The sequence below is a fragment of the Daucus carota genome, chromosome 9 (genome assembly GCF_001625215.2).
Source record: "Daucus carota subsp. sativus chromosome 9, DH1 v3.0, whole genome shotgun sequence".
In the NCBI taxonomy this organism is placed as follows: domain Eukaryota; kingdom Viridiplantae; phylum Streptophyta; class Magnoliopsida; order Apiales; family Apiaceae; genus Daucus; species Daucus carota.
Genome location: NC_030389.2, coordinates 41023470 through 41311827, shown reverse-complemented (window position 1 = coordinate 41311827; position 288358 = coordinate 41023470). Strand labels below are relative to the sequence as shown.

Here is a 288358-nt window from a genome sequence, read left to right as displayed (position 1 = left end):
GTACCAAAAAGCAGATATATTACAAAATTTGTAATCTATACTATATTATAAAAAGCCAACATGGGTATAATTTGTAGTCGTACAAAATTTTGGTATGGTACTCTCCACTAAAACTAAAAGTCTACAACATGTGGATATCTATTAAACAGTTTCATATACTCAAAACACTCCTTATGTATATTAATATCTTTTTTAATATAATTTATAATTAGTTGAAAAAAGGTGAAACTACTATTAATAACATGTATTAATGTTAAAAAATACTTACAGATAAATGTATAACTATTAATAAATATACAATTTTGAATATCTTTTGTCTAAAATACGTACATATAAATAATTGGAGACGCTACTTTTTAATTATAACGTATTCTACTCGAAATTTAACTCTAACGTGTTCTATTTCATTACAAACACGAACCATTACGTAACATATGAAGATATATGAAATATGAAAATTTTAATTTAAAATTAATTGAATAATAAACTGTCACATATTAATATCAGAAAAATATTCACAGATAGATAATAAATTGTGAAAGCTAAATTTCCGTTAGAAGATATAATCAGTTGGTTAATATAATTTAATCAAAATTCAATTCATTAATACTAAAATACTAACAATATGGTGTTAAGATTTATATTATAATTAATAAATTGCGAATTATATACCCGCCCGTGCTTTGCACGGGTTAAAGGCTAGTAATATTTATTCATTAACAAAGTTATAAAAATGTTGCGAGTTCTTACAACAAGTGAATAGCTGTAAATTAAAATGAAGGGGGCTTCTATTAATTTTCTGAAAACTAACCTGCATGAGTTTTTAATTTGAATCAAATATTCAGAAGCAATATAGTGCTGTACATTGTCTCAACACCTTTTCACAATTTCCATGATGTTCTATTTCAGCCCTAACCACACCATATAAATATCCATGCAGTACCACTAGCACATTCATCCTTAAACCCTCATCCTCCCTTGTTCTGCAAACCCTTTGAACAATGAGTTCAAAGTCTAGCCTTCCACTAGTTCTTTTTGTGTTTCTCAACCTTCTCTTTCTGGGACTCGCAGCAAGCACCTCTGACTGCATGAGTCCTCCAAAACATTCAACACATAAACATAAGCATCATTCTCATAAGTCCAAGTCCCCTACCTCTCCTTCAATGCCCGGTTCCAATCCTCCTTCTGCATCACCAGCCACTCCACAACGAGCTCCAGGATCCCCGGGACCTCGCGTGAGTCCTCCCATTTCATTCCCAAATTTCAAAAAATCAGGCACATGTCCGAGAAATGCAATTAGGTTTGGGGCATGCGCCAAGGTGCTTGGTGGCCTACTAGGAGTAGAAGTCGGAAACGCTCCGAAAAAGCCGTGTTGCAGACTATTTGGAGGACTTGTGGAAGCAGAATCAGCTGTTTGTCTATGCACAGCTATTAAAGCCAATGTTCTGGGATTTAATCTTAACATTCCTGTGTCATTCGGCTTGGTTCTTAACGTTTGTGATGTTCAAACTCCACCAGGCTTCCAGTGTGCATAAAATTATTATTTTTTTCCCGAGAATTTCCTTTGTTTATTTTCAGTTGATGGCTTTTGTTCGGTATGCACACAAAGTAGCTACCACAGTGTTTAAATTGTAACTTTGTCTGATTTTTCAGTTCCTGAATTTCTTGTAATAATTGCATATTCATATATTGAAATGATAATAAATTTAGCTTTCTTTTGAAAATTAAGTAAATTGTAACGTGAAATAATATATACCTCCTATATAAAAATTACACTGAAATGTTATTTACTCTGCATGATTTCAATTACATTTTCTAAACCGATATCCCATTGTTGTCTAAAATGAGAATTGGACGGGGGATTGAAAAGAATGGATAGTTGAGAATTTGAGATTAAAAATTCACGTTTTCAAGAGTCTGTTTGACTGAATTTAAAACTGTGACTTATGACATGTTCGAATACTTATAATGGGTGCTCATTTAGTGCATAGGGACTAGGAAAATGACCTGGTAAGTGAAAAAAATGGTCAGCTTTACTTGATCATATAGTGAAAACTGGCCAAGCCCACTACCAGTTTTATTTATTTTAATAATTTTTCAGTATAAACTTGTTCTGTACCCTTCTAGTTGTTCCCGTACTGGCGTACTCTGTAACTATTTATCTAAATAAAATGGGCTTAAACGTTAAATGAAATTGATCACATTTTTACATTGACCACCGCAGTTTAGTTGGCGCAAAGATAATCCCATGAAATAACTAAGATTCATATGATCTTTCTAATTAGTACTACATATTTGGAGTTTTGTATAACCTGACGCTGGAGGCTTGGACATAAAAAGTAGACAAATCTAAACAGGAGCTTCTAAATAGCGATGTACCGAGGTTTTTCACAATATTAATGATTGGCAAATGCCTCTAAAATATTGATCTGTCATGTTTATAATTATATTACTTGTGTATAATTTGGTTTACAATTATTATTGTTCAATTTATTCGTTTAACACGTTTTCGATCTTACCACCACATTGTTACAGAACATTTGGTACGTTACTATATAAAAACTAGAATACTTTCGGTGTTTTCACAAATTTATAATTGTAGAGTTAAACGTGTTCCGCCAATTTCAAGCTTATAGTAGCATTTTTCCGGCTTTTGAATCATTAATATGATATACAAGATAATAAAGTAAAACAATAAATAATAATAAAACACACAAAATATTTAGAGTTTTGTTATAGGGAATTCCTAATTTTTGTGATCTACGTCTTGATCAATGAAAATAACACTAATGAAATAGTTTACTTAATTGTTTTAAACAACTTGGTGAATCATAAATATGAAATGTAAAATAATATAATAAAATATTAAATAAGAAGGATTTGGCTAGCTTGAACTCCTAACTATATCTTAGTCCTGATTTGATAAGAAAATATTGTTGATCGATGAAAATAATACCATTACAAATACAATGATATATTTTTCATTTCTGATAGTTGAAATCACAATTCTTAATCTTTTTTTCCCTCTGAAAACTATATGTCTCAGGTATAATCTTTTCTAGCAACTAGATCTCCAAATTCTTGTTAGTAATAAGCCTTCTTTTTAGAACTTCAAGATGATGCGAGGATAAAGTGTAAACTTTAGAGTTGTAACAAAAATTTACACCGATTTTTAAAAAGTTCGTCAAAGTTTCAAATTCTCAAAAAGATGGCTAAACTAATTTGGCTCCGCATTTTAAAAGTGTGGTTCCCGTTAAATGTCACTGACGGGAGCCACACTTCTAAAAAGGGGCTAAAGTTTGGTCATTTTTTTGAAAATTTGAAACTCATTTTTACCCTTCTGTCCGTTACTCTGTTAGTGACATTTAACGGGAGCCACACTTTCAAAAAGTGGAGTGAAAATTTGGCCATCTTTCTGAGAATTTGAAATTCTGACCAACTTTTTGGAAATTGGTGTAAATTTTGACCTTGAAGTTTACTCGAGGATAAATTACCACAATCATATTATATCATAACATATTGTATGAATATATCAAAGAGCTCAAGAGAATAAAGAAAATCGTACATACACATAAAATTTAGATATAAAATTCAAATCACAAGATTCTTGACCTTCAAATCTCAGATTTAATTTGTTGCAATATTCAGACATTGATGTGTAATAGTTTTTACTCAGTAATAGATTAAAAGACCTTGAAGCAAATCTAAAAAAAATACACAGTTCGAAAAATATATAGGAGTTGGTATTAAAAATATTTTTGAATGATTATAAATACTAATTTTAAGAAAAAACAATTTAAAAATGTTTTGTCAGTTTGAAGATATATTATATTAGCATATTCTTACAAACATTTTCATAAATAGTTGTAATAAAATCTATATGATTTTTGGACTCGCTTTTTTTGGAACGCTTTTGGAGTCACAAACAACGTGATGAAATCTTTTGACATTTCCAAATAGCTTGTTGAATTGTCGGAATATAATATCATTGTGATAAACCTCAACCTAACATCGTAAGGTTCTCGGAGAAATAGTCATTTAACATGATATTAGAGTTGAGGTTAGCGGAAGATTCGAATTTAACTCCCGTGACTCACCTACATGAGCTCATGTTTATAATTTATTATGAACATGAAAAATGAATTTATGTTCCAATGACCTATGAAATGGTCTTTGAAAGGTAAGAAAATTATGTTGAGACAAATCAAGATATATCTAAGATAACCAACATAACAATCATAATTTAAAAAATATTTAAATAATTATATTTAAATGATCATAGAATTTAAAGGAATTTCTCAAGTATATTATATTATTTAATTAGTATTATTTACCCACCACCCTAATATCTCATAGAGTCTAGAAATACAACATGTATGCTTAATGAAATGAAAAGGATTAATTAAAAAATTTGTACACTATTGACCCCATAATAATTACAAAGTAAGGTAATCCGTATATATAATGTATAAATTACTTATAATATATAACACTCACATCACTTTTTTTTTTACTATTTATTTCAAGTGGTTTCACGTCATCCTTCCATAATATCGATCCAATCTACATGAAAATCAAAGTGAACTCACAAAAGACACATAATAAAATAATTTTACACATATTTATGAGACTCTTTTTAGAATTGAAGCCATTCACAAAATTACTTTATAGTATTAAATATAGGGGGGGGGGTTATGATTTTTTAGTTTTTAATATTATTTGTTTAATAGATTCTTTCAAGTTATAACTACATTAAATAATAGAAATTAATGACATCAATTATACATTCTCTTTGGAGACTATATACTTAAAAATGCTTAATTTATAATATTTTTTTCGTATATTTTACTATTCCAAATAGTAAAAAATATTAAAATAATATTTTTATTTATTAGAAATAATAACAAAAAATTTGAAATATGTTTTTATCAATGTTTCCATATATATTATCCTTGTTTATCCTCATTCAATCTTTACAAAATGTCAAGAGGGATACAAAATAGGAAAATTTCATTTAGTACCATTGTACTCTTGGCTTTTCCATTTGATACCACATGACCTTTTAGACTTCCGTGTGGCACCACTGAACTACTTATTTTGTACTTAACATAGCATTCTGTTAAATAAACATTAGTAGCAAAGTTAAATTCAAAAAAAATACAGCATAAAAGAAAAGTTATAAAAAGAGGTGAAGGAAATTAGAATATTTCTTATCCCTTCAAATCCTACCCCTGCCTCCGCCAATCCGACGCCGCCACCACCTTTGTTTTACACCCACACAGACTCTAATTACATGTACACACATATATGAACACACACCCACTTATACCCACATCATCCCTCTCTATTACCCTCGTAATTTCACAACTCCATTCCTTTGGCCACACCACTGTCTAACGCCGCCACGGAACTTCCTTCTCTGACTTCTGCAACTGATCACAAACGTGACCACACCTCAGTCGGAATTGCTAGCTAGCCACCCACTCCGAACACTCTATCTCCCTCTGCGTGCTCGCGGCTGGGCCGCTACAAGTCAATTTCATCGTTCTCCGTCAAACCCATCAGCAATGATACCACCACAGCCATCAAGAAGCCAGCCAGCCTTTTTTATCCTTTGTTGATTCAACCCCAAGCAGTCAATGGTGACAAAACGCGTCGGCGACGTCATCAGCTGATAAGCAGCTGATAAGCGGCTGAGCCGCTGCTTATATACTAAAAACGCGGCCGCGCCGGCCTTCAGCCAGCATCAAGTCCCAAAACAATCGACCACCACCAAGCACACCCCCTCGGACCTCTTTTTTCCTCTGTTTGCTCATTTTAATCTTGTTTTGTTTTCGTTTATATGTTTAAATATGTATTATGTTTTATTTTAGTCTTTTCTATTTTCTAATTTAACTAAAATATTTGTTTTTAATGGCTTACTAATGTTTTTTCTGACGGAAGTGCATACACGGTACAAAGTCAATAGTTCAGTGGTGCAATATGGAAGTTCAAAAGGTCATGTGATATCAAAGGAAAAGCCAATGTACAATAATTCAAAATAGAATTTCCCTAAAAAATATCATGGACAAAATTAATTCAAATTAGGCTATAATCTTCATACATTGAGACTGGACTCACAGCTAAATCAAATCTTAATAATTTTCTTTTTATAATAAACACTAGGACGTGTTCCAAGCAATCGTAGCCCAAGCTTAGCAGCTTCATCCAAGCTTTATATATATCATCTTCATGAGCCTACAACCAATCTTGCTTTATATATAATTTTTATGTGTTCTATAGTTATTGTTATGTTATAGACACGTGCAAGGCTCAGATTATAATGGGTAACTTTTGATTGAGTAACCTGGCAACATATATATATATATATATATATATATATATATATATATATATATATATATATATATGGGAGGTTCAGTGGGTAACTTTTGATTGAGTAACCTGGCAACACTTAACTATACACTAACGTCGTTAGATCAAAAACAGAACATGTCCTGTTTCAGTTTTAACCCTACGTACTCCTCATTTTTTTATATATAATTTATGTGTTTTGTAACAGTTACCCTATAAAATATATCAGACGTGGAAATCACATGTTCTGTGTTTTGTAATTTTTTTTGAATGTTACTCGATATCAATCTTGTACTTCTGTGTTTTGTAATTTTTTTTGAATGTTACTCGATATCAATCTTGTACTTAGTGTTCTGTATTTTTATTAATGCTGCATAAATTTTTTGGGCTCACAATATTTTTCGTGTTATTTAAATTTTCTGTGTACTGTATATATTTTACCAATGTCCTGTATTTACTGATTACATTGTACTTGTATATGTTATATAATTATTTTTATATTTGTTAATTATTTTATGTACAGTATATTATATTTTAATATTTTGTAATTTTTCTGTGTTCTGTAATTAAATTTTCTGTGTACTGTATATTATTTATTAATTTTTTGTAATTTTTTATGTGTTATGTTATTATAATTTTCTGTGTACTGTACATATTTTACCAATGTCTTGTATTTATTAATTACATTCTACTTGTATGTGTTATATAATTATTTTTATATTTTTTAATTATTTTAAGTACTGTATATTATTTATTAATATTTTTTAATTTTTATGTGTTCTATAGTTAAATTTTCCGTGTACTGTATAGTGTTTATTAATATTTTGTAATATTTATGTGTTCTATTATTTAAATTTTCTGTGTACTGTACATATTTTACAAATGTCCTATATTTATTAGTTACATTCTATTTGTATATGCTATATAATTATTTTCATAACTTTTGAAAAAAATTTATATAATTTTTGATGTATTTTAATATAAGTAGTATAATTTAAGAGCATACCTAAAAATTAAAAATATGGATCATAAAAAGTATGATATTAAAATAAAAATATTAATAATATGTAATAGAAAATGAAGAATAGAAAAGTATAGGGTTAATTATCAATTGAATCACTTATTCCAGTCCAATGTATCATCCGCATCACTGCGAAATTTTTGGTCTCACATAAACCACTCATCAGACTAACGGTTGCATGCAGCTAAATCAAATCAAAATAGATGTTAAAGTGAACTTTTTTTCGTTAAGTTCAAGTGACATGACGCTTACGTGGATGAAGAAATAAAATAAGATTAAACTAAACAAATAAACTAAAACGAAACATCAATTCAAGTTCAAAAATATACCTGAGGCTGCACTAGACCTCGATGACGACAATGAAGACTGTGTTTGCTCTTTTACAGTGGATGTTCACTGATTTCAATTATCTTTTAGAGAAATTATGTTTATGTTTATGTTCTTTTGAAACTTGAGTATTTATGCTTGTCTTTAAATTGTGCAGCTCTTGATTCTTTCAATTCTAGTAAAACTAGAAAGTAAATAAATCAAATACAAAAAAAAAAGATTTTCTATTAATAAAACTAGAAACTAAATAAATCAACTACAAAAATTTTGTGACAAAAGATTTTATATTAATCACACTAAAAAGTTGTATTAAGCTTTCAATTTCAGTACAAGTCTAAAACGCCGGATACACACACTTATATTTACCGGGAATGAAGTGAAGTGGAATACACAGTCAGCAAAAGTATCCGTTACTTTTTTAATTTGATTTAACGGAATGCAGCCGTTAGTCTGTTGAGTGGTTTATATGAGACCAAAAATTTCGCAGTGATGCGGATGATACATTTGGTTGGAATAAGTGATCCATTTGATAATTAACCCGAAAAGTATATGTCACATGTGTTTTAGAATTAACGTTTACACACCATGTCTATGCAGTTATATTAGGGTAAGGTTTGTAGTTACAGGAGGGCATCGTACGGCTCAAATCCAAAGTTACCTAGTTACTCGGATAAGGGAGTTCCTCGTTGAACTATCCCCCCCCCCACACACACAGATATATATATATATATATATATATATATATATATATATAAAGCTTGGATGAGGCTGCTAAGCCTCGGCTAGGATTTGCTTGGGGCGCGTCCCAATGTTTACTATAAGAAAAACTATTTACATTTGATTTAGCTGCGAGTCTGGATGTATGAAGACAATAGTCTAATTGAAATTCATTAGGTCCATAATATTTTGTATCTCTCCTTAGGGATGGCAATTTCGTTTAATGGGTCGGATTCGTGTTGGGTTGGACGTACCTGGTTTTTTTTCTTCCGGACCCGAACCTGACTCGACTTCTACAACATCATCATCAGTGTTTTGATTTTCAGCAGGAGGGTCAATCTCGGGCAGGTCAGCTTCAGCAACATTCGCGTTTTGATTTTCACTTTCACTTTTCATTAATCTGCATAAACACATAAACATACTTGATTAGTTTGATTACAAATATTTCTAATTGAGATGTATGCTTCGAAGAGAGAAAATATCTGTATGTATACCTTTGATTCTTTGAAGATTTGATGCAAAAATGCGATTTGATTTGATCTTATCTGGTTTTGTCGAGAGGAGATGAGTTTGTGAAAGAGGCAGAATGATTACTGATTACTACTATGATTACTACTAGGGTTTAAATCGACACTATTATGGATTCATTAGTTAAAAAAGAATCAATTCAATAGTTAAAAACCATACGGCATCTACAAATACAATCGAAATTGGACAGAAGCCGAAAAATATCGCTGTTGAATCCTTCCTTCTTGGAGAGGCAACTAAGCGATTTGAAGATGATTTTAATATATGTACTTGTTTCCATCCGATCGGTTTTCACCTGAATGTTCTGAACAATCGACCATAGATGCGATCCCATTATAACCTTCAAACCTGAATTAAACCCATGAAAATCATACCATTATATAACCTCGGTTATGGAGAACATCAAAACACACTAAAACAAAATAAACCAACTCTCACAAGAAGGAGAGACTAACAAAACCCAAAAAATTGGGAACTTATTGAATGGAAAATAAGATTTCAAAACAAGAAAATAGAAAAAAGAATTGGGGTTTCCCACCGGTACTGAAACCGATGGAAGCCCCCCTCAAAAATCTTTAATGGAGGCTAGGGTTTTGAGGAAAAGATATGGGGCGCTTTTTTAGAGTGTCAGACCCAACACCTTTAAAACAGTACTCATTTCCTGCATTAGATTCTTTCAAGTTATTAAATAAAAAATAATAAAAAATAATGATATCAACTCAACATTCTCTTTCGAGACTATATATTTAAAAATATTAATTATAGTATCTTTTCGTATATTTTACCATTCCGAATGGTAAAAAGAATTAAAACAATATTTTTATTTATTAGAATTAACAACAAAAAATTTGAAATATTTTTTTATCAATGATTCTAAATATATTAATTTTATTTGTCCTCATTCAACCTTTACAAAATATTAAGAGAGATACAAAATATTATGGACATAATTAATTCAAATTAGGCTATAGTTTTCATACAATCCCGGCGTCTGGAATCACAACTAAATCAAATCTTAATAGGTTTTTTAATAGTAAATACTAGGAGGCGGCGAAGCCAATCCTAACCCAAACTTAGCAGCCTCATCCAACATTTATACATATATTATCCTCATGAGCCCACAACCAATCTTGTTTTATATGTATATTATTCTCATAAGCCCCAAACCAATTTTTATGTATATATACGATCCTCAATAGGCCAACTTATTTCTTCAAAAATGGTGGAAAGAAGAAGCGATGAGTTCAAGGAATTCCAGATCTACGCAACAGGTGCTTAAATTCGTACGTACGAATTTAAGCACCTGTTGCGTAGATCTGGAATTCCTTGAACTCATCGCTTCTTCTTTCCACGATTTTTCAAGAAATAAGTTGGCCTATTGAGGATCATATATATACATAAAAATTGGTTTGGGGCTTATGAGAATAATATATATATATATATATATATATATATATATATATATATATATATATATATATATATATATATATATATATAAAGCAAGATCGGTTGTGGGCTCACGAGGATATTATATATATAAAGCTTGGATGAGGCTAGTAAGCTTGGGCTAGGATTGGCTTGGGCCTTCTAGTGTTTACTATAAAAAAACTATTAAGATTTGATTTAGGTGTGAGTCCAGCCCCGGTGTATGTATACTCTAGCCTAATTTGAATTCATTCTGTCTGTAATATTTTGAATGAGGACAAATAAGGATAATATATATATAGAACCATTGATAGAAACATATTTCAAATTTTTTGTTGTTAATTCTAATAAATAAAAAAATTATTTTAATACTTTTTACTATTTGAAATGGTAAAATATATGAAACGATACTATAATTATATATTTTTAAATATATAGTCTCGGAAGAGAATGTAAAGTTGATGTTATTATTTCTATTATTTAATATATTTAATAACTTGAAAGAGTCCTGTAAACAAATAATATTAAAAACAGAAAAATCATACCGCTGATATTAATATTGTAAGTAAGTTTATGAATGGCTTCAATTCTAAAATTTTTACATATCTTTTGTAATATTAATATTTTTCATCTGAACCCGAACCTGGCTTCTACAACATCATCATCATCAGTGTTTTGATTTCAGCAGGAAGGTCAATCTCGGACAGGTCAGCTTCAGCAACATTCGCGGTTTGATATTCACTTTCACTTTCTATTAAACTGCAAAAAACACATAAACATACTTGATTAGTTTGATTAAAAATATTTCCAATTGAGATGTACGCTTCGAAGAGAGAAAATATTTGTATGTATACCTTTGATTCTTTGAAGATTTGATGAGAATATGCAATTGGACTTGATTCGATTTGATCATATCTGGTTTTGTCGAGAGGAGATGAGTTTGTGAAAGAGGCGTTAGTATGAAAGAGGCAGAATGATTACTGATTACTACTATGATTACTACTAGGGTTTAAATCGACACTATTATGGATTGGGCCTTACTGTAAGTGGGCTGTAATTTTGAATCGCATCATCGTAGGATGTGAGTCTGTAATATATATATATATATATATATATATATATATATATATATATATATATATATATATATATATATATATATATATATATATATATATATATATATATATGTGTGTATATATATTCAGATAAGCAGGTCGGGTTCGGAATACCCGGGTCAACCCGAAAATGACCCGATTTTTTCGGGTAAATTTTTACCCAACCCGAACCCGACCCGAAAGTCAAAAACCCCGACCCTAATTCGTATTTTTTCGAGTCGGTTTCGGGTCGTGTCGGATTTTGCCACTCCCTATCGCTCCTGACATTTTGTAAAGATTGAATGAGGCCAAACAAGGAAATAAAAGCATTGATAAAAACATATTTCAAATTTTTTGTTGTTGATTCTAATAAATAACAATATTATTTTAATACTTTTTACTATTCGGAATGGTAAAATATACGAAAAGATACGATAATTAAATATTTTTAAATATATAATCTCGATAGAGAATGTAGTGTTGATGTCATTATTTTCTGTTAGTTAATATATTTGATAACTTGAAAGAATCCAGTAAACAAATAATATTGAAAACAGAAAAATCATACCCCTTATATTAATACTATAAAGTAATTTTATGAATGGCTTCATTCCAGTAAAGACTCGTATTCAATTACCATGATTTCTAATATTGTCATGGTTTATCATGACACAAAAGATGAATTTATGTCCTAGAAATGAGTGCTTGTGATCCACTTTTGACGTGAATTTAAGCTTTCGAGTTGAAGAAAGTGTTAAAATATAATACGATTCATATAAATACTCCTCATAACTCCCTCTTCTTTTCAATAATTTTAATAACAACGTACAAATAACAAGTTGAATACATCATATTTCTGAATTGTGATCATCCATATCCTAAAACATTTCACAGATTTGTAAAGATCTTATTACCAACAGTCCAAGATGTATTATGTAGGAATGAGCTAATTATACGAGGAAGGGCAAAGAATTATATAATTTATATTATATTTAAGAACTAACTAGAAGACTCTCAGACATGCTCCGGCGATTCGGAATGCCTCTATTCATTGCAGCCACATTAAGAATTAGCTCAAAATGAGACAGGATTCAACATAAAGTCGCTTCTAGTCTAAAAAACCAACATGCAGTAGTTGTTAAATTTGAAGCTAATCTGTAAATGCAATACAGTGCTGTACATTGTCTAAACACCTTTACATGTTGTCATTTTGCCAGAATATTCAGTTTTAGCTCTACCCATGCGCACTATATATATCCAAGCAGCACCAGTAGCAGGGGCGGATCTAGGAAGAGGCACGCGGGGACACGTGTCCCCCCTAAATCTTTTTTTTACATTTTTTCACCATTCTAAATTTTACAAAATTATAAAAGTGCCCCCAAAAAATTTAAAGGTGTATAGGTGTTTTCCGAAAATTTGCTTCGTGCCCCTCTAACATTCGTGGGCTAGATCCGCCCCTGACCAGTAGCCAATTCATCCTTTAAACCCTTACCATTTCTTGTTATTTCTTGCAAAGCCTTTGAAAATGAGTTCAAAATCTAGCCTTCCACTAGTTCTTTTTCTGTTTCTCAACCTTCTCTTTACAGGACTAGCTGTCAGTAGTTCTGATTGCGACAGTCCTCCAAAACATTCATCAAAACATAAACATAAGCATCATGATCACAACTCAAACTCCCCTCCTATGTCAAATTCAAATCCTCCTAAGCTACCTCCCCGCTTTCCACTTCCTTCAAGTCCACAGTCCGCGCTTAACTCTCCAGAACTACCTCCAGTAAGTCCTCCGCTTGCATTCCCCAACTCACGAAAATCAGGCACATGCCCCAGAAATGCAATTAGATTTGGGGCATGCACTAAGGTTCTTGGTGGTCTACTAGGCGTCAGAGCTGGAACTGCACCAAAAAAGCCATGTTGTAGACTATTTGGAGGACTTGTGGAGGTAGAGTCAGCTGTTTGTCTATGCACTGCGATTAAAGCTAATGTTCTGGGATCTAATCTTAACATTCCTATATCACTCGGCTTGCTTCTTAACGTTTGTGACATTCAAACTCCGCCAGGCTTCCAGTGTTCCTAAAGGATTTGTCTACTGTTTCTTGTTTTCCAGAATTCCCTTTCATTATCTTCTGTTTTATGGCATTTTCTGCAAACAGCACCACAGTTTTTGAACAGTAACTTTGGCTGAATTTTCAATTATTGAAATACTTGTAATGATTGCATAAATATGTATTGAAATTATGCTAAATATATCATCTCTTGGAAAATTACCATGAACTATTATTTAATATGCATGATACACATACACTATTAAAGAATAATCTGTTATTGGATCTTCCCTGACTGTAGTTTAGCAGTCGAGATATATCTGTTGTGTGCCGCGCTCCTCACTAGATCCGTCCCAGACAGTCTTCAATGTGAATCGAGTCTTGTGGAAGTTCTGAAAGCGATTCTAGTGACACAAGGTAAAGATTTCATGTAATGTATTTCAAATGTTTCGTATATGTACAGATAATGCCAAAATACAACCTATTCTTCCTAGGACAGACAGACTAAGCATGGCCACCCTTATTTTCTAATGACATGTTATATGAGCAGGTAAGTCATAATAAGGCACATACATTCCATTCACAATAACTTTAAATCATGTAAATCATGTAACAAAAATCATTATATTTACAAAATGATATCAAAAGAAAATCATACCAGATGCATCTTTCTGAATTTAACACATGCAGAAGTGGAGTAAGGTCCCCTGAAACATTACTAAAGAGAACACATATCGATGATCTTGAAGGGAGTGAAAATATTATGTCTAGACTCAAAAAATAAACTTCATATAAACAATCTTGTAACCTGTAAAGTTAAACACTGATCAGAAACACATGAACAGAACTTAAGACAGCGAACCTAGCTAAGCAGGAGATTCTGAATAGCGTATAAACAACCTTGTACAGTACTAAGGTTTTGCACATACATTTTCATTTGTCAATCATGGCGTGTACAATTAATTATCGAGGCATAATCTGGTTTACGAATTATTGTTCAATTTAATCGTTTAACACATTTTGGATCTTAACATCGCACTATTACAGAACATTTGGTGCATAACTATATAATTAAATAAAGTGTTAAGTTCCATGTAGTCCACATATTTACTGTAGTACTGTAGATCACGTATGTTCTGCAACTATAGAATGACATAAAAACATTGCAAAATGTGTTATTTTGCAAATCATGTTCTATAAAAATCATTATTTTGTTAAAAATATTGACAATCCTAAACATTCTACAAGTTAAATAGTGAAAAACACATTAACATATTTACATATTACAGAACATATGTGTTCTACTTGTCGAATATAAATGATTTTCAATATTTTTCATAAAATAGTGATATTTATAGAATGTATTTCACAAAATAACAAGTTTCATACATTTTGCAATGTTTTTATGCCATTCTATAGTTGCAGAACATACGTGGTCTACGGTACTACAGTAAATATGTGAACTACATGGAACTTAACTCTAAATACTAAATATATACACTTTCGGTGTCTTTACAGGTTCTTATTGTTGTTAATACAAATAGGCATGGGAGTAATATAGACATTGTGCCTTTTCTCCTTGTCTTATGTGGTTGTAAAAATCGAAAATTTGGATTAGTTGGTAGAAGTGCTAATTTGAGATTAATCGAGTGATCAGGAATTAATCGAAATGATTAATCGTATTAAAAATCGGATATATTACAAAATTATAATAATATTTATGCATTAACAAAGTTATAAAAATGTTGCAAGTTCTTATAACAAGTGAATAGCTCTAAATTCAAACGAAGGGGGCTTCTATAACTTTATGAAAACTAACCTGCATGAGTTTTAAATTTGAAGCTAATATTTAGAAGCAATATAGTGCTGTACATTGTCTAAACACCTTTTCACAATTTCCCATAATGTTCTATTTGTTGGATAAAAGAAATCTACTGCTGTACAATATATGAACTCATGTCTTTCTGTATCCGAGAACACACACATAAATACACACACGTAACATATACATACAGACAACAACTCAGCAGCGATGGAGGCAGCACCGGCGACGGCGAGGCCCACGAAAGAGGGCCTGAAAAGACCCAAGCCCACCAAAGTTTCAGTGGTGAGAATCAAGTACACAGACTTACCCTACTGCTGAGGAAGCTTCCAGGGTGTATCTTGAAAAGAAAAAGAAGTGGAGAAAAACTAGGAGTAGTTGCTGATCTAAAACAAATAAAACCAAAACATTATCTAAATAAATCTAAATAAATAACTAAACATATGAATATAGAATTAAACTCCAACACTATTTCACCCCTACCCACACCATATAAATATTCATGCAGTACTAGTAGCCATTTCATCCTTAAACCCTAATCCTCCCTTGTTTTGCAAAGCCTTTGAGCAATGAGTTCAAAGTCTAGCCTTCCATTAGTTCTTTTCGTGTTTCTCAACCTTCTCTTTTTGGGACTCGTAGCAAGCACCTCTGACTGCATGAGTCCTCCAAAACATTCAACACATAAACACAAGCATCATGCTCATAAGTCCAAGTCCCCTACCTCCCCTTCAATGCCCGGTTCTAATCCCCCTTCTGCATCTCCAGCCACTCCACAACGAGCTCCAGGATCCCTGGGGCCTCGCGTGAGTCCTCCTGTTACATTCCCAAATTTCAAAAAATCAGGCACATGTCCGAGAAATGCAATTAGGTTTGGGGCATGCGCCAATGTGCTTGGTGGCCTACTAGGAGTAGAAGTTGGAAACGCTCGGAAAAAGCCGTGTTGCAGACTATTTGGAGGACTTGTGGAAGCAGAATCAGCTGTTTGTCTATGCACAGCTATTAAAGCCAATGTTCTGGGATTTAATCTCAACATTCCTGTGTCATTCGGCTTGGTTCTTAACGTTTGTGATGTTCAAACTCCACCAGGCTTCCAGTGTGCATAAAATTATTTTTTTTCCCCAGAATTTCCTTTGTTTATTTTCAGTTGATGGCTTTTGTTTGGTGTGCACACAAGTAGCTCCCACAGTGTTTAAATTGTAACTTTGTCTGATTTTTCAGTTCATGAGTTTCTTGTAATAATTGCATATTTATATATTGAAATGATAATAAATCTAGCTATTCCGTTTGAAATTACACTGCAGGACTGTTATATAGTAATTTGATGTCTAGGCAATACCGAAGAAATTGTGAGTAAATTGTAACGTGAAATACCTCCTAAAATTACACTGAAATGTTTTTTACTCTGCATGATTGCATTTACATTTTCTATACCGATATCCCATTGTTGTCTAAATGAAGCATTTTATTACTAGAATCAAATTACATACTAATACTTGCCTTTCACCGTTTGGAGGGTGTTTAGTTCAAAAATCCAACACATATTTGATTTTTAATTTTAGAGAAACGGGTCAAGGGAGGGTGGTACTATAGAGAGAGTCGGGGGAATGGATGGCGGAGATTATAAAGATGGGCTTTTTTATTCATAATCAAGTTTTCAATCTTATTTTCAAAAATATTACCTTTTCTAAAATCTTTCAAATATACTATTTTTTTGAAAATATTTTTCAAAAATACGGTGATTGCATATGCAACCATATATGCAACTGAATTCCTGATTTCAAGTTCCAGTTTTCAAATGTCATTTTCGACCTCATATGCATATATGCATTCAAAAATCAGGAAATCAGGATGAGGTCGAAAATGACATTTGAAAACTGGAACTTCAAATCAGGAATTCACTTGCATATATGGTTGATATATATATGGATTCCAAGGATGAGGTCGAAAATGACATTTGAAAACTAAATCAGGAATTCAGTTGCATATGCAACCACTGTATTTTAGGAAAATATTTTAGAGAAGGTAGTATTTTTGAAAATAAGATATATATGTGGATTCCAAGGATGAGGTCGAAAATGACATCATTTGCATATATGGTTGCATATGCAACCACTGTATTTTTGGAAAATATTTTAGAGAAGTAGTATTTTTGACAAATAAAATTGGAGAAGGTAGTATTTTTGAAAATAAGATTGGAGAAGTTAGTATTTTTGAAAATAAGATTGAAAAAACAATATACAAGGTAATTTCCCTGTAAAGAATGGATAATTGAGATTAAATTCGTGTTTTAAAGAGCCTGATTTAAAATTATGATTTGATATTTAACGTGATTTAATGTGATATGATGTGAGTTAAAAATATATATTTAAATAATTTTGACCTACTATTGACTTATGAGTTATTAAAAATGTAAAAATAAAATCAAAAGCATTATAAATCAGCTGTGTATGGCACGAGTTATAAGCTAGTCAAGAATAATGAAGGATTTATTATTTTTCAAAGATTTTAAATAATTTATTCGGAAAAGTAATAAATTATTTAATTATGATCTCGAGTAAGGAAGAAAAACTGGTCTCTGAGGGAGAGGAGAATTGCGGTCACCGACTGAAAACATCGGTCATGGTTTACTTTTGCCATCTTCGTTATTGCCCAGCTCTGTGAAGGATCATCATTCAAGTCGTGAAAACACCAAAATTACCGGATGAAATCGGGATCCAGACATGGAGAGAGACAAAGGAAATTAAAGAGATGGAAAAAGAAAATAGAGACATGGAAGAAGTCGTTTTGCTGGTTATGATTTGTTTTTAATTAATTTTTTTAGTTGTTTTTAGTTGATTTTCTGATTAATTTGTAATATTAGTATTGGCCTATCAGGAACACTCATTTTTTGACTCTTACAAACAACTTGTAATTTATTATGCAATTAAATGTAATTTTTAATATATTTTTTCAAAATTATATTTATAGTTGCATATATGGTTGCAAGCCGTTACAAATATAATTGTAAATGTAACCTCCGTATTTTTATAATTTTATTTAAAATATTGTGCGCTTACAATTTTTTTAAAAAATATTATATTTTTATAAACAATTTTTTTTTAACAAATTATCCTATCTCCCCTGTTTCTTACCTAAATGGTCACACCAAGACTGTTTGAAGGAATGTAGCATGTTAGGACTTTACCATCAAATAAATAACTAAAATGCATATGATCTTTTTAATGGGTACTTTTTCCGTCTCTTATTACTTTTCCTGTTTCTTTTTAACACGTTTGTCAATCCACACTTTTAATCTTTAATATCATTAATTTTGTACTGGTATTAAATATAAAAACTTCATTGTATTAAAATACTCATGAATATGAATCCAATAAGATTACTCGTGAGTATATTTAGTCTTATAAATTAGACGTAAATTAGAAATTAATATCATGTTATGAACAATCTCGACATATCAAACCAGAAAAGAATAAAGAAACGGAGGGAATAAAGAAACGAGAAAAGAATAAAGAAATGGAGTTATGTATAACCTGGCGCTGGAGAGTTGGACATAGAAAAACTAGACACAGCAAATCTAAACAGGAGCTTCTAAATAGCGATGCACCGAGGTTTTCATTATTACTATATAAAAACTATTGAACTTTCGGTGTCTTTACACATTTATAATTGTAGAGTCGAAACGTGTTTAGCCAAGTTCAAGGTTACAGCAACATTTTTCCTGCCTTTGAATTAATGTGTATATGGTTAATAGCATAGCTTGACAATGAAACTGAATAATATCTGAAAAAGGGTTCTTACTCCTTGTTCGACTTATAAAAATAGATTAGAGTTTAATGAAATGGGTTACTTAATTATTTTTAAACAGCTGGTTGAATCATTAATATGAGATGCAAGATTATATAAAGTGAAATAATAAATAATAATAAAACACACAAAATATTTAGACTTTAGTTATAGTGAATTCCTAATTTGCTGTGATCAACATCTTGATCACCTACCAATTTGATAAGAGAATATATTATTCATCAATGAAAATAACGCGGAATAGTTTATTTAATTATTTTATACAGTTTGGTGAATTATAAATATAAAATGTAAAATTATATAATAAAATAATAAATAATAATGTATTCGGCTAGGTCCAACTCTCAACCTCCTATAATCTAAAACTTGGTCGTAATTTGATAAAAGAATATTATTGATGGATAATCATACTATTCCAAGTACAATAATATATTTTTTATTTCTAATTGTTGAACCATTCTTAATCTCTTTTTCCCTCTGAAAACTATACTTCTCAGGTATAATCTTTTCTAGCAATTAGATCCCTGACTTTTTGTTCATAATAAGCCCTCCTTTCAGAATTTCAAGATGCTCGGAAGATAAATTACCGCAATCATATTGTAATAAAAGAATATTATTGAACGATGAAAATCATATTACTATAAGTATAATAATAAAAGTAATGTTATTTTTATTTTTGATATTATTTAGACTCGCTGTTTTTAGGAACGCCTTTGGAGTCACAAAATTCGTGTTGAAATCTTTTAACATTTCCAAATAGCTCGCTGAATTGTCAGAATATAATATAATATTGACAAAAGATATACATGTCCATTTTTAAAAAAATGATTTAATCTACATGAATCAGTTTATAAATATATAAACACTCACATCACCTTTTTTTGTTTCAAATAGTTTCTAGTTATCCTTTCATAATATTGATTCAATCTACATGAAAATCAAATTGAACTTACAAAAGATATATAATAAAATAGTTTTTACACATATTTCAAAAATTAGGCTCTTTTTAGAATTGAAGCCGTCCATAAAATTACTTTATAGTATTAAAATAAGGGGTATGATTTTTCTGTTTTTAGTATTATTTGTTTGCTAATTCTTTTAAGTTATTTTTTTTGATAAAAAGAAATCAATTCATTAATTAAAAGTCATACGGCATCTACAAATACAATCGAAATTGGACAGAAGCCGAAGAATATCGATGTTGAATCCTTCTTTTTTGGAGAGGCAACTAAGCGATTTGAAGATGATTTGAATATATGTAAGTGTTTTCATCCGATTGGTTTTCACATGAATTTTCTGAACGATCGACCATAGATGCGATCCCATAATAACCTTCAAACCTGAATCAAACCCATGAAAAATCATACCATTCTATAACCTCGGTCATAGAGAACATCAAAACACACCAAAACAAAATAAATCAACTCTCACAAGAAGGAGAGACTAACAAAACCCAAATAAATTGGGAACTTATGGAATGGAAAATAAGATTTCAAAACAAGAATATAGAAAAAGGAACTAGGGTTTGCCACTGGTGAAACCGATGGAAGGTCCCCTCAAAAATCTTTAATGGAGGTTAGGGTTTTGAGGGAGAGAGATGGGGCGCTTTTTTAGAGTGTCAGACCCAACACCTTTAAAACAGTACTCATTTCGTGCATTAAATTCTTTCAAGTTATTAAATAATAAAAAAATAATGACATCAACTCAACATTCTGTTTCGAGACTATATATTTAAAAATATTTAATTATAGTATCTTTTCGTATATTTTACCATTCCAAATAGTAAAATGAATTAAAATAATATTTTAATTTATTAGAATTAACAACAAAAAATTTGAAATATGTTTTTATCAATGATTATATATATATTATCCTTATTTGTCCTCATTCAATCTTTACAAAATATTAAGAGAGATACAAAATATTATGGACATAATTAATTCAAATTAGGCTATATTTTCATACCATCCCGACCGTGGAATTACAAATAAATCAAATCTTAATAGGTTTTTTTTATAGTAAATACTAGGAGGCGGCAAAACCAATCCTAACCCAAACTTAGCACTCTCATCCAAGATTTATACATATATTATCCTCATAAGCCCACAACCAATCTTGTTTTATATGTATATTATTCTCATAAGCCTCAAACCAATTTATATATATATATGATCCTCAGTAGCCCAACCTATTTCATCAAAATTCGTGGAAAAAAGAAGCGATGAGTTCAAGGAATTCCAGATCTGGGCAACATGTACTTAAATCTATGTACAAATTTAAGTACCTGTTGCCCAGATCTGGAATTCCTTAACCTCATCACTTCTTCTTTCCACAATTTTTGAAGAAATAAGTTGGGCTACCGAGGATAATATATATAAAAATTAGTTGGGGACTTATGAGGATAATATATATATAAAAAGCAAGATCGATTGCGGGCTCACGAGGATAGTATATATATAAAGCTTGGATGAGGGTAGTAAGCTTGGGCTAGGATTGGCTTGGGCAGCGTTCTATTGTTTACTATAAAAAAAACTATTAAGATTTGATTTAGGTGTGAGTCCAGCCTCGATGTATGTATACTCTAGCCTAATTTGAATTCATCTTGTCCGTAATATTTTGAATGAGGACAAATAAGGATAATATATATAGAACTATCGATAGAAACATATTTCAAAATTTTTGTTGTTAATTCTAATAAATAAAAATATTATTTTAATACTTTTTACTATTTGAAATGGTAAAATATATGAAACGATACTATATAATTATATATTATTAAATATATAGTCTCGGAAGAGAATGTAAAGTTGATGTTATTAGTTTTTATTATTTAATATATTTAATAACTTAAAAGAATCTAGTAAACAAATAATATTAAAAACAGAATAATCATACCGCTGATATTAATATTATAGATAATTTTATGAATGGCTTCAATTCTAAAAAGAGTCTTTTTTTTATTACATGTCTTTTGTAATATTAATATTTTTCATCCGAACCCGTACCTGACTCGACTTCTACAACATCATCATTAGTGTTTTGATTTTCAGCAGGACGGTCAATCTCGGGCAGGTCAGCTTCAGCAACATTCGCGTTTAGATTTTCACTTTCACTTTCCATTAATCTGCATAAACACATAAACATACTTGATTAGTTTGATTAAAATGTACGCTTCGAAGAGAGAAAATATTTGTATGTATACCTTTGATTCATTGAAGATTTGATGAGAATATGCGATTGGATTTAATCTTATGTGGTTTTGTCGAGAGGAGATGAGTTTGTGAAAGAGGCGTTAGTATGAAAGAGGCGGAATGATTACTTATTACTACTAGGGTTTGAATATACACTATTATGGATTGGGCCTTACTATAAGTGGGCTGTAATTCGAATCGTGAAAGAGGCGTTAGTATGAAAGAGGTGGAATGATTATTGATTACTACTAGGGTTTGAATCGACACTATTATGGATTGGGCCTAATGGTAAGGGTAAGTGGGCTGTAATTTCGAATCCCATCATTGCAGGTTACTAGTCTGAAATATATATATATATATATATATATATATATATATATATATATATATATATATATATATATATATATATATATATATATATTAAAATAAACAGGTCAGGTTCGGGTATTCCGGATCAACCCGAAAATGACCCGATTTTTTCGGGTAAGATTTTACCCAACCCCGAACCCGATCCGAAAGTCAAAAACCTTGACCCTAATTCGTATTTTTTCGAGTCGATTTCGGGTCGTGTCGGATTTTGCCACCCCTATCTTTCCTGACATTTTGTAAAGATTGAATGAGGCCAAACAAAGATAATATATATGGAAGCATTGATAAAAAGATATTTCAAATTTTTTGTTGTTAATTCTAATAAATAAAAAAATTATTTTATTACTTTTTACTATTTGGAATGATAAAATATACGAAAAGATACTATAATTAAATATTTTTAATATATAATCTCGATAGAGAATGTAGTGTTGATGTCATTATTTTCTATTATTTAATATATTTAATAACTTGAAAGAATCTAGTAAACAAATAATATTAAAAACAGAAAAATCATACCCCTTATATTAATACTATAAAGAAATTTTATGAATGACTTCAATTCTATAAAGACTCCTATTCAACCACCACGATTTCTAATATTGTCGTGGTTTATCATGACACAAAAGATGAATTTATGTCCTAGAAATGAGTGCATGTGATCCACTTTCGACCTGAATACAGGCTTTCGAGTTGAAGAAAGTGTTAAAATATAATACGATTTATATAAATACTCCTCGTAACTCCCTCTTCTTTTCAATAATTTTAATAACAACGTACAAATAAAAAGTTGAATACATCAGATTTCTGAATTGTGATCATCCATATCCTAAAACATTTCACAGATTTGTAAAGATCTTATTACCAACAGTTCAATATGTATCATGTAGGAATGAGCTAATTATACGAGGAAGGGCAAAGAATTATATAATTTATATTATATTTAAGAGCCAACTAGGAGACTCTCGGAGATGCTCCGGCGATTCGGAATGCCTCTACTCATTGCAGCCACATTAAGAATTAGCTCAAAATGAGAGAGGATATGTTGTAATTCAACATAAAGTCGCTCCTAGTCTAAAAAACCAACTTGCAGTAGTTGTTAAATTTGAAGCTAATATGTAAATGCAACACAGTGCTGTACATTGTCTAAACACCTTTACATGTTGTCATTTTGCCAGAATATTCAGTTTTAGCTTTACCTAGGGTGTCGATGGATCGGATTTGGATTGGATCACTCTTGATCTATATCTTGATCCGTCTAATTTTATCGGATTCGGATCGGATTGTAGTCGGATTTTTTAGAACATGATCCATATCCTAATCCGTAGGATTATCGGATTTTCGGATCAGAGCTCCGCCCCATGCATGTATATTTAGAAAAAAAAAATATTCCATTATTTATATTTAAAATTTTCGGATCACAGAAAAATTCAAATATGTATTGTAAAATAAAAATAAAAAAATAAAATCATATAAAACACACATCAGGTATCAGTACACATATTAATCATTAAGACACAACTGCAAAAAATGTGTAGCTATGCCAATTACGATTATTAAAACATGAAACTACTATCAATGCACATAACCATCCAAGTAAGCAACTGAAGTTCAGTAACATACATATCCAAAACATGAAATTAGCAGTATGTTGAAAAAATTAATACCCAAGTGTCTAATTTATTTTATTTACTTTTATTTATAATTTATTAGTTTAAGTATTATATATATATATATATATATAATTATAAATAAATAAATTTATATATATAAAAGTCGGATCGGATTATTTTCGGATCGGATCATATTAAATTCATATCCTATACATATCAGATCGGATTTTTTCCGGATCGGATTTTTTTCGGATCGGATTTTATTTTAGATGATCCATATCCGCTCTGTTAGCTCTTGGGTCGGACCGGATATCCGCTCCATTGACAGACCTAGCTCTACCCATGCGCACTATATATATCCAAGCAGCACCAGTAGCCAATTCATCCTTAAACCCTTATCATTTCTTGTTATTCCTTGCACAGCCTTTGAAAATGAGTTCAAAATCTAGCCTTCCACTAGTTCTTTTTCTGTTTCTCAACCTTCTCTTTACAGGACTAGCTGTCAGCAGTTCTGATTGCAACAGCCTTCCAAAACATTCATCAAAACATAAACATAAGCATCATGACCGCAACTCAAACTCACCTCCTATGTCAAATTCAAATCCTCCTAAGCTAGCTCCCCACTTTCCACTTCCTTCAAGTCCCAGGTCCGCGCCTGGCACTCCAGAACTACCTCCAGTAAGTCCCCCGCTTGCATTCCCCAACTCACGAAAATCAAGCACATGCGCCAGAAATGCAATCAGATTTGGGGCATGCACTAAGGTTCTTGGTGGTCTACTAGGCGTCAGAGCTGGAACTGCACCAAAAAAGCCATGTTGTAGACTATTTGGAGGACTTGTGGAGGTAGAGTCAGCTGTTTGTCTATGCACTGCGATTAAAGCTAATGTTCTGGGATCTAATCTTAACATTCCTATATCACTCGGCTTGCTTCTTAACGTTTGTGACATTCAAACTCCGCCAGGCTTCCAGTGTTCCTAAAGGATTTGTCTACTGTTTCTTGTTTTCCAGAATTCTTTTTCATTATCTTCTGTTTTATGGCATTTTCTGCAAACAGCACCACAGTTTTTGAACTGTAACTTTGGCTGAATTTTCATTTTTTGAAATACTTGTAATGATTGCATAAATATGTATTGAAATTATGCTGAATATATCGTCTCTTGGAAAATTACCATGAACTATCATTTAATATGCATGATACACATACACTATTAAAGAATAATCTGTAATTGGATCTTCCCTGACTGTAGTTTAGCAGTCGAGATATATCTGTTGTTGTTGGAAATAATCTTAAACTTAATTCTTAGTAATTGTTTTATTTGAATATGTTTGAAATAAATAGCTGATTACGTGTAATATCAGCGTAGAATTAGTCTGGTGTAGTTGAGTGTTATTAGGAGATAAGTAGTGGTAAAGTTAGTGTTTAAATCAATCTAGTTAGTAGCTATCTTTTCTCCTATTTTATTGCCACCACCTCTGGTGAGCAGCTATATGTAATTTACGTGCATTGTGATGTTAGTTGAATGAATACAGTAATTCAAGTGCATTCCCAGAAGCTTTTAGTTCATAGCCTTTAAATCATAAACTTTATTTGTATAAATATAAATATATATCCAACAGTTGTGTGCCGCGCTCCTCACTAGATCCGTCCCAGACAGTCTTCAATGTGAATCGAGTCTTATGGAAGTTCTGAAAGCGATTCTAGTGACACAAGGTAAAGATTTCATGTAATGTACTTCAAATGTTTCGTATATATTCTTCCTAGGACAGAGAGACTATAAGCATGGCCACCCTTATTTTCTAATGACATGTTATATGAGCAGGTAAGTCATAATAAGGCACATACATTCCATTCACAATAACTTTAAATCCCTTCAATGCCCGGTTCTAACCCCCCTTCTGCATCTCCAGCCACTCCACAGCGAGCTCCAGGATCCCCGGGGCCTCGCGTGAGTCCTCCCGTTACATTACCAAATTTCAAAAAATCAGGCACATGGAATGCAATTAGGTTTGGGGCATGCGCCAAGGTGCTTGGTGGCCTACTAGGAGTAGAAGTCGGAAACGCCCCGAAAAAGCCGTGTTGCAGACTATTTGGAGGACTTGTGGAAGCAGAATCAGCTGTTTGTCTATGCACTGCTATCAAATCCAATGTTCTGGGATTTAATCTTAACATTCCAGTGTCATTTGGCTTGGTTCTTAACGTCTGTGATGTTCAAACTCCACCAGGCTTCCAGTGTGCATAAAATTATTATTTTTCCCCAGAATTTCCTTTGTTCATTTTCAGTTGAGGGCTTTTGTTCGGTATGCACGCAAAGTAGCTACCAGCCTACCACAGTGTTTAAATTGTAACTTTGTCTGATTTTTCAGTTCCTGAATTTCTTGTAATAAATGCATGATCGTATATTGAAATGATAATAAATTTAGCTTCCTTTTGAAAATTAAGTAAATTGTAACGTGAAATAATAATATATACCTCCTATATAAAAATTACACTGAAATGTTATTTACTCTGCATGGTTTCAATTACATTTTGTAAACCGATATCCCATTGTTGTCTAAATGAGGGATGGACGGGGGATTAATAAGAATGGATAGTTAAGAATTTGAGATTAAAAATTCACGTTTTCAGGAGTATGTTTGACTAAGTTAAAAATTATGACTTATAGCATGTTAGAATACCTGCAATGAGTGCCCATTTAGTGCATAAGGACTAGGAAAATGACCTAGTAAGTGAAAAAATGGCCAGCTTTACTCCATGATTTAGAAAAAACTGGCCAAGCCCACAAGGGATTCAGCTGCGCCCATTTACCAGTTTTATTTATTTTAATATCTTTTCAGTATAAACTTGTTCTGTACCCTTCTATTTGTTCCCGTACACTGGAAGAGAATCTCCTAACGGTGTTGGTTATAATCACTGGTTAAATAAGACTCATAAGATATTATGTAAAATTTGTTGAATTTGTAGGATATTTTGTTTGAGTGATATTGGCTATATTGGTTGGCTATAATTTAAAAATAGTATGTTATTAATATTTTAGATTGTTAAAATAGAATATATCAGTTTAATACGGAAATTAATGATGTACAATTTTCTTACAGATTTATTACAGATTTATTACAGACATGTAGAGGTCTGACAAATTTAGCCATCCATAAGAGGTTAGCTAAAATTATAGACAAGCTGGGTATGGTTGGAGTATGAATTTTTCGAGCTGTTGGCTAAATTTTTTATTTTTAATATTCAACTCATATTTTAGCTAAAAGTTTTGGATGGTTGGAGATACTCTGACTATTTATCTAAATAAAATGGGCTTAAACGTTAAATGAAATTGGTCACATTTTTACATTGACCACCGCAGTTTAGTTGGCGCAAAGATAATCCCATGAAAGTGGAAATGGTGACCTCCATGGTGGATGGTCTTAGAACTTTACCATCAAATAAATAACTAAAATTCATATGATCTTTTCAATTAGTACTACATATTTGGAGTTTTGTATAACCTGGCGATGGAGGGCTGGACATAAAAAAGTAGACAAATCTAAACAGGAGCTTCTAAATAGCGATGTACAGAGGTTTTTCACAATATTGATGGTTGGCAAATGCCTCTAAAATATTGATCTGTCATGTTCATAATTATATTACCTGTGTATAATTTGGTTTACAATTATTATTGTTCAATTTATTCTTTTAACACGTTTTCGATCTTACCACCACATTGTTACAGAACATTTAATTGGCACATTACTATATAAAAACTAGAATACTTTCGGTGTTTTCGCAAATTTATAATTGTAGGGTCAAACGTGTTCCGCCAATTTCAAGCTTATAGTAGCATTTTTCTGGCTTTTGAATTAATGTATATATTATATGATTAATAGCATATCTTGACCATGAAACTGAATAATATCTGGAAAAGGTTCGCACTCCGGGTTCGACTTATAAAAACATATCAGAGTTTATTGAAATGGTTTACTCAATTATTTTAAACAGCTGGTTGAATCATTAATATGATATATATAAGATAATAAAGTAAAACAATAAATAATAATAAATAATAATGAAAATAACACTAATGAAATAGTGTACTTAATTGTTTTAAACAACTTGGTGAATCATAAATATGAAATGTAAAATAATATAATAAAATATTAAATAAGAAGGATTTGGCTAGCCTGAACTGCCAACTATATCTTAGTCCTGATTTGATAAGAGAATATTGTTGATCGATGAAAATAATACTATTACAAATTTAGTAATATATTTTTTATTTTTGATAGTTGAAATCACAGTTCTTAATCTTTTTATCCCTCTGAAAACTATATATCTCAGGTATAATCTTTTCTAGCAACTAGATCTCCAAATTCTTGTTCGTAATAAGCCTTCTTTTTAGAACTTGGAGATGCTGGGAGGATAAAGGTTAAACTTCAGACTTGTGATAAAAAATTACACCGATTTTTAAAAAGTTGGTCAGAATTTTAAATTTTCAAAAAGATGGCTAAATTTTGGCTCCGCATTTGAAAAATGTGGTTCCCATTAAATGTCACTAACGGGAGCCACACTTTTAAAAAACGGGCCAAAATTTGGCCACTTTTTCTGAAAATTTGAAACTCATTTTTACCCTTTTGTCCGTTACTCTGTTAGTGACATTTAACAGAGTCACACTTTCAAAAAGTTTAGTCAAAATTTGGGCACCTTTCTCAGAATTTGAAATGTTGACTAACTTTTTAAAAACCGATATAAATTTTGACTACAACTTTGAAGTTTACTCGAGTATAAATTACCACAATCATATTGTATCATAACATAATACATATTGTATGAATATATCGAAAAGCTCAAGAGAATAAAGAAAATCGTGCACACATAAAATTTAGATATAAAATTCATATAACAAGATTCTTGACTTTCAAATCTCAGATTTAATTTGTTGCAATATTCAGACGTTGACGTGTAATAGCTTTTACTCAGTAATAGATTAAAATACCTTGAAACAAATCTAAAAAAATACGCAGTTCGAAAAATATATAGGAGTTGGTATTAAAAATATTTTTGAATGATTATAAATACTAATTTTAAGAAAAAACAATTTAAAAATGTTTTATCAGTTTGAAGATATATTATATTAGCATATTCTTAGAAACATTTTCATAAATAGCTGTAAAAAAATCTATATGATTTTTGGACTCGCCGTTTTTTAGAACGCTTTTGGAGTCACAAACGTGTTGAAATCTTTTGACATTTTCAAATAGCTTGTTGAATTGTCGGAATATAATATAATTGTGATAAGCCTCAACCCAACATCGTAAGGTTCTAGGAGAAATAGTCATTTAACATGATATTAGAACTCAGGTTAGCGGGACATTCGAATTCAACTCCCGTGACTCACCTACATGAGCTCATGTTCATAATTTATTATGAACATGAAATATGAATTTATGTTCCAATCACTTTTGAAATGGTCTCTGAAAGGTAAGAAAATTATGTTGAGACAAATCAAGATATATCTAAGATAACCAACATAACAATCATAATTTAAAAAATATTTAAATAATTATATATAAATGATCATAGAATTTAAAGGAATTTCTCAAGTATATTATATTATTTAATTAGTATTATTTGCCCACCACCCTAATATCTCATAGAGTCTAGAAATACAACGCGTATGCTTGATGAAATGGAAAGGATTAATTAAGAAATTTGTACACTATTGACCCCATAATAATTACAAAGTAAGGTAATCAGTATATATAATGCATAAAATTACTTACAATATATAACACTCGCAACACCTTTTTTTTTATTTTTAATTTCAAGTGGTTTCTCGTCATCCTTCCATAATATCGATCCAATCTACATGAAAATCAAAGTGAACTCACAAAAGACATATAATAATATAATTTTACGCATATTTATGAGACTCTTTTTAGAATTGAAGCCATTCATAAAATTACTTTATAGTATTAAATATAAGGGGGTATGATTTTTCTGTTTTTAATATTATTTGTTTAATAGATTCTTTCAAATTATAAATATATTAAATAATAAAAAATAATGACATCAATTCTACATTCTCTTTGGAGACTATATATTTAAAAATTTTTAATTTATAATTTTTTCGTATATTTCACCATTCCAAATAGTAAAAAGTATTAAAATAATATTTTTTTTTATTAGAATTAGTAACAAAAATTTTGAAATATGTTTTTATCAATAATTCTATATATATTATCCTTGTTTGTCCTTATCCAATCTTCACAAAATGTCAAGAGAGATAAAAAAATAGGAAAATTCCATTTAGTACCATTGTACTTTTGGCTTTTCCATTTGATACCACATGACCTTTTAAACTTCCGTGTGGCACCACTGAACTACTCACTTTGTACTTAACATAGCATTCTGTTAAACAAACGTTAGTTGCAAAATTAAATTCAAAAAAAATACAACATAAAAGAAAAGTTATAAAAAGAGGTGAAGGAAATTAGAATATTTCTTATCCCTTCAAACCCTACCCCTGCCTCCGCCACTACGATCTGCGCCGCCACCTTTGATTTACACCCACACATACTCTAATTATGTGTACACACGTATATGAACACACACCCACTTATACCCACATCATCCCTATCTATTACCCTCCTAATTCCGCAACTCCATCCCTTTGGCCACACCACTGTCTAACGCCGCCGCGGAACTTCTATCTATGACCTTTGCAACTGATCACAAACGTGACCACACCTCAGTCGGAATCGCTAGCTAGCCATCCACTCCGAACACTCTATCTCCCTCTGCGTGCTCGCGGCTGGGCCGCTACAAGTCAATTTCATCGTTCTCCGTCAAACCCATCAACAATGATACCATCACAGCCATCAAGAAGCTAGCCAGCCTTTTTTATCCTTCGTTGATTCAATCCCAAGCAGTCAATGGTGACAAAACGCGTCGACGCCGTCATCAGCTGATAAGCGGGCTGAGCCGCTGCTTATATGTTAAAAATGCGGCCGCGCCGGCCTTCAGCCACCAAAATCAACTCCCAAAACAATCGACCACCACCAAGCACACCCCCTCAGACCTCTTTTTTCCTCTGTTTGCTCATTTTAACTTGTTTTGTTTTCATTTATATGTTTAAATATGTATTACGTTTTATTTTAGTCTTTTCTTTTTTCTAATTTAACTAAAATATTTGTTTTAAACGGCTTACTAACGTTTTGTCTGACGGAAGGGCATACACGGTACAAAGTCAATAGTTCAGTGTTGCAATATGGAAGTTCAAAAGATCATGTGGTATCAAACGGAAAAGCCAAAAGTACAATAGTACTAAATGGAATTTTCCTACAAAATATTATGGACAGAATTAATTCAAATTAGGCTGTAATCTTCATACATTGAGGTTGGACTCACAGCTGAATCAAATCTTAATAATTTTCTTTTTATAATAAACACTAGGACGTGTTCCAAGCCAATCGTAGCCCAAGCTTAGCAGCTTCATCCAAGCTTGATATATATCATCTTCATGAGCCTACAACCAATCTTGCTTTATACATATATATTATTCTCATAAGCCCCCAACAAATCTTTATATATATTATCCTCAACAACCCAACCGATTTCTTCAAGAAATATCGAAGAGGAAGCGATGAGTTCAAGGAATTCCATATCTGGGCAACGGGTACTTAAATTTGTACATAGCATTCTAATTTAAGTACCTACTCTCCAGATCTGGAATTCCTTGAACTCATCGCTTCTTCTTTCCATAATTTTGAAGAAATAATTCGGATGGCTGAGGACAATATATATATAAAGATTGGCTGGGGACTTATGAGGATATTATATATATATATATATATATATATATAAAGCAAGATTGTTTGCGAACTGCTTTATATATATATATATATATATATATATATATATATATATATATATATATATATATATATATAAAGCTTGGATGAGGCTGCTAAGCCTCGGCTAGGATTTGCTTGGGGCGCGTCCTAATGTTTATTATAAGAAAAACTGTTAAGATTTGATTTAGCTGCGAGTCCAGATGTATGAAGACAATAGTCTAATTGGAATTCATTATGTCCATAATATTTTGTATCTCTCCTTAGGGGTGGCAATTTCGGTTAATGGATCGGGTTTGTGTTGGTTGGACGTACCTGTTTTTTTCTTCCGGACCCAAACCCGACTCGACTTTAAAACATCATCATCAGTGTTTTGATTTTCAGCAGGAGGGTCAATCTCGGGAAGGTCAACTTCAACAACATTCACGTTTTGATTTTCACTTTCACTTTTCATTAATCTGCATAAACAAATAAACATACTTGATTAGTTTGATTATAAATATTTCCAATTGAGATGTACGCTTCGAAGAGAGAAAATATATGTATGTATACCTTTGATTCTTTGAAAATTTGATGCGAATATGCGATTGGATTTGATTTGATTTGATCTCATCTGGTTTTGTCGAGAGGAGATGAGTTTGTGAAAGAGGCGTTAGTATGAAAGAGGCGGAATGATGACTGAATACTAGCTACTAGGGTTTATATCGACACTGTTATGGATTGGGCCTTACTGTAAGTGGGCTGTAATTTTGGATCGCATCATCGCAGGGTGTGAGTCTGTAATATATATGTAATATTTTAATTTAATATATATGTGTGTGTGTGTTTGTGTATATATATTAAAATAAGCAGGTCGGGTTCGGGATTTTTTCGGGTAAAGTTTTACCCGACCCGAACACGACTCGAAAGCCAAAAACCCCGACCCTAATTCGTATTTTTCGAGTCGGTTTCGGTTCGTGTCGGATTTTGTCACTCCTGTCTCTCCAGACATTTTGTAAAGATTGAATGAGGCCAAACAAGGATCATATATATAGAACCATTGATAAAAACATATTTCAATTTTTTTGTTGTTAATTCTAATAAATAAAAATATTATTTTAATACTTTTTACTATTTGGAATGGTAAAATATACGAAAAGATACTATAATTAAATATTTTTAAACATATAATCTCGAAAGGGAATGTAGTGTTGATGTCATTATTTTCTATTATTTAATATATTTAATAACTTGAAAGAATCTAGTTACAAATAATATTAAAAACAGAAAAATCATACCCCTTATATTAATATTATAAAGTAATTTTATGAATGGTTTCAATTCTATAAAGACTCGTATTCAACTCTCCACGATCTCTAATATTGTCATGGTTTATCATGACACAAAAGATAAATTTATGTCCTAGAAATGAATGCTTGTGAATTGTGATCCACTTTCGACATGAATATAGGCTTTCGAGTTGAAGAAAGTGTTAAAATATAATACGGTTCATATAAATATTTCTTGTAACTCCCTCTTCTTTTCAATAATTTTAATAACAATGTAGAAATAACAATATGAATACATCAGATTTCTGAATTGTGATCATCCATATCCTAAAACATTTCACAAATTTGTAAAGTTCTTATTACCAACAGTCCAAGATGTATCATGTAGGAATGAGCTAATTATACGAGGAAACATAAAGAATTATATAATTTATATTATATTTAAGAGCGAGGTAGGAGACTCTCGGAGATACTCTGGCGATTCAGAATGCCTCTATTCATTGCAGCTACATTAAGGGATCATTTGTTAAATCGAATCATAATATCTGAACTATTAATGTATGTGGTTGAATGAGAATCTTAATGGTAGATTAGTGATGTCATTTGATTGATATAAAATTTAAAATTTCTGAATGATAATATATTATTTTATCTTGTAATTAATAGTACACAAAAAAATTTCAAATTTCCGCATATTTATTATTTGACTTCTTTATATACATACTTAAGAGCTTAGATAATATAATTAAAATTATAATTTTAATAACTTTGAATATTAAATAATATTTTTTTGTTCACAAAAAAATAATAAATAGACAATAGTCAAATTTTCTAAATTAAATGTCATTTATTAAAAATAAGAAAATTAATATTTAATCATATATACATGCTTTGTTTTAAAAAATATATGAAGACCTGAATAATTCTAAATTTAATTAATATTAAATTTTGACGACTTTAAAGCAACTTTCAATTACAATTTTAGAAGTGATGAAAGAAAAAAATATTAAATAAAAATGAATATAATTATGTGTGTTGGTGTGTCTTCATGATATACATAGATTAAACAAAACAGATTGTCATCTAGACCAACCCATCTCCATTTTCACAAGTGAGTCGTCCATTAATTTTTTTTGATTTCATCCAGAAGATTAATAATGGTCCAGCACAACAGGTTTCTAAACAAACAATCTGAACAGCAGCTGAACCATACAATTCGGTATGGTTAAACTATTAACAAAAGAGGCCTAAGAATTAGCTCAAAATGAGACAGGACAGGCTGTAATTCAACATAAAGTCGCTTCTAGTATAAAAAACCAAGGGATGAGCACCAGGGCACTTCGGGGACGGAGGATTCGGAGAATTTTAGTTTTTTAATAAAAAAATTATAACTTTACAATATATAATATACTTTTTAATAAACAAACAAACTACTAACTCCTAATATACGAATAAATTATTATTATTTTATATTTTCAATATCAAATCATATTAAAATTAATCTATAATATAAATAAACGACAATTTAATATATATTATAGTACAATATATTTATAATCAATCAATAAAAATAAAGATCATTTTCTAATGTTTATTATATTAGAAAAGTTATCTATTATTAATAATATATTTAGTATAATATATATAAATATATTATTATTTATATATATTATACACAATCAGGGTCGGGGATCGGGGCGGGGAGACATCAATCTCCGGCCCCGCCCCGATCCCGAAAAATTCCCCGAATCCCCGACCCGAACAGGGCGGGGATCGGGGTCGAGCGGGGCGGGGCGAATGCCCATCCCTGCATGCAGTAGTTGTTAAATTTGAAGCTAATATGTAAATGCAATACAGTGCTGTACATTGTCTAAACACCTTTACATGTTGTCATTTTGCCAGAATATTCAGTTTTAGCTCTACCCATGCGCACTATATATATCCAAGCAGCACCAGTAGCCAATTCATCCTTTAAACCCTTACCATTTCTTGTTATTTCTTGCAAAGCCTTTGAAAATGAGTTCAAAATCTAGCCTTCCACTAGTTCTTTTTCTGTTTCTCAACCTTCTCTTTACAGGACTAGCTGTCAGTAGTTCTGGTTGCGACAGTCCTCCAAAACATTCATCAAAACATAAACATAAGCATCATGATCACAACTCAAACTCCCCTCCTATGTCAAATTCAAATCCTCCTAAGCTACCTCCCCGCTTTCCACTTCCTTCAAGTCCACAGTCCGCGCCTAACTCTCCAGAACTACCTCCAGTAAGTCCTCCGCTTGCATTCCCCAACTCACGAAAATCAGGCACATGCCCCAGAAATGCAATTAGATTTGGGGCATGCACTAAGGTTCTTGGTGGTCTACTAGGCGTCAGAGCTGGAACTGCACCAAAAAAGCCATGTTGTAGACTATTTGGAGGACTTGTGGAGGTAGAGTCAGCTGTTTGTCTATGCACTGCGATTAAAGCTAATGTTCTGGGATCTAATCTTAACATTCCTATATCACTCGGCTTGCTTCTTAACGTTTGTGACATTCAAACTCCGCCAGGCTTCCAGTGTTCCTAAAGGATTTGTCTACTGTTTCTTGTTTTCCAGAATTTCCTTTCATTATCTTCTGTTTTATGGCATTTTCTGCAAACAGCACCACAGTTTTTGAACTGTATCTTTGTCTGAATTTTCATTTTTTGAAATACTTGTGATGATTACATAAATATGTATTGAAATGATGATATACATATTATCTCTTGGAAAATTATTCAGCACACTGGTAAAGAATAATCCGTAATTAGATCTCCGCTGACTGTAGTTTAGCAGTGGAGATACATCTGTTGTGTCATATGGATGGCTGACTATTACTTTACTTATCAATTCGTCATACATATATCTGTAGTTCAGCAGTCAAGATATATTGTTCTATCACATTGAAATATTCTCACTCCTCATAGAAGGAGCCCCTTAATTTAGTGGTAGCAGACACTGATTGTGATAAAGTAAGGTGAGAGGTGATGCTGTCATCGGCGGATCTAGGATGGAACTTTTCGTCGGGAACCAAACAAATTTTCAGAAAATTTGTTATATTTTCTAATCTTCATGTCAAGAAGATATATAGGAGGACACATGTGTCTCGTGCTCCTTGCTAGATCCATCCCAGACAGTCTTAAATGTGAATCGAGTCTAATGTAAGTTCTGAAGGTGATTCATCTAGTGACACAAGGTAAAGATTTTATGTGATGTATTTCTATTGTTTGGTATATGTACAAATAATGCTAAAATACAACCTATTCTTCCTACGACAGATCACAGCCTAAGCACATGTAATTCATAATAAAGCACATACATTCCATTCGCAATAACTTTAAATCATGTTAATCATGTAAGATAAATCATTATATTTACATTATTTTCACAAATGAATAAATGATATCAAATGAAGTCATACCATATGCATATTTCTGTTTTTAACACATGCAGAAGTAGAGTTAGGTCCCCTGAAACATTACTAAAGAAAACACATATTGATGCCTTATCTTGAAGAGAGCGAAAATATTATGTCTAGACCCAAAAGATAAACTTCATATACTTTGAAACAAAATATTATATATACAATCAGCATATCACAATTTTATATGTAATTTTCAATAATCAACAATATGTTTCAAATTTTTTGTTGTTAATTCTAATAAATAAAAATATTATTTTAATACTTTTTACTATTTAGAATGGTAAAATATATGAAAAGATACGATAATTATATATTTTTAAATATATAATCTCGATAGAGAATGTAGTGTTGAGAGAATGTAGTGTTGATGTCTTTATTTTCTATTATTTAATATATTTAATAACTTGAAAGAATTTAATAAACAAATAATATTAAAAACAGAAAAATCATACCCCTTATATTAATACTATAAAGTAATTTGATGAATGGCTTCAATCCTATAAAGACTCGTATTCAACGACCACAATTTCTAATATTGTCATGGTTTATCATAGCACAAAAGATAAATTTAATTATATCCTAAAAAAGAGTGCTTGTGATCCACTTTTGACCTAAATATATGCTTTCGAGTTGAAGAAAATGTTAAAATATAATACGATTCATATAAATACTCCTTGTAACTCCCTCTTATTTTCAATAATTTTAATAACAACGTACAAATAACAAGTTGAATACATCAGATGAATTGTGATCATCCATATCCTAAAACATTTCACAGATTTGTAAAGATTACCAACAGTCCAAGATGTATCATGTAGGAATGAGATAATTATAGGAAGAAGGGTAAAGAATTATATAATTTATATTATATTTAAGAGCTAACTAGGAGATTCTCGCAATGCTCCGGCGATTCGGAATGCCTCTATTCATTGGCTCCCTTTCATTTATAACTAATTTGTTCGACCACTTTTCAAAAACAAACAGTTTTTTTTCGAGTTTTCAAAACCAACCAGTCTAATTCATTCGAAAAACGGCGACCCAAACCAAAACAAAATCCCAGTAAGGGGCGCCCTTTCAAAGGGCCACCCATAATGCCCATATGGGGCGCCCTCCCAAAGGGCGACCCTGACTTATTTTTAAAAAAAAAATTCAATAATCGGAAAATTCTTATATATTATTTATATTATTATATTTTATAATATTATATTATATAATGATTTAATATAAAAAATCATATAATGATATTGTTTTACACGGGCGACCCTAGCCTATTTTTTTTTTTAAATCATTAATTATCTATTCTTATACATTATTTGTGATATTATATTTTATATTATTATATTATGTAATGATATAATATAATATTATAGATTGTAATATTTAAATATTTAAGCTCATATTGGAGTATAATTTAAAAGGTAATTATATATATATATATATATATATATATATATATATATATATATTTAATTCAAGTTTTAGTAAGTATCTAATTAATAATGTTGTAATTACATAGCTAGTAATAAAATTGTGAATTTAATATATTTTCAATTTTTTAATTTTTCTAATTTTAATATATCTAATATTTCTAATTTTTAATATATCTAATTGAAAATTTAATATATTTTCTATTTTCTAATTTTTAATATATTTTTTGAATATTCGAATATTATATGTTTGTCTAATTTTTAATATATCTAATTCAAAATTTAATTCGAATATTATATCTAATTTTTTTTTAATATATTAATTTTAATATTATATTTATATATTAATTCGAATATTATATCTATATATTAATTCAAAAATGTTATATGTTTTTTCTTCGATTTATTTATATATGCTTATAATTTAATAATTCGAATATTATATTAATATATCTATATTATTTTCCAATTGTTTTTGGTAATTTTTTCACTTTAGATTTTAATATAGTAATATTAATTCCAAATATATTAATATTTCTATTTTACGTTTTAAATTATGCTTTTAATATATTAAATCGAATTATAATAATATTTTGAGTTTCGGTTTTCCTATATTACCACCTATATGACTATTTTCGAACATTAATTTATTAATTTTCAACCACAAAATGTTAAAATCATGAAGTTAGCCTAAATATAAATCCGAAAGAAATCCTAAAACGTACCTTTAATTTCAAACATAAATCTAAAAATTATTAAACTATTTCAAATTTCAAAATTTAATACCGAATATAAGACAAGAAATTAATTAAAATCAAAGCATTATACATACATATATATATACACTATTTTCGAGATAGAATCAAGAAAATACCTTAAAATTAATGTTAATCGGGATTTGAATGTGTTGATGAAGCTTGAAATGGCGACCTTCTCCTCCCCTTTCTTCTCTTTTCGGCTACCCTCTCTCTTTTCTTCTCTTCCTCCTACCGCCCGCCGCACTTCACTTTGTTTTTCTGCCCCTCTTGCTATTTCGGCTGCGGCTGTTTTAAACTATAGTAGGGCACACGTGGCCGCCCGTGACAGGGCCGGCCACGTCAGTTGAACTCCGCTTGGGACGCCATTTCAAACGGCGACCCTTACTAGAATTTTGTTTAGTTTGGGTCGCCCCTTGAAAGGGCGCCCAATTCTGTTATAATTTTTTGGTTTGGGTCGCCATTTTTCATATGAATTAGACTGGTTAGTTTTGAAAACTCCGAAAAAAAACTCGTTAGTTTTGAAAATTGGTTGAACAAACTGGTCAAAGGGAGCCTCTATTCATTGCAGCTACATTAAAGAATTAGCTCAAAATGAGACAGGACCTGCTGTAATTCAACATAAAGTCGCTTCTAGTCTAAAAAACCAACATGCAGTAGTCGTTAAATTTGAAGCTAATATGGAAATGCAATACAGTGCTGTACATTGTCTAAACACCTTTACATGTTGTCATTTTTCCAGAATATTCAGTTTTAGTTCTACCCATGCGCACTATATATATCCAAGCAGCATCAGTAGCCAATGTATCCTTAGACCCTTACCTCCCTTGTTATTTCTTGCAAAGCCTTTGAAAATGAGTTCAAAGTCTAGCCTTCCATTATTTCTTTTTCTGTTTTTCAACCTTCTCTTTTTGGGATTGGTAGCAAGTAGCTCTGACTGTGAGAGTCCTCCAAAACATTCATCAAAACATAAACATAAGCATCATGACCGCAACTCAAACTCACCTCCTATGTCAAATTCAAATCCTCCTAAGCTACCTCCCCGCTTTCCACTTCCTTCAAGTCCCAGGTCCGCGCCTGGCACTCCAGAACTACCTCCAGTAAGTCCTCCGCTTGCATTCCCCAACTCACGAAAATCAGGCACATGCCCCAGAAATGCAATCAGATTTGGGGCATGCACTAAGGTTCTTGGTGGTCTACTAGGCGTCAGAGCTGGAACTGCACCAAAGAAGCCATGTTGTAGACTATTTGGAGGACTTGTGGAGGTAGAGTCAGCTGTTTGTCTATGCACTGCGATTAAAGCTAATGTTCTGGGATCTAATCTTAACATTCCTATATCACTCGGCTTGCTTCTTAACGTTTGTGACATTCAAACTCCGCCAGGCTTCCAGTGTTCCTAAAGGATTTGTCTACTGTTTCTTGTTTTCCAGAATTCCCTTTCATTATCTTCTGTTTTGTGGCATTTTCTGCAAACAGCGCCACAGTTTTTGAACTGTAACTTTGGCTGAATTTTCATTTTTTGAAATACTTGTAATGATTGCATAAATATGTATTAAAATTATGGTAAATATATCATCTCTTGGAAAATTACCATGAACTATTATTTAATATGCATGATACACATACACTATTAAAGAATAATCTGTAATTGGATCTTCCCTGACTGTAATTTAGCAGTCGAGATATATCTGTTGTGTGCCGCGCTCCTCACTAGATCCGTCCCAGACAGTCTTCAATGTGAATCGAGTCTTATGGAAGTTCTGAAAGCGATTCTAGTGACACAATATTTCAAATGTTTCGTATATGTACAGATAATGCCAAAATACAACCTATTCTTCCTAGGACAGACAGACTAAGCATGGCCACCCTTATTTTCTAATGACATGTTATATGAGCAGGTAAGTCATAATAAGGCACATACATTCCATTCGCAATAACTTTAAATCATGTAAATCATGTAAGAAAAATCATTATATTCACAAAATGATATTAAAAGAAAATCATACCAGCTGCATCTTTCTGAATTTAACACATGCAGAAGTGGAGTAAGGTCCCCTGAAACATTACTAAAGAAAACACATATCGATGATCTTGAAGGGAGTGAAAATATTATGTCTCGACTCAAAAAATAAACTTCATATACTCTGAGATATATAATTGAAATAATATTATATATACAATCTACAACGCAGTATATCACAATTTTATATGTAATTTTCAATAATCAACAATATGTTACATTCCTGCAAGTCTGCACATAGCACACTAGAGTACAACATTCCGGCAAACCATGTTCATAATTACAGACAGAGGCAAGGTCTATTTATTTCCTTCAAAGTGCCTCTTGTTATTCACTAAATATATTGCATGAGAAAAAGCCATGTCGGGAATATTTCACACATATGGCAACATTTTCACACCATTAAGCTGGTACTGGTTCGGATACTTTACCAGATCCTGCAAGTGCCAAACTGTCATAGTAATCCACTAACACTTGCCAACCACCTGGACACATAAATCCATCAGGAGGATTTTCTCTGTTCTTCGCAAGAGTTCGCATCTGTAAACCGCAATCAACCATATAAGAATATAAACAATAAAATAGCAAAATAATACAGGCATGGACACACTATAAGCAATCTTCCAAACATCAACAGAAAACGTTGGTCACTATTCTTTGAAAATAGTAATACCTTGGTACCCGAGATAAAGAGGAAGTCCTGTGCCCTGGAAGGATCAAAGAATGCCATCTTACTCTGGGTTTTATCATATGCTGCAACCTGCAATCATCATGAATGATATATAAGTGGCATACTCTACACTGGAAAATATATAGCTATTTAGCAGATAAGATGTGCATACCTTGAAAGGAAGGATATTTAGCCGTTCCAGCCCGGGCGCCATGCTCAATACCTTCTTTCCATGGTCAGCATCATATAAATCTCTATCTTCCAAAGGATGGCCCATACCAGCAGGGTCACGACCAACAATGTAGAAGTTCGCACCGGCATTGATTCGTGCCTTTGCATGCCACTGCACCTCAGTTGGACCAGCATAATGCATGGGAGAAGGAAATATTGAAACCACAGTAGTCTCTGGATCAAGTACACCATCTTCAAGCACCTAAACGAGCATTACCAAACTGGATGAGTGCACAGGGTGCTTTAAAGTAATAGCTAAATCCTGCAAGATGCCCGGTACCTGGTTCTAACCTAAAATTAAATATTTACTCCATTTAACTGAAATTAATTACTAAAATTGTACTCGTAAGAATTTATTTGAAAAGCATAGGAGTGCATGATTTCAAAGGAAGGAGTTTCTTGGAGAAGGGTATAACATTAAGATGAAGAACAAATCTAAATGATTGACAAACCTTCTCATGTTGCTTCATTCGCCAGCTAAGTGGGACATCATCGGCTTTTGTGAAGCCTCCCAATGGATGAAGCAACAGGATTGGATTTTTGTACCCCATATCAAGAAGTCTGCGACGTGTGTCAGTCATGAGCAAAGCATGACCATTGTGCACAGGATTACATATTCTATACCGATATCCCATTGTTGTCTAAATGAAGTATTTTATTACTAGAATCTTAAATTAGTTCAAAAATCCAGCACATATTTGATTTTTAATTTTAGAGAAACGGGTCAAGGGAGGGTGGATGGAGGAGATTATAAAGAATGAATAATTGAGATTAAATTCGTGTTTTAAAGAGCCCGATTTAGAATTATGATTTGATATTTAACGTGATTTAATGTGATATGATGTGAGTTTAAAATATATATTTAAATAATTTTGATTTACTACTGACTTATGAGTTATTAAAAATGTAGGAATAAAATCACAAACGTTATAAATTACCCGTGTATAGCATGTATTATAAGCTAGTCAAGAATAATGAAGGATTTATTATTTTTCAAAGATTTTAAATAATTTATTCGGAAAAGTAATAAATTATTTAAGTATGATCTCGAGTAAGGAAGAAAAACTGGTCTCGAGGGAGAGGAGAATTGCGGTCACCGACTGAAAACATCGGTCATGGTTTACCTTTGCCATCTTCGTTATTGCCCAACTCTGTGAAGGATCATCATTCAAGTAAGTCGTGAAAACACCAACATTACCGGATGATATCGGGATCCAGACATGGAGAGAGACAAAGGAAAAGAGATGGAAAAAGAAAATAGAGACATGGAAGAAGTCGTTTTGCTGGTTATTTTAAGTTTGATTTTATGATTTGTTTTTAATTAATATTTTTAGTTGATTTTCTGATTAATTTTGTAATATTAGTATTGGTTTTTCAGGAACACTCATTTTTTGACTCTTGCAAACAACTTGTAATTTATTATGCAATTAAATGTAATTTTTAATATATTTTTTTTAAAATTATATTTATAATTGCATATATGGTTGCTAGCCGTTACAAATATAATTGTAAATATAACCTTCGTATTTTTATAATTTTGTTTAAAAAATTGTATGCTTACAACTTTTTTAAAAAATATTATATTTTTATAAACAAATGACCCCATCTCCCCTGTTTTTTACCGCTCCTAATGTGCACCGAAGGATAGCGACTGCGGGTTCCAATGAAAAAAAATATCATACCAAGACTGTTTGAAGGAATGTAGTATGTTAGGACTTTACCATCAAATAAATAACTAAAATGCATATGATCTTTCTAATTAGTACCACATATATGGAGTTATGTGTAACCTGGCGCTAGAGAGTTGGACATAGAAAAACTAGACACACAAATCTAAACAGGAGCTTCTAAATAGCGATGTACCGAGGTTTTCATAATATTTGTTTATTTTATTGGCAACGGAATTACACAAATAATGATGGTTGGCAAATGCCGCTTAAATATTGATCTGCCATTTTGTATAAATATATTATCCGATTATAATTTGGTTTACAAATTATTGTTCAATTTATTCGTTTAACACGTTTTCGATCTTACACCACATTATTACATAACATTTGGCACATTACTATATAAAAACTATTGTACTTTCGGTGTCTTTACACATTAATAATTGTAGAGTCGAAACGTGTTTAACCAAGTTCAAGGTTATAGTAACATTTTTCCTGCCTTTGAATTAATGTGTATATGATTAATAGCATAGCTTGACAATGAAACTGAATAATAATATCTGAAAAAGGGTTCTTACTCCTTGTTCGACTTATAAAAATAGATTAGAGTTTAATGAAATGGGTTACTTAATTCAGTCAATATATAGTCAATTTGACTGGTCAAAAGTCAAATGGACATGTAAAAAGGGACGGAGTGAGTACTTGTTTCCATCCGATTGGTTTTCACCTGAATGTTCTAATCGACCATAAATGTGATCCCATAATAACATTCAAAACTGAATCAAACCCATGAAAATCATACTATTCTATAACCTCGGTCACGGAGAACATCAAAACACACCAAAACAAAATAAATCAACACTCACAAGAAGGAGAGACTAACAAAACCCAAATAAATTGGGAACTTATTGAATGGAAAATAAGATTTCAAAACAAAAAAAATAGAAAAAAGAAATAGGTTTTCCCATCGGTGAAACCGATGTAAGCCCCCCTCAAAAATCTTTAATGGAGGCTAGGGTTTTGAGGGAGAGAGATGGGGCGCTTTTTTAGAGTGTCAGACCCAACACCTTTGAAACATACTCATTTCCTGCATTAGATTCTTTCAAGTTAAGATTCTTTCAAGTTATTAAATATATTAAATAATAAAAAATAATGATATCAACTCAACATTCTCTTTCGAGACTATATATTTAAAAATATTAATTATAGTATCTTTTCGTATATTTTACCATTCCAAATAGTAAAAAGAATTAAAACAATATTTTTATTTATTAGAATTAACAACAAAAAATTTGAAATATGTTTTTATCAATGATTCTACATATATTAATCTTATTTGTCCTCATTCAATCTTTACAAAATATAAGAGAGATACAAAATATTATGGACAGAACTAATTCAAATTAGGCTATAGTTTTCACACCATCCCAGCGGCTGGAATCACAACTAAATCAAATCTTAATATGTTTCTTTTATAGTAAATACTAGGAGGCGACGAAGCCAACCCTAACCCAAACTTAGCAGCCTCATCCAAGATTTATACATGTATTATCCTCATGAGCCCACAACCAAAGCCAACTTATTTTTTCAAAAATCGTGGAAGAAGAAGCGATGAGTTCAAGGAATTCCAGATCTGGGCAACAGGTATTTAAATTCCGTACAAATTTAAATACCTGTTGCCCAGATCTGGAATTCCTTGAACTCATCACTTCTTCTTCCACGATTTTTGAAGAAATAAGTTGGGTTACCAAGGATAATATATATAAAGATTAGTTGGGGGCTTATGAGGATAATATATATATATAAAGCAAGATCGGTTGTGGGCTCATGAGGATAGTATATATATAAAGCTTGGATGAGGCTAGTAAGCTTGGGTTAGGATTGGCTTGGGCCGCGTTCTAGTGTTTACTAAAAAAAACTATTAAGATTTGATTTATGTGTGAGTCCAGCCCTAGTGTATGTATACTCTAGCCTAATTTGAATTCATTCTGTCCGGAATATTTTGAATGAGGACAAATAAGGATAATATATATAGAACCATCGATAGAAAAATATTTCAAATTTTTTGTTGTTAATTCTAATAAATAAAAATATTATTTTAATACTTTTTACAATTTGAAATGGTAAAATATGAAATGATACTATAATTATATATTTTTAAATATGTAGTCTCAGAAGAGAATGTAAAGTTGATGTTATTATTTTCTATTATTTAATATATTTAATAACTTGAAAGAATCTAGTAAACAAATAATATTAAAAACAGAAAAATCATACCGCTGATATTAATATTATAAGTAATTTTATGAATGGCTTCAATTCAAAAAAGAGTCTTTTTTTTATACATATCTTTTGTAATATTAATATTTTTCATCTGAACCCGAACCTGACTTCTGCAACATCATCATCAGTGTTTTGATTTTCAATTGGAAGGTCAATCTCGGGCAAGTCAGCTTCAGCAACATTCGCATTTTGATTTTCACTTTCACTTTCCATTAATCTACAAAAAACACATAAATATACTTGATTAGTTTGATTAAAAATATTTCCAATTGAGATGTACGCTTCGAAGAGAGAAAATATTTGTATGTATACCTTTGATTCTTGAAGATTTGATGAGAATATGCGATTGAATTTGATTCGATTTGATCTTATCTGATTTTGTCGAGAGGAGATGAGTTTGTGAAAGAGGCGTTAGTATGAAAGAGGCGGAATGAGTACTGTTTACTACTAGGGTTTAAATCGACACTATCATGGATTGGGCCTAACTATAAGTGGGCTATAGTTTCGAATCGCATCATCGTAGGCTGTGAGTCTGTAATTAATATATATATATATATATAAGGTGAGGTTCAAATTAGAACCAATATTATAAATATTAGAACTTAGGACCAAACACATCCATTAGATGAATGTGAATTTAATGGTCATGATCTACCTAGCTATATATATATAAATTAAAACTACATGCTATTTAACATACTTTATCTTATATATAGATCATTATTACAAATCATAATAATCATTAACTATATACTTACTTACAATAATAATTAATTAATATATATGCATGCAAATCAATCTACAATAACATGTGATTCTCAATCAATTTTAATGATATAATATTACAAAACGCGAGTTTTGTTGCAATACATATAACATTACAAAATACGAGATTCTGCTCCAGTACATATCGAACTCAGATAATATTACAAAACACAAGATTCTGCTACAGTACATTTCTTGCTCATATAATATTATAAAACACGGGAATTCTGCTGCAGTACATATCTAACTCATATAATATATATTACAAAACAAGAGATTCCGCTGCAGTACATGAAATAATAATAAATAAATAAAATCCAAACATACACACTCTAACTCTTCGTATGTTGGAGTTATGTTGCAGTATATATAGATAATAGTGTTATAAAATCTTAATTGGTGTAGATATATAAATTAAAGATCAAATGTATTTTTTTGTTAGAATGATCAAATATGGTTAGTTTCATTAAAATTAAGAATGTGCATTAATTGAATACATGTATATTTAAATACGTACTAATTTAAAACACATTTGAGTTACCTTCATTTAATGACTATTAATGCGGTTCTAAGATTCTAAGTTTAAGCGGTTCTATATGGAACCTGACCCATATATATATATATAGAGAGAGAGAGAGAGAGTTGGGCTCAATGGAGACCAAAAACTTTGGAGTCTGTAGAGACTACAAGATCTACCGTTAAAATATTCTGGCAATTAATGGACATAATTAAATATATTTTGTCCTGCATTTCTAGTAATATAATATTAATAATTTACACTATTCTTGTCCTGCATTTCTAGTAATGTATTATTAATATTCTTGTCCTGCATTTCTAGTAATGTATTATTAATATTCTTATCCAGCATTTCTTGTTTTAGTTTTAATTCAAAACTATCTTTATAATTTACACTATTCTTGTCTAGCATTTCTAGTAATGTAATATTAATATTTTGTCTCGCATATTTGTGATATATCTAAGTGTTATTTTGTCTTGCAACGAATTCAATTCGTTGCAGAACAATGACAATGAGTTCAGTGCCAATCATAACAATATCCAACTACATCTTTGTTTTGTATGCGATTATTATTTTTATTTGTTAGGATTTCGGTGATTGAACAACAATATTATGGAATTATTATTTTATGTTATGCGGGATTTAGAAGTACTGCTTGTTGTTCACCGATTTAGAAGTGCATGACATGAGAGGGAGATAAAACGAATGTGCAGGACAAATAACATGAGCCCTTGGATGTGTAAGAAATGGATGACTGTGATTAAGTCTCTCCATCCTCCACAAAATTCAGTCTCCATAGAACTTTTCTAACTCTCTCCCTCTATATATATATATATATATATATATATATATATATATATATATATATTAAAATAAGCAGGTCGGGTTCGGGTATTCCAGATCAACCCGAAAATGACCCGATTATTTGGGGTAAATTTTAACCCAACCCGAAAGTCAAATTCCCCGGCCCTAATTCGTATTTTTTCGAGTCGGTTTCGGGTCGTGTCGGATTTTGCCACCCCTATCTCTCCTAACATTTTGTAAAGATTGAACGAGGCCAAACAAGGAAATAAAAGCATTGATAAAAACATATTTCAAATTTTTTGTTGTTAATTCTAATACATAAAAATATTATTTTAATACTTTTTACTATTTGGAATGGTAAAATATACAAAAAGATACGATAATTATATATTTCTAAATATATAATCTCGATAGAGAATGTAGTGTTGATGTTTTTATTTTCTATTATTTAATATATTTAATAACTTGAAAGAATCTAGTAAACAAATAATATTAAAAACAGAAAAATCATACCTCTTATATTAATACTATAAAGTAATTTGATGAATGACTTCAGTCCTGTAAAGACTCGTATTCAACTACCACGATTTCTAATATTGTCATGGTTTATCATGGCAGAAAAGATAAATTTATGTCGTAGAAAAGAGTGCTTGTGATCCACTTTTGACCTAAATATATGCTTTCGAGTTGAAGAAAGTGTTAAAATATAATACGATTCATATAAATACTCTTTGTAACTCCCTCTTCTTTTCAATAAATTTAATAACAACGTACAAATAACAAGTTGAATACATCAGATTTGTGAATTGTGATCATCCATATCCTAAAACATTTCACAGATTTGTAAAGATTACCAACAGTTCTTGTATCATGTAGGAATGAGATAATTATAGGAGGAAGGGTAAAAAATTATATAATTTATATTATATTTAAGAGCTAACTAGGAGATTCTCGCAGATGCTCCGGCGATTCGGAATGCCTCTATTCATTTCAGCCACATTAAGAATTAGCTCAAAATGAGACTGGATACGCTGTAATTCAACATAAAGTCGCTTCTAGTCTAAAAAACCAACATAAAGTCGCTTCTAGTCTAAAAAACCAACATGCAGTAGTTAAATTTGAAGCTAATATGTAAATGCAATACAATGCTGTACATTGTCTAAACACCTTTACATGTTGTATTTTGCCAGAATATTCAGTTTTAGCTCTACCCACGCACTATATATATCCAAGCAGCACCAGTAGCCAATTCATCCTTTAAACCCTTACCATTTCTTGTTATTTCTTGCAAAGCCTTTGAAAATGAGTTCAAAGTCTAGCCTTCCATTAGTACTTTTTCTGTTTCTCAACCTACTCTTTACAGGACTAGCTGTCAGTAGTTCTGATTGCGACAGTCCTCCAAAACATTCATCAAAACATAAACATAAGCATCATGATCGCAACTCAAACTCACCTCCTATGTCAAATTCAAATCCTCCTAAGCTACCTCCCCGCTTTCCACTTCCTTTAAGTCCCAGGTCCGCGCCTGGCACTCCAGAACTACCTCCAGTAAGTCCCCTGCTTGCATTCCCCAACTCACGAAAATCAGGCACATGCCCCAGAAATGCAATCAGATTTGGGGCATGCACTAAGGTTCTTGGTGGTCTACTAGGCGTCAGAGCTGGAACTGCACCAAAAAAGCCATGTTGCAGACTATTTGGAGGACTTGTGGAGGTAGAGTCAGCTGTTTGTCTATGCACTGCGATTAAAGCTAATGTTCTGGGATCTAATCTTAACATTCCTATATCACTCGGCTTGCTTCTTAACGTTTGTGACATTCAAACTCCGCCAGGCTTCCAGTGTCCCTAAAGGATTAGTCTACTGTTTCTTGTTTTCCAGAATTCTTTTTCATTATCTTCTGTTTTATGGCATTTTCTGCAAACAGCACCACAGTTTTTGAACTGTAACTTTGGCTGAATTTTCAATTATTGAAATACTTGTAATGATTGCATAAATATGTATTGAAATTATGCTAAATATATTCATCTCTTGGAAAATTACCATGAACTATTATTTAATATGCATGATACACATACACTATTAAAGAATAATCTGTTATTGGATCTTCCCTGACTGTAGTTTAGCAGTCGAGATATATCTGTTGTGTGCCGCGCTCCTCACTAGATCCGTCCCAGACAGTCTTCAATGTGAATCGAGTCTTGTGGAAGTTCTGAAAGCGATTCTAGTGGCACAAGGTAAAGATTTCAAGTAATGTATTTCAAAGATTTCAAATGTACAGATAATGCCAAAATACAACCTATTCTTCCTAGGACAGACAGACTAAGCATGGCCACCCTTATTTTCTAATGACATGTTATATGAGCAGGTAAGTCATAATAAGGCACATACATTCCATTCACAATAACTTTAAATCCCTTCAATGCCCGGTTCTAACCCCCCTTCTGCATCTCCAGCCACTCCACAGCGAGCTCCCCGGGGCCTCGCGTGAGTCCTCCCGTTACATTACCAAATTTCAAAAAATCAGGCGCATGTCCAAGAAATGCAAACGCTCCGAAAAAGCCGTGTTGCAGACTATTTGGAGGACTTGTGGAAGCAGAATCAGCTGTTTGTCTATGCACAGCTATCAAAGCCAATGTTCTGGGATTTAATCCTAACATTCCTGTATCATTCGGCTTGGTTCTTAATGTCTGTGATGTTCAAACTCCACCAGGCTTCCAGTGTGCATAAAATTATTTTTATTTTTCCCCAGAATTTCGTTTGTTTATTTTCAGTTGAGGGCTTTTGTTCGGTGTGCCCGCAAAATAGCTACCAGCCTACCACAGTGTTTAAATTGTAACTTTGTCTGATTTTTCAGTTCCTGAATTTCTTGTAATAATTGCACGATCATATATTGAAATGATAATAAATTTAGCTTCCTTTTGAAAATTAAGTAAATTGTAACGTGAAATAATATATACCTCCTATATAAAAATTACACTGAAATGTTATTTACTCTGCATGGTTTCAATTACATTTTGTAAACCGATATCCCATTGTTGTCTAAATGAGGGATGGACGGGGGATTAAAAAGAATGGATAGTTGCGAATTTGAGATTAAAAATTCACGTTTTCAAGAGTATGTTTGACTGAGTTTAAAACTGTGACTCATGACATGTTCGAATACCTACAATGGGTGCCCATTTAGTGCATAGGGACTAGGAAAATGACCTGGTAAGTGAAAAAAGTGGTCAGCTTTACTCGATCATATAGTGAAAACTGGCCAAGCTTTACTCGATCATATAGGGAATTCCTAATTTTTGTGATCTACGTCTTGATCAATGAAAATAACACTAATGAAATAGTTTACTTAATTGTTTTAAACAACTTGGTGAATCATAAATATGAAATGTAAAATAATATAATAAAATATTAAATAAGAAGGATTTGGCTAGCTTGAACTCCCAACTATATCTTAGTCCTGATTTGATAAGAGAATATTGTTGATCGATGAAAATAATACTATTACAAATACAATGATATATTTTTCATTTCTGATAGTTGAAATCACAATTCTTAAATCTTTTTTTCCCTCTGAAAACTATATGGCTCAGGTATAATCTTTTCTAGCAACTAGATCTCCAAATTCTTGTTAGTAATAAGCCTTCTTTTTAGAACTTCAAGATGATGCGAGGATAAAGTGTAAACTTTAGAGTTGTGACAAAAATTTACACCGATTTTTAAAAAATTCGTCAAAATTTCAAATTCTCAAAAAGATGCTTAAACTAATTTAGCTCCGCATTTTAAAAGTGTGGCTCCCGTTAAATGTCACTAACGGGAGCCACACTTCTAAAAAGGGGCTAAAGTTTGGTCATTTTTTTTGAAAATTTGAAACTCATTTTTACCCTTCTGTCCGTTACTCCGTTAGTAACATTTAACGGGAGCCACACTTTCAAAAAGTGGAGTGAAAATTTGGCCATCTTTCTGAGAATTTGAAACTCTGACCAACTTTTGGAAATTGGTGTAATTTTGACCTTGAAGTTTACTCGAGGATAAATTACCACAATCATATTATATCATAACATATTGTATGAATATATCAAAGAGCTCAAGAGAATAAAGAAAATCGTACATACACATAAAATTTAGATATAAAATTCAAATCACAAGATTCTTAACCTTCAAATCTCAGATTTAATTTGTTGCAATATTCAGACATTGATGTGTAATAGTTTTTACTCAGTAATAGATTAAAAGACCTTGAAACAAATCTAAAAAAATACACAGTTCGAAAAATATATAGGATTTGGTATTAAAAATATTTTGAATGATTATAAATACTAATTTAAGAAAAAACAATTTAAAAATGTTTTGTCAGTTTGAAGATATATTATATTAGCATATTCTTACAAACATTTTCATAAATATCTGTAATAAAATCTATATGATTTTTGGACTCGCTGTTTTTTTGGAACGCTTTTGGAGTCACAAACAACGTGATGAAATCTTTTGACATTTCCAAATAGCTTGTTGAATTGTCAGAATATAATATAATTGTGATAAACCTCAACCTAACATCGTAAGGTTCTCGGAGAAATAATCACTTAACATGATATTAGAGCTGAGGTTAGCGGGAGATTCGAATTCAACTCCCGTGACTCACCTACATGAGCTCATGTTTATAATTTATTATGAACATGAAAAATGAATTTATGTTCCAATGACCTATGAAATGGTCTTTGAAAGGAAAGAAAATTATGTTGAGACCAATCAAGATATATCTAAGATAACCAACATAACAATCATAATTTAAAAAATATTTAAATAATTATATTTAAATGATCATAGAATTTAAAGGAATTTCTCAAGTATATTATATTATTTAATTAGTATTCTTTACCCACCACCCTAATATCTCATAGAGTCTAGAAATACAACAGGTATGCTTAATGAAATGAAAAGGATTAATTAAAAATTTTGTACACTATTGACTCCATAATAATTACAAGTAAGGTAATCCGTATATATAATGTATAAAATTACTTATAATATATAACACTCACATCACTTTTTTTTACTATTTATTTCAAGTGGTTTCACGTCATCCTTCTATAATATCGATCCTATCTACATGAAAATCAAAGTGAACTCACAAAAGACATATAATAAAATAATTTTACACATATTTATGAGACTCTTTTTAGAATTGAAGCCATTCATATAATTACTCTATAGTATTAAATATAAGTGGGGGGGGGGGGGGTGTTATGATTTTTCTGTTTTTAATATTATTTGTTTAATAGATTCTTTCAAGTTATAAATACATTAAATAATAGAAATTAATGACATCAATTATACATTCTCTTTGGAGACTATATACTTAAAAATGCTTAATTTATAATATTTTTTAGTATATTTTACTATTCCAAGTAGTAAAAAATATTAAAATAATATTTTATTTATTAGAAATAATAACAAAAAATTTGAAATATGTTTTTATCAATGTTTCCATATATATTATCCTTGTTTGTCCTCATTCAATCTTTAAAAAATGTCCAGAGGGATACAAAATAGGAAAATTCCATTTAGTACCATTGTACTCTTGGCTTTTCTATTTGATACCACATGACCGTTTAGACTTCCGTGTGGCACCACTGAACTACTTATTTTGTACTTAACATAGCATTCTGTTAAATAAACATTAGTAGCAAAGTTAAATTAAAAAAAAATACAGCCTAAAAGAAAAGTTATAAAAAGGGGTGAAGGAAATTAGAATATTTCTTATCCCTTCAAATCCTACCCCTGCCTCCGCCACTACGATCCGACGCCGCCACCACCTTTGTTTTACACCCACACAGACTCTAACTACATGTACACACATATATGAACACACACCCACTTATACCCACATCATCCCTCTCTATTACCTTCGTAATTTCGCAACTCCATTCCTTTGGCCACATCACTTTCTAACGCCGCCACGGAACTTCCTTCTCTGACCTCTGCAACTGATCACAAACGTGACCACACCTCAGTCGGAATTGCTAGCTAGCCACCCACTCCGAACACTCTATCTTCCTCTGCGTGCTCGCGGCTGGGCCGCTACAAGTCAATTTCATCGTTCTCCGTCAAACCCATCAGCAATGATACCACCACAGCCATCAAGAAGCCAGCCAGCCTTTTTTATCCTTCGTTGATTCAACCCCAAGCAGTCAATGGTGACAAAACGCGTCGGCGACGTCATCAGCTGATAAGCGGCTGAGCCGCTGCTTATATACTAAAACGCGGCCGCGCCGGCCTTCAGCCAGCAAAATCAACTCCCAAAACAATCGACCACCACCAAGCACACCCCCTCGGACCTCTTTTTTCCTCTGTTTGCTCATTTTAATCTTGACATGATAATTACCTCTTCGTGAAGTCCTTTTGCTATCAGATTTGTCTTGGAATCTTCTTCTCTATTCATATAAACTTGCTTCTTTGCTTCCAATTTCCTTCGTTTTGTTTTTGAGATTGTTCATTAAAACTCATTGTACACAAAGAAAGATCAAAAGAAAGAAAATATTGACGTAGATAAACCTACAGTAAGATATGTTTTAAAGTAATAGAGTTAGATGGTAGGTGAAAGTTATTTATTATGTTAATAAGTGTTGAGTTTTTTGAAGTTGACTGACTTATAGAACTACGGGTAAAACATAAATATATACCTTTAATACTCTTTTGGAAAAGGAGAACGACTAATATAAATAACAACCTATTTTTTCTAAAGCGTCTGTTATATCCTAACAGAGGGAGTATTACGTTTTATTTTAGTCTTTTCTATTTCTAATTTAACTAAAATATTTGTTTTTAATGGCTTACTAACGTTTTTTTCTGACGGAAGGGCATACACGGTACAAAGTCAATAGTTCAGTGGTGCAATATGGAAGTTCAAAAGGTCATGTGGTATCAAAGGAAAAGCCAAATGTACAATAATACAAAATAGAATTTCCCTAAAAATATCATTGACAAAATTAATTCAAATTAGGCTATAATCTTCATACATTGAGACTGGACTCACAGCTAAATCAAATCTTAATAATTTTCTTTTTATAATAAACACTATGACGTGTTCCAAGCAATCGTAGCCCAAGCTTAGCAGCTTCATCCAAGCTTATATATATCATCTTCATGAGCCTACAACCAATCTTGCTTTATATATAATTTTTATGTGTTCTATAGTTATAGTTATGTTATAAACACGTGCAAGGCTCAGATTATAGTTCCTAAGTTACTAAATAAAATTGGTTCCTCAATGAACCACACCATATTGGGGGAGGTTCAGTGGGCAACTTTTGATTGGTTCAGTGGGCAACTTTTGATTGAGTAACCTGGTAACACTTAACTATACACTAACGTCGTTAGATCAAAAACAGAACATGTCCTGTTTCAGTTTAACCCCACGTACTCCTCATTTTTTTAATATAGAATTTATGTGTTTTGTAACAATTACTCTATAAAATATATCAGACGTGGAAATCACATGTTCTGTATTTTGTAGTTTTTGTTGAATGTTACTCGATATGAATCTGGTACTTAGTGTTCTGTATTTTTATTAATGATGCATAATTTTTTGGCTCACAATATTTTGTGTTATTTAAATTTTCTGTGTACTGTATATATTTTACCAATGTCCTGTATTTACTGATTACATTGTACTTGTATATGTTATATATTATTTTTATATTTGTTAATTATTTTATGTACAGTATATTATATTTTAATATTTTGTAATTTTTCTGTGTTCTGTAATTAAATTTTCTGTGTAATGTATATTATTTATGAATTGTGTTGTAATTTTTTATGTGTTCTGGTATTATAATTTTCTGTGTACTGTACATATTTTACCAATATCCTGTATTTATTAATTACATTCTACTTGTATGTGTATATAATTATTTTTATATTTTTTAATTATTTTATGTACTGTATATATTTATTAATATTTTTAATTTTTATGTGTTTTATAGTTAAATTTCCGTGTACTGTATAGTGGTTTATTAATATTTTGTAATTTTTATGTGTTCTTTTATTTAAATTTGTGTGTACTGTACATATTTTACCAATGTCCTATATTTATTAGTTACATTCTATTTGTATATGTTATATAATTATTTTCATAACTTTTAAAAAAAATTATAAAATTTTTATGTATTTTAATATAAGTAGTATAATTTAAGAGCATACCTAAAAATTAAAAATATGGATCATAAAAAGTATGATATTAAATAAAAAATATTAATAATATTAATAGAAAATGAAGAATAGAAAAGTATATGTCACATGTGTTACCCTAGTTACTCGGAAAAGGGACTTCCCAACAAAACTAATTTTAATTTATTATTAAAATTTATATATTATAAGGATCTAGAATAACGCCTTCAATTCCTATATATATATATCCAAGCAAAAGTCACTGTTCTTTTCTATACCAAACAGAAGAGAAATGATGGACTAATGAAATTTGTGGAGAAGGATAATTTTCTGTCATTTTTTATGCAAATCAGGAGAGAGGGTGACACTCATTCTCAAAATTGACAACGCAAGCAAAAAAGAACAAGAAACAAACTCTTCCTGATCGGGATTTCTACATGGAGACAAAAGAGTTGACCCCTAAAAAACCCTAAACCTTCTCAAAAACTGATACGGGGCGGACCATAAGAGGGGCTGGAGTTGGCCCCAGCCATGTGGAATTTTGATAGGCCATTAATATTTATATATGTAAAAGTCCAGCCGGGTGGAAAAAATAAGAACCTGATTAGCCAAATTCATAAATTGTCTCAGTTACTACACTCAAAATACATAACTCTTTTACCCTGTTATTGGTTGGACTTGTGTAATACAAAATTATATATGTTTTCAATTCTTTTAAGCTATTAAAATTTCTTAAATGTGTTTTATGTGTGCTCTCTAGACGGGTCTATAATATTTTATATATTTTCTTAGACTTAATATTGATTTGTTTTTTCTAATTTATTTATAAATTTCAAATAACTAATCCTCTCATTATGTTTAATCGTGAGTTGTTGTAATATATATGTATTTGTGTGTATAAGTCATTTAATTATTTTAGAGAGAATTATATTATATTATATTTATATAGATAAGTGTGAGCGGATGCCAATTGCTTCCGCTTATTACATTCAAAATGAACATGGACTAAATCAAGTCTAGATACATTATGCAGCTTGTCTCTAGTATATACACGCATATACATATACATCTTCTTCTTTATTTATTTTTTCTTTTAATCTTTCATTCCTCTTCTTCTTCTTCTCCTTTTCTTTTTGATCTTTACTGTCATTTCGTCATTTTTCAAAACGACTTATCTCCGGCGAGTTTTGATTTACATTGCTCCGACGACCTTCAATTTTCCGGCGACGGAGTAGGTGAGCCAGAGTAACACTAGTGCAAGAGCTTTGACAAACATGAATAAACAAGAACTTAGATGATTATTATGTAGATACAATATATACAAATTTATTCGAGTTTATGTATATATACATGATTATACTATATACAACCAATTCCAAATTAATTTTAATTTTTAATTTGAATTTATATATTAATAAGAAGGTCATTAAATTAGTATTCATACCGATATTTGATAGGAGCAATTTCTTCATTGTTTAGGAAGAATGTAATGGAAGGTTGTAATGGACGGTTATAGTTACCTGAGAAAATATAACAATTATATAAGTTTAGATTCATTATTATAGGCTCATTGATAAAATCAATATGATATCTTCATATCATGTCAAAATAATTTATAGAAGGAGAGGGTAAAAAATTTTATAATATATTATATTAGTATTTAAGAGCGAACGTAGGAGATTCTCGCAGATGCTACCCCGCATTCCGGAAATGCCTCTATCTCATTCGCCAACATAAGGAATTAGCTCAAAATGAGACTGGATACGCGTATATGCCACATAAGAAAGTCGCTTCTAGTCTAAAAAACCAACATAAAAGAATCCGCTTCGTCTAAAAACCAACATGCATAGTTAAATTGTGAAGCTAATATGTAAATGCAATACAATTGCTTGTATACATTGGTCAAACACTTACATGTGTATTTGTGCCAGAAATATTCAGGTTTTAGGCTCTAACCCAACGCCATATAGTATACAGCAAAGCAAGCACCAGTAGCCCAATTCATACCTTTAAACCCTTACATTCTTGTATTTCTTGCAAAGCCTTTGAAAATGAGTTCAAAGGCGAGCCTTCCATTAGTACTGTTTCTGTTCTCAACCTATCTTAAGGACAAGCTGTCAGTAGTTCTGATTGCGACAAGTCCTCCAAAACATGCATCAAAACATAAACAGAAGCATCATGATCGCAACTCAAACTCACCGCCGATGTCAAATTCAAAGCCTCCTAGCTAACCTCCCCGCTTTCCACTTCACTTCATAAGTCCCAGGTCACGAGCCTGGCACCCAGAACTACCATCCTCCATAAGTCCGCCTGCGTTGCAGTACCCCATACGAAAATCAGGCACACTGCCCCAAAATGCAATCAGATGGGGCATGGCCTAAGGTCTTGGTGGTGTCTACTAGGCCGTCAGAGCTGGAAACTTTGCACCAAAAAAGCCATGTTGCAGACTATTTTGGAGGACTTGTGTGGAGGTAGGTCAGCCTGTTTGCTATGCACACTGGGCGATTAAAGCTAGGTTCTGGGATCTAATCTGTAACATTCCGATATCACTCACACCGGCTTGCTTCTTATACGTTGTGATCTCAAACTCCGCCAGGCTTCCAGTGTCCTAGAAAGATTAGTCTACTGTTTCTGCGTTTTCCAGAATTCTTTTTCATTATCTTCTGTGTTGTTTATGGCCATTTTCCTGCAAAGCACCACAGTTTTTGAACTGTAACGGTTGGCTGAATTTCAATTATTGAAATACTTTGTAATGATGTGCAAATATGTTTGAAATTATGCTAAATATATTATCTCTTGGAAAAGTACAGAACGTTATTAGACTATGCAGGATACCCAACACATTAAAGAAGAATCTGTTATATGGATCTTCCCTGACGGTAAGTTTAGCAGTCGAGATATAGCTGTTGTGGGCCGCGCTCCTCACTAGTCCGTCCTCAGACAGTCTTCAATGTGATCGAGTCTATGTTGGAAGTTCTGAAAGCGATTCTAAGGCGAGACAAGTAAAGATTTCAAGTAATGTATTTCAAAGATGTCAATTACAGATAATGCCAAATACAACTAGTCTTCCTAGGACAGACAGACGAAAGCATGGCCACCCGTATAGTTTCTAATGACATGTTAATTGGCAGGTAAGTCATAATAATTAGCACATACATCCTTCCAATATAACTTTAAATAATCCCTTCAATGCCCGGTTCTACCCCCTCTTCTGCAGCTCCAGCCACTCCACACAGCGACTCCCCCGGGGCCTCGCGTGAGTCCCTTGCTCCGTACATTACACAAATTTCAAAATCAGCGCATGTCAAGAAATGCAAACGCTCCGAAAACCCGTTTGCAGACTATTGGAGGACTGTGGAAGCGAATCACTGTTTGTCATTGCACAGCTAGACAAAGCCAAATGTTCCTGGGATTTTAATCCTACGATTCCTGTATCATTCGGCTGGTTCTTATGCTGTGATGTTCAAAACTCCACCAGCTTTCCAGTGGCATAAAATTATTTTTAATTTTTCCCCAGAATTTTCGTTTGTTATTTCAGTTGAAGGGCTGTTTGTCGGTGTGGCCCGCAATAGCTACCAGCCCGACCAAGTGTTTAAATTGTAACTTTGTTGCTGATTTTTTCAGTTCCTAATTTCTTGTGAATAATTGCGCACCGATCATATGAGAAATGATAATAAATTAGCTGCTTCTTTGTGAAAATTAGTAAAATGTGTAACGTGAAATAGAATAGATACTCCATATAAAATTCACTGAAATGTTATGTTACTCTGGCTGGTTTCAATTACAATTTTGTAAAACGATATCCATTTGTGTTCTAATGGGGATGGACGGGGGATTAAAAAGATGGATAGTTGCGAATTTTGAGATTAAAAATTCAGCGTTTTCAAGAGTATGTTGGGACTGAGTTTAAACTGTGACGTCAGACATGTTCGAATACACTACAAATGGGGTGCCCATTTAGTGCATAGGGACGGAAAAATGAACCTGGTAAGTGAAAAAAGTGGTCAGCTTTATCATCATAATAGTGAAAACGGCCAAGCTTTACTCGATCAATATAGGGAATTCCAATGTTTTGTGATCCTACGTCTTGATCAATGAAAATAACACTAATGAAATAGTTAATTAATTGTTTTAAAAAACAACTTGGTAATCATAAATATGAAATGGTAAAATAAATAATAAAAATTTAATAAGAAGGATTTTGGCTAGCCTTGAACTCCCAACTATATCTTAGTCCTGATTTGATAAGAGAATATTGGTTGATCGAGAAAAGATACTAATTACAAATACAATGAGGTTTTTCATTTCTGATAGTTGCAAGCACATTCTTAATCTTTTTTTCCCTCTGAAAATATAAGGGCTCGGTATAATCTTTTCTAGCAACTAAATCCCAAGATTCGTGTTAGTAATAAGCCTCTTTTTAGAACTCTCAGATTGATGCGGGATAAAGTGTAAACTTTAGAGTTTGTTGACAAAAATTTAACAAACCGATTTAAAAGTTCGTCAAAATTTCAAATGCTCAAAAGATGCGCTAAACTAATTTAGCTCCGCATTTTTAAAGTGGTGGCCTCCGTTAAATGTCACTAACGGGAGCCACACTTCTAAAAGGGGCTAAGGAAAGTTTGGTCATTTGTTTTTGAAAATTTGAAACTCAATTTTAGACTCTGTCCGTTACTTTTTACGCTCCGTTATAACTTTAACGGGAGCCACCTTTCCAAAAAGTGGATGAAAATTTGGCCATCTTTCTGAGAATTTGAAACTCTGACCAACTTTTTGGAAATTGGTGTGAATTTTTGAGCTGAAGTTTAATCGAGGGATAAATTACCACAATCAGATTATATCAAACATATGTATGAATATATCAAAGAAGCTCAAGAGAATAAAGAAAAAAAAGAATCGTACAACACATAAAATTTGATATAAATTCAAACAACAAGATTCTTACCTTCAAATCTCTAAGATTTAATTTGTTGCAAATTCAGACATTGGAATGTGTATAGTTTTTATCTCAGTAAATAGATTTAAAAGCCTTGAAACAAAGTCTAAAAAAAATACACGAGTTCGAAAATATATAGGATTTGGTATTAAAAAATTTGTTGAAAATGATTTATAATACAATTTTAAGAAAAAACAATTTAAAAATGTTTTGTCAGTTTGAAGATATGTATATTAGATATTCTTAACAAACATTTTCATAATATCGGTAATAAAATCTATATGATTTTTGGCTCGCTGTTTTTTTTGGAACGCTTTGGAGCCACAACAAAGTGAAATCCTTTGAACATGTCCAAATAGCTTGTTGATTGTCAGAATATAAATAATTGTGATAAACCCTCACCACCTAACATCGAAGGCTTCTCGGAGAAATACACTTAACATGATATAGAGCTGAGGTTAGCGGGAGTTCGATTCACTCCCGTGAACTCACCTACATGAGCTGCATGTTTATAATTTATTAAACATGAAAAGAAAATGAAGTTTATGTTTCAATTGAACATGAAATGGTCTTGAAGGAAAGAAATTATGTGAGACCAATAAAGATAATATCTAAGATACCAACATAGACAATCAATGTAAAAAATATTTAAATAATTATATTTAAATGATCCAGAATTTAAAGAATTTCTCAAGTTAGATAGTATTTATTAGTATTCTTTAACACACCACCCTAATATCTCTCATAGAGTCTAGAAATGACAACAGGTATGACTTAAGAGAAGAAAGGATTAATTAAAAATTTTGTACACTATTGACTCCATAATAATGTAAAAGTAAGGTAATCCGTATATATAAGTATAAAATTACTTAGTAATAATAACACTCACATGCAATTTTTTTTTTACTATATTGGTCAAGTGGTTTCACGTCATCCTTCTATAATATCGATCCTAATCTACATCTTGAAATCAAAGTAACTCCAAAAGACATATAAGAAAATAATTGACACATGATTATGAGACCTTTTTTAGAATTGAAGCCAGTTCATATAATTACTACTTCTATAGGATTAAATATAATGGGGGGGGGGGGTGGGTTTGAGTTTTTCTTGTCTTCGGTTTAATATATTTGTTTAATAGATGCTTTTCAAGTTATAAATACATTAAATTATAGAAATTATGACATCAATTATACATCTCTTGGAGGACTATAATACTAAAAAATGCTTATTGATAATAGTTTTTTAGTATATTTACTATTCCAAGTAGTAAAAAATATTAAATAAATTTGGTATTTATTAGAAAGAAAACAAAAAAATTTGAAATATGTTTTTTAAAATCAATGTTTCCATATATGATTATCCTTGTGTTGTCCTCATTCAATCTTTTAAAAATGTCAGAGGGATACAAAAAGGAAAATTCCATTTAGTACCATGTACCTTGCTTTTCTATTTGATACCACAATGAACCGTTTAGATTCCGTGTGGCCACTGAACTACTTATTTTGTACGTAACATAGCATTCTGTAAATAAACTTAGAGCAAAGTTAAATATTAAAAAAAAATACACCTAAAAGAAAAGTTATAAAAAGGGGTAAGGAAATTAGAATTTCTTATCCCTTCAAATCCTACCCCTGGCCTCCCCACTACGATTACGTCCGACGCCCAGCCACCACCTTTGTTTTACACCCACACAGACTCAACTAAATGGTACACACATTATGAAGACAACACCACACTTATACCCACATCATCCTCCCTCGCTATGTACCTTCGTAATTTCGGCACACCCATATCCCCTTTGGCCCACATCACTTTCTAACGCCGCCACGGACTTCCTTCTCATGCCTCTGCCAAATGATCACACGTGACACACACTCAGTCGGAATTGCTACGGAGCCCCCACTCCGAACACTCTATCTTCCTCTGCGTGCTCCCGGCGGGAGGCCGGAGCCTGGAGGACCGGAGCTGGCGGGAAGGAGGGCGCGCGGCAGGGCCCGGCCGTGCCTTTATCAGTCATTCTGTCACTCGTCCTTCCGTCAAACCCACAGCATGAGATACCACCAACAGCCATAAAGCCAGCCAGCCTTTTTTATCCGTCGTTAGATTAACCCCAAGCAGTCATGGTGACAAAACGCTCGGCGACGTCATCAGCTGATAATCGCTGAGCCGCTGCTTATATACTAAAAACGCGGCCGCGCCGGCCTCAGCCAGCAAAATCAAAATCACCCCAAAACAATCGACCACCACAAGCACACCCCCCTCGGACCTCTTTTTTTTCCTCTGTTTGCCAGTTTTTAAATCTTGCGATGATAACCGTCCTCGTGAGTCCCTTTTGGCTATCAGATTTGTCTTGGAATCTTCTTCTCTATAATATAAACTTGCTTCTTGTGCTTGTCCAAGTTTCCTTCGTTTTGTGTTTTTGAGATTGTTCATTAAAACTATTGTAACAAAGAAAGATCAAAAGAAAGAAAATATTGACGTAGATAACACTACAGATAGAGATGGTTTTAAAGTAATAAGAGTTAGATGTAGGTGAAAGTTAGTTTATATAGTATGTAATGAAGTGTGTTAGTTTTTTTTGAAGTTGAACTGATTTAAGAACATACGGGTAAAAACATAAATAGATACCTTTAATCTCTTTTGGAAAAGGAGACGACTAATATAAATAACAACTATTTTTTCTAAAGCGTCTGTTATAATCCTAACAGAGGGAGTAATTACGTTTTAATTGTTAGTCTTGTCTATTTTCTAATTTAACCTAAAATAGTTTGTTTTTTAATGCGCTAACTAACGTTTTTTTTCTGACGGAGGGCAGACCGGTACAAAGTCATAGTTCAGTGGTGCAATATGGAAGTTCAAAAGGTCATGTGGTAGATAAGGAAAAGCCAAATGACAAATAATAAAAAATAGAATTTCTCCTAAAAATACATTGACAAAATTAATCAATAGCTATAATCTCATACAATGTGAGACTGGACTCAAGCTAAATCAAATCTTAATTAATTTTTCGTTTTTATAATAAACACTATGACAAGTGGGTCCAAGCAATCGTGACCCAAGCGTAGCAGCTTCACATCCAAGCGTTATAAATATCTTCATGAGCCTACAACCAATTCTGCGTTTATATATAATTTTATAGTGTGTCTATGAGTTATAGTGATGTTATAAACACGTGCAAGGCTCAGATTATTAGTTCCAAGTTTACTGAATAAAATTGGTTCCTCAATGAACCACACCATATCATGGATTGGGCCTAACTATAAGTGGGCTATAGTTTCGAATCGCATCATCGTAGGCTGTGAGTCTGTAATTAATATATATATATATATATAAGGTGAGGTTCAAATTAGAACCAATATTATAAATATTAGAACTTAGGACCAAACACATCCATTAGATGAATGTGAATTTAATGGTCATGATCTACCTAGCTATATATATATAAATTAAAACTACATGCTATTTAACATACTTTATCTTATATATAGATCATTATTACAAATCATAATAATCATTAACTATATACTTACTTAATTACAATAATAATTAATTAATATATATGCATGCAAATCAATCTACAATAACATGTGATTCTCAATCAATTTTAATGATATAATATTACAAAACGCGAGTTTTGTTGCAATACATATAACATTACAAAATACGAGATTCTGCTCCAGTACATATCGAACTCAGATAATATTACAAAACACAAGATTCTGCTACAGTACATTTCTTGCTCATATAATATTATAAAACACGGGAATTCTGCTGCAGTACATATCTAACTCATATAATATATATTACAAAACAAGAGATTCCGCTGCAGTACATGAAATAATAATAAATAAATAAATCCAAACATACACACTCTAACTCTTCGTATGTTGGAGTTATGTTGCAGTATATATAGATAATAGTGTTATAAAATCTTAATTGGTGTAGATATATAAATTAAAGATCAAATGTATTTTTTTGTTAGAATGATCAATATGGTTAGTTTCATTAAAATTAAGAATGTGCATTAATTGAATACATGTATATTAAATACGTACTAATTTAAAACACATTTGAGTTACCTTCATTTAATGACCTATTAATGCGGTTCTAAGATTCTAAGTTTAAGCGGTTCTATATGGAACCTGACCCATATATATATATATAGAGAGAGAGAGAGAGAGTTGGGCTCAATGGAGACCAAAACTTGGAGTCTGTAGAGACTACAGATCTACCGTTAAAATATTCTGGCAATTAATGGACATAATTAAATATATTTTGTCCTGCATTTCTAGTAATATAATATTAATAATTTACACTATTCTTGTCCTGCATTTCTAGTAATGTATTATTAATATTCTTGTCCTGCATTTCTAGTAATGTATTATTAATATTCTTATCCAGCATTTCTTGTTTTAGTTTTAATTCAAAACTATCTTTATAATTTACACTATTCTTGTCTAGCATTTCTAGTAATGTAATATTAATATTTTGTCTCGCATATTGTGATATATCTAAGTGTTATTTTGTCTTGCAACGAATTCAATTCGTTGCAGAACAATGACAATGAGTTCAGTGCCAATCATAACAATATCCAACTACATCTTTGTTTTGTATGCGATTATTATTTTTATTTGTTAGGATTTCGGTGATTGAACAACAATATTATGGAATTATTATTTTATGTTATGCGGGATTTAGAAGTACTGCTTGTTGTTCACCGATTTAGAAGTGCATGACATGAGAGGGAGATAAAACGAATGTGCAGGACAAATAACATGAGCCCTTGGATGTGTAAGAAATGGATGACTGTGATTAAGTCTCTCCATCCTCCACAAAATTCAGTCTCCATAGAACTTTTCTAACTCTCTCCCTCTATATATATATATATATATATATATATATATATATATATATATATTAAAATAAGCAGGTCGGGTTCGGGTATTCCAGATCAACCCGAAAATGACCCGATTATTTGGGGTAAATTTTAACCCAACCCGAAAGTCAAATTCCCCGGCCCTAATTCGTATTTTTTCGAGTCGGTTTCGGGTCGTGTCGGATTTTGCCACCCCTATCTCTCCTAACATTTTGTAAAGATTGAACGAGGCCAAACAAGGAAATAAAAGCATTGATAAAAACATATTTCAAATTTTTTGTTGTTAATTCTAATACATAAAAATATTATTTTAATACTTTTTACTATTTGGAATGGTAAAATATACAAAAAGATACGATAATTATATATTTCTAAATATATAATCTCGATAGAGAATGTAGTGTTGATGTTTTTATTTTCTATTATTTAATATATTTAATAACTTGAAAGAATCTAGTAAACAAATAATATTAAAAACAGAAAAATCATACCTCTTATATTAATACTATAAAGTAATTTGATGAATGACTTCAGTCCTGTAAAGACTCGTATTCAACTACCACGATTTCTAATATTGTCATGGTTTATCATGGCAGAAAAGATAAATTTATGTCGTAGAAAAGAGTGCTTGTGATCCACTTTTGACCTAAATATATGCTTTCGAGTTGAAGAAAGTGTTAAAATATAATACGATTCATATAAATACTCTTTGTAACTCCCTCTTCTTTTCAATAAATTTAATAACAACGTACAAATAACAAGTTGAATACATCAGATTTGTGAATTGTGATCATCCATATCCTAAAACATTTCACAGATTTGTAAAGATTACCAACAGTTCTTGTATCATGTAGGAATGAGATAATTATAGGAGGAAGGGTAAAAAATTATATAATTTATATTATATTTAAGAGCTAACTAGGAGATTCTCGCAGATGCTCCGGCGATTCGGAATGCCTCTATTCATTTCAGCCACATTAAGAATTAGCTCAAAATGAGACTGGATACGCTGTAATTCAACATAAAGTCGCTTCTAGTCTAAAAAACCAACATAAAGTCGCTTCTAGTCTAAAAAACCAACATGCAGTAGTTAAATTTGAAGCTAATATGTAAATGCAATACAATGCTGTACATTGTCTAAACACCTTTACATGTTGTATTTTGCCAGAATATTCAGTTTTAGCTCTACCCACGCACTATATATATCCAAGCAGCACCAGTAGCCAATTCATCCTTTAAACCCTTACCATTTCTTGTTATTTCTTGCAAAGCCTTTGAAAATGAGTTCAAAGTCTAGCCTTCCATTAGTACTTTTTCTGTTTCTCAACCTACTCTTTACAGGACTAGCTGTCAGTAGTTCTGATTGCGACAGTCCTCCAAAACATTCATCAAAACATAAACATAAGCATCATGATCGCAACTCAAACTCACCTCCTATGTCAAATTCAAATCCTCCTAAGCTACCTCCCCGCTTTCCACTTCCTTTAAGTCCCAGGTCCGCGCCTGGCACTCCAGAACTACCTCCAGTAAGTCCCCTGCTTGCATTCCCCAACTCACGAAAATCAGGCACATGCCCCAGAAATGCAATCAGATTTGGGGCATGCACTAAGGTTCTTGGTGGTCTACTAGGCGTCAGAGCTGGAACTGCACCAAAAAAGCCATGTTGCAGACTATTTGGAGGACTTGTGGAGGTAGAGTCAGCTGTTTGTCTATGCACTGCGATTAAAGCTAATGTTCTGGGATCTAATCTTAACATTCCTATATCACTCGGCTTGCTTCTTAACGTTTGTGACATTCAAACTCCGCCAGGCTTCCAGTGTCCCTAAAGGATTAGTCTACTGTTTCTTGTTTTCCAGAATTCTTTTTCATTATCTTCTGTTTTATGGCATTTTCTGCAAACAGCACCACAGTTTTTGAACTGTAACTTTGGCTGAATTTTCAATTATTGAAATACTTGTAATGATTGCATAAATATGTATTGAAATTATGCTAAATATATTCATCTCTTGGAAAATTACCATGAACTATTATTTAATATGCATGATACACATACACTATTAAAGAATAATCTGTTATTGGATCTTCCCTGACTGTAGTTTAGCAGTCGAGATATATCTGTTGTGTGCCGCGCTCCTCACTAGATCCGTCCCAGACAGTCTTCAATGTGAATCGAGTCTTGTGGAAGTTCTGAAAGCGATTCTAGTGGCACAAGGTAAAGATTTCAAGTAATGTATTTCAAAGATTTCAAATGTACAGATAATGCCAAAATACAACCTATTCTTCCTAGGACAGACAGACTAAGCATGGCCACCCTTATTTTCTAATGACATGTTATATGAGCAGGTAAGTCATAATAAGGCACATACATTCCATTCACAATAACTTTAAATCCCTTCAATGCCCGGTTCTAACCCCCCTTCTGCATCTCCAGCCACTCCACAGCGAGCTCCCCGGGGCCTCGCGTGAGTCCTCCCGTTACATTACCAAATTTCAAAAAATCAGGCGCATGTCCAAGAAATGCAAACGCTCCGAAAAAGCCGTGTTGCAGACTATTTGGAGGACTTGTGGAAGCAGAATCAGCTGTTTGTCTATGCACAGCTATCAAAGCCAATGTTCTGGGATTTAATCCTAACATTCCTGTATCATTCGGCTTGGTTCTTAATGTCTGTGATGTTCAAACTCCACCAGGCTTCCAGTGTGCATAAAATTATTTTTATTTTTCCCCAGAATTTCGTTTGTTTATTTTCAGTTGAGGGCTTTTGTTCGGTGTGCCCGCAAAATAGCTACCAGCCTACCACAGTGTTTAAATTGTAACTTTGTCTGATTTTTCAGTTCCTGAATTTCTTGTAATAATTGCACGATCATATATTGAAATGATAATAAATTTAGCTTCCTTTGAAAATTAAGTAAATTGTAACGTGAAATAATATATACCTCCTATATAAAAATTACACTGAAATGTTATTTACTCTGCATGGTTTCAATTACATTTTGTAAACCGATATCCCATTGTTGTCTAAATGAGGGATGGACGGGGGATTAAAAAGAATGGATAGTTGCGAATTTGAGATTAAAAATTCACGTTTTCAAGAGTATGTTTGACTGAGTTTAAAACTGTGACTCATGACATGTTCGAATACCTACAATGGGTGCCCATTTAGTGCATAGGGACTAGGAAAATGACCTGGTAAGTGAAAAAAGTGGTCAGCTTTACTCGATCATATAGTGAAAACTGGCCAAGCTTTACTCGATCATATAGGGAATTCCTAATTTTTGTGATCTACGTCTTGATCAATGAAAATAACACTAATGAAATAGTTTACTTAATTGTTTTAAACAACTTGGTGAATCATAAATATGAAATGTAAAATAATATAATAAAATATTAAATAAGAAGGATTTGGCTAGCTTGAACTCCCAACTATATCTTAGTCCTGATTTGATAAGAGAATATTGTTGATCGATGAAAATAATACTATTACAAATACAATGATATATTTTTCATTTCTGATAGTTGAAATCACAATTCTTAAATCTTTTTTTCCCTCTGAAAACTATATGGCTCAGGTATAATCTTTTCTAGCAACTAGATCTCCAAATTCTTGTTAGTAATAAGCCTTCTTTTTAGAACTTCAAGATGATGCGAGGATAAAGTGTAAACTTTAGAGTTGTGACAAAAATTTACACCGATTTTTAAAAAATTCGTCAAAATTTCAAATTCTCAAAAAGATGCTTAAACTAATTTAGCTCCGCATTTTAAAAGTGTGGCTCCCGTTAAATGTCACTAACGGGAGCCACACTTCTAAAAAGGGGCTAAAGTTTGGTCATTTTTTTTGAAAATTTGAAACTCATTTTTACCCTTCTGTCCGTTACTCCGTTAGTAACATTTAACGGGAGCCACACTTTCAAAAAGTGGAGTGAAAATTTGGCCATCTTTCTGAGAATTTGAAACTCTGACCAACTTTTTGGAAATTGGTGTAAATTTTGACCTTGAAGTTTACTCGAGGATAAATTACCACAATCATATTATATCATAACATATTGTATGAATATATCAAAGAGCTCAAGAGAATAAAGAAAATCGTACATACACATAAAATTTAGATATAAAATTCAAATCACAAGATTCTTAACCTTCAAATCTCAGATTTAATTTGTTGCAATATTCAGACATTGATGTGTAATAGTTTTTACTCAGTAATAGATTAAAAGACCTTGAAACAAATCTAAAAAAAATACACAGTTCGAAAAATATATAGGATTTGGTATTAAAAATATTTTTGAATGATTATAAATACTAATTTTAAGAAAAAACAATTTAAAAATGTTTTGTCAGTTTGAAGATATATTATATTAGCATATTCTTACAAACATTTTCATAAATATCTGTAATAAAATCTATATGATTTTTGGACTCGCTGTTTTTTTGGAACGCTTTTGGAGTCACAAACAACGTGATGAAATCTTTTGACATTTCCAAATAGCTTGTTGAATTGTCAGAATATAATATAATTGTGATAAACCTCAACCTAACATCGTAAGGTTCTCGGAGAAATAATCACTTAACATGATATTAGAGCTGAGGTTAGCGGGAGATTCGAATTCAACTCCCGTGACTCACCTACATGAGCTCATGTTTATAATTTATTATGAACATGAAAAATGAATTTATGTTCCAATGACCTATGAAATGGTCTTTGAAAGGAAAGAAAATTATGTTGAGACCAATCAAGATATATCTAAGATAACCAACATAACAATCATAATTTAAAAAATATTTAAATAATTATATTTAAATGATCATAGAATTTAAAGGAATTTCTCAAGTATATTATATTATTTAATTAGTATTCTTTACCCACCACCCTAATATCTCATAGAGTCTAGAAATACAACAGGTATGCTTAATGAAATGAAAAGGATTAATTAAAAATTTTGTACACTATTGACTCCATAATAATTACAAAGTAAGGTAATCCGTATATATAATGTATAAAATTACTTATAATATATAACACTCACATCACTTTTTTTTTACTATTTATTTCAAGTGGTTTCACGTCATCCTTCTATAATATCGATCCTATCTACATGAAAATCAAAGTGAACTCACAAAAGACATATAATAAAATAATTTTACACATATTTATGAGACTCTTTTTAGAATTGAAGCCATTCATATAATTACTCTATAGTATTAAATATAAGTGGGGGGGGGGGGGGTGTTATGATTTTTCTGTTTTTAATATTATTTGTTTAATAGATTCTTTCAAGTTATAAATACATTAAATAATAGAAATTAATGACATCAATTATACATTCTCTTTGGAGACTATATACTTAAAAATGCTTAATTTATAATATTTTTTAGTATATTTTACTATTCCAAGTAGTAAAAAATATTAAAATAATATTTTTATTTATTAGAAATAATAACAAAAAATTTGAAATATGTTTTTATCAATGTTTCCATATATATTATCCTTGTTTGTCCTCATTCAATCTTTAAAAAATGTCCAGAGGGATACAAAATAGGAAAATTCCATTTAGTACCATTGTACTCTTGGCTTTTCTATTTGATACCACATGACCGTTTAGACTTCCGTGTGGCACCACTGAACTACTTATTTTGTACTTAACATAGCATTCTGTTAAATAAACATTAGTAGCAAAGTTAAATTAAAAAAAAATACAGCCTAAAAGAAAAGTTATAAAAAGGGGTGAAGGAAATTAGAATATTTCTTATCCCTTCAAATCCTACCCCTGCCTCCGCCACTACGATCCGACGCCGCCACCACCTTTGTTTTACACCCACACAGACTCTAACTACATGTACACACATATATGAACACACACCCACTTATACCCACATCATCCCTCTCTATTACCTTCGTAATTTCGCAACTCCATTCCTTTGGCCACATCACTTTCTAACGCCGCCACGGAACTTCCTTCTCTGACCTCTGCAACTGATCACAAACGTGACCACACCTCAGTCGGAATTGCTAGCTAGCCACCCACTCCGAACACTCTATCTTCCTCTGCGTGCTCGCGGCTGGGCCGCTACAAGTCAATTTCATCGTTCTCCGTCAAACCCATCAGCAATGATACCACCACAGCCATCAAGAAGCCAGCCAGCCTTTTTTATCCTTCGTTGATTCAACCCCAAGCAGTCAATGGTGACAAAACGCGTCGGCGACGTCATCAGCTGATAAGCGGCTGAGCCGCTGCTTATATACTAAAAACGCGGCCGCGCCGGCCTTCAGCCAGCAAAATCAACTCCCAAAACAATCGACCACCACCAAGCACACCCCCTCGGACCTCTTTTTTCCTCTGTTTGCTCATTTTAATCTTGACATGATAATTACCTCTTCGTGAAGTCCTTTTGCTATCAGATTTGTCTTGGAATCTTCTTCTCTATTCATATAAACTTGCTTCTTTGCTTCCAATTTTCCTTCGTTTTGTTTTTGAGATTGTTCATTAAAACTCATTGTACACAAAGAAAGATCAAAAGAAAGAAAATATTGACGTAGATAAACCTACAGTAAGATATGGTTTTAAAGTAATAGAGTTAGATGGTAGGTGAAAGTTATTTATTATGTTAATAAGTGTTGAGTTTTTTGAAGTTGACTGACTTATAGAACTAAGGGTAAAACATAAATATATACCTTTAATACTCTTTTGGAAAAGGAGAACGACTAATATAAAATAACAACCTATTTTTTCTAAAGCGTCTGTTATATCCTAACAGAGGGAGTATTACGTTTTATTTTAGTCTTTTCTATTTTCTAATTTAACTAAAATATTTGTTTTTAATGGCTTACTAACGTTTTTTCTGACGGAAGGGCATACACGGTACAAAGTCAATAGTTCAGTGGTGCAATATGGAAGTTCAAAAGGTCATGTGGTATCAAAGGAAAAGCCAAATGTACAATAATACAAAATAGAATTTCCCTAAAAAATATCATTGACAAAATTAATTCAAATTAGGCTATAATCTTCATACATTGAGACTGGACTCACAGCTAAATCAAATCTTAATAATTTTCTTTTTATAATAAACACTATGACGTGTTCCAAGCAATCGTAGCCCAAGCTTAGCAGCTTCATCCAAGCTTTATATATATCATCTTCATGAGCCTACAACCAATCTTGCTTTATATATAATTTTTATGTGTTCTATAGTTATAGTTATGTTATAAACACGTGCAAGGCTCAGATTATAGTTCCTAAGTTACTAAATAAAATTGGTTCCTCAATGAACCACACCATATTGGGGGAGGTTCAGTGGGCAACTTTTGATTGGTTCAGTGGGCAACTTTTGATTGAGTAACCTGGTAACACTTAACTATACACTAACGTCGTTAGATCAAAAACAGAACATGTCCTGTTTCAGTTTAACCCCACGTACTCCTCATTTTTTTAATATAGAATTTATGTGTTTTGTAACAATTACTCTATAAAATATATCAGACGTGGAAATCACATGTTCTGTATTTTGTAGTTTTTGTTGAATGTTACTCGATATGAATCTTGTACTTAGTGTTCTGTATTTTTATTAATGATGCATAAATTTTTTGGGCTCACAATATTTTTGTGTTATTTAAATTTTCTGTGTACTGTATATATTTTACCAATGTCCTGTATTTACTGATTACATTGTACTTGTATATGTTATATAATTATTTTTATATTTGTTAATTATTTTATGTACAGTATATTATATTTTAATATTTTGTAATTTTTCTGTGTTCTGTAATTAAATTTTCTGTGTAATGTATATTATTTATTAATTTTTTGTAATTTTTTATGTGTTCTGTTATTATAATTTTCTGTGTACTGTACATATTTTACCAATATCCTGTATTTATTAATTACATTCTACTTGTATGTGTTATATAATTATTTTTATATTTTTTAATTATTTTATGTACTGTATATTATTTATTAATATTTTTTAATTTTTATGTGTTTTATAGTTAAATTTTCCGTGTACTGTATAGTGTTTATTAATATTTTGTAATTTTTATGTGTTCTTTTATTTAAATTTTTTGTGTACTGTACATATTTTACCAATGTCCTATATTTATTAGTTACATTCTATTTGTATATGTTATATAATTATTTTCATAACTTTTTAAAAAAAATTATAAAATTTTTTATGTATTTTAATATAAGTAGTATAATTTAAGAGCATACCTAAAAATTAAAAATATGGATCATAAAAAGTATGATATTAAAATAAAAAATATTAATAATATGTAATAGAAAATGAAGAATAGAAAAGTATATGTCACATGTGTTTACCTAGTTACTCGGAAAAGGGACTTCCCAACAAAACTAATTTTAATTTTATTATTAAAATTTATATATTATAAGGATCTAGAATAACGCCTTCAAATTCCTATATATATATATCCAAGCAAAAGTTCACTGTTCTTTTCTATACCAAACAGAAGTAGAAATGATGGACTAATGAAATTTGTGGAGAAGGATAATTTTCTGTTCATTTTTTATGCAAATCAGGAGAGAGGGTGACACTCATTCTCAAAATTGACAACGCAAGCAAAAAAGAACAAGAAACAAACTCTTCCTGATCGGGATTTCTACATGGAGACAAAAGAGTTGACCCCTAAAAAACCCTAAACCTTCTCAAAAACTGATACGGGGCGGACCATAAGAGGGGCTGGAGTTGGCCCCAGCCCATGTGGAATTTTGATAGGCCATTAATATTTATATATATGTAAAAGTCCAGCCGGGTGGAAAAAATAAGAACCTGATTAGCCAAATTCATAAATTGTCTCAGTTACTACACTCAAAATACATAACTCTTTTACCCTGTTATTGGTTGGACTTGTGTAATACAAAATTATATATGTTTTCAATTCTTTTAAGCTATTAAAATTTCTTAAATGTGTTTTATGTGTGCTCTCTAGACGGGTCTATAATATTTTATATATTTTCTTAGACTTAATATTGATTTGTTTTTTCTAATTTATTTATAAATTTCAAATAACTAATCCTCTCATTATGTTTAATCGTGAGTTGTTGTAATATATATGTATTTGTGTGTATAAGTCATTTAATTATTTTAGAGAGAATTATATTATATTATATTTATATAGATAAGTGTGAGCGGATGCCAATTGCTTCCGCTTATTACATTCAAAATGAACATGGACTAAATCAAGTCTAGATACATTATGCAGCTTGTCTCTAGTATATACACGCATATACATATACATCTTCTTCTTTATTTATTTTTTCTTTTAATCTTTCATTCCTCTTCTTCTTCTTCTCCTTTTCTTTTTGATCTTTACTGTCATTTCGTCATTTTTCAAAACGACTTATCTCCGGCGAGTTTTGATTTACATTGCTCCGACGACCTTCAATTTTCCGGCGACGGAGTAGGTGAGCCAGAGTAACACTAGTGCAAGAGCTTTGACAAACATGAATAAACAAGAACTTAGATGATTATTATGTAGATACAATATATACAAATTTATTACGAGTTTATGTATATATACATGATTATACTATATACAACCAATTCCAAATTAATTTTAATTTTTAATTTGAATTTATATATTAATAAGAAGGTCATTAAAATTAGTATTCATACCGATATTTGATAGGAGCAATTTCTTCATTGTTTAGGAAGAATGTAATGGAAGGTTGTAATGGACGGTTATAGTTACCTGAGAAAATATAACAATTATATAAGTTTAGATTCATTATTATAGGCTCATTGATAAAATCAATATGATATCTTCATATCATGTCAAAATAATTGCAACAATATATTTATATTTTCACTAATATCTTATTTAAGCTAAGAGGCACAATTGACTGTTTTTATTTATCAAGAATTAAAATTGTATTTTCTCTCAAGGAAATGACAAAACCCATTTTAAAAAGGGATTTTTAAGAACTTTAGTTATTATAAGAATGCACTATTTCTGAATTAATATAAATGTTCATGTACGCATCTTTGAAGATAATACAATAATACATACACAATTACACACACACACATATATATATATATACATACATACATATATAAACACATACCATAAACTTTGGAAGAGTAAATGGATGGAGAAAAAATAAAAAATAATACACACGTATCTATCAAATGGATGATACAATCATTCCAATAAGGATCAATTGATAGAGGAAGAATAACAAATAACCCACACATTTGAATGTTTTTGATAGTGGTGTTAAAACTAAAAAAATAATAAGAGAAAAGTTTATATAACCTTTTTTTGAGTAAGAAAAGTTTATATAACTTAATTTAGTATTTACAATATCATATCCATCACCTATAAAATGGAGTGCTTATATAGATACATAAAAAATTTCTATAAGAGTGCTTAATTTAGTTATTTACCCACCTCCTAGCACCTTCGGGTGTGTTCAAGAAACTTCTTATGTATCTATGTACTTAATATTTTTTATATAATTAGATAAAAGATAAAATTTTATTTATTTATTGGTAAATCACGAATATTTATTCCTAATATATGTAGAAGGATTATTTGTTGAATTATCACATGCACGTGCTAACGTCATACAAATACACATATTAATCAATTTAAATATTAATATTTATAATCAAAAATTTTTATAAAAATATTTGTTTGCAAAATTAAGATTTCTACTTTTTTATCGAATTATAAGTAAGTGTTTGAAGTGTACACACATATATATTGTTTTGAAAAATTATTTAGTAATAAATTTTTATAAATTACTTGTGAATTAATAAACTCGTCCATGTATATGCCACAAGTATACTAAGATTATAAATGTGAACAAATTATTAATTTAAAATTAACTACTTATGATTCACTTATTTTTAAGACAAGTATAGTATAATAATTTGTTTGTAATAATATTAATTTTCACACAGGACTAAACTAAAAAAAAAGTATAAAATGCGCCTAAATCATGTGGAATATGTAATGGACCTCAAACTTTTGGGCCTAGTTTGACTTGTGCATTATGTAGTTGGGTTGGTTGGGCTCTCAGTCACTTATCCACCTCCTAGCACCTTCAGGTTTGTTCCAGAAATTTTTTATGTATCTATATAAGCACTCCATTTTATAGGTGATGGATATGATATTGTAAACACTAAATTAAGTTATATAAACTTTTCTTACTCAAAAAAAAGTTATATAAACTTTTCTCTTATTATTTTTTTAGTTTTATAACACCACTATCAAAAACATTCAAATGTGTGGGTTATTTGTTATTCTTCCTCTATCAATTGATCCTTATTGGAATGATTGTATCATCCATTTGATAGATGCGTGTGTATTATTTGTTATTTTTTCTCCATCCATTTACTCTTCCAAAGTTTATGGTATGTGTTTATATATGTATGTATGTATATATATATATATATATATCTGTGTGTGTGTGTAATTGTGTATGTATTAATGTATTATCTTCAAAGATGCGTACATGAACATTTATATTAATTCAGAAATAGTGCATTCTTATAATAACTAAAGTTTTTAAAAACCCCTTTTTAAAATGGGTTTTGTCCTTCCTTGAGAGAAAATACAATTTTAATTCTTGATAAATAAAAACAGTCAATTGTGCCTCTTAGCTTAAATAAGATATTAGTGAAAATATAAATATATTGTTGCAATTATTTTGACATGATATGAAGATATCATATTGATTTTATCAATGAGCTTATAATAATGAATCTAAACTTATATAATTGTTATATTTTCTCAGGTAACTATAACCGTCCATTACAACCTTCCATTACATTCTTCCTAAACAATGAAGAAATTGCTCCTATCAAATATCAGGTATGGATACTAATTTTAATGACCTTCTTATTAATATATAAATTCAAATTAAAAATTAAAATTAATTTGGAATTGGTTGTATATAGTATAATCATGTATATATACATAAACTCGTAATAAATTTGTATATATTGTATCTACATAATAATCATCTAAGTTCTTGTTTATTCATGTTTGCCAAAGCTCTTGCACTAGTGTTACTCTGGCTCACCTCCTCCGTCGCCGGAAAATTGAAGGTCGTCGGAGCAATGTAAATCAAAACTCGCCGGAGATAAGTCGTTTTGAAAAATGACGAAATGACAGTAAAGATCAAAAAGAAAAGGAGAAGAAGAAGAAGAAGAAGAGGAATGAAAGATTAAAAGAAAAAATAAATAAAGAAGAAGATGTATATGTATATGCGTGTATATACTAGAGACAAACTGCATAATGTATCTAGACTTGATTTAGTCCATGTTCATTTTGAATGTAATAAGCGGAAGCAATTGGCATCCGCTCACACTTATCTATATAATAAAATATAATTCTCTGTAAAATAATTAAATGACTTATACACACAAATACATATATATTACAACAACTCACGATTAAACATAATGAGAGGATTAGTTATTTGAAATTTATAAATAAATTAGAAAAAACAAATCAATATTAAGTCTAAGAAAATATATAAAATATTATAGACCCGTCGACAGAGCACACATTTAAGAAATTTTAATAGCTTAAAAGAATTGAAAACATATATAATTTTGTATTACACAAGTCCAACCAATAACAGTGTAAAAGAGTTATGTATTTTGAGTGTAGTAACTGAGATAATTTATGAATTGGGCTAATCAGGTTCTTATTTTTTCCACCCGGCTGGACTTTTACATATATATAAATATTAATGGCCTATCAAAATTCCACCTGGGCTGGGGCCAACTCCAGCCCCTCTTATGGTCCGCCCCGTATCAGTTTTTGAGAAGGTTTAGGGTTTTTTAGGGGTCAACTCTTTTGTCTCCATGTAGAAATCCCGATCAGGAAGAGTTTGTTTCTTGTTCTTTTTTGCTTGCATTGTCAATTTTGAGAATGAGTGTCACCCTCTGTCCTGATTTGCATAAAAAATGAACAGAAAATTATCCTTCTCCACAAATTTCATTAGTCCATCATTTCTACTTCTGTTTGGTATAGAAAAGAACAGTGAACTTTTGCTTGGATATATATATATATATATATATATATATATATATATATATATATAGGAATTTGAAGGGGTTATTCTAGATCCTATTTTCAAACTTTCATACTCCTTATCCTTCAGCCCCGTTCATACTTCTTTCTCCATCTCGGCCCAACTTCAAAACGCGGCGGAGCCGCCACTATTCCGGCAAAGCTCCAACCCCATACTTGAAGCCGCCCAGACCTCCGCTACAATCATCCTTCCTCCATCTCCACCTTCACCTCCACCATCTCCACCACCGTCACCACCATCTGAATCGAAAACGTGAACAGATCTGGAGATTCAAAGTAGTTTCTGGAACATATCTGAAAATTCTGGGCAGTTTCTACAAGTTTTCACTATTTCCTGCAACACATATCACTAAATCCTAAAGAGAATATCACTAAATTGTACTGAGAATATCACTAACTTGTATTGGTTTCTAGTTTTTATTTTAAGAGTGGTTTCTATTTGATCATGAGCCTATATATATATATAGGCTAGTGATCAAATACAAACCATTCTTAAAATACAAACTAAGAATCTTCTATTTTACACTATCTACGCACCCCATTTGCATGACCCATCATCCAACCACCTATCTCGATCCCGAACACCACCCTGCCACCCCTCCACTCAGCCCCACTGGTCGGCAAATTTGCTAATAAATTCGTTGGTCGCTGTTATATATTTTAGTGATATTCGCTTCAGAAATTAGTGATTACTGCTTTAGAAATTAGTGATCACTACTTCAGAAATTAGTGAAATAAAGAGAACAGAGAACAGAATATGGACAGAATATGATGATTCCCTATTTTGATGATCAAATATATTGATGTTATTTGATGGTTGTAGCGGCTTTGGTAGTATATATTGGATGATTGTGATGATATATATAGATTGTATGTGTAGATATAAGGTATATATATGTAGATGAGTCAGTAGTTTTTAGTTTGTATTTTAGCTTGGTATGTATTGGAGTAGAACTATATATATATATATATATATATATATATATATATATATATATATATATATATATATATATATATATATATATATATATAAAGCTTGGATGAGGCTGCTAATAAGCCTCGGCTAGGATTTGCTTGGGGCGCGTCCCAATGTTTACTATAAGAAAAACTATTAAGATTTGATTTAGCTACGAGTATGGATGTATGAAGACAATAGTCTAATTGAAATTCATTATGTCCATAATATTTTGTATCTCCCCTTAGGGGTGGCAATTTCGTTTAATGGGTCTGGTTCGTGTTGGGTTGGACGTACCTGGTTTTTTTTCTTCCGGACACGAACCTGACTCGACTTCTACAACATAATCATCAGTGTTTTGATTTTCAGCAGGAGGGTCAATCTCGGGCAGGTCAGCTTCAGCAACATTCGCGTTTTGATTTTCACTTTCACTTTTCATTAATCTGCATAAACACATAAACATACTTGATTAGTTTGATTACAAATATTTCCAATTGAGATGTATGCTTCGAAGAGAGAAAATATCTGTATGTATACCTTTGATTCTTTGAAGATTTGATGCAAAAATGCGATTTGATTTGATCTTATCTGGTTTTGTCGAGAGGAAGGTCAATCTCCGGCAAGTCGGCTTCCGCAACATTCGCGTTTTGATTTTCACTTTCACTTTCCATTAATCTGCAAAAAACACATAAACATACTTGATTAATTTGATTAAAAATATTTCCAATTGAGATGTAAGCTTCGAAGAGAAAAAATATTTGTATGTATACCTTTGATTCTTTGAAGATTTGATGAGAATATGCGATTGAATTTGGTTCGATTTGATCTTATTTGATTTTGTTGAGAGGAGATAGGTTTGTGAAAGAGGCGTTAGTATGAAAGAGGCGGAATGAGTACTGTTTACTGCTAGGGTTTATATCGACACTATTATGGATTGGGCCTAACTGTAAGTGGGCTTTAATTTCGAATTGCATCATATATATTAAAATAAGCAGGTCGGGTTCGGGCATTCCGGGTCAACCCGAAAATGACCCGATTATTTGGGGTAAATTTTAACCCAACCCGAACCCGACCCGAAAGTCAAAAACTCCGACCCTAATTTGTGGCCCCCTCCAAACCCGGGTCAGAAGTTTGGGTCCACACCATAACATAAACCTGTAATTAATAATATAATATGTGCAGTGACCCTTAACTGTCCATGGATCGCAACAGGTTAAAGTATAAAACAAGCCACAACATAACTTTAGTTATTACAAACCCAAATCCCAAAATATAAATTCAATTCTTACAAGCTTACATAATATTCTTATCTCGAAACTCAAACTAGTACATATATAATAAGCCAAGTGCTGCTGATAGCTTCCTCTGTCTCTCAGCCTGGAATCCTGGCTTTACCACTAGCCTGAGGATCATCGCTACCAACCTTCTCTGCTTTCACTGGAAAGAACATAGAGTTTCGCAAGAGTGAGCTAACAAGCTCAGCAAGCATAACAATATCCATGTAAACATTTATCAAAAGATGATGGAAATCAGTATTTAAGAGAGTCAATCTCAATATCAAGGTTTCTTTTTAGATTTTCAATTAGAATTGGATATTAAATTTTATTTTTTTTTTAAAACCAAAGGTTAGGCTGCTGATCAGTCAGACACTAACCCCGAGCAGGCCCCGCCATGCTCGTTTACTGGATCCAAGGCACACATTGGCCTAAAGCGACCACTCATCTGGTCTGACCATTCATTTGGTCCATTTCAGAAAAAAAAACTATCCAATTCTATTAGGAATCAGGATAAGCAGCAACATATTTCAATAAACAGAATTAATAATAACATGATGAAATTTTGAAGCAGAAACAGAATGCAATTCAGGAGCATCTTCAAAATATTCCAAAATAAGAATCAGGAATAATTCCACGAGTCAATGGATCAGATATAGCATATCCAGATTTCAGGTATAACAATAGTCGTGGTTTGTATTAAATAAGGTTTCTAGTTTTGGGAAAGGATTCACATGTCAAAGGGTGTTTTCAAATTCAAAGAAATTAGGTTACTGAAAAGGAATAAAAATTGTAAGGTGTATGGTATTCCAGATAGAATTGACTTCCAGTCAATTGGTTGGGATGTCAAGGGTGTGCCAAAACATTGGAATGGGGTTTATATGGTATTTATTCAAAAATCCCAAGGTCTGAAGGTTTACAATTGAATAAGGTTTCAAAATAGGTATCAAAGAATCAAATTAGTAGTTCAAGTATCAATGAATGAATAGTTCAAGTGGTATTTAAGGAATCTGATTGATGGTTCAGGAATCAATGAATCAAACAATTCAGGATAAGGCTCAATAAGTGTTATGAGTGAATTAGAATGCTCACAAAGCAATCACATCAGGAATCATATCTATATAATTGAAGGAAAGTATCAAGGAAACTTGCCTTATACTGACGATTTCAAATTTCAATCGCTCCTGCTCGATATACTATTCTATATCCAGTTGCTTTTCCCTTTATTACGCCTCGCTTCTCTGCTAATCATCACAACTAATTATCAATAGGTGATCTCATACTATTCTCATCATCTTACATTCGAAACGGGCTTCTATCTACCCTTCGTTTCACCCAAATCCGATTTACGGATCAAAAGATATGCCAAAAATAATTTTATATTAATCACGTAGACACATAACATGTCAATTAGATAGCACATAGCACATATCACATAAAATATTTAATACCATATATTTTTCAAAAGAAGTTTGAAGTCAAACGGATTTTTCTGGTATTTATTATGAATCTTTAAACATTTTTCGGAATTAAAACGGGTTAAAGAATCATTTTATAAATAATTAATCACTTTTGGATACTCGAAATCAAGTCCGAAATCATTGGAAAACAATTAACGAGCTTCAATCATATTTTAAAATAATATTTTAAAGCTCGAAACTATTTTTCGGAATTTTAAAATCATTTAAAATAATTTAAAATAATTAAATCTAATTAATAAATCAATTAAAATCAATTAATAATTAATTAAAACAATTAATCAATTAATAATTAAATTAATTGACTAATTATAATAATTAATTACTAATTAAAATTAATTAATAATTAAATCAGATTTATTTTTGAATTAATAAATATTTAAAAACAATTTTTAAAATTAAAATAAATGATTTTCGAAATTAAATTTAAATCAAAAAATCATTTTTAAAACTTTTTAAAAGTCCAGGGTTTGAATTGAAAGTTTTGGAAACTTCAAGGTTTGAAAAGTAAGACATGAAACTACAGTGTGGAAACTTCACCATCTCCGAAACTTGGGTGACTAAACGGCACTTTTGCCGCCGCCGTCACCCCAGTCGCCGGAGACGGCGAAATCGGCCACCAACGGCCACCAAATGCTCCAGATAGGGAGTACCCAGCCTCCCCAACTCATTCCTGCAATCACCTTCACCAGAAACGGCCGGAATCGACCGTAATCGATCGAAGAAACTCGCCGTCGCCGGCGAGTTTTCTTTAAATCGATTCGTTCGATTCACGAACCTCAGCTACAATATGAAGGTATGTACAAGTTCCTGGAATCACAACCAACATGATGGTATCATCCAATTTCCCTTCTACCTCCAGAATCAGAAAGCCCCAAATTTCAATTGAGAACATTCATCGCGATTTAGAACCCTAATTTCCAATTTCGAACTTTAAACCTAAAATTAACTATGTTACCGACCTCCAAATCATGCATATAATATACCAAAATGATCAGGAGAACATCATCTACAACATACAATCATCAAATCACACAAACAACTTCAAAATCAAAAAGCCCTAATTTAAGCCTATTTAGTTCGAATTTAAATCTCAAAATCCATACCCACCTGATGTTGCTGCACTGATTTTGATGCTAGATTATGATTCTACTTGTTAAAACCTTCAATTTGAGCCCTTGAACACCAAAATCTGAGTACGATAACGCGTCCAAATCCTCGTTTGAATCTCAAGAACACGAAGAACTCTCTCGGGAATTTCTCGGTTTTAACTGGTTTTATGATTTTCGTAATAAAATAAAGTACAGTTAAGTATATTTATACTTAAGAATAATTAATACCCCTTTGGATCATATATGGCAGGAAAATACACTGTTTAATAGCTTTATACTAATAAAACGGGTCCAATCGGTACCGGTTTTCGAGATAATCATCAAACGGGGCTTTTTAATCCGTCATTAATACGCGGGTCCCACCGTCATTATTACAAGATAAGGATGAGAATAAAATATTGTGTTTCACGTTTATCGAGACAACTAGATAATTATCTAATACCGAAAAACTCCGCCGGACCGACTCCGGAACAAACCGTACTCCGGATCGAAAAAGTCAAAACATGAAAAATGTCCGGAATGTTCAAATTAAGCTAAAGGTGAATTTTGTTGAAATTTTCGGGAAGTAAAATCTCGGTACCGTTGTAGGTTGACGGTTTTCGAAGAAATCAAAATAATTAATAATTAATTAAAATATACATAATTAAATCCATAAATCAAATATAAAATCATCTGACAATACATAAATCGATATGAACATATCTAAATAAACTATATTTTGTACTAAGCATATAAAAATTGATATTCCTCAAATTTAATCAGAAATACTTAACTAAAATTAATATGACAGGAACCAATTAATTCACAAAATTCACATAAAATTCATATAATATTCATTAATCATTCAAATAATTACACGGATAATCCCAGATGTTACATCCTTCCCCCCTTAAAAGGATTCTGTCCTCAGAATCACTTAGGTGAACAAATGAGGGTACTTTTCACGCATATCACTTTCTAATTCCCAGGTTGACTCTTCAACCTTTGGGTTTCTCCACAACACTCTTACTAAGTTAACTACTTTGTTTCTTAACACCTTCTCTTTTCTATCTAAGATTTCCACTGGCATTTCTACATACGATAAATCCGCCTCGAGTTCTACCGGCTCATATTCTATCACATGCTTTGAATCTGGATTATACTTCTTGAGCATCGATACATGAAAGACGTTATGAATGTGCTCCATTTGCGGGGGTAACGCCAATTCGTACGCTACTTTGCCTACACGTCTCAAGATTTCAAATGGCCCCACGTATCGGGGACTCAGCTTGCCTTTCTTTCCAAATCTAGATAGTCCTTTCCATGGTGACACCTTCAGCAACACTGCTTCTCCGTCTTCAAATTCTACGTCCTTCCGGAATTGATCTGCATAATTTCGTTGACGACTCTGCGCTGCAACTAATCGTTTCTGAATAATTTCAACGACTTCCTTTGTTTGCCGTACTAATTCCGGTCCAAGTACTTTACGTTCTCCAACTTCATCCCAATATACTGGTGATCGACATTTACGTCCGTAAAGAGCTTCATAAGGAGGCATCCCAATACTTGCGTGATAACTATTATTGTATGCAAATTCCACTAAAGGTAGATGCTCGTCCCAATTGCCTTTGAAATCGATTGCGCAAACACGTAGCATGTCTTCGATCGTTTGAATAGTTCTCTCGCTTTGGCCGTCTGTTTGTGGATGGTATGCTGTACTCATATTCAATTTAGTGCCCAAACATTCTTGAAAACTTTTCCAAAATCTCGAATTAAATCGTGGATCTCTATCTGATACAATGGATACGGGGACTCCATGACGAACTACAATCTCTTTCAAATACATATGAACTAGTTTATCCAAAGAGAATCTCTCATTGATCGGAAGAAAATGCGCTGACTTGGTTAGTCTATCCACTATAACCCAAATGGCATCATGGTTTGCTTTAGTCCTTGGTAATCCTACAATAAAATCCATAGCAATATGTTCCCACTTCCATTCTGGAATCTCTAAAGGTTGCAATAATCCACCTGGTCTTTGGTGTTCTGCTTTTACTCTTTGGCACGTATAACATCTACTCACCCATTCTGCAATTTCTCTTTTCATGTCTGGCCACCAATAGTTCTCCTTTAAATCCCTATACATCTTAGTACTGCCTGGATGAATTGAATACTTAGAACTGTGTGCTTCCTGCAAGATATCATTCTTTAACTCGGTTACCGGTGGAATCCATATCCTGGAAGAAAATCTAAGAATACCTTGATCATCCTTCTGTGTACACAACTCTTCTCCCACTAACTTGTTCACATCCTGATCCATTACCTCTTCCTGGCACTTTTTAATCCTTTCTAATAGCTCTGGTTGGAAGGTCATGGTATACATCGCTATCTTTGATGGTTCATGAATTCTTACCTCAATTTCCAACTTTTGGAACTCTTTATACAACTCCTCTGGCACAGTTAATACATTTAATCTTTCCTTTCTACTTAAAGCATCCGCTACTACATTGGCTTTTCCTGGATGATACTTAATCGTACAATCATAATCCTTAATCAACTCTAGCCATCTCCTTTGTCTCATGTTCAGCTCTTTCTGAGTAAAGATATATTTTAAACTTTTATGATCCGTATAAATCTCACATTTTTCTCCATACAGATAATGTCTCCATATTTTCAATGCAAATACAATAGCTGCTAACTCCAGGTCATGAGTGGGGTACTTCTGTTCATGAGGTTTGAGTTGTCTCGACGCATACGCAATAACTTTATCATGCTGCATCAATACACATCTTAATCCTTTATAAGAGGCATCACTATAAATCACAAAATTTCCTTGATCATCTGGAAGGGACAATACTGGTGCTGACACTAATCTCTTCTTCCACTCCTGAAAACTTTCCTCACATTTCTCATTCCATATGAACCTCTCATTCTTTCTAGTTAACTTAGTCAGTGGGGTTGCAATTCTTGAAAAATCCTGTACAAATCTTCTATAATAACCTGCTAACCCCAAGAAACTCCTGATATCTGTGGGGGTCTTTGGTCTTTCCCAATTCATTATAGCTTCAATCTTTGCTGGATCTACTTTGATTCCTTCACGACTCACTATGTGTCCTAGAAATTGAACTTCTTGTAACCAAAATTCACATTTAGAAAACTTTGCATACAACTTCTCCTTTCTTAATATCTCTAAGGCTGTTCTTAAATGTTCTGCATGCTCCTCCGCTGTCTTAGAATATAACAGAATATCATCTATAAAAACAATCACAAACTTGTCCAAATACTTCTTAAAAACTCTATTCATTAAATCCATAAAGGCTGCTGGTGCATTCGTTAATCCAAAAGCCATCACTAAAAATTCATAGTGACCGTACCTTGTTCTAAAAGCTGTCTTAGGTATATCCTCAGATTTGATCTTAAGCTGATGGTATCCTGACCTAAGGTCAATCTTAGAAAAATACTCTGCTCCTTTCAACTGGTCAAACAAGTCGTCAATACGGGGTAAAGGATATTTATTCTTAATAGTAAGCTTATTTAGCTCTCTGTAATCTATGCATAACCTCATACTTCCATCCTTCTTCTTTACAAACAACACTGGTGCTCCCCATGGGGATACACTAGGTCTGATCACTCCCTTCTCCAATAACTCTTGTAATTGTTTGGCCAATTCTTTCATCTCTATTGGTGCCATCCTATACGGGGCTTTAGATATTGGCTCCGTTCCAGGTGCTAAGTCAATTGCAAATTCTATTTCTCTATCTGGAGGAAGTCCTGGTAACTCATCCGGAAACACGTCTGGAAATTCATTCACTACAGGAATATTTTCAAGTTTTACTGGTTCCTGACTTTTATCAATTACATAAGCAATATAGGCTTCGCATCCTTGTCGTAACATTCTCTTTGCTTGGATCATGGTTAAAAATGTCTTTACTTGCTTTTGTCCTTTAAACGTTATTACCTTGTCCTCTGGTGTCATTAATATTACTTTCTTATTTTTACAATCTATCTGTGCACTATGTTTAGACAACCAATCCATCCCTAGAATTACATCAAACTCCCCCAACTTGAAAGGTATCAAGTCGGCACAAAACTTATTTCCTAAAATCTCAATTTCACAATCAGGGCAAACTCGATTAACAGATATACGATCCTGATTAGCTAATTCCACATTCATAACCTCATTCAACAATTCAACCGGACAATTCAACTTATCAACAAAAGCTTGAGAAATAAATGATCTAGTGGCTCCAGAATCAATTAACACCTTGGCATTTATAGAGTTTACATTAAGCGTACCTGTCACCACATCTGCATCCTGAATAGCATCTTTAACTGACATATCAAAGACTCTTGCCCTAGGAGGTTCATTCACTTCTGGAACAGTTCCCATGATTCTGAGTGCATTACTAACAGGGGCTGGTGTCTTGCAGTCCTTAGCCATGTGTCCTGGCTTTCCACATTTAAAACATGTATATCCTATGGCTGAAGTCTTACTTGTTGAGCCTCTATTGGTCTGATCTTTTATCGCTAGCTGATTCTGACATTCTCTAGAGTAGTGTCCTTTCTGGTTGCATTTAAAACATACCACATTCAACCTGTTGCATACTCCTCCATGTCTCTTGCCACATGTTTGACATTCTGGCATTGAAGGCCTTTGCTGATTGGCCTGACTTCCGGCAAGAAAACGTCCTCCTTGTCCACCACTACCTACTTTCTTATAATTAGGATTTCCTCCTGCCTGAAACTTCCCTTTCTTCTGAAACCTCCCTTGATGAGATGATCCTCCTCTATTGTCTAGCTTTCTCTTCTTATCCTCTTTAGATTTCTGAAACAACTCATTTTCAGCCTCCGCAATCATTGCCTTCTCAACCACTGCTGCATACGTCTCTAATTGCAAAATAGCTAACTTGCTTCTAATCCAAGGTTTCAAACCTTGTTGGAACCTTTTTGCTTTCTGTCTATCTGTCTCTACATAAGTTGGCACAAACCTAGCCAATTCCGCAAACTTATTCTCATATTCAACCACAGACATATTTCCTTGTTTCAGCTCTAAAAAGTTCAACTCCATTTGATCTTGAAGAAACCTAGGAAAATACTTTTCTAAAAACACTTCCTTAAACCTCTCCCAAGTCATCTCAACTGTACCTTCCATATTTTTCACAGATTCCCACCAATACGTTGCTTCATTCTTTAAGTAATGACTAGCAAACTTTGTTTTCTGATCCTCACTTGCTGGAACTAATTCAAAACACTTTTCCATTTCTTTTAGCCATGTTTGGGCTGCAACAGGATCTGCTGAGCCCTTAAACTCTGGAGGGTTAACTGCCTGAAAAGTTTTAAAAGTTACCCTAGGATTCTCTTGATGTTGCTGTTGTCGGGTAAGATGAGCAGTTTGTTGAGCCAAAATTTGAATGAGTTGGGCCACAGCAGGATCTACTGGGCCTATATTGACATTCTGGTTATCATTGTTATCATTGATGCTGTTGGTGCCTTCAGGATCACTGTTGGCACGAGTATGTCTTGTTGGAGGCATTCTGTAAAGAAGAAACAATTTACTTAGTCATTTTAAATCAAATTCTCTTTTATAGAAGGTTTTTAAGAAAACAGATTTATACATTTTTGAAAACATTTTTGAGATTGTTTAACTAAATAAATTGCATGCTTCTTTACAGAATGTAAAGAAATAAAGGAAAAGTTGCAATATTATCACAAGAGTTTATGATCGGTACTGAAAGTAAAGTAAAGTAAAGCAAGTGCGATAAAGTAAAGAACAAGACTGTAAAGTAAAAGATGCTGATATATATAAGTCAGTGCTGGAGATACAAGCGTCAAGCGCTTTATCAAAAGTAAAGTACAACAACAGCAACAACAAGGCTATCTAGTCAACTCAGCTAGTCTATATATACATGTCAAAATCGGCTGATGACCATCACAACATACCCATCATCTGGCCAGCTCCGCTAGTCTATATGTACATGTCAAAATCTGCTGACCTGATACAACTACTCACTATGCTGCATCATACACACTACTCACTATAGTACGGATCATCTCCAACATCTAATACACTCCAGACCTATGGAAAGTCTGGTCCTCCGAGAATCTCCAGCTGCTCCAGGACCCAATTAGCCCAAACTACAATATCCCTAGGGGTACCAAACTCCGAAGTGGCTCCATGTAGTCTCGCTGCTGCAATCCTCCGGAAAACAAAGATATCCTTTCTCAACTGTCTCTCTCCCCTGTTAGGATCTAAATCCCTCATCGTCTGTGTCAACTCTCTAATCTGGCCCAACAGCTCCTCTCTCTCCATCAAAAGTGCCTGATAGTAGTGATAGGGTACTGAAAGAGGGAAACACGTATAAGAGGGTCCAACACCTGAAAACCCAGAAGACTCATGCTCTGGTGGAGGTCCACGGATAGGAGGTCGTACAAGAGGAGCAGGTGGGGGCATCTCAGGTGCAGGTGGGGGTATAGCCCTAAGCGGTACAGCTGCAATAGGGGTCTGTCCACTACGAGGGTATCCAGGTGGACGTGAAGGTCCAGCTACAGGTGGGGGTGTAAGTGCCCTGGGTGAAGATACTGGTACAACTCCTGGACGGGGTGGAAGTCCCTCAACTGTCGACTCTGAATGATCAGAATGAACCGGGGTACTGGGGCCTGACATGTCTGATAGTCTGAGAATCAACATAAACAAACATGTATAAGAATCTGTATCCACTACCAACATCAACCCTAAATCTATTACGAATTATCCTCAACCTCTCAACGTTCTATCTACCTATCACTCATTTCTAGTCCTAATCTTCTACCCAACCTAACAATCTAGGCTTGTTTCATTGACTTAAACCTGTCGCTCTGATACCAACCTGTGGCCCCCTCCAAACCCGGGTCAGAAGTTTGGGTCCACACCATAACATAAACCTGTAATTAATAATATAATATGTGCAGTGACCCTTAACTGTCCATGGATCGCAACAGGTTAAAGTATAAAACAAGCCACAACATAACTTTAGTTATTACAAACCCAAATCCCAAAATATAAATTCAATTCTTACAAGCTTACATAATATTCTTATCTCGAAACTCAAACTAGTACATATATAATAAGCCAAGTGCTGCTGATAGCTTCCTCTGTCTCTCAGCCTGGAATCCTGGCTTTACCACTAGCCTGAGGATCATCGCTACCAACCTTCTCTGCTTTCACTGGAAAGAACATAGAGTTTCGCAAGAGTGAGCTAACAAGCTCAGCAAGCATAACAATATCCATGTAAACATTTATCAAAAGATGATGGAAATCAGTATTTAAGAGAGTCAATCTCAATATCAAGGTTTCTTTTTAGATTTTCAATTAGAATTGGATATTAAATTTTATTTTTTTTTTAAAACCAAAGGTTAGGCTGCTGATCAGTCAGACACTAACCCCGAGCAGGCCCCGCCATGCTCGTTTACTGGATCCAAGGCACACATTGGCCTAAAGCGACCACTCATCTGGTCTGACCATTCATTTGGTCCATTTCAGAAAAAAAAACTATCCAATTCTATTAGGAATCAGGATAAGCAGCAACATATTTCAATAAACAGAATTAATAATAACATGATGAAATTTTGAAGCAGAAACAGAATGCAATTCAGGAGCATCTTCAAAATATTCCAAAATAAGAATCAGGAATAATTCCACGAGTCAATGGATCAGATATAGCATATCCAGATTTCAGGTATAACAATAGTCGTGGTTTGTATTAAATAAGGTTTCTAGTTTTGGGAAAGGATTCACATGTCAAAGGGTGTTTTCAAATTCAAAGAAATTAGGTTACTGAAAAGGAATAAAAATTGTAAGGTGTATGGTATTCCAGATAGAATTGACTTCCAGTCAATTGGTTGGGATGTCAAGGGTGTGCCAAAACATTGGAATGGGGTTTATATGGTATTTATTCAAAAATCCCAAGGTCTGAAGGTTTACAATTGAATAAGGTTTCAAAATAGGTATCAAAGAATCAAATTAGTAGTTCAAGTATCAATGAATGAATAGTTCAAGTGGTATTTAAGGAATCTGATTGATGGTTCAGGAATCAATGAATCAAACAATTCAGGATAAGGCTCAATAAGTGTTATGAGTGAATTAGAATGCTCACAAAGCAATCACATCAGGAATCATATCTATATAATTGAAGGAAAGTATCAAGGAAACTTGCCTTATACTGACGATTTCAAATTTCAATCGCTCCTGCTCGATATACTATTCTATATCCAGTTGCTTTTCCCTTTATTACGCCTCGCTTCTCTGCTAATCATCACAACTAATTATCAATAGGTGATCTCATACTATTCTCATCATCTTACATTCGAAACGGGCTTCTATCTACCCTTCGTTTCACCCAAATCCGATTTACGGATCAAAAGATATGCCAAAAATAATTTTATATTAATCACGTAGACACATAACATGTCAATTAGATAGCACATAGCACATATCACATAAAATATTTAATACCATATATTTTTCAAAAGAAGTTTGAAGTCAAACGGATTTTTCTGGTATTTATTATGAATCTTTAAACATTTTTCGGAATTAAAACGGGTTAAAGAATCATTTTATAAATAATTAATCACTTTTGGATACTCGAAATCAAGTCCGAAATCATTGGAAAACAATTAACGAGCTTCAATCATATTTTAAAATAATATTTTAAAGCTCGAAACTATTTTTCGGAATTTTAAAATCATTTAAAATAATTTAAAATAATTAAATCTAATTAATAAATCAATTAAAATCAATTAATAATTAATTAAAACAATTAATCAATTAATAATTAAATTAATTGACTAATTATAATAATTAATTACTAATTAAAATTAATTAATAATTAAATCAGATTTATTTTTGAATTAATAAATATTTAAAAACAATTTTTGAAATTAAAATAAATGATTTTCGAAATTAAATTTAAATCAAAAAATCATTTTTAAAACTTTTTAAAAGTCCAGGGTTTGAATTGAAAGTTTTGGAAACTTCAAGGTTTGAAAAGTAAGACATGAAACTACAGTGTGGAAACTTCACCATCTCCGAAACTTGGGTGACTAAACGGCACTTTTGCCGCCGCCGTCACCCCAGTCGCCGGAGACGGCGAAATCGGCCACCAACGGCCACCAAATGCTCCAGATAGGGAGTACCCAGCCTCCCCAACTCATTCCTGCAATCACCTTCACCAGAAACGGCCGGAATCGACCGTAATCGATCGAAGAAACTCGCCGTCGCCGGCGAGTTTTCTTTAAATCGATTCGTTCGATTCACGAACCTCAGCTACAATATGAAGGTATGTACAAGTTCCTGGAATCACAACCAACATGATGGTATCATCCAATTTCCCTTCTACCTCCAGAATCAGAAAGCCCCAAATTTCAATTGAGAACATTCATCGCGATTTAGAACCCTAATTTCCAATTTCGAACTTTAAACCTAAAATTAACTATGTTACCGACCTCCAAATCATGCATATAATATACCAAAATGATCAGGAGAACATCATCTACAACATACAATCATCAAATCACACAAACAACTTCAAAATCAAAAAGCCCTAATTTAAGCCTATTTAGTTCGAATTTAAATCTCAAAATCCATACCCACCTGATGTTGCTGCACTGATTTTGATGCTAGATTATGATTCTACTTGTTAAAACCTTCAATTTGAGCCCTTGAACACCAAAATCTGAGTACGATAACGCGTCCAAATCCTCGTTTGAATCTCAAGAACACGAAGAACTCTCTCGGGAATTTCTCGGTTTTAACTGGTTTTATGATTTTCGTAATAAAATAAAGTACAGTTAAGTATATTTATACTTAAGAATAATTAATACCCCTTTGGATCATATATGGCAGGAAAATACACTGTTTAATAGCTTTATACTAATAAAACGGGTCCAATCGGTACCGGTTTTCGAGATAATCATCAAACGGGGCTTTTAATCCGTCATTAATACGCGGGTCCCACCGTCATTATTACAAGATAAGGATGAGAATAAAATATTGTGTTTCACGTTTATCGAGACAACTAGATAATTATCTAATACCGAAAAACTCCGCCGGACCGACTCCGGAACAAACCGTACTCCGGATCGAAAAAGTCAAAACATGAAAAATGTCCGGAATGTTCAAATTAAGCTAAAGGTGAATTTTGTTGAAATTTTCGGGAAGTAAAATCTCGGTACCGTTGTAGGTTGACGGTTTTCGAAGAAATCAAAATAATTAATAATTAATTAAAATATACATAATTAAATCCATAAATCAAATATAAAATCATCTGACAATACATAAATCGATATGAACATATCTAAATAAACTATATTTTGTACTAAGCATATAAAAATTGATATTCCTCAAATTTAATCAGAAATACTTAACTAAAATTAATATGACAGGAACCAATTAATTCACAAAATTCACATAAAATTCATATAATATTCATTAATCATTCAAATAATTACACGGATAATCCCAGATGTTACATAATTCGTATTTTTTCGAGTCGGTTTCGGGTCGTGTCGGATTTTGCCACCCCCTATCTCTCCTGACATTTTGTAAAGATTGAATGAGGCCAAACAAGGAAATAAAAGCATTGATAAAAACATGTTTCAAATTTTTTGTTGTTAATTCTAATAAATAAAAATATTATTTTAATACTTTTTACTATTTAGAATGGTAAAATATATGAAAAGATACGATAATTATATATTTTTAAATATATAATCTCGATAGAGAATGTAGTGTTGAGAGAATGTAGTGTTGATGTCTTTATTTTCTATTATTTAATATATTTAATAACTTGAAAGAATTTAATAAACAAATAATATTAAAAACAGAAAAATCATACCCCTTATATTAATACTATAAAGTAATTTGATGAATGGCTTCAATCCTATAAAGACTCGTATTCAACGACCACAATTTCTAATATTGTCATGGTTTATCATAGCACAAAAGATAAATTTAATTATATCCTAAAAAAGAGTGCTTGTGATCCACTTTTGACCTAAATATATGCTTTCGAGTTGAAGAAAATGTTAAAATATAATACGATTCATATAAATACTCCTTGTAACTCCCTCTTATTTTCAATAATTTTAATAACAACGTACAAATAACAAGTTGAATACATCAGATGAATTGTGATTATCCATATCCTAAAACATTTCACAGATTTGTAAAGATTACCAACAGTCCAAGATGTATCATGTAGGAATGAGATAATTATAGGAAGAAGGGTAAAGAATTATATAATTTATATTATATTTAAGAGCTAACTAGGAGATTCTCGCAATGCTCCGGCGATTCGGAATGCCTCTATTCATTGGCTCCCTTTCATTTATAACTAATTTGTTCGACCACTTTTCAAAAACAAACAGTTTTTTTTCGAGTTTTCAAAACCAACCAGTCTAATTCATTCGAAAAATGGCGACCCAAACCAAAACAAAATCCCAGTAAGGGGCGCCCTTTCAAAGGGCCACCCATAATGCCCATATGGGGCGCCCTCCCAAAGGGCGACCCTGACTTATTTTTTAAAAAAAAATTCAATAATCGGAAAATTCTTATATATTATTTATATTATTATATTTTATAATATTATATTATATAATGATTTAATATAAAAAATCATATAATGATATTGTTTTACACGGGCGACCCTAGCCTATTTTTTTTTTAAATCATTAATTATCTATTCTTATACATTATTTGTGATATTATATTTTATATTATTATATTATGTAATGATATAATATAATATTATAGATTGTAATATTTAAATATTTAAGCTCATATTGGAGTATAATTTAAAAGGTAATTATATATATATATATATATATATATATATATATATATATATATATATATATATATATTTAATTCAAGTTTTAGTAAGTATCTAATTAATAATGTTGTAATTACATAGCTAGTAATAAAATTGTGAATTTAATATATTTTCAATTTTTTAATTTTTCTAATTTTAATATATCTAATATTTCTAATTTTTAATATATCTAATTGAAAATTTAATATATTTTCTATTTTCTAATTTTTAATATATTTTTGAATATTCGAATATTATATGTTTGTCTAATTTTTAATATATCTAATTCAAAATTTAATTCGAATATTATATCTAATTTTTTTTAATATATTAATTTTAATATTATATTTATATATTAATTCGAATATTATATCTATATATTAATTCAAAAATGTTATATGTTTTTTCTTCGATTTATTTATATATGCTTATAATTTAATAATTCGAATATTATATTAATATATCTATATTATTTTCCAATTGTTTTTGGTAATTTTTTCACTTTAGATTTTAATATAGTAATATTAATTCCAAATATATTAATATTTCTATTTTACGTTTTAAATTATGCTTTTAATATATTAAATCGAATTATAATAATATTTTGAGTTTCGGTTTTCCTATATTACCACCTATATGACTATTTTCGAACATTAATTTATTAATTTTCAACCACAAAATGTTAAAATCATGAAGTTAGCCTAAATATAAATCCTAAAGAAATCCTAAAACGTACCTTTAATTTCAAACATAAATCTAAAAATTATTAAACTATTTCAAATTTCAAAATTTAATACCGAATATAAGACAAGAAATTAATTAAAATCAAAGCATTATACATACATATATATACACTATTTTCGAGATAGAATCAAGAAAATACCTTAAAATTAATGTTAATCGGGATTTGAATGTGTTGATGAAGCTTGAAATGGCGACCTTCTCCTCCCCTTTCTTCTCTTTTCGGCTACCCTCTCTCTTTTCTTCTCTTCCTCCTACCGCCCGCCGCACTTCACTTTGTTTTTCTGCCCCTCTTGCTATTTCGGCTGCGGCTGTTTTAAACTATAGTAGGGCACACGTGGCCGCCCGTGACAGGGCCGGCCACGTCAGTTGAACTCCGCTTGGGACGCCATTTCAAACGGCGACCCTTACTAGAATTTTGTTTAGTTTGGGTCGCCCCTTGAAAGGACGCCCAATTCTGTTATAATTTTTTGGTTTGGGTCGCCATTTTTCATATGAATTAGACTGGTTAGTTTTGAAAACTCGAAAAAAAACTCGTTAGTTTTGAAAATTGGTTGAACAAACTGGTCAAAGGGAGCCTCTATTCATTGCAGCTACATTAAAGAATTAGCTCAAAATGAGACAGGACCTGCTGTAATTCAACATAAAGTCGCTTCTAGTCTAAAAAACCAACATGCAGTAGTCGTTAAATTTGATGCTAATATGGAAATGCAATACAGTGCTGTACATTGTCTAAACACCTTTACATGTTGTCATTTTTCCAGAATATTCAGTTTTAGTTCTACCCATGCGCACTATATATATCCAAGCAGCATCAGTAGCCAATGTATCCTTAGACCCTTACCTCCCTTGTTATTTCTTGCAAAGCCTTTGAAAATGAGTTCAAAGTCTAGCCTTCCATTATTTCTTTTTCTGTTTTTCAACCTTCTCTTTTTGGGATTGGTAGCAAGTAGCTCTGACTGTGAGAGTCCTCCAAAACATTCATCAAAACATAAACATAAGCATCATGACCGCAACTCAAACTCACCTCCTATGTCAAATTCAAATCCTCCTAAGCTACCTCCCCGCTTTCCACTTCCTTCAAGTCCCAGGTCCGCGCCTGGCACTCCAGAACTACCTCCAGTAAGTCCTCCGCTTGCATTCCCCAACTCACGAAAATCAGGCACATGCCCCAGAAATGCAATCAGATTTGGGGCATGCACTAAGGTTCTTGGTGGTCTACTAGGCGTCAGAGCTGGAACTGCACCAAAGAAGCCATGTTGTAGACTATTTGGAGGACTTGTGGAGGTAGAGTCAGCTGTTTGTCTATGCACTGCGATTAAAGCTAATGTTCTGGGATCTAATCTTAACATTCCTATATCACTCGGCTTGCTTCTTAACGTTTGTGACATTCAAACTCCGCCAGGCTTCCAGTGTTCCTAAAGGATTTGTCTACTGTTTCTTGTTTTCCAGAATTCCCTTTCATTATCTTCTGTTTTGTGGCATTTTCTGCAAACAGCGCCACAGTTTTTGAACTGTAACTTTGGCTGAATTTTCATTTTTTGAAATACTTGTAATGATTGCATAAATATGTATTAAAATTATGGTAAATATATCATCTCTTGGAAAATTACCATGAACTATTATTTAATATGCATGATACACATACACTATTAAAGAATAATCTGTAATTGGATCTTCCCTGACTGTAATTTAGCAGTCGAGATATATCTGTTGTGTGCCGCGCTCCTCACTAGATCCGTCCCAGACAGTCTTCAATGTGAATCGAGTCTTATGGAAGTTCTGAAAGCGATTCTAGTGACACAATATTTCAAATGTTTCGTATATGTACAGATAATGCCAAAATACAACCTATTCTTCCTAGGACAGACAGACTAAGCATGGCCACCCTTATTTTCTAATGACATGTTATATGAGCAGGTAAGTCATAATAAGGCACATACATTCCATTCGCAATAACTTTAAATCATGTAAATCATGTAAGAAAAATCATTATATTCACAAAATGATATTAAAAGAAAATCATACCAGCTGCATCTTTCTGAATTTAACACATGCAGAAGTGGAGTAAGGTCCCCTGAAACATTACTAAAGAAAACACATATCGATGATCTTGAAGGGAGTGAAAATATTATGTCTCGACTCAAAAAATAAACTTCATATACTCTGAGATATATAATTGAAATAATATTATATATACAATCTACAACGCAGTATATCACAATTTTATATGTAATTTTCAATAATCAACAATATGTTACATTCCTGCAAGTCTGCACATAGCACACTAGAGTACAACATTCCGGCAAACCATGTTCATAATTACAGACAGAGGCAAGGTCTATTTATTTCCTTCAAAGTGCCTCTTGTTATTCACTAAATATATTGCATGAGAAAAAGCCATGTCGGGAATATTTCACACATATGGCAACATTTTCACACCATTAAGCTGGTACTGGTTCGGATACTTTACCAGATCCTGCAAGTGCCAAACTGTCATAGTAATCCACTAACACTTGCCAACCACCTGGACACATAAATCCATCAGGAGGATTTTCTCTGTTCTTCGCAAGAGTTCGCATCTGTAAACCGCAATCAACCATATAAGAATATAAACAATAAAATAGCAAAATAATACAGGCATGGACACACTATAAGCAATCTTCCAAACATCAACAGAAAACGTTGGTCACTATTCTTTGAAAATAGTAATACCTTGGTACCCGAGATAAAGAGGAAGTCCTGTGCCCTGGAAGGATCAAAGAATGCCATCTTACTCTGGGTTTTATCATATGCTGCAACCTGCAATCATCATGAATGATATATAAGTGGCATACTCTACACTGGAAAATATATAGCTATTTAGCAGATAAGATGTGCATACCTTGAAAGGAAGGATATTTAGCCGTTCCAGCCCGGGCGCCATGCTCAATACCTTCTTTCCATGGTCAGCATCATATAAATCTCTATCTTCCAAAGGATGGCCCATACCAGCAGGGTCACGACCAACAATGTAGAAGTTCGCACCGGCATTGATTCGTGCCTTTGCATGCCACTGCACCTCAGTTGGACCAGCATAATGCATGGGAGAAGGAAATATTGAAACCACAGTAGTCTCTGGATCAAGTACACCATCTTCAAGCACCTAAACGAGCATTACCAAACTGGATGAGTGCACAGGGTGCTTTAAAGTAATAGCTAAATCCTGCAAGATGCCCGGTACCTGGTTCTAACCTAAAATTAAATATTTACTCCATTTAACTGAAATTAATTACTAAAATTGTACTCGTAAGAATTTATTTGAAAAGCATAGGAGTGCATGATTTCAAAGGAAGGAGTTTCTTGGAGAAGGGTATAACATTAAGATGAAGAACAAATCTAAATGATTGACAAACCTTCTCATGTTGCTTCATTCGCCAGCTAAGTGGGACATCATCGGCTTTTGTGAAGCCTCCCAATGGATGAAGCAACAGGATTGGATTTTTGTACCCCATATCAAGAAGTCTGCGACGTGTGTCAGTCATGAGCAAAGCATGACCATTGTGCACAGGATTACATTTTCTATACCGATATCCCATTGTTGTCTAAATGAAGTATTTTATTACTAGAATCTTAAATTAGTTCAAAAATCCAGCACATATTTGATTTTTAATTTTAGAGAAACGGGTCAAGGGAGGGTGGATGGAGGAGATTATAAAGAATGAATAATTGAGATTAAATTCGTGTTTTAAAGAGCCCGATTTAGAATTATGATTTGATATTTAACGTGATTTAATGTGATATGATGTGAGTTTAAAATATATATTTAAATAATTTTGATTTACTACTGACTTATGAGTTATTAAAAATGTAGGAATAAAATCACAAACGTCATAAATTACCCGTGTATAGCATGTATTATAAGCTAGTCAAGAATAATGAAGGATTTATTATTTTTCAAAGATTTTAAATAATTTATTCGGAAAAGTAATAAATTATTTAAGTATGATCTCGAGTAAGGAAGAAAAACTGGTCTTGAGGGAGAGGAGAATTGCGGTCACCGACTGAAAACATCGGTCATGGTTTACCTTTGCCATCTTCGTTATTGCCCAACTCTGTGAAGGATCATCATTCAAGTAAGTCGTGAAAACACCAACATTACCGGATGATATCGGGATCCAGACATGGAGAGAGACAAAGGAAAAGAGATGGAAAAAGAAAATAGAGACATGGAAGAAGTCGTTTTGCTGGTTATTTTAAGTTTGATTTTATGATTTGTTTTTAATTAATATTTTTAGTTGATTTTCTGATTAATTTTGTAATATTAGTATTGGTTTTTCAGGAACACTCATTTTTTGACTCTTGCAAACAACTTGTAATTTATTATGCAATTAAATGTAATTTTTAATATATTTTTTTTAAAATTATATTTATAGTGGCATATATGGTTGCTAGCCGTTACAAATATAATTGTAAATATAACATTCGTATTTTTATAATTTTGTTTAAAAAATTGTATGCTTACAACTTTTTTAAAAAATATTATATTTTTATAAACAAATGACCCCATCTCCCCTGTTTTTTACCGCTCCTAATGTGCACCGAAGGATAGCGACTGCGGGTTCCAATGAAAAAAAATATCATACCAAGACTGTTTGAAGGAATGTAGTATGTTAGGACTTTACCATCAAATAAATAACTAAAATGCATATGATCTTTCTAATTAGTACCACATATATGGAGTTATGTGTAACCTGGCGCTAGAGAGTTGGACATAGAAAAACTAGACACACAAATCTAAACAGGAGCTTCTAAATAGCGATGTACCGAGGTTTTCATAACATTTGTTTATTTTATTGGCAACGGAATTACACAAATAATGATGGTTGGCAAATGCCGCTTAAATATTGATCTGCCATTTTGTATAAATATATTATCCGATTATAATTTGGTTTACAAATTATTGTTCAATTTATTCGTTTAACACGTTTTCGATCTTACACCACATTATTACATAACATTTGGCACATTACTATATAAAAACTATTGTACTTTCGGTGTCTTTACACATTAATAATTGTAGAGTCGAAACGTGTTTAACCAAGTTCAAGGTTATAGTAACATTTTTCCTGCCTTTGAATTAATGTGTATATGATTAATAGCATAGCTTGACAATGAAACTGAATAATAATATCTGAAAAAGGGTTCTTACTCCTTGTTCGACTTATAAAAATAGATTAGAGTTTAATGAAATGGGTTACTTAATTCAGTCAATATATAGTCAATTTGACTGGTCAAAAGTCAAAATGGACATGTAAAAAGGGACGGAGTGAGTACTTGTTTCCATCCGATTGGTTTTCACCTGAATGTTCTAATCGACCATAAATGTGATCCCATAATAACATTCAAACCTGAATCAAACCCATGAAAATCATACTATTCTATAACCTCGGTCATGGAGAACATCAAAACACACCAAAACAAAATAAATCAACACTCACAAGAAGGAGAGACTAACAAAACCCAAATAAATTGGGAACTTATTGAATGGAAAATAAGATTTCAAAACAAAAAAAAAATAGAAAAAAGAAATAGGTTTTCCCATCGGTGAAACCGATGTAAGCCCCCCTCAAAAATCTTTAATGGAGGCTAGGGTTTTGAGGGAGAGAGATGGGGCGCTTTTTTAGAGTGTCAGACCCAACACCTTTGAAACATACTCATTTCCTGCATTAGATTCTTTCAAGTTAAGATTCTTTCAAGTTATTAAATATATTAAATAATAAAAAATAATGATATCAACTCAACATTCTCTTTCGAGACTATATATTTAAAAATATTAATTATAGTATCTTTTCGTATATTTTACCATTCCAAATAGTAAAAAGAATTAAAACAATATTTTTATTTATTAGAATTAACAACAAAAAATTTGAAATATGTTTTTATCAATGATTCTACATATATTAATCTTATTTGTCCTCATTCAATCTTTACAAAATATAAGAGAGATACAAAATATTATGGACAGAACTAATTCAAATTAGGCTATAGTTTTCACACCATCCCAGCGGCTGGAATCACAACTAGATCAAATCTTAATATGTTTCTTTTATAGTAAATACTAGGAGGCGACGAAGCCAACCCTAACCCAAACTTAGCAGCCTCATCCAAGATTTATACATGTATTATCCTCATGAGCCCACAACCAATCTTGTTTTATATGAATATTATTCACATAAGCCCCAAACCAATATATATATATATATATATATATATATATATATATATCTATACTATACTATTAAAGCCGAAACATTAAAAGTTTGGTCGGTCGGTCGGTACTTGGGCCAAAATACGGGCCTATCTATATAACCAATTATTCTGGGCCTATTTATATAAATAATTATTCTTTTTAATTTGGGTCAAAGTACGGGCTATCTATATAACCAATTAATAATAATCCTTTTAAAACTGAAACATTAAAAGTTTGGTAGGTCAGTACTTGGGTCAAAATACGGGTCTATCTATATAACCAATTATTCTGGGTCTATCTATATAACCAATTATTCTTTTTAATTTGGGCCATAGTACGGGCCTATCTATATAACCAGATAATCCTTTTAATTGAAATATATTACTTTTTTATATTTTTGACTAAAAAACTCAATCTTCTAAAATAACATTGAGAAACATGGTAATTACTTTTTTAACTAAAATATATTATCTTTTTATAAATTTTCCAACTAAAAAATTAATCTTTTACAATTAATACGGACATGGGCGACATATTTATACGTAAAGATGTGTGCCAAAAGTCTAAAAGTCAAATAATAAAAAATAGTGGGAGTATTATTATATTGGTCGGGCGGTCGGTACTTGGGCCGAAGTACGGGCCTATCTATATATATATATAAAACCAATTATTCTTTTTAACTAAAATAAATTATCTTTTATATATTTTTTAGATAAAAAAAACTCAATCTTCTAAAATAATATCGAGCAACATAGTAATTGTCTTTTTAATCAAAACGCTTTATCTTTTTTAGATTTTCTAACTAAAAAACCCGAGTTTTTACAATTAACACGGGCGCCATATATATAAAAATATAATATCATTAAATATAATTATTAATAAATAACATGTGATATTATTCAACCAAAATACATTAATAACATTATTTTTAAATACTCTAATGATCTCATATTAAAAGAAATATTACAAATCTGTCATATACTATATATTATTACACTATTAAAGCCAAAAATAAAAATTCACTTGGTTGGTCAGTTAGTTGAGTTTGGTGAATCGTTTGGTATTCGACCCACGGAGCTCTTGAATTTATAACATGTTATAGTATATTTTTTATTATCAATTAAACCAAAACATTAAATTTAGGTTAGTATGATGGGGAGGTATTTGGTTTCATGCGTATGTTCTATACCATATTATTAATTATTAATAACGAAATATCAAAGGTTGATTGGTTAGTTTATATCTGAGTTTATAGGCCACCTTAAATTATAACATGTAAAAAAAAATATTTTAACATTCTCATTAAAATATATATGTTCGACCTAATTTTCAATTAGCCATTTGACGAACTTAACTATGAAGAATTTATCCAACTGTTAAGTAAAAAATTTATTAAACCATGTTATTCTATCATAATTTTATTTTTACAATAAAATTAGGTAATTTTAAAATATATATAATAAAATAACAAATATGTTAACCGCCCGTGCATTGCACGGGTTATAAGCTAGTATATATATATATATATATATATATATATATATATATATATATATATATGATCCTCAATAAGCCAACTTATTTTTTCAAAAATCGTGGAAGAAGAAGCGATGAGTTCAAGGAATTCCAGATCTGGGCAACAGGTATTTAAATTCCGTACAAATTTAAATACCTGTTGCCCAGATCTGGAATTCCTTGAACTCATCACTTCTTCTTCCACGATTTTTGAAGAAATAAGTTGGGTTACCAAGGATAATATATATAAAGATTAGTTGGGGGCTTATGAGGATAATATATATATATAAAGCAAGATCGGTTGTGGGCTCATGAGGATAGTATATATATAAAGCTTGGATGAGGCTAGTAAGCTTGGGTTAGGATTGGCTTGGGCCGCGTTCTAGTGTTTACTAAAAAAAACTATTAAGATTTGATTTAGGTGTGAGTCCAGCCCTAGTGTATGTATACTCTAGCCTAATTTGAATTCATTCTGTCCGTAATATTTTGAATGAGGACAAATAAGGATAATATATATAGAACCATCGATAGAAAAATATTTCAAATTTTTTGTTGTTAATTCTAATAAATAAAAATATTATTTTAATACTTTTTACAATTTGAAATGGTAAAATATGAAATGATACTATAATTATATATTTTTAAATATGTAGTCTCAGAAGAGAATGTAAAGTTGATGTTATTATTTTCTATTATTTAATATATTTAATAACTTGAAAGAATCTAGTAAACAGATAATATTAAAAACAGAAAAATCATACCGCTGATATTAATATTATAAGTAATTTTATGAATGGCTTCAATTCAAAAAAGAGTCTTTTTTTTATACATATCTTTTGTAATATTAATATTTTTCATCTGAACCCGAACCTGACTTCTGCAACATCATCATCAGTGTTTTGATTTTCAATTGGAAGGTCAATCTCGGGAAAGTCAGCTTCAGCAACATTCGCATTTTGATTTTCACTTTCACTTTCCATTAATCTGCAAAAAACACATAAATATACTTGATTAGTTTGATTAAAAATATTTCCAATTGAGATGTACGCTTCGAAGAGAGAAAATATTTGTATGTATACCTTTGATTCTTGAAGATTTGATGAGAATATGCGATTGAATTTGATTCGATTTGATCTTATCTGATTTTGTCGAGAGGAGATGAGTTTGTGAAAGAGGCGTTAGTATGAAAGAGGCGGAATGAGTACTGTTTACTACTAGGGTTTAAATCGACACTATCATGGATTGGGCCTAACTATAAGTGGGCTATAGTTTCGAATCGCATCATCGTAGGCTGTGAGTCTGTAATTAATATATATATATATATATAAGGTGAGGTTCAAATTAGAACCAATATTATAAATATTAGAACTTAGGACCAAACACATCCATTAGATGAATGTGAATTTAATGGTCATGATCTACCTAGCTATATATATATAAATTAAAACTACATGCTATTTAACATACTTTATCTTATATATAGATCATTATTACAAATCATAATAATCATTAACTATATACTTACTTACAATAATAATTAATTAATATATATGCATGCAAATCAATCTACAATAACATGTGATTCTCAATCAATTTTAATGATATAATATTACAAAACGCGAGTTTTGTTGCAATACATATAACATTACAAAATACGAGATTCTGCTCCAGTACATATCGAACTCAGATAATATTACAAAACACAAGATTCTGCTACAGTACATTTCTTGCTCATATAATATTATAAAACACGGGAATTTTGCTGCAGTACATATCTAACTCATATAATATATATTACAAAACAAGAGATTCCGCTGCAGTACATGAAATAATAATAAATAAATAAAATCCAAACATACACACTCTAACTCTTCGTATGTTGGAGTTATGTTGCAGTATATATAGATAATAGTGTTATAAAATCTTAATTGGTGTAGATATATAAATTAAAGATCAAATGTATTTTTTTGTTAGAATGATCAAATATGGTTAGTTTCATTAAAATTAAGAATGTGCATTAATTGAATACATGTATATTTAAATACGTACTAATTTAAAACACATTTGAGTTACCTTCATTCAATGACTATTAATGCGGTTCTAAGATTCTAAGTTTAAGCGGTTCTATATGGAACCTGACCCATATATATATATATATATATATATATATATATATATATAGAGAGAGAGAGAGAGAGAGAGAGAGTTGGGCTCAATGGAGACCAAAAACTTTGGAGTCTGTAGAGACTACAAGATCTACCGTTAAAATATTCTGGCAATTAATGGACATAATTAAATATATTTTGTCCTGCATTTCTAGTAATATAATATTAATAATTTACACTATTCTTGTCCTGCATTTCTAGTAATGTATTATTAATATTCTTGTCCTGCATTTCTAGTAATGTATTATTAATATTCTTATCCAGCATTTCTTGTTTTAGTTTTAATTCAAAACTATCTTTATAATTTACACTATTCTTGTCTAGCATTTCTAGTAATGTAATATTAATATTTTGTCTCGCATATTTGTGATATATCTAAGTGTTATTTTGTCTTGCAACGAATTCAATTCGTTGCAGAACAATGACAATGAGTTCAGTGACAATCATAACAATATCCAACTACATCTTTGTTTTGTATGCGATTATTATTTTTATTTGTTAGGATTTCGGTGATTGAACAACAATATTATGGAATTATTATTTTATGTTATGCGGGATTTAGAAGTACTGCTTGTTGTTCACCGATTTAGAAGTGCATGACATGAGAGGGAGATAAAACGAATGTGCAGGACAAATAACATGAGCCCTTGGATGTGTAAGAAATGGATGACTGTGATTAAGTCTCTCCATCCTCCACAAAATTCAGTCTCCATAGAACTTTTCTAACTCTCTCCCTCTATATATATATATATATATATATATATATATATATATATATATATATATATATATATATATATATATATATATATATATATATATATATATATATATATATATATTAAAATAAGCAGGTCGGGTTCGGGTATTCCAGATCAACCCGAAAATGACCCGATTATTTGGGGTAAATTTTAACCCAACCCGAAAGTCAAATTCCCCGGCCCTAATTCGTATTTTTTCGAGTCGGTTTCGGGTCGTGTCGGATTTTGCCACCCCTATCTCTCCTAACATTTTGTAAAGATTGAACGAGGCCAAACAAGGAAATAAAAGCATTGATAAAAACATATTTCAAATTTTTTGTTGTTAATTCTAATACATAAAAATATTATTTTAATACTTTTTACTATTTGGAATGGTAAAATATACAAAAAGATACGATAATTATATATTTCTAAATATATAATCTCGATAGAGAATGTAGTGTTGATGTTTTTATTTTCTATTATTTAATATATTTAATAACTTGAAAGAATCTAGTAAACAAATAATATTAAAAACAGAAAAATCATACCTCTTATATTAATACTATAAAGTAATTTGATGAATGACTTCAATCCTGTAAAGACTCGTATTCAACTACCACGATTTCTAATATTGTCATGGTTTATCATGGCAGAAAAGATAAATTTATGTCGTAGAAAAGAGTGCTTGTGATCCACTTTTGACCTAAATATATGCTTTCGAGTTGAAGAAAGTGTTAAAATATAATACGATTCATATAAATACTCTTTGTAACTCCCTCTTCTTTTCAATAAATTTAATAACAACGTACAAATAACAAGTTGAATACATCAGATTTGTGAATTGTGATCATCCATATCCTAAAACATTTCACAGATTTGTAAAGATTACCAACAGTTCTTGTATCATGTAGGAATGAGATAATTATAGGAGGAAGGGTAAAAAATTATATAATTTATATTATATTTAAGAGCTAACTAGGAGATTCTCGCAGATGCTCCGGCGATTCGGAATGCCTCTATTCATTTCAGCCACATTAAGAATTAGCTCAAAATGAGACTGGATACGCTGTAATTCAACATAAAGTCGCTTCTAGTCTAAAAAACCAACATAAAGTCGCTTCTAGTCTAAAAAACCAACATGCAGTAGTTAAATTTGAAGCTAATATGTAAATGCAATACAATGCTGTACATTGTCTAAACACCTTTACATGTTGTATTTTGCCAGAATATTCAGTTTTAGCTCTACCCACGCACTATATATATCCAAGCAGCACCAGTAGCCAATTCATCCTTTAAACCCTTACCATTTCTTGTTATTTCTTGCAAAGCCTTTGAAAATGAGTTCAAAGTCTAGCCTTCCATTAGTACTTTTTCTGTTTCTCAACCTACTCTTTACAGGACTAGCTGTCAGTAGTTCTGATTGCGACAGTCCTCCAAAACATTCATCAAAACATAAACATAAGCATCATGATCGCAACTCAAACTCACCTCCTATGTCAAATTCAAATCCTCCTAAGCTACCTCCCCGCTTTCCACTTCCTTTAAGTCCCAGGTCCGCGCCTGGCACTCCAGAACTACCTCCAGTAAGTCCCCTGCTTGCATTCCCCAACTCACGAAAATCAGGCACATGCCCCAGAAATGCAATCAGATTTGGGGCATGCACTAAGGTTCTTGGTGGTCTACTAGGCGTCAGAGCTGGAACTGCACCAAAAAAGCCATGTTGCAGACTATTTGGAGGACTTGTGGAGGTAGAGTCAGCTGTTTGTCTATGCACTGCGATTAAAGCTAATGTTCTGGGATCTAATCTTAACATTCCTATATCACTCGGCTTGCTTCTTAACGTTTGTGACATTCAAACTCCGCCAGGCTTCCAGTGTTCCTAAAGGATTAGTCTACTGTTTCTTGTTTTCCAGAATTCCCTTTCATTATCTTCTGTTTTATGGCATTTTCTGCAAACAGCACCACAGTTTTTGAACTGTAACTTTGGCTGAATTTTCAATTATTGAAATACTTGTAATGATTGCATAAATATGTATTGAAATTATGCTAAATATATTCATCTCTTGGAAAATTACCATGAACTATTATTTAATATGCATGATACACATACACTATTAAAGAATAATCTGTTATTGGATCTTCCCTGACTGTAGTTTAGCAGTCGAGATATATCTGTTGTGTGCCGCGCTCCTCACTAGATCCGTCCCAGACAGTCTTCAATGTGAATCGAGTCTTGTGGAAGTTCTGAAAGCGATTCTAGTGGCACAAGGTAAAGATTTCAAGTAATGTATTTCAAAGATTTCAAATGTACAGATAATGCCAAAATACAACCTATTCTTCCTAGGACAGACAGACTAAGCATGGCCACCCTTATTTTCTAATGACATGTTATATGAGCAGGTAAGTCATAATAAGGCACATACATTCCATTCACAATAACTTTAAATCCCTTCAATGCCCGGTTCTAACCCCCCTTCTGCATCTCCAGCCACTCCACAGCGAGCTCCCCGGGGCCTCGCGTGAGTCCTCCCGTTACATTACCAAATTTCAAAAAATCAGGCGCATGTCCAAGAAATGCAAACGCTCCGAAAAAGCCGTGTTGCAGACTATTTGGAGGACTTGTGGAAGCAGAATCAGCTGTTTGTCTATGCACAGCTATCAAAGCCAATGTTCTGGGATTTAATCCTAACATTCCTGTATCATTCGGCTTGGTTCTTAATGTCTGTGATGTTCAAACTCCACCAGGCTTCCAGTGTGCATAAAATTATTTTTATTTTTCCCCAGAATTTCGTTTGTTTATTTTCAGTTGAGGGCTTTTGTTCGGTGTGCCCGCAAAATAGCTACCAGCCTACCACAGTGTTTAAATTGTAACTTTGTCTGATTTTTCAGTTCCTGAATTTCTTGTAATAATTGCACGATCATATATTGAAATGATAATAAATTTAGCTTCCTTTTGAAAATTAAGTAAATTGTAACGTGAAATAATATATACCTCCTATATAAAAATTACACTGAAATGTTATTTACTCTGCATGGTTTCAATTACATTTTGTAAACCGATATCCCATTGTTGTCTAAATGAGGGATGGACGGGGGATTAAAAAGAATGGATAGTTGCGAATTTGAGATTAAAAATTCACGTTTTCAAGAGTATGTTTGACTGAGTTTAAAACTGTGACTCATGACATGTTCGAATACCTACAATGGGTGCCCATTTAGTGCATAGGGACTAGGAAAATGACCTGGTAAGTGAAAAAAATGGTCAGCTTTACTCGATCATATAGTGAAAACTGGCCAAGCTTTACTCGATCATATAGGGAATTCCTAATTTTTGTGATCTACGTCTTGATCAATGAAAATAACACTAATGAAATAGTTTACTTAATTGTTTTAAACAACTTGGTGAATCATAAATATGAAATGTAAAATAATATAATAAAATATTAAATAAGAAGGATTTGGCTAGCTTGAACTCCCAACTATATCTTAGTCCTGATTTGATAAGAGAATATTGTTGATCGATGAAAATAATACTATTACAAATACAATGATATATTTTTCATTTCTGATAGTTGAAATCACAATTCTTAAATCTTTTTTTCCCTCTGAAAACTATATGGCTCAGGTATAATCTTTTCTAGCAACTAGATCTCCAAATTCTTGTTAGTAATAAGCCTTCTTTTTAGAACTTCAAGATGATGCGAGGATAAAGTGTAAACTTTAGAGTTGTGACAAAAATTTACACCGATTTTTAAAAAATTCGTCAAAATTTCAAATTCTCAAAAAGATGCTTAAACTAATTTAGCTCCGCATTTTAAAAGTGTGGCTCCCGTTAAATGTCACTAACGGGAGCCACACTTCTAAAAAGGGGCTAAAGTTTGGTCATTTTTTTGAAAATTTGAAACTCATTTTTACCCTTCTGTCCGTTACTCCGTTAGTAACATTTAACGGGAGCCACACTTTCAAAAAGTGGAGTGAAAATTTGGCCATCTTTCTGAGAATTTGAAACTCTGACCAACTTTTTGGAAATTGGTGTAAATTTTGACCTTGAAGTTTACTCGAGGATAAATTACCACAATCATATTATATCATAACATATTGTATGAATATATCAAAGAGCTCAAGAGAATAAAGAAAATCGTACATACACATAAAATTTAGATATAAAATTCAAATCACAAGATTCTTAACCTTCAAATCTCAGATTTAATTTGTTGCAATATTCAGACATTGATGTGTAATAGTTTTTACTCAGTAATAGATTAAAAGATCTTGAAACAAATCTAAAAAAAAATACACAGTTCGAAAAATATATAGGATTTGGTATTAAAAATATTTTTGAATGATTATAAATACTAATTTTAAGAAAAAACAATTTAAAAATGTTTTGTCAGTTTGAAGATATATTATATTAGCATATTCTTACAAACATTTTCATAAATATCTGTAATAAAATCTATATGATTTTTGGACTCGCTGTTTTTTTTGGAACGCTTTTGGAGTCACAAACAACGTGATGAAATCTTTTGACATTTCCAAATAGCTTGTTGAATTGTCAGAATATAATATAATTGTGATAAACCTCAACCTAACATCGTAAGGTTCTTGGAGAAATAATCACTTAACATGATATTAGAGCTGAGGTTAGCGGGAGATTCGAATTCAACTCCCGTGACTCACCTACATGAGCTCATGTTTATAATTTATTATGAACATGAAAAATGAATTTATGTTCCAATGACCTATGAAATGGTCTTTGAAAGGAAAGAAAATTATGTTGAGACCAATCAAGATATATCTAAGATAACCAACATAACAATCATAATTTAAAAAATATTTAAATAATTATATTTAAATGATCATAGAATTTAAAGGAATTTCTCAAGTATATTATATTATTTAATTAGTATTCTTTACCCACTACCCTAATATCTCATAGAGTCTAGAAATACAACAGGTATGCTTAATGAAATGAAAAGGATTAATTAAAAATTTTGTACACTATTGACTCCATAATAATTACAAAGTAAGGTAATCCGTATATATAATGTATAAAATTACTTATAATATATAACACTCACATCACTTTTTTTTTACTATTTATTTCAAGTGGTTTCACGTCATCCTTCTATAATATCGATCCTATCTACATGAAAATCAAAGTGAACTCACAAAAGACATATAATAAAATAATTTTACACATATTTATGAGACTCTTTTTAGAATTGAAGCCATTCATATAATTACTCTATAGTATTAAATATAAGTGGGGGGGGGTTGTTATGATTTTTCTGTTTTTAATATTATTTGTTTAATAGATTCTTTCAAGTTATAAATACATTAAATAATAGAAATTAATGACATCAATTATACATTCTCTTTGGAGACTATATACTTAAAAATGCTTAATTTATAATATTTTTTAGTATATTTTACTATTCCAAGTAGTAAAAAATATTAAAATAATATTTTTATTTATTAGAAATAATAACAAAAAATTTGAAATATGTTTTTATCAATGTTTCCATATATATTATCCTTGTTTGTCCTCATTCAATCTTTACAAAATGTCCAGAGGGATACAAAATAGGAAAATTCCATTTAGTACCATTGTACTCTTGGCTTTTCTATTTGATACCACATGACCGTTTAGACTTCCGTGTGGCACCACTGAACTACTTATTTTGTACTTAACATAGCATTCTGTTAAATAAACATTAGTAGCAAAGTTAAATAAAAAAAAAATACAGCCTAAAAGAAAAGTTATAAAAAGGGGTGAAGGAAATTAGAATATTTCTTATCCCTTCAAATCCTACCCCTGCCTCCGCCACTACGATCCGACGCCGCCACCACCTTTGTTTTACACCCACACAGACTCTAACTACATGTACACACATATATGAACACACACCCACTTATACCCACATCATCCCTCTCTATTACCTTCGTAATTTCGCAACTCCATTCCTTTGGCCACATCACTTTCTAACGCCGCCACGGAACTTCCTTCTCTGACCTCTGCAACTGATCACAAACGTGACCACACCTCAGTCGGAATTGCTAGCTAGCCACCCACTCCGAACACTCTATCTTCCTCTGCGTGCTCGCGGCTGGGCCGCTACAAGTCAATTTCATCGTTCTCCGTCAAACCCATCAGCAATGATACCACCACAGCCATCAAGAAGCCAGCCAGCCTTTTTTATCCTTCGTTGATTCAACCCCAAGCAGTCAATGGTGACAAAACGCGTCGGCGACGTCATCAGCTGATAAGCGGCTGAGCCGCTGCTTATATACTAAAAACGCGGCCGCGCTGGCCTTCAGCCAGCAAAATCAACTCCCAAAACAATCGACCACCACCAAGCACACCCCCTCGGACCTCTTTTTTCCTCTGTTTGCTCATTTTAATCTTGACATGATAATTACCTCTTCGTGAAGTCCTTTTGCTATCAGATTTGTCTTGGAATCTTCTTCTCTATTCATATAAACTTGCTTCTTTGCTTCCAATTTTCCTTCGTTTTGTTTTTGAGATTGTTCATTAAAACTCATTGTACACAAAGAAAGATCAAAAGAAAGAAAATATTGACGTAGATAAACCTACAGTAAGATATGGTTTTAAAGTAATAGAGTTAGATGGTAGGTGAAAGTTATTTATTATGTTAATAAGTGTTGAGTTTTTTGAAGTTGACTGACTTATAGAACTAAGTGTAAAACATAAATATATACCTTTAATACTCTTTTGGAAAAGGAGAACGACTAATATAAAATAACAACCTATTTTTTCTAAAGCGTCTGTTATATCCTAACAGAGGGAGTATTACGTTTTATTTTAGTCTTTTCTATTTTCTAATTTAACTAAAATATTTGTTTTTAATGGCTTACTAACGTTTTTTCTGACGGAAGGGCATACACGGTACAAAGTCAATAGTTCAGTGGTGCAATATGGAAGTTCAAAAGGTCATGTGGTATCAAAGGAAAAGCCAAATGTACAATAATACAAAATAGAATTTCCCTAAAAAATATCATTGACAAAATTAATTCAAATTAGGCTATAATCTTCATACATTGAGACTGGACTCACAGCTAAATCAAATCTTAATAATTTTCTTTTTATAATAAACACTATGACGTGTTCCAAGCAATCGTAGCCCAAGCTTAGCAGCTTCATCCAAGCTTTATATATATCATCTTCATGAGCCTACAACCAATCTTGCTTTATATATAATTTTTATGTGTTCTATAGTTATAGTTATGTTATAGACACGTGCAAGGCTCAGATTATAGTTCCTAAGTTACTAAATAAAATTGGTTCCTCAATGAACCACACCATATTGGGGGAGGTTCAGTGGGCAACTTTTGATTGGTTCAGTGGGCAACTTTTGATTGAGTAACCTGGTAACACTTAACTATACACTAACGTCGTTAGATCAAAAACAGAACATGTCCTGTTTCAGTTTAACCCCACGTACTCCTCATTTTTTTAATATAGAATTTATGTGTTTTGTAACAATTACTCTATAAAATATATCAGACGTGGAAATCACATGTTCTGTATTTTGTAGTTTTTGTTGAATGTTACTCGATATGAATCTTGTACTTAGTGTTCTGTATTTTTATTAATGATGCATAAATTTTTTGGGCTCACAATATTTTTGTGTTATTTAAATTTTCTGTGTACTGTATATATTTTACCAATGTCCTGTATTTACTGATTATATTGTACTTGTATATGTTATATAATTATTTTTATATTTGTTAATTATTTTATGTACAGTATATTATATTTTAATATTTTGTAATTTTTCTGTGTTCTGTAATTAAATTTTCTGTGTACTGTACATATTTTACCAATGTCCTGTATTTATTAATTACATTCTACTTGTATGTGTTATATAATTATTTTTATATTTTTTAATTATTTTATGTACTGTATATTATTTATTAATATTTTTTAATTTTTATGTGTTCTATAGTTAAATTTTCTGTGTACTGTATAGTGTTTATTAATATTTTGTAATTTTTATGTGTTCTTTTATTTAAATTTTTTGTGTACTGTACATATTTTACCAATGTCCTATATTTATTAGTTACATTCTATTTGTATATGTTATATAATTATTTTCATAACTTTTTAAAAAAAATTATATAATTTTTTATGTATTTTAATATAAGTAGTATAATTTAAGAGCATACCTAAAAATTAAAAATATGGATCATAAAAAGTATGATATTAAAATAAAAAATATTAATAATATGTAATAGAAAATGAAGAATAGAAAAGTATATGTCACATGTGTTTACCTAGTTACTCGGAAAAGGGACTTCCCAACAAAACTAATTTTAATTTTATTATTAAAATTTATATATTATAAGGATCTAGAATAACGCCTTCAAATTCCTATATATATATATCCAAGCAAAAGTTCACTGTTCTTTTCTATACCAAACAGAAGTAGAAATGATGGACTAATGAAATTTGTGGGGAAGGATAATTTTCTGTTCATTTTTTATGCAAATCAGGAGAGAGGGTGACACTCATTCTCAAAATTGACAACGCAAGCAAAAAAGAACAAGAAACAAACTCTTCCTGATCGGGATTTCTACATGGAGACAAAAGAGTTGACCCCTAAAAAACCCTAAACCTTCTCAAAAACTGATACGGGGCGGACCATAAGAGGGGCTGGAGTTGGCCCCAGCCCATGTGGAATTTTGATAGGCCATTAATATTTATATATATGTAAAAGTCCAGCCGGGTGGAAAAAATAAGAACCTGATTAGCCAAATTCATAAATTGTCTCAGTTACTACACTCAAAATACATAACTCTTTTACCCTGTTATTGGTTGGACTTGTGTAATACAAAATTATATATGTTTTCAATTCTTTTAAGCTATTAAAATTTCTTAAATGTGTTTTATGTGTGCTCTCTAGACGGGTCTATAATATTTTATATATTTTCTTAGACTTAATATTGATTTGTTTTTTCTAATTTATTTATAAATTTCAAATAACTAATCCTCTCATTATGTTTAATCGTGAGTTGTTGTAATATATATGTATTTGTGTGTATAAGTCATTTAATTATTTTAGAGAGAATTATATTATATTATATTTATATAGATAAGTGTGAGCGGATGCCAATTGCTTCCGCTTATTACATTCAAAATGAACATGGACTAAATCAAGTCTAGATACATTATGCAGCTTGTCTCTAGTATATACAGGCATATACATATACATCTTCTTCTTTATTTATTTTTTCTTTTAATCTTTCATTCCTCTTCTTCTTCTTCTCCTTTTCTTTTTGATCTTTACTGTCATTTCGTCATTTTTCAAAACGACTTATCTCCGGCGAGTTTTGATTTACATTGCTCCGACGACCTTCAATTTTCCGGCGACGGAGTAGGTGAGCCAGAGTAACACTAGTGCAAGAGCTTTGACAAACATGAATAAACAAGAACTTAGATGATTATTATGTAGATACAATATATACAAATTTATTACGAGTTTATGTATATATACATGATTATACTATATACAACCAATTCCAAATTAATTTTAATTTTTAATTTGAATTTATATATTAATAAGAAGGTCATTAAAATTAGTATTCATACCTGATATTTGATAGGAGCAATTTCTTCATTGTTTAGGAAGAATGTAATGGAAGGTTGTAATGGACGGTTATAGTTACCTGAGAAAATATAACAATTATATAAGTTTAGATTCATTATTATAGGCTCATTGATAAAATCAATATGATATCTTCATATCATGTCAAAATAATTGCAACAATATATTTATATTTTCACTAATATCTTATTTAAGCTAAGAGGCACAATTGACTGTTTTTATTTATCAAGAATTAAAATTGTATTTTCTCTCAAGGAAATGACAAAACCCATTTTAAAAAGGGATTTTTAAGAACTTTAGTTATTATAAGAATGCACTATTTCTGAATTAATATAAATGTTCATGTACGCATCTTTGAAGATAATACAATAATACATACACAATTACACACACACACACACACATATATATATACATACATACATATATAAACACATACCATAAACTTTGGAAGAGTAAATGGATGGAGAAAAAATAAAAAATAATACACACGCATCTATCAAATGGATGATACAATCATTCCAATAAGGATCAATTGATAGAGGAAGAATAACAAATAACCCACACATTTGAATGTTTTTGATAGTGGTGTTAAAACTAAAAAAATAATAAGAGAAAAGTTTATATAACCTTTTTTTGAGTAAGAAAAGTTTATATAACTTAATTTAGTATTTACAATATCATATCCATCACCTATAAAATGGAGTGCTTATATAGATACATAAAAAATTTCTATAAGAGTGCTTAATTTAGTTATTTACCCACCTCCTAGCACCTTCGGGTGTGTTCAAGAAACTTCTTATGTATCTATGTACTTAATATTTTTTATATAATTAGATAAAAGATAAAATTTTATTTATTTATTGGTAAATCACGAATATTTATTCCTAATATATGTAGAAGGATTATTTGTTGAATTATCACATGCACGTGCTAACGTCATACACATACACATATTAATCAATTTAAATATTAATATTTATAATCAAAAATTTTTATAAAAATATTTGTTTGCAAAATTAAGATTTCTACTTTTTTATCGAATTATAAGTAAGTGTTTGAAGTGTACACACATATATATTGTTTTGAAAAATTATTTAGTAATAAATTTTTATAAATTACTTGTGAATTAATAAACTCGTCCATGTATATGCCACAAGTATACTAAGATTATAAATGTGAACAAATTATTAATTTAAAATTAACTACTTATGATTCACTTATTTTTAAGACAAGTATAGTATAATAATTTGTTTGTAATAATATTAATTTTCACACAGGACTAAACTAAAAAAAAAGTATAAAATGCGCCTAAATCATGTGGAATATGTAATGGACCTCAAACTTTTGGGCCTAGTTTGACTTGTGCATTATGTAGTTGGGTTGGTTGGGCTCTCAGTCACTTATCCACCTCCTAGCACCTTCAGGTTTGTTCCAGAAATTTTTTATGTATCTATATAAGCACTCCATTTTATAGGTGATGGATATGATATTGTAAACACTAAATTAAGTTATATAAACTTTTCTTACTCAAAAAAAGTTATATAAACTTTTCTCTTATTATTTTTTTAGTTTTAACACCACTATCAAAAACATTCAAATGTGTGGGTTATTTGTTATTCTTCCTCTATCAATTGATCCTTATTGGAATGATTGTATCATCCATTTGATAGATGCGTGTGTATTATTTGTTATTTTTTCTCCATCCATTTACTCTTCCAAAGTTTATGGTATGTGTTTATATATGTATGTATGTGTATATATATATATATATATATATATATATATATATATATATATATATATATATATATATCTGTGTGTGTGTGTGTGTGTAATTGTGTATGTATTAATGTATTATCTTCAAAGATGCGTACATGAACATTTATATTAATTCAGAAATAGTGCATTCTTATAATAACTAAAGTTTTTAAAAACCCCTTTTTAAAATAGGTTTTGTCCTTCCTTGAGAGAAAATACAATTTTAATTCTTGATAAATAAAAACAGTCAATTGTGCCTCTTAGCTTAAATAAGATATTAGTGAAAATATAAATATATTGTTGCAATTATTTTGACATGATATGAAGATATCATATTGATTTTATCAATGAGCTTATAATAATGAATCTAAACTTATATAATTGTTATATTTTCTCAGGTAACTATAACCGTCCATTACAACCTTCCATTACATTCTTCCTAAACAATGAAGAAATTGCTCCTATCAAATATCAGGTATGGATACTAATTTTAATGACCTTCTTATTAATATATAAATTCAAATTAAAAATTAAAATTAATTTGGAATTGGTTGTATATAGTATAATCATGTATATATACATAAACTCGTAATAAATTTGTATATATTGTATCTACATAATAATCATCTAAGTTCTTGTTTATTCATGTTTGCCAAAGCTCTTGCACTAGTGTTACTCTGGCTCACCTCCTCCGTCGCCGGAAAATTGAAGGTCGTCGGAGCAATGTAAATCAAAACTCGCCGGAGATAAGTCGTTTTGAAAAATGACGAAATGACAGTAAAGATCAAAAAGAAAAGGAGAAGAAGAAGAAGAATAAGAGGAATGAAAGATTAAAAGAAAAAATAAATAAAGAAGAAGATGTATATGTATATGCGTGTATATACTAGAGACAAACTGCATAATGTATCTAGACTTGATTTAGTCCATGTTCATTTTGAATGTAATAAGCGGAAGCAATTGGCATCCGCTCACACTTATCTATATAATAAAATATAATTCTCTGTAAAATAATTAAATGACTTATACACACAAATACATATATATTACAACAACTCACGATTAAACATAATGAGAGGATTAGTTATTTGAAATTTATAAATAAATTAGAAAAAACAAATCAATATTAAGTCTAAGAAAATATATAAAATATTATAGACCCGTCTACAGAGCACACATTTAAGAAATTTTAATAGCTTAAAAGAATTGAAAACATATATAATTTTGTATTACACAAGTCCAACCAATAACAGTGTAAAAGAGTTATGTATTTTGAGTGTAGTAACTGAGATAATTTATGAATTGGGCTAATCAGGTTCTTATTTTTTCCACCCGGCTGGACTTTTACATATATATAAATATTAATGGCCTATCAAAATTCCACCTGGGCTGGGGCCAACTCCAGCCCCTCTTATGGTCCGCCCCGTATCAGTTTTTGAGAAGGTTTAGGGTTTTTTAGGGGTCAACTCTTTTGTCTCCATGTAGAAATCCCGATCAGGAAGAGTTTGTTTCTTGTTCTTTTTTGCTTGCGTTGTCAATTTTGAGAATGAGTGTCACCCTCTCTCCTGATTTGCATAAAAAATGAACAGAAAATTATCCTTCTCCACAAATTTCATTAGTCCATCATTTCTACTTCTGTTTGGTATAGAAAAGAACAGTGAACTTTTGCTTGGATATATATATATATATATATAGGAATTTGAAGGGGTTATTCTAGATCCTATTTTCAAACTTTCATACTCCTTATCCTTCAGCCCCGTTCATACTTCTTTCTCCATCTCGGCCCAACTTCAAAACGCGGCGGAGCCGCCACTATTCCGGCAAAGCTCCAACCCCATACTTGAAGCCGCCCAGACCTCCGCTACAATCATCCTTCCTCCATCTCCACCTTCACCTCCACCATCTCCACCACCGTCACCACCATCTGAATCGAAAACGTGAACAGATCTGGAGATTCAAAGTAGTTTCTGGAACATATCTGAAAATTCTGGGCAGTTTCTACAAGTTTTCACTATTTCCTACAACACATATCACTAAATCCTAAAGAGAATATCACTAAATTGTACTGAGAATATCACTAACTTGTATTGGTTTCTAGTTTTTATTTTAAGAGTGGTTTCTATTTGATCATGAGCCTATATATATATAGGCTAGTGATCAAATACAAACCATTCTTAAAATACAAACTAAGAATCTTCTATTTTACACTATCTACGCACCCCATTTGCATGACCCATCATCCAACCACCTATCTCGATCCCGAACACCACCCTGCCACCCCTCCACTCAGCCCCACTGGTCGGCAAATTTGCTAATAAATTCGTTGGTCGCTGTTATATATTTTAGTGATATTCGCTTCAGAAATTAGTGATTACTGCTTTAGAAATTAGTGATCACTACTTCAGAAATTAGTGAAATAAAGAGAACAGAGAACAGAATATGGACAGAATATGATGATTCCCTATTTTTGATGATCAAATATATTGATGTTATTTGATGGTTGTAGCGGCTTTGGTAGTATATATTGGATGATTGTGATGATATATATAGATTGTATGTGTAGATATAAGGTATATATATGTAGATGAGTCAGTAGTTTTTAGTTTGTATTTTAGCTTGGTATGTATTGGAGTAGAACTATATATATATATATATATATATATATATATATATATATATATATATATATATATATATATATATATATATATATATATATATAAAGCTTGGATGAGGCTGCTAAGCCTCGGCTAGGATTTGCTTGGGGCGCGTCCCAATGTTTACTATAAGAAAAACTATTAAGATTTGATTTAGCTACGAGTATGGATGTATGAAGACAATAGTCTAATTGAAATTCATTATGTCCATAATATTTTGTATCTCCCCTTAGGGGTGGCAATTTCGTTTAATGGGTCTGGTTCGTGTTGGGTTGGACGTACCTGGTTTTTTTTCTTCCGGACACGAACCTGACTCGACTTCTACAACATAATCATCAGTGTTTTGATTTTCAGCAGGAGGGTCAATCTCGGGCAGGTCAGCTTCAGCAACATTCGCGTTTTGATTTTCACTTTCACTTTTCATTAATCTGCATAAACACATAAACATACTTGATTAGTTTGATTACAAATATTTCCAATTGAGATGTATGCTTCGAAGAGAGAAAATATCTGTATGTATACCTTTGATTCTTTGAAGATTTGATGCAAAAATGCGATTTGATTTGATCTTATCTGGTTTTGTCGAGAGGAAGGTCAATCTCCGGCAAGTCGGCTTCCGCAACATTCGCGTTTTGATTTTCACTTTCACTTTCCATTAATCTGCAAAAAACACATAAACATACTTGATTAATTTGATTAAAAATATTTCCAATTGAGATGTAAGCTTCGAAGAGAAAAAATATTTGTATGTATACCTTTGATTCTTTGAAGATTTGATGAGAATATGCGATTGAATTGGTTCGATTTGATCTTATTTGATTTTGTTGAGAGGAGATGGGTTTGTGAAAGAGGCGTTAGTATGAAAGAGGCGGAATGAGTACTGTTTACTGCTAGGGTTTATATCGACACTATTATGGATTGGGCCTAACTGTAAGTGGGCTTTAATTTCGAATTGCATCATATATATTAAAATAAGCAGGTCGGGTTCGGGCATTCCGGGTCAACCCGAAAATGACCCGATTATTTGGGGTAAATTTTAACCCAACCCGAACCCGACCCGAAAGTCAAAAACTCCGACCCTAATTCGTATTTTTTCGAGTCGGTTTCGGGTCGTGTCGGATTTTGCCACCCCCTATCTCTCCTGACATTTTGTAAAGATTGAATGAGGCCAAACAAGTAAATAAAAGCATTGATAAAAACATGTTTCAAATTTTTTGTTGTTAATTCTAATAAATAAAAATATTATTTTAATACTTTTTACTATTTAGAATGGTAAAATATATGAAAAGATACGATAATTATATATTTTTAAATATATAATCTCGATAGAGAATGTAGTGTTGAGAGAATGTAGTGTTGATGTCTTTATTTTCTATTATTTAATATATTTAATAACTTGAAAGAATTTAATAAACAAATAATATTAAAAACAGAAAAATCATACCCCTTATATTAATACTATAAAGTAATTTGATGAATGGCTTCAATCCTATAAAGACTCGTATTCAACGACCACAATTTCTAATATTGTCATGGTTTATCATAGCACAAAAGATAAATTTAATTATATCCTAAAAAAGAGTGCTTGTGATCCACTTTTGACCTAAATATATGCTTTCGAGTTGAAGAAAATGTTAAAATATAATACGATTCATATAAATACTCCTTGTAACTCCCTCTTATTTTCAATAATTTTAATAACAACGTACAAATAACAAGTTGAATACATCAGATGAATTGTGATTATCCATATCCTAAAACATTTCACAGATTTGTAAAGATTACCAACAGTCCAAGATGTATCATGTAGGAATGAGATAATTATAGGAAGAAGGGTAAAGAATTATATAATTTATATTATATTTAAGAGCTAACTAGGAGATTCTCGCAATGCTCCGGCGATTCGGAATGCCTCTATTCATTGGCTCCCTTTCATTTATAACTAATTTGTTCGACCACTTTTCAAAAACAAACAGTTTTTTTTCGAGTTTTCAAAACCAACCAGTCTAATTCATTCGAAAAATGGCGACCCAAACCAAAACAAAATCCCAGTAAGGGGCGCCCTTTCAAAGGGCCACCCATAATGCCCATATGGGGCGCCCTCCCAAAGGGCGACCCTGACTTATTTTTTAAAAAAAAATTCAATAATCGGAAAATTCTTATATATTATTTATATTATTATATTTTATAATATTATATTATATAATGATTTAATATAAAAAATCATATAATGATATTGTTTTACACGGGCGACCCTAGCCTATTTTTTTTTTAAATCATTAATTATCTATTCTTATACATTATTTGTGATATTATATTTTATATTATTATATTATGTAATGATATAATATAATATTATAGATTGTAATATTTAAATATTTAAGCTCATATTGGAGTATAATTTAAAAGGTAATTATATATATATATATATATATATATATATATATATATATAATTCAAGTTTTAGTAAGTATCTAATTAATAATGTTGTAATTACATAGCTAGTAATAAAATTGTGAATTTAATATATTTTCAATTTTTTAATTTTTCTAATTTTAATATATCTAATATTTCTAATTTTTAATATATCTAATTGAAAATTTAATATATTTTCTATTTTCTAATTTTTAATATATTTTTTGAATATTCGAATATTATATGTTTGTCTAATTTTTAATATATCTAATTCAAAATTTAATTCGAATATTATATCTAATTTTTTTTAATATATTAATTTTAATATTATATTTATATATTAATTCGAATATTATATCTATATATTAATTCAAAAATGTTATATGTTTTTTCTTCGATTTATTTATATATGCTTATAATTTAATAATTCGAATATTATATTAATATATCTATATTATTTTCCAATTGTTTTTGGTAATTTTTTCACTTTAGATTTTAATATAGTAATATTAATTCCAAATATATTAATATTTCTATTTTACGTTTTAAATTATGCTTTTAATATATTAAATCGAATTATAATAATATTTTGAGTTTCGGTTTTCCTATATTACCACCTATATGACTATTTTCGAACATTAATTTATTAATTTTCAACCACAAAATGTTAAAATCATGAAGTTAGCCTAAATATAAATCCTAAAGAAATCCTAAAACGTACCTTTAATTTCAAACATAAATCTAAAAATTATTAAACTATTTCAAATTTCAAAATTTAATACCGAATATAAGACAAGAAATTAATTAAAATCAAAGCATTATACATACATATATATACACTATTTTCGAGATAGAATCAAGAAAATACCTTAAAATTAATGTTAATCGGGATTTGAATGTGTTGATGAAGCTTGAAATGGCGACCTTCTCCTCCCCTTTCTTCTCTTCGGCTACCCTCTCTCTTTTCTTCTCTTCCTCCTACCGCCCGCCGCACTTCACTTTGTTTTTCTGCCCCTCTTGCTATTTCGGCTGCGGCTGTTTTAAACTATAGTAGGGCACACGTGGCCGCCCGTGACAGGGCCGGCCACGTCAGTTGAACTCCGCTTGGGACGCCATTTCAAACGGCGACCCTTACTAGAATTTTGTTTAGTTTGGGTCGCCCCTTGAAAGGGCGCCCAATTCTGTTATAATTTTTTGGTTTGGGTCGCCATTTTTCATATGAATTAGACTGGTTAGTTTTGAAAACTCGAAAAAAAACTCGTTAGTTTGAAAATTGGTTGAACAAACTGGTCAAAGGGAGCCTCTATTCATTGCAGCTACATTAAAGAATTAGCTCAAAATGAGACAGGACCTACTGTAATTCAACATAAAGTCGCTTCTAGTCTAAAAAACCAACATGCAGTAGTCGTTAAATTTGAAGCTAATATGGAAATGCAATACAGTGCTGTACATTGTCTAAACACCTTTACATGTTGTCATTTTTCCAGAATATTCAGTTTTAGTTCTACCCATGCGCACTATATATATCCAAGCAGCATCAGTAGCCAATGTATCCTTAGACCCTTACCTCCCTTGTTATTTCTTGCAAAGCCTTTGAAAATGAGTTCAAAGTCTAGCCTTCCATTATTTCTTTTTCTGTTTTTCAACCTTCTCTTTTTGGGATTGGTAGCAAGTAGCTCTGACTGTGAGAGTCCTCCAAAACATTCATCAAAACATAAACATAAGCATCATGACCGCAACTCAAACTCACCTCCTATGTCAAATTCAAATCCTCCTAAGCTACCTCCCCGCTTTCCACTTCCTTCAAGTCCCAGGTCCGCGCCTGGCACTCCAGAACTACCTCCAGTAAGTCCTCCGCTTGCATTCCCCAACTCACGAAAATCAGGCACATGCCCCAGAAATGCAATCAGATTTGGGGCATGCACTAAGGTTCTTGGTGGTCTACTAGGCGTCAGAGCTGGAACTGCACCAAAGAAGCCATGTTGTAGACTATTTGGAGGACTTGTGGAGGTAGAGTCAGCTGTTTGTCTATGCACTGCGATTAAAGCTAATGTTCTGGGATCTAATCTTAACATTCCTATATCACTCGGCTTGCTTCTTAACGTTTGTGACATTCAAACTCCGCCAGGCTTCCAGTGTTCCTAAAGGATTTGTCTACTGTTTCTTGTTTTCCAGAATTCCCTTTCATTATCTTCTGTTTTGTGGCATTTTCTGCAAACAGCGCCACAGTTTTTGAACTGTAACTTTGGCTGAATTTTCATTTTTTGAAATACTTGTAATGATTGCATAAATATGTATTAAAATTATGGTAAATATATCGTCTCTTGGAAAATTACCATGAACTATTATTTAATATGCATGATACACATACACTATTAAAGAATAATCTGTAATTGGATCTTCCCTGACTGTAATTTAGCAGTCGAGATATATCTGTTGTGTGCCGCGCTCCTCACTAGATCCGTCCCAGACAGTCTTCAATGTGAATCGAGTCTTATGGAAGTTCTGAAAGCGATTCTAGTGACACAATATTTCAAATGTTTCGTATATGTACAGATAATGCCAAAATACAACCTATTCTTCCTAGGACAGACAGACTAAGCATGGCCACCCTTATTTTCTAATGACATGTTATATGAGCAGGTAAGTCATAATAAGGCACATACATTCCATTCGCAATAACTTTAAATCATGTAAATCATGTAAGAAAAATCATTATATTCACAAAATGATATTAAAAGAAAATCATACCAGCTGCATCTTTCTGAATTTAACACATGCAGAAGTGGAGTAAGGTCCCCTGAAACATTACTAAAGAAAACACATATCGATGATCTTGAAGGGAGTGAAAATATTATGTCTCGACTCAAAAAATAAACTTCATATACTCTGAGATATATAATTGAAATAATATTATATATACAATCTACAACGCAGTATATCACAATTTTATATGTAATTTTCAATAATCAACAATATGTTACATTCCTGCAAGTCTGCACATAGCACACTAGAGTACAACATTCCGGCAAACCATGTTCATAATTACAGACAGAGGCAAGGTCTATTTATTTCCTTCAAAGTGCCTCTTGTTATTCACTAAATATATTGCATGAGAAAAAGCCATGTCGGGAATATTTCACACATATGGCAACATTTTCACACCATTAAGCTGGTACTGGTTCGGATACTTTACCAGATCCTGCAAGTGCCAAACTGTCATAGTAATCCACTAACACTTGCCAACCACCTGGACACATAAATCCATCAGGAGGATTTTCTCTGTTCTTCGCAAGAGTTCGCATCTGTAAACCGCAATCAACCATATAAGAATATAAACAATAAAATAGCAAAATAATACAGGCATGGACACACTATAAGCAATCTTCCAAACATCAACAGAAAACGTTGGTCACTATTCTTTGAAAATAGTAATACCTTGGTACCCGAGATAAAGAGGAAGTCCTGTGCCCTGGAAGGATCAAAGAATGCCATCTTACTCTGGGTTTTATCATATGCTGCAACCTGCAATCATCATGAATGATATATAAGTGGCATACTCTACACTGGAAAATATATAGCTATTTAGCAGATAAGATGTGCATACCTTGAAAGGAAGGATATTTAGCCGTTCCAGCCCGGGCGCCATGCTCAATACCTTCTTTCCATGGTCAGCATCATATAAATCTCTATCTTCCAAAGGATGGCCCATACCAGCAGGGTCACGACCAACAATGTAGAAGTTCGCACCGGCATTGATTCGTGCCTTTGCATGCCACTGCACCTCAGTTGGACCAGCATAATGCATGGGAGAAGGAAATATTGAAACCACAGTAGTCTCTGGATCAAGTACACCATCTTCAAGCACCTAAACGAGCATTACCAAACTGGATGAGTGCACAGGGTGCTTTAAAGTAATAGCTAAATCCTGCAAGATGCCCGGTACCTGGTTCTAACCTAAAATTAAATATTTACTCCATTTAACTGAAATTAATTACTAAAATTGTACTCGTAAGAATTTATTTGAAAAGCATAGGAGTGCATGATTTCAAAGGAAGGAGTTTCTTGGAGAAGGGTATAACATTAAGATGAAGAACAAATCTAAATGATTGACAAACCTTCTCATGTTGCTTCATTCGCCAGCTAAGTGGGACATCATCGGCTTTTGTGAAGCCTCCCAATGGATGAAGCAACAGGATTGGATTTTTGTACCCCATATCAAGAAGTCTGCGACGTGTGTCAGTCATGAGCAAAGCATGACCATTGTGCACAGGATTTCTCAGCTGGAAAGCAAACACTGCATCAGCATTACGCCTTGTGAATTCTTCACGAAGCTCGGAAGGGGATAGTCGGAACCGATCAAGACCATCATTGTACTTAATCGGTTCAATAACCTCTAAATCACCTCCAAGCAGCCAGTTTCCAGAATTTTTTATGGCTTCCTCAACATAGGGTAGACCAGGGGCAGTTGTACCCCATGTCCTTGCTATTCTTTCTTCTTTGTTATGCTTGTAAACCTCAATACTGCAATTAGGACAATATATAAATCCAACAAGAAGTTAGAAAAAAGTTGGCGCCATAAAGCATCAAGAACTGGAATTTGGAAATATCTACACACAGGTTGTGCACTGGTAACCTAGAAAAAAGGTAAGAAACTTGAAAGGAAAAAATGACTTCAGAGTTCTCCAAGCTAGTATATATGTATAACCAGATCCTCCAAAAAAATATTAAAGAAGTTATATTTTGTTGAGACAGATAATTTTGAATCTGTCAAATTCAGCAATTAAGAAGATCTAGACCACATAAATTTGGTTAGCTATCAAAAACATAGCCATTTGGCATTGGTTTACACAACCAGTTCCTTATCAGTCTTCGCCTGATCCTGATTAAAGTAGTCCAGAAACAGCTACTGAATTTGGCACTGGGGTTATCAATTTATAACAATATTTAGGAGATCTTAGCCATAGAAACTTTTTGAAGAAAGTTCTGGACTTAGGAATAGAGTAAAATATCTTAGCCACAGAAACTCTTCCGTGTAATAGTCCCATAATATAAACTTCGCATTCCGTGGATAAGGCAGACCACACCTACCTTCTGTGTTGGTGAGAGTTCATATATTTAGAAATAACATTCTACACAAACAGCTACCTTCTGAGTTCATGCCTTCAAACACAGAAAATTCAAATCTTAGACATTGAGTCTCTTATCTTTGCAAGTACAGAACGCTGCTAGAAGTTGCTACAAAACCTCGAATTTGGTAGTAGACGGTCCAGTTGCTTCAGGACACTTGAAGTAATGGAGTCTTTGTCATAACTGATTAGAGTCATTCAATATTGATCCTTCGATAATTTTATCTTAGTTCTTCAATATTATCTATCACGTGCACATTCTCTTCAATATCGTCCACTCAGCTCTCAACTTATTTTGTTGTCCTGACCTGGTATATTGTAACAGTACACACACACACACACACATAATCTAAACGGAAACCAAAAAGTGACACTCTTATCAAAAAACACGCAAGCTTAGGTGATATTCAAGAGAACAACCACTCTCACAAATCAATATCATCAATCCTCCAAGTAAAAAACGAAGTCTTCATATTAATCCAAACAGTAGTCTGTAGTCCTAAATCAAAATTGAAATACAATTAATCTCACACCTGCAAGTTCCATCACGTACCACTAATTCCAATAACTCATAGTATTTTAAACTGGTAGACAGAAAATTACCTGCACTTATTGTGTTTTTTATGATGTGATATGATTTTAGTAGTTTGAGTAGGGGGGCTAAGAGTATCAAAAAGTCACACGCCATTTATTTTGGTACAAAGTGGCACAGAGAGTAATAACATGTGGCCCTCACGTGCAGCTTTGTTGTGACCTGCTACTATTAGATGCAGCGGTGCCAAAATAAATATAAAGCATGACTATTGTGTTTTAAAGAAAGTAGAAAGCAAAAGAGTAAATGATGTCAATTTTCAGTTATAGCGTAATAAACTGAGTAAAAATTAATTAACAATGATGATGAAGTTCTTAAATTTGAATATACTAGTCATAATCCATATATTTTAATCGTATGTCCCTCCTACAATTATCCAAGATCAATGCTACACCAATCCCCACACGTCAATCCCTGCCCTTATGATAAATAGAATCGCATAGGATATCTGTGTCGAACAATGTTTGAGTGTAGGCCTAATGTTCTGCTCTAGGACACTGTTTGAATCAGCACCAACATTCTTCTTGTATGATTAATATGCTTACATTGGGACTGGAGCGACAAATTAATAGGAACAAAAACTACAAGGTAAGACTTTAGATGGTATCCTTAGTAGTCATGTCGTGATCATTTCCCTTATATTTCACATGTCACACTAATGTAGTGAGCATGAAGGTGTCCCTGGCGTTCTAGTCCAGTGGATATCCCTCTTCTCTTGGTAACAAGAGGTCGAGGTTTAAAGCCTCGTTAAGGCACAAATGGGTGAGTTTATAAAGATCAGAAGTCCAAGTTGTTTTTTTTTGTTCTATAATATAGCTTAGAACAAGATTTACTTCACGATTGGCCTTGCTCTTAGGTAAATATAGAACAAAACATTGAAGGGGGAGTGCTATTTTAGAACCAAAAACCCCTTTTCTGTTCTAAATTATAGAGATAGCCACACTTATTTTAACATCACGCTTGGCTTGCTTTTACTCTACCAAACTCCTTTCATACTCAACCAAACTCCTCTACCAATATAATTAGCTCAAAAGTTCAAAAAGTGGTCACACAATAATCTGGTTAATGAGCAAAAGGTGGTTGAATATTCAATGACCTTAATTTGAGCCCCGTACTCTACCAAACTGGCAAACTCCTCTACCTGTTTAGTTTAGCACACGTGCCATAAAACGACCACAAAATAATCATTCTTGCCTAGCATTTCAACTTTCAAGCAATCATCTTAACATCATCAACCTAATCCAGCTCAGCATTAAGCACATAAATAATATCATGGCCCCTATGGTAGAAGAAAAAAGGACAAAAACAGCTAACTTAATTCATAAACAGCATCCTAGCAATGTAGCTTAATAGATACCCTCTAAAGATTTGGCAAATAAGAGTTTCAGATTTAGCATTTTAAATTTATGTAATCAACTGTTGCGTAATATATATGACATGCTTTTACAGAAAAGGAGCTATTGTAATGTAAATGCTCTGTATGCAAATAGGTTAGGTATCCTTATACCGCCTAAATGCCACAACAAACATTAGTCGTGGACTTGTACCATATATATAAATATTATAAATTTTAAGCAACAACCAACGTTAGCCAGGGACCTAAATCGAAATATATAGATAGTAATTAGTTAATAACATAAGCAACAACCAACATTAGTCGTCAACGCGGACCAATACATATAAAAAGGACAATATATAAAAACAACACATTTTAAAAAATGAAGGAATAAAGTTAGGCAAAAAAGGCCATACTTGCTCAAAATTGCAACCAAATTCTCATCCTTATCAACAAGAGCAACCGAAGTGGAGGCACCAATCAAACTCTTCTGAGAATCATCAATGGCAAGAACAATAGGCAACGACATGTTAACAAAGGAACCATCACTCATTCTGAGTGAATTGAAATGAAGTGTTTGGAGGAACTCGGATTCTCTCATGAACCCTTTAAGTGGGCTAGCCCACCCTTCACTTAACACATGGACCCATTCAAGATCAACCTTCGAAAGCTTGATTTGAGGCAATGAATCCACCTGGGCCTTCCTCAAATCCCTCTCTGATGGCTTCACAATTAGGTCAACCAGTTTCCCGCCATCCGGGTCGATGAGCCCACAAGAAATCTTGGGGTTGCTGGACCGGGTTTTTGGGAAGATGGGGTTGGTTTTGAGGGGGGATATGAAATGGGTTTTGAAGGGTTTTGGAAATGAATGCGAGGAGATTGGAGTTTTGAGGAAGAGAGCTGTAGACATGGTCGCCATGGGAGGTTTGTATCTATAGCTTCATGATTTCTTGATTGTTTTGTAGGAGTTGTTAGTTGTTTCGGTCGTTATATTAATGTGAAAGTGGAGGGTAGTGATGGAATTACATACGTCTTGGTATATTCTTGTGAGGACCAAGAAGAAGAAGTACAAATTTGACACTACTTAAAAAAAGTTTAATTGACGGAAGATCGTCAAGTGAGTATAAAAAGGCAATATTTAATTAATACTCTTAAAATTTGAAACACAAAATATTTCATCTCGATTGTATTCTAATGCTCGATATTCGGATATTTGAATATGGGTAATGCTATACATTTCAGGAATTTTTCTAAATTTTTTTGTTAAATGATATGACAAGACAAATAAAAAATTATGTCTACATGATTGATGTGGTCTGTGAATATACAGGGGTCTCATTATTATTAAAATGAAAATGAATGCAGTTAATTAAACTTCTCCTACATATCATTCGGGATAATTTTTTGAATATCTAGCGTTTTCATATTCCGATGCTCTAACATATGACCGAATGCTCAATATGCTCAATCAAGTTTCGAAACAAATTAATAATTGATCATTAACATAAATCAAGTTATACATTTCATATAAATAACAAATCAGAAAACACTGCTTGTATATAATTTTAATATACTAATTTATTATAGATATGTGAGCATATAAATGATATTTGTATAAGATTTATTAATCTCTGATTATTTTTTGTTTTTTTGTGTACCAACTTCTTTATGCAATATATATTAATATTTTTATGATTTATTAGATACAACGAGATACGAATAGTTTATAATGTGAACGACATTTATGTGCCTGTTTGTTTTCTAGAAGAGTTAGCTATTTATGACTTCTGCTTTTTTTACCCGGTTTGTGCAAATAAGTAGATGTACTTTTAAGAAGTTAAAAATGTTAAATTCTCTCTCAGAGACATTTTTGCCAAACATTTTATTTATTTATTTATTTTTACTTTCTAATTCATTTATTTATTTTAGACAAGAAAACATTTCTTTAAAGTTTGTCGAACGATCCCATATATCTTTATAAAAAAAAAAAGGTCTTTCTAATGTGTGCCCAAGGGCACACAATAAACACTAACTTTGATGAGTTTGGTGGGTCTTTATTGGTGGACTTGGTGCAAATACAGGGAGGCCATCCATATTTATGATTGGAGGACCAATAAAAATGCATCATACTCATGAAAATTAGCGCTTAGTGTGTGCCCATGGGCACACCACAGAAAAACCGATAAAAAAATTACATGGAATATTGTTACATACTCCCTCCGTCCCTTTTTATCTGTCTATCACTACACCATAGATTGCATTTAGCAACCCCTGAAAATAGTTGCTATAATATAAAAAATCATTGCAGTAGAGTCTATTGCAATGATTTTCAAAAAATCGACCGTTAAGTTTGCCCCCGTTGCCATAGGGCCCTTTATGCAATGAAATAACACATGTATTGCAACAAGTTTAAATCATTGCCAGAACCACATATTGCAACAACTTTTCCTCTTTAGCAATGATATTTAAATCATTGCTGTAGTTTGTTCTTTTATTGCAACAAAATTTGTAGCACTTTTTTTTGTTTTAAACATTGCCATATAGTACCTATGGCAACAATTTTGGTCCGAATGCATTGTTATTTAAATGATTTACAATAGAAAAAGTAACCTCTAAAGCAACATTATAATCATATATTGCAACAATATGAATAAAAAAAATTGATATAACCATTTCCAATATATATTAATCCACCATTGAAGGTTCATTACAAGAACATCCTAAAAACAACTAAGAATGTTACCAACAACAAATTTATCCATGCCTACAAAACCACAACCAAGAGCATTACCATTGTTACTGGCATTAGTACAAACAATCCTCAATCTAGAATTTTTAATAAAATACACCAACATATTATTACACTAAAATTTTTTATCAATCAGTAACAAAAGACTTGTCATATCAGACCCATCATAATCGATTATTGCAAGAGCATATCTGTTGGGATTCTGTTGGAAACCAGCAAAGCACCCTCAATTAGATTGTTGAAAGCCTGGCGCAGAGCAAGTTCTTCAACATCAATTTGGTAGATCGTACAAATTCATATAATCCTACAGAGAGTTGTTGCTTTTGAGACAAAGGCTTCCAGGCTCCAACCAAATCTGGTAGCACATCTGCAATATTGCATGGTCAAAGTAATAGAATAACAATATACACATGTAAAGTTCTATATAACACAGTGATGATAAAGTGAAAACAGAGCGCATTACAACTAGATTTGCAGCGTCTTAACCACAGGATAAATCTAGCTAGCATTGTGTATCTCTAAGGTGAGGATAGTGAGACTGTACGTGAGATCGTGCTTTGTTGTTGCAAAAACGATGCTTTTATTTGCTCTGTGAAGACAGAGAAGTATAAGCTCTATGTTGAAAAATTAATTGCAGATAATGCAGGTTGAGGAAATAAATACCAATCAATCACAGAACTGAAAACATCTTAACCTGCATTCGTGCCATAGAATTGCTTCAGCTGTGCAAACTAGATCGTCCAAAGAACTTATAGATAGTAGTGGGACTGACACATCTCTTGTATAAGTAGCTGAACCACACCACCTGTAGAATGCGTCGGCAGCCTTTGGAAAGAAATTGTCTTTAGAAGTTAACTCAGTCATTAAGTCGGTTATAGATACACGAGGGATTAATACCTCAAAATTACTCATGGTACAAGTCACAGCTTTGTCAAACTCTGGCATATGTCGAGACTTCAAAAGCATGACACAGTAAACAAAGAAAAAAGTTAGTCGATAAGGTTAGAAAAGAATACTTATATTTTTTCCAAAAAATGAAATTTTTTTTAGATTGTTATATATGACAGCTTCACACATCACCTAAAAATGACTAATACAGCCTATTAGTCGGCATATAATAAATGGCCAAAAAACAAAAAACAAGCTTGCACATGCATCTTTCAGATTAACAGGCAATAGATAAACACAATTGATTTACCATTGGCTTCTAGTTATATAACCTTATTAACTAAAATGATCTGTGGACAAATAAAGACCCTATATAGCATCCGTCTGTAGAAAGTTATTTCATTAAATCTCAGACCTGAAGGAAAACAGGAAACTGAGGAAAAATATATAGTAGTGGCAATATACATAGTCTATACAAAACTAAGTGTTGGTGAATAGTTAGGGCATTGCAGGAACATGTATGAAAAACTAATAAAATATCTAGTCAGCAATAAATATAATGGCATCTTTTATTATTTGTTGTTACCACCTTTGACCTTACATAAAACACAACACTTAATGTTATTTCACGAACCTGTGGTGCTGCTTCAAAAACAAGGAATTTCCTATTAAGATTCTCATTGAGGCTACATCACCACATAAAAGCCTCATTATCTAAAGAGCTTCTTCCTGATGTCCAGGTTCTTTTGCAAATAAACCCTGAAACCAAGATATTAAATGGCAAGATATAGCATTCATTCCTAAAAGCAAGAATATATGTCAATAAATTATGGGGTAAAAAGTCAGAAAAAATGGAGGCTGGTATCTATCATCTGCGATATTATACTAACTAGGGACCATATATATAAAGTTTAAACACTAATTAATATAAACCACACATCAAATTATAAACCACACATTATATCAAACAACATATAAATAATATCAGAAATTAAATTAAGGCACATAATAATTCAAAAACAAACCTCAAGTTAAGTTTGGGGATAATCATTTTAACCTGAAAAAAGCAGCTCCATGTTTCCATTACAGATCAAAGATCCGAAGTCCTATGTAATCGCTGGCTCTGGCTCTATTACATGGACAACTACTAATGACTTAGTTAACAATGTTGCTACCAGAGTTAAACATTATCGCTGGCTCTGGCTCTATTACATGGACAACTACTAATGACTTAGTTAACAATGTTGCTACCAGAGTTAAACATTATCGCTGGCTCTGGCTCTATTACATGGACAACTACTAATGACTTAGTTAACAATGTTGCTACCAGAGTTAACAGAATGTTTAGACTATGCAACCCCATGACAAGACGAAAAATAATTATTACCATGGGTGTGTGATTATTCCATTACTTGGGATATAAATTAAACCCCTAAATTAAGAAATAAAACAAAACCTCTAAATATGAACTCTTAATTAAACATAACTAAGACTTGATTAAGAACGTAAACTCTTAATTCAACAAACGTAAGACCAAATTAACAACATATAATCGATTAAACACATGAACAAATTCTATTAAACACATGTGCAAACTCAATTAAAAACACATCTAAACCATTACATACCTCAAGTTCAAGTTATTACAGAAAGAAGATTGATCCATCTATCACCAGCCTTCTTCGATCCTTCTCTCGCCTTCTTCGATCGTTTCTCTCTGTCACATTTGTATTCTCTCTCCATGGCCAGCTTCTAGTCTGGTGTTTATGAGGTTAATTGAGTGGGTTCTGTTTTAGGTAACTCCTTTATTTTGTTTGTCTTTTTAATTAACCCCGGCAATTTTAATTTTTCATTATCCCGCCACTATTACTTTCATTGGCCCGCCAATATTTTTGGCCCCAAAAATCTCATCTAGTGCAACGCCTGGTTGTGACGTTGCAAAAGACCTTTGTTTATACAGCCCTTTCAAATTTTTTAACGAAAATTTGATTCTATTGTAACGTTTTTTTCCCCATTGCAATAGACTGTTTTTAATTTTTCAATAGCAACGATTTTAAGGAAAATTTCTTTTGAGTGGTTGCTAAAGGCATTCTATGGTATAGTGTATTTTGAAAAAAAAAACACATACCAAGGAATAATTGATTGTAGGAACTTTTTCATTAAATACCTCTGATTAATATCTTGAAAATGGTGGAATACCCCTACTTTAGATCTTGAAAACATGAATTCAACCAAGTTTTAAATAAGTCAAGCCTTGAAAATTGAAATTATGGAGATATATTCGAAAAACTATCATTAAATTAGTTTTGAAAGTATAAATAGACAGATAAATAGGGACAAACAAATTTTTATTTCCAAAATGGACAGATAAATAGGGACGGAGAGTATTTGATACTCCCTCGGTCCCTTTTTACATGTCTACTTTGAAAAAAAAAATTGTCCCAAATTATTTGTCCACTTCTCTTTTCAAAGCACTTTTTGTATGTTTTTTCAAAAAGTAACAACTTCCAATGTTTGACTAGCATATATATATACAGAACTCTATCTAATTCATTACATTTATTAGGGATATGTATGAAAATAATATATCCAACTAACATTTTCTGAATATTCGTTATTTTTTCAAAAAGGACAAGTAAATGGGGACGAAGGGAGTAGTAACAGAAAAAGGTCACATTGGGGGGATGAACCTGGACATGGTTTATTTATATATATTTATTGTATAATGTTGTCTTTATCAATGGTTGAGACCAACTCGATTTACCATTAACACGGAACCAATAATCAGGACTGAGGTGGACTGAGGGACCTCGGGCTTAGATAACCCTCTGTTAGAAAAGGTAAAAATTATTATAATATTAAAATGAAAATTATATATATATATATATATATATATATATATATATATATTTTTAAGATTTTTAAATATTTTCTAAAATTTTAAAGAAAATTAATAATATATTTGATATTTATAATCTTATATTTGATATCAAAAATTATGTTTATTTTGTTAAAAATTTATTATATATAAGTTAAAATCAGTGTTGTAAAAAGCGGGAATCAAATTTAGTCGGTGAAGTTACGGGACAAAAATTAATCGGGGATTAATTGAATTGATCAGGAATTAATCGGATGGATTAATGATTAATCGGATATTTAATCAGTTCGACGAGTTACAGAATCACGATTAATCGTCACCGATTTTTAGAACAGAAGTTAAAATGTAATATTCTAAAAGAAATACTAAAACGTGAAACTTAGACACGGAACCGAAGATGGGACAAAACCATTAGGACAAAAACATAAGACCGTAGGACATGTGTGGGGGATAATAATACTTTTATACCGTAGAATTGGCTTATCAATTGGTCAAAAGACATCTGAGTTCTTATCTGCGCTTAACAATTCGGAGTACCAAACAAAATAATTAAAAAATATTTTTGTTTTTGAAGAAAATGACATTTCATTAAAAATCATATTCAACACAAGTGTTTCCAACACACAATGCGAAAGAAATGAGTAATGAACGAAGCTATTAAGAGTACGGGAGAATTTAGTCAACAAATGTGTGATCCAAAAATAATATAAAATATTGATTTATATATATAATTTGCTCGTATTTGTTATATTGGTTGATTTTAATTTGAAAATAATATTTATTATCATTTAAGTTATTATAAATAAAAAATATATATTATTTTGATAACAATGATATTGAATATTTCTATTAGTCTTTAAAAATTCGATAAATATAATTAACATCATGAAATTGACAAATTTTTTAGACAAAAAGAAAGCGGGATTGGAGTAAATAATTATTTTACATATTTTTAATTTAACTTGTATTTATGATATTATTAATTCAGTCTCAACAAGGTAGCAGACATGTATGGGTGGACTGCATTCCATTACGTGGAAAATTACAATTTTATAAATCAGTTAAATATCTGGCAGGCATGGACGATTCTGTGGCGTACCGAGCAGATATGAAGACAACATCTCTTCATGTGGCGGCATATAACAGAAATGTTTTAATGTTGATGAGCTTTTGAAGTTTTTCCAGATTCATTAGACATTTTAGATGGAGGTAGAATTATGTGGGTGTTTGGCAGCCACTTTTAAGCTGGGTTTCTCGGTTTATAAGTTAAAAGCACTTATTCGTACCGTTTGTATAAAAAGTCAAGCAGCACTTGTAAAAAGTTAGGAATGTTAGTTTTTGTTTCAGGCTTCTACTTATTTCTCAGACACTTTAATCACTTATAAGTCTTATTGTTTCTGACTTCTACTTCACTTATTTATTTTAAGCAAAAATCACTTATTTTAAGCTCACCAAACGGTCCCTATATTGCAGATTGCAGAGCTTTCTTATGATTCCTCTTCAGAAGTTGATTTTCCTTCATTTTATAACTACTTATAAGTTCGATCAAATTTATAAAATTATTCGTTATTATCCTTATCCTACCTATGAATTTGTTAACATATTCAGTTAAAGCTACCCAGTGAAGAAACCATAGTCATACCAATGTCAGTAGGAACGTCAAACCTCTGTTTCATTGCAAGACTGTATCCATTTTGGTACAATTCTCACTTCATACTATAACAGTTATATCCACTGCAGTTGACAATTTGGCTATTAGGCATATACGCTTGAGCAGCACACAATATAAACCAGATGTTGAGCCCAGTAAGTCAGAATTAAATTAATGTATGACTTTGCGAAAGAGTTGGACAAAGATTTTCACACTCGGATGATATTGGCTGCAGTCTAGCCACTGTGGCCTTGACAGCGGAATAAACCATGCCAAGAACATAAAAACCAAGGACCGGCCCAGGTCCTTCAACAATAGATCGCTTTCCAGACATTTTTAATAGCTGATGTAGTTGCTCTTTTATTTTCAATCTCTTTAACGTTCCTCTATTTTGCTACATCACTTGAGGACTATTGGAGTATACTAGCAAATCCGGTCTTTATCTCTGCTCTGCTCAATGTCGATTGCAGCAATAGTGCTGGCCTTCATTACTGGGACTTACATTTTGCTAGCTAGTTATTTAGCCATGGCCATCAGTACTGTTTGGGTCATCTCTTTTTTTTCTCTCCTCGTATAAATATCAACTGTTTGGGTCATCTCTCCTTTTTTTTTTTTCCTCCTCATATAAATATCAACTTATTTTCTATACTTGAAATCAGGCCCGGCCGGAAGGAGGGCATCCTGGTCAACCGCCCAAAGGCCAAAAAGTTATATAATCCATGCATTTGTTATTAGTATACATTGGTAACTTAAATTTTCTATCTACGTGACTGCGTCCCTACCTAAATTAATAATACTATCAATTAATCTCTTGATTGATGCACATGGACTCACAGGCTCACTAATCAGACACGCATAAAACACACGTTAATTGAATATATATTTACACTAATATAATATATATTTTTAGGGGCCGTTTGCTTCGAGTTAAAGAAACGGAATGGAATTCAGAAAGGGAAACGAAGAGAAAGGAAAGAAATGATGCTGAATTGTATTACCTGTTTGGTTTTGATCAGGAAATAGAATGGAAAATTATATGATTATTCTTATATTTGATTTTTAAATATAAAATAATATCAAAAGAGTCAAATATATTTACGTTTATAATTTGATATATTTTATCATTTAAAAATTTCATTAATTTTATAAATATCTTGACTTATAAATTATACTAAAATTATTTTTAATATGTAAAAACTAAATTAAAATTTATTTTTGATCTTCAAAAATATTTTACATATTATTTTTTAATATTAATGATTTTTGAAATAAATTATAATTGAAAATAAAATAAGAATCAGGAAAGGGAAAAGAAATACCTGGTGGGGGTGGGTAGGGCTGAGCAAAACCGAACCGAAACCGAAAAATCGGACCGGACCGAATAATTTCGGTCCGGTTCGGTCCTTTTTTTCTGAAATTTCGGTCCGTTCGGGTATTTCGGTCCGGACCGAAATAAAATACGGTCCGATCCGGTCCCCATTGAAAAATTTCGGTTCTGGACCGAATGGACCGAACTTTTATATATATAATTAATATTTTTATTTTATATATTAAATAAAATATTATACTATCACTATCCTATTCCTATACCTAATGTCCTGACTCCTAATCTATGAGAGTAGCAGTAGATTAGCTGCTTGAGTTGAACATGAAACCTGCTAAGGACTTGTGGTTATGCAGGATCGTGGATCAAATAAAAGTAGTGGAGAATGTCTAGGAGTTTAGTGCTTGTTTGGTATCATGATGGAAGTTATTTCCTATGGTAACTTCTACTTCCTATCTACATTAAATATCAGGGAAGTAACACAAACGTGTTTGGTTGACATGTTGGATATTTTACTTCCTGCATATTATTTGTTTTTATTTTTTTATTTTTTTGGATAATATATTTTCATAATCATAATGTCTTTTATTATAATTAAATGATAAATATCATTTTTTGATAATAATAATAATCATACAAAATTTATACGACTTTTAAAAATTACTCCAAATTATTTAGCAATAGTCCATACTAATAATTACACAAAAAATTAAAATTAATTAATTGTATTTTTTATTTTATATAAAATTTGTATATAAAGTTATAAACAAATTAATTATTCAAACTTATTCCTGACTCTAGACTGGATTATATTTTATAAATTTTTGACAAAATAGTATTATTAATATGTTATCGTTTTTTATTTTTTTAAATTAAAAGAACATATTCTATATTTTTAATGAATAAATATAATTCAACAATATAAGTTTGAGTTACATATAATAATAATAAATAAATAATAATAATCTCTAAAAAATTTAATATTTAACTTTTTTACTATTATATGTATCAATTTTAGAATTGTTATATATTTTCACATGTATACATTAAAGTTAAATCTGGTGGAAGTGTGAGTGACCGAGGGGTAGTGGGTAAGTAACTTCCTAGGACAGGTATTACAACTTCCCAGCTAGTTAGACTTCCTGTGTTTTTGGTAAACCAAACAACCTGATAGATTGTCATTTCCCAGTCATTTAAAATACCCCAAGAACTTCCTGTCAACCAAACGACCTCCTTAGTAGTGATCAGTTTCCTAGTAGTTGCACTGCTTAATCATTATGAAATAACAAGAGAGAGGCTTCAGACGTGTATGTACTTGTGTGATTTTACTGCATTACAAACACTTCAGAAAATTTCGGTTCTGCCGGACCGGACCGACCGAATTATTTCAGTTCGGTTCCGGTTCGGTCCATATACAAACTTCGGTCCGGTCCGGTCCGGAAAATATAAGAACTTCGGTCTTCGGTCCTTTCGGTTCGGACCGAACCGACCGAATGCTCAGCCCTAGGGGTGGGGAATAGATCATGAGGAATTTGGGGTAAACCTAAAACCAAAACAAGAGAAAGGGAATGACAGATTTCATGAAACAAACAACAACAAAGAGAATGAAACGGGTTGTTTCCCTTTCCCTTTGTCAGTTACCCCTAACCAAACGGCCCCTTAATATATTCCTAATTCTTAAAAAAAATTAGGCCCATTTTTTCTTTTCGCCCTTGATCCTCAAAAGATATGGAACAGCTCTGCTTGAACTAGAACGTATTAAGCTAGCTTTGCATTGGTTGAAAGAACACTTGTTAAAGCGAGTGGTGCCACTGGGATTACATGGCATGAAGATGATGCTCGCCAAATTAACCGTGAAGAAGTCCAAGAGTGCAGAAACGAGTAATGCCCTCACGAGACACCAATACACCATATGAATTTTTGTTCTTAAATCTCAATAATGCTGCCTTTGAATGTTGTTAGCACTAATCACTCCTGGCAATAAGTAGTGTTTGTGTTTTGCATCGTAAGTATGATTTACACTTTACAGTATTCCAAGAAGAAAATTTAGCATCTCACCCCTAGCGTTTATATATCGTTAACCATGTAATGTTATATCGGCTATTCTCATGGCAATTGGTGTTTTTTATAAATTTACCTCCATCTCAAAATAATAATTTTGTTTGACTTTTCAATAGTTAAATTGACTAAATTTTGCCTGTAAATAAAAAGTTATTCTTTTATAATTTCAAAAAATTAAAAAATACAAGTTAAATAGGATCATATTTTCTTTCTAATGGTATAATTTTTAAAATTTTCTTAATTATATAATTTGTGTAATTGTTGGTCAAAATTTGACCAATTTGACCAAGTCAAATCAAAACAAGACTATTTATTTTGAGATAGACGGAGTATCTGATTTTCTAGTTAGATCTAAATTAGAACGATGATATGTCTTACGTTCATATCGTCTCGTAAACATGCTCCCATTAGCCTCTAGAAGCAGAGAGCACAATACATTATTGAGTAAACTATTATCTTCTCAGAGTTGTACTGTTGTTAGATAGATATACCCGAAATTTCATTCCTAATAACTTCAATTTTCAATTTTATTCAATTTTAAGTGATTTTAGCTTGATCCGAAATCGATTTGATTGCTGACACGAACACGACCTGTTACCCTAAATTGCCATCCTATACTAGAGGACTAGAGGAGCATCCCAAGTATTTGGCAACACGACGACACACACAAATGCAGTTTTCTGAACATGCCAAGAACTATAAAAGCCAACATATCACTGTAATGTCAGTTTCTGCACATGGCCCCTTCTGCTCAGAGTAAAGCCTGAAGGACCATCCCTCCCTAATATAGTATGATACGAAACCCTAAAAAACTGCTTAAGGTTTGCTGGTTTTCTTCTAATTTATGACTGAGAGTGACAAAAGACCTAACTCTTGAGACTCTATACTACATGAGTAAATCTGCAGTCTAGCTATGCATCGAATCTTGACAAATGAAGCATTTTATAACAAGCTCTGAGGAGATCAGTAGTGAAAAGGGAATGAGCTAGCTGTACAAGGTTTGATTACAAATTTGCAACTTGACTTGATGCATTTATGTAGTAGTTGTCAGTTTTGTCTCTACTTCCAACAAATAAACACACACAAACACTTTCGTTTGATTTAATGACTCATAACATCATCTACTTGTGGTTTGTGAAGCAACTTAGACCATTCAATTGAAGCTTGGTTTTGCCTCTACTTCTGGGCTGCGAAGCCACCATATATATAACATGCCAGTAATGATGTGAACAAAATTAGACCTAACAAGGCAATAAATGTGAGGATCCATAATTTGAATCTTGAGATTAATTTTAATTAATTAATATACAGATAATCATGCTGCAGAATTGATATACAGTATAGCATTATGAAACAGTGTACATATGAATTCACATATCCTTGTAAATTTAAAACCAAGTACTTCAAGAATACAGATTTCCACACTTCAAAAACACAGATTTGCACACTTCAAGAACACTTGTACTCCATAGTGAAGAAGGCCTGAGAGAATTAGCAAAAAAGAGAACAATGCAAACAAAGGATATATATGATTAACCAACAAATTAGCTACATAGATCTAAGTTTACTCTACTCCAAGTCCTTATTATCACACACCTGCAGATCGATATACATATAATGTGTTACTCTATATATATATACTATATGCTATTAGAAAAGGACTTACCTCTGCGTACAGTTTAAATTTAAAAGAAAGACCAACCCTTCAAAGTTGCAGTACTGCATAATAATAAGCAGGATAAAACTCTCCACCTCAAAGAAAACCCTAGTTTGGACCAATCGGTGCTTCAGTTAGCACAAACTGATCAATATTGCTCTTGACATAATACGAAAACTAAAGAATACTAGCTATGTACATATACGAACTCATCACGAAGATTGAAACATCATGAATTTGTCGAGACTGGTTCACATATATACAAGTAACACCATTAATAAGAATTATACTTCTCTATTCGAAACAAAACATTCATAAAAATTTAGTTAGATCAAGGCTCAATCCCCAAACCATAAGAAGCTAGGTACATATACAGGGATCTGAAATCATTAAAATTTGGAGAGACTAAACTTGGTAGTCAGTTGAAAAAGCTAGCTAGAAGATATATATCCGCTGACAAAATACATATATTTGATGATTAGTTCTAGGTTTTAACAGAGGAACAAACATATTCTACAAACTGCAGAACCAAAACCATAAAAAGATAGATAGCATTTATACAGATAAATTAAAATGAAGATCGATCCAAAAGAATTGATGATCAGATGGCAGAGACATATAAATTTCTCAAAGTTTTAAGCAAAGCTACAAGAAAATGGGAAAAATAATAATAATTAGATCTGCGAGGACAAATGTAATTAAGGTTTCTCATGCGACCAACAAGAGGTGAAGCTACCACATGATCTGATCCTTCCTCTATGATCAATTGAAAAGCAGGAAGGTTTAGATCATGCTGGCAGCTTCAACTCTGAGTGGTGCATGATACTAAAGAAGCCACTGTTACATCTCAAAGAGAGCTAGCTATATAAAGAGAAATAAACCTAAATGAGGTTCTTTTCATGTTGTGTTGTACTCTACAAGCTAGCTAGCCAAGCCTCTTTTTATATACGACAAGTAGGGCATGGAGGGGAGGTGCGGATCGAAGTGGTGTTTCAAATTAAGGTAGACATAAAGGTATCGTTTTGATGTGTTTAAAATAAATGTTTTTTCTTTTTAACGTAAAAAAATAAAGTAGAAGTCAGAATCAAATTAAGATTTATAGATGATTAAAGTGTTTGGATAAGAAATACAAGTCACGAAATAAAGTTAGTCTTCTCAATTTTGTATAAATATTTTTTCGAACTTTTTACATAAACGATACAATTTACGGATGTTTGTAATTTATAAATCCACAAGTCCCGCTCTTAAACCCGGACACAGCACCCCAAAAGCTATATATTCCGTGGCATGCTAGGCTACTAGGTAGCTATGGATAAAGAACTGGTGAGCCAAAAAGCTTTGAAAAGCTCGAACAATAAAACAAAATTTAAAGATAAAGAGAGGTGGTCCCTGAGGTGCGCGCAAGAGGAAAATTGAATATTGTCACGCTAGCACCACCACCATGCAGATCGCAGACGGGTTTGTTAGTGTTTCTATATGGAGGAGCATTTATTAACGTTAGGGTTGGATGGGTGGGGACCTTTTCTCCCTCTGGAAAACATTTTATTTCACTTACGCGTTAGCTACTTTCAACAACTAGTCACTCTCTTTTCAGCAATAATATAGACATCAAGTTAATCAGGTTTATAATTTTTGTTAGTTTATAATATATCTTTATATTTGATTTTATTTTAAGATTAATTTTTGTTATAACAATATATAATTTTTAACTAAAATAGATTTGTGAATGATTATTAAACGAGTTTTGAGTGTTAGAGATAGATAATCTTATGTATATGTGTTTGAATTTGAATATATAAACTGAGAAAACAAGAGTTTACGCGGAAGTTATCAGCTTTTATTGATTCATTGCAAAACAATATATATAGAGAGAGCAGATAAGAAAGTGGCCACAAAACCAGGACCAAAAACAAAAACAACTCCTGTTATAACTCTACTTCTAATATGCATCTCCAAAAACTACTCCCTACTCCCACGTCCAGATAAAACATGCAGCGACTAACTTGTGCACTACCTAACTGTTTACAAAATAAAACTAAGTAAGATAATACTTTAAAACAATAAACAAGTTTTAGATTAAATCCCAACAATCTCCCCCTTAATCTGAAACTTGTGTGGTCACTATCACACTCGATCATAGCATTACCTTGCCCTTCTGGCAACTTCTTCATCCGCCCGCATGGTCTTTAAACCGAGCCTGTATGGCTATTCTTCACAAGCCCGTATGGCTTTTAAACCAAGCCCGTATGGCTATCCTTCTAAGCCTGTATGGCTATTCTTCTTTGCCCATCTGGCACGTAATTAGACTAAAGAAAGAACTCCATATGCATCCCATACTGCACATGATGATCTCTCCTACATTTCATGGAACAGTTAACACACTCTATCAAAACCAACCTTCTGTCTCTATAATTAATCTTTTTAGCCCGTATGGCCTTTTGTTTGGCTGGCTTTTTGTTTTTGCCCGTCTGGCATGTCTTATTTCTCCTCTGTGCACCATAGTAATAACCTTGATTCCCATATGCAACAACTCCACTAGCAGATTGACCTTTAAAGCACTGAAACAGGTTCCCCATCAGTGTAATCTTACAACCATCTATTTTTTACCGATCACAGCTTTACAAATCCTAACAGCCTTGCTGCAATATCAACCTTTCTGTTACCAGAAGAGCCTGCCACGTGAGGCCAACTTCACCAGGACAGCAACACTCTTGAGATTGCTGGAACACGGCCTCACCTGAAGCTAGAACAACCTATGCTCTGATAGCAAGTGTTAGAGATAGATAATCTTATGTATATATGTTTGAATTTGAATATATAAACTGAGAAAATAAGAGTTTACGCGGAAGTTATCAGCTTTTATTGATTCATTGCAGAACAATATATATAGAGAGAGCAGATAAGAAAGTGGCCACAAAATCAGGACCAAAAACAAAAACAACTCCTATTATAACTCTACTTCTAATATGCATCTCCAAAAACTACTCCCTACTCCCACGTCCACGTCCAGATAAAACATGCCGCGACTAACTTGTGCACTACCTAACTGTTTACAAAAATAAAATTTTAAAATAATAAACAAGTTTAAGATTAAATCCCAGCATTGAGGTAATATATTCTCTATTGAGGGTGTGTATCATATTTATTATATAACATGTTTTCTAGATTTTTTATAATTAAACACGTCAAAAAAACTAACAAAAATTTGGTTTTGAGAAAGCCCTTTCCCTATTAAAAGCACCAAGCGATCATGCACGCAAAATTTAAGTATGTTTTAATTATCATATATAAAAGGATCTATATAGTATATATTATAATATGTTATAAATTAAGGAGACTCGTAGTTCAAATATAGACAGATCAAAATTTTAATAGTATTGTATATATGGATTGCCAACACGACTATGACTTATCTTATTTATAATTAATTATTTATATAAAAATTTGATAATTATGTATTCTTTTAAATATAAACATTTGTTTGTTAACTAATATATTTTTAGAAAATATAAATAAAGATATATAAAATTTCTCCATATATAAAGTATTGTTGAAGGTACATTCTCCAAACTATCCATATATAGAGGACGGTAGAATAATGTGGAAGAAAGTGTTCCTTACAAGAGTTTGTTATCAAATGACAGCTAAAAGAATAGTACTGTATAATATTAGAGGCAAAATTATTGTGGAATATTCTTAATCGGATATATAATATTAGTGTATTTCATTTGAGGCCATGTTAATTAATAAACTCTAACTTTTTTTGATAATTATATTTATATACTCTATAGACTAGTACATCAGAGGCTACACTTAGATGCCTTGCATATTTCTGATTGAACGAGAATTATTATTAGGAATCTGAATGAAATGGAATAAATTCTTGTCACTGATCTCCTATCACTATTACATTAAATCCAGAATCTATTGTTAAAATGAAATCATAAACACAAAAATGGTGCGCGAATGCCAGTTTATACGCCCTTTCTGTTACAGAACTTAAACATCATATTATGATCTGTGAAAGACAATAATAAATACATGAAGTGTCCTGTGTGTTAACGGGCCGTTTGGATTAGCTTAAAAGAAGTGACTTCTTACTTATAATATATAATAAAGAAGTGGAGCAGAAGTGAGAAGTAAATAAGTTAATAAAGTGTTTGGAAAAAAAGCTGAAGTTGTGAGAGAAAAGCTAGCATTCTCAGCTTCTTAAAAGTGCTTCTACTTCTTTACACAAACGGATAAAAAAGCAGAAGTCTTATAAACAAACACCCCCAATATCTGAACAAATAATGTGGGTGTTTGGCTCCCCTTTTGAGCCCGACTTATCGACTTATAAGTTAGAAGCACTTATTTCGTACCGTTTGTGTAAGAAGTCAAGAAGCACTTAAAAAAAGTTAGGAATGCTAGCTTTTATTTCAGGGCTTCTACTTATTTCCCAAACACTTTAATCACTTATAAGTCTTATCTTGCTTCTAACTTCTACTCCACTTATTTATTTTAAGCAATAAGCACTTATTTTAAGCTCACCCAAACGGCCCAATATAAGCTCAATCGTTACGCTAAATATGAGATTATTTTTTCTTATTTAAATTTTAATTGACATATACAATTAGCAAGAACATAGCAATCTCCACGAAATTAAGATAGTCGCACCCAAGCTCAATATATTTAATTAAACTAACAGGAGGACCTGTAAAACAGAACAATCAACTGACTGTTATTAAATAAAATTGTTCCATTTTCGTACAAATATTATACCCACAATGTAGCAAGCTAGGCATTCGAATTTCTCATCTATATCTGGTGCGGGATACCGAACCCACCCCCTCAATTATTTTCATGAAAGCATATTTTTTATTTTATAAATTTTATTTAAATAATTAATATAATATTTTTATAGGAAAGAATATTTATTAAAAAATTACTAATGTGGAGGGACAAATGCTCCTGATTTCTTTTCATATTTCAATTCATATTTATTGGCACAGACCTTTTTAGCAGCGCGCGGGGTTCCAGCGGTGTATATTCGAACCATACAGGATATGTATTCAGCGGCGGGAACATGCGTTCGGACACCTGTTGGGGATACTCAGTATTTTCCAGTTGAGGCAGGGCTTCATCAAGGGTCGGTATTAAGTCCTTTGCTTTTTATAATGATTTTGGATGTGATTACTCGTGATATTCAGGCTCCTATACCTTGGTGTATACTTTTTGCCGATGATATTGTATTAATCGCTGAGTCTCGAAACGATGTTAATATAAACCTAGAACGGTGGCGTACATCGCTGGAGGGTTATGGGTTGCGTCTGAGCCGTTCTAAAACTGAGTACTTATGTGCCAATTTCAGTGAGGAGGTTCATGAGGAGGATGTAGTTGTATGTATCGAGCAAGCCCGTGTACCACAAACAAATACATTTAAATACTTGGGCTCTATCATTCAGAGTAATGGTGATATTTCAGCGGATGTGACTCATCGTATTTTGACGGGATGGCTTCGTTGGAGGGCTGCTACTAGTGTGTTGTGTGATAAAAGTGTACCTTTGAAGTTGAAGGGTAAATTTTATCGAGTGGCAATCAGACCGTTATTACTATATGGTTCTGAGTGTTGGCCATTGAGAAAGGCTCAGGAACGTCGCCTAGAGACAGCAGAATTGCGTATGTTGCGTTGGATTTGTGGTAAGACTATGACAGATCATATACCGAATGTTACTTTTAGACGCCTTTTAGGGGTTGAGTCTATCTCTAAGAAAATAAGGGAGGGGCGTTTACTTTGGTATGGACATGTTCGGCGTAAATGTAACTCAGCCCCGGTTCGAAGGGTTGAACGCATATCGGTTCGGGGAAAGAGAAAGAGAGGTCGGCCCCGTCGGACGTGGTCTGATCAATTGAGTTTGGACTTGGGAGCCCTAAATCTAACGGGAGATATGACATTAGATAAGAATGATTGGCGAAGGCGTATTAGAGTAGTTGAGACTCGGTTTAGTGGCTTACAGAGGTTTTGAGTGTTCTGGTGTTATGCTTTTAGGACAAGGCTCAGGTGCAACGGCTCAGATCATTCATGCACAGATGCATTGCCGATGGAGGTGAGTCCCATGTGTTAGCAATCATGGGCCAAGGTACAATCTACTTATATTTCACACAAAACTTTGTCTTGCACTAAGCCGGGGGTCTCACGGAAACAGCCTCCTTACTCTAAATGAGTAGGGGCATGGTCTGCGTACAGTTTATCCTCCCCAGACCCTGCTCTAAGCGGGATATACTGGGTTTGTTTGGTTTGGTTTGGTTTAGACTTTTGTATATTCCTGAATAGAGCATAAAACGTGATAAGCACCTCTTTTAAAATGTACTCCCGACACGTATACCATACGTGAGATATATTTTCATTTTTTTTACTCTATCTGTTATTTATGTTGAAATATAAGTATAAAATCCGCCTTCCTAACACCTAATTAACGTCTTAGAGGAAGCCTTTTAATGATCTTATACTTATATTTCAACAATTTTATTACTAAAATCAACTCAGAATACAAGATGAATGACCGAAGAAAAACCATTTCTATTTTTCTCAAAACTGATGTGTATATATATACTCTATAATATAATAAATTAAGTATTTTATTTTCCAACCAAATAAATTATATCTATTGAATAGTACTTAATGATTAGAAATGCATGTGAAGGAGCACACAAGGGAAATGCATGTAATATAATGCATTACAATATATTTAGAACAATACGATCGGGCTTGTGCGATAATATTTTAAACATCTTAGATGAGTTTTACCAAACTTCAAAGAATATATAGATTCACCGATATGTAGAATAATTTAGTGCTTAGATGGAAATAGTATCTGGATGTATACTTGTTAAGTGCTTTGTTTGGCAATTAAATTTTCTTGTCAATTGACTAAAGTACCACTTCTGTTACTAGTTGCACCATGCATATGGAAGCAATTAAGCAAACCACCACTTCGCCTTGATTGTTAAATAAGATATGGAAATTTAAAAAAATATCAATATTCCAAACTTGTTTTAAGTAATACGGTTCAGTTGAAGTTGTATATATATCTGATTGCAATTTTGATTAGAATGTGTTAATTTTCAAATTACAGGAGCTGTAAATCTGTAATTGAGATTATATATAATTATACCTTATTTTAAGAAAAAAAAATTCACAATGAGGTATACTTGAAAAAAATCCAATAACATATACTCTATGTGCCACCCGGTTCTTTAAACTACTTGTTGACACGCATTTTGAGTCTCTTATAATATATAATTTCATAATTTTTTTAAGTTTTTCTAAATAAAAGTTTAACGTTTAAATATTTATTCCAATAAAATTGAAATTTTTATGAAATAATATTTTATAAAAAACTCAAAATACGTGCACGTAAACAACCTGCAGATGTGGTATTTATCAAAAGTTGCATGATGAAAACAGCCTAGGATACGTGCAAATTAAAACGTATGTAGGTTTAAAATTTAGTTGCCGAAAATGGGTCGTATTTTTTCTAAGTAAATCAGAACTGTCAGGGCCGGCGTGCTATATAGAAGCCTGTAGCAGCAGCTATAGCTGCAAGAACCCCTGCCTAGTGCTATAAAGGGTGGTTGATGATAGAGATTAATTAGTGGTCCAATCACCTGGGCAACCCATAATAACACAAACACGAGTGACCATATACCATTCCCACTGCCCCACGCACCCCCTCTATCTTGCGCCCAACCAAGGTTTCAAAGTTTTTGAGTACACAAATATTTTAGAAAGTAACTTAACAATGAACTACTATTCGGTTAAATTTTGAAGATGAACGCTATAAAAGATATATTTTGAAGGTATGTCGACCTGGTCAATATGCGGATACAGGATTTTATATATGATGTGTCACTAATTTGGCTTTTTCACTCTGTCATTACAAAAGCAACAAGAAAATCAATGAATTTTATAAAATAAATCTCAGCAACATTTTCGCGAAAGAGAAGAGTATAGAATTTAATATGTTTTACAGGTGCAGCAGTCAAGTAGTTTAGAGTATAGAATTTAATATGTTTTACGGGTGCTGCTGAAGTACACAAACATATATGTATTATTTTTTTTTTTAAATTATGGTGTGTCACGTGACACACCATCCTACACTATACATCCGTCTCTGAATGAGATGGAATGAGGGGAAATAGAATGAAAAATATAAAGAATTTTGTTGAGAAAGAAAGATGCCTTAAAAAATAGTGATTAAATATGAATATATCAATTTTTTATGGCGAAATTGTACAAAAAAAAACACATGATGAAAAAGTGGAATAATCGTATCTTTCAAAACATATATGTTAAATTTTTAGTCTAAATAATTTTGAATGGAATGATTAGATAATGAAAATCATGTACATTTTCTTCGATCACCATAAGTTTTTTTTTTTACAAATTTTATTCCTTTTTTCCCATTTAGAGTATAAACTTATTCGAATTCCCCAGTTTACATCCCTATCCAAGATTCCAAGTGAATAATCTTAGGGCTTATATTCTGGAAAAGTATGTAATTTCATTTTTTTCTGAAATAAATAATAGGATTTATAGTACAAATTTTATTTCATTTTTCCCGTTTCATTTCATTTAAATGTTATTTTCTATAAAAAAAATCGTAATTTCATTTCTTTAGCAATAAACAATAAGAGACTAAGAGTAAATGCTACAGAAGCGTTTCGTATTTCTTATTTAATAAAAATAAATATTTTTTCTATTAAAAAAATATTTTTTAAATCTAATATAAATTTATTCACTTTTTTCGTCCTTATTTTTGAAAAATAAAATAAAGTAAAACACATCTTCCTTATCTGTAATATATGCCTGCATCTCAATCATAACACGAGATTTCCTTGCAATGCATCGTTCAAGGTGATGTTTATGGTTCAAGTGATGCTCTAGCTTCTATATTTGTCTTATACATGTGCAAACTAATGTAATGAAATTATATTTACTCACGATTAACTGAGACGTAGGATGTTCAAACTATGCTAAGAGTGGTCCTCTAGTTATATTAAGTAGTACCACATAACAACAGAACTGTCACTTGCAAATTACCAAATCGAAAAAACGCTTCTAAAAGCAATTTCAAAAATTATTTACTCTCTCGGCAAGTCTGCATCTCAAAGCAATAAATTCAATTCAAACGAACAGTCTATGTATATGCTATATGTACATATTTGTTATGCATTTGAAGTTTCTTGTTCATTGGTTAGTATCCCTAGAGAAACCTGAGGACGACGGGAGGAATAGACCTCTTATCTGCCTCCTTCCTCCATAATAATTACATCAACAAAAACAAGGTTTTGACAAGGACTCTTCGCCACATGATTATATATCCTATATATCTATGGTGGTGTTTGATTGGGGTTTTAAACTCAGATTTTTCTTTTATGAGTTAGAAATAGTTTATTTGTACTGTGCGTGAAAATATTGGGATCGTTTGGCTGAATTAAAAGAAGTAACTTATTGCCTAAAGTAAAGAATTGAATTATAAGTGAAAAGTTGGTTTGAATTTATAAGTTATTAAAAATGTTTGGATACTCGTGACTTATTTTGTTATAATAAGTTCCAAACCCAAAAAAAAAACTAGGTTTCTTAGCTTTTTTTTCGAAGCTTTTAAGTACTTCTCTTAAATTGCCAAACGCTACATAAAATGTGTCACATTTAAATATTTGGAAAGTAACCGCATGAAAAAATAAATAAACAAAAGCAGGAAGCAAAGGGGAGTAAGCTGAAAGAAGCCGAAGTTGTGTCCTGAAAAAAAAGCCCCATTTCCTAGATTCTTTTCTCGACTTCTTTTACTTTTTTTAAGTACTTCCAAACATTAGCCAAACGCACAGGAAAAAAAAAGTAGAAGTCGACTTTCAGTGGGCGTTTGGGTAAGGTTAAAATAAGTGCTTTTTGCTTAAAGTAAAGAAGTGAAGAAGAAGTTAGAAGTAAATTAAGACTTATAAGTGGTTAAAGTGTTTGGCAAATAAGCAGAAGTCCTGAAACAAAAACTAGCATTTCTAACTTTTTATAAGTGCTTCTTGACTTCTTACACAAACGGTACGAATAAGTGCTTCTAACTTATATTCCAGAAGCGGGACTTTTAAGCTCTTCCCAAACACCCCCTCAGACTTTTAAGCCCAGAAGCCCTGTTTGCCAAACATCCACTCAGTTTTCTTTACTTTTATCTCTTATGTTGATAAAGCATCGAAGAGAAAGGAATTCTATATGAATTGATGAATCCTATGTATAATTTGTCACAGATTGATAAAAGTGATGATTAGTGTGGGATGAAGTGTTGATTAGCGTCGTCTATGATTGGAGTGATGATTGCATATGATTTTTCATTTTAGGCCGCAGAAGTTAATGGGACGAGTCTAGCACGTCAGTAGCAAATAAGTTACATGTATTTATATTCAAATTCGATCAATTCAGTTGTTACACATTTAATGAAATATACTCTATATAGTTTTAGTGCAGAAAGTCACCCTAGCTAAATATATTTCAAGAATAAACATATTATGAAAACGACAACCACTTTCAATTAGTATATGACTAAAATAAGGGAGCAATTTCATTCTATCGACCATCTTCTTATTGTAAGTAAAAAAACCTTATAATCGATTCTTCTAAGTTCTAACCATTACCCTCCGGCCTCCAATATGAAGATGTGTCATCGAGAGAGCAATTGTTATGAAAGTATTCTCATAAATTTAAATTCCTACACTAATCATCAAACAATTTTCTCACTGCCTATAATTTTAAATATCTAGCATTTTTTGTTAGAATTAAATATTAATTTAACCAAATAAGCACCAAGAGTTCATTGCTTGCTACTCTACTTTATCCCCAACTTGGCCACAATAAAGAATAAATATAGGGAAGTACTTCAAAATGAATATTTCTCCTTTCTCCCTGTTTACTTCACAAACCTTGCATTCTATTTCGTTTTACATCTCTTACCTTTATTTTTGTTCAATTTATTTCATGTACACCAAAGATGATTTTATTATAATCTTTTCAGCCAGACAACATAGTCAACTTTAGGCACTAATACAACTAGACAAAAAATTTCCTCCCAAGGGGGCATTCAAGTATTGAAAACGAACAATGCATGTAAAATTAACATCACAAAAGAAAAAAGGATGGCGGTATCGTACAAGCATTTCTTGTCTAGTGACAAGCTAATCTTGATAGTACTATTATTTCACAGCTCCTGAGAATTATAATGTGCTGTATTATATGAAATGGTAAGCACCACATTCATGGCTGTATCACAGGTCCAAGTTTACTCAACCATACAGAGAGAGAAGTTCATTACCAGTAAACCATGAGCAATCATGATATGAATATGAAGAACAAGTGTGGAAGACTCAGCAAGGCCCACTAATGATATCCAAGGACTTGCTACAATGTTAAAGGTATTTTTGTTCAGTAATGTTGGGACCAATTAGCAGCACTTCCAACTCTAGGCATTCCAGTTTCCTTTCGGGACTCTGCATCCACCTTGAAGGTTGCACCGCAAACCTCCCCTGAGCTGTCTACTCTTGGCATTGGCTTCAATTCATTCATAGGGTGCTCAAAACTCCTTAAGCCCCCAGAGGTTGTGAAGAAACATCCTGATGAAAGTACATAAAGATTAAGAAATACAATTTACAGTGACGTGGAAGTTTCTGTGTGAAATAAACAACTAGCAAAACTGGAACAATTTCAATACTTAGGTAATATGGATGAGAAAGTAGCTGATGCTGCATTTAAAGATCCAATATATTGTTCTCTGAAACTTTTAATAGCAGATCTCAAGCACAAAGAACTTGAATACACAAGTCCATATTATTCTTACACCTCATTAAATTTACATATGTAAAAGCTAAACAGGCTACAACTAAGTAAGAAGAGAGTAGAGAGGTTGTTTCTGCCAAACAACAATCTAAGAAATGGACAGAAAGAACCCTGAAGCACAGATTCTATATCCAAGCAAACAGATAATCATAAAGGTCGCCTATAAAAGAAAAGATGATACCTTTTGGAAATGGTGCAAATGACTTCTTGCAGCTCTTGCTTATAACATCAACATCATCCGAGATAACAAGATCTCCTTCAGAATCAGTACCCCAAAAGAAGGGCACACTTCCATCAGCATCCTACGTTGCATAAAATGACCAATAGTACACTTAAACACTGAACTACATACAACCTTCTTTCAACAATGCCAAGAGTGCAAGAAGCATATCAGCAAGAACAAAGAGAAGAAATATATCAAATTGTAAATATATACAAGGAAGAGAAAATAAACTCACAGCAGCGACAAATGCAGATTTTGAAGACCCGTCATAGAGAACAAATGCAAATTTTCCATGAAAATCTCTCAAGACCTGATCTACAGGATAAGGACCTCTATCCCTTAAAGTCCTGTAAGCCTCTAGAACAATGATCACTTCATTTGCATTCTTGCCCAATCCATACTGTTGCTTAAGATGTGCAACATTTTCAATGTGGCCTTGAAACACACAGAATATATCATCCGTCACAGCAAATGATCTAAAACAGCAAATTGTAAAGGAAAGTTATTCATCATAAAAATAAAAAAAAATACTTATTCACAAGGTACATAGGCTACTATGATTTATTCTCTGGTAGACAATTGCTGACCATAAATGTTCTTATAGCAAAGTTATCTAAAGAATAAGATAATCAGATCACAAGTACACTCACAGGAACATCATTAGGCAGGCAGTAAGGTGGTGTTCACATGAACGAAATGTAATGAATTTTTAACGGAATGAATTGAGTCTGAGGGATTTTTTTTGTTTTTTTTTTAAAAAGGTTGTTTAGTTGATCCAGGAGAATAGAAGGATCCAATCCCACGTTATTCCTACCTTGAACAAGATAATATAAATTCCTCCAGACACACGCAGGATAGATTCATTCAATCACTTCAGCTGCCTAATTTGTAGACCAACATCAAAAATGCTTTCAGCATCACCTTCTTAAGAACTCTCTTTTTAAGATTTCTTTTATTTTGTGTTTTTTGCCAACTTGGTAATAATTACTTAGAATAAATATGTTGTGTACTTGTACATAAAAATGTTAATTTAATAAATATATTATATACTTATATATGAATAATTTCTGATTCTTTAGAATTTAACTAGTTACTTTTGGTTTTATATGATATATAATCATAAATAACAAATATTATTTCATAAAAAATGACTTTATAACATTACACATAAATTCCAACCATCTTTAGGTTTAAAATTAATAATTCGAATAATAAATTAATTTTGATAAAGGCTCATGCAAAAATCCAAACTACGACTATATACCAGCTTCTTAATTTTGCACAAAATACTTGTATATTATCAAAAAAAATAAATTGTGGATTACAGATTGTGAGATTATAAAATTATACCATTTAACATTAAGTAACAAAAATTTAATACAAGATTCCAAGTTATTCCCACTGTAATCAGGTGTAACTAAAAAAAATTAGAATGACAACAATTCCCTTCAAATTTTATTAAAAATCGAACACATTGATGGGATAATCATTCCATTCCCACCTTATTCTAGTAAACGCTGCCTAAAAATATGAAGCACAGTCACAGGGAAGATTAGCACTTGAGTAGGATGGAACCTACTAAGTTATTTATTGAACCTTTTAAGTTCTTTACTCACAAAGATCATTTTCATTCCTGACTGACAATAGCGTGTAGAGGTCATCAACCAACAAGCACTTATATTTTCCCAAGTTTAGGAAAAAGAGAAAAGCAAGGAATTAGAAAATTAGTTATTTTCTTCTCCCCAGAACTATCCAAAAGTAGGAAGGAATTTTTTGGGAAAAAAAAGTATAAGTAATTTCTTCCCAAATCTTTAAGTTTCTTTTCCTTATCTTCTAAAAATTTCACTCGGGCGGGAACAAGTTTAAAAAAACTAAATCTTTCACTTTCTTTTAAATCACAAAATCAGTGTATCACAATTTTATCAGAAAGGCCATCGCAAGTCAGCCTAACTCTAGTGATGCAGAACACGGGGTTATTTATTATTTTATATTTATTTGTGTATACAAATTAGTTATGTTTAATTTCGTTCAAATTAAACAATTTTTCAGCCGCTACTTATCCAGGATGTGGGATGTTGGTAATACATTTGATTCTCTGGATTAGAATCAAAAAATTTCCTCCCTCACCTAGCGGGAGCGGGAGCGGGAGCGGGACCGGGAGGGGCCGAGGGGGGGGGGGAGGGAGAGAGAGAGATGCCTTTGTGATTATATATTTGTGTTTGACAATTATTATTTTCCTTTTGTGATTTGTTTACACCCCTCACCTAGCGGATATCCAAATGGTCTATTGTCAATGATTTATTCATATCGTTTCTCTAGTCACTTTCTCCCTCCCTCCTGCCACCAGAATCCCCTCAGCAATTAGCTAAATAGACATTGTTGTTGGCACACCATAACTTACCAATTACCAAAACGAAAGGATGTATCACTTCTCAGTTACCGAAAGAGGGACTATGAATATAAATCCAATATTTTTTTTTAACATGACTAATGACTATTTGGATTTTGTTCACAAAACAGATAGAAGAAGACAGAGTAACAACTGAGATTCTCTGTACGAAAACCTTCACTCCCACAAAATTTTCCCAACAAACAAACAGAAAAATTAACAATCTCATAACAAACAAAATCATTAGACACAACAATCCCAAAAACCCACTACACATACCTTCATATATGCAATATGATCTTATATCATCAAAACTATAGCTTCAAATAAGCTAATCATAAATGATAGTAATAAATATCAAAAGAACAAAATTCATTACTATTCCAAATAAACCCAACAAAACACACACACACACACACACTTGAAGAACAGATCAAGAAAAGAGCAAAAAGGATAAGAAAATACCTGGGAAGAAAAGGGCTTTGTTTATCCATGGAGTAGGCCAGAACACCAGCAGCCCCAAGATTAATAGTGACAGAACCAGGCTTCACAGAGGAAAAATGGTGGGCCAAGAAGCCATCTTTGAGTGCACTAACTGATTCAGATTGGGCATTTTGTAAAGCCTCAGGGCTTTTTGCTACAGATTTATCAAAAACGGCTAGCATTTTGTTATATTATAAGTTCAGATGAATGTATGTAAATATCGTTTTGTGTATGTATAGGTGGGAGATGAACACAGAAAAGATGGTCTTGGACTCTTGGGCTGGTAGATGATTTGATGGAAGGTTCTGGGACAATATTGTGTTCCTATTTTACCCTTTACTAGCCTTTCACCCCTACGAAGTACGGGCGGGTATATAATTCGTAATTTATTATTTATAATTTAAATTTTAACATCATTTTATTAGTATTTTAGTATTAATAGATTAAATTTTAATTATATTATATTATTCAACTGACTATATTTTCTCCAGATTGCTTATAAATGGACAAACCCTAATATATATATATATATATATATATATATATATATATATATATATTAGGATTTTATAACATTTAATCCGAATTTAGTACACATAGATTTAAAAATAAAAAAATTCAGAAAATTCTAATCTTTTCCAAACATAGCCGATTGTGTAATACCTTTGAAAGATTCAGTAATCTAATCAATCAAATTTCAACGTAATTTTGTAATCTTGGTTTTTTTGACAACAATAATTTTTAAGATTAGAGTTAGAAAGGGTTGTTTAATGGTTATATTGAAATATAACACGTTAAAGTTAAAAAGAATTATATGAAGAATCTTGTTAAAAAAAGATATTAAAAATTGTATATTTTTAATTTTATTTATACTCATTATAATTTTTTTAATGAGATATTATATGATAATGTATTGTTATGAGTGTTTTTAGTATTTGAAACTCTTTATAATACTAATTGACTCCACATTTGTAGACTTGTAGTACCAAAAGGAGAGTACCAAACCAAAAAATATAACTAAAACCTTGGACTACAAATTATACCCATGTTGGTTTATTATAGTATAGTATAGATATTTGTTGCAAGATTATTCATCTTTCTCTTATCACCATATTTTCTCCCTCAGTTGTATATACGCAAGGAATCGACACGCGTTTTAATAGTTCTCTAAAATACGATTTTTTATTTGGTTTTCTAACAAAAAATTATTTATTAAATTTTTATTAAAAAAAGATAATTTAAAAAATAAATTATAAAATCATATTTCATATACATAATAAAATTCGTGCCAAATAGCCGTATTTAGCTCCAAGGGGCTCTTTTGTGATTTGATTTTCAGGGAAAAACACGCACATAAATAAGCTATTTACAGAGGACATTCGTATATACTCCCTCCGTCTCAAATTATAGGTCTCTTTCGGAAAAAAAAAATTGTCCCAAAATATTTGTCCCTCTCTTTTTTCAATATTATCTACATATTAATTGTGACTTTTTTGAAACTCAACATTATTCTCATTTATCAATGCACTAAATCTCTATATTTATTGTGATTTTCTTTGAAACTCAACTATATTCCCACTTAGCACTAATTAATGATACATGAGATAAAATTATACTCCTATCTAACCAACTTTTCTTAATATGCGTGTTTATTTCAAAATAGATCCATAAATTGAGAAGTACAAACGTGATTTGGAGAACTCAAGGGGTAACTTTCTTCCCACGGGTCTTATGTTTTTGTATTCTGACATTTTCAGAATTTTTAATATTGATATCATCACCAAAGAATAAGACACTCGCGGCGCTTTCGAACTTGGATTCTCAAGATAAAAATTTCACAAAATTCTACACACAACTGCACATTTCTGTTGCATGTTAGGGCTATTCATTTGAATCTCATCTGGCATCAAGGATCTATTCCCCAGAAAGAATCAACATTTTTTTACCATTCAAATTTTATAAACGGTCTTTCTAATGTGTGTCAAGGGCACACAATAATCACTAAATTCTATAAAAATGGCCTATTCTGATTGGTGGAGTTGATGTGAATGCAGGGAGGCCATTATCATTTATTATTCATCCACCAATCAAAAGGAGCTATTTTTATTGGAGTTAGAGACTATTGTGTGCCCTTGGGCACACCATAGAAAATCCTTTTTATAAATTATAGAAGTGTTCTAGAAAATTTGAAAACATACACACATTTTTTTTAATATTTGCTTGATTTCTCACTAAAAAATATAGATCTGCCGCTCAACATCAAAAATTTCAAAACAGCTGAGTTGATAATTTACATATTGTTCTACTCAAAATTTTGGTAGCAACTCTTTTCATTTCTGTATATGAGACAGTAGCTTAATGAAGTCTGCTACAGATGAAAAAGATCAACAAAAAAATTATGGAACCATGCAATAAGAAAGGATTCTGCTGCTAACTTCATCAAGGCACTTGCTATATCAGTCAGTACATTTCCTGTGGTAAGAACCTAGAATTGTGCCTCATTAAACCCGATTGTATGCTACTGACGTGCTGAACAGACGACGGATATACACGACTTGAAGTGCACTTGCAAGCGCCAGCAAAATGTACTCTGTAATTGTGTAAAATATTACTCTGCTCCTTGTGCTCTCATTAACTGCAATACAAATTTTGGTATTAATTGTGATAATGTCTTAAGAACATTAGCCTAATTTACTGGCATATATAACGATTGGTATCAGTAATAAACTTTTTATTGGCGTACAAGTTGGATTTCAAATACGGTTCAAGACATCATGCTACATACTAGCAACAACTACAATCTTTTACTGACTGCAAATATTATCAAAATTATAATCTTCGATTGCTGTATAATTCTTTTTTTGTGCGGCATTTGGGAGGGTAAATGGATAGAGGTTGAAATTAGATGAGTTGTGAATAAAATTAAAAATCAATGAAATTTATAACGCAAAGATAGAAGGATAGGCGATTGAGATTATTTGATGGACTGTAGCAGAGTAGTCGATAAGATTTGTGGATATATGGAGCAATAGAATTGAGGATGGGTCGGGTTACTCTGTGTTGGTAAGAACGTACGAGTCTTAGCATTATTTTTTGACAACATAAAGAGATTAGGAACACGGATTATGCTTCTGTCTCAGAAAAGTAGAGTGATCCCATATTTCATTCCTTTGACATACTGATCTAATTACCAGGCAGCATGTGCTACACTTTTATGTTCACATAATTATAGAGTTCAATGTAAAAACAGATGATGCAAGGAATTACTCATAGAAAGCAAAAGTCATGGTCATGTAATGTTAGTATCATGTCCAGCAGATGTGAAACAGCGAAATTCGTAACCAGTTTAATATAGCAAAGTGCCTATAACAAAACGTAAATTATCATTAGAAGTGATAAATGCTGCAGGTCAATAGTATAGATAACTCCAGAATTCAGAAAATTTAAAAGTTTGTCGTTGTTGGTGCAGCCATGTACCCAGTAAATCTCAGTGTTCTAAGAAGTATTGTGACAGCAGGACTTCACATCATTACACCACACATACACACTTAGTCATCATGTTCGCAGCAGAATATATGGAAAAGAGGTTTACAGGTATGAGGCATATATGAAATTAGAATTATAGTTTCGTTATATATGAAACTAGTTCTTAAGCCAATCTTATTAGGGAGAGGAATTAGGCAATAGGGCTTACTATTGCGCTGACGAATATCCCTTGCTCTCAAGTACTTCTGCTCCACTACGACTGCTTCTAATGCTTCCCTTAACTGAGCGATTTTAACATTTATTGGATCCACATGCTCTGCAGCAGAATAAATATTAACAAACTAAAGTTAGAGTTTCTGAGTCTTTCCACAAATTCGGTACTCAAATACAAAAATATAAAAATATAAAAATAATTCATATACATTGTTTTAGTAGTGGAAACTTAAATAATGAATGAAATTATCTAATAATAGACTTAAAGACGATTAGTCCACTAATATATGTAATTGACACAAGTGTTCTGTCAAATTGTGACAAACCATCTTTAGCAAGGTCCTGATCATTGGGGATATGGCCAACATGTATGTAGAAGGAAATGGTCTCCGGCGTTGAGTAAGGATTGTGAAAACAAAATTTGTAAAGTCCACTTCGGGGTGCTTTGAAGTGAAATTTGTCTCCAGATGTGCCATTTATAGCGTGAATAGTATTACCGCCAGGAGAAGTCACCTGCAGATATTGCAAAACTTGAGATATGCAAATAATACGCACTGACCCTGCATTTAGAGGTGGCAAAATGTGGTTTTGGTTTGGGTTTGGTTCTTATAAAATGGATTTGGTTTGGATAGATGAACCAAAACCATTTCCAAACCATATATTAATAAATGTGGTTATGGTTTTAGTTTGAATTATGGGTAACTAGTTTAGTAAGTAAAAATAAGTATTATATAATGAACAAAAGTTAATACACTCAAATCACAATATAATGAATACTAAATATAACAAAAGTGTGTGTGAGTGTGTAAGTTGATGGAGTGGTTTAAGCTCTTGGCTTCTCCAAGTAAGGTCATGAGTTCGAATCATGGGGTATGCATGTGTGATAATTAACAAAAAGAAAGAAAGAAAAGAAAAGGAACATAATTGTGTGTGTGGAGAATTATAAGAAATCTTAAAAATGAGACCAAATGTGGTTAGAATCATATTTTGTGAGAAATGTGAGACTAGAAACCAAACCAAATCCATTTTTCTAAATGTGATTTCAAATGGATCCAAATTCACAATTTTGGTTTGGTTTGGATTGGTTTAATGGTTTTCCATCCATATTGCCACCTCTACCTGCATTTCTTTCAAACTAATAATCTGAAGACATCAGATAAATGTATAAACACAACCGAAGTATTCTGAGTGGCGAGCAATTGCTTGATCCACTCAAGAGCATCTGTGTGACACTAAAGTGTCTAAGAGAAATATCAAAGCTGCCTCAATCTATTTAGCAAAAAAAAAAAAAAAAGCTGCCTCAATCCACTCAAGGGGCGGTCTATGTGACACTAAAACTGTCTTAAGAGAAAAATGAAAGCTGATGCTAAATAGCCATAAACATTGCTAAAATAAAACTTAGACATCAATACTTTTCATAAAAAGTTGTTTCTTGCTAAAATTAAAATAGGACTCCATTACGATCCTTGGCATGGATAGTAGCAACTTTGATTCGTCGGTGTGATAAAAAAAATCACTTATATTCAACTCACTGGGTTCATCAGTTCTATATTTGGGTTCAGATCTAAACTGCAGCACTAGTTTCACTACTGCATTGGAGTTTACTGATAAGGCTCCAATACAATTCTAAACAAATAATTTAAGGTACATTTCTTTACAAGGATTCAGATATCTAAACTAGTTAGGATTCACACTAATTTTATCACACTGCTAAAAAATTTGCAATAATCTTACAGAGTAATTGATCACTTTCTAGTTGGTTTCGGGTAGATTTACTCCGACCCACTTCCAAGCATTAAGCTACCTACAATTTTTCTATGATGCGATTTGAGAAGAAACTCTAAAATTGGTAACTTCGAAGTCTAGTATAAACAGATAAACGGATTGATTTCAAAAATATTTACCTAAAAAATAATATCAAAATTATTCTATATTCGTAATTTTCATCCTTCCATCGAACAGAAGCACTAAGCCTTCCTCCTAACTACTTAAATATCTGATACATCAATTTCGCCTTCTAATAACTAAATTGAATGATCAATCAGAAGCAAATTCATATGATCATCAAAGAATCTATAATGTAACACAATTCATTCACATTGGCTTGTCACACATGCACATGCAAAACAAAATGAAAATATCCGAGAACAAAATGAAAATAACAGAAGCTCACAATGAAGTCTATGCCGGGGTGATCTGAGCTCCAGAAAATGTCGTGATCGAGGACGACAAAGTTACCGGTGATGTTATCACCTTCATAGAGAGCGTACTCGTACACGCATTCGATGTTTTCTACTGAAATCGAAAGTGATGATAAAAATGGTACGAAGCTCAAGAATGAAATCAGGCGTATCAATCCAGCCACATTGCACCACCTCATTTTCTCTCTTCTTCCCGTTATAATTGCATCTCAGATCAGGAGTGTTGATGCTAATAATTAATGGGTCAGTGCTTCTCAGATTTGTTTTTTTTTTGTAATTATTTTTAATCTCTTTGTGATGGAATGATATATTTATATTAATTTTTGGAAGTGAGTTTAGTTTAGTTTCTTTTGTATTTTGATAAGAAAATGATAAGATAGTCAGACAATGATGTTGGTTAATTTTAGAAGTGAGTTTAGTTTAGTTTTAAGTTTTACGGGTCAAAAATCAAATTAATTGATCAAAGATACGCCACCAATATCTATAAAATTCAGTTTTACGGGTCAAAAATCATATTAATCCATCATCAGAGACACGCCACCAATATTTAAATAGCTGAACAGTTCTAAACAGTTTTTTGAGTAAAAATTAACTGACAAAATACTAAAAAAAATATTATTTTTACCGTTATTTTTTATGGGGGATAATTTCAACCTAAATCTGGTTTAAAATGTTGATCCAACTTATGGATTGGTCAAAACTATTCAAAAGTGACCATTTTCGGTTGAAAATAATTAAATTTGACCAATTTGATCGGTCGAAATAATCCCTTTTTTTTTTTTATCTTTTCTATATTTTCACTCACAAGATAGTTGATGAATGCAACTGCAAGCTTCTGCTCATTCAGGACACAGATGACACTTTACATTCCAGGCCTCAGATTCATCTGGCCACTCTCTTTTGGCTACTACATTGTCCACGTCGTGCAGTTCCAAAATTTGTGGGCACTTCACAGTTCACTCATTCAGGGGTCTCGTGACACTGCACTTTAACAATAGTATTGCAACGTGGAGAGCCAAATGGCCATTTAGAGGCTCCCCTTAACTCTTTTTTTCCCTCTTGTTCATGCCCATGCTGCATGCACTTTTCTTCTATAAAAACCCATCTTGGAGAAATTAATAAAGCACATCTCACTCAGCTAAAACAAACCAAGTTCTTAAACCCTTAGCCATCTTATTATTATCATACACATACAATGGCCTCATCAGTAGTTATGCAATCCATCCTAGCCTCTCCGGTTAAACCAGCCATTAGTACCGCGAGAAGGTCTCTGTCTGGGAGTGCTTCTAGCCTTCGAGTTAGGTGCATGGCCAAGGTAGTACATGAGTTCAAGTATTCATAAGAAATATATTGTTACTTTGATTGCATGGTTCTTCGAGCAAGCTAGTTAATCTATAAGAGAAATTATTTAATTTGTTTTTTTTTTTTTTTATATTGTGTAGGATGGTCAAAAGGAGGGATCAAGCCCACAAACTAGTATTCCAGCTTCTGAATCCAAGGTGAATAAGATTTATACAGAATGTTTGTTAGCTTCAATTTAATAACCATGATTTGTTTGCGAACCTGAATTTCATTTGAAATTCTAAATTTGAACAAATAATCTGTTTAAGAATATGAATTGGATTTCATTTGAAATTTAGGACATTCAAATATTAGTAAAAACCTGAGAATTTGAAATGACAACTCAAATCCTGTTATTTGAAATTCATCGTTTGAAATGAAATGCACATTTTCACATGGCGCCCTCTAGGTTCTGCGTATTTAATTTATAAAATATTTAAGAGAGATTAAATTTTTGCTTGTGACAGGCAAGCACAAGTTTTTTTGATGTACTAGCATTCAGTGGACCTGCACCAGAAAGAATCAATGGAAGGCTCGCGATGATCGGGTTTGTTGCAGCAATGGCAGTGGAAGTATCCAATGGGCAGGACGTGTTTTCACAGATTTCTAATGGCGGTGTTCCCTGGTTCCTGGGAACAAGTGTGCTACTAACACTGGCATCTTTGGTGCCACTTTTCAAAGGAGTTAGTGTTGAAACAAAATCAGGGGGACTAATGACATCTGATGCTGAGATGTGGAATGGTAGATTTGCTATGTTAGGTCTGGTAGCTCTGGCCTTTACAGAGTACATCAAGGGCAGTGCTCTTGTTTAAGTTAAACAGGTGTAATTAAAAATTACATGTATCATTGAGCGTCATTTCCCAAGTGATGGGTTTATCCCGGATTGTCCCCAAACACATGTGTTCTCCGGAAGTTTTACCGAAAAGTAATAGAATTATACTCATTTGTAAGATATATAAATCCAAATTATCAGGAAAAAAAAAACATGTATTGTTAATCGAGTATTTACCAGCTGCAATACTCTATATATATCAGATTAAACGAAATGAATTATATGCATCAATATCTCCATTTTTTTTGTGTATTTAACCGAACAATCAGGAGTCAGATTAAACTCTTTGCGCTGTATGTATCAGTGTAAGTAACTGGCACCAGGACGTCTTATAGAATCTGAAATTGCAGAACATCATGGTTTCGTGGTGTAGTTGGTTATCACGTCTGTCTAACACACAGACGGTCCCCGGTTCGAGCCCGGGCGAAGCCACTTATTTGTTTTTATTTTAACCTCAAAAGATTCTGTTATTAGGCAATTTAATGGATGTCATTTTTCTAAAATCTAAGTTATGGTTTTTTTTTTTTTTTTTTTGCAAATCTTTGTCTCTAAATAATCACTATTAGAATAGGCAATTTAATGGATGTCATTTTTCTAAAATCTAAGTTATGATATGTCTTTTTTTGCAAATCTTTGTCTCTAAACAAACACTATTAGATCTGTCGTATTTAAGAACAATGATTAAAAGAAAATTAAATATTTTTTTAAAAAAAAAGAAAATTAAATATATGTACAGTAGTGACCATACAATAAATTGAAAAAGTTAAATATATATGTCGTCCATTAATTAATCAAAACTCACGTGCTTAAAAATTATTTATGTTATATACATTCTAAATTTTTTAACTTTTAAAATAACTTATATTTAAATTTAGAATTGTACTAAAGTTATACAGTAATATATACACGTAACACGTGTATGAAGTAATCGTTCTGTTTGGAATCCGAATGATTCCAAACACATAAGAAACTACTCTCTCCATCTCGCGTCTTGTTTTGAATATTGTATGATCGATAATTAAAATGAAATTATTAATCATCTCAAAAACTGAAAAATATATTTTAAAGTATATTAGATCTATTTTTCGTTGATATAAATTTTAAATTTTTAATAAATATATAATTTATGTAATTTGTGGTCGAAATTCGATCGATTTGACTATGAGATAATCAAAACAAGACATATGGACTAGTGAGTAATTTTCAACCTGGTCCGTTTTTACCTTTATGAGTCCAGATGCACTACATAATTTTTTTTAAAAAAAACATAATTTTCAAAAAATAATATACTGTGTAAACAAAAGATATTGTTTTTCTATATCTTTGAAAATGTATGAAACGAAGTAAACAAACAAAAAGAATGCTCAATATTATGTATTTTATAGATTTTTATAATATTAATGAAAATGTATGTAAATTATATAATGTCAACGAACTTCTAAGCATAAACATGACTTATGAAGTAGCCCCGGCATAATATAATTCAATTAAGCTCTCGCCCGGATAATATAAAAATTTTGAGAGAATTAAATAATTTTCAATATAATTCATATTAAAAATTCTACATGGACTTCAGTTTTTGTTTTCCCATATTCGATGTCCGAACGAGAATAGAACTGTTAACACATTTGTATTTATCGAGCATGCTAGTCTACCTAACCCCGTGTCTTTTGATGAAGTTGAATTTATGCACCTCAGTCGATGGGACATAAGTTGTGGGTCCAGGAGCGGATCTAGCACACAAATGTTAAGGGGGCGCGAAGTAAATTTTCTAAAAACATCTATATATTTTTAAATTTTTTAGGAAATTTTTATAATTTTACCAAATTTAAAATGATGAAAAAATGTAAAAAAAATAAATTTAAAAGAGACACGTGACCCCGAACCTCTTCCTTAGATCCTGGGTCGATGAGTTTAGGTGGTTGTCGACTCGTTTGTTTCCTGTCCTTGTATGGTGACACGCAGTAGTTATAGGTACTTTTCCCACTACATCAATTATGAAACCTAACAGAATAATGACATTTTACACTACAGGCCACAGATTCATGGGAGCACTTCCTTCTGGCTGGAACACACCCACGTCACCTACTTCCAAAAAATTGTGGCCTCATCTCAGTGCACATCACTAACCCTAAATTGTGTAACGTGGAGACCAAAATCACCAAATTCACTTGTTCATGCTCTCTTCTTCTATAAGTACATTCATCTCCCTGGAGAAATAAAGCATCCCATCAGCATTTACAAAGCAAGTTCTTGATCCTGTGATCAAATCTTGAAGCAACTCATCATATACGTATCAGTATTTCACAATGGCCACTTCAACCGTCATGCAATCGATCCTAGCATCTCCTGCATCAACGGCGATCACCGGAAGAAGGGTGAATTTGGTTCCGGCCAACTATGCACCATCACTCTCCAGGAGTGCTTATAGCCTTCGAACCAGGTGCATGGCAAAGGTAGTGCATGTCTTCATTATATAAATACTTAATACTATATAGACCCAGTGTGGCATATTTCACTCATTAAATTTAAGGGCTTATTTTTTTTATAAAAAATTGTATTTTCTTATAATATTTTTGGATATAAATGTTAAACAGGGGTTTCATATTGGTTATTTGGCAAAAAAATGACTTATTTCAAAAAAAAGTAGAATTTTGTGTACTTTTCTCCCGATAAACCCTTATTTGTGAAAAATAAGTTTAGCCCCGGGGCTTTGATTAAGTTGTTTGTTTGTTTTCACTATGTAATTAGGATGGCCGGAAGGAGGAATCAAGCCCGCCTCCTACACCCAAGGTAATTAATTACTCCTACAAAATATTGTTGGTTTCAATATAAAGCTCAAAAGGTATATATAGTAGTACTCCCTTTGTCCCAGTCAATTGTATACGTTTCTTTTTCACTGCTCGACACGCTTTTTAACGCACTTATAAAACATAGTTCTACAACTTATTTTTAAGATTTTCTTTTTTTGTATAAAAGTATAACATTTATACTTTTATACAGAAAAAGAAAATTTTAAAAATAATCTACAGAACTATACTATATTGAAGCATTAAAGTCCGTGCCACGCCCCCGTTCCCCAATGTATACTATTGACCGGGACGGAGGGAGTAATTGATATCTAAATTAACAAAAGGAGTATCCATTTGCATGGACAGGCAAGCACAAGCTTTTTTGATGTACTAGCATTCAGCGGACCTGCACCAGAAAGAATCAACGGAAGGCTCGCGATGATCGGATTTGTTGCAGCAATGGCAGTGGAAGTATCCAACGGCCAGGACGTGTTTTCGCAGATATCTAATGGCGGTGTTCCCTGGTTCCTGGGAACAAGTGTGCTACTAACACTGGCATCTTTGGTGCCACTTTTCAAAGGAGTTAGTGTTGAAACAAAATCAGGGGGACTAATGACATCTGATGCTGAGATGTGGAATGGTAGATTTGCTATGTTAGGTCTGGTTGCTCTGGCATTGACAGAGTACATAAAGGGCAGTGCTCTTGTTTAAGTTAACTATTGTAACCCAACAGTTTTTATCCTGTATTGTTCCGGAACACATGGATTCCCAAAAATTACTAGAAAATATACTCGTTTATAAAATATATAAGTTTAGATTGTAAAAAAAAATATGATGTATTGTTAATCTAGCATTTACCAGCTGCCTAAAAGTGGCAGTTTCGGGTAATGGGTCGTGTTCGTGTCAGCAATCGGGTCGATTTCGGGTCAAACTAAAATCACTTAAAATTGAATAAAACTGAAAATTGAAGTTATTAGAAACGAAATTCTAATTTCGGGTCATGTCGGGTCCATTTCGTGTCAAACGAGTGATTTTCAGGTCATTTTTGAGTTTTATCTCAGTAAATCGGGTCGCGGGTTCGGGTCGTGTCTGATATTGCCAGCCTAGCTGCCTTACTCTATATATCAGATCTTACGAAATGAATATATACAGATATCTCGATTTTTTTTGTGTATTTAACCAAACAACATGTAATCAGACTATACTCTTTGCGTCGTATGTTGATAATTAGAAGTACTGGTGAAGACGGTGTTAGGAATCTGAAATTGTAGAACAACATGGTTTCGTGGTGTAGTTGGTTATCACGTCTGTCTAACACACAGACGGTCCCCGGTTCGAGCCCGGGCGAAGCCATCAATTGGTTTTATTTTATATTTTAGCTTCTTGCTTTTCAAATATTCACAGTTTCACACGGTTAATCTGCAAGAAATTTAGAGAGCATTGAGCATACAAGATATGTATCATTTTCTCCGCAAATCTAAGTTATGGTATGATCAGGGGTGAGCCAACCAAAGTGAAAAAGCGAACCGGTACAAATTTGATTTGGTCCTAATTTTTTTTGGGATTTTCGTACTGACGGAAATAAAATTCATTTTAATTCAGTTCTTGAAAAAAAAATTGGACCGTACTGAATAGATCGAATAGTCCAAAATATATTCAGTTCTTGAAAAAAAAATTGGACCGTACTGAATAGATCAAATAGTCCAAAATATAATATATATATATATATATAGGGGATAGTTCAACGAGGAACTCAGTTGTACGGGTAACTTAGTAACTTTTTATCTCAGCCGTACATCATGTGCATCTGCATGTGTTGAATCCTAGTTAACTGCTTAGACAAACCTAGTGACGTGGGTGTAAACTGCTCAGACACCTGATCACATGTGTTGGCACATATAGTCTTCTTTTTTTGATTTTATATTTTATATTATAATATTATTTATTTTTTCATATTTAAGAAAATATAAGGCATAAATTTTTTTTAAGAAAAAGAATATACAATAAAAAATAAACTATATAATAAATAAACTACAAAACATGCGGAGAAAATATAAAATCCAAAATAGACAAGAAAATGCAGAGCATAAAAAATGTTATAAAGAAAAAAAAGATACAACATCGTGAGAAAAATATATATATAATAAAAAAATTATATTATATAACCAAAACTACAGAACATGTGGAGAAAATATAAAATTCAATATAGACAAAAAGTACAGAACATAGAAAATGTTATAATAAAATAGGTACAACAATGTGACAATATATAACATATAACAAAAAAAGTAAATAATATAATAAATAAACTACAGAACATGTGGAGAAAAAATAAATTCAATATAGACAACAAAATACAGAACATAAAAAATTTTATGGAAAAAAAGGTACAACACAAAAAAAACATGCAACAAAAAATTAAATTACATAACAAATAAACTACAGAACATGTGGAAAAAGAATAAAATTTAATATAGAAAAGAAAATACAGAACATAAAAAATGTTATATAAAAAAAGGATAACAATGTGATTAAAAAACATACAACAAATAATTAAATTATATTACAAAGAAAATACAGAACATGTGAAGAAAATATTAAATTCAATATAGACAAGAAAATACATCTCATAAAGAAATTATATAAATAAAAAAGGATATAACAATTTGACGACAAAAACAACAATTACAGAACGTACAGTACTTAGGGTTGCACGTCGTGTCTTACAGGTGTATCTCTTCCTGTTGTTGCGCCGTGTCGGTTTTTTAGGTTAAATAGTTCCTAAGTTACTAGATTAGTGGTTCCTCATAGAGAAGGCCCCTATATATATATATATATATATATATATAGGGCGAGGTTCAAAAGAGACCAGGGCTTAGGAAGAGAACCGAGAGACCATAAATCTGACCATCCATTATCATTTGATCCTATGGCCTAAATTATATACGCATTAATCAGTATTTATACTATCTAGCAGTATATGTAATAAATTATGTATACATACATCACATTAATTCAATCATGTATTTCCATATACAAAACGATTGCATTAAATATTGTCTACACATTTAATGCTGGACTTTTATATATTTCCATAATCAAGTTATTTCAATAAATTCATGAATCTATATTTCCATATTCAAGTTATATCAATTATCTTGCACAATATCTTATTTAATTAGTATCCATATATACTTCTTAAATCATTTATATCTATTTTTTCATAACCAAGTTAATCAGCTATACAACTCGAGACAATCAAAATCGGACCCATCACTTTAAGAATCTAACACATTTTGTGAACTTCCCATAAAAAGCCTAGTTATGTATTTAATATTTTATAAAAATTATTTTAATTTAGATCTCTTATGTGTTCTATCAGGTGATCTATTAATATAAATAATATTTTGAGGGTTAGTTTTTACTCAAGTTTATTATATCTTGTCACCTTCACCCACGTATCAATTAACAATGAGAAAATTTTATTGTGTTTTCAATGAACACCTTAAAGATTCTTGTTAAAAAAAGTTAATAAATTAATATTCAAAAATTATAATTAGCCAGTAAATATATTATATATAATTGTAACAAAAAATGAGATTTTCTTCTTTAAACCATAATAGTAATAAATACAATAGGTTTTGCAGATATTGCTAGTAGAAACTTGTAGGTATTTATTGAAGTTTTCTTTTATTTTTTAGATATTAGTATGTAATTATTCTTATAGACTTCATGAACTAGTAATGGAATCTCTTTTATTGTGTTCAATCCTTAATAACAACTTTTTAAATCCTTAATAGAATTTCATGTAGAGAATTGAAAAAGTTGCTCTTAATGATTTAATGTCTTAATTTATATGGAGATTCTATAAGATGTTTATGATAGTGATGAAATATATAATAAAACACTTTAAAGAATTTATTGAACGTTAATATTAAGATTCTCTTAAGTGTTTATCAGCAAAAACCACATAAGATTCCAATAAAATTTATACTAAATATTTTGATATAGATTTTACACTAATGCATCTGTTAAAAGAATCTTAATAAATATATGACTTACAATAAATTATATCAAAAATTTATTAGTATTATTTGCTTTAAAAAATTAAATAAAATTATTAGTATCTGAAACACTTAATGCATCAATTAGAAGAATCTTAATATAACATTAATATTCTCTTAAGTGTTTATTAATTTTAAATATTATTTTTAAGAACTTATGAGACTCATAAATGTATGACTTAAATAAATTAGAAACACTTGATGCATCAATTAGAAGAATCTTAATAAATATATGACTTATATGAAACACTTATTAATGCATCAATTAGAAGAATCTTAATAAATATATAACTTAAATAAATTTTATCAAATATATTTTACTTTTTTTAAAAATAACATATAATAAAATCATAAAACATATATATGACTGATTAACGAAACACCTAATAAAAATTTTAATGAGAAATTTTTATATAATAAATGTTCTGATAAGTTTTTTAATGAATTTAGTTTACTATTTTCTTTACGAAGTGTCAAATATAATTTATTGTTACAATATTTTATAGAATCTCAGTTCGAATTTAAGAGATCATATAATAAAATTTATTAAGATCGATAACATGTTTTATTACACAGATTTGCAAAGTGTTTTACTAAAATTTAATATTTTTATTTTTGTTTTTGTTTTAACAGCTGTCCTACTAAAATTTACTACAATTTTTTAGTCAACTAAATGTTCTACTAAGTGTTTATAAAAGTGTTCTATTAAATATTATTAGAGATAAGTTTTTTTTTAAAAATATTATTCTATTAACAGTTATAATGTACATTTTATTAATGACCTAACAAAAATTTCAATGTGTCATGCTTTTAATATTATCTGTTAAGTGTTCTACTAATTATTAACAATTTAGTAAGAGATCAACATAATTTAATTATTATCATTTTTGTTATATAAACTGATCCAAGATATAGTATTTCGTAAATATATTCTTTCCAAATCTGAAAAGATAAGAGCACAATATCTCATTTCCAAAATAAAAAGATTATTCAATCACTACATAAATGCATAATATATCCTTTCCGAATCTGACAAGATCATTAAATATCTGCATAAAAGCATATTATTATCTTCCATAAATACACAGCTTATACAGATTTGAAATTTAAAATATTTCCTCCATTAATAGGTATAATTACAGTATTGCTATTTTAAGATGTATTCAACATAGTATATTCAACATAGTATAAAAATACTGACTAATAGATGGTCTAGATGGAGTCTCTTGGGTCTCTTGATAACAAGGGTCTCTCTAGAACTCAACTCTATATATATATATATATATATATATATATATATATATATATGGGAGGGTTCTGGTACACTTACAAACTTTTTTTGTTCAACACATATATAACTTGAGTTCAACATTTTTTTAACATATTTTGTTGAACATCGATATAAATAGACAATAGTAGTGGAGAAGTACATAAACCAATTTTTAAATGTAAGAACTAAGGTAAACATGTTATATAACTAATATTTATGTTTCTAAACCCTACCCAAACCCCAGAGGTATAGTTTAAACATCTTTTTAGATATATTCAACACAATGATAATTAGTGTTCAACACCTGATGTTGAACCCCAGTTATAAATGTGTTGAAAACGCGATTTATTTATGCGTTATTTTTAAAAATTGTGATGTTTTTTGAAAAATTTTCAACATGGATACTTTATATAACTAAGTATTAACACGATGGGAGAATAAAAAAAAGTTTGTAAGTCTGTAACTTAAAAAAGTTTTTATTTGATCCTATCCCTATATATATATTAGTTATAATTATTATATCCAATTTATAAATTAAATTATATCTATCTTTGGTGAAGTGGTGGTAATTAAATGATACTCTGTTTTTTTTTTAATGCTTTGATTTTGAGCACACACCTTTAATTGTTTTGACCAAGCAGTTAAAAATATTATTTTCCTTTTCGAGTCAAAATATATAACAAAAATTTTTATTTACAAAAAAATAAATTAAAAATAATAAATTTTATTATCCGATCAATCCACCTGAATATGTGTGCTAAAGCCAAAACACTAAGGGGCCGTTTGGTTCGACTCAGGGAAACGGAATGGAATCCAGAAAGGGAAATGAAAAGAAAGGAAAAGAATGATGCTGAATTGTATTACCTGTTTGGTTTTGATCCAGAAACGGAATGGAAAATTACATGATTATCCCTATATTTGATTTTCAAATATTTTAATATCAAAAATTTCAAATATATTTACATATATAATAATATAGTTCATTTATATTTCATAATTTGATATATGTAATTATTTAAAAATATTATTAATTTTATATTAAAATTATTTTTAATAATATAAAAATTAAATTAAAATTTATTTTTGATTTTCAAAAATATTTTACATATTACTTTTGATGTTAATGACATCTGAAATAAATTATAAATAATAATAAAATAAGAATCGGGAAAGGGAAAAGAAATACCTAGGGGAGGGTGGGGAATGGATAACGAGGGATTTGGGGTAAACCTAAAACTAAAAGAAGGGAAAGGGAATGACGATTTTCGTAAAACAAACAACAACAAAGGGAATGAAACTGATTGTTTCACTTTTCCTTTGTTAACTACCCCCAACCAAACGGCCCCTAAATAAAAAAAAACTGAGGTAGTATTATATTTTTGTAAGGAGAGTGCGCGCTTGTTTTATTTAGTACTCCCTCCATCCCAAATTAGAAGGCCCCGTTGACTTTGGGCACACAATTTAAGGTTCATTGACCGCATAGATACGTGACTTATTTTCAAAATTTTAATTTTGCAAATAAAAATTTAAATATGAAATTTTCATTTATAAAAGAAAAAATAAAAAAATAAATTTTGGAAGTAGACGGTCAATGCACCTAAAGAAATCAAAGGAGACATCTAATTTGGGACGGAGGTAGTACATGACAAGTTCCTACCATAATGGGAGTGCGCGTTTGTTTGATTTGGTACATGACAAGTTCCTACATAATGCCACACACTTCTATTATAAAAGTACAGGTCTGTTAAGTTTATATAATTCACAGGCCACAGCTATATATGAGAAAATACGAGAAATCTCTTTGTAATTGATAACAAAATATGAGTATGACGAGGTAATCTGATATTATAAGTTAGGGTTAATGCTCTATTTCATCACTCTAGTGGACTAAAATTTTCAGTTGGCCTACCGAGTAAAAAAGTTTTCAGTCAACTGATTGTACCATTAAAAACTTTCAAATAAGCCACTCCGTCGGTCTCCGTTAAGTTTTTAATGAGTTAATGTTCTATTTCATCATTGTACTCGATCAAAATTTTCAGTTGGCCTACCGAGTAAATTACAAATTTACAAGTAATGTGGAGAAAGATGGGTTTTCTTTTATGAACTCATCTGGACTGCACTGCAGTTCATCTCATCGGTGCATATCAGGCGATAACCTGTAGTTTTAACTAATTACCTGTCTAGCTATTGCTTAGGCCTTAAAGCATTGGAACAAGCTTTTTGTAAATAGAGAAGATGCTGGGTACTTGTAACCAAATACAAATCAATGCACAAGAACTGCACCATGCGAGAACAAGTTTTATGACTTAACAAGTGCGTGCTCTCTACTAGTTTTAGGATGACTTAGTAAATTTATTGATCAAAATGGGCCACTATACTGCCTATATGGCTACATGTAGAAATTTGAGTTAAACTAATATAGAATTAGAGGTTTAGTAAACTACATAGTTTAACACCAGTAACTAATCGACAAGTGCATCAAATATTGCATATCCTGGAACAAAGAAACCCACAAAAAGACTCCTGAATCCCTACTCCCACAACCTTCACCGCCTGCAATACAAGCCACTTCTTGCAGAAGGCCCCTCATCAGCCCTTGCAGGTCCGACCCAACTCACTCGACCCAAAAACATACAGATCTCAATACATACAAGCCAAAAACATGTAATTTTGTTAAGTTTCGTTAAACTTAACATTTTCCGTTAAAGTCAAAGACTTGCTTAACGGCGCCGAAATATTTTTTTTGCTTAATCTCGTGATTGAAAGTTTTTACATGCTTTATTATTTAAACGAAAACTTTTTTGACTCGGTAGGTCAACTGAAAATTTTGGTCCAGTACAGTGATGAAATAGAGCATTAACCCTTATAAGTTATAACGTAGTTATCATCATAACAGGAGTATGTTTAAAATTATGATGTGCTTATGACACATGGAATTTGCTTCTTTAATCCAACGACGATCTTTATCACTTGAGTCACTCCCTTTGTGGGTAATTTATGCATGCAAATTAAGTGTCAAGATGCAAAAGCTGGTTCGCCATAAATACGACAGTCATTTAAGGTTTGTTATCATTTGAGTTATAGAAGCCTGGGCACCAACGATTATATCATCTCACACAAAATTCCTGAGTGTTTGTACTTGGAGAGAGGCTGCAAGTAACATATGAATTGTATTGCCAAACACATAATACTAATAAGCTTAGAAGACCATACTTCCATTAAGATATACCAAAGAAATTTTAATATTTCTTCACACTACACCTAGCTGCACTGACCTTAAGATACATTATTCTGGAAAACTAGATGGTAAACATTTCCCTGTATAGGCAATTATGTCACAAAAATGGAAGGGGATATTTACCCTTAAGGGAATTTACTCACTCTATCGTGTAATACCCTATGACAGAAGACCCTGTATAGATGGAGATATATGTACATACATATAAAAGAATAAGAGGATGCTTCTTTACTAGTTCATGTATACTTACTTTTACACATATCCTCTGGAAACTTGCTTGTCTAGTAAGATTATACAAGTCATACAGCTTCAGCAGGTTGAACTTCTCTGTCATCTACATTGTTTTCACCCTTATCAGCTTCCACAGATGCATAACTATTCTGTCCCTAAAGCAGTAAACAGTGTCAGCATGTGCGATATACAGTATGCTACTCTTTTATGCATGAGTGTAGAACAAACTTGATTATTACAATGAAATAAGATTATCCTATGCTAGGTCTTTTAATTCGCTAAGCATGGTTGGTCAAGATGTTAAGTGACCAGTTCCCCTAACACCTTAACCTTAGGAGGAGAGCTTACCAGGATCATATTATATTCTAACACTCAATTATAACAAGATTCTGGAATTCTAGGTCGATCACTAGTCTTAGAGCCAGAACTTTATATGAGAACGAATATTTTTATGTCAGACTCATCAGTAATAACTGGTGACCAAGTAGTATGATAATAAGCAAGAGGTGATTAAGTTGCAATACTCTTGTTTGCAGTGATGTAAGCAGGGGTATCGTTCGTGTATGTTGTTCAATTTTCTGCACGACAAAAATAATATAAAGTACTCTGGAGGTGGCCTTGAGAAGTGAAAGATACATCTGGACAATTTATAATTTGGTCATTTTTGAGTATGTGGAGTCATCCTCCACACATAATATTCTTTTGTGACCGGAAAGCCCTAAAAATGATATTAATAACTATGATGCAATTGCCGGGTCCAAGTTATTAAAATTGCCTGTTTAATTGGTTTTTGTTTTTTTGTTCTCAAGTGATTCTGTTTTCACAGTTACAATTCTCAACAGTAACCTGGGCCCAAAGACCAAGGGTAAAAACCAATCAACCAATGCTATGGGGAACCCATTCCTAAAGTTACAACTAAATTGAAACTAGCCGAATTACTATATAGATACTTACTTCCTCAGGGAGGTCAACTGGAAATAGATTTATGCTCTTGGGATTGAAGCTGAAATCACTGTAAAAGAAAATCGTATAAACAAATGAATCTATTAGAAGACAGAAAGAAAATAAATAAGCGTATATGCTATTTAGGTTAGGGTAACGTGTTTGAGTCATGAAGATAAAGTATCCCATTCTATGTTTGGTCCAAAAAACATTTGAAACTTTAAAGCACACTTGAAAAAGATGTGGAACAAGATAGGGATCACCTGCGAGCCAAAACAATTTGCCACACATAAGGAACGAAGAATTCCTCAGGGTGACTCTCTTGTTCATATGTAAAGCGTAGTTGAGTGAACATCTGTAAGAGTTAAGGAATGAAGATAAATAGAGAGGAAATAGAACTTAATCAACAACTGACCTTAAGATTACAATGTAACAATAAATATACCTTCATTCCTTCACCTCGCCATGATCTGCAATTGAGAATTATGACTTGCAGTACTTTCTCCACTGACCATTCGCCTTCCAATTTGTGGGCATCTATGCGACTATTGAAAAAATCTAATACCTACAGAGAGCAGAAGGGTGATCAGCCTGCCAGCTAGTAAGGCTGATACACAAGAATGCATAAATACTAACTTAAAATATATTCTCTTAATAAAAGGTTAAATAAAATTATACTTGCTAGAAACAAAGGCATCAGTTATATTTGTGGAAAACTGAAATAAAGAATATTATGATTGAAAGCTCTAATACATACAGTGAAAATGTTCTCAAGCAACTCATTAAAGCGTGGGTGAGACTTGAAAGGCAGAAATATCTCCTGCCGCTGTAACATCGCATAAACAACCTAGACCAATGTAGATATTGTCAAGAACAACCATGAAGACTACATAATTTTTGTTCAAATATAACAAAGCAGTAGCAAGTACAAAACAATGTGATGATACCTCAGGGTTCCGCGGCAAGGCATAAGTCAGAATCACATTTAATATTTCAAGTACGATCCTCAAGAAGTCTGTGTAAATATGCAGTTCCGAGGACTGCCAAAAAAGAAAACAAATCCATTTTAACAAACAAATTTTGAATGACAGTTGTAGAATGATACTCAGGTTGTGTTTGCTTGGATGTAAAGAAAAGAAGTTAAAATAGAATGAATATTGACTAAATTTGTCAGCACAAGTATTTATTTTTTTCTCCACTCCATTTAAAAGTTTTCAAGCCCTCCCAATCTCATCACCAATTATTTGCACACCCGGCCTCGCCCTTATATTATTCTGTTACACCTCTTGCTTCTTTCAGATATTTTTGTTCAGATTCTCGTACACTTCCATTCCTTCCAAGCGAACACAACCTATTATCACAAGAATCATTATGTAGGAGAGGAGTGGACTGACCACCATGTCGTCTGGCAGGATGTCACCGTCCTTTAGTTCCACATTGAAAGAATGCATCTTGCTATTTTTCATCTCTGCTAATTTTGAGTATCTGCATCGTAAAAACGCATCAAACCATAAATATGAGACCTATTTCAAAAGTAACTATTCAAATTAACTCAAATAAGCTTTTATCCAAATTAGCTAGATAGGCATACTAAAGATTAGTGTGTTGAAGAAATACCAAATACAAAAGCTCACACTGGGATAGAATACCTTCGTGAAAGCATGTCAAATAAGCTAACTAAAAGTTGCGAAGCATATGCACTGAGGTGATGGACATGAGGTGCCATGTTTGCCAAAGTTGCTAGACAATTTGTATGGAGATACACATCCTGTCAAAGATTAAAGGTATACATGTTAAAATATATAATACCAAAATTTCAAGCCAGCTAGTTAAGATGATTCTTTTGTGATGATTCATATACTTAATATAAAAAAACATGCCAAATTTGCCAATTATCCAGAATAGGGATATTTACTTTGTGTCAACAAAATTCAATAGATTGGATTCCTGGATCATAAGAAAATGCTGATAATGAAAATTTGATGTTTAGCCATTAATATGTATAAAAGATGCTACTTTCCATGTCACATGAAACAAAGGATATGCTAATCATAGTAAATCGGACAAAAGCAACTGAGTAATAGCAGAAAATGAAAATGTAGTATATGGAGACATAAGTACCCGCAGTTTAGACTGGTTGTTCTTCAGAGTTCTTATAAGGATTATGACCATAAGAGAACCAAGAGAACTATTATGAAGAAGGCGCTCTTTGTACCATGGGACAGTAGGGAGAACCTAAAAGAAAATATGTTACATTTTAAGTATTTCTTACAAATTCAGAGACAACAGTGAGCCAGTAATACTATAAGCACTTACCAGCTTGTGAACACTGGCATTAAAAGAGGAGTCCTGGCTTAGTATAAGAAGGATGACCAGCACCATATAGATTTGATTGGATCTCCTACTTGCAGGATCATATAATGTCTCCAGCAATGGTATCAGCTGTGATTATTAAAGTACCAAGATTAGCGAAAGCCGCATGCATGTAATGTAATTTAAATAACAAATTTCTTCTATAGTACTCCCTCCGTCCCATGGAGTTATATACATATGGGGTGTGGCGCGGAGGTTAAGAAAAAAAGTGTAATTTAGAGCATCTCCAATGAGCTCTTTGAACAAGCTCTTAACTCTAAATTTAAAGAGCAAGTCAAGAATTGGTGCTCCAATGGGCTCTTTGAAGCTCTTTAAAATTTAAGAGCCTACTCTCTCTCCTCTCTTTTAAAGAGCATCTAGTAGCTCTTAACTTTTTATTTATGAATAAAACATAAATTTCCCTCCAATCTTCCTCTCTTTTAGTTAACTTTTTCCTCTCATTTATATAAAATAAATATAAAATATGAATTAAGAGCTAAGTATAAAGAGTAGCATTAGAGTTCTCACGTTTTCCAATGTATTAACTCACTAGGAGCCACATTTTATATTATTGTTTGAGAAATGATTTAGAAGCAACATTGGAGATGCTCTTAGTGAAGAAAACTAGAAAAATGGGTAAAGTGGTGGCACCACCTAATATTGAATGTATAAAGTGGGTGTTGTGTGAGTAAAGTGGTGGGACCAACTAATATTTAATGTATAAAGTAGGTGCAGTGGAAGAAAGTAGTGGGTGTAGTTAAATTTTTATATTAAAAAATTTTAATACTTTGGAAATGTATACAATTGAATGGGACGTTCCAAAAAGGAAACTGTATTGAAATCAATGGGACAGAAGGAGTAACAGATAAGGAAATAAAGACAATTAGATGAAATTCTATAAGCAAGTCACATTTGTGCATATCATAGTAGCTAAAGCTAAGTATCAAATCTTCAGGAAATAACACTCTTAAACAGATCCCAATTATTTATAATATTATTGCCAGGCATTTCAGGATAATTGCCACTCTGGTCTACAGTTGAGGGGAAAAACAGTTAAAAGTTGGAACTGAAGTTCAAATAATGTGGCACCACTCATTTTTATGCTCCAACCATTTTTTTCTTTCAAACCTTAGGATTATGTCTCTTTTGGCATGAATTCATAAGTTGATTAGCAATGTATTTTTACCTAATGCGTAGTCCTGATCTATTGTATAATTGAGGGTTCAAGGTCTACTTTCAACTATCCTACAACTAACAATAGTTCCACAAATATTAATAGATACATATAAAGATAAACTTTGATAAATATTTCAAATTGCCTACAAATCACACTACCAAGTACAGAAAGTATTACTCCATAAAATTCTTGATTATATAACCCAATTGTTGTAAACTAAATTGATCTGGTATATTCTGCTCATGGAGCAGGGTCTAGAAAGGGCACCATGTATGCAGACCTAACCTCTGTTCTAAAAGTGCAGAGACTATGAGCCTGTTTGCCTGGGCTTTTATGCCCACGCTTTAAGCCATTTTCAACTTTAAGCTGAAAAATGTCTGTTTGTGTAATGAGTCAGAAGTCGGCTTAAAGTTAGAGTGAAGCTAGAAACTGAGTAAAATCCAAAAGTTGGTAGGATGTACATTTTTATCAACTTATTTTTTTTATGATTCTTTTTAATAAAAGTCAATTTGAACACTAAAATAGATGATCTATCAAATTTATTTTTATTATTATATTTTTAATAACTCACACGTCAGTTATAATATAAAATTACCCAAACAAACAATTTAAGCCAAACACTTATCACATTAAGTCACTCTAAGCCATAAGTCATTATTTTAAGTCTACCCAAACAGGCTCTATATCAGTAAAGACGCCCCATCTTTGACAATTCAATGGGAAAAAAGAAAAACACATACATCATATGTTATTTCATGTTGTTCCAATATAGTAGACTGATATAAATTCAAAGTGTAAGTTCACTGACATACCATTATTACGTCCCCAAAGAGATTATAGTTCAAGGGAAATAAATTAGAATTTCATTATCTACGGTCAAAATTAAAAAATACCCCCACAAGGAGATTATTTGTTCAAGGGTAATAAATTAGAGTTCTACTACTATGTTTAAATTAATTAAATCAATTCCAAATTCCATTAATTAAAGTTAAACTACGAAATACCTTATATGCATTTACCTTTAGTATTTTGTTTCCCTGAAATTCTAATAGACAAAATGAGAAGTAATTATGTACATAAACTATATTCCATATATTGAAGTAATATCAATCCAAAGGATAGACTTAGTTCTTTATACATACATAACATATAAGAATGATGCATATACTGGAGTAGATGTAAGAAAATTATAATCAATCAAAAGACATCGAGCTTAAATCTCAGAAAGAGTGGTATAGATACTCAAAGGATCATGCATTTCAAGTCACAGAGAAACTAAATAGAACAGAGAGAAGAATACTGTAGTTTGAGGGATATGATGTTTTCCAAGGGTCTGGCATTATGCATTTTAGACTATTATGACACTATAAGTGAGTTAAACCGATATAGACAGGAGGCTACAGTGCGTACCAATGTTTCCAGATCTGTTCGCACCAAGACATACTCAAGAAAGGCTGCATTTCCGTGTACTAGAGAGTACAGTAGAAGAACAGCACCTTCATCTGCCAATGACCTGAGAAGACTTCACCTATTAGACCAAGTCCATTATAACCATAGAGATAAAAATATAGAAACAATATGACACAAAGTTCAATTACAGGTTTGTACCAGGCTATAGAGACAACGCAAACCTTCAGGACGGATGAATTTTACACCTCTAGACTCTAGTGCATTTAAGAGTAGAATTTGTCTAAAGACTCACTTTAGAGGGCAATAAATGGAAGGCAAAGGTTTGACTGTGTTGAGCCAAAAAACTATGTGATAATCTCAAAAAGAGGACTGATGAGCCACTCATGGGCCGGTGAAAAGACCGCAATTTAACACATTAATCGGAAAGTACCAATTTTAATATCTGCAAAATCTATAACATCATGACATACATTGATAGCTATTACTAAACAATTTTATGCAAACAGTGCAGGAAAATATGTTATAGGAATCTTCAAAAACATTCTGCTACATTGGATAGACTCTTTCCGAGTAGAGGTAAGGTCTAGATACATTTAAGGGTTGTACATTGGATGAGTTTGGAGTTTGGACTATATTAAATACAAGAAAATTTACTCAAAACATGGAGGTTAGAGAAGCATGAGAAGTTCCAAACAATAATTTGCCCAATCACCAAGGCATCTACTGAAGAAGCAAAAAGGTTTCATGAGACTTACATGCCAAGAACATCGAAGAGGGAAGCAAAAGGTATAGAAGGACCACTATGTGCATTTCCTTCAATATCAGCACGATCAACTGCAGGCAGGTATATCACTTAGCATAGACAGACATTCAAAGAAGTGCAGGACTACAAAACAAAGGCTCTTACATTCAACATCCCTTGCATATTCCAAAGCCTTGCAGTAAGGATTTTCAGTGAGATAGATTTCTTCTTTCAGAGGAGAATCTGAATTTCCATTGTCATCAGACTTTAATTTCCCAGGTTCCACTGTAACACATCTCCGGAAGTGGATGAGAGTAAGTAATATATTAAGACTGCTCTCAGCTAATGGACTTTTCGAAGTTTCACCGCTTGGACTGACAATGAAAGAGAACGGCAGCATCACCAGATTTGCTGCATATAATTTAATTATAAGGCCATACTTCTTTAAAAATCAAGAATTGATTTTTGTGCCATGACTTGAAAATGAGCAACTATGAACATAAATGAAGGAAAAAACAAGATATTTTCGAGAACTGATTTAAATTCAAGACCAAAAGGGTTGGCAATAATCGTTTTTCTTTCAAATAATGGGAAAATATGAATGACAGAACAGATAATATACACGAGACTGCTTAATACATTTGTGCTAAAATGCAATATGTCAATAAATGCTTGTGACTTGAATCTTTTACACAAGTTTATGAATTTAACAACCACATTACCGGCAGCAGAACCAACTCTCTGCAGAACACCAGGATGACTGTCTTCCGCAATTATAGCGTAAGAAGCTATATTAGAAGGAAACTGAGGCCGAGTAATATAGTTAACTAGCAGCCTGCGAACGACTAGACCAACTATATATTCTTTCTGCATATACAGGAACAGCTAAATTAACAAAACAGTAATACAAAAAGTCCGTCCAGTTAAAAAAAGGACGTCCGGTTCGGCATAATGCATAATTTCGTCCTCTTTACCTGAACCATTGCTGCATCTGTAAATGGGTGGGCGTCGTCTGGTCCTGGTGACGGCCCAGAAAGAAGCTGAGTTGACATGGCGACAAGCATGAAGTTGAGTAATTCATGGTGGAGGATATATGTGTCCAAACTTGAAAAACATAAGAAAATAAAATAAATAAATTCTATCTCTCCCACTAGAAAAAGGATAAAGAGAAGTGCACAGCACATACCTTACATCTACTGATCCAATAAATCTAAGACCGCCATGAAAAACAAAATGTTCTATACTTTGATCTGCAGTAAACCAAAACACAAAGTATTCAGTCAACAGATTGTCATACAAACACTCAACCATACATATACAACGTAATATGAAAAGTGAAGGAGGGTGAAAACAGATAGTACGTATGAGGTTATAGGATACAAGTTCCGTTCAATTATGACTTGGTAAAATATAGTTTTTTTCATTTACGTACACAACTTGAACTTCACTTGTGCTTAAAGACTCAGGCTAGAGTCTTTCAGTTCCATACTTTTATTATTCTTAAAACCCTTGTTTAAAAATTATATTCATGACAAAAACAGTTGACATGATAGATTATTATAAGACGCACTTGACTGTTACATTTGGACAGATAAAAGCTCATGAATCAGTTAAACAACTCTTTTATTTAGTCTAGAAAAAATATCTCCACTTGTTTCGAAACTTGATTCTGGTGCAGATTAACAAATGAATGAAGACGGTTAAATTAACAAGTGCTTCTAAATTTCTGAGTATAATATGAAAGATGTTCAATGCAAAATATATAATATAATATTAACAAATGAATGAAGACGGTTAAAATAACAAGTGCTTATAAATTTCTGAGTATAATATGAAAGATGTTCAATGCAAAATATATAATATAAAAGATATATAAGTAATTTCTTTTTCTTGGTAACCCTTTCACCCTCAGAACTATTTCAAAACAAGTTTGCATGTAATCACACTGTGACATAATAACAATATCAAATATTATTTTTAATACATAAATAAATGAAAAATACTTGCACAATGGAAGTCTAGAATCATCATATATTATTCAAATTTTTGCAATCCAGTTTGATTGCAAATCTTAGGTATAATCATTCTTGCCAATAAGATGCAATGTTCCAACGTCTGTATTACAGAGTTTTCAAAAGTCCAGCAAAACATTAATTAAGAGACCACACCGCCTATTGAAGTTTTGGAGGAAAAAAGGTACTGCTACAGAGCAGCAATATGAGAGAGTGTTTATAAACTCCACAATGCACCACCTTGGTAGATATTCCAGCAAGGAAAATAGAGTTAAAACATCTTGGTAAAAAAGGTTAATTGCAGAGTGTTGTTTAATACTGTTTTATTCATTCTTTAGGCATGTTCAAGTGAATAATAAAACACAAGACACGTCATCAGATAACAGGAAAAAGAATCGCATGAAAGGAATGTGAGGCCTTTACAAAATGCAGATATGTGCCGCCACAAATTGGTCCAGGATGGGATATAAACCAAGTTTTCATTGCAGAATACGGATCAGCAGTCAGCACGTATATGATTATTATTGACTTGTTTAATTTAGTTGATAGATCACATTTAGCCAACCCGTCTTGGGCCTTATTCCATTAGGGATTACTGTCACTATTTTAATGCATTATTATACTTCAATTTGATTAAGATCAATTTTTTTTTCCGTATCCATCTGGATACTTCTTAAATTATTGGTTGTTCTGTAGTTCAACCACTCATGATTGTCACATTATTGTTTCAACTTTTCCTGCATCATTAAGAAAGAGAACTCCCGTACTTTCTACTTTCCCCAGTTTTTTATAGAGGTATTAACAGCAAACCCAATATACAATCTTCAAAAACAATTGACTGCTTAAAGCATCTTCACTCCTCAATACTTGGGCACTACTTGAAGACTAAAATAATACATATTTTTAGGCCTTTGTAGGATTCAATACTTGGGTTAGGTATCTTTGCCAAAAACATAAATGCCCTTAACTCTCAGAATCTTAATTCTCAGCTGCACCCCTTGCATAATAGCTAGGGTTTTAGGTAACAGAATTCAATTTTAAACAAAATGTACCTTAATATTCCACGTGCTATTTATGTATGCATCTCAAGTGATATATGTTGACAGTCACAAATAAGAAACAGCAGAGTTCTTCGTTTTTATAAAACAGAATTGAACACCAGTACTGTGTATTACCTTTGGGGAAACTATCAGGAAGTGCCTCAATGCCATCCACCGACAGGAATAGTTCCTCATATATATTACCTTTTGAATTTTCAATCAAGTGCTTGAGGAAAACAGATGAGATGCGAAGTGCATTTATAGCATTGTTCAGCGCCACAGATGGCACACCAGAAGAAGTAACTAACTCCTGTAAGCACCATCCTAGGTGTATCAAGATCTTAGCAAGGTGCCTTGTGAGGCAATTGTTCTGTGCTGCAGAATTAGAAGACGAGTAACATATCAAAAACAGGTAGATGAAAGGGTGGTCGTAGTAGATTATGCATGTTTTAGATTCCTCCCATTCGTCCTCCTGCAGGTGGTATGTGTGCATGTCTATGTGTGTGTGTGCACGCTCGCATAAACATGGTATACTATAATTAGGACGGATGATAGTAAAATCTCGAAAGAATTTAAGCTCAAGAGCATTTCCAATAGGCTCCCAAATTATTCTTTAGAAAAATAATACAATATGTAGCTCCTAGTAAGTTAATACATAATAGAATAAAGCGACAACTTCAACACCATTCTTTATATTTCCTCCTTATTCATATTTTGTTCTTATATGGGGGGGACGTTGGAGATAGAAATGGAGGGAAGTGAATATTTTATTCAAAAGAAGAAGTTAAGAGCACCTAGATGATCTTTAAAAGAGAATAGAGAGAAGAGGCTCTTAAATTTTTAAAGAGCCTCTAAGAGCCTATTGGAGCACTAATTTTTAGCATCTCGAAGAGTCTCCTAGTTGGCTCTTAAATATAAAATATTAAACTCCTAGCAAGTTTATACACTATTTGGAGTGAACTCCAACAATGTTCTTTATACTCACTCCTAACATTATATTTTATTCTTATTTGAACTCCACTATGACAGAAATTTAAATGAGAGAGGGTGAATATTTTATCATAGAAAATAAGTTAAGAGCCATGTAGTGGCTCTTAAAAGCGAGGAAAGAGAAGAGGCTCTTAGTGTTTTTAGGAGCCACTAGGAGTCTCTTGGAGCTCTAATTTTTCTAATGCTCCTTATTCTTGGACTTAAGAACCTATGTAGGAGTCTCTTGGAGATGCTCTAACATCTTCAAATTTGAAGTTAAGAACTTGTTTAAAAAGTCTATTGGAGATGCTCTAAGTATGAATATGGTCATTGCTCGACAATAGTAACCCTAAATAACGAGTTTGGCAAGATCTTTCCTCTCTAAATAAAGTACAAATGATAAGTATGTGCCCAAAAATTTCAACCTCAATTTTAACAATTCAACTTGCAACTTACAGACCCGATACACTACTAATTTCAGTATCACTAATTGAATATCAATAGAAAAGTTCCAAAGCTTTGACATTCTTGCTCTCTTCAAATTCTCTTCACTTCTCTCAAATTACGACTTAAAAGTAATACTCCCTCCGTCCCCTTTATTTATTTAAAGTGCATAAAATAATTATATCCACTAATTATTTTTTAAATATTCTTTTCCTAATAAAATATTAACAATGAACTTTTATTCACAAAAGGAAGATTCAAAAATAAAATATATCTTTCTATGCACATTAAAATAATGTGTAAAAATTCAAAGTGCAATGTAAAAGAAACCTCAACAGACTAACCGATACACGAGCTGATTCCTAACAATCTCAAGTCCTAACAATACTTAAAATGAAGTTTCATGATTCTACTCCCAAGTTATCCGACTAACAACAAAATTCACATGTCTGAGTAGAAAACACTCAACTAATCATTCACGCTCTCTTCCAATTCCTTATAATATATAAAGACTTTGAAAAAAACAAAAGCGCCACACAGACACAATGTAAAACTAAATTCCACAATCAATCGAAAATTCACCGATAAACAATAGAATAGAGCTAACAATCACTAACAGAAAACTTCGCAAGCTTCGTTGACACGATGCGAAGGCCAGCGGAGATCAACCGGAAGCTGCAGCAACTGCTGCCAGAACTCCGACGTAATCGGAAACGACTTGCCTCCGATGAAAGTTCCGATCAGGTACTCCGCCGTGTCCTGCGGCCGCGCATTGCTGCTCCACCGCGGCGTCGACGGCACGCCTCCCATAGCACCGACACTGCACTTGACGCACTGTATCTGTATCTGTATCTATCTGTGCGTGTATCGATCTAGTGAGTACAGTGTGAATGCAGAGATGTTTTGGATCTTAATTAAGCGATTAGTCCACAGCGAGAGAGAGAGACGAGAGAGAGAGAGAGAGAGAGAGAGAGATATGTTTGTATTAAGAGAAGAAACGTATGTGTTTGTGTGTATGTATCGTTGAAGGAGGACTTGCATCACCAATTTCGAACACGACAGACGCGTGATACACTACAAAACAAATGCTGAATTTGTTTTTTGAGGCCTCAGTTGTCAATTAATTCAACGGTATTTTAACTTTTGTCTTGATATTAATAATTTATAAATACTTCATACTGTTTAGAATAATATTAATTGGTTAATAAAAATAAAAAAAATTGAAATTTGATTACAACGAAAATTATAATGGTACCGCAGAATTGTGGTTTTAATATAATATGGGTTGTGCCGAGATAAAGAATATTACTAATTACAAAATATAATTATAAAATATTAAATAAATAAATCAAATATATCATTATTAAAGAGATAATAAAAATATATCTAAGATTTTTGTAAAAAAAATTGAAATTTAACTTTTAAATGTTTTATGATTCATAAAAATACTATAATCACTTAAGAAAAAAAGCGTTAAAGTTTTGTTAGAGTTAAAAACAGAACATTATTTTTGCTGGAGTTTAAATAAACAAAACGCTAAACGATTATCCGACACTAATAAATGGTATTTAGACTATTTTTCTGATTTATGTTATTTTGGACATTAATTGTGTGTTGGATGATATAAGGGGGTCTTTTTTTTCTTTTTTAGCAAACTTTTACCTTTTTATTACATGATCAAGCAAAAATAATCATAGCTCTGAGCAATTATAACTACTACTGTGTGAGTTTAAAACCTGAAAGAAAAAGCTCAGACTTAAATTTAAAGATATTTCTGAACATGCTTGCTCTAAGGAGCTTCCCAGGTTCTAGCAACAGAATGTTCAGCACTAAAATCTATGATCAACAACCACAAAGCACTGAAATAGAAAGCCAACTAATCAAGCAGGCTTAGGCTTCAATTATGCCTTCAATTATATAAAGAAGAAACCAAAATGAGATCTATCTCAAGATTGGTTTTGGCTGACAGAGCAACAGTTTACTATCTTAATGATTCTCAAAACCAATCTGATCAGCCAACACTAAACAGACCTGACTCTTCTGTTATACAATTATTCAGCAGGTCTTGCCAAAACTGCTTATCAAGTCCTTTATTTTCTCCTTCATATCTCTGCTGACTCTCTTCATAGGTTTCTTTCAGTTCTTGCTTTTTCAAAGAGAGCGTTTTTATCACCGGGACTTTGATGTCACCAAAATCCTTTCTTCCTGATTCAGCATAAAACCGCCTTCGGACCTCAACACTTCCATATACATGACCACTTGCCTTACTTCTCTTCTTACCGACTGCTTCCACAAGTTTGTCCCTTTTAAATGATTTAGCTAACTTCTGCATTGAACTTGGATTACGGATCATTTTTGCCAAAAAGGCCATGATATCTTGTTGCTTTATCTCTGTCTCTTTTAGTCTGCTTTTCATTGCTCTTAGGTGTGCTTTAGTGTTCTGGATTTCTTGTGCAAGTCTAACCAGCTCCGCCCTTAAGACTTCCTTGTCAAACCTCAAGCCATCGGTTCCTACTTCTGACCCACAACGAACTACTTCAACACAGGACTCACTGGGACCTTGGAGTGGATGATGAAGATTGGAAGGTGGTTTCCTCCTCCTTACTTGTTTCAAAAGATGCCTCTGTCCCCTTAAAAACCATTCACTGGCAAACTCCAATTTGTCTGGATCCACTTTTCTAAAGCCCTGCATAAGTTTTAAGGGCCAGGAGAAATTAAGTAATCGATAAACCCTTCCTGAAATTATTTCAATTTATACCAATGCAAGCATTGCAAAATATTATGGTTAAAATGATAAGAACAGGGGTCACGGTGAACATGCATATTCTCGTGTCGTCTTCTTACAATTCTTAAAGAACAGTCACTAAAATTGTATATTTTACCTAAAAAGATGAACCAGATCTGCAGGAGACCCTAAATTTCTTGTTTATTAATACATTCAATTACTGGTATACAACAAATGATGCAATTGTCATTTTCATGCAGAGTAGATGACATTGAAATAACGCTAGAACACAAGAAACAAGCAAAGCTAGAGCACCATATTGATGTAAACCAGAGATAAATGAGAACTTTGGAACCGGCCTACTTTGAAGAAGATAGTACTTACATATGTATTAAGCTGCCTGATAAAACTTGACAATTTACTATGCTTGAAGTATTTGGGAAGCAGTTGAAGGGCAAAAGCATCGGGATCCCAAACAACAAAACTATTGTTTTCTTTGCCCCAAGAAACAATATGGTTGGTGTTTGGATCATCCACAATGTCACAAATCTTGCTAAGAAACGGGGGAGGACTCGTGCCTTGGAGACCTTCCATTGCTTGTGGAACAGCACTGGATGCCTCCCTCCAGTAACATGAACTCACTCCATTATCTTCTTGCACCGGCACTAGGCCTAGATGATCCATACAAGCAACAAACAGAGCTTTGATTGATAGTAAGCAAAACTAGAAGTGAACTTACTGTCAAAACAAAAACACACAGTATGTCCCACTCGAAATTAGAGTACGAGAGTACTAGATGTGATTAAGATTTGTGAAATGTGATAGGCAACAACAATATTTATTAGCATTTGCTGAGTGGATCAATGGACAGATGGTAAGTCAATGATGAAAGGGGATCAAGATGGGACTCGCCAAAATGATCCCCCGTGTCTTTCTATATTGGGAAGCTGTTAGGCAGAGCGTTTACTTTTGTTTCTTTATAGAAGCCAAAGGACAGGTGTGACACAGATGATGAAACATGTGCCAGCACTCAGACAAAAGGGGAAAGAAGTGTGCTTACCATTATTAAGGATTGATCATGTATGTTTCAAGACTGAGATAACATGAATATTGTCGAGGCAAAGTCTTGTACACCGGGTACGACCAGTATAACGGTACAGGTACTTTTTAGAAGTTTTGATTGCCAGCAAAACAATAATAACAAATCAACTGTCAAAATTTTTATAATGTATGGAATACATAGTAATCAAAGTAAGCATCTCTGGTGTCACTGATGAATAAACAAAGATGGTGGCCCTAAGGTCCCCCCTGGATCTCCCAATTAAATCCTTGCAATCTATGCATTTTCTAGGTGGATTGTCGCTTTAAACAGTGTAGTTGGTGGACAGGTGCCAATCTTAGAGTGGTTGTACTAAATAATCTGTGCTGGACGAAATTTCATTTCCAAGCCTATGATCTGATCTGCTTAGGAGAACAAGGGTGAAAACTGAAAATAAAACCTACTTAATTCTGCAAAAAGTGGAATAAGTAATTATATGATGCAACTAATTACAATAAGCCACAACCATTGTGGTAATTAAATTATAACATTACTCATAGTATAGTTGTCTGTACCAAGAGCAAACAGATGTTAAATTACAGCATGTATCACAATATTTCCACCATGCTTTACTCAGCGGAACAAGTGTCTTCATTTCTAAAAGAAGCGTATTCGCCTCGCCCAATAAACAAGGACATTACTTTATCAATGTATTGATTCTTGCATAAGCCATCTAACATCCGCCTGATTACAATATTTGTTTTACGACCTTCACTCAAAAATTCACCAAAAAGGTTCCACAGGGTGCACTGATTACTTACAAACACAATTCTCACATTCCAACAAGAAAAAAAAAATGTCTAAAATTGTGTCCAATAAAGTACAACATGCCTATATAGCACTTTCTTGAAGCCTTTCACTGCAATTTCTGCAAAACAAAGCGTAAATTCTCAAGCCAGTACATGGTAACATGTCAAAAAAATATGCTAGTTTCTTCTTTTTATCGAAAATAGTACTAAAACATAAGAATACTTGATAAATAACATTAGTGGAGATTCAACCACTGAATATTCGAACTGCTGGTAATTCCTACTAAGATTTATTTTCTTGTTTCTGGATTCAAAGAAACATACATTACTTGTTATTTGAGATGATTCCCTAGTTTCATGATAATAGATAATTTCATCAAATTCAACTGTTTATGGTGAAATTCTTAGAAAGAACAGATATTATTGTAACAAAAGGATTAACATAATCCACATTAGAATTCTCGAGTTTGCAAGTTTCCTCACCCTACTGATGTGTTTCAGGCCATTGGAGGAAAACAAGTGTTACACGTTATTTAATTAATCAAATTAGCAGTACTAATCTTATTGACAAACAAGTTGAGAAAGGGTAGATTACTTTTCATCAATCTTGAGTGTATGTTATCAAGCTGCGGCATCCACAGAGGTATTTTCATCTGCCTTATGGATAAAGGATTCCAGATACTCCTTCCTATATGAAATCAAATGATTAGTTTCTAAATATATTTTAGAAACACAGACTCAAATCCAAATGCCAGCAGTCCAACAAAAGCAAACCTTGCAGGCAGATGATCATGTGGACGACTATAAGGAGTCCATATAGGATCGCCAACAAAAAGCCGCATAACCTGGTGAGTGATGGACAAGCATATCTTAGTATCAAATAGCAAAATGGTGTACTAAATCAATCTTATCTGCTCCATTTTGAAAAAGACAAATGTATTAAATGTCCCAGATCAATTGCATAATAGAAAGCAAGGCACCAACCATATTTAGACAATTTAACCGAATTATGTAGGAGAGCTTTTAAAAGTATATGTAGGACAAAAATGCACTGTGCTTATCAAGGAATAGTCCAGAGGTGAATGCATGCAACTGTTATTACCTTAACATGATTGTTTGTATCAAGAGTGAACCGATGATAGATTCCAGCAGGCAGTATAATCATTCCGCCTTTCTTTACCATTAGGCGGATCCAATTATCATCATGATCCCTTACATCATAATAACCTTCAAGAAAAGAAGGGATGGGATAGAATTAGAGAACCTGGAACTGGTAGATGGTTGTCAAATTCTAACTAAAAAAGCAAATCTGAAAAGTAATCTTTAGTCTTTACAGCTTCCAGCAACACAATAACGGATTTCCTCATCAATGTGAAGATGTTCTCGAAAAAAGGTTTTTATTGTCTGTTCATAATTCGGCAAGTTTTCAGGGCACACCTCACGGAAGTCCTGTAAAAAACCTTTCACTTTGTTATACAGTTCTAATTGCTGTACTTTGCATACAGAGTTGAATAGCTGAAAGTTGAAACAATACTCATTATCAAATAAGTGAAACGGGACATTTTTCTTACCGTGTAAGAGTATCCACGAGTTTCACGAATTTTCTTTAACTCGTCATCTGTTTCATAATTATCTGCATCTAATCGCCAGCTGAGCACCCCAAGTCCTGCAAATTAACACAGGACAACAGGCTCACTTAGAGAATTATCAATGTTTAGATGATATTGTATTGTTTAGTGCAAGTACATACCAGCAAGTTTCTCCAACGAGACAAATTCCTTTGGATTTCGGTGATGGGGTAATCTTTGATCATCATCAGTATCATCCATATACCATGCCTGTAAAACTTCCTCCCTGTCATCCTGTACGAAACCGAAATGCTGAAAACTATACATATTTTCTTCCTTGTCTATGCCAAAAATCTTATGTGTTGCTACGCCAAATGTTTAACCATAGCAGGTTTTAATCATTGTATGCAGTGAGTTTGATTATCGTAGCTTGTATGATTTATAAAAATTAGTAACAACATTCAGAAAACAGAATGGAAATACAGCATTGACTTGCTTTCAGTAACATCTTGTTGACAGCAGCCTAAATGAAATAGCTGCAGATTATTTTTGTCACTGGCACTTTAAGCACTAGCACTATAATTAGGTTAATTATTACAAAATATGTTATTACCAACCCTCTTCCCAAACATTAAGCCAATTAATACCACCAACTTTCATCCGTCAATCTAATTACAAGATCAGACTCGGTCCACAGCAAATTTTCTACAAGATTTTTTTAATAAAACAAAGGGTTCAGAATGCTGGGACTGAATTCTGAAATGGTTCTCTTCTGCACACAACGTTCATTATCTAAAAAAGTTTAGATCATATACAAATCTCCTCTCATCAGTCTAGCTCTATGTTTCTTCAAAGTGTCATATCATTTTCATCTACATTCTAACCAACCAAACACACAAAATATGTCCCACTCGTAAGTAGAAGTTCGTCGAGGGTGAGATGTAAGCAGACCTCACTACACGAAGCCATAGCTCCATTTCAGCCAACCAGACACAGCAAGAAGTTCATACATATCAAGAACCTAAGAGCTAAGGTGATAGTAATCCACTAATCCTTATAGACTGCAAATAATGAACTTGACACTGATGGATTTCCATATTCAACTAAATTCAAACTCACCAACAAGTCAAATAATCTATGGGAAACAACAAACAGAAAAGGTAGTAAAAAAATGTTAGTTCATTGCAGTGAATTATATGTTTGTGTGTGCATATTCTATGCAGATCAAATGCAAACATAGAGCACAGAAGAGCTTACCTTTATTGTTGACCCCATTTGCATCTTTTGATGTAGTAAGGATTTTCGTGGAACAAGATTCTGATGACTGAAGCTAATCTTTAAACGAATTCCTCAGTGTTCTGCTGTATATATAATGCTCCTCTAAGAAGAGTTTGACCCGTATTACCTAGAGAAACAATTTTGAATAGTATGATTTTGTGAATTGATAAATAACTTCACTTTTACTATTTAAGCATAAAATAGACTTGTATGGCTTGTATTATTTTTGAATTAGATAACTTATTCTTGAAAAAATATATGTATGGATATGTGATTTATTCTGCAAACAAGTGACTTATTTCTATAAATAATTAATATTTAATATCTATTAAATATGTAATACTAAAAATTATTTTATAGATGTCAAATATCTTTTCAAAATAATTTCTTATTTTCATAAAAAAAAGCCTAACAGATATATCCAATATTATATTGAAATTCAAAGTAAGTATCTACTATCTTGAATTCAAAATGAAGCTTATTCATGGATTAAATATAAATTGAAGTTTGCTCGTGTGAATATAAGGAGTACTCTCCGTATATAAAACATTTTCAGAGTTTAAGTAATTATTTTTTGCGCAAAGACTAAAAGTTGATTAGGTATATATGTCATCAAAGTCATAAGGTAGTAGAATAAGCACTCAATTTAGATCGATCTAATCGGAAGTTAACCAAATACTTGGTGAGCACTAAAACATTAAAACCGAGTCCTGAAAAATGTGAATACCTACTCTAACCAAAAGGATGCAATCTGAGTAGGACGGATTTGATTTTGACATGTAAATAAGATGCAGTAAAAACAAAAATTATACTGTTTCTAATTAATGGCCTCTTTATGCACATGGATGAAACTGGAAATGGTAATTTTGAACTCGCTCTCTTCTGCGGACTAAGCATAGCATTTAGCATAGATGATGGATGTTTATGACGGGGCATTTGACAGTTGCTGATAGAACTCGAAAACAAAACTGCTAACTGGTCGTAGACCATTTACATTTTACAACCATTTTGAACATTATAAGGCATAAGCTTAGCTGCTTACAGAAATATGTTCTGACAGCTCTAGCAAAACATGTGACCACTAGTCCCATAGTCCCGGGATTAATTGGTGTAAGCAGATTATATATAGTGTGCGTTCAAATTTGAAAAGTACAGTACTGATAGAAGATATATTATATAATCGACGCAGTCAGGTACTGAGACTCTATATTTATGTTCTGCCTCAGTGAGCTTCAAGAGGGGAACCAACTCCAACCTTACTGGTGAAATTCTTGATGTACTCTCGTCGAGAAGGATGATTATCTTGTGGCCGATTATGTGCAGTCCAGACCGGCTCTCCCAGGAACAACCTCATCAACTGCACCACCAAATCTCAATAAGATTCAATCAAATAGCTCAGCAAAATATGAAAGTGATATAAACCCACCAGCACTACTTGATGATAATATTTAAAATAAAAAATAATGACTACTTCGTAACATATTACATGAGTATTGATTTTACACAACTTTGGTCTTATCACAGAGGAACAATGTTAAGATAATCTGACAACTGGCAGTTTGTATTATTTACCTAACATGCAACCGAAATATAATAATATAAAGGACTAAATAACCCCATCAATTTTAGATGGAGGATCAAACTAACCGCTACCTATAACAATTTATAACAATGAATTCAGGAAGTTTGGATCAAATTTGCCATCACTGTTCAGACATTTTAGTCAATGAACTTAAATCGTGCAAGTGCTCTTAAACTTAAAAACTAGTGTCGAAGGACAGACACTGATGTCATCTACCAAATATTAATCTTCAAACTGCTTCTTATATCTTGTCTTTCTTAGAACAACATATCTAATCTCCAAAGAAACACTTCATAAATATTTTTATAAAGGAGAATTAATATGAGTATTTATCCTTTGCGTGATTACACTTGCACCTTATATCTGGTTACTTGAATCTATTGCAATTGAAATTGGCTTCTCGAGCCAGCAATATAAGGATGCCACTAGAGGAGTTCAGGGCAAGAATAATTGTATATAGGTGATGAGTTATCCAGGCTATTAGCACTATGAGATAATGTGAATAAAGTTATCTGTGATTAGTTATGTTATTCTGACTCGGGTACGAAGTGTCGGATAGGATACATATCCGAGTGTTGTACTCGAAAAATCTTTAAAATGGGGCCATGGGGACACTGTCCTAATTTTTTAGACACAGGTATGGGGACATGACATAATACATTAATAAATAAGCATGGAAAGTGGATACCTTAACAATAAGTAACTATCAAGTTCTGATCAAACACAATTATGTAGGGGATTTTGCAAATTAGGGATCTACTCCACTTGTTTTTAATTTTAGCTTCTTTTTTTTCTGGTTTGCATTGTATATTCAACTTATGTGGTCTTTTAGTTGGTCAAAGTGCCACATTTCAATCAAAGAATCCGACACGGAATAAGTGTTGTGTCTGAGACCGAGTGTCCAAGTGTCGGACACAAGTACGACCACCTAAACAAAAGAGTCGGAGTAACATAGGTGATTGGAAAATCCGACTATATTATTTAATTATATTGAAAACACGATCAAGAATAGTTTTTAGCAGACAGTAATCATTTCTTACTCATATTAATGTGAAATAAATTACTTAGTGGTATTATACAAGTTAATGTGAGCATTTAAGCATTTAGCTTATTGTGACTGGTATAAACACCAAGCCTGCATGTCTATAAAGTGTCATCATGATCACTAGTAAAACTCGAAACCCCAAATGCTCTTACAAGTCTTCAAACAGTAAGCAGATAGTTCAACCAAGAGTCATTAGTTACCTTAATATAGTTAGACGTGTCAAGAGTGAAGCGGTGGTAAATCCCTGCCGGCAGTATAATGAGATCACCTGGCCTTATCCAAATTCGAATCCAACGATCATCCTTGTCCCGTACATCAAAATACCCATTCCCTTTCAAACAATAACGTATCTCTTCATTAGCATGAATATGCTCAGTATAGAAATTCCTCAGTTTCTGCTCATAGTTCTCCACTTTCTCAGGGCATAAATCCAGCATGTCCTGGAAAAAAACCAGCACCTTCCACTTTTTAAAAAAAACTAGCACCTCCACAGCAATATTCTATCCCCAAATTTTAAACCCTCTTTATCGGACTAGTTACTGTAAGACCTCTATAAATCATCACGGAAATACACAACTTACATCTTTCAAAACGAAGTCTCTCTATGCCTGTCTAGCCCTAATTCTAACCAAAATCATAACAGTTATCAAGTAATGGACATAAAACTAATCTGCACATCTTATAATCAGACCATAAAAAACATATTATCTTATCGAGGCTACTAAACAATCAACATTTTACATTAAATTGAATTTCTAAAGAGTTAAATTCCAATTCTATAGAGGGGCACAAAAAAGAAAAACACACACACACACACAGGTAGCTACCATGTAATTATAGCCCCTATCTTGTCTGATCTTGAGCAATTCTTCATCATTCTCGTAATTCTTCGGGTTCAAATGCCAATAAAGAACTCCAATATCTGTATAAATCTTTGTCATCAGATCATAAAAATAGCTCCAAAGTTTGAAACTTTAAACAAGACCAAGAAGAAAACCTGCTAAATGATGAGGGGAAACAAATTCTTGAGGGTTGCAATGATGAGGAAGCCTTTTATCTTGATCATTTTCTTCCGTAAACCATGCCTATATATACAATATACTCACATATAAGAGAAACCCATATCAAATTAAGCACACATAAAATGAGTATAAAGACTTGGCAAGAAAAATGAAATTATTAAGAAGTCAATTGTTTACCTTAATCGCCATGTTTATTCCTGAGAATAGACCACACTGAATCTGATCAGTGTTGCTGGAAATGATGACCAAAAATTAAAATAATTTGATTTTTGAATTAGGCTTGAGCTTAAATTTTAGTACTCCCTCCGTCCCAAAAAGCTTTTCTCGTTTGATATGTCGGGACTGTTCATAACATGAGACAAATGACTAATTTACGTCTAATCTATAATACTAAATATAATCATGAGTGATCTTGTTGGGTTCGTATTTACGAGTACTTTAATACAGTGAAATTTTTATATTTAATACTAATATAAAATTAAAGATATTAATGATCAAAAGTGTGTGTTGGCAAACGTGAAAAGGAGAAACAGGAAAAGTATTTAGGGACGGAGGGAGTATAAAATATATAATGGGGCATTTTATTTTAATTTTGTCATATATGTACACTCCTAAAAGAATATAAAATTCCAGTTGGGGATTCTCCCGAAATTGTTGTGTGACAAATTGTTGTGTTTGGTTGGGATGAATGATTCCGGGAGGAATGGAATGAAAAATGAACTATCTTATTGATAATTTTTAAGAAATTTCATTCATTCCTCTATTCCATTCCATTTGAGATGGAATGCTCCATTCTCTCTCATCCTCAATTTCTTCTCAATCTCATCATAGCAATTTTGCACTTTCTCAAATTTTTTTCAAAACTTTCTTTCATGTATTTTTACTCATTTCATTCCATTCCATTCTCCCCAACCAAACACAACATAAGTTTGGTTACATAAGAAAGTGTTTTTGGCGAAATACGAAATATGTTGACACTTAAAAATAATTACAGTTTTTTTTAAATTAATAATCTGCATGCATTGTTAACTGTAGAGTGAAATCTGAATGCATATTGTATTGAAAATGGATGAGATTTATATTCCAAAGTTGAGAAGCCGCGCGTTGCGGCGGTTTATAAAAATTATATTAATAATTTAATATTAATATTTACAGAATAAAATAATTTTGTGGTTGTTTATAAAAAATATATTAATGATTCAAAATTAATATTTTTAGGATAAAATAAATTTTATATTATAAAAATCTTGATGTAATACCAATAATAATATATATAATTGCAAAATTGGACTATAATACATTGTGAAAAAATGAAAATAAATTTATACACGTAATTAACAATTTAAAGTACGACGAATCTTAATTTTATTTGTTTTTTTTAAAAGTAATCATGTTCTTACATTATCACCTTCCTCCAATTTTTTTGGATTGATTGTACACAAAAATATCTAACTTAAATCCGTGAGATAGTGGTCTATAACTACCTTTGCTTGTAACAACCTTTATTTTTTAATAGTGTATAAACAGCCTTCACTTAAAAGTTGGTTGAACGGAGCAAACAGATAATGCATGAATAATTCTTCATGTATGCAGAGTAAATCATATAAAAATTAACAACAACAAACATGTCCGATAAACAAAACAAATATTATAAAAAACGGTTTTTCTAGTGTGTGCCCACACTTAAAAGTTGGTTGAACGGAGCAAACAGATAATGCATGAATAATTTTTTCCAGTATGCAGAGTAAATCATATAAAAATTAACAACAACAAACATGTCCGATAAACAAAACAAATATTATAAAAAACGGTTTTTCTAGTGTGTGCCCATGGGCACATGATAAGCGCGGAATTTTAGAAACTTGGGAGATTTTGATTGGCTCTCCTATCTTAATAATGATGGACCCCCTGCAAATACAACAACCACACAAATCAAAACCTCCCAAACTTATCAAATTCCGCGCTTAGCATGTGCCCATGGGCACAAACTAGACAAACCCTATAAAAAAATAACCAACAAACATACATCACTAATAGTTAATTTATTGATATCATCCATAAATATCATGTCAATACTATATTCTTTTCCCGTATTTGGATTTGTTGACTCCCACATAGCAGTCTATAACTACCTTTGCTTGCAACAACCTTTATTTTTTTAATAATGTATAAACAAACTTCACTTATCGTCGCAGAAAAATGGCACTACCGAGATAGAAATCGAGCAAGAGAACTACCTAAACTCTATAATCTATACGGGTATTTATAGGTATAGAGAGACTTGTGTGCTAATCTTTCCCATAATTAAATAATCTGAAACAAAATCAGATTAAAATTTTCAAGCTACTATATTCCATAAATAATCTGAAACAAAATCAGATTCTGAAACTTGCTTCTAATATACTCAAAACTAAAAAGGTGGTTCTAATTTTTGATATTTTTCATCCAAAAATTCCAAAAAATTAGAAAAATAGAATAGAACGATATGAGAGACGCCACATACACGCCCCTCGCTTCTCCTTTATATAAGTATATTGATGATCGATGATTAACAAAATAATAACTTTTCTATGAGTAATTGATCAAATAACACTCAATTGATAATCAGAATTAAATATATTACTTTTGCTCCGGCAAACCCTTGTTTTCGCTGCTCTATTTTTTCTTTCTTAGCAGCGGCAAACCCTTTTTAATAAAACTTTTTTGGATATTTGTTTGTCTTTTCAGATCTGAGGATTCAAAACATTTTCCAATCTGACTTTGTTTTTCTTAAATCTCAATTCCATAGAGTTACGAACTTCTCGTTTTTTCCAGTGATTTTATTCTCGAAAGTGTCCGAGTTATCTTGTTTTTGTGGGTTTGTTCCCCAAATCTAAGGATTGCCTTGGTTTAGCTAATATTTCATTTACGCATCTGATTACTAGGTTGTCACGTTTGATTTTGATTCTTTTGTTGTCTCACCGTTTGTGAGTTTTGTTATTTTTTCACCGTTTGTGTGAGTATAGTGTTTGATTTAGTAATTGAAATTGTTAGGGGATTGCATTCTCAGTCGATAGCGCAAACTGTTTGTGGCGGAAGCGAAAGTGACGAAGCATGTGTATATATCATCTTCAACAAATCACGTGATTTTATCTCCAAAAAGAATGGATTAATCTGTGATTGTTTCTGTGTTTTGTTTGTTCGACGCGACTGTTTATATAGATTCTGTATGGCTTTTTATTATTGAATTAACTCGTTTATAAAAAAAAATTGATAATCAGAATAATTGTAAAAATTTGACTTGGACTTTACTCTCGGACCATACTCACAGGTCACCAGTCACCTCCCGCTTAAAATAAAGTTGAGACTTTAGTTCGGACAGCAGAAATTGTGATTCACATTACAACGTATTCCGAAACCTTAACACATGTGTCCAAGTTCCAATAATTCAACAAAAGCTAGTGGAAAAAGAAGGAATGTCTCTCGTTCTCTATAATTTTGTACCAAAAATTTGATTCTTTCTTCCTCTTTTTGACTGTCTCGGTCCAAGATTGCCTTTACCACTGCATCAAACACAACACCTCACTCAATCATATGCTTTATTTCTCACTCTCATGGAAAACCCGTACTCCGGATCAAACAAAGTCCGGTGGTAATTCGGTTCTCTAATTTTATGTCTTTTTTTTAAAAAAAATCCGATTATGTGACAAGTGATTATTACAAGAAAATATGATGCCGTTTAGATAAATTTAAAATAAGTGTTTATTGCTTAAAGTAAAGAATTGAAGTAGAAGTGAGAATTGAAGTAAGACTTATAAGTGATTGAAGTGTTTGGAAAATAAGTAGAAGTCGTGAAACAAAAACTAGCATTCCTAACTTTTTATAAGTGCTTCTTGGTTTTTTACACAAACGGTACAAATAAGTGATTTTAACTTATAAATTCAGAAGCCGGGCTTATAAGCCCAGCCAAACACCACCTATGTACCATATATAGATTATTGTCGACAATCGCTCGCCGGACCATTACCCTCTAAAAAGTTGTGAAAAGGATGATTACATTTTCATATTTGCATCACACAACTTCAAAGATGCCTTTCAAAAAACCCCAAGAAAATTTAGCATTTTTCTGGCGAAAAATTAATAACATGTGATACATGGTGCTATAAGAGGCATATTTCGATGCCATTTTGGACAGTTCTTCCTTATTTTGTGTAGTTTTGGACATCAAATTCAAAAGAAAGCGGAGCCGCTAATTTGGATAACTTAATACTTTAATTTTCACCTTTTATACAAACTGAGAATCCCCCAACAAATTCCAAAAGCAGATGGTTAAATACTTAAGCACCTACACATCTATATATAAAACTATTCCCAGTTGTCCCATTTGCAAATTCTTATACCACAAACTTCAAATTTTCTGCCTGTTCTTTTCACCAGCAATTCCCAGCAGCCTTGAAACACCTTGAGTCCATATATCACACTCCCTCTGATTCTTGCACTCGAACTCCACCAGTCCGCGCGACACCGTCTTCAGTCCAAAGTACCGCCGGTGTTCGCCACCCTCGAGCAAGTGGCGACCTGGCCAAGCTGGCATATCTTTAATCACCTCCAGCACTATATCTACAAAGATTGCGGAAATGATTAAAGATGATAACTTTTGATCTTTTATTACTCTAATGCATACTGCTTTCGCAAATCCCTAAATGGCAGGAAGATACCACTAGCTCAGATTCATGAGAGCGATGTAAAGAGATAAAAGCAAAAACAGCTTACTCTTTTTCTTTTTTGTGATGGTCCCTGCAGCATGTCTACTCTTCATCTTCAAAGTCACCTGAATATACATAACCAAAAAAAAAAAATGTTAATATGAACAATATAGATAAAGCTGGTTCATCACATTTTGCTTCATCATGAATAACTTTAACTTTTCAGTCTTGAAATTTTCTTTAAGAAGTTTCCGCTTGCTAAACTTGATCAATACTCATATGATCATACGAATAAAGTCTAGTGATTAAATCTGATCAGACTTTTAAGACGGTTTGCAAATCATTATATTCATAATTACAGAAACAAACCTGGCCCATCCTGTTGATATAAACAGATACAATCTTCCAGTGCAGATCACCTGCATTTAAATATTACGAAAGCCACGTATTAAGCAAACTCCGACTAAGGGTTTAAAACCGGTTCAAGTATTTAAAATGAAAATTGAATGGCTCTGTTAACCAACAGCTTGCAATATTGTAATCATATTGCAATGCGATAGAATAAAGAATTCACAAGGAAATAGATATTATGTACCTTTACGTGTGCGCTTGAGGAGCTCACAGCCTCTGGCGAGTAATTCTCGACTGCAGATACCAAGGAAATTCTCTTCAGGGACAAGCTCACCACTAAAACTACCATTGGAACTATTACTCCCACCATGGCCACTATTATTCATTCCCTTCTCCACAGGGATCACTGCAGCTATATTCCATACATCCTTTAGTGCTCTAGCCTTCAAGGTGGCCACACCTCGCAGAGCTATACGTAACAAGGAAATATAAGCATCTCATTAGGCATGTACTAGTGCACCATAACAGCTGACACCAAGACATTAGTATCACACTGACAACATCCATATTAAAACTAGTGAAGATGCTAATACAACTATCCTCCGTAGAGGTTTAAGTCCCACAAACAAGGTTATGACAAAAATTATTTTATCTATATATTGTAGATATCCTTATATAGCTTATATTGTCATGCCTAATCATATAGTTGCCTAATTATATTATATATATAGTTGCGGATAACAAGTAAAAGTATATACCAGTTGCAGCAGCAGCAGTTAATGTCATGATATCACCAGCTGACCGAACGTTAACAGCTGAGCTAACAACTGATGCTAGATGATCACGTTCCGCACCCAATTGCTCTGCTGCCTCAACACATTGGGCTGCAACTAGTGTCGCGGCCGATGCCACAGCCATGTCAGTTTTAGCCATATGCTCATCTTTCCCCGTCGCAGATGAAGCAGCTGTTGCAGCAGCAATAGCTGCAATAGCAGCAGCAACCCCAGCCACCGAAATAGATGCATGGAGCTGTGCATTTTGAGCCCTTGCTTCCTCTTTCTTTTTCTCTCGCCTGTCCTTCAACCACCTTCCAACTGTCTTTCCACCTCCAGCAGGGACAGGGCCTCCAAGAGTTCCGCCTCTAAATTGGCTGTTTACGGAATTATTCATGCGACTAAACTGCATGCATATAAAATTAGTGTCATTGGCTGTGAATGATAAAATGACAGGGTGCTGAAGTAGCTAAAAGTGCAATAAATGAGTGCCTGCCTAAGGATAAGCAATGACTAGCAAAATGATCACACCACACTTAACTTGTGACCCATAATCAATTTGCCTATTTCATACACTGGACAAGGACCAAATTGCCTTAAATTGAGACCATCTCCAAGTTTTTCACAAATCACTATCAGCCAATTTTGCATAAAAATTCTAACTTTTCCCCAATACCATCCACAAAACTGTAGGACAATTTAATACCAAATCTATCACCCAATCCACTTACTAGAACAGACTTCTGTGTAGGTAAAAAAGTATGACCGCCATTACGAAACTGTGCTTCTGTTATATTAACCATTTCTGGACCATCAAAAAAAAAAAGATCAATCTGATAATTTACAGTCATTTTTTATTATCATTTTTGTTTAGTACATTTTAATGGTGTCTAAAGTACAAAGGAAAGGACTAAGAGTGAGAACTGAAAATATCACCAAACTTTCCCTCAAACCTAATTTCATTTAATTTTAGTTGAAACATTCTTATGAGATGCAACAATTTTAGACAAAAATGAGTTGTTACATTTAATATGTGGAGCACCTCATATTAAAATGCACCACCTACCACAAGCTTAGCATCTCAATCAAATCATTTATTTTCTTACATAGAAACAAAATTGTGAACTATCTTGTCTAGGTAAAGCCAAATATATTGAATTATGCAATATTAAAAAATTTGGACTGCATGATAACTTTCTTGTAAAAAAGGAAAGCCTTAAACATGATAAAGTTATGGGTTAAAGAGAAAGCTGAAACAATATATGATCTCTGCTTGGTTCCTCCTGTCAGTGGTATCAAATTTAAACATACAAGTACAGACATATGTAGGTGTGTCATCTGTCATGTGTGTGCAGGGAGAGAAAGAGGAGAGAGGACCTTATGGTCATCCAATTCAGAAGGAGAGACAGGGGGACTATCACTGAGAGAACCATTCAAAGGACCACTGCTGTGTGAAAGTCTCCCAGATGTTCTTGGTGACACCTCTTGCTGCATAAACAAAGCACCATATGTTCATTTCCACTCAAATTATACATAATGCTCAATTCAAAAATTGCTAAAATAATATGATCATTCACCACAAGCATAAGGGCATAGCCCATTTGTATTTAATTAACAAAGAACTTGATTCTTGAAAGAAAATAAAAAAAACACCCAACAAAAATTACTTTAGCCACTTTGCTAGTTCCAAGAAACCAGTTTTCCCAATGAACCAAAAAACAAATTTGGCATTTACAGTTTTTTATGTCTTAACATACATATATACAAGAATCCAAGAGATAAAAACATGTACAAAAATGCAGAAAAAAACAAGAACCTAGAAAACAAAACTTACACAGATGACTATAAGTATAAAACTAAAACACATGAAAGATTGGGATGTAAAAAACTTACAGACTGAGACATGATACGTTCCATAATGAGCTGAGAAGTCTGAGAAGAAGCAAAGGAGAAAGGGTTGCCAGAAACCATGGCCATTTCCTCCAACTCACCAGCCAAGTCCTCGAAAATGGTGCCACCACTAGCAGCGTTGGTCTTGGGGAGGAAAGGAGGAGGTGGGGTCACAGTTTTAGAGAGTTCAAGAGCAGAGGCACTCCAAGAACGAGACAAGAACTCCATGGGCTCCATGGGAGTCTCTGGTGGTCTGAAGAGCTGAGCCTGGTTCATTTTGTGGGTTTGAGTTTGGTGAGTGGGGAAGTTTTATGTGGAGAGTTAATGATGAGAGTGAGATTTTATAGGGTGGGAGAGAGAGAGAGACAAAACTAAAGTGGCTGCTGAGTGACAGGAGTAGATGTGTAGTGTGAGTGTAACAGTGCTTTTTGTGTGTAAGACTTCGTTTGTTAGTGCGGGCTTGAAATATACTGTCCCAGAATTGGTGAGATTGTGAGACACGAGAGTAATGTTTTTTTAAATTTACATTTGTGATTACATGTAAAATTGCTACCAGTTGAATATATGCTTACAAATACAATCTTCGTATTTTTTAAAAAATTTCAAAATATTATATAGTTGAAATATATATGTAGTGGTTTTTAAAAAACGCCAAATTCATCAAATTTTTATTATAATCTCTTTTTTTTAAACAAATTTTATTATTATCCTGATTGCTGGATATTCATCCCGGTCATATAACAGATAACCGGATATCGTATAAGGATATGCCAAGGACCATTGCTCTTGTAAGAAATACTCCCTCAGTCTGCAGGGAACGCGACACGCTGCGCACGCACTTTAACACACTTTTAAAATGTATTTCTATAATTTATTTTTAAAATTTTTTCTGAACAAAAGGTTAAATATTAAAATTTTATTTTAAAAAAAGCTTAAAATAATTTATAAAATTATATTTTATAAAATATTAAAGTGCATAAAAATAATTTATAAAATTATATTTTATAAAAATATTAAAATCCGTGTCAAACATCCAACGAGTTAAATGAGAGGTAAAGAGTAATTATACCTTGCAAGAAAAACAAGCACACCTAGGTGCACTAGTGCTCGGAGGTTAGTACTAGCTACTAGGAAGAAATTAATTCAACGAGCCAGTCGCCCCAAGTTGCAGTAGTGGGCTCTTGTACTAACCATAATTATAGGCGGCAGACTTCATCCCCACAGGAGCCAGGTTTTGCCACCTTCTGGCCCGGGCAAATTAGGTGACCCCCCCCTGACATTCATATGTTGGGGCACTTTCATTCTTCCAAGCGAGGCAATGTCCTTTACAACAGTGGACAGTACCCTGATTTTACTTCTTTTATTGCAGGGGCCTAGTGCTGAGGTATCTGTTTACTACGTACTTCATACTCACTCCGTCAGTCAAAACATTTCATAATACGAGATAAATTACTAATTTACGTCTAATCTAGATGATAAAATATTAAAATATAAATTTATGTCTAATCTATATGATAAAATATACTCCCTCCGTCCCCTTAAATTGTTTACGTACACTGTTTGCACGTATTTTGAGGCTCGTATAAAGTATAGTTTCATAATTTTTTTTTAAAAATTTTCCTTTTTTGAATAAGAGTTTAAACTTCAAACTTTTATTCAGAAAAAAATTAAAAAAATATATTACGGAACTATACTTTAAATGAGCGTGGAAAAACGTGCCAAAAAGCAACGTAAAGAAATGAGAGAGACATAGGGAGTAGTCGCGAATGTTCTTGTTGGATCCGAATTTATGAGTACTTTAATACAATGACATTTTTATATTTAATATTAATATAAAATCAAAATTATTAATGATCAAAAGTTTGTATTGACAAATATGATAAATAGAAATGGAAAAGGTATTTAGGGACTGAGAGAGAGAATCAAAATTTCATATCAAAATGATCAAATACAAAAAAAAATTCTGCTGCTAAACAAGTGTTTTGTGCACTACTCCCTCCGTCTCTTTATTCTTTTCCTATTTGGGATGTCGGTACTGTTCATAACATGAGACAAATCACTAATTTACATCTAATCTATAAAACTAAATATAGTCATGAGTGATCTTGTTACATTCGTATTCACGAGTACTTTAATACAGTGAAGTTTTTATTTTTAATGCTACTACGAAATGAAAGATATTAATGATTAAAAATGTATGTTTGCAAACGTGAAAAGTACAAACAAGAAAAGTATTTAGAGACGGAGGGAGTATTATTTTACTTTAAAATTGCAGTGAGAGTGATGACAAAATGGATAGCATGCTATCGTTGGGTCATCATACCCCTCTTGTGGGATCATCTCCTTCGCCAGCTTTTGCTTTTGTGTCTTCAAATTCACTGTCTTTGTGACCATCGGATTAATTTTACTTTTTTAAAAATAATAATTTATTTATGAAAAAAATATATGAAATTATAACTTTTTTCAATTGAGTCCTTTTCCTTTGATCACATAATAAATATGAAATAACTACTTAACATCTATATTCTTAAAATTATAAAATATATATCTCTTGGAAAAAAAGACTTTAATTTATGAGTTTTTTAATGTCCCCAGATGGACCCAATGACTTTATGTTTCTGTGCAGTCAAAAAAATGTATATGCATCGATGCGAGTTTTGTGTACAATTATGCACTAATTCGTAAATATTATTGAGATATCCTTATTTACGTAATTTTGTGTTGCTTACCTTACGGACGAGGATTTGACTTATAAAGCATAATTTTATAAAGTACCTTGCTTTTTTCTAAATAAAATTTTAAAAAGTTATGAAATTATATCTCATATTTCATATCAAAATAAGTGTTAAATAAAATAAAAAATTATAGAAAATGAAAGAGACAGAAGGAAGGAGTATGTTTTATTGAATAAAAATAGACACTTAAATATTGACGTGTAAAATATTTTTGATTTCATCATAGGAAGGTGATAAGATTACAAGAGCCGTTCTCAAACCAGAATAATTTTGTTAAGGTGTAACATTAATCGTATCCTTGTTGCAAAATACCAGATTTTTATCGCGGGACTATGATCAAATTCTGTACATGGACACTAATTTATATTAATATACACTCCACTGCACTCCACATTTTCTTAGAGCAAGTCCAATGCTAGATGCTATATATTTATTGCTATTGCTATAATATAGCACCAAAAAGTGTTTTTTAGTGCTAAAATAAAACTTGCACTCCAATGCTAAGTTCTATAAATAGTTTCGAATTTAACCAACTCATCAACTTTTACCTAACTTCTATATAGAACCAACTCATTAACTTTTACCTAACTCATTAACTCTTTAACTAGTTTCTAATTTCTAGTTATTGATGATGACATGATGTGACAACATAGATGGATTATCCTTGATTTCAAATATAGAACCAATGATGCATCTAAGCATGGATGCATCCAAATATAGCACCCCTTTGGAGTTGAGTTTTTTTACTTTTGATGCTATAATATAGCAATAGAACCAAGTATAGCATTGCATTGGAGTTGCTCTTGCACATTCAAAAGTTTTGAAAATGTTAAACTGTAACTCTGTAAGGTTTAAAAGATTATTACAGAATACAAACCTGTAAGAGGGGGTGGGTGTAGCAATTATGGAATGTTTTTTTTTTTTTTTTTTTAAGAGCAAACAGCGAAATATATTAAAGAGTAGAAACAGAATACAATGTCCCCAAGCTGCTTACAGCCCACAAAAGAGAAACCTACCAACTCACAATACTTGTTTTGCCTGGGCATTCTAGCAACCAAAAGAGAATAAGAGACCTAGGGACACCTACCTTAAAGACTATCTATCACTACAAGCTAGACTACGGCTGCATGCTTAAACATCTCTAGAAACATGCGAAAAAGATACATGATTAAACTGGGTTCTTGGAGGTGGAGGGTTTGTCTCCATTGAAACCCAACAGATCCAACACTTGGTCCACAGACATCAGCTGATCAACATCATTACCGAGGAGACTTGGGAGGGAAACATAGAGCTTGGGAATGACTGATTTTAGGGTTCCAAGTAAAGCATGGTGGAGAATATCCCTAGAGTAAATCTCCTTACCAACAGCTGCATTCATGTTAACTTCAGGGTTGTCAAAAACAGAAGAGTAACAACCGAGCTTCCCCTTATCCATGATCCTAATAGCCTTCTGGCCAAACACACCATTTTCATTGAAAGAGAAATGCTCCAAAACCTTGTTTTTTCCTTTGTCCCTATACGCCTGCCTCGGCATTTCATCACAGCACTGTTCATCAAGCTTGCGTTTTTTGGGCGGCGGAGAACCATCAATCACCTCCCCCTCCCCCAGATTTGTTTGAACTTCAATGGAAGGGAATGGCAGGGTCATGCCCATGTCTCTTGCTAGGTAGTAGCCCAAATCTCCCACTGAGCCAGATATCTCTCCAAACACCACCCTCTTAGTCAGGCCATAGTGTGCCAGATACGCAGCTGAGCTGTTCATACGCTGAGGGACGCTAGTGATGACTCTCTTCATCTTCTTGCCATTGTAGTGGTTTGCGTAGATAGTGTTAAAGCTACTATAAATTTCCAGCTGCTCATCATTTAGAAAGACATGTTCCTGGTGTCGGATGGTGTCGTACACCTCCACATTTGAGGTTTCGATATGAATCAGCTCCCACCCCATCTTTTGTGCGTGAATTAGTGCCGACTGAATACCAGACATTATCGCTTGCTCTTCAGTGAGATTTGGAAGAAGCCCCAATGCAGCCCACAGCTGAGCCCCTCCAGAATCCCTTGCAAGCGCCCCAATGCTCACTATAGCTTCATGAAGCAGAGGATCCTCAGAAATTTCACAGAAGACATTGATCTTCTTGTAACCTGGATCAGGAGTTTCCCAGGTGAAGTCCATAGAGAAAGGTGAGAGAAAACTGAGAGGTTACAATGGAAGGAGGTTTTAGAGCTGTGGAGAAATGTATGTCAAGAAAGGGCTCAGAAAACCCATAATATAAAGGCTGTAGTGCAGTGACATTTGAAATCTAGGAAATTTCATACAGTACACACGAAACGAGGGAACTAACGGCATGTTGTGAAGAACTGAGGGTTAAAACAGAGACACCGATTGAAAAGTCTGATAGACCGGGTATAAGCCACCTGACATCCCTCGTGCAGACCAATTAAAAGATTTACTGCAGCCCGGATATTCTTGAGAAATCTAACAAATAGCCTGCAGCTAGAAGAGCCTTGGAAAGCTAAAAACCTCTAAAAGGCCTGTCACTATTGGGGTGTATGCCAGGGCGTTATAGGAGAAAAACTGTGACTTTCATGGGCCTGCCTTACCAATCCAGCGCACAGGCGGGCCACACCATCAAGAAATGTCCTTAAGTCCAAGTGGCCTTCATAACTGGCCTATGTAACCCAGATTTAGCTAGAGAGTCTGCATTTTCATTCAGCGATCTTGGAACATAGTGGATAAAGATTGACACATTTATCATGTGCTGGTACTTAAAATCCATATACAATATAGGAAAGTCGAATTGCAGACCTTTGTTAAGAGCATTGACTGCCGTAATTGAGTCAGAGCACACCACCGCTCTTGTATACTTGATGTTCCGAGATGCTAAACAATTTATTGCGAAGATAATGGCTTGTATTTCAGCATGGACGGCCGAAATTGCTAAGACTGGGCCTGAGAAAGTGAGTATGGCTCTGCCCTCTTTGGTTTTTATTGTTCCACCCATTCCTCCCGAGTGAAAACTTTCTGAAGTAATCCCCCATGATCCATCCACCGCACTTACTATATCAAAACAAAGGAACTTATAGGTCCAAAATTCCGAGGAAAGTTTAAACGAATGTAGTGCCACAGCCCCTTGTGGATTAATTCTCCAAATTGGTGTGTCTCCATAGCCCAGCAAATTTGAAGCCCGACCCCATTTAGACACTCTAATATATATTAGCTCCACCAGATTTTCTTTCTTAATTCTGACTTGCTTGAAAATCAGCTCATTCCGTGCTAGCCAAATTGACCATAACGCAGCTGCTATGACCATATGCCAAATACGCCCTATAGATGATGAGACCTTGCTATTCAGGAGTCTGAGCAAGGAGAAAGGTAATCCATCCTTCTTGAGGCCAGGCATACTCCACCAGTTACTGATGAATTCCCACGTCCATTTTGCTAATTCGCAATCCCAGAAAAGGTGTGGTATAGTTTCTGGGTTTGAGCCACACCATGCACACACATTCATGATATCCTTTAAACGGGAATTTAGGAACGATCTTGTTGGCAGAATCTCCCACGCCAACCGCCATAGGAAAGATACAATTTTTGGAGGTCCTTTAATTGACCAAATTTGATTCCAGTCCTTATGCATGCACACAGCATGCCCATTTGTTTTCTGAATTTCAGCTGAGCAAGCGTTTGTGGTAAACTTCCCATTGTCAAACATCCAGACTATTTGATCTTCACCCTCCCTTAGTGAGACTGTTGAAAGCAGAGCAACAAAACTGTCATAAGTCTCTTGTAAAGGGGGGGGAAGTGTCTCCAGCCATCCATGATTTGTCCCGTTGGTGCAACTATCCCAATGTGAGAGGAATTCTCTCACTGTCAGATGCGGAGTTGAGAAAAACGAACAGATGCTCGGGAATTTTAGACATAGCGGCATATCATCTATCCACCAGTCTTCCCAAAACAGAATAGAATCTCCTCTTCGCAAAATCCATTTAAAACACTTCTTTCCAATCAATGGGGTCATCTGTGCAGTCCCAAGAGCGCGTATTATACTTTTGACTATAGGAGAGCATGCTTTTGTATTGATAGATCCAAGATCGTAGGTCCATTGTTTACCGTATCTTTCCGCCATTAATTTATTCCAATAGCTTCCTCTTTCTTTGTATGCTCTCCATGCCCACTTAGCCAACAGGATGTTGTTCCTTAGTTTGATTGGCCTCAAGCCCAATCCACCGCATGTCTTTGGAACACAAATTTTATTCCAGCTTAGAGCATGCAGGTTTCTTTTGGCCCCATTACCAAATTTTCCCCCCACAGAAACCGACGACGCACCATTTCTATCTTATTAACTACTGATGCTGGTATCTGGAACAGACTAAACCAATACGTAGGAATGCTGTCGATTACAGATTTGAGCAACATTGTCCTCCCTACTATCGATAGATTGGAGGCGTCATATCTCTGCACACTTGTAAGAACCTTGTTCAACAGAGGTTGCCAATATTGTATGTTGGCAGGTGAAGTTCCTAAAAGAGCACCTAAGTATTTTATGGGTGCCTTACCAACTTCACAGCCCAGTAATGCAGCCCACCTTCCAGAATCACGAGCTGAGTTATTAAACCCATAAAGCGAACTTTTGGAGAAATTTATTTTTAAACCAGATATAATCTGGAAACACTGAAGGACTCGCTTTACCCCCAGAATAGAGCTGATGTCTTTACTTAAGAAGAGGACCACGTCGTCTGCAAATTGGAGATGCGTGATGGCGCTTTTACAATTTGGCAGGAGGATGCCATTTATGATTTTATGTTCAGCGGCCCTAGTCAGTAACGTGGCTAACACTTCTCCCACTATGTTAAATAGTAATGGAGACAACGGATCGCCTTGACGCAGTCCCCGCGAAGGAGAGAATTCAGCCGACGGGGATCCGTTAACTAAAACCGATATTGAAGAGCTCAGAAAGATTGATGAGATCCAATTGATCCACCTAGCCTCGAAGTTCATTTTCTGCAGAGTTTCCATGACAAAATTCCATTTGATATTATCAAAAGCCTTTTCGAAATCAATTTTGAACACCAGCCCTTCTGCTTTTTTTGCCTGCAGAGCGAAAATTGCCTCGTTTGCCACTAAGATACTATCTGTGATTTGCCTTCCTTGTATGAAGGCAGATTGTGTTGTACTAACCAAAGAATTCATGACGCCTTTGAGCCTTCTTGCCAACACTTTCGACAGCAGCTTCATCACCGAGTTCATGAGACTAATTGGTCTAAACTGTGAAGGGGTTTTTGGATTTGGCACTTTTGGTATTAGTGCAATGAAGGAAGCGTTATAGCCCTTCGGGATACAACCTGATTTGTGAAATTCCGAGAAGAATTGCCCCAGTTCATCTTTGATTGAAGGCCATAGTGAACGTAGCACAGCAGCAATAATACCATCCGGACCTGGGGCCTTTGAGCCATCAGTATCCTGTAGTGCTTCATAAATCTCCTCAAGGGTGAAGTCTTTGATCAAATCCTGTTTGTCCATAGGAGTCAACTGTGGGAGCATATCTTCTGCAATATTAAAGATCTTGACCGTAGAGGATTCCGTGAGCAACGAATGGAAATGGTTGTAGAAAATCTGTTTTATTTCCTTTGGGTTGCACACGGTTTCTCCACCAATAATTAAAGAGGAGATTCTATTTGAATGCTGTCGTTTGACTAGAGCGTTGTGGAAGAATCTTGTGTTTCTTTCGGCCTTCAGCGCCCAGTTTTGTCTTGATTTTTGACACAGGGTGCTAACCTTTATGTTAAGAAGCTTGTCCATTGCTCTCTTAATATCTAATCCATTCAAACTCTCATCTTCACCCTGATCCAACCTATTCTGCTGCTGTACCAAAGCTTTCAACCTGTCATCAATATTCCCAAACTGTGCCGATGACCATGATTTTGCCACCTTACGCAAATTTCTGAATTTGGCTGTGAAATTACCCGTGTTACATCCACTCCAAACCTGGTTTAATAGTTTCACGAAGCTTGGTTCCTCCAGAAGATAGTTGAAGAATTTATATGGTTTTGGACCCCAATCTTCTGCTGTGATTGAGACACATAAAGGTCGATGATCAGAGGTGTACCTGTCATGCGCAACGGTTGTCCAATTCCCAATGGCCAGCCAATCATTTGAGACCAAAATTCTATCCAACTGGCTACATTTTTGCATAGGCCCAAACCAGGTGAATGTTGAATTCCTTATGTGCACCTCTGTTAGTTCAGCCATCTCTATAAACCGATTGAAATGGTAACTATCATGGGCATTATACTGAGTATTCAGCCTTTCCTTCTTCCTGCGCACCGAGTTGAAATCCCCCAGAACTAAGACATGTGCTTCCATCATTCCCACTAATTCTGCTGAGATTTCAGTCCATACCTCTCTTTTGCGTTGTGTGCTCTGCGGTGCATAAACGTTTACAATTGCAAGAGTCCTGCCGTCTACTTTACACATTCCTTTGACTATGATCCAGTTGTTATTATACTTATGGTAGGTAAAGGAAAACACACTAGTATCCCAAATAGTTAGTAGTCCCCCAGAAAGACCATTCGATGGTGATGCCACCCAATCTGAACTATGTGGGAATCCCAAAGTGCCAATGTCTTTCTGCGACCACAAACCACATTTCGTCTCTTGTAGACAAACCACTGCAGGGCGTATCGCTGAAACTAGATTCCTAACTAAATGTCTAGATGAGGAGCCATTCGCCCCTCGTAGATTCCAGGTTAAAAAAGATTGCAAATTCATTAAAGCTATCAGAGAGAGAAAAAAGGAAACTTACTGTAAGTTTTCCTTGATGAGCTCGATAGAGCGATCCTTGGAACCTGCAGGGATCAATCCCATCATCCTGCCTGTTTCATAAATAGCCTCTGCTTCCTCAAAGCCAGCATTTAGAAAGTAGTGGGAAGCCTGCTGCAATCCTTCCCCTTTAGATTTCTTCCTCCTCGGTAGCTTGAAATGTTTGTTTAACTGAGGCTTTTTATACTTTCTTGGACGTCCTCTTTTCACCTGTACTTTCAGATTGTATACTCGTCATACAAAAAGGCTGACATTTAATGACCTATTTGTGGAGACGAGCACTTCTCCATTTTAGCTTTAGGAAAGCTTCAGCCTTCAAGTGCATCATTAAATTTTTTTTTATTTTTTTTACGAAGTGCATCATTAAAATTAATTAACCAGCAAAAAGAATGTTGATGGTTCAAACATCCGCAATTATAAGATTATTATAAAAATGGTGGTAGGCCCCGTTTCATCTTTTATCAATTAAACATGATATGCTTCAGCCTTCATGATTACAAATCTTGATATCGGTTCTACTGCTCCCTCTGTTTCTAATTATTTTTTCCGGTTCATAACAGATGACAAATTACTAATTTACGTCTAATCTATAAAATAAAATATAATCATGACTCATGAGTGATCTTGTTGTATTTGAATTTATAAGTACTTTAATACAATAAAGGTTTTATATTTAATATTAATATAAAATCAAAGATATTAGTGATCAAAAGTGTGTATTAGCAAACGTGATAAAGATAAATGGGAAAAGTATTTAGGGACGGAAGGAGTAATAGATTATCTCTCTCTCATTCAACACATTTCTCTTCTCTCTTTTTTTATTTCACTTCAACAATAATTTAATTTTATATATTATTATTTAAATAATAAGACATAATAATAAGACAGGTTGTCGGAGTTGACATAATACACTATCTTTTATTATATTTATAAGATAAAACATTGTTAAACTTGCTCTTACGACATTAGGTTATTGAGATCGAATTAGAAAAGACTTTGCTTTTCGATTTGTTACGATTTACAAGCTACTGAGTCATCTAGCCATAATAAGCTGCACAAGAGCAATGCTGATCTAACCATCAATCATCAATCATCATATATATATATAAAGGAGGATGCGGGCGTCTCCAGAATTGCTCGATTCAGTCTTCTGATTTTTCTTGAATTTCGGAGAGAAAATATAATTATAATTCAGAAAATCAGGTCCAAGAATTCTAAAAGTAATATGACTCTTTTCTTATCGAATTCTAAAGGTAATACACTCCTTTTTTATCGAATCGAATTTTAAAGGTAATACAATTCTTTTTTATCGAATTCTAATTTATCGAATCGAATTTTAAAGGTAATACAATTCTTTTTTATCGAATTCTAAAAGTAATAAAATTCTTTATATATTTATATATTGAAGATTTATAACAGAACTAAAATTTTATCTTCAATTTTATTTTATTCTATTTTATTTTATTCTTTTTCTACTAATATTGTAATTTAAATTTCTGATTTTTCTTAAATTTCGGAGAGAAAATATAATTATAATTCAAAAATAAGGTTCAAGAATTCTAAAAGTAATACAACTCTTTTCTTATTGAATTCTAAAAATGATACAACTCTTTTTCTTTTTATTTAGTATTTCTTATTGAATTCTAAAGATAATACAATTTTTTTCTTATTTAGTAATCCAAAAAGAAATAGAATTATATTTAAAAAATTAGGTTTTAACCAATGACTAGGAATCATAAAATAATAATAATTAACAAAAAAAATAGGATATATAAAATAAGAATCATATATTGATTTTATAATAATGTAAATGATTCTTGATTAGTATTGTGTTTGACGTGCACGGGAGGCGGCCCAAATTAATTTTTATCTAAATAATAATAATTTTCCAATTAGTATTATGTTTGACGAGAAAGTGGCTAATATAATTTTTATCTATGTTATAATTTTTTTTTGTTGAAACGGCGGTTCAAAATAATTACAAAATAAAATAGGATATATAAAATAGGATTCATATATTGATTTTATAATAATGTAAATGATTCTTGATTAGTATTGTGTTTGACGGGAACGGGAGGCGGCCCAAACTAATTTTTATCTAAATAATAATAAATTTTCTATTAGTATTATGTTTGATGGGAAAGTGGCTAAAATAATTTTTTGTCCATGTTATAATATATTTTTTTTGTTAAAACGGTACCACGGTTCAAATTAATTTTTATCCAGTTATAATCTTTAATTTTATCATAGTTAGAATAATTTTATTAGTGTTGTGTTTGACAGTATAGCGACTTAAACTAATATCTAAATTGTAATGTTTTTTTATTAGTACTGTGTTTGACAAGAGAGCGGCTCAAACTAATTTTGATCTAAATTATAATATTTAATTTTATCTTAAAAATAATAATTATGGATTAATATTATCTTTGACGGGAGGGAAGTTCGAACTAATTTTATTATTAGTATTGTGTTTGACATGATGTCCACTTATACAAATTTTTGTACTAATTATAATATTTTTTTATTAGTGATATGTTTAACGGGAAGATGACTCAAAATAATTTTAATGCTATTCATATCAAAATTTATAACGCCGCCGCGAAGCGCGGCTTTTTTCACTAGTCAATATACTTATATAAAAGAGAAACGAGGGGCGTGTAGGTGGCGCCTCTCACATCGCTCCGTTTTATTTTTCTAATTTTCTGAAATTTTTGGATGAAAAATATTAAAAATTAGAACTACCTTTTTTAGTTTCGGGTATATTAGAAGCAAGTTTCAGAATCTGATTTTGTTTCAATTTTGTTTCAGATTATTTATGGAATATAGTATCTTGAAAGTTTTAATATGATTTTGTTTCAGATTATTCAATTATGGGAAAAACAGATTATTTATGAAATATAGTATCTTGGCGCCTCTCACATCGCTCCTTTTTATTTTTTTAATTTTCTGGAATTTTTGGATGAAAAATATTAAAAATTAGAACTACCTTTTTTAGTTTCGGGTATATTAGAAGCAAGTTTCAGAATCTGATTTTGTTTCAATTTTGTTTCAGATTATTTATGGAATATAGTATCTTGAAAGTTTTAATCTGATTTTGTTTCAGATTATTCAATTATGGGAAAGACAGATTATTTATGGAATATAGTAGCTTGAAAATTTTAATCTGATTTTGTGCAGATTATTTAATTATGGGAAAGAGTAGCAAACAAGTCTCTCTCCACCTATAAATACCCGTATAGATCGTAATATTTTGGATCATCAAAACACAACCTCCTCTCTCAATACCACAAATCTACCCGATAGTTCTCTTACTCGATTTTTAAAGGAGAAGCGAGGGGCGTGTAGGTGGTGCCTCTCACATCGCTCTGTTTTATTTTTTAATTTTCCGAAATTATTGGATGAAAAATATCAAAAATTGGAAATACCTTTCTCTTGCTCGATTTTTAACTCGGAGGTGTCGTTATTCTGCAACGATAAGTGAAGGCTGTTACAGTGAAGGTTGTTGAAAGCAAATGTAGTTATAGACCGTTATATTGGAGTCGACAAATCCAAACACGGGGAAAGAATATAGTCTTGATAGGATATCGATGGTTGATGTCAATTAATTAACTATTAATGATGTATGTTTGTTGGTTATTCTTTTATAATATTTGTTTTGTTCATCGGACATGTTTGTTGTTGTTAATTTTTATATTATTTACTTTGTATACATGTAAAAATTATTCATGCATTATATGTTTGCTCCGTTCAAGCAACTTTTAAGAGGGTAGTTATATTTAAGTTAAATGTTTTTGTACACAATCAATTTAAAAAAATTAGAGGAAGGTGACAATGTAAGAACATGATTACTTTTCCTAAAAAAAATAAAATTTTAAGATTCGTCACGCTTTAAATTGTTATTTACGTGTATAAATTTATTGTCATTTTTTCACCATGAATTATAGTCCAATTTTGCAATTTTATATATTAGTATTTGTATTACATCGAGAATTTTATAATATAAATTTATTTAATCGTACAAATATTAACTTATATTAGAAGCAAGTTTCAGAATCTGATTTTGTTTCAATTTTGTTTCAGATTATTTATGGAATATAGTATCTTGAAAGTTTTAATATGATTTTGTTTCAGATTATTCAATTATGGGAAAGACAGATTATTTATGAAATATAGTATTTTGGCGCCTCTCACATCGCTCCGTTTTATTTTTTTAATTTTCTGGAATTTTTGGATGAAAAATATTAAAAATTAGAACTACCTTTTTTAGTTTCGGGTATATTAGAAGCAAGTTTCAGAATCTGATTTTGTTTCAATTTTGTTTCAGATTATTTATGGAATATAGTATCTTGAAAGTTTTAATCTGATTTTGTTTCAGATTATTCAATTATGGGAAAGACAGATTATTTATGGAATATAGTAGCTTGAAAATTTTAATCTGATTTTGTTCAGATTATTTAATTATGGGAAAGAGTAGCAAACAAGTCTCTCTCCACCTATAAATACCCGTATAGATCGTAATATTTTGGATCATCAAAACACAACCTCCTCTCTCAATACCACAAATCTACCCGATAGTTCTCTTACTCGATTTTTAAAGGAGAAGCGAGGGGCGTGTAGGTGGTGCCTCTCACATCGCTCTGTTTTATTTTTTAATTTTCCGAAATTATTGGATGAAAAATATCAAAAATTGGAAATACCTTTCTCTTGCTCGATTTTTAACTCGGAGGTGTCGTTATTCTGCAACGATAAGTGAAGGCTGTTACAGTGAAGGTTGTTGAAAGCAAATGTAGTTATAGACCGTTATATTGGAGTCGACAAATCCAAACACGGGGAAAGAATATAGTCTTGATAGGATATCGATGGTTGATGTCAATTAATTAACTATTAATGATGTATGTTTGTTGGTTATTCTTTTATAATATTTGTTTTGTTCATCGGACATGTTTGTTGTTGTTAATTTTTATATTATTTACTTTGTATACATGAAAAAATTATTCATGCATTATATGTTTGCTCCGTTCAAGCAACTTTTAAGAGGGTAGTTATATTTAAGTTAAATGTTTTTGTACACAATCAATTTAAAAAAATTAGAGGAAGGTGACAATGTAAGAACATGATTACTTTTCCTAAAAAAAATAAAATTTTAAGATTCGTCACGCTTTAAATTGTTATTTACGTGTATAAATTTATTGTCATTTTTTCACCATGAATTATAGTCCAATTTTGCAATTTTATATATTAGTATTTGTATTACATCGAGAATTTTATAATATAAATTTATTTAATCGTACAAATATTAACTTGAAACATTAATATACTTTTTATAGACAGTCATAAAATTATTTTATTCTATAAAAATTAATATTGGATCATTAATATAATTTTTATAGGCCGCCGCAACGCGCGGATTCTCAACTAGTATATATATAAAGGAGGATGCGAGCGTCTCCAGAATTGTTCGATTCAGTCTTCTAATTTTTCTTGAATTTCGGAGAGAAAATATAGTTATAATTCAAAAAATAAGGTTCAAGAATTCTAAAGATGATACAATTCTTTTCTCATTGAATTCCAAATAATTCTAAAGATGATACAATAGTATTTTTTATTGAATTCTAAAGATGATACAATTCTTTTTATATTTAGTAATCCTAAAAAAACAGGATTATATTTATTTAAACTAATAATAATAGATAAAATACAATTTATAGTTACTATTTGTTAAGTAATATATACAATTCTTATTTTCGATACGATATATTGAAAATGTAGTTGAATTTTATAAAATAACAATTATAGAACAAATATAATTAAAAAATACAATTTTTATTTTCAAAAGTTATTAAATTTTTCTTTCAAAAAAAATTGTTAAATTTATAATCTTATTTTATTAATTTTTTTCAAATAATATATTTTAAAAAAAATAAAAATCAGCATCTTCCAGAATCTCACATTGTCTAAACAGGTTCGCTAAACTCACGTCGTTCCATAATGATCAACAAGAAAATAACATAAAACAACATCTTCGCAACCTCATTCAAATAGTATGCATGGACTTACGATCAATTTCGAAAATAGTTTGATTCAGTCTTATAATTTTCTTGAATTTCGAATAGAAAATAAAATTATAATTCAAAAAATCAAATTCAAGGATCTTCTTATTTAGAAATTCTAAAAGAAATAGGATTTTATTCATCTAAACTAACAATCATAGATAAAATATAATTTATATTTAAAATTTATAAGGTAATACATACAATTTTTATTTTCGATTAGTCTTATAATTTTCTTAAATTTCGAGTAGAAAATTAAGGATTATAAAGATAATAATCATTTATTCAAAAAAAAAGATAATAATCATTAAAAAAAACTAATAGCACAAAAATTAGAATAATAAAAGAATAATATTTTTTAACTAATAAATAGGAATCATTAAATAAAAATAATAATAAATAAATAGGATATATAAAATAAGAATCATATATTGATTTTATGATAATCAAAATGATTCTTGATTAGTATTATGTTTGATGGGCACGGGAGGCGGGTCAAACTAATTTTTATCTAAATAGTAATAATTTTTCTATTAGTATTGTGTTTGACGGGCACGGGAGACAGCCAAAACTAATTTTTATCTAAATAATAATAATTTTTCTATTAGTATTATGTTTGACGGGAAGTGGCGAAAATAAATTTTTTATCTATGTTATAATATATTTTTTTGTTAAAACAGGACCACGGTTCAAAATAATTTTTATCCAATTATAATCTTTAATATTACAAGTTTCATACATTATATCAAACGGCTTTTATGAAGCAAACAAAGTTTTACGATAATACACCTTAATATATCATACTTCTTGATAGTTTGATAGAATATTAAATGAAAGCCACTTAAGCAAATTTTTATACTAATTATAATATTTTTAATTAGTGCTATGTTTAACGGGGAGATGACTCAAAAGAATTTTTATGCTATTATAACATTAGTTCATATCAGAATTTTAAAAAAAAGATCATGACACCGCCGCGAAGCGCGGCTTTTTCACTAGTTATTTAGATATAGAACTTAAAAATTATATTTATTAACTATGAAGAAAAAGTCAATATTTATAAGTATTTTTTTAATTTATGTATTTGAATGATCTATTGTATTTGTAATTTATTGACTAAAAAATTTCATTAATATAATAAAAAGTCATTATAGACTGCTTTTTCTATCCTTCTCATTTCATTGCATTTTTTTTCCAACTGCTTAACACTCAATTTTAAGATGTATATAAAGAATAGGATCAATTTTTTTTTAAAAAAAATAATTCTTTTTCTATATAAAGAAAAAGTTAGGATTGTCTACTCCTCAAATTCCAGACTTATAAGTCAAAAATTGACTTATAAACCTTTCACACGAAAGCAAGTGTGAGTTCCTCTGACTTATAAGACCGGAAACTGTTTTTTTAAACCCTGCCAAACAGATCCTTTTACAAATCACTTAATTTTATGTAAATTTTGACCAATCTATATTATACTATAAAAAACCAACATAGCATAATTTGTATTCGTACAAAATTTTGGTTTGGTACTTTCTTGATTTAGTACTCTCCTTTAAAATTAAAAGTCTACAACACGTAGATATACAGTTTCATATACTAAAAACACTCATTATGTATATTAATATCTTTTTAAATATAATTTATAATTAATTGAAAAAGGTGAAACTACTGTTAATAACATATATTAGAGTAAATTTTTATGGAGACTACTTTTATTAGAGACCGGAGACCACTTATGTTCTGCAAGTGAAATATTGCATGAAAACATTGCAAAACGTATAGTTTTGCACATCATGTTGTACAAAATCATTATTTCACTTTAAAATCTTGAATATCATATAAGTTTCACATGTAGAATATCACAAAATGTTATATTCTACGAAATATATTTAGTTTGCAGGACATTGTTCAACTTGCAGAACGTACACTATATACTTATGAAACATATATGATCTTCAACAATTTTAATGAATACATGATATTTGTTGAACATACTTCACAAAATAATGTATTTTGTAGTGTTTTGATTGCAGAACGTAAGTGGTCTCCACGGTCTCTAATAAAAGTGATCTCCATAGAACTTTACTCACATATATTAATATTAAAAAATGTTTATGGATAAATGTATAACTAATTATAAATATACAATTTTGAATATCTTTTGTCTAAAATACATATAAATAACTAGAGACGCCACTTTTTAATTATAACGTATTCTACTAGAAATTTAACTCTAACGTATTCTATTTCATTATAAACACGAACCATTACGTAACATATGAAGATATATGAAATATGAAACATTTGATTTAAAATTAATTGAATAATAAACCGTCACAAATATCAAAAAAATATTTATAGATAGATAATAAACTGTGAAAGCTAAATTTCCTTTAGAAGATATAATCAGTTTGTTAATATAATTTAATTAAATCCAATTCATTAATACTAAAATACTAATAAAATGTTGTTATGATTTAAATTATAATTAATAAATTACGAATTATATACCCGCCCGTGCTTTGCACGGGTTAAAGGCTATATTGTTTTTAAAAGTGATTGCATTGTTTTATGTTTGAATTTTCAAATAGCTTTGTGAGAATATTTTTAGAGAATAACATCATATACGGTGTTCTGAAAATCTCGAATTTATTTGAAATTTTTTGACTAATTTTCATGAAGTATTCGAGTACACATTAATTTAAGTAAAAAAATATTTTATTAATAAATTTTTAATAAATTCTGATAGTCGTTATCATCACTCTTCACTGTCACGAGACTGACTACCATATGACATGCCAGCATATGGTGCAATCTTAAATTACATTCGTGCTCAGAATTAGTGTTTGTAGCAGTAAAAATATTTCAAACTGGTCATGTCATTTGTGCAGTTCTTGTTTCAGCATTAGTTATTCAACCACCAAATTAAGATCGACGCAGGTAGTGTAATAAAGTTGAACAGACTATTTGGACACATTGTTTAGGAATTAGGACAGAGCGTCAGGGCTAGCCCCTATACGGGAGGTGTGGTACTCCCTCCGTCCCTTTTTATCTGTCCATTTCGGAAAAAAAAACACATACCAAGGAATAATTGATTGTATAAACTTTTTCATTAAATACCTCTAATTAATATCTTGAAAATGGTGGAATACCCCTACTTTATGTCTTGAAAACATGAATTCAACCAAGTTTTAAATAAGTCAAGCCTTTAAAATTGAAATTATGGAGATATATTTGAAAAACTATCATTAAATTAGTTTTAAAAGTATAAATGGACAGATAAATAGGGACAAATTTTTACTTCCAAAGTGGACAGATAAATAGGGACGGAGGGAGTATAATATACTCCTCCCTCCGTCCAAATCAATTGTATACAGTTTCGTTTTTGGGCCGTCCCTATACATTCTAAAAGTAGTAAAAATTTATAATATAAAACATCATTACACCAACTATTTTCCTCCACTATTTCCATTTTATAATAATATAAACACTATTACACCCACTATTTTCCTCCACTATCTCAAATCTATTATTAAATATAAATGGATCCCACCACTATACCAACTTTTCATCTAACTTTACTCCTTTTTTACACAGTTTTTTGGTCTCCGTGTCCCAACCATTTGTATACAAATGACTGGGAGGAAGGAGTAATACTACCATAAAATACATATTTTAATAATCGTGTCATTTTGCTGGATATTGTAATACTACTACTAATACTCATGAGACAGGAGACGTGTTAGTAATACAGTAAATTAAGTAGGGGAGGATATGTACTGCTAATGTTGATGAAAGACAGTCCACCCACCTCTCCTAGCTTTCTTCCATTGTTAAGAAGTTGCCCAGCAGATACTCCCTCTGTCTGCGGGATGTTTACCTTGAGTAACGAGAGTTTGGTACGCTCCTAGAAAATATAAATTTATAATTTATTTTTTAAATTTTTTCTTTTTAATAATAATTTGATGTTTGAATTTTTGTTTACAGGAAAAAATTTCAACAATAAGTTAGCGAACTATGTTCTATAAGAAACTTATAATGTGTGTCGAGGAGTGAAAGAAAGACGGTAAACAAATGAGAGGGACCGAAGGAGTAACTGTTTAAACGTTTTAATATTCTCTGCATTTCGTTTCTTATGTTCTGTATCGTGTTTGGCCGTGGGATAATATGATAAAAAATGAAAGATAATACCAGAATAAGAAAGAATTGTAAAGAAAATTTTTATTGAGGGTAAAGCTTATGTTAAGAATCGAGAAAAAATTGCTGGATGTCCCATGTCTCGAATCATGATGCGGGCTGCCGGTATATTGTTTAGACATCTCTAACAAATTTGTGCAGTGGTTACCCCTAACCATCCTAAAAAATTGGATAATTATATATGCTTTTTAATTCATAGAAAACATATGAAAAATGACGGTTCAAAATTACAAATCATATGATGTACTAAAAGAAAAATCGGAAAAAGTCACATATTTTTTTTTTTTGATAATTTAAAAAAAAAAAGTCACATATTTTCGGTAAAGCAGAGTTCGCAATAACAATGAATACTTATTTTTAGTATTTGCGTCTTTGATATGACGCATGGGCTTTGCCTAAATGGATACTAAGCTTCCGGGCCCCAAAAAAGTTTGGTAGCAAAGACTGGTCCATGAAACAAAATTATATAAATAATTCATTATTGTGCGAGAATAATAAAGTATAATATATCATGTTTTCTTAAAAATTTAATACACATTAATATCATGATTGATAAAAACAGGTGTCTTAAAATTAATTTCTTTTACATTAATCATATTTTTTTCTTTTTAGCTATTTATAATAATTGACAAGGACCAAACTAATATTATTTCAATCATACTTTTGTTTGACTATATATTTTCACGATCAAAACAAATTTTCTATATACAAGCATATACTTAAAGTAAGTGTTAATTTGAAATAGATGATAGTATTAATTTATTTTCCCACAATAACATTTTAGTGCTAAAGAATTCTATTAAAATAAATTATTCGAACTAGATAAATGTAAAATTTAATTAAATTTCAAGTAACTCTCATTTTTTTTTACATCCTTTTACGAGATAACACATATAGATGTACCACGTACCCATATTTAATTATATATATAATATAAATATTAATATTATTTTATTTTATTGTTATATTTAACATAAAATTGATTGAATTTTTTATATATTTGTATTGTGATATTACCCATGATAAATTAATATTTTTATTGCATTTGGTCAAGATTTGTAAATATAAATTTAAGATATAAATAAAATTAATATAATACAAACAAAATCACAATATATTTTGGAAGAGACAGAGCACGTGAACTTCAATTGTACAAGACATATCATATATCATGTATGACATATATGAATGAAGATAAGGTTTGTAATTATCTTCGGTCGCCACCATGGAAACCTACAATCAAACCTGTAATTAAATATGTCTTTTTATGTTTATAAGAAATTTAGATTTAGATTTACACGTTTTGTTCTTGAATCCCTACAAAAGCAACAAATGAGTTGGAAATTGAATGTGCAAATGTTGTCCACCTCATGATAAAATGAATTGATCATAATTTTACTACTTTTTTTTTTGAAACTATAATTTTACAACTTTTAAAAACACAAACACAAATGAACTTTTAATCATATTCTCTCGTGGAGCTTGTTTGTCCCGGTTTCATATGGGGATTTAAACCTATGTGTATATATTTATTAATAAGTTAGAAACCGATTTAAAATTAAAAATTAATTGGAACTTTTGAGGTATTTTTCTAGGGAATTAATATGTTTAGACTTTTTTTGGACATAAATTATCTATAAATTACTTTTTTATTATTATATTTTTAATAACTTATAAATTATTAATAAGTCAAAATTACCCAAACAAATATTTTAAACTCCCGGCTTATTATATAAATCAGTTAAGGGTTATAAATAATAAATTCAGCCAAACAGGCTCCTAGCGTTATGGAGGGTGAGAATCGTAATTCAGAAAAAATTAAAATCATTAAAGATATTTTAGAATTTGATAATGAATTAATGATACCTAAAAATTTATGTGAATTATTTGCCAAACTAGAAATGTTTAACACATCTCTGTTAATTTTAAATCTCAATCTTTAAAATAATTTCATCTCCATCCACTAATTTACTCATCTCCAAGTCTTATGCCCCACTAATTATTCTCCTTTCTATTTTCCATTCTTCTATTATTTCTAATTTCTTTTTGCAGATATTAATTTTTTCATAAGGTTAATTATCAAATAGGTCATTTATTATCCTGGAAAATATCAAATGGATCACTCGGAAATTTTTGATCTCATTTGAATCACTATAATCATAAAATATATTAAATAGATACCGCTAATATTTTTTCGAAAAGTAAATTTTATTTTTTTATTGAGTTCTACACATTTTTGTTGGGTGTTAATATAATTATATAAAACACACATCTGCCCCAGACTAATCCAGTTACAGATAACTCTGCTGACAAAATTGATGTTGTTTTGGGTTATATTATAGGTGAGATGATGTTATTGTTTTGGGTTATATTATAGGTGAGATGATGTTATTATTCCTGTTCCAGAATGTCTCTGAAGGGATGTGTTCTGTTAGTCTGAATAAGTGATTATCTTGCTCAAGTGGTCAAGTCAATGGTCATACTACATTAGCAAATTCACATGGTTTAATTAGTTAGATTATTCCTGCAACTTGTATCTTTTCAAAATTTTCTAATCTCATTTTAGGTTGTTAACAACATGCTTATGTAGCTCATGTACATAGTTTCAAGGTGACTTCTCCTTACTTGTCTGATGATCACCTGATATTTATATGGGGAAAAAGAAAATTCTTGATAACAAGAGGTCGATGATATATAGACTTGTTCGTAAATTTTGAAGAAAATATGGATCTATTGTTCACAATTCAGCCAACTGTTAGGAATCTAATCAGGATCCTACATAAACATGTTCTGAAACTTCATGTTTGTTCAAAATTGTAAAATTAGTACAGGAAGATAAACATGAATGGTACAATTTTCTATAGTTGTATACTAGTACATATCTTTAATTCATTAATAAGTATTCTGCATAAGATTATAGTGTTGATTTCAAGGAGATAAAAGAAAAAGAAACCATCAAATCTGTGTACAATCATATAATTTATATGCTACATGTCAAAGGGCAATAAACAGGCCATGTGGTTTTGCCAACTAGTGTTTGCATGGTCATTAAGTACTCAATCAATCACTACATTGATTATGAAGCAATAATGCAGCTCTAAAATGGTCTTAATTTTTATGTACCAACAAGTAACAACTACACCAAGTACTGGAAACCAGACTCCAGAGTACAGTCTTTTTCACTCTGATCTGGTTGTATACAACTCACATGCTTACTGCAAATTCTAACTATACTGTTTGATAAACTTAGTTGCATAGTCTCACAGTTTCAGATTTATTGACATCACACAAACTTAATTCATCTTTAAGACATTAAATAGATACCTATGCATCAGAAAAAGTATTAAATATATTTATGTGTAGTGTCATGGTCCTGCATAGATTGTTCTAGCTTAAAGCATGACTGTTCATGAAATTGTACCCATGTTTATTAGCTTCAAAGTTTTGCATGTGGAAAGTGTCACATGTATGTATGATGGATCTTTTTTGTGTATGTATGTGCATGCAAGATGACTTCTTGAAAGATTTTGGAATCAAGGTGACTTGCATTGGATCATGGGAAAACAGTAAAGAACCCTGCACAAATAAGTGGATGACCATATGCTGATCCCCATGGGGCTCCCCTCCCTATAGTAAATATTTGATTTGCCCCACCAATGCCAAACTAAATTGCTTCTAAATATACAAGGAGTAAGACTTATGAATATTGAATAGTCCCCTTTGGGCCATCACCACAGTGTCAAACAATTACAATCATTTGAACTTGTAAAGTCAAGTTTAGCAAGAACAAATCTGTGATTTTCTTTTCTTAAGTCTGCTGACTTTTGTGAGAACTTCAATTCTTTGTATATGTGTCAAGTGTGTGTCATTTAGAAGTTGCAGAATTTGGATTTCTTTTGCTATGTGTAATGCAACTCATAGAGTTACTTTGTGACCTTTGATAATAGGGTACAGATCCCCGACAAACGTATGTTATAGCGCAGAGAGTCCACTTGTGATCATGTAACATACGACTGTTGTGAATTTGCATGACCCTCTAGCAGGGATAAAACTTAAAACCCAACCAACAGTAAGTGACACTATACCCCCACCCTGACAAAAGTATATTACAAGGATCCTCCATGTTCTATGAACTTGACACCATTCCACATGGTTTCTGAACTCTCATCTTCATAATATAACATTTATTAATAGCTACCAATTTAAAGTTAACAAAACACTCTGTCTTTTCTACCCATGTGTATAAGCTTTAGTAAAACAAATACCTAACTCACTTCATTAAAAAGGCTGATTTAAAGTGAAAAAGGGGCATGCCAGAGGAGTTTCACCAATAAGGTAAGGCATCTATACCATTAATATTCAATAAGGTGGCCATCAAGTTCCCCCATGTAAACTGCAACTTCCTCTCTTCTTCTCATTTGAACTATCAAAATCATCATAAGGCCAGTTTTACATATACATATATAGTTACATAATTAATGAGAGCTACCAATAATACAGTAAGATATTGATCAGCCTGTATATACAAGTAGCTAGCATAATAAATACCATATTGATGCTGAGAGCTACTGTTGAGTTGCTGTCTTTATATTATCATTCTCTTTCTCAGATTCATTTGGGAAAGAACAAGTTTGTGTGACAGAGATGGGGAAGAAAAGCAAGTGGATAACCAAGTTCTTGACAGGGAAGAAAGACAAGGAAAAGAGTTCTAACAATGAGCACATTTCAACTAGCTATGAAAATCCATCAACTCCTATCTCAATTCTACCAGTAACTCCTAAAGAAAAAAGACGGTGGAGTTTTCGGAGATCATCTGCCAGTCAGACACCTCAAAAGGACTTGAGCTCAGTGGAAACAGCTGCTGTAGTGGTGCCAATTCAGTCGAGTTTGGAGGCAGATAATGAGCAGAAGAAACATGCAATGGCTTTGGCTATGGCTACTACTGCAGCTGCTGATGCTGCTGTGGCGGCTGCACAGGCAGCTGCTGCAATGATGCGCCTCGCGGCTGCCACCCCGGGCAGAGGCTCCCCTGTTGAAGAGGCTGCTGCAACCAAGATTCAGTCTGTTTTCCGTTCCTATTTGGTACTTTCTTTTCCTTATTAATGTGTCATTCTTGTGGCATAATTTTGCTCTCACATAATGTAAATCCACAGATCAAAATTATATTTTGAAACTCTGTTAATTTTTAATTTTTTTGATGTTTTATGCAGGCAAGAAAGGCATTGTGCGCGTTGAAAGGGCTAGTGAAGTTGCAGGCACTGGTGAGGGGGCATTTGGTGAGAAAACAGGCCACCGCGACACTTAGGTGCATGCAGGCCTTGGTGACAGTTCAGGCCAGAGCTCGTGCCCAAAGGATCCGTATGGTTGACGATGCAAATCCATATAATCAAAGGCCATCAAATTACAGAAAATCAACACAGCAAGATGAAAGATCTAGACATTCTCATTATGTAAGCAATTCATTCAAAAACAAACTAATTTACCCAGTACACTATATTTACCTTACTATTGCATTGTAGGATCTGATGGAAGAAAACATAAAGATTGTTGAGATGGATTTTGGTGATGCAAGAGCAAGCTTAAAAAGCAGGGGTGGCTATTCAAACTACACAAATACAGATCACAGATTTTCCCCAAACCATCAATTCTTGAAGCAAGATAGCCAACAAGTCTCTCCAGCACCATCAGCAATCAATGACATGAGCCCAAGAACATATAGTGGTCATTTTGAGGACCATTCTTTCGGAACCACACAAAGCAGTCCTCAGTACTACTCAGGCAATTCCAAACATGATCCATCAAAAGTTCCCTTCTCTTATCCCAGAGAATATGCAGAGTCCATGTCTTATGACTACCAATTCTTCCCAAACTACATGGCCAACACACAATCCTCAAAGGCCAAGGTCAGGTCACATAGCGCGCCTAAGCAACGCCCTGCAGAAACGTATGAAAGACAGCTAAGTAGACGAAGACCATCGATAGAAGGAAGGAATGTACCAAGGTCTGTGAAAATGCAGAGATCATCTTCTCATGTTAGTGCCACAGCTCAGAATTATCAGTATCCCTGGTCTATTAAGCTTGACAAATCAGCTGTTTCGCTTAAAGATAGCGAATGTGGATCGAATAGCACAATGCTAACTAATGCACATTACTGCAGATCATTAGTTGGATTTGACGTGAGTATCTAGATTTTCAATAATTTGATACTTATGAACTACAAAAACATTCTTTTTTCTGATTTTTTTTTTGGCTTTTATTGCAGGTTCAAGGGCATAGGTACTGATTGTTTTGAGTTCATAAAAGTGATTAAAAGCTGCTTTCAACTCCAAGTTGCATTTGTGTAAAGAATTGTACTTTTTGTGTGTGTTTCTTTGGACTTCAAGTATGAAGTTAGGATATGGTTTTTGAGGCATAGAGTATGTGACAAAGAACCATAAGCATTAACAAGTACCCCTGAAATATAATTGTGAAAGTTTGTCTAATACATTTCATTTCTTGATTTTATGTTCTTAAACCCTGTGTATGGATCAGTGTTTGATACCGATTTATTGAAAAATTTCCGATAAATCTTAAAAAAAATACAAATTTAACTAAACTTTCTCTATTATCGAAAAAATCTCCGATAAATCTTGAATCGACAAGTCAATGGATTAGTTTTGATTCCCAATTCCTACAAGCTACAACCATAATATTTAACTTTGATTAATACTTTGACAGAATCTTGACAGTACGCTACATGTTAACCAAACAGAAAACTAAACGAGCAGAAACAAAAAGGAAAAGAAAATGGTCTTGACAGGAAGCCTGGTAGAATTGGTTAGGCTCATAATTATATCATCCCAGGGCCAGCTAAATTAAAATGACCCAAGTCCCCATGCTAACCAGTACTTCCTCCATTCTAAAATAATAGTAGTCACTTTGACTTTGTGCACGTATTTTGAGGTGTAAAAAAAACATACTGCATTATTTTTGAAATTTTTTTTTCTGAATAAAAGTTTAACATCTCTATTTTTATTCAGAAAAAGAAAATTTCAAAAATAACATGTAGAAATATTTTTTTTTGCACCTTAAAATATTCAGAAAAAGAAAATTTCAAAAATAACATGTAGAAATATATTTTTTTGCACCTCAAAATACGTGCACAAAGTCAAAGCGACTAAATACAACAATGTGTATACCAGTTAGCATTCTCCCTTAAGCCCAATACTTTTTCGAGTTTTGTAATTTCACCTCTGGCAAAACATTTGTGGTTTCAGTATAATTATACTCATTAATACATAAATCAATTTTAAATATCATTTTTGTTATATTAAACTCAGATTAGCTTGATTTATTTAAAAAATATAATAATTTGGATCAGGTCGAACAAAACTCGACTCAACTATCTTCCTTTTCTTCCCGCGCTAGTCAAATAACTTGTCGTGCTGCTATTTTGTATAACCACGACTAATAAATACATCAATAATCTCATATAAAGTCAAAGACAAGCGAAACAATAGTTAAGACTAAAGAATGATAAGATGACTAAAAAACCACACGAAATCACTAACTACTACCAACAAATTACACAAAAACAAAACCCCCAAACTCCCCAAAACGAACAATCAAATGCAAACATAAAATAACTCAAAACAAGGCTCCTTAACAGAACTAATCATTGTGAACGTAAATTTTTCAAAACTAACCAGTTTTTTTTAAGCGTTTTCAAAACAATTATGCATTGTCAATGTCCGTATGGCGGATGACTCCTAGCCGAACAACCCGACGAAGCACAATCCACATGCTTCCAATAAAACGCCTTACACTCCTCAACCGACCTCTGCAACGGCCTCGCTGGCAAACAATTTTTCCGATCATCTTTCTCCGCCAACTTCAAACACATCGAATCTTCACCGTAAAAATAATTATCCGAATACGTAAAATTTTCAAGCCTCGGCAAGTAACATATACTCGCCGGAACCTTCCCCGAAAATCGGTTATGCGCAACGTTTAGTTGCTCTAAGCTCTTCATTCTCCCCATTGACTCCGGCAAAGGCCCTGTCATTGTATTAAAGCTGATGTCGAAAACGGTCAATCCGGTCAACGCACCGATATCGTAGGGCAAACATGAGGTTAACCCCGAGTTTGAGAGGATGAGCTCGTTGAGGTTGGACATTTTTGTTATACTAGATGGGAAACAACCTTTTAGGTTATTGTTAGCTAAGACAAATACGGAAACCGGGGAGTTCCCGATGTTTTCGGGTATATTCGATTGGAAATTGTTGTTGTTGATGAATAAAGCATCAAGTTTCATGTTGAAAATATTTGGCGGAATTTCACCTTGAAACTGATTAAATCGAATATCGAGAAATTTTAGCGAAGTTAGGTCAAAAACGACTCGGGGGAACTCCCCCGAGAAGGCGTTATTGCTGATATCGAGCTCGTAGAGGAGTCGAAGATTCGAGAAGCTTTGTGGCAGTGTTCCGTAGAAGTGGTTAGAGTTGATGTGGAAGAGCGCTAGGTCTTTGAGAAGCCCTAGAGGCTCCGGTAAGTACCCGGAGATTTCTGCATGGTTGAGGTCGATTCCGGCTACGGTTTGGTGGCTAGGGTTGTCGGGAGCCGGGGCGCAGTAGACTCCGGTGTAGTTGCAAACGTAGGGGCCGTACCAGTTTGAAGTGAAGCCTTTTGGGTCCGAGGTGATTGCATGCTTGAATGCTTGGAGAGCAAGGTAAGCATTTTGGAGGCTAGGGTTTTGGGGTGGTGGATAAGAAGGTGGTAGGGTTGTTTGATGAGAAAATGTGGTTAAGAAGAGGAGGATTATGAGAGATGAGTGAAGAGGTGAGTTTAGGTATGGGATTAGCTTCATCTTTAGTTTTGGTTAATTGAGGAATTTGGGAAGTGTATATAAAGATAGAGTGTTAGCATTTGCGTCTAGAAGTTTTTATGATATAATTATACATTGTAGTGTACGAAATATATAATAGTGTTGAGAGTAGCTAGATTAAAAGATGTAGTGTATAGGAAAGTTTGAAATTCTTCTTGTTGTGATTCAACTGCGTATCCGTGGGAATGCATGAACGGTGGACTGATTTGGTGGTTTTTTTTTTCTTTTCTTTTCGTTTTTTAATTTGTCCTCGATTAACAACACGGTTTCAAACTTATTTCCGATTGGTCGTCAGAGTCCATTTGGGTGAAGTTCAAATTATAACTTAGGATTAAGATTGATTTTTTTTTTTGAAACTAATATTATGATAAATATGATTTGAATCCTGTGTTTAGATAATTTTATATTATAAATGACTTATTAATTATATTTGTCGAATTTTTAAAGATTTGATTCAGTAATAAAGATTTAAATGAAATAACAATTAAGGTCGATAACTCAAATCGATTGGAATGAAACCGATTCATTTAGTCATATGACTTAATGTGATTTATCTAGATAAGCTGACAGATTAAAATGTCTGTTTGATTAATTTTGACTTATGAATGACTTATGAGTTACTAAAAATATAATAATAATAATAAAAATGATTTATGAGTAACTTATGATTTAGGAGTAATTTTTATCTTCAAAAAAATTTAGCCACTGAAAAAAGTATCTCAAACTAACTTCTGGCTTAAAGCCAGTTTTTAACTTATTTCTAACCTTAAGCTGACTTATGACTTATTACAGAAACAGATATTTTTCAGTTTAAAGACAGAATTGACTTAAAGCCCGGCTTTAAGCCCAGGCAAACCCCCTCTAAATCTCTATGTTGCAGCATCAGATTAATGTAGTACAACATGAATAATTGTGGATCTCATATTTATCGAATGCATATAAATTATCTGCGTAGAAAATCGTTAATTTGACGGCAGTTTCGATAGTTGGTGGGATGTAGTTGTTCCAAAATGACATGCTTTTTAATAGTCATACATACCGATTCTGATTTTGTTTAAAGTAATGTTACTGCATGATTACGGAGGTCCACAATTATTCGAGAAAAAATAGTCATCTTGCAGCTGCGGTTGTTTATACTATGACATTTCCAAGTAACAGCTTGATTTTACACAAGCTCACCCGCTTGTTAAATTTTTATGCAAGTGTTAGTTGAGAAAATATGGCTGGTAATCCACTTATATTGAATAAGTAAAACACGCATACTAGGGGTGTGCATGGTGCGGTTTGGTGCGGTTCCGGACATTAACCGTTACCAAACCGATGAATGCGGTTCGGTTCGGTCAATGATCATTAACCGTAACCGCACCAATTAAAACGGTTTTTCGGTTGCGGTTAACCATTAGTCGGTTGCGGTTTTTTTTCCGGTTTTTCCACTATTATTTGCTACTCTTGTGCATAATGATTTTTTTAAAAAAAATATAAAATTTTTTCAACATGTACAATATGTTCGGTTACTATTTACTACTATTTTTATATGAGGATATAGGAAACATTACATACTTTCATCTAAAAAACCTTAATACACAATAAAGACTAAAACACATACATATTTTGACAAGAAATTAGATGATGCCAAGTCAATAAAATTACCCAAAATCAACTAATCATGAAATTCAAATAATTTTTTTTAAAAAGTACATAAATAAAAAAAGTAGAATATGTTTCATAATAAAATTTGATCAGCAGATTAAAAGCAGAAATATTTCCGCTTTGTGGCAAATCACAATAGCCTAGTTTTCGATCAAGCGCTCCTCCAAATATTTGGGTGCCCGGTTATTTAAGTGACTCAGCAACTATGCAAGTACGGGTCTGTGGAAGATGAACCTCCATATAAAATTAGATGTGAAGTTTAAAATGACTAAGGTGCTTTATTACTATTATTAATATATATATATATATATATATATATATATATATATATATATATATATGTATATATATTTCGGTTCGGTTAATTTCGGTGCGGTTTTAGCATAAAACCGAAAATAAAACCGCACCACTAATTTCAGTTTTTTATCTCGGTTATTTTCGGTTTTATTTGCGGTTTGGTTTTTTTCGGTGTGATTTTTCGGTTTTTTTAGGTTTTTTTGCGGTTTCGGTTTTTCCTGCTCACCCCTAACGCATACACACATCTATGTATGTGTATATAAAGTTATTAACGTGTACTTAGCATGCAAAATTATACCAGTTATGAGTTGTATGTTCTTATATTAAAAATCAACTAGCGTAGAAGCCCGTGCAAGGCACGGGCCGTATCGTATAGCTTCATGTTATTGTTTTTTTTATAATCCAAGCTTATATGCCTTACAAATTAGTATAATTTTTGGGACGTGTCAGAGTTGAACCCAGATGTCTCAGTACAACGGAGGATAACTTCATCTTATTGTTTAGAAATACTTGCAGCTGCTTTTGTTAGGATTGCTTTGTGCGTTGTTCAATAGCATAATATTTATTTGGTCGGGCATGCTTTTATTTTGTTCCATCATATCATGATGGAGTGTTTGCCTGTCACATGAGGAATGATTAGCAAGCAAAACTCTTCCGGTTACTTTCAGATGCGGCGCAATAACGAAGATACACCGGCAGAGTGGAGTATGCTCGAGTAGAAATTTTATTATTTTTGACCCTATATCGTTTGTTTTTTTATCCGGTGATGCACAAGTCTAGTGCTACTTATGACATACACAGTCGGCAAAAGATAATTAACATAGCATCAGACCGATATAAAAATATAGATCAAGAACTTAACGGGGAGTATAAAGCTAAAACAATATCACTAAAGAAATTCAGATCAGAATATACACAATACTGTATAAGACTTAATGAAGCCTTATATTCGTTTATATTTTTGTGCATAGTAAAGCATCAAATATTTTTTTACATTAAGGATATTTTTCTTGCACAAAAGTTGAATATAAATTCTATTATCTAAATTTCCAGGGACATCTTTCATATTCTTTGAGATTACAATCTTGTACCAAATTGTACACCTTATAAAAAAAAAAAAGTTAAGCATAAATAAATATTATTATAAATAATCCCAGTCAACATTTGTGTGGATGAAATTATAAATAACTTATCGATAGTTTTTATTCTTTTACAAAGTTCAACTTAAAACCATCACTAACAAATAGTATCACCTAAACTTTACATTTGGAAGGATACAACTTGGCTTCTGCCCAAACTAAATCACGCATCATCTGCCCAACAACTGTATGAAACTATAAACACGAAAAATCCTTAATCTGATTCGAAAAAATTTCTGAATCCGTCAGAAGAATTAGAGAGCCTTCAGTTCTTCACTCCTTATATCCCTTAATCTCCTTCTCAGTATCTATATCATTTAGATAAAAAACAGCAACACATTAATTTTGAGCATGGTATATATCACAATGTCCGTTACATAACTACAGCATGACATTTGAGCATATACATTCATATAAAAACAGATACAAGACACATCTATTTTTTTAAGCGCCTGGGTTAGAGTTGAATGTATTTGAAAGCATACCAGTCACTCATAAAATTTGTTGATCATCAAATTTAGAAGGCATAATACCACCTAGGGACATCGATGAACACCTTGGTAAATCAGTAAACACCAAAGTATATATTAGAGACACCAAAATTATTCGAAGACATTTATATTAGCTCAAGAAAGGGAGCTGCCGACAGAGGAGGAGGTTGATGCCTACAAAACATGCAAGCACAGAAGCAAAGCGGAGATATACGCCGACTTGGTTTATTTCTTTTCTATAAATATTAATAAGAACTTAAAAATTAAGGTAAATACTAATCTTTTTCGTCTTACGGTTCCATTTTTAGTTCGGCGATGTCAAAAGTTAGGAACTTGACGATCCATCCATGTAAACCAGTGGACCAGATAAACCCATTTTGATATATGCACGGCTTAGTTCAATTGCTGTCAAATTTAATACCTGAAACAGTTCTAATAATTTTTTCAACTACTGGAAGCTTGTCAACTATAGATTAAAAGCTAGACGCTATTACCATATACAAGATATTAAGGCAATCTTCTAGTTATTTATCCTAAATATATGCAACATAGCCTGTAATTGTTCGTCTAGGTCATTTGTTAACACCTTCTCTTTCAACCTAGAGCTTTTCATTATTAGTTGGAAGCTTTCCTTACTTTGGAAATTACCTTTATTAAGTCCTTAATATGCACTGAATAAATACAAACATATTGCAATGGGCAAGAATATAAACTGAATTTGTAAAAAGTCATGGAAGGATGGTTAACCTTAGGGTGCAGAGTGATCCTTCCGCCATTAGAATATGTCAAATGATATGCTTCGATGTAGCAAGGGTAACTGCTACCAGTCAAAGTAACTACACTTGGAGAAACTTTAAGAAGAGCATAATCATTTCTTCCAAGTCAACAGTAGAGTTAATTCAGTTGGGTTAGGGCTTCATAATTTCAAAATGGCCTTAAGGACCAACACTTCTAGTTTCCGATCCTGAGCTCTGATGCTTCATAAAATTGAAAGGTTAGCTTGTGGTGGCTAAATGGATAGTTTCCCCTGGCTTCGGTAAACCCTGCCCATCTAAAAAGACGACATAACATTAGAATCTAATTGTTGTAAGATTCTTTCAGATATTGCTTCTATGGTGCCAGTGAACAATGTGCAATGTTTGTCTTGCAATATGCAATTCATAACTCTAGTAATGGTGCAGATGCGCAACTACAATAGTGAGATAGAATATGCATGAAATACAAAGAAATAAATTACTTGCTCTCGGAATGGCTTCCAACATATTTGACTCGCAGCAATATCAACATAGTTTGGTGTTTGTTAACTGAATCAGATGTACTCTTCCCGATCTTTGGTCAGCAATTGCCCTGCCCTAGCATGACGTGATCCCAAATGCTGAGCACATAAAAGAACCGCCTGAACAGCTTGAGGACTGTTACCAATAAATAAGAACATAAGATTGGCACATATAACTTGCAGAAAACTTTTATCAAATATCAGGAACTTTCATCAAACACATGGAGGTCAATTTTAAAGGACGAAACAGGCATGTAAACACCAGGAAATTGTGCCACATATATCATAACACGTTAAATAACAAAACACTTCAAAAGCACAGCAAAATAGAGGATCAAATACCTGCCTCTGTAGGATTTGTCTCACCCCTTCAGGTTGTTTCTTCTATTCGTAATAGAATACGGAAACTGACTCTACTTCGCAAAAACCAAAGAACATGGCAGAACCCAAATTGAACAACAGCTGAACAAAACTTATTTATGTCGGAACCTAATCACTTGATCTCTCCATGACGCTCCCTTTTAGGTTTTGCTGCGCGATGATGAACAAAAGATTCTGCATAGATAAAACATGGTGAAATGATTGCACGATTGCAATTTGATATCGCGTAAGGGTTTTTATATAATTTTTCATCCAATTTCTTAACATATTAAGCCCTTGGTTATGCTTTAATGTATATAAGTAGATTTAAAAAACCCCAAACAATCCATCAAACTTATGTCACATAAACACAATTATCAAAAGAAATCCACACTCAAGCAGAACATGGAGAATAATAGAAAAACAGGAGCAAATATACTTTCCTATCTCACCTCATAGTAACTAATAATATTTATATAGTCCATTATTTATGCTGACATATAGATAAACATCCATTAAACTCGACACAATATAATTCACCTATGAAAGGTTTATACTATATTGATCAGTCAAGAGGATTGTTTAATTAATACCTCATTTGCTTACGAGTGAATCTGAAGTACTGAAGGCTAAAATTCTGTATCATGCAGAACAGAGCATTTTTATCAGCACAATATCAAAAACTGCAATAATATTATATGTGATATCAAAAAGCTAACCTTGCTCAAAATTTTAATTATCAATTCGTGAAGCACAGGCTGTTCTGGCACCCTCAGCCACCTGTTAAGTTAGACTGGAATGATTAGAATAATCAATATCAAAACAAAAACACATATACTTATTGCAATACCAATAGTCCCGAGTCCAAAAACAGCAAAAATCAAACCTGGTTTTACTTTGGTGTATTGCAGACTAATGACGGAAGACTTTGATAAACCCCATGTTCAGGGTTTATCAAACCCCTTGAGAAATTGATAAAACCCTGAACCTGAATATGTCTCGACTCCTTCACCCACTCAAACTCAAGATTTGTAATCAAACAAACAATATATTCCTGTTTGTCTCTGATTCAATTCAATTATCAGTGTGCATGTATATCGATTCTTTTCCCTATCAATGATTTACTGGGGGTTACAGAGCATGGCATTTTTGTAATAATGAAATAGGTAAGGGCAAACAAATCATGATATGAGAAACCATACCTGGTTACCGGCGAGTAGCATTCTGCAGTCGCTTCAGGGTCCCCCGCTCCTCGGCAACTTCTTGGTCAGGCACAGCCTCGATTTGCCACGCTTTTTCTGGAAACCATCGAAAAGACGGGTGTGCCGCGTACATCCAATTGATATACACACAAAGATTCCCTTTTTCCTAAAACCCAATCTATGAGAGGCAAACCAATAGAAAACACAATCGTAGCGTTACTCGTCGAATTCTAAACAATTTATAATTATACGAAAGTAATTTATAAAAAAGCCAAAGCTGTAACCTAATAACGAGAGAATACTGAAGCAAATTAAAGAGCAAACAAACAATAAATATGAAAAGAAACTGGCAGAGCACACAGCAAGAAAACGAAGAGTATTCAATGTTGAGCATAACACGCCGAGGGCAGTATAGAAATTCTGTGTAAATTAAGGGTATATATGTAATTTCACGGGCATTTTCCTTGCTCATTTTGCCCCTAGTCCCCTTTTAATATATAGAAGTAGATGATTAAGTATTATTTATTTATAATTAGTTCATGTTTCTTAATTTGTCGAATTAATTAAATATTTAATTTTTTAATTAATTTCCAAATAATTAACTAATTGTTAAATAATTTTTATTATATATTCTCATAGACTAAGTAATATTTCCATCTTTTACAACATGATATGCTCTGCATATTATTTTAGAAAGTATATAAACAATCAAAGCACTGCATTATTAAATATTTTTGAGAAAGTTTTAATCCGTTAATATATAAAAAAATCTCGAGCCGGTCTACTCGATGTCCGACCCGTTTAATAAGAATGGACCATAAATTTATTGACAATATTTTATTCAGGTAATATTAATATAAATAATTAAATATTCCAATTATGAACTCCATTGTAAAATTAGTTTACTTTGCCGCCGAGTTGTGTATATATGTGTACATTTTTCCTATGAAACATGCATTGACAAATTTACGCTTAAATATCAATAAAAGTAACTTAATCCCTCTCCCAGGCATTTTTAATTTACCTGCTAAACTGCACAGTTACAGTTTTAATATATGTTTGCTCGATCAAAGGTTTGTTGCAAAGACGATGGTGGTAGTTAAATAAAGAGATATTAAAATAATTTAATAATAAATAGTTAGTGAGACACGGATTATTTTGGTGGAGAATGTTAAATTAAAGGTTCACGCGGCAAATCAGGTAATTAAGTGCTAATTAGCTGCCAAAAAAACATATTTGCCAGGTCCACTATGTCTGAAATTATTTATTTTGGGTTATCATATTATTTCTGTGATGTGAAACCATGAGAGGCAGTAGGTAAACTTGCATGGAGACCAAGTTCAGAATTAGTCAAAATGTACTATATTTTACATATATGTACCAACTTAATTTTTCTTTTAATCTTGCCAAATTGTCCTTATTTTTTGCTATATAATCATGGAAAAGACCTGCTTAAAAGATATTTTTGGTTTGATTTTTCTAGCTGCACACCAAAGAAATATTTTATTCTATTGTTTGTAATATCTTAAGTAAAAGGTTATGAAGCTCCCATATAGAAGAGCTTCTTGCAGAAATTTGGCTGAAGGCTGAAGACTTGTGTATAAACTTGTTCTCATGAAGCATACCTAATAGTAATTCAGGATAAGATTCAACTTGGACATTATTGTTAAATGTGTAAGAGGAGCTTATGAAGATTTATTACATCCAATATAAATTTTATGACTAACATTTTATGCAACTAAAACTAGGAAATCTAATGAGAGTAGCATTGCAGGAAACTTTAGCTAATAGCTAACCAGAGAATTGATGGATTAGATGTTAACTTCTCCGACAGAAGGCTTAAAACAGCCACAGAATCGACCCTTCTTTCGCCTTCCACTGCTTCTCTTTCCACGGTGAAGAATGAAGTCTCTCAGAATAATTGTGGTTCTACTCTTGGACTTCGAAGCTTGGTTTTTTCCTTTGCTGTTCTTCTCATCATCTAGTTTTATCAAGACATACTGGATCTTTTGGACCTCCAACTGCAACCTTCCAATCTTCTCGGACCCTTTTCGTACCTGTTCTGCAACTCTCTTCTTCTGGACACTAACAGCCTCCTCTAGCTCGGTAGAACTCTTCCCATCGGCATAAAATAAAATCTCCTCTATCTTCCTGGTCATTTGGCCGTTGAGATTAAAGAGTTGTACAGTGGTCTCCTCAACTTCTTGCAACTGTTCCTCCACCGTTTCCAAATCAACATTCTTAGCCTTTTTGCTTTTCTTGTTTGTTTCTAGTTTCCTTCTAAGATCCTGCACTGTTAACTGAATAGTTGCCAGTTTTTGCCCGTCTGAACCCAATCTCTCTAATATTTTCTTGTGGTTCCCTCCAAAATCAGGCTTGGATTTGCTTGTAGAGACCAGTAACTTGTCGACGCCCAACTCTTTTTCCATTTCCGATGCTGAAGACGGATGTGTGTTCCTGTTTTGTGCATCTTCGGAATGATCATAAACAATATTATCTCCAAATGTTTTATAAACCTCCTTTTGATTAATGTCAGTGTGATCAGCATCATCCGTTTCCCATAGCACCAGCATCTGATCATCTGCGCTACTAGTCCCTCTTCTGCTACCTCCATATGGTGACCGGTCAGAGACATGATCAAGTGGAATATCTTTCATGTGAATCTCATTCTTGTTCATTTGTTCAACCACTGCTTTCTCAACTTCTTTAATCCTATTCCGCAACATCTGCAAATCTGAAAGTCCATCTTGCATGGGATACTGTTGCACATCTATCGCTCCTTTTCCATGAGTGGGAGCCTCCATTTCGACATCCTGAAATATGTGATGCAAGAATATTTTATGCTAGAATTCATAAAGCTTAATATGTGATGTGAGACTAGCACCCTGGAAAAATGGTTGAAAATTCAGCTATATTTTCATAAATAAATTGTTACCAGCAGATTAGTAGTCTGAAACAGTGAATTCATATAGTAAAGTCAAAGTCTGTAAAAAAGGATAACTAATTTAGATATGGATAACTATTAGAAACAAATTCTAACAAAATGTTCAGGAATCAGGAGTAGCATTGTTGAAGACGACTCTGAACACTTAAAGATTGTTGGGCAACAGAAGCTAAAAACCTTGTGTTGTTTCATGTTTGTATATGCAGCTTAACCCTCCAAGTAATTTAGATGGTCAGGCAGTTAGCACTCATATTAATAGGACAATTATTACCTCAACATAGTTGGTAATTTACTGGCCTAAAAGAAAGGCTTTGTCAAATATGCTTAAAATCATGAAACATAGACGTTGAAGAAACATATAGGAATTAAACAAGTAGTATCATAAGTCATTACCTTTGGTGATTGATTTACAGCTCCAACATGCTTTCCCCAAGAGAGTGTACTCTGCTCAAGAGATTTTATGTCATCCTTCAGCGAGGAAATAGCAGGGGCATATGCAAGTAGCTGGGCTTTTAGTCCCCCAATTTCTCTCTCCATGGAGTTAACTCTTTCTTTCATCTGTTCAATCACTTCTGTCTTAGAAGCACTTTCAGATTGAAGAGTTTCACACACTCCAGTAAGTTCATGAACCTTTTCTTCGACCAGAACTTCACGAGTAGCAGAGACTTGAAGGTCAAAATAAAATGTTGAAGCTTCAGCATCATACAGTTCAAACTCTTTGTGCCTCTCTTGCAGTTCGGAATTCAAGTTCTCTTCTCGAATTCTTCTTTCCACTATCTGTTCATTCAACTTGCAAAGTTTGGCTTCTAATTCTCCTTTAACTTCAAGAAGTACTTGAATTTCCTCATGTTGGCTCATATTATTATGAGACAGTTGAAGAATTTGAACCTCTAAATTTTCTTTCGCTATTTCTGTTTCCTTATATACCTTCTTTAATTCCTCTAGACTTCTGCACAACTCCGAGTTCAAGTTTTCTGTTATCATAATCTTCTGCTCTGCATCAGAAAGTTGCTTTTCTCTATGGCTCAGCAAATCTGCTCCGCTTGATATTTCCTGCTTTAGTCTACAGTTTTGATATTTTACACCAGATAATTCCATCTCTACCTTTTCAACTACATTCTGCATTCGTAGATTTTCTGTTGCATTAATATCCAACTTCTCTCTCAATGCACTAGCCTCCTTCTCAAGTTCATCATGAACCCCATGAAGATTGTTTAGATCTTCAATTAGTGCTTTCAGTTCTTCTGCATCCTCAGATTTAAAACCTTCATAAATTGTGGATATACAGTCCGATGTCAACATTTCCAAGAGAATAGTGTTATTTTCCTTTTCCACTATAAGTTTCTCCTCCTTCAGGACTGAAAACTTCTTCAACATAGTTCTATTATCTTCAAGGGCTTGAGAATATTCCTCTTGTAGTTCAAGATACGCACACTCCATACAAGTCTGCTTCACATGGAGACTCTCTACATCGGTAATAAGCAAGTCCGAATGATGTTTTTCCATGCTCAGCTCAGTTCTCAGCTGACTATTCATCTCTAAAAGATCTTGTCTTTCAGATTGCACCACAAAAAACTTCTCTGTCATCCTTTTTAAAGCCTGACCCAGATTATTCTTTTCGGACATAACTTCCAGGCCTTCTAATTTCAGTTGCTGGAGTAGGGACAGGAGAACTGAGTTCTCAACAACTAACTGTTGTTTATCATCATTACTCTGTGCGAGAGAAAGCTTCATATTAGCAACATCTTCCAAAATATGATGCACACAGATTTGCTCGTTTTTAACCTTTTCATCTGTACCATTATCTGGAACATCTTCGAGGGCCTTGAAAATTTGATATATCCCTAATCTTAGCTTCTCAATCTCAACTACTAAGAGATCCCCCTCCATCTGTTGTTCAAGGTTTTCATTCTCCAGCTCTGTAATCAGCGTTTCTGCATATTTGGAAGCATCAATGTGTTTCTGACATTCTGTCCACAGCATACAATTTTTTTCTTCCATATCTTTTACAAATTTCTGCAACATGAATATCTCAAACTGGGAAATAACACCTTTATCAAGTTCTTCCTGATATTCTTTGTTTCTGCACCTACATTCTTCTTGTAGAAGGTGGATATGATTTTCCAGACTAGCTAGATGGGATTCTCTCCAGTGTAATAAACTTGCTCGCTCTTCCTTCTCTATTCTAAAAGAAACCCTCAAATCTTCCAACTGAGAGTGCGTAGAATCCTTCTCCTTCTCTAGGCCGGAATATTTTTCTTCAAATTCTGTGAATTTCCTTTCCATGCTATCTAGTCGCTGACCAACAGTTTCCAACTGTACTGCCAGGGCACTTCTTTCTGCGACGAGATTATCTCTTTCATTACCAACCAATTGGCATAGATCTTCCAAGCTCTTTGCTTTTGTTCTCAAACCCTCAATTTCAACATTGGCACTAGAAAGGGAGTTCTCAAGTAAAGTGTTTCTCTCAAGTAAATTTTGCATATTTTCAGTGATAACCTGTAACTGAGACAAAATAAGGGCTTTCTCAGCAGCAAGTTCAGATTTTTCTGCATGAAGAATATTGCAAGACTCTTGCAATTCAAAAGCCTTCTGATGTGAACCTTCTAACTTCCCATTTACATCAGACAATAAGCTCTCCAGTGAAGCATTCTTAACCAGAAGTTCCTGCATGTTTGCCAACCTCTTAAAAAGGGTTTCCTTCTCATCTTTGTCGTTCTCATGGATCTGTCTTAGCTCTAAGTTTTCGTCCTGCAAATTGTTTACAGAAGTAACAACACATTCTGGGCTCAGACCAACTAACTCCAATTCCTTAATCAATGTCTGGTAACTCATATTCAATCGAGCAATTTCCTCTTTGAGACGACAAATTTCTTCCAGGAGGGACTTACTTTGACCTAATTGTGATGTAACTTCCTCTTCAAGTCTCTCCTTCAACATTGTCAAGCCACTTATTTCATTATGCAGATCTGCAATTGAAATAGCAGAGGTTGAATTAAGTTCATTTAAGCTCTGATTTTCGTCCTTGTACTTCTGGACTTCTTCCTCCAAACCATTCTTGCACATCTCCATTTCCTTCAAGACCTGAAGTCCATCTTTGAGCTTCAAAGCTAGACTTCTCTGCTCCTCCTGAGATTGGGAGTACATATTCTGCAGAGAATGCAGACTGCCTTGAACTTGAACATAGCGCATATGCTCATCTTGTATACAGACTTGAAGTTTTTCTAGCTCCGCATGCCTTTCAGAAAGTTCTTTATCTTTTGACGCAATAGTCTTTACTAAATTATCAGCCTCAAGCCGCAGTGTTTGATTCGACTTCTCCAAAAGATCAGACTTTCCTTCTGCTAGGCTTAGTTTTGTAGCCCCCAACACTATCTCATTACTGAGGCATCTGACCTCCTCTTCGGCGCTGGAAATCTTACTCTCCAGTGCCGATACTTTTTCTAGGGAGAGATTATATTTAAGAGCAGTTGATTCTTTCTCTGCAGTAACTTCAGCCAGAGTTGTTTTAAGCTGCTCAACTTCTGTTTGAGCTCTTTCAGCTTGCCGCGTAAGACGTCTGGCATCTTCTTCGGCAAGGAAAACTTTTTTCTCCAAATCAGAAATCTTCTCTAGACATTGCTTGTACTGAAGAAGACTAACTTCCTTTGCAGACTCTAATTTAGCTAACTCACTTTTAAAATATTGAGCTTCCAATTCTGCTTTGAATGTTCGCTCATCAAGTCCTTTTACATCCTCGCTGGCATGCGATACCATAACCTCTAGACTAGATATCTTTTCTAGATAATTCTTATTTTCAATAAGAACAGCATCTTTTTCTGCTTCTAATTTGACTATGGCTTCTTTGAACTGAAAAAGTTCAGATTCAGCCTTGCTTGCTTCTTCCTTGAGCCTCCTTGAATCCTTTTCTGCACAAGTAAGTTCTCCTTCCAGACTTGACAATTTCTCTAGACTCTGCTGATAGAGAGAAAGAACATCTTCCTTTTCAGCCAGCGTATCATTAAGGACCTTCTTAAGGTTTTGAACTTCATTTTCAGCTTTACTGGCACGATCGGACTCGGAAATGATCTTGATCTTTAGGTTCTGATTTTCTTCTGATTCCTGCGAGTCATCATGCAGATTTTCTTCCTTCTCTCCTATACCATGATTTCCCACTCCTTTTCTTCCTGGTCCTTCTGCAAACTTCATTTTGTGTGGGAGAATTTCTCCTGAACCAAACATCTCATATAGCTGTTTCAACCCCTTTTTGTTAATCCCAGCATCACAATCTCCAAAAGAAGATCCACTCTTTACAGAATGCAGATCAGATGCAGAAAGACCCACTGCACCTTTGTGCAAGTCATCTGGACCAAATAGTGCACGAATCGGGTGTGGCATTTCAGGAGTATGAGGCTCTGGAACATGAGCAGATCCTGAGGGCGAGTCATCAGCCAGTACAAATGGTACTTGATTGGGAAATGCTTCTGTCATAGTTCGATGAGCTTGGCGAAGCTCCCCTGTTGCGTGGTCATACCTCTCAGCTAATGCACGGTATGCTCGGTAAAACTCCTCAACCAACTTCATGAGCTCAGGGCGTTTCTTATAGTACATTTCTGCCCTTCTTGCAAAGGAATCTGCATCTTCTTCAATGAGTTTGATCATTGCTTTCACTTTGGCATCCATATCTGTTCGGAAGAAAAAATAAATGTTGTTTAGATACAAGTATAAGATTGATTGTATAGAAAATGTGATAAGAGTGATCAGTGGAAGCCAAAGAGGGTTCCTTTTGGAAACTCTACCCCATATCATGAATGTTTACACTTGCTATAGGGCTGTCAAAAGCTAATTGTAGTGGACCATATGCAGATTGATTATCTGTACCAAATTTAGTACTGTAATTTTTTCTCAGAAGTAGGATGACTGCAAGAAAACTAGGAAGATTAAGTACTTGAAGTAGAGGGTCAAAATCCCTATGATAGCTTCAGTCTGACATTAATACAAGACTTGTGATCTATTTACTCTAGACAAGGCATATATCTGTGAATAATGACATCGTTAAGGATACACATGTCATTGTTGTGTACTTGGGTTGGTGCAGGAAATATCATAAATGAAATGCAAGTGGATAATCAAAAATCCAGTAATGTGTAGACTTTCGTTTCTTATAAGTAATATTTACACACTTCCCTAAAATGGTCATCTATTTCTTAACTGACAGAGTAATATTTCCTGTTTACACACCTAAAAATATAATAATTGATGGGACAATTAACAATGGAGTAATTTTTGAACATGGAGATGCAAATAATGGGTACCTGTAAGATTTTCCTGAAGCCATTTGGAATTCTTTGGGCTAATGTGGCTATCCCACCACCAAGAATACAGGCGCCTCGACTCTGAGTGTAATAAGGCCGTCGACATTACTCCAGCAAATAACAGATATACAATTGGTTTAGGCCTTCCCAAAACCTGCCCTATATACCAGTGAAAGAAGTCCAAGTAATGGGAGGCCAGCGTCGTGCCTCCCTGTAACCTATCAACAAAGATCACGGCAAAAACACATCAAAATGCAAGAATAAATCCCAAATTTTCATAGAAACCACCAAACTCATTTCATTCCCGAGATCAATTCAATCCGGACAGAAAATCACATAAAGCATTGCACCATTACCTCTTGCGCCAGAGCACAAATGGCCAGCTACCCAGCAAATGCAAGTACTTAACTCAATATCCAAGCCAGAAAATTAACAAAGCCTACCCAATCACAAAGAAATGGAAACACAAATCAGATCTTAGACCATATCAATTATACATACAGACTGCCCATGTGCAAAATAATACTAGACATTACAAGAACATCATTATTGAACACCATAACACAAACATCTAGCTGCCTAATGTGATCCAGATTCAATAATTAGAGAAAAAAATTGACAAATTTCTGATCAACTACACATTATCATCAAAACTTAAATCAACTTACTATCAACAATGAACTAACTAATTATACTACACTATAACACATTATACTACACATTATACTTACAGAAACCAAAACAGATTAACCAAGATAAAAAATGAATCTTTGTCAAATAGGTATCCTCAAAAACCATAAAGATTGAGTCTTTTTCACAAAAAATGAAAAAAAAAAAAACATAAATCAAGAACTTACCAAAAGAGTAAAATCTAGAAATGGGGTTTTAGCTTGAGTCAGTAGCAGATTCCAGAAGCTCCCATCACCCCATTATCCCTCTCCAACTCAAACTATAAAATACAAATATGTGTGTAACTATGTGTGTATCTATAATCTTGGTTTCATTACAGGCTTACAGCTCAGGCATTATACTCTCCAATAGGTACTGTGTCAGTGTGACTGTGTCACACAATGTTAATAATAATGTAAGAAAAAAGGGTGGCCCACGTGACTAGCTTGCAGAAATACTGAAAAGTGAAAAAAAACACAGAGCAACTACTTTTTGAGAGTAAATTATTCGGGGGCCATGTATGTGTGTAGTGTCACTGCACAAAATGGAGTTATATGTTTAATGCGGTGCAATGGATATGATCAATTAAATTCAAAATTTATAGTAATTGTAACAGCCCATATGTCAAAATTAACAGTTACAGATTTGTCAATTACTAAGATTTAATTTTTGGTTATGAATATGGGAGTTGAAGTTTTAGTAAGTGTACGTTAACAGAGGTTTTTAATACCGTTTACTAGAATCTTATTCAAAAAAGATATCAAAATATATATTTTTCAAGACTGTTACAGGTATGAAGGTGAAGTCAGATACTTCTATAAAAACTAAATAAAATTTTTTTTTTTAAAAGAGGATAAAGTGTAGCGTTGAATATCAGAAATTATGTTCTCAGTTTTCTTTTCTAAATGTGCGAAATATATGGTTAATTTTGATTAAATGATTTATGTTCTTCTATGAATCTCATTATTGTTAGTGTTGGTCGAACTAATCATGCATTGTCAGCTACATTTTAGTTGAACTAATTATATATTGCCAAATAGATTTGAGCAAAAAATTGGTAATATTTTTTGAGGTACTTAGCATTTTTCAAGAATAAATACTACTGATGGTATTCGAATTCGACAAAGGACAACTAATGAAAAGATTAGTGTTTTAATTAATTGATTGGAGTTCTTTTTAGCAAAAAATTGGATTAATTAGAACAAAACTGTTTGTCAAATACTTTCCGATTAGTTTGTGTATTATAATAAACAGATGACGACTATCTGAAAAGACTTCACAAAATATATTTCCAAACTTATTCTTTTAATCCAAAATTTTGTTTTAGTCAGTTAATTGTCAAATACTTATACAGCGCATGTTTGGCCACCTAAAAGAAGTACCGAATAAAAAAGTTGGCTTCTGCTCTTCTTCATCCGTTTGTATAAAAAAACAGAATCAATTTTTGCTCTTCTTCATCCGTTTGTATAACAAAACAGAATCAGTATCAAATGCTAACTTATCACTCAAAACTTCTACTTTTTTTTCCAAATATTTTAATTACTTATAAGCCTTAACTTGCTTGTAATTTGTATTTTACTTTTTTACACTAATTAAGAAGCACTTAATTTAAATTCATCCAAACGGTATCCTGATTGATCGATTCTCTGACCCAAATCTCTAATCTTGATTCACATGATCAAATTTCTAATCCAAATCTCTATTTTTTATCTAATCCTGACTCTCGACATGAATTTTATGTATTTCCGAAACCTCTTTTTCGAACTTCATATTTCTTTCGGTTATTGTCAAGGAAACATGCACATGCTTATATAAATAGATATTACGAGACAAAGATTTAGAAATCACATGCATTCCTATCAATAAAAATAAATTGAAATGTGAGATTTGATCACACAACTAAAGTGAAGTTGAATACTGTTGGTTGAGCGTTGGAAAATATTAATAACAAAATGGAAAGACCAGTGTGAATTGTACTCCCTCTGTCCCAGTCAATTGTATACGTTTCTTTTTCACTGCTCGACACGCTTTTTAAGGCGCTTATAAAACATAGTTCTACAACTTATTTTTAAGATTTTCTTTTTTTGTATAAAAGTATAAATGTTATACTTTTATACATAAAAAGAAAATCTTAAAAATAATTTATAGAACTATATTATATTGAAGCATTAAAGTCCGTGCCGCGCTCCCGTCCCCCAATGTATACTATTGATTGGGACGGAGGGAGTACTACTACAAGATTATAGGGGGCACCCCCTCTAAATTGACCATATGATGCATAGAGACCCACAAGTGTGTATAGTATATGCTTGTCTAGATTTGCCTTTAATGCTTTAACGTGTTGATGCTATCATTTTCTAAATTCTTTCTCCAAGCCTTTTAGGGTTGTTGTGTGCCTTAGTTGGTGCAGAAGGATCAGGATTCAGGAGTGTTGTTTATGATTAGTGCTACTAGTACTTGATTAGTTGTTTGCAAAACTTCATTCATTCATAGGAAATTACTCTCCCCTTCGGCCATCTATACATTTGGATTCGACACGTATTTTAAATTTTGAATGAATTCGTAAATTATATTAAAAAAAATTATTCTAATAAAAATTTAAATTTTTATTCAAAAATATTTTATTAAAATAAATAATATTAAATTACAAAATTTCTAAGAAGCTTGAAAGAAGATGTTCGAGTCAGACAGCTATGATGAACATCTATCGTTTATCTTTATGGATCTTTCAAATGTGTGCCTAAGGACACACAATGAACACTAAATTTGATGAGTTTAGTAAATTTTTATTGATGAGAATGCATATGTCCATTCTTATTTATAATTAGATTAGATAAACAATAAAAATACATCAAACTCATTGGAGTTAACGCTTGGTGTCTGGCCATAGACACATCTCAGAAAGACCGAAATTAGATTTATATGAAGCATGATTAGAGAGTAGTAATAGTATTAGAGTAGTATAAACCAAGATTGTGGTGTGATGTTGATGTTAGGCGCCTGTACTCATGTAACATCTATATCATCACCATTTCAGCTTGTCTCTGCCATTTGGATCTGTCCTGTTTACTGTAACTTTGGGTCCGTTAAGCACATGGGTTATGCTCACCAGCGTTGTTCTAAAAATCAGAAGCAATTCTGATCAATTCATATTTTGTAATTCATCGAACCGGTTAAATCTCCCAATTATCTGATCAATTCTTGTGCCGAGCCTTCATCAATTAAAGGCAATTCATATTTTTACGACAAAGGTTATGCATTACTGCATGCGGCGTTCTTGTTTCAACAAGTTGAAGACATCTTTGTTAAAAACGAGCTTGTCATTAAAAAGTAAACATATATTACTGCTTAAATCCTGCATGAATTATTATTGAAATAGTTACTTTTTTGGCAAGCAATGTCGACAGCACTCCGCGCCAGATTTTGACAGCTTTAAAAGAAACTTCAATAGTAAAGCGTGAGCACTGTTATTTTGTTTAACCAAGGGTGAGCATTGAGCAACGTTGATTGTTCTGTTATTCTGAAGCACGCAACGAATTACATACTCAATCCCGTCACTTTTTTAACAAGAATCGAACTCTCAAACTACACCAGAGAAGATTACGATGCTAATAAAATCGCCCATCAAGAAATTTTTTTGATAAATAATATTAATATCAGTAATATTCATTGAGGACCAAAAAAATTATAAAACATCCTCTAACCACCACGATGACCCCAAAATCTCACCTCTTATCAACCTCAGCAATTAATCGACATTATGGGCAATGGGCCTTCCCGAAATGTAAGATCTCAAACGTTGTTCTTGTTATATACTCCCTCCATCCCTCGGGGTTTTTTCTGAGACGGGAGTTTGAAACACATTTCAACCCTCCACCTTAAAATACGTGTTAAGTAATAAAAAAAAATTGTAAGAAAATGAGAGGCATGTTAGCAGACAATTTAAGAAAGATGAACATGGAGAAAAACGTCTAAGTAGGTCCACATATTATCAGCAGTTGATGAGAAATCATGGGCCTCAACCAAGCCAAAGATCTCTATTTCTGATCAGGATCTTCTGCATTCTGGACTTGTTCTGATAAGCTACTGCATCATTCTTACCTGTTTATGTAGCTATGTTAGCAAGTAGAAGAGCCCTACAGCAGTCAAAAAATTTCACACAACACACTCAATTATTCAAGCTGAAAGTTCTGTCACCTTATGGTCAAAATGTGTAAACTAACGACTTATCTCCTGCGTTTTTCCAACATTTCTGTGAACAGAAGTAAAATGTGCGTTGATAGGAAAATATAATCAACGCACATTCGAGTGAAATAGATCTGAACCGCATTTAAGAGACAAATTATGTACAGTAATGACCCTTTGGCCTTTAAACCTGCCATATCCAGGAGAATGCCTGCTCGGCGCTCGCTGAGGACAGAAAGAAAATATAAGAATTAAATGACAAAGAAATAAAAGAAGTTTTTAGGATATGTTACAAAACAAATAAACAATGTACAAACTAGATCATACTAAAAATATTAGCTTTATGGCATTTTAAGTTTTTAATATACTTGTATAATGTTCCTATTGTCAATGGATGCATGACACTTGACAGACTTACATATTTGTTCTATCCTTCTTTGTCTCCAAGCCCTCAGATGAAACCACAGTGTCTTCTTGAGTTTCAAAGGCGAGGATATGCAAAAAGGTTTCACAGCTCATCCAACTGTTAGGGAAATTTTTGGATGAAATTTGACAGGCACTTACAAAGCAAGATTAATAGAGAAGATTGCTGAGGACGTTCTCCATGTGGTAGATCCCCAAAAAACTATCTTTTAAAAAATTCCACAATCTATTACAAATCAAAAACTCATGTTCCATTGCAGAAAATCAAGAACAATGTAGTAAGAATTTCGGCCAATGCAGGAGTAGTCGGAACAGTGACCATAACAGTAGTTCCTCAAGGGTTCTTGGGAGAAGAAAGCACAGTAGTAACAGATAACGCTTTCACCAATAATCTTTCAGATGCCCTTAAATATAAATGATGTGGCTAGAAAAACCAGAATGTGCATGAGTAATTCTGAATTATCTTACACCTATAGTACTCTCTCCAATAGAACAAAAGAATCTCCTCTGAGAGTTTGTTTTCTACTATGGCCATACAATCCTAACATTCATGTTCTTACTCTACAAAAAATTTCATCGTCAAACTGGTAATGCATTTCGTGGGTCAGTACAAAACTAACTAGGCTAAACAAACCTTAAGTTGAACTGTTCATCTAATCTATAACAAGAATTAAGTTACAGTTCCAATCATATTTGATTATGTAAAGTGTAATTTTTATGTGTGCTTAATGCAATACTCATGCTTGGCTAACAGAAACACACGTGATCAAGAATTATTTACTAAAACAGTGGGTGGCAAATCAAAATCTTATCTCTAACAATCAAGTTTAGCGTTATTCCAGAGAACTGCCTACGCACATTAGATGGATCTAAAGTATTGTTTGTTCCTCTTTTGTGACGCTCTCAGAGAAATAAATATCATTTCATTGCTGTGTTTAGCATGTGTAGACTTGATCTCTTCCACTCTGACAAGGGGCTGTTGCTTATATCATATTAAAAAAATTTCAGAGTGAGGCTTCTAAAATCAGAGTGTATTAGTTAATGGTTAAGAGAATATCATTTGGAATTGAAAGGAGTGCATAATGTGCAGAACTAAAATTGAAGACATAACAAAAAGTAACTTTGTTGAACATGAATAAACCCTTACTATATTATGCAGAAAAATGTTTCGGAACTCATATTTTATCACATTCCAATGTTATTTTTTCCAACTAGTTCTTACTTTGAGCGAGAAACCATCTTGATTTCTGAGTTGAGTGGCAGGCAATTCTTATCTATAAAACCTGGTTAAGCAATAATTATGTAAGGCTTTTGAGAAATATTATCAACCTTATCTAATGTTTCATAAATAAAGAGATTTGGTTATTAGGCAGTGACAGTGAGGATGTTTATGATTCATTGGCCAGTTGGCCTTTAACCTTAACTAGCCGAAATGCCTGATCACTTGATACCTACGGACAGAAACTAAAAATAGGAATATATTGACAATAGGAATTGTTTTTAGGATAGTGCAAGTATGCAACTGATGTTTTCTAGAACCCACAACTTAAACTAGGTATAATAAGATAGAATAAATGACAAAGGTTTAAGGCAGTGTGTATAGGATAATGCAATATGTGTTGCTAGGGTCAGTATACATATCATGTAAATTATGGAACTGTTTGCTTTACAACATTCTAAACTAAACACTAGCCATTACATACCTTATCCAACTTTTTTTTTTTTGCTAATTTTTAGACAATTTGTTGATTGCCTTATGCCTCTGTTGTCAATGGATAGATTACTCAAACAAGCTACCTCTCTGGTTTTCCCTTCTTTGTTCCCAACCTCTCCGAGGAATTACAATGTCTTCTTGAGTTTCAGAGGAGAAGATACACGAAAGAGCTTCACGGACCATTTATACAATGCACTGAAATTGGCTGGTTTACAAGTTTTTATAGATAATACAGGTTTGCCAAGAGGGAAGGAAATTTCCCCTGGACTGATAAAAGCTATTCAAGAAGCAAAAGTTTGTATTGTAATTTTCTCAAAAAACTATGCTTCTTCAAGATGGTGCTTGGACGAGCTCTTGGAGATCCTAGATTGCAAGAAGAAACTAGGGCTAATTGTTCTTCCTGTATTCTATAAGGTTGACCCTTCTTTCATAAGACATCAAAAGGTCCATTTTGAAGAGGCTCTTGACACGCATAAATGGTTTGGAAAATGTTTTTATGGTGACCATCAAACGAAGAAGGAAAAGATAGAAATGTGGCGAGCTGCATTACACGAAGCTGCTAATATATCCGGCTACTGTCCTGACAACGATGCAAATGGGTAAGAAGGCATAGACCTTTTTCAACATAATTACAACAGTAAAAGAGTCTCATGCATCTGCAATCAATTTTTTTTCAAAAAAATAATATAGCATGTAACAAAATAGAGTGCTTAGGTATAGAATCATAATTTCTTTGTCATGTTAGAACGTCTACCATTAGAGACAATGTATAAAAAGAATGAATCCTCAGACACATCAAGATCCTTGGCATGCAACTCTTGTAGTAAAACAAGTGGAGAAAATTACCCTTTTGGCTAGATAGTGGCCCCTCATATACTTACAAAACTACAGACTACTTGTTAATCTCAATTTCTGACTGTTCTTTTAAAGCAACACATGTTCATATTTGTGGGTAAAATTTGACAGGCATGAAGCAACTACAATCGAGAAAATTGTTGAGGATGTTCTTCATGTAGTAGATCCTGATAAACATTTGAAATATTCCAAGATCATGGGAGAAATCAAAACTCGTCTGTCATTCATGAACATCGAGAACAATGTACATGTGAATGGAATAATGGGAATCACAACCAAAACAATAGTTTCCAGTGGTATAGCCAGAACAGTAGCCAATGCAGTAGCTAATCCCCAAGGTATCTTGGTAGAAGCAGCAACAGCAGCAGTTGCCAGAGTTGTTGCTGATAAGGTTTTAGATACCCTCAATTTTTAAGTTATAGCTGAATCACAGATGGCACTTCAGTAAATTATCTTATAACAACTAATACTCCCTCTATTTGAACACCGAGAGTCTTTTCTAAAAATTTCTTTTCTACTCTGCTAAAATCCTGATATCCATTTATTTACTATACTAAAATATGATCGATATCATTTGATTGCTCAGTACAGGTGTTACAATCAGGCTAAGCAAACAGTAGGCTGAATTGTTGTTCATCTAGCAAGAAAAATGAAGGGCATATTGCAACCCATGTAGCTCCTGATTAATGTCCAGAAAGTGTATCTGTATATCTAGTACTAAGCAAACTATAATGTATTATCAGTTACAATTGCATTTGTGTCATTATTCAGAAAAATGTTCTTCCTTTTTGTGCCTTTCTTCTGAGACTCTCAAATAAAAATTTCAGTTCCTCTGTTTTTCTCTTGACTTGTTATACAATGGCAAGCAGGCTGTAACCATGTATTAACAACAAGAATACATCTCTTGCTGCTTAATCCCTCTTCATTATCTGTCATGTTGCTACAGTAGCTACATCCAGTTCACAGATAAGGGATTCACTTATAAGGCTATATAAACACATAAAATAAAAATGACCCCTTTAAAGATGATGTCCAAATACTAATGCAAAAGGACTTGCATGAAGCTGACCAACAACTTTATCAGGAATTGCTAGCCTCGTGATCAAAGGGTACTGTGATCAATGACCATCCCATTATTGAGTTCATTGCAAGCCTCATTTACAGCCTCTTTGAACTTTGCAGCAGCAGATCACACTCCCAGATTTTTTCATCACAAACAACTAAAAGTGGATATGACCAGTTTCAATAGCTTCTTAAAGCTCAGCTTTGCTAATGATCTAGCCGCTACAATAGCTTTTTCAGGGGCTATTACAGTAAGTGATCAATTATCCAGGGCTATAATATCATGAAAGTTCCTAACTACAAGAAAACAGGGTCCTTGAGGACTTCTCGTGTTGATTTTTTTGAAGTGTTAAGGAAAAATGCCTTAGTATGTGTTAAGTAACCAGTCCATCTTGTATATTATTCTCTTCAAAACTGAAGCCTGAAGGATCTTATACGATCCTTCAGGCTTCAGTTTAAAAAAAAAAAAAATCCAGGTGGAGTGTGTGATCCGGGCTGAGCATGAGTTCTCTATGAGCTCAGAGAGAGCTTCAAGGCAGCCTGATTGTGGACTGAAGAAGGGAGAATGTACTTGGCTTATGTTGGAATCATATTCAAGATTAGACCTGATTTTATAACAAAATTTTGGAATTTGACCCGCGTTGTCATTAAAATAAGTACAAACAAGAACAATTTAATTAATACTAATGTGCACAAAAGTTAAATAAACCAAAAATATGGAACAGATGGAGGACTATCTACTATTTCAACACTTGCATATGTTCTAGAACATAAAATCACATATCTTCAGTTGAGCCACCAGTAGCAGCAGACTACCGGCAATAAACATTGATATACTACTTAAACAAATTACCCTTTTGTTGTTTAGTTTTTAAAAATACTTAACAAAATAGTTAGAGTGATCTTAATATGATTCACTATGAGCTTTACAGTTCAAATGTCATAGTCACACATGCTACAAAACACTAGATCTAAATATTAAGCATGCAAGAAGACATACAGATTCTGTCGTTTCCCTTCAAATAAAACCTTTGTTACACAATACAAGATGACAACTTTTGAACTGATATTTCATGATCCATGACCAAGATAATATCACATCTTTATGTCAATTTCTTTCGATGTTCACCAAGTGTTTTGGACTTTCTAATTAAACTGGATTCTAGCCCGAAACTTCCAACATAATCTGATTGGCAGCTAGATTCTCTTTACTTTAGCTGTTCTTATTACACATCCATATATAGGGAACTTTGAGTCATTGTCCCCCACCTGCCCTAGAGGCATCCGCCCCTGCCTTTAACAATACCTTAGCCAGAATGCCTGCTCACTCAGGACAGAAAGAAAAGATAGGGAAAAAATGACAAAGACATAAGAAGTTTTTTGATAATGCAGCTAATGGATATTATAAAACATCACTCAGTCACTTCTTTTACAATGTTGTAAACTAAGCATCATTAGCTATACACCTAGTTTTAACTTCTTGACTGCTTAAAGCTTCTACTGTCAATGGATAAATTACGTAAACGAGGTACCACTTTGTCTGTGTGCCAACTTCAGCTTCAAGCACTAAGAGAAATCACAACGTTTTCCTGAGTTTCAGGGGAGAGGATACACGAAAAAACTTCACAGATCATCTTTACAACGCGCTAAAGCTGGCTGGGGTACAAGTCTTTATAGATAACAATGATTTACCAAGAGGAAACGAAATTTCCCCTGCACTGCGCAGAGCAATCCAAGAATCCCGAGTTTGTATCATAATTTTCTCCACAAATTATGCTTCTTCAAGATGGTGCTTAAATGAGCTTGTAGAGATCATTGAATGCAAGCAAAAAAGAGGGCTAATAGTTCTACCAGTGTTCTATAATGTCGATCCTTCTTTTTTACGACATCAAACGGTCAATTTTGAAGATGCTGATGAAGTAAATAAATGGTTTGGCAAATGTTCCTTTGTTGATGCTCAAATGAAGCGTAGAGTAGAGCTGTGGGGAGCTGCATTACGCGAAGCTGCTAGTATCTCTGGATATTGTCTGGAAAAGGACGCGAATGGGTAGGCATCTACTAAATCTTTTTTCGTGTTATTAGTTTGTGATCTTCTATTCTTGACAGTAACATAAGTACAATATATTTTTGGATAAAATTTGACAGGCATGAAGCAAGATTTGTCGAAAAAATTGTTCAGGATGTTCTTCCAGTGGTAAATCCAAAGAAAAAATCAAAATGCCCCAAGATCATCCGTGGAATCCAGACTAATCTGTCAATTATAAGAATCGACAACAATGTACGTGTGACTGGAATAAGAATGCCAACTAAAACAATAGTTAAGAACGGGATAGTCAAAATTGTATCCAATAAAGTAGCTCCCCATGGAAAATTGGTAGAAGCAGCAACAACTATAGTTGCCAAAGTTGTCATTGACAAGGTTTCAGGTTTGCTCAAATAGTAATTCCTCCGCCGACACACGGGGTCTTTGCTAAGAGTTTGGTTTCTACTATGCTTGCTTATCAGTTACAACTGCAATGTTTTTCTGATACATATTTTAGGAAAGTGTTAATGGTCTTTCTGCTAAATGCAAACCTTATATTTGACCAATAGCAACACAGATCAAGTATTCTTAGACTTGTAATGTAATGGCTTTGCTACAGCAAATTTTATAAGAGCTATGGTTGTGGCCAGCTTAAGTACCATCATGGTACCTCGCCATTGCTAATGCGCGCCTTAGCTGCCACATTGGGGGTGTTTGGCTCGGCTTGTAAGCCCAGCTTCTGTCTGGACTTATAAGTCAGAAACAGCTTATTCAAGTGAATTTCAGTGAGAAGTTTAAAATATTAACTTTTTTTTAGTGACTTGCTTTTAGTTTTGAAATTTGATTTTACAAATATACAGAGGACGTCCAAATTATCTATTTAAGCGGCAAATAGTGACCGATTTTCTTTGATCAGGAATGTTCTGATTGCAACGAAAGATGGACCTTGAATTTAACCTGTATCCATGTTAGGCCTGGCAATTTGACACGTGACACGCTAACACGACACGAAACGACACGAAATAAACGGTTATGGTTTTTGATTTTAGGTACACGAAACACGAAAGTACACGAACACGAAATTCCACTGCAAGAACCATTGGATACGAACACGAATGGCAGTGGAAGTATCCAATGGGCAGGACGTGTTTTCGAATGACAGACACATGGATTCCATGTGTCTGTCATTCGAACTCATGTTATACATATCGATGCATTCCTTCCCTCGCTGAGAATCGAGTCTACTATAGAGGTTGAAACCTGAAACTACCAAAACTGGAAGGAAAAAACATATGTGTCATGTGCATTGCTCCCTGTTAATTTAGCTGCCAAACTAAATACTGTTCTTAGAGCATTTCCAACGGTGTTGACTAAAAATGGTTGGCTAAATTGGACCCTTAAGACATTATGTAAAATTTGTCGAAAGTGTAAGCCATTTTGCTTCGATGATACTGGTTATATTGGTTGGATATATTTTAGAAATAGTAAGTTATTATTCTTTCAAGTTGTTATAAATAGAAGGTATATTATCATATAGTAATAAATGATACGAAATCTTGCTACTGAAATTGCTACATGCCTGTAGTGGTTGGCCAAATATAGCCAACATCAATTGGTTGACTATATTTTTAGACAAGATATATCTGTGGTTGGAGTGGAGCAAATTTCACACATTATCTATCATTTTTATTTATGGTATGATTTAATGAATTTTAGCTAAGGATTTTGATGGGGTGGAGATGCTCTTAGCCAGCAGCGGAATTATAACTAAAATCATGCGCTTAAATAATTAATTATATTTCCACGCATTTTGACTACCGATGGTCACATAAAAAAATACGAAGTATTGTTTTATGACGTGAACGCTGAACCCCACTGTCATGTTTCTTGATTCTTTCCTCGCAAAGAAAATATCTCACCATTTTCAAAACACATTTATGATTTAACTAATAATAATCTTAATATTTGTTAAAGTTGAAAAATAAGATTGATAATTAATTGATAATTATGTTTAAGATTACTTATACATAATGAACTATATATAAATATGGATAATCAATGATATTTTTATGATGAAACTAAAATTTATGACAAATACTTCAATATTCCAAATTTTTATGTAAATCATAAAATTTGACCCATATTAATTGTATATAACTATAAATATCAATTTTTTGTTTCAAAATAATTAGATCATATCCGACCGTTATTATATATTTAGATAAATTTTAACGATTGACTTATCTACTTTGCATCGAGGAACGTCCAATGTCTACATCTTTAAATTGCCTTCCCATAATAAATAAAATCATTTAAAAAACAATCTAAACAGATTAGATTGCTTTTTAAATGAGATATATATGTGTACCTTATCTCAGCTCCGAACCCATCTCTATCTTTGACCTCCACGAAACCCCCGACAAAAATTCTTTTACTTTAACAAAAAGACTGACGTTCCAAACGTAACCGAAAAGGGGCAAAATCGTAATTAAAACCTTAATAGGAGGCTGATTTAGCAAAGAAGGGTACAGCACGGAAAATAGTACCACGTTATTCATTCCATCTGTTTGTGTTGTTTTGGATCTTTTCGCATGTTGTTGTTGCTGTCAAAACTACTACGCAAAGCCCCCCGCCCTCTCGCTCTCTAAATCTCTCTCCCTCTCTCTCTCTCTCTAATCTCTCTCTCCCTCTCTCTCTGATCTCTCTCTCCCTCTCTCTCTCGTGCATACTCCCGTTCCTATATCTCTAAGAATAAATGTACGTATCTGTCATCTCCCTTCTTTAATTCGCATTCCCACCTTTTATTTTCATATCTATCTTAAAATCTCTAAGCCCCCCTTGTGTTGTGTGTGTGCCTATATAAACCTATCTCATACATTGCATTGTGTACATGGTTTGCATTCTCTGCCCTCTTTCTCTCTGTGGTCTTTGCTACTTGTAGGTAAGTGTTACATCTTTATCTTATTTTATTTGTATTAATTTAATAATAATAATAATTTATTTATGCATGTTCTGTACTTGTGTTTGTGTATCTGTGATGAAACTCTGTGATTTTCATATTAGGTCTTTATTTGTGCTTTAATTTATTGTGGAGTTCTTCTTTTTTGTGAGGATTGGGTTTTTTACTAGGTTAACAAGATATGGTATTTAAAATCTTGAAAACCCTTGTTGTTTTATTTGATTAGTACATGTGTTTGAGTTTAGTTCTGTACTTTGTTATGTGCTTTCTTAGTGATTTACTGATTGATATTATGTTTAGATGAATGACTGTTAGAGTTGGTGTAATTTGTCTCGTTAAATTTGTTTCTTTTTTCTATAGTATTTATTGTTACTGAATTGATTGATGTTTGACTTGTTGTGGCTTGATTTGGCAGGGTTGCAAGATTCTGAATTTTGCAACAAATTGAAGGACTACTTAGTTTTGATAATCTTTTGGAAGTTAAGTGTGGTAATCATTTTTAATGGACTCGAGTACTCGTAACGAAATAGAAGAGGTTCCTGAAACTCAAAAGTCAGAAATTGAAGAGGAGGTTTGTTCGAAGGTGAATGTTCCAGATGAACAAAAGGAGCTTCCGGAGACTAAAAAGTCAGAAATTCAAGAGGGGGGTGGTTTGAAGGTAAATGCCACAGATGAAAAAGAAGAGGTTCCGACAACTGAAAAGTCGGAAATTCAAGAGGAGGGTAGTTCGATGGTGAATGCCACAGCTAGTGCAATCCCGGACAATGTGTCAGGGAAGGCTCCAGGAAGTATTAGTAGCAAAGACAAGATTTTCAGAGCTGATAAGATTGATCTAAAAAGCCTCGATATTCAGCTCGAGAGGCATTTGAGCCGTGCTTGGTCGTCTAAGAAAGTGGATCCGCAAAAGCCTAAGGAAATTTGGGAGATTGATTTAGCGAAGTTGGATATAAAACGTCTTGTGGCTAGGGGAACATATGGTACAATATATCGTGGTACCTATGATAACCAAGATGTTGCAGGTACATACGTATCCATCTCTGGTAACTTATCAAAATAGATTGCTTGTTGTTCTTTGTCATTAATTGAAGATGAAATAAAGATCTATATGTGTGATTCGTTTTGTGTCGTTGTCTTCCAGATTCCATGTTTTTCTTTACCTCGTCTGTTTTGTGTTGAATCTGTGTTTTAGGTTAGTAAAATGTGGCTGTGTATGTGTATAAATTTATGAATAAATATTTTCTAATAGAATCATGTGAGGCTATTGATTGGCATCTTCTCTTGAAAGTACTGGATAGGTTGTCAGACTTTGTTACCTACTTCTGAAAACCTGAATACATGATAACTATTGCAAATTTGCATGTGTTTTTCTTGAGATTTTAGCATGCAGATTCATCTTGATTCGACGTGCTTAGACAGTTTTAAAGTCACCAATAAAAGAACGCGGCTAATGAATAAGATACGACATGCTTTGGTAGATGCTGTGTGTGTGTGAGAAATACTGCAATCTTTAGGGTATTAACTTGATTGTCAATTTCCTAAGGTCATACATTAATTGGTACATTGGGGTTATGACACGTAAGTAATCTTTCTAGATTGGATTGCATAGTCAACAGATTAGAAGTAAAGTTCTGAGATCCTAGATTCAAGGAAATCTAATTGCCATGTACCATGACGTGCAAGTCTAATTGCCATGTACCATGACGTTGCACAAACTGTTAAAGTGCAACTCGATCTGACCGCATCATGTTTAACATTATGATTAGTTAAAAATGTATTATTAGCTTGATGGTAATTAATCATGGAGCAGTAAATATTCATAGTTTGCCCAGTGCAGGATTAGTCCTTTGCTATTTAGGAAAATTAACTTTCAGTATGCATGATATAGTAGTTCATTGTTAGTGCTCATGAGAAATACTAGCTTTTTTTATAAATTATAAGAACCCTAACCCTACAATTAAATTATGGCTTACAGTCTGTTTTAAGACATTGTACTATTTGCTCAAACAATCATCTATTGTGCTGCAGTGAAAGTGTTAGATTGGGGAGAGGATGGCATGGCCACTACAGCTGAAACTGCTTCTCTTAGAGCATCATTTCGACAAGAGGTTGCTGTTTGGCACCAGCTAGACCATCCAAATGTCACAAAGGTAAGTTCCTGGCTCGCAGATTCTCTAATTAGAAGTAGTTATATTTAGGTCGATTTATGGAAGGTTTAATCTAATTCGACCCCCCTTAAATTTTCAGAGTGATTTAATACTTGAAGTCTTTATACTTTTTGTTTCTTTGGCTAATCTACTGCTGATATAATGTCATTACTCAAGAAATAATTATATATGATGATTTGTAGTTTATTGGTGCCTCGATGGGAACGTCAGATCTGAAGATTCCTAATACACCCTCTTCGTCAAGCGGAGCATTAGCCGACCTTCCTGCAAGGGCGTGCTGTGTTGTCGTGGAATACGTTCCAGGAGGAACTTTGAAAAGCTTACTATTCAAAAATAGGAAGAAGAAACTTGCTTTTAAAGTTGTTGTCCAGCTTGCATTGGATCTAGCTAGAGGGTGAGATTTTATTCTGATACGTTTATCTAAAGATAATAGGTAACAATGACCACTATTAATCATTATATGTCTTCTTTTTGCAGATTGAGTTATTTACATTCGAAGAAGATTGTGCATCGAGATGTCAAGGCTGAAAACATGTTGTTAGACTATCAGCGAAACTTAAAAATCGCTGATTTTGGTGTTGCTAGGGTTGAAGCACAAAATCCCAAGGATATGACAGGAGAAACTGGGACGCTTGGATACATGGCACCAGAGGTAAGAATGACAGTTATCAAAACCTGTTTTAAAATTCAGAATTATGTATGACGCCATTATGCAACTGTCAAAACGGGGATATATAAACCATATATGTACGGTCTCTGTATTATGTCCATCAGCAATTATTGACTATATTGGGAAAGCATTTCTCTTTGCGTAATGCCCTCATTGCGTTTTATTTCCTTAGTTCATCTTCATTTCTTTACTAATCCATCCTCCAATCAATACCTAAAAGTTTGTTTTACCTTGCACCTAATTAGGGATTATCGTCGCTCATTTACAAACACATAGACCACCAAAAAGAATAGGAAAAAAAAAAAAAGAAGCTCCTATATACCCCAGAGTCTAAGCATGCAGTAAGCAGATTTATGAGCCACAAATGATAGATTTTTACTTTATCCGTCTGTGTCGAGCATTAAATTATGGTTATGGTTTTTCTATTATCTTTATATATGAACCTGGAGTTGAGTTGGTTGCATTATTGTGTGCGCTACATTCTGACGTTTCATATAAGCCTGTAATATTTAGAGCCCTATTTTTCTTTTCTTTTCTTTCTTTTTTTGCGTAAGTTTCTTACTGAAACAAAATAAATGAGGTGCTTTTTATAGGTTCTCGACGGAAAGCCATACAACAGAAAGTGTGACGTGTACAGCTTTGGTGTATGCTTATGGGAAATATATTGCTGTGATCTTCCCTATGTAAACCTTAGCTTTGCTGAAGTTTCATCTGCTGTTGTCCGATTGGTCAGTCCTACTTATAACAAAGCAACGAATTATTGCCTTTTTTTATAATTCTCGCTGGTATTTGACTGCTGACGTATCTATTGCTTGGATTCTATCGCATAATTACTTATATGATTTAAAATCCCCCTGCCCCCAGCCCAAATAAAGTAAACAGGTATAGGTGGAGAGTATCTGGAAACAAGCTCTTATTACTATGTTTTACATCGCTAGGGTAAACTTTCAGATAGAATATTAGACATAACACTCTTTTAATGGCATTCCAATAAACACTTGAAAGAAATTATAAAATTGTGAACAATAGCCTCAATGAAAAATGGTTCGTAAAAGGTTTACAGATGCTAGTTGTCAGTGGTTTGTTTCAGGGACTCAGAAAATTGTTTGTAAAGGTCAAGCGGATGCTAGTTGTCAGAGGCTGGTTTCAGAGATGAGCGGTGGGCAGTGTTTAGTTCCTAGCTAAGTGCTAAATTGACTTGAGTAATTTAAAGACCCGGAATTGCGACCTTGCCCCATGTCAAAAAGACAAAATCATATTAGCCTTTCTCAACCATTTTGGATTTGATGATTGTAAATCAGATGAAAGGCCAGTGGACCACAATTTTACGGGAAATAGAATAGTTTACCCCCGGTCATTAAATCTCACACTCTAACAGTTCTAAACCATTAAATGGTGTCATGTGCCAATATAAATGACACAAATATCTTTCTCAACGTATATGTGAACTTCTCTATATCTCGATTCTCTATCACAACATTACGCAAAACTTTGTTTACAGAATCGGGAAAGGTTATAGTGGTATATGCCAGGTGGGGCTATGAGAGGAGACTTAATAATGAGGACATTTGTTACAAGTCATGTTTAAACATTTGTTACGAACTATTTGCAATTTAGAAAGTATGAAATGATACAGAGAGGAAATATATTTTGTATCTCCATTATATGTTTTACTAACTGCTATTTATCTATATCACTCATAGGGAGAGAGGAGATAGAAATTTTCTTAATAAAATTGGTATAATATTGCTTATTAATCTGATTTCCGCAGAATCTGCGTCCTGATATTCCCCGATGCTGCCCGAGTTCATTTGCAAGCATTATGAAGAAATGTTGGGATGCCAATCCTCAGAAACGTCCTGAGATGGAGGAGGTCGTGAGGCTGCTGGAAGCAATTGATACCAGCAAGGGAGGAGGGATGATCCCGGAAGACCAAGCTAGCGGATGTTTTTGCTTTGCTCCCATGCGAGGTCCCTGAAACGGACCATATGCCGTCCATCCATTATCAGTCCAGTGCATACAGAGAAAGTGTGCCTTTTCTTTTTTTAATGGATTTAGTAAAATGTTGGTCCCTAGGAGATTTCCGAATGTTTTTTTTTCCAATATTTTCTGAATGTTACTTGCAACTACTTAAAACTAGTTCTTTTACTTTTGTCTTTGTGGATGAATGTTGAAACTTGAAAGATGTAAAAAAATGGCTTTAGAGCCTTTTCGTGGGTGCTGATACCATTGCTACTTGGTAATGCACCCCACTGTGGTAACAAGTGCACACACAGGTGGAGCACCATATTCTGCTTCCACCCTTCTGCACATAAGTATCTGTTTGCTTAACAGCTTAATTATAGTTAAATATGAATATATGTTTGTTCTGAAAATGACTAGCTTATGATTTGTTCTGTGTTTTACTAGTGAAATGATATTACTTCCTCTCTTCAGCACTTGAATCATTGGATTGGTTTTTTTCTATATGGGCTGAGCAGGAACCACACCTGCAGGGATTGTTATCACAATTTTTTGTTTTTTTTTTTGTTAAACCGGTGTCTGGGCCAGTTTGCGCGCATCTCGACTAATTCGGTTGAGCATTCTTACACACTCATACCCCCGAGCATGGTAGCCCACTTACTCCCGGAGCGCTCATGAAATCAAAGTCTTGAGCGCCATTGTCCAATCATCTGGGACACCCCGTTGGGGTCCTCCGAGCATGGTAGCCCCCTTACTCCCGGGCCTGGGACACCCTGTGGGGGTCCTCCGAGCATGGTAGTCCACTTACTCCCGGGACGTCCATGAACTCGAACTTGTGACCTCAAGATCACAAGGCTTAAACGTCATTGTCCAACCATCTGGGACACCTGTGGGTCGTTTTCACAATTTGTTAGATGCTTATTTTTTACACTTATTTTCTGGCACCATTGTTTTATGAGGTTCATATCCAAAATTTTGTTCTTTCTCGTTTATCAATTATTTGACCAGATAAAATTGTAGAAAAACAGAAAAGCGAGATAGAAAGAGAATTATGCTCCAAATATGATAAAGATGTAGATATAGATATGTTTATCCACGCCACCTCCACTACTAAATAAAGGACAAAATGATATCATAAGCATAGTTGAACATGGACAGAACTTAGCGTCAAATGCTAATTTCAATCAAGCAACAAGATTACGTATAAAATTTATTTTTCTCAAGATGCATTATGCATGACTACTTTATTGTGTCGCCTGATTCGGTATATATACTCTTATTCTTTCTATTTAATCCAATTTTTCTTTTATAATTTTAATTCGATAATAAAATCTATACTGCATTTATAAAATGACCGGATTGAATAAATAGAAAAAAAATCAATCACCAATTTTCAGGGGAAGATACATCATCAATATATCGAAGATGATATATATGTATCATTTTTGTCATAATCAAACGAATTGACGACTCAAATCCATTATTTAATATCTAGTTACAAAACTAAATCATGCACGAAATACTTGTAATTTAAATAAAAAAGTTATTTGTATATTAGGTAATGGTAGAAGATAACTAATTAATTAGAGCACGGACACAATAAATCGAATTAAACACATTTCATTAATTATTTTTATGATCAATAATATATGATCTAATTTACACGATTGGAGTACCATAAAGTTCTTAATTTGCGCCACTTTCTCCCGATGATGTGCCCTAATAAAACTTGTAGTATACTTAACCGTGCACGACATTGAAAGCGCAAGTTGATGTATTTATGTACACTAGCCTTTGACCCGTGCTAAGCACGGGCGGGTATATAGTTCGTAATTTATTATTTATAATTTAAATTTCAACATCATTTTATTAGTATTTTAGTATTAATGGATTGAATTTTAATTAAATTATATTATTCAACTGACTATATTTTCTCCCGATTATTTGAAAATAGACAAACCCTAATAAATATATGCGTGTGTGTTAGAATTTTAGTACATTTAATCCGAATTTAGTACACGTAGACTTAAAAATAAAAAATCAGAAAATTCAAATGTGTAATACCTCAACGTAATTTTGTAATTTTGGTTTTTTTGACAACAATAACTTTTAAGATTATGTAATGGTTCGTGTTTATATTGAAATAGAACACATTAACGTTAAAAAGAGTTATATGAATGTTCTCGTTAAAAAAAGATATTCAAAATTTTATATTTATAATTTTATTTATAACATCATTATAATTTTTTTTTAATGAAATATTATATGATAATGATTTGTTATGAGTGTTTTTAGTATTTGAAACTGTTTAACAATATAATACTAATAGACTTACATTTGTAGACTTGTAGTACCAAAAGGAGAGTACCAAACCAAAAAATATAACTAAAACCTTGGACTACAAATTATACCTATGTTGGCTTATTATAGTATAGTATAGATGACTAATATCATCTATAATGGGAGTTTGAGTTAATATAAAATATTACTTTAAAATTATTTATAAATGAAAGTAATTTTAAATTATAAATTTTATGAAATCCATCATTTTATGAAATCCAGAAAAATCCATCAGCATTTGAATACCACCAGATTTTAATGGATTCTAAACAATCCCAATTGAATATCATCGGATTTTAAAACATAATTTAAAATCCCAATTGAATACCACCAGATTTTGTAGTATAATTTAAAATCCCAATTGAAATTGAATACCTCAAGATTTTAATGGATTTCAAATTATTCCAATCGAATACCCTCGGATTTCATGAATGGAAAAAAATATTTTAAAATCTCAATCCAATACACCCTTTTAGTTTTGACACAGAATGAAAGACATATAAAATACTAGGAATCGGGGAGATACTTCGACAAAAAATTGATACGAATCAATCTTGAAAATTTAACCTCTATTTTAGTTTGTTAAGAATTTAATAAAAATATGAATAAAAATATTCGGACATTTATTCAAAAAAAGAAATATTCGGACATAATATCCTCAAATTCAAAATCCTTATGAATAAATTCATTCATCACGCTCAATTGTAAAAAAGGAACCATATCGATAGTTAATAATTATAACAAAACTCAATCTTTTAATAATAGATAAAATATTATAGCTTGCATTAATTTATTTAGAAAAAATATAATAAAGCAATGCCATCATCTTGGTGTCTTCTAGCACACAATAATATATTGAAAACGATAGATTTCATATTGAAACCAAACCTCAATGAGCTGTCGGAAACTTGCAAGAGAAAAAAAAAACGTCCAATAATAAACGGATAATTTGTTGCAAAGAAAAAAGAAACAACTCGAAATAGGGGTATTTTGGTACTTTTAGCTACAAGAATCTCATGTATAAATGCTGCACTCAACAACATGGTGTATTGGTGTGGCATGTAACTTGCTCCTTCTGTAGTGCACAGCTTCATAAATCTCCCTCTCTTTTCAACTGTGCAAATGAACATGGAAGATTTCCTCCGGCAGTGTGGTGGCTATGCGGTGATCGATGGCGGACTCGCGACGGAGCTCGAAAGCCATGGTGCTGACCTTAATGACCCTCTGTGGAGCGCCAAGTGCCTTCTTAGCTCTCCTCATCTCATTAGAAGGGTAACAAACTATCCTCTTTTTACATGGTTCCTAGATGTCGAGAGTTCTAATCTTTTCAGAAATATATCTCAGAGTTTCTTTCCAAATGACGTGACAGACGGATAGTTAATTTTAATTGGATGTTTGATGTGTATATATATTGGATCTGATTATTATCAGTGTGAGTTGAACCAATCATATATTGTCAACTAGAGAAAAAAATTTGGAAACATTTTTTGCGGTACGTAGTATTTTTCTTGATTTAATTTCTATGCGAATTTTAATTTACAGCAAATTAAACGGCCTGGTCTTGTGATTGTTACATTAAATCCTGGGTGATCAATATCATGTGATTGTTATGTTCTCTCTAATCTAGCTTAATTAAGGTTTAATCAAAGTAGTGCAACAGTGACAGTTTCTTGGTAGTATTAAAATATGTTTGAAGCATGGGCTGGATCAATTTCTGACAGTGACTTGTCCAAGGATATGCACTTCATCTCAATGTTGTTGTATTTATTTTAAACAGGGTTCTGTGGTTTCGACACATGGCTCCCTCATGTAACCGACACATATGTATATTTACGAGCTGTGCACAAATAATATATTCCTACTACTTTGGTAGAAACAAGAATTAATTCTAAAGAACCGGCGAGGCAGAATTTGTTATTTGAAAATTTCCCTAACTATATTGTTCGGTTGTCAGAGCCAAGATGTTATATATTCGGGAATCAACGGTTTCAAAAATTTAACTGGGGCAAAAAATATTTTTAATTAATTTTATTAATTATATGAAAGCTAAATTTTTTTAACAATATTTCAGAGGCCTGCCGGGATTGGAGAGGGGTCATTTCCGACCTGGTTCCGCCTCATGTTATTCCAATATTCCTTGACTGAGTATCGGTTTACTTTTGTTACAGATAGCTTGAATTTCGCCATTTATGGCTTCCGGTATATCTTTTGATACCAAAATAGGTTTTACCAAAGGTGATTTGTGTGTTTTTTGCATTACAGCTATGGTATGAAAAATCCTATTTGGGCAACTTCATTACCAGTGGTCCAGTGAAGTGCAATGTCTATATAGATGCGCTTATTAGTGAAAAATAAAAGAACATGTGGTCAAATGTTAAAATGGAATAGCATCCAACTTTATTCCTCCTTACAGAGTTCGGATACTCTGCAATAGGCAAAGTATAACAGTTCATGTAGCAATATTTGTGTTTACATAAATGAATTTACGGGCTTCAAGAACCATATAAGTTCTCTTTTAAGGCATGTATGCCTTGGAAATTAGAATCTGTTACTCTTTTCTAAACAAAAGACAAGGGGAAATTCCTTTATCTTAACCAATACATCCGTGAATTTGCTTATATTACTTAGTTTTTTTACCAATTGTGGAGCTACTGAGCACCTGTGTCCTACTAGATCCGTGAAAATGATTGTATCATACTTTTCTGATGGGTTTAAAGTTTGTTTTTCATATGATAACGTTGCAGTATGTCAAAGTAACTCAAAGAATAAAGATAGTTCTTGTGGAGTATGCAATGTGATTCAGGGGTCGACAATTGTAACATGTTCACATAAGATTACAGCATCAGACTATTCACTGCAATTTTCCCAGAAACACAGTGTCTGTTACATTCGTTTTGCATCCTACTTACTATTACACTAGGAAATGCATTGGTGATTTATTATCAAGAATTTAGCTATTGATGCTCCTAATAACAGATCACTATATAAGTGGTATTCCGGATCATCAGAAAAGCATTGTTATTAGAATCTATGCATTCTTTTCTTTCCTCTTAGTAAACTGACTTGATATGGCATATGACAGGTGCACCTAGACTACCTTGAAGCTGGAGCAAATATAATAATATCTGCTTCATATCAGGTAAATTTATACATGTCCACGTTAACTAGGAGTATAACTTGTTTACAGTGAAACTCTGTATTTAAAATGTGATTTTTGGGTGAGGCAGGCCACTCCTCAGGGTTTTGAGGCCAAGGGCATGTCTAGAGAAGAAGGTGAAGCTTTACTTAAAAAAAGTGTTGAAATAGCATGTGAGGCACGGAATATTTACTATGACAGAGCTGCCAAAGGTTCTTGGGATGTTACTGGAAATGTGCCGGAAAAACGTCCAGTCCTAGTTGCAGCTTCTGTGGGAAGTTATGGAGCTTACTTGGCTGATGGTTCTGAATATAGGTGAAATTCTGATGCCTATGTGTAATATTTGCATACTTCTTTTTGACATGGATTACTATCTGTCTCGCTGAGAATTATATTCTGTGAGTGACTTGTATATGACTAATTTTTAGAAAAGCAAATCCTAAACTGCGTATGCTGTGTGGCTTCTAGAACATCTGCGGTTATCCATTTCATCATACACAGATTCTTGCAATATAGAATTTGTGAAGTGAGTTTAAATGTGAGTGGTTATTTTTCAATGATAGGTAACGTGTTGCAAATAATTTGTTGGCCCCTTTTGTACTTAAGTGTGACAAATTCCCACTACTATCTTACCTTTGTTGACATGCACAAGTGCACAACGTTTTTGCAATGTTGTTCAGATCTTGACCAGGTCCTAGCTTCCCTAGTTCTATGCTGTTGCTGGGGGCTCTGCAACGGTTTTATATTATAATTACTAATGTATATTAGGTACTGAAGAGAATATGATTTTTTAAGTGCTTTATAATTATAAGTAACTGTTTCATATCTGCCATGTGAACAGATGGAATTCGTGTGGTCAATTTAGATTTTAAAAGTTTACTACTTACTGGTCACTTGAGCAGATATGCTGACGCTTTAATGATTTCAAAAAAATAAATTAAAATAACAATATGTTGTTTGTCTTACAGTGGGGTATATGGCGACACGGTCACTTTGAAAACTTTGAAAGACTTCCACAGAAGGCGAGTTCAAATTCTAGCTAAATCAGGTGCTGACCTGATTGCATTTGAGACAACGCCTAACAAATTGGAAGCAAAGGTATAGTCTAAAGCTGTGGAATTTCTGTATTATCAGAGAATAGGAAATTGATAATTTGACACGAATGATACGGATTATGAGTATAACATATTTAAGTAGTTTAAAATTTGTGGATCAGAGTTCATCATGTAAAAGAGTAAACTGTAGGGTATAATGTGCCTTCCACCATATGTAGTCTTGGTTAGTTTGTAGAATTGTTTTAAGGATCTCTTGTGTGATTATTTAGTTTGATGATTTTTCGCATGTAAACTAGCTTCTAAGATTGATGTGTTCATACAGCCACTATTGTTTGATGATTTAAAGCCCAAAATGGAATATTATAGTATGTAAGGCTTTCTCCTTTAAGCTGCCTAATTAGTTGCATAGTTCTACTTTAACTGCAAATTATGTCAGAAAGTGTAGTGTTGGCATGATTAAGAGTACCATAAATTTGAAAAAGTAGCAGAGTATAGTGTTTTAAAATTTGTATGCAGTACAAGATCCTATTTGTAGATTTAGCTGTGTTTAAACATTTTAGAGCAGAGTAAACATTAGGTGGAATGATTCCTTGTATTTACTATGGGACATCGAATGGAGACACTTGTTAACACATGATTGAGCCAGCTCAACATCTTATGCCTGAATCTTATCGCATGAATCAATTTGCGAAGGCTTTAACCAGTAAAATGCAAATTTTGAAAGTATTATTCTATTGTTTCATAGTTATTTAACATATGGTTAAGTTTATCCTTTCTGATAGACTTTACATGGCTACAACAGGCCTACACTGAGCTTCTTGAGGAAGAAAACATAAATATTCCAGCCTGGTTTTCCTTCAATTCCAAGGACGGAACCAATGTAGTTAGTGGTGACTCCATATCTGAATGTGCCTTAATAGCCGACTCATGCAAACAAGTAGTTGCAGTTGGAATTAATTGCACCCCTCCCCGATTTATTCATGGACTAGTTCAATCCATTAAGAAGGTATACTCTTTGAACTAGAATTTATTTCTAAATATTATTCTCTATCCAGTGCCAGAAGAAGGCTGAGGCTTTTCTTCGAAGGTATATCAGTTGAGTCAAACTTTCTTATCTTTTCATGCACAAGGCATTCTGTTCTTAAAAAAGTTCATATTCTTTACCTAGGGGTCTTCAGGAATCATGAACCAATTGTCAAATTTATCAGCTTTACCAGAAATAAAATTGTCACGTGTTTGCACAATTGTTCAACTCATTTGTTCTATTGTATATGAAACAGGTTACCAGTAAACCGATCCTCATATATCCAAACAGTGGTGAGACGTATGATGGTGAGAAAAAGGAGTGGGTGGTGAGTACTCTCTTTTACCTTATATCAAGTCATGCAGCTTTCACAAGTAGCATCCACTTTGTTCATTCTTTTTAGGGTAATTCATAATACTATTGCTCAACACTATACCAACGTGGATGTGATTTTCTCAGCCTACAACTGGAGTTGCAGATGAAGATTTTGTGTCATATGTAAGCAAGTGGTGTGATGCTGGGGCTTCTCTTATTGGAGGTTGCTGCAGAACTACCCCGAAAACTATTAGAGCTATATCCAAGACTCTGAAAAGGGGAGCAGCGCGAGGTTAAAGCCTCCTCTACTATAATGATGTTAAGGAACTGTGATATGTCACCACAACAAAAAGAGCTATAACTAAATAACATGCCTTGTAACTTTTCGTACTTGGTCAGCAAATTTCCACCTGTTCTTCAGCGATGCATTAAGCATTCTCACAAAGACAGAAGTGAGGATGTTCTTCCTGATGTTATAATGAAATGAAGTTCTAGTGGCTATTTTCAAATATATCTAAAGCTTGTTCTTACTGTTCTCTTTGACACTGACTTTGGCTTGAAACTAGTTATGTCTGGCCTATAAAAATTAGTAACAATTTCTCTAGTTCTATTGGTTTTTTGGAGTAAATAATAATTTTGATTACTTCAGAACGGAAATGGTGAAAATGGTGCAAATGATCTCATAAACTTAGCATGTAAATCTGTTACTGCAGACATGTCACTTCTTTTTGTTTGACAGGTGAGAACTTGTCGAGCAATGCAAAAAACCTGAAAACACTCGCCTTAAAATGAGTCTCAAAAAATTGTAAAACAATCACCTTAAAATACATGTAAGTAATGTAAAAAACCGTAAAATTGTATACGAGTACAAAATAATTGGATCGGAATACGTTTGATTTAAATACGTTTAATTTGATTTGAATTGCCAAAATCTCTTCTTCAAATTTAGGAGAATTTAAATACTTGACCCTCTGCTGCCTAGGACACAGAAAGTTGTGAAATGGCTACCCCACTCCTCACCACCACTCTCACAATCCAAAACCCAAACAAACCAATCACCGAGAACCCACCTGAAACTAACTCACTCAAGCTATGCAAAACCTTAAAAGAACTAAAACAACACCAAGCCCATATCACAAAACAAGGCCTTAAGAAAAAGACCCATCTTTTAACCAAACTCATAGCTGCCTGTGCTGAACTAGCCACTCCTGAAAGCTTAAAACATGCAAGAAAAGCCTTTAATTTGTACTATGTGAAAAAAGAAAATGCCCCTTATCTTTACTTGTTGAATTGTTTGATTAGAGGCTATGCTTTTTGTGGGCTTTGTGATGAATCAGTCAAGATTTATGCTGACATGTTGAGACAAGGTGTTGGGTTTGATCACTATACTTTCCCTTTTGTGTTGAGTGCTTGTGCTAAAAAAGATGGGTTTTTTGAGGGAGTTCAGGTTCATGGGAGTGTTGTGAAGATGGGTTTTGAGGAAGATGTGTATATACAGAATAGTTTGGTGCATTTTTATTGCGAGTGTGGTGAGGTTGAGGAAGGGAGGAAGGTGTTTGATGAAATGTGTGAGAGAAATATTGTGTCGTGGACTAGTTTGATTTGTGGGTGTGCTAGGTGGGGTTTTGCTGAGGAGGCTGTTTCTTTGTTTTTTGAAATGGTTGGGAATGGGGTTAGAGCAAATGAGGTTACTATGGTGTGTGTGATTTCGGCTTGCGGGAAATTGAGGGACTTGGAGTTGGGAGAAAGAGTGTGGAGGTATATTGGAGAGTTGGGGGTAGAAATGAATGAGGTTTTGGTGAATGCGGTTGTTGATATGTTCACGAAATGTGGTTCTGTAGATAAAGCAAGAGAAGTTTCTCGTGGATGTGTTGGTGGGGATTTAGTTCTTTACAACACGATTTTGTCAAATTATGTCCATCAGGGGCAAGCTAGGGAAGTGGTTCCAGTACTAAATGATTTGCTGAAGCAGGGGTTGAAACCTGACCGTATCACTATGTTATCTCTTATATCTGCAAGTGCAGAATTGGAAAATTATCTGCTTGGTAGAGAGTGTCATGGTTATGTTTTGAGGAATGCATTAGAAGCTTGTGCTAATATCAGTAATTCCCTTATCAACATGTACATGAAATGTGGAAAGAAAGAATTGGGTTGTATGATTTTTGACAGAATGATGAATAAGACCGTGGTCTCCTATAACTCGCTGATTGCAGGTCTTGTAGGAAATGATGATGTTGAGTTGGCTAGGAAAATATTCAGTGAGATGCCAGAGACTAATCTTGTGTCATGGAACACCATTTTAGCTGGCTTGGTACAAGAGAGCTTATTTGAGGAAGCAATTAAACATTTTCGTAGGATGCAGAATAAGGGAATAGAACCAGATGAGATGACAATGGTTACTGTTGCATCTGCCTGCGGATATTTGGGTGCCCTTGATCTTGCAAAATGGACCTATAGATACATTAAAACTAACAACATATATTGTGACTTGCGCCTCAATACAGCCCTGGTTGATATGTTTTCTAGGTGTGGGGATACTCGAAGTGCAATGCTAGTTTTTGATACAATGAAGGAGAGAGATGTGTCTGCTTGGACAGCAGCCATTGGAGCCATGGCCATAGAAGGAAACGGAGAACAAGCAGTCCATCTGTTCCATGAAATGATCATGCAAGGGGTAAAGCCGGACGAGGTAGCATTCGTAAAGGTACTGACAGCATGCAGCCATGGGGGTCTTGTAAATCAAGGCATGTCTATTTTTCAATCCATGACAGAGCTCCACAAAGTTTCTCCTCAAATTGTTCATTATGGTTGTGTAGTTGATTTACTCGGTCGGGCTGGAATGTTGAAGGAAGCTTTCAACTTTATCCAAACAATGCCCATCGAACCCAATGTCACAGTTTGGAGGGCATTTCTAGCTGCTTGCAGAACCCACAAAAATGAAAAAATGGCAACATATGCAGCTGGGATGATAGCCGAATCAACTGGTGAAGATGCTGGGGTCCAAGTTCTGCTTTCAAACATATATGCTTCTGCTGGCAAATGGACTGATGTTGCAGAAGTGAGACTAAGCATGAAGGCAATGGGGATAAAAAAAGTGCCAGGATCTAGCTCGATCGAGGTTAATGGCACCATTCATGAGTTTACTTCAGGTGATCAGTCTCATTTAGTTACAGATCTTATTCTCCCAATACTGGAAGAAATGAACTACAGACTCAGAGATGTGGGCTATGTTCCTGACCTCAAAAGTGTCTTGTTTGATGTTGATGAGCAAGAAAAGGATACATTGCTCAGTAGACACAGTGAAAAACTAGCCTTAGGCTTTGGACTCATAAGTACAAGCCATGGAACGCCCATACGCATAATCAAGAATCTCAGAATCTGTTCTGACTGTCACTCTTATGCAAAGTTAGTATCAGAGATATATGACCGTAAAATTATTATTCGAGATAACCACCGATTTCACGTTTTCGAGCATGGAATTTGCTCTTGCAGTAATTATTGGTAGCATGTAAACAATCCTGTTCGATAATTTGTCAATAGCTAAGTTCTCGGATTGTTTACAGATCATTCAGTCCATTCCAGAGAACGCCCTACATAGATGGTAAAGGAAATAAAAAGTTTTACAAGACACGATCAGGAGATTATCATTACACCCTTGCAGTGTTCAGGGAATGCTAGAATCTGACCCTTCCTATTGAAAGACCCCTAAATTGGATTAGTAGAGAGAGGGGCACAGGCATCGATATCAGCCTTGTACATGGGGTCTTTTTGCCAGAGTGTAGCCAGCTGATGTGGAGAAGTAGTGAGCCTGTGAATTTGTTCCGTCATCCAGAGGAAAACTTCAGCTTTGGCTGGATGAATAATAGTATCAAGTCTTTTGTTAGCATCATCAGCACCAATCCTGTTTCGGTCCAGCTGCTTCAGGTAGACATTTGTGAGGTAATGCAGAGGCTGATTGTATAATTGTTTCGTAGAATCACCAAATCCACTCCACGAGGTAAATGGAATGATAGCACCACGTTTGGTTGGGATTGGCAGCTGCATCATATAATCTTGGTACGCTTGGGCACTTCTAAAGACACCATTTTCTGCAATTCAAATGACAGTAAAAAGAGGGGCATGTGAAGATATAGAAGCCAGACTGAGGATAAAATTAGAGGGTATTTGACAGTGGACCATGTGATGATATAATGATGATTGACTGGGGAAAAAAATCTATTTCAGGCCCGCAACCTGGTCCGCTTTCACAGTTCCACTTCACCTCTTTAATTTTCTATAACTTTAGGAATAGTAATGTGTAAAGTCAAAATTTTGATCCTTGGTTTTCATCTTGTTTTCATTTCTGCTTCTTTAACCCTAACCCACTAAATTATCCCAATAACACCTTCAGATTTAATATAACAATTTTTAAAATTGTGTTTAGTATTATGTCTTGTATAATAAGGATGATGAGTATGTATCTGACTGTCTAATTTAATCAAATTGCAACTTTTGAATCAAATCTATGATATACTTGTATTATTTTAACATTCGTCGTGTACCCTCATACCCGAAACCCTATATTTAAAGAGTTGCCAAATTACGTACTGTGCACCCGGTACCCACAACCCACATTCAGGCTTTCTTTTCACTTCTTTATACCTCAAATTTACTTAAAGAGCTAATCAGTTTAGATAGAAGATATACATTTACGCTAAGACCTTAAAGAGTAATGGAAGTAATTATATTAAGCTTTGGTATAATGGGTACGGAAAACAATTACCAGTTGTCATAACAATGTCAGTTGGTTGACCAATTGGTATGTCCTCAACAAACTTGCCAGCCAACTCTGCAATGTCTGGTTCAGAAGATAAGGACTCATCGGAAGATATGTTCATCTGATCATCTAATGGCATTGCCCTCTTCATAATTTTAAACCTATAAAAGGAACGTGCGATCAGCAAAAAAGAAAAAAGGAAACAGGTGAAATCAGTAAGCTCCAATTTATACGAAGTCAGAAATCGTTAAATTCAAGTACGCAGTTGCAGTAAAACATAGAGTAGTTGCCTCAGGCTCAGGGAGACGCGGCTATGTTTACAGTAGGGTTAGTTCACATGTGAACTTGGATATCTACTATTATCAATTTATATCAATCTTTCAAAGCACAGTTTTGGCCTCACTAAATTCAAAATATTGAAAGCTGCCTTGAACAATTTGATTTGTCAACCCCCCCCCCCCCCCCCAAAAAAAAAAAAAACTATACTCAAAGCTGCACATTTAAGTAAGCCAAAACAGAAATAGCAAACTAAAGAATTGAACACGAAGATGATAGTGAAAGAAATCTATAATCAATTTGCAAAAATAACAGCACAATCCCTTATCGTAAGTTACTAAGTTAAGATATACACAATTTTATTGAAGCTTCTTTCAGTGTAAGAAACCCTGTCAAAGGTTAGCTATATGATTTTTTCTATATGAGCTTTGTATTCCTTTTATAGTTAAATACTTGAGTACTTGATCATAATAAACCACAATAAGTCCCTCATGAAGCTTCAAACATTCTTTCAGAATTTCATAAGCTATAAACCAGCTGATTTATAAAGTAAGTGAATCTAATTAGTGGAAACAATAGTCGCCTACTATGAGTCTACGACCACATTAACATAACTGGACTTTCTCATAAGATAAAAAAAAATTCAAGGAAACCTTCCAAAGTGGAGGGTACATTATCCTTTTTCCTTCTGGTCACGTCAAAATTTTAGCACTTCTTAACAGTTAACCCGTTAATCCCTACATGATAAAAATATCAAACAATATATTCTCATCTACATTTAACCTCTCCGCCTCTTCTTTCTTTCCCTGTAGTTCACAAAATATGAACCCGAATGGTTTCACTTAGACTGGATTCACTGCAGCATTCTGGCGGTCCATATCCTTTGTAATAGTTACTAGGAAGAGGAACGCCACAATTCAAAAAAAATAAAATCCGCTCGACTACTTTATTTATTGAAAGCAATTTATAATATCGGGGTTAGAAACAACTGTAAGAAACATATAACGAGATGGATAATAAGCTGGAAAGCAGGGATACTCCACATGGGTGGAGTATCACGTATGGGATATGGACCGGTGTGGGGGGGGGGGGGGGGGGGGGGGCAGTGCGCCAGGTGGCATATCGACGCGTTTCACTGATCCGATACGCGGGGGAGCGCCAATTGCGGTGCGGAAGGGGCAGAAAAGGTAATTTCACATGACTTTAAAATAGAAAATATAAAACACAGAATTTATACATACCCAGTTACGAGCTATCCCCAAATCGAAAGGGGCTGACCTAATTGCAACTAAAAAGAAGACACAGACGCACACGCTCCTCCGACGACAATGACGGCGACTTCTCTCCATATCCGACGATGGCGGCAGCAAAGATAACGACTTCTCTCTTCTCTCCTTGTGCTTATCTCTTCTCTGAGTTCTCTCTACGTATCACTTCTTCAGTTCTTCTTACTAAAAAGTTAAAATTGGGCTTTTACAGGATTGATATAGATGTTATAACGTCTTCTAAAATCTGTTATTTTTGTCATTATTTCTCCTCAGATTTGCATATCTTGGCAGCAATATGCCATTAGCCAATGACCTATATAGTAAAAAATGACTCTTCCATCCATGACTAAAGAGCTAATAATCGTTCTAGTTCTTTGACCCATAAATCTTCTATAACAGTCCTTGGTCCATAATAAGACTAATAAGACAATAAGGAACCCATACATACATTTTAATAGCAGTGATACATATTCCGCAATTCATTTCAAACACACATATATACCCCGACACATCCACATCTAAGAATGAGAGTTACCAAGTTAACTAAACAACAGTTTTTTCAAGTAAGGTCAATTACAAGAAATTCAAATACTCACGAACACACTCCGGCACACACTTGTCTTCATATAGGCTCGAAAACCTCGACCCATCGGAACCAAGGACAAGAAATATCAGCTCAAACCATCGAGTACAAGGAATAATCAACTCCATCTAGAAAGTGTCAACTAAAATGTAGATATATACACATGCAAGGACAGTCTCGGTTTGTACATAGATAAACAACAGAATGCCATATATATACATAAAAAACAAGAAATCACAAGGTATTTAAAGCTAGAGACATGAAAATCAAGAAATAATGTGTCTAGACATACAGAAATTCATCAGAACCGCAGATATAGATATATAAAATCAAGAAATTATCAATGTATATAAAGATGAAACATGAAAAATCAAGAAACCATGGGTACCTTTTTGAGAGAAGTACAAGGTTGGGAAGTAATTAAGGTCGGAACCTTAACACACTGTGCATCAACGTCGTACTTGTTAACTTTTGTCTACACGCCGGAAACTTAAAACCCCTCGTGGTCAGAGCCTATAAATCCCACCCCCAATTAAGCAAAATACGAACTTTTAAGCATTTGGTCTTTTCTATTTTGCTTGCCTCATTTGTCACGAATTACTTTGAGGAAGATAGATTTTCTTTTATTTTCTATAGGGGAATATAAAATTTGAGCATGGACTAGAATTTGAGGGATTTTTTATATGATTTTCTTGTACTTTTAAATTTGTAACTTTTATTAATAATACTTTTTGCATTTCCTCATTTAACGAGTTAAGAAAATAAATATTCCCTCTGTTTTTTTATATGACATTTTTGACTTGGACACGTATATTTCTGCGAGTTGACCGGGTAGTAAAGAATATTATTTTTAATTGATTTTTTTGTGTGAATTCAAATTTTGATTACATATTTTTATTCAAAAAAATAAAATTTTAAAAAAAATACTTTTAACTACCCAGTCAAAGCACTTAAAAGTGTGTGCCAAAAAGTCAAACGTCATATATTAAAAAATAGAGAGAGTAACTCTTACAAAAAATAAAATAATAATAATTCTCAAAATATGTGTACAATATAAGATATCAAGTAATCAAGTAATATTATAAATTTATGGGTGTCACTCCTGATGTGTTTATTTTATAATAGTTGGATAATGTATTCACGGTTACAGGATTATAATAAAATTCTAACATGTCCAGCTTTGTTTTCTCGTTAATTAAGTAAAATGTACTTTCTCTGTTCCACTCATTTCTATACGTTTTTTCACTCGATACACACTTTAATACTTCTATAAAGTAAAGTTTTAAATTTTTTTAAAAATTTTCTTTTCTGAATAAAAAATGAATGTTTAAATTTTTATTTTTTTTTTGTCGGGGTCTACATACTCGTAGATGAGTTGTATCTCGAGATACAATAAGCCGCTACAGGGAATTTCATTTATTTAAAAAAGATTATCATCTAACCGAAAGACATGCAAAGATATATCCGGACGCTTAGATAATAATGCTTTAATGTCTGATAGGAAAATACCCATTTAACACCTCCCAAGGATCCTACAAAAAAACACACGAAAAAAGAAGAAGATAAGTTCATATACAAATTTATATAAGTTAAAAATTATAAAGGATAATATATCCAATAATTAAGTATTATAGAAGTGTGTGTTTATATTTCTGAAGTTGAAAAATTAGAATAAAGTCTAACCAAAGAAGAAGGATCTTTGGTTAGACACTAAAATAATTAAATATATTTGATTGCTTCTTACAAGCCAAAATATACGCTATCATTTATGGCCACCCATGAATGGTACAAATTCGCCTCAATCAAGGCACAATTAACAATTAAATCATTTATAAAAAATTATGACATCAATAAATTCAATTTAAAAGAGTCAATCACTACTTAATGTAATATCTCACCATAATATGAATTTATTACGGTCAAATAAAATTAATGAATTTAAAACATTTAGAAAATATATTTATTAGCAATTACTCGGTAAACAAAATACAAAAATCAGCATCAATCAAACAAGTCAAATAAAATTCAAAAATTAGCACAAATTAAGCAACTCAACTAGAGATTTAATATAGCTAAAATTAAATACATCATTTACTACTATTAAAGCCAATTAAATAAAATTAAAAAATGACATTTCGTCAAAAAAAAAAAAAAATTAAAAATGACACCAATTATACCAAACAAACCTTAAATCATGCAAGAGAATTATTCAACAATATATTATTTCAAAATCACAGTAAGTGATAGCACCATCTCATCGATATTGAAGCACTTTTGTCACCAACAGTAACGATATACAAACTTAAAAAACACAATTGCAAATAAACTTGACGAACTATACCAACGAACCAACATTGACTAAATTTTTTCACACATTTCATTGGAGAAATTAGAAGAAAAGGAAACAACAAGTAATCACAAAACCAATCAAATATTAATAAAAACAAATAATAATCTTAAGGTGTAAACTAGCAAGAGTTAGTGCACAAGAAACTTAAACTTTTAAACAAGAAATAATCCTTCAAAAGACTATGGCGATTAACCAAAACAACTATAGTACTAGTCTTCAACATCTCATAACAAAGTGATCGAGAAAAAATAACAAGTAGCAGATACATGAATTTAAGACTGTCAAAATTCACGTCTACATCTAACACTTATAAACATAAAACCCAACAAAATCAATATAATAATAAATCTTCAAAAGTTTAAAATAACGTACTGTTATGGCCGAATTTGGCCATAGGATTTAGGCAAGAGGCGCGCCCTTCTCGGTGTGACCCGGAGGGCGCGGCCTTGGTTCGCGGAGGCGTTTGACTACAGTTTTCGACGAGAATCAGGTAAGGCAGGATGGCAAAGGAAAGGACGCGCCCTCAGGGGTCGCGTCCACATGTAAATATATTGTGTGAGAGGATGAGTGAGTCTCAATGACGACCCTTCCGAGGGATACGAAGACCTACCCTTCCGAGGGACATGAAGACTAGTTACCAGGCTCATCTGGTAGTTGTCAGGCTCATCTGATAGTTCCCGGGCTCATCCGGGCATGATCTACAATCCTCAATTCTGCTATCTGCCGAGTTAACCCTCGTGTGGGGGCTTGAGGTGATCATGGCTCTTGAAGGCCCTCAGGGGTGACACGAAGGCCGATCATATGTCTGGATCCTGTATTCTGGTGAGTTAGCCCTCATTGGGGGATTGAGACGATCGTGTAACTTGGCTCCTTACTTGTCTTACCTCTTAGTGAGAACATTCACTAAGGGGGAAGGGCGCGTCCCTACACCTCAAGGAATTGGTCACGGCTCTACCAGACGTCTCCTCCATGCTACG

General features: G+C 32.8%; 23 protein-coding genes, 2 long non-coding RNA genes and 2 other non-coding genes across 36 annotated transcripts; 11 read left to right on the top strand and 16 right to left on the bottom strand.

Annotated features, from left to right (window-relative positions):
• Positions 1–15902: 15902 nt before the first annotated feature.
• On the top strand, positions 15903–16436 carry LOC135149681 (lipid transfer protein EARLI 1-like). The gene has a single exon (XM_064085474.1). It carries the CDS (start codon positions 15903–15905, stop codon positions 16434–16436), a length of 534 nt encoding a protein of 177 aa, XP_063941544.1.
• A 24799-nt stretch (positions 16437–41235) lies between these two features.
• Positions 41236–42567, bottom strand: LOC135149765 (ATP sulfurylase 1, chloroplastic). Its single transcript, XM_064085608.1, has 4 exons — positions 42415–42567; positions 41904–42164; positions 41735–41821; positions 41236–41601 (listed from the first exon to the last, which is right to left on the bottom strand). Exons 1-4 carry the CDS (start codon positions 42541–42543, stop codon positions 41464–41466), a joined length of 615 nt encoding a protein of 204 aa, XP_063941678.1. The 5' UTR covers positions 42544–42567; the 3' UTR covers positions 41236–41463.
• A 47053-nt stretch (positions 42568–89620) lies between these two features.
• Positions 89621–96704, bottom strand: LOC108207789 (leucine-rich repeat extensin-like protein 5). Its single transcript, XM_064085401.1, has 2 exons — positions 96571–96704; positions 89621–90515 (listed from the first exon to the last, which is right to left on the bottom strand). Exon 2 carries the CDS (start codon positions 90503–90505, stop codon positions 89918–89920), a length of 588 nt encoding a protein of 195 aa, XP_063941471.1. The 5' UTR covers positions 90506–90515; positions 96571–96704; the 3' UTR covers positions 89621–89917.
• A 1940-nt stretch (positions 96705–98644) lies between these two features.
• Positions 98645–99979, bottom strand: LOC135149760 (ATP sulfurylase 1, chloroplastic). Its single transcript, XM_064085595.1, has 4 exons — positions 99824–99979; positions 99313–99573; positions 99144–99230; positions 98645–99010 (listed from the first exon to the last, which is right to left on the bottom strand). Exons 1-4 carry the CDS (start codon positions 99950–99952, stop codon positions 98873–98875), a joined length of 615 nt encoding a protein of 204 aa, XP_063941665.1. The 5' UTR covers positions 99953–99979; the 3' UTR covers positions 98645–98872.
• A 4962-nt stretch (positions 99980–104941) lies between these two features.
• Positions 104942–124551, bottom strand: LOC135149736 (uncharacterized). Of its 2 annotated transcripts, XR_010287921.1 has the most exons (5): positions 124411–124551; positions 121650–121787; positions 121410–121555; positions 116697–116773; positions 115375–116513 (listed from the first exon to the last, which is right to left on the bottom strand). It is a non-coding gene; the product is annotated as an uncharacterized LOC135149736 (long non-coding RNA). The 2 variants fall into 2 exon arrangements; XR_010287920.1 differs by lacking the exons at positions 115375–116513; positions 116697–116773 and adding an exon at positions 104942–105159.
• A 1930-nt stretch (positions 124552–126481) lies between these two features.
• Positions 126482–131714, bottom strand: LOC108202989 (ATP-sulfurylase 3, chloroplastic). Its single transcript, XM_017371663.2, has 5 exons — positions 131016–131714; positions 127661–128066; positions 127150–127410; positions 126981–127067; positions 126482–126847 (listed from the first exon to the last, which is right to left on the bottom strand). Exons 1-5 carry the CDS (start codon positions 131516–131518, stop codon positions 126710–126712), a joined length of 1395 nt encoding a protein of 464 aa, XP_017227152.1. The 5' UTR covers positions 131519–131714; the 3' UTR covers positions 126482–126709.
• A 17138-nt stretch (positions 131715–148852) lies between these two features.
• On the top strand, positions 148853–149812 carry LOC108201646 (uncharacterized). The gene has a single exon (XM_017369932.2). It carries the CDS (start codon positions 148853–148855, stop codon positions 149810–149812), a length of 960 nt encoding a protein of 319 aa, XP_017225421.2.
• Positions 149813–154919: 5107 nt separating this feature from the next.
• LOC108200628 (stem-specific protein TSJT1) lies at positions 154920–159047 on the bottom strand. Its single transcript, XM_017368845.2, has 4 exons — positions 158742–159047; positions 156123–156363; positions 155846–155966; positions 154920–155441 (listed from the first exon to the last, which is right to left on the bottom strand). Exons 1-4 carry the CDS (start codon positions 158939–158941, stop codon positions 155254–155256), a joined length of 750 nt encoding a protein of 249 aa, XP_017224334.1. The 5' UTR covers positions 158942–159047; the 3' UTR covers positions 154920–155253.
• Positions 159048–161064: 2017 nt separating this feature from the next.
• Positions 161065–164931, bottom strand: LOC108201645 (transmembrane emp24 domain-containing protein p24beta3). Its single transcript, XM_017369931.2, has 4 exons — positions 164632–164931; positions 162785–162971; positions 162454–162561; positions 161065–161394 (listed from the first exon to the last, which is right to left on the bottom strand). The coding sequence occupies exons 1-4, from the start codon at positions 164836–164838 to the stop codon at positions 161261–161263; spliced, it is 636 nt and encodes a 211-aa protein (XP_017225420.1). The 5' UTR covers positions 164839–164931; the 3' UTR covers positions 161065–161260.
• Positions 164932–165772: 841 nt separating this feature from the next.
• LOC108202079 (early light-induced protein 1, chloroplastic) lies at positions 165773–166876 on the top strand. The gene is made up of 3 exons (XM_017370455.2): positions 165773–165974; positions 166102–166158; positions 166468–166876. Exons 1-3 carry the CDS (start codon positions 165855–165857, stop codon positions 166810–166812), a joined length of 522 nt encoding a protein of 173 aa, XP_017225944.1. The 5' UTR covers positions 165773–165854; the 3' UTR covers positions 166813–166876.
• A 314-nt stretch (positions 166877–167190) lies between these two features.
• Positions 167191–167264, top strand: TRNAV-AAC (transfer RNA valine (anticodon AAC)). Its single transcript has one exon. It is a non-coding gene; the product is annotated as a tRNA-Val (tRNA).
• A 1736-nt stretch (positions 167265–169000) lies between these two features.
• LOC108201907 (early light-induced protein 1, chloroplastic) lies at positions 169001–170383 on the top strand. Its single transcript, XM_017370242.2, has 3 exons — positions 169001–169288; positions 169584–169625; positions 169991–170383. Exons 1-3 carry the CDS (start codon positions 169142–169144, stop codon positions 170333–170335), a joined length of 534 nt encoding a protein of 177 aa, XP_017225731.1. The 5' UTR covers positions 169001–169141; the 3' UTR covers positions 170336–170383.
• A 520-nt stretch (positions 170384–170903) lies between these two features.
• Positions 170904–170977, top strand: TRNAV-AAC (transfer RNA valine (anticodon AAC)). The gene has a single exon. It is a non-coding gene; the product is annotated as a tRNA-Val (tRNA).
• Positions 170978–178149: 7172 nt separating this feature from the next.
• Positions 178150–190587, bottom strand: LOC108200180 (uncharacterized). The gene is made up of 18 exons (XM_017368233.2): positions 190133–190587; positions 188238–188477; positions 186237–186300; positions 186025–186154; positions 185773–185917; positions 185216–185461; positions 185064–185142; positions 184309–184411; positions 181686–181811; positions 181491–181604; positions 181019–181137; positions 180764–180854; positions 180317–180409; positions 180127–180216; positions 179815–179934; positions 179633–179724; positions 179382–179439; positions 178150–178582 (listed from the first exon to the last, which is right to left on the bottom strand). Exons 1-18 carry the CDS (start codon positions 190323–190325, stop codon positions 178496–178498), a joined length of 2190 nt encoding a protein of 729 aa, XP_017223722.1. The 5' UTR covers positions 190326–190587; the 3' UTR covers positions 178150–178495.
• A 788-nt stretch (positions 190588–191375) lies between these two features.
• On the bottom strand, positions 191376–193734 carry LOC108200707 (heat stress transcription factor A-2c-like). Its single transcript, XM_017368948.2, has 2 exons — positions 192625–193734; positions 191376–192201 (listed from the first exon to the last, which is right to left on the bottom strand). Exons 1-2 carry the CDS (start codon positions 192922–192924, stop codon positions 191527–191529), a joined length of 975 nt encoding a protein of 324 aa, XP_017224437.1. The 5' UTR covers positions 192925–193734; the 3' UTR covers positions 191376–191526.
• A 229-nt stretch (positions 193735–193963) lies between these two features.
• On the bottom strand, positions 193964–197074 carry LOC108200708 (acireductone dioxygenase 2-like). The gene is made up of 8 exons (XM_017368949.2): positions 196914–197074; positions 195839–195950; positions 195660–195754; positions 195423–195537; positions 195191–195315; positions 194863–194933; positions 194684–194776; positions 193964–194207 (listed from the first exon to the last, which is right to left on the bottom strand). Exons 1-7 carry the CDS (start codon positions 196935–196937, stop codon positions 194710–194712), a joined length of 609 nt encoding a protein of 202 aa, XP_017224438.1. The 5' UTR covers positions 196938–197074; the 3' UTR covers positions 193964–194207; positions 194684–194709.
• Positions 197075–197899: 825 nt separating this feature from the next.
• Positions 197900–200895, bottom strand: LOC108202999 (acireductone dioxygenase 1-like). Of its 2 annotated transcripts, none has more exons than XM_064084560.1 (5): positions 200761–200895; positions 200559–200646; positions 200389–200483; positions 199762–200019; positions 197900–198291 (listed from the first exon to the last, which is right to left on the bottom strand). In XM_064084560.1, exons 1-5 carry the CDS (start codon positions 200770–200772, stop codon positions 198157–198159), a joined length of 588 nt encoding a protein of 195 aa, XP_063940630.1. In that variant the 5' UTR covers positions 200773–200895; the 3' UTR covers positions 197900–198156. The 2 variants fall into 2 exon arrangements, with proteins under 2 accessions (XP_063940630.1, XP_017227162.1); XM_017371673.2 differs by having other exon boundaries at positions 199762–200001.
• A 3896-nt stretch (positions 200896–204791) lies between these two features.
• On the bottom strand, positions 204792–208700 carry LOC108202998 (VAN3-binding protein). The gene is made up of 7 exons (XM_017371672.2): positions 208286–208700; positions 207770–207880; positions 206378–206798; positions 205864–206088; positions 205638–205687; positions 205336–205393; positions 204792–205182 (listed from the first exon to the last, which is right to left on the bottom strand). Exons 1-7 carry the CDS (start codon positions 208556–208558, stop codon positions 204971–204973), a joined length of 1350 nt encoding a protein of 449 aa, XP_017227161.1. The 5' UTR covers positions 208559–208700; the 3' UTR covers positions 204792–204970.
• Positions 208701–232273: 23573 nt separating this feature from the next.
• Positions 232274–234579, top strand: LOC108200829 (protein IQ-DOMAIN 19). 2 transcript variants are annotated; one of them, XM_017369089.2, is made up of 5 exons: positions 232274–232410; positions 232685–233157; positions 233286–233525; positions 233595–234251; positions 234338–234579. In XM_017369089.2, exons 2-5 carry the CDS (start codon positions 232720–232722, stop codon positions 234356–234358), a joined length of 1356 nt encoding a protein of 451 aa, XP_017224578.1. In that variant the 5' UTR covers positions 232274–232410; positions 232685–232719; the 3' UTR covers positions 234359–234579. The 2 variants fall into 2 exon arrangements, with proteins under 2 accessions (XP_017224578.1, XP_017224577.1); XM_017369088.2 differs by lacking the exon at positions 232274–232410 and having other exon boundaries at positions 232420–233157.
• A 943-nt stretch (positions 234580–235522) lies between these two features.
• On the bottom strand, positions 235523–237004 carry LOC108202334 (leucine-rich repeat extensin-like protein 6). Its single transcript, XM_017370723.2, has one exon. It carries the CDS (start codon positions 236918–236920, stop codon positions 235799–235801), a length of 1122 nt encoding a protein of 373 aa, XP_017226212.1. The 5' UTR covers positions 236921–237004; the 3' UTR covers positions 235523–235798.
• A 3037-nt stretch (positions 237005–240041) lies between these two features.
• LOC135149192 (uncharacterized) lies at positions 240042–243750 on the bottom strand. Of its 6 annotated transcripts, none has more exons than XR_010287414.1 (7): positions 243638–243750; positions 242871–243531; positions 242745–242788; positions 242134–242346; positions 241753–241927; positions 241263–241566; positions 240042–240332 (listed from the first exon to the last, which is right to left on the bottom strand). It is a non-coding gene; the product is annotated as an uncharacterized LOC135149192 (long non-coding RNA). The 6 variants fall into 6 exon arrangements; XR_010287416.1 differs by having other exon boundaries at positions 242871–243275; positions 243354–243725; XR_010287415.1 differs by having other exon boundaries at positions 242871–243261; positions 243354–243724.
• A 1238-nt stretch (positions 243751–244988) lies between these two features.
• On the bottom strand, positions 244989–252728 carry LOC108202639 (protein NETWORKED 1D). 2 transcript variants are annotated; one of them, XM_017371132.2, is made up of 5 exons: positions 252449–252728; positions 251948–252030; positions 251592–251809; positions 246691–250961; positions 244989–246166 (listed from the first exon to the last, which is right to left on the bottom strand). In XM_017371132.2, exons 3-5 carry the CDS (start codon positions 251695–251697, stop codon positions 245165–245167), a joined length of 5379 nt encoding a protein of 1792 aa, XP_017226621.1. In that variant the 5' UTR covers positions 251698–251809; positions 251948–252030; positions 252449–252728; the 3' UTR covers positions 244989–245164. The 2 variants fall into 2 exon arrangements, with proteins under 2 accessions (XP_017226621.1, XP_017226622.1); XM_017371133.2 differs by lacking the exon at positions 251948–252030.
• Positions 252729–258486: 5758 nt separating this feature from the next.
• On the top strand, positions 258487–260263 carry LOC108201644 (TMV resistance protein N-like). Its single transcript, XM_017369929.2, has 2 exons — positions 258487–259181; positions 259549–260263. The coding sequence occupies exons 1-2, from the start codon at positions 258520–258522 to the stop codon at positions 259850–259852; spliced, it is 966 nt and encodes a 321-aa protein (XP_017225418.2). The 5' UTR covers positions 258487–258519; the 3' UTR covers positions 259853–260263.
• A 4845-nt stretch (positions 260264–265108) lies between these two features.
• On the top strand, positions 265109–270525 carry LOC108201857 (serine/threonine-protein kinase STY13). Its single transcript, XM_017370186.2, has 7 exons — positions 265109–265463; positions 265897–266500; positions 267507–267628; positions 267829–268040; positions 268124–268298; positions 268910–269044; positions 270088–270525. Exons 2-7 carry the CDS (start codon positions 265984–265986, stop codon positions 270292–270294), a joined length of 1368 nt encoding a protein of 455 aa, XP_017225675.1. The 5' UTR covers positions 265109–265463; positions 265897–265983; the 3' UTR covers positions 270295–270525.
• A 3137-nt stretch (positions 270526–273662) lies between these two features.
• LOC108201858 (homocysteine S-methyltransferase 2) lies at positions 273663–278684 on the top strand. The gene is made up of 7 exons (XM_017370188.2): positions 273663–273890; positions 275701–275757; positions 275846–276069; positions 276723–276852; positions 277612–277815; positions 278090–278161; positions 278293–278684. Exons 1-7 carry the CDS (start codon positions 273741–273743, stop codon positions 278443–278445), a joined length of 990 nt encoding a protein of 329 aa, XP_017225677.1. The 5' UTR covers positions 273663–273740; the 3' UTR covers positions 278446–278684.
• A 405-nt stretch (positions 278685–279089) lies between these two features.
• LOC108201854 (pentatricopeptide repeat-containing protein At3g22690) lies at positions 279090–282561 on the top strand. The gene has a single exon (XM_017370180.2). The coding sequence runs from the start codon at positions 279149–279151 to the stop codon at positions 281651–281653; it is 2505 nt and encodes an 834-aa protein (XP_017225669.2). The 5' UTR covers positions 279090–279148; the 3' UTR covers positions 281654–282561.
• Positions 281668–285626, bottom strand: LOC108201861 (protein RDM1-like). The gene is made up of 3 exons (XM_017370190.2): positions 285420–285626; positions 282911–283065; positions 281668–282236 (listed from the first exon to the last, which is right to left on the bottom strand). The coding sequence occupies exons 2-3, from the start codon at positions 283053–283055 to the stop codon at positions 281854–281856; spliced, it is 528 nt and encodes a 175-aa protein (XP_017225679.1). The 5' UTR covers positions 283056–283065; positions 285420–285626; the 3' UTR covers positions 281668–281853.
• Positions 285627–288358: the final 2732 nt, after the last annotated feature.

Bases quoted from the DNA above. Each gene is read 5' to 3' on its own strand.
- LOC135149681 (XM_064085474.1), top strand. From the start codon at position 15,903: ATGAGTTCAAAGTCTAGCCTTCCATTAGTTCTTTTCGTGTTTCTCAAC.
- LOC135149765 (XM_064085608.1), bottom strand. From the start codon at position 42,543: ATGACTGACACACGTCGCAGACTTCTTGATATGGGGTACAAAAATCCA. The intron at 42,165-42,414 runs GTTTGTCAATCA...ATGCTCGTTTAG, and splicing joins GAATGAAGCAACATGAGAAG to GTGCTTGAAGATGGTGTACT. The intron at 41,822-41,903 runs GTATGCACATCT...TGATGATTGCAG, and splicing joins TAAATATCCTTCCTTTCAAG to GTTGCAGCATATGATAAAAC.
- LOC108207789 (XM_064085401.1), bottom strand. From the start codon at position 90,505: ATGTCAGGCCCCAGTACCCCGGTTCATTCTGATCATTCAGAGTCGACA.
- LOC135149760 (XM_064085595.1), bottom strand. From the start codon at position 99,952: ATGACTGACACACGTCGCAGACTTCTTGATATGGGGTACAAAAATCCA. The intron at 99,574-99,823 runs GTTTGTCAATCA...ATGCTCGTTTAG, and splicing joins GAATGAAGCAACATGAGAAG to GTGCTTGAAGATGGTGTACT. The intron at 99,011-99,143 runs GTATTACTATTT...TGCGGTTTACAG, and splicing joins TCTTTATCTCGGGTACCAAG to ATGCGAACTCTTGCGAAGAA.
- LOC108202989 (XM_017371663.2), bottom strand. From the start codon at position 131,518: ATGGCGACCATGTCTACAGCTCTCTTCCTCAAAACTCCAATCTCCTCG. The intron at 128,067-131,015 runs GTATGGCCTTTT...TCCTAATTGCAG, and splicing joins TTGGTTGCAATTTTGAGCAA to TATTGAGGTTTACAAGCATA. The intron at 127,068-127,149 runs GTATGCACATCT...TGATGATTGCAG, and splicing joins TAAATATCCTTCCTTTCAAG to GTTGCAGCATATGATAAAAC.
- LOC108201646 (XM_017369932.2), top strand. From the start codon at position 148,853: ATGTATTCAGCGGCGGGAACATGCGTTCGGACACCTGTTGGGGATACT.
- LOC108200628 (XM_017368845.2), bottom strand. From the start codon at position 158,941: ATGCTAGCCGTTTTTGATAAATCTGTAGCAAAAAGCCCTGAGGCTTTA. The intron at 156,364-158,741 runs GTATTTTCTTAT...TTGCTGTTTTAG, and splicing joins CAAAGCCCTTTTCTTCCCAG to ATCATTTGCTGTGACGGATG. The intron at 155,442-155,845 runs GTATCATCTTTT...TACTTTCATCAG, and splicing joins ATTTGCACCATTTCCAAAAG to GATGTTTCTTCACAACCTCT.
- LOC108201645 (XM_017369931.2), bottom strand. From the start codon at position 164,838: ATGAGGTGGTGCAATGTGGCTGGATTGATACGCCTGATTTCATTCTTG. The intron at 162,972-164,631 runs GTGAGCTTCTGT...CAATATCTGCAG, and splicing joins ACCCCGGCATAGACTTCATT to GTGACTTCTCCTGGCGGTAA. The intron at 161,395-162,453 runs GTAAGCCCTATT...TTTGTATTGCAG, and splicing joins GGATATTCGTCAGCGCAATA to TTAATGAGAGCACAAGGAGC.
- LOC108202079 (XM_017370455.2), top strand. From the start codon at position 165,855: ATGGCCTCATCAGTAGTTATGCAATCCATCCTAGCCTCTCCGGTTAAA. The intron at 165,975-166,101 runs GTAGTACATGAG...TATATTGTGTAG, and splicing joins GAGTTAGGTGCATGGCCAAG to GATGGTCAAAAGGAGGGATC. The intron at 166,159-166,467 runs GTGAATAAGATT...TGCTTGTGACAG, and splicing joins TTCCAGCTTCTGAATCCAAG to GCAAGCACAAGTTTTTTTGA.
- LOC108201907 (XM_017370242.2), top strand. From the start codon at position 169,142: ATGGCCACTTCAACCGTCATGCAATCGATCCTAGCATCTCCTGCATCA. The intron at 169,289-169,583 runs GTAGTGCATGTC...CTATGTAATTAG, and splicing joins GAACCAGGTGCATGGCAAAG to GATGGCCGGAAGGAGGAATC. The intron at 169,626-169,990 runs GTAATTAATTAC...TTGCATGGACAG, and splicing joins GCCCGCCTCCTACACCCAAG to GCAAGCACAAGCTTTTTTGA.
- LOC108200180 (XM_017368233.2), bottom strand. From the start codon at position 190,325: ATGGGAGGCGTGCCGTCGACGCCGCGGTGGAGCAGCAATGCGCGGCCG. The intron at 186,301-188,237 runs GTAATACACAGT...GGTTTACTGCAG, and splicing joins TCCTGATAGTTTCCCCAAAG to ATCAAAGTATAGAACATTTT. The intron at 180,217-180,316 runs GTATCATCACAT...ACATTGGTCTAG, and splicing joins CCTTGCCGCGGAACCCTGAG to GTTGTTTATGCGATGTTACA.
- LOC108200707 (XM_017368948.2), bottom strand. From the start codon at position 192,924: ATGGATCATCTAGGCCTAGTGCCGGTGCAAGAAGATAATGGAGTGAGT. The intron at 192,202-192,624 runs GTAAGTACTATC...AAACTTATGCAG, and splicing joins TCAGGCAGCTTAATACATAT to GGCTTTAGAAAAGTGGATCC.
- LOC108200708 (XM_017368949.2), bottom strand. From the start codon at position 196,937: ATGCAAATGGGGTCAACAATAAAG. The intron at 195,951-196,913 runs GTAAGCTCTTCT...GGTTTCGTACAG, and splicing joins AAATGGGGTCAACAATAAAG to GATGACAGGGAGGAAGTTTT. The intron at 195,316-195,422 runs GTAAAGACTAAA...CTTTTCTTGAAG, and splicing joins TTATTGTGTTGCTGGAAGCT to GTTATTATGATGTAAGGGAT.
- LOC108202999 (XM_064084560.1), bottom strand. The intron at 200,484-200,558 runs GTTTTCTTCTTG...AGATTTATACAG, and splicing joins TTCCCCTCATCATTTAGCAG to ATATTGGAGTTCTTTATTGG. The intron at 198,292-199,761 runs GTAACTAATGAC...TTGGTGGTGCAG, and splicing joins ACACGTCTAACTATATTAAG to TTGATGAGGTTGTTCCTGGG.
- LOC108202998 (XM_017371672.2), bottom strand. From the start codon at position 208,558: ATGAACCAGGCTCAGCTCTTCAGACCACCAGAGACTCCCATGGAGCCC. The intron at 207,881-208,285 runs GTAAGTTTTTTA...TTGTTTATGCAG, and splicing joins AACGTATCATGTCTCAGTCT to CAAGAGGTGTCACCAAGAAC. The intron at 205,183-205,335 runs GTAAGCTGTTTT...CAATCTTTGTAG, and splicing joins CATCACAAAAAAGAAAAAGA to ATATAGTGCTGGAGGTGATT.
- LOC108200829 (XM_017369089.2), top strand. From the start codon at position 232,720: ATGGGGAAGAAAAGCAAGTGGATAACCAAGTTCTTGACAGGGAAGAAA. The intron at 233,158-233,285 runs GTACTTTCTTTT...TGTTTTATGCAG, and splicing joins CTGTTTTCCGTTCCTATTTG to GCAAGAAAGGCATTGTGCGC. The intron at 233,526-233,594 runs GTAAGCAATTCA...ATTGCATTGTAG, and splicing joins GATCTAGACATTCTCATTAT to GATCTGATGGAAGAAAACAT.
- LOC108202334 (XM_017370723.2), bottom strand. From the start codon at position 236,920: ATGAAGCTAATCCCATACCTAAACTCACCTCTTCACTCATCTCTCATA.
- LOC108202639 (XM_017371132.2), bottom strand. From the start codon at position 251,697: ATGTCGACGGCCTTATTACACTCAGAGTCGAGGCGCCTGTATTCTTGG. The intron at 250,962-251,591 runs GTACCCATTATT...TCTTCCGAACAG, and splicing joins GCTTCAGGAAAATCTTACAG to ATATGGATGCCAAAGTGAAA. The intron at 246,167-246,690 runs GTAATGACTTAT...CACATATTTCAG, and splicing joins CTGTAAATCAATCACCAAAG to GATGTCGAAATGGAGGCTCC.
- LOC108201644 (XM_017369929.2), top strand. From the start codon at position 258,520: ATGGAACTGTTTGCTTTACAACATTCTAAACTAAACACTAGCCATTAC. The intron at 259,182-259,548 runs GTAAGAAGGCAT...AAAATTTGACAG, and splicing joins CCTGACAACGATGCAAATGG to GCATGAAGCAACTACAATCG.
- LOC108201857 (XM_017370186.2), top strand. From the start codon at position 265,984: ATGGACTCGAGTACTCGTAACGAAATAGAAGAGGTTCCTGAAACTCAA. The intron at 268,299-268,909 runs GTAAGAATGACA...TGCTTTTTATAG, and splicing joins TTGGATACATGGCACCAGAG to GTTCTCGACGGAAAGCCATA. The intron at 269,045-270,087 runs GTCAGTCCTACT...TGATTTCCGCAG, and splicing joins CATCTGCTGTTGTCCGATTG to AATCTGCGTCCTGATATTCC.
- LOC108201858 (XM_017370188.2), top strand. From the start codon at position 273,741: ATGAACATGGAAGATTTCCTCCGGCAGTGTGGTGGCTATGCGGTGATC. The intron at 277,816-278,089 runs GTATACTCTTTG...TATATGAAACAG, and splicing joins TAGTTCAATCCATTAAGAAG to GTTACCAGTAAACCGATCCT. The intron at 278,162-278,292 runs GTGAGTACTCTC...TGATTTTCTCAG, and splicing joins GTGAGAAAAAGGAGTGGGTG to CCTACAACTGGAGTTGCAGA.
- LOC108201854 (XM_017370180.2), top strand. From the start codon at position 279,149: ATGGCTACCCCACTCCTCACCACCACTCTCACAATCCAAAACCCAAAC.
- LOC108201861 (XM_017370190.2), bottom strand. From the start codon at position 283,055: ATGAAGAGGGCAATGCCATTAGATGATCAGATGAACATATCTTCCGAT. The intron at 282,237-282,910 runs GTAATTGTTTTC...TTTGAATTGCAG, and splicing joins TGACATTGTTATGACAACTG to AAAATGGTGTCTTTAGAAGT.